This window comes from Lichenostomus cassidix, chromosome 18, assembly GCF_008360975.1.
Source record: "Lichenostomus cassidix isolate B80296 chromosome 18, HeHo_3.0, whole genome shotgun sequence".
NCBI lineage: Eukaryota > Metazoa > Chordata > Aves > Passeriformes > Meliphagidae > Lichenostomus > Lichenostomus cassidix.
The window spans coordinates 9,059,370-9,299,264 of record NC_139498.1 but is presented as its reverse complement, the minus strand read 5'-3'; the positions used below and the strand labels follow the sequence as shown (position 1 = coordinate 9,299,264).

The 239,895-nt window shown below is 44.7% G+C and overlaps 9 protein-coding genes and 2 long non-coding RNA genes across 17 annotated transcripts; 4 read left to right on the top strand and 7 right to left on the bottom strand.

Annotated features, from left to right (window-relative positions):
* Positions 1-15,315: 15,315 nt before the first annotated feature.
* On the top strand, positions 15,316-38,942 carry LOC146429671 (myosin-4-like). Its single transcript, XM_085077956.1, has 27 exons — positions 15,316-15,435; positions 15,515-15,685; positions 16,024-16,321; positions 16,880-16,962; positions 17,497-17,584; positions 19,627-19,744; positions 21,119-21,242; positions 22,086-22,222; positions 23,533-23,788; positions 25,133-25,375; positions 26,996-27,172; positions 27,785-27,930; positions 28,018-28,108; positions 28,873-29,262; positions 29,355-29,481; positions 29,900-30,018; positions 30,616-30,812; positions 31,292-31,475; positions 32,329-32,494; positions 33,094-33,218; positions 34,647-34,955; positions 35,055-35,258; positions 35,353-35,478; positions 36,595-36,765; positions 37,952-38,056; positions 38,140-38,235; positions 38,667-38,942. Exons 1-27 carry the CDS (start codon positions 15,331-15,333, stop codon positions 38,925-38,927), a joined length of 4,617 nt encoding a protein of 1,538 aa, XP_084934082.1. The 5' UTR covers positions 15,316-15,330; the 3' UTR covers positions 38,928-38,942.
* Positions 38,091-39,689, bottom strand: LOC146429670 (uncharacterized). Its single transcript, XR_014855647.1, has 3 exons — positions 39,197-39,689; positions 38,953-39,101; positions 38,091-38,190 (listed from the first exon to the last, which is right to left on the bottom strand). It is a non-coding gene; the product is annotated as an uncharacterized LOC146429670 (long non-coding RNA).
* A 12,506-nt stretch (positions 39,690-52,195) lies between these two features.
* Positions 52,196-138,526, top strand: GAS7 (growth arrest specific 7). Of its 4 annotated transcripts, none has more exons than XM_085077945.1 (14): positions 52,196-52,528; positions 89,061-89,181; positions 102,811-102,882; positions 104,425-104,510; positions 108,016-108,069; positions 116,960-117,049; positions 119,895-120,010; positions 125,313-125,387; positions 128,529-128,607; positions 131,682-131,810; positions 133,632-133,755; positions 134,218-134,297; positions 136,771-136,869; positions 137,590-138,526. In XM_085077945.1, the coding sequence occupies exons 1-14, from the start codon at positions 52,346-52,348 to the stop codon at positions 137,701-137,703; spliced, it is 1,422 nt and encodes a 473-aa protein (XP_084934071.1). In that variant the 5' UTR covers positions 52,196-52,345; the 3' UTR covers positions 137,704-138,526. The 4 variants fall into 4 exon arrangements, with proteins under 4 accessions (XP_084934071.1, XP_084934072.1, XP_084934070.1 ...); XM_085077944.1 differs by having other exon boundaries at positions 52,197-52,528; positions 89,058-89,181; XM_085077947.1 differs by lacking the exon at positions 52,196-52,528 and adding an exon at positions 83,383-83,542 and having other exon boundaries at positions 89,058-89,181.
* LOC146429669 (uncharacterized) lies at positions 130,131-133,635 on the bottom strand. The gene is made up of 4 exons (XR_014855628.1): positions 133,270-133,635; positions 132,697-132,823; positions 130,673-130,778; positions 130,131-130,538 (listed from the first exon to the last, which is right to left on the bottom strand). It is a non-coding gene; the product is annotated as an uncharacterized LOC146429669 (long non-coding RNA).
* An 11,608-nt stretch (positions 138,527-150,134) lies between the features above and the next one.
* Positions 150,135-179,043, bottom strand: GLP2R (glucagon like peptide 2 receptor). The gene is made up of 13 exons (XM_085077943.1): positions 178,726-179,043; positions 171,068-171,176; positions 169,198-169,302; positions 166,986-167,107; positions 164,458-164,564; positions 163,964-164,120; positions 163,071-163,230; positions 161,034-161,094; positions 159,863-159,932; positions 158,969-159,057; positions 156,896-157,034; positions 152,889-152,930; positions 150,135-151,293 (listed from the first exon to the last, which is right to left on the bottom strand). The coding sequence occupies exons 1-13, from the start codon at positions 178,819-178,821 to the stop codon at positions 150,958-150,960; spliced, it is 1,593 nt and encodes a 530-aa protein (XP_084934069.1). The 5' UTR covers positions 178,822-179,043; the 3' UTR covers positions 150,135-150,957.
* A 1,852-nt stretch (positions 179,044-180,895) lies between these two features.
* On the top strand, positions 180,896-188,575 carry GSG1L2 (GSG1 like 2). Its single transcript, XM_085077942.1, has 5 exons — positions 180,896-181,469; positions 183,045-183,092; positions 185,553-185,705; positions 187,069-187,180; positions 188,192-188,575. Exons 1-5 carry the CDS (start codon positions 181,163-181,165, stop codon positions 188,445-188,447), a joined length of 876 nt encoding a protein of 291 aa, XP_084934068.1. The 5' UTR covers positions 180,896-181,162; the 3' UTR covers positions 188,448-188,575.
* Positions 188,576-189,459: 884 nt separating this feature from the next.
* On the bottom strand, positions 189,460-200,259 carry DHRS7C (dehydrogenase/reductase 7C). Its single transcript, XM_085077941.1, has 7 exons — positions 200,102-200,259; positions 199,458-199,613; positions 194,644-194,756; positions 192,761-192,971; positions 192,393-192,485; positions 190,445-190,600; positions 189,460-189,782 (listed from the first exon to the last, which is right to left on the bottom strand). Exons 2-7 carry the CDS (start codon positions 199,609-199,611, stop codon positions 189,574-189,576), a joined length of 936 nt encoding a protein of 311 aa, XP_084934067.1. The 5' UTR covers positions 199,612-199,613; positions 200,102-200,259; the 3' UTR covers positions 189,460-189,573.
* Positions 200,260-204,527: 4,268 nt separating this feature from the next.
* Positions 204,528-206,073, top strand: BLOC1S3 (biogenesis of lysosomal organelles complex 1 subunit 3). 3 transcript variants are annotated; one of them, XM_085077937.1, is made up of 2 exons: positions 204,528-204,674; positions 205,105-206,073. In XM_085077937.1, the coding sequence occupies exon 2, from the start codon at positions 205,108-205,110 to the stop codon at positions 205,579-205,581; it is 474 nt and encodes a 157-aa protein (XP_084934063.1). In that variant the 5' UTR covers positions 204,528-204,674; positions 205,105-205,107; the 3' UTR covers positions 205,582-206,073. The 3 variants fall into 3 exon arrangements, with proteins under 3 accessions (XP_084934063.1, XP_084934064.1, XP_084934066.1); XM_085077938.1 differs by lacking the exon at positions 204,528-204,674 and adding an exon at positions 204,679-204,700; XM_085077940.1 differs by lacking the exon at positions 204,528-204,674 and adding an exon at positions 204,918-204,929.
* Positions 206,074-206,344: 271 nt separating this feature from the next.
* On the bottom strand, positions 206,345-209,263 carry CCDC61 (coiled-coil domain containing 61). Its single transcript, XM_085077934.1, has 13 exons — positions 208,613-209,263; positions 208,452-208,534; positions 208,198-208,355; positions 207,996-208,124; positions 207,825-207,900; positions 207,648-207,730; positions 207,453-207,565; positions 207,281-207,359; positions 207,108-207,172; positions 206,937-207,015; positions 206,802-206,865; positions 206,630-206,696; positions 206,345-206,541 (listed from the first exon to the last, which is right to left on the bottom strand). The coding sequence occupies exons 1-13, from the start codon at positions 209,064-209,066 to the stop codon at positions 206,444-206,446; spliced, it is 1,548 nt and encodes a 515-aa protein (XP_084934060.1). The 5' UTR covers positions 209,067-209,263; the 3' UTR covers positions 206,345-206,443.
* A 1,149-nt stretch (positions 209,264-210,412) lies between these two features.
* Positions 210,413-213,963, bottom strand: LOC146429662 (ADP-ribosylhydrolase ARH1-like). Of its 2 annotated transcripts, none has more exons than XM_085077935.1 (7): positions 213,824-213,963; positions 213,534-213,757; positions 212,696-212,794; positions 212,520-212,625; positions 211,815-211,894; positions 211,561-211,744; positions 210,413-211,053 (listed from the first exon to the last, which is right to left on the bottom strand). In XM_085077935.1, the coding sequence occupies exons 1-7, from the start codon at positions 213,832-213,834 to the stop codon at positions 210,681-210,683; spliced, it is 1,077 nt and encodes a 358-aa protein (XP_084934061.1). In that variant the 5' UTR covers positions 213,835-213,963; the 3' UTR covers positions 210,413-210,680. The 2 variants fall into 2 exon arrangements, with proteins under 2 accessions (XP_084934061.1, XP_084934062.1); XM_085077936.1 differs by having other exon boundaries at positions 211,561-211,759; positions 213,824-213,961.
* Positions 213,964-216,623: 2,660 nt separating this feature from the next.
* On the bottom strand, positions 216,624-221,947 carry LOC146429661 (ubiquitin carboxyl-terminal hydrolase 17-like protein 6). The gene is made up of 11 exons (XM_085077933.1): positions 221,765-221,947; positions 221,091-221,291; positions 220,524-220,634; positions 220,345-220,447; positions 220,134-220,201; positions 219,907-219,977; positions 219,275-219,357; positions 218,927-219,038; positions 218,515-218,655; positions 218,197-218,297; positions 216,624-217,493 (listed from the first exon to the last, which is right to left on the bottom strand). Exons 1-11 carry the CDS (start codon positions 221,928-221,930, stop codon positions 216,977-216,979), a joined length of 1,674 nt encoding a protein of 557 aa, XP_084934059.1. The 5' UTR covers positions 221,931-221,947; the 3' UTR covers positions 216,624-216,976.
* Positions 221,948-239,895: the final 17,948 nt, after the last annotated feature.

Here is a 239,895-nt window from a genome sequence, read left to right as displayed (position 1 = left end):
TTCATTAAGACAGTTACCAGCTGGTTCTCCCACCTATTCACATATTTTTGATTTTCCACTATGTGGAATACTACTTCCCTTTGCAAATGCTGTTTTTCTCAGTATGTTTATTTATCAGTGTGTCCTCAAATGCTAACCATTATTAGCTTCTACTTTTTTCCTAGTATTGGCACTAGGTTTACTGGGCCACCATTCACTGAAACACTTTTCAAAAATTAGCATTCTACTAGACAATTTCCAGATCTCCAAAAGCAAGGCAGCTTTAGTAAGAGCTCCCATACTACAGCCAGTAGTCCAGGTGTTACATCTCCATGCTTTTATAGAAACCTTGGGTAAATACCCTCTGGTCTTGGCCACTTGTAACTGACTATTTCTGTTGTCTATTTGCAACAGGCAGAATGTCTCATCATTTAATTAGCTGAAAGTTTCTGGCATGGAAGTCAAGCCATTTTTATCTCAACAGGTTTTTTTCTGCTGCTACTAGAGAACTTCCAAAATATGCAGTATAATTTGCTCTTGCACAAGGAGACAGTACAGGTATGAGATGAGCTGTAAGTGAGAGCAAACAATATGTATTATTTCAAATGCTTCTGCCTCTACTTCTGTTTTTGCTACCAGAATGGCTTGGTTAAAAAAAATAGTTTTGTTGCCTTCTCATGGCCAGGTATAAATAATGGCCTGGTGATTAATTGTTTTCAGTTTGGTTGCCTCCAAAAGGGCATAAGGAAGAAGAGGATCTGTCTTTTAAGGTGAAATAGCCCCACAGTCCACAGGGTAATTAATAGTTCTTGTCAGTAACTTGCACAGAACATGTATTGCTGCCAACTTGCAACTGCTAAAAAAACCTGATGATCATGTCACTGCTTTTTGTTGGGAAAAAAATAGAACAATAAATTTAGGATAGACATCCCCTTTCTCCTAAAATATACAGTACATATCATTGATTATTTTGCAGTGTTCAGTAGTTAACTGAAAGATATCTTCAGTGCCCATGTTCCAGTGTTATACCAGAAGCTTTTCAAGGCTGGGGTGACAGCTGTGCAAAAAAAAAAGGCTTGCAAATATATTTTTAGAAAGGAATCTCTCAAAGATTGTCATTAATTCTGTTTGGCCTTGGTGCAGTGTCAAACTCATGTTCAGTGACGCAGAAAATCAGCATGCAATATCATACACTTTTCACAAGTTTAGGCTATCTTTCTGTTCCCTTTACATAAATTATCTTTGTACTTTCATTAGAAAAGAGTATAATTTAAAGACAGGCTCAAAAGATCATAGTACATCTTTTCAAATCTCATTACATTTGTTTCTATTCAATGCATAAATTGGGGGATTACCATGGCAATAAAACTCAGTGAGTCCTGTGACAGTCATGCATCTTGGGAATGGTATATCTTTTCTCCTGAGAAAAATGCCTTGACACTGAAGATATCTTTCTCCTCCTTTTCTTCAAAACCAATGGCCTACAACTTTTAAAATACCTATTAAAATACCAAGGTAAAACCCTTTTATCCCTTTAACCATGTCTGCCTCATAATTCTAAGACCAGCTGAAAGGAAACAGTGTCAGCATTACCTGTGAAGAAAAGGGAAAGTATATTTGTCAAAACAACCACCAAGAAAAGACATTCTACTTAAAGAATCTTTGGATCTACTGGCAGCAAACATGAATCTGTGACTGCCATCACCTGTAAGAGTAATTCATAGATTACAGAATATTCTGAGTTGAAAGGGACCCTCAAGGACCTCCAAGTCCATCTTTTAAGTGAAAGGCCCATACAGGGATTGAATCCACAATCTTGTTGTTATCAGCACCCTGCTCTGACCAGCTGAGCTCATCTCAGGGTCTGGCTGGGGCAGATATGCACAGTCTGTAGGTGCTTTGCTGGTATCCCTGAAACTCATCATCTGCACCACCTCCAATCTCTTTTTTCTCATGAGCCCAGGTCTCTCCTAATAACTTGTGAATTCCCAGACATGATCAAAAATTATTCTTATTGCTTCTCCTTCATTCCGGGGGACCTCCTTTGGGGAAACCATTCTCACTCACCCTTGGAGTCAGATGCCCTGCACAGGTGACATCCATTATACCTTCTGGCAGTGAATTACTTCTTCTCCCACCTGCTTTGAACCATCATCCTGGTAATTGCATTTGCTGTTGCATGGTTCTTACATAAAAGAGAAATTGAATAAGTCTATGGCACTCAGTATTTTTCAGCTAATACAGTTATATTATTTTCTCCACTGAATCTTCTTCAAACTGGAGAATCAAAGTCTACTAAGTCATAACCTCAGGAGGAGGTTATTCCATACCAGTCATTTCCTTCTGCACGCCTTCTGTGAAGTAACTTATTCTGACAGTCAGACACTCTATTGCAAAAGCATCATTGATAATAATTTTCAAGAATTCTTGGAATATTGGGGAAGAGCCAGTGGGCAGCTAGTAATCTAAAATTCTATAAATAATATACATATTTGCGACACTTACAACAGTGTTGTAAATAATAGCCTTACCATATTGATATTGATTTGGCGCTTGAATACACTGGAATACTTGAGATGCCAAACTAAATCCAGTAATTTGCACTACCTTTAAGGTAGCTTAAACTGTGTTGAGGTTTATCAGTTTATATACTTTCTTACTAAATGCAGTAATACTAATAGCACACAGATCTGCTACTGATGTCTTTTGTATATATTTTGGTAAGCTAGAACACTACAAGACCAGAGCAGTATATGCTACAGATTAAAATTTTCTGAATTGACAGATGTCAAAATGATTCTGAATATGTAGGGTCACCAGTGGGTGGGTGTGCCGTTGTAAAGGATTAGTTCTTCACTACATACTGTTTTACTGTTTTTTTACCCAGGAGAAGATGTAAAATCACTTTAACTACAAAAGAATCAGATGAGCCAAATATAAAAAACCAGATAGTCTCTGACAAAGAGTAATCATGGTTCCAGTATACTTATGCTTGAGCTAAAGATGGACATAATTAAAATGCAAATATAAGTGCACATAGCAAATAATGAGCACAGCATGTAATACAGATGTGGGTGACCAAAACTAGGTCTTGAGACTGTTAAAATGTAAAAAGTGTCTGCAATTCTGCTGCTGCAACCAGCACAGCTAATTTAAATGTTTGATGCACAGCAATTGGCCCAAGAAAAATTTAATAAAAATATTATCTCCACATCTGAATGGTATCATTGTCATTTCAGAGAGTGTCTGTGCTCACACTTCAGGTCAGACTGGAGAAGACTGTCAATTACTCTGATATAAAAAAAAAGTAATAAAAGCATTAAAACATTCTAGAAAGTACTCAAAAAACAAGAGAAAAGGCCTAAACATTATGCATCGCAACACTGCCAGAATCCATTTTGTATAGCAGAATCCAATACAGATGCCTTTGCTTCCTCACATAACTAAATCGTAGGCACCCCGAATGAAATCCAAAACAAACAGCCAATGAGAATTGTGTAAATGTACCAAGGATGTTCCCCAGACTGAGCCAACGTGAAGCAATGACAACAATGCATCTGACAATCCATCTCTTTCCACAGAGGAAACTGGGTCGTTCTATAAAGAGGTGGTTAGATTTCAATGGCCCCTAAAGTTTAAATAAGTTTCTGACAAGTGTTTCTTCTACCTTAAAATAAAGAAAAATAAGGTAATGATGACAAATCTACTTTACCACCTCATCTGCTGTACAAAATTATCTTGTGGTGAGAGTATTTTACCAAGCTGTAAGAGACCTGAAATCAATTCTTACTGTTAGTTGAGGAATGCAGACCTCAGGGTCCCTTTCCCGTAGCTATATGGCTCTCAGCAAGCTCACAGCATAGGTCCACATGGGAACGGATGAACATTCTCAACATTCCTGCTGAAATTCTAATCTCTGAGAAAAAAAGGATATTAAAAAAGGTAGTCTCTGGGATGACTTTGCAACCTACTGTTCAGGAAATCTATCTGTTCAGGAAATCTATCTGTTCAGCTGTATATGTTAAACCTTATTCATCTAAAGGCCTCCCTGAATGTTTTATAGCAAGAAGCTACTGATTGAATAGCATAAATGGACATCTCTGTGGTGGTGATTCTACAGAGCTGTGGTTATCTCTGTCTTTCTCATATTTGTTCTAACTTAGAACATTTTGGTTTTTTTTCTTCATATCAGAACAGCTTCAAGAGAATGGAAGGAAAGAATAATTCATTGCTTTCCTCACTGTAACTGTCCTTTGGTTAAAGCTACAGACTAAATTAGCAATAATAAACATGAAATTATGCCCATGAGAAAAAATTAATCCCACACAGATTTTACACAAAGAAATTGTGTCTAAGTTGACCACCACCATTCAGAAGACATCATGCAGATAAAATAGCTATTCCTCTGAAAACACTAAGCCAAGCAGTGCTTGTCTGGGGAGATCCCTCCATTCCTGACAGTGAATTACCTCCTCTACACTCATGATTTGTCAGGGAACACGTCCTAACTCAAAAGCCATCACTGTGTCAAAAAGTGCCTTTTTGTGAATTTCTCCAGCTGCACACTCCTAACCCAGGGAGCTGGTATACAGCTGGGTTCCAGTAAATGCTTGTCAAAAACCTCAGCTTCCCACACCTGCTTCCAGAGCTAGTGCATCTCTGTGATGGGCCATGTGCCATTGGAACACACAGCCACTTCTTCCAGCCACTCCAGCCCAGTAAAGCTGCCTGGCCAATGGCCACTTGTTCCCAGGGACACAGTGACTCTGCCCAGAAGGGCACAGATGTCACTTTAGGGGGTTCAACCAGTATCAAAGTTGAGCACATGTCCCAGAGACACACAGGACACACAGGACACTGACACAAGCGAGCACAGAGATTGCTGTAGCAGCTATGCAGGGTTCCATCAAGAGGACCCACTTCACACATGCACAACACATCCCCTCCTCCTCGGGGACAGGCAGAGACAGGAGGCACCAGCACAGGCACACAGAGCTGCTCACCAGGCTCCCAAGCACATGCACATATGCAGCTCCCTGGGGCCCAGCACAGCTCCTCTGTCCCTGCTCAGACCGCAGCCCTCTGCCTCACCTCACAGTTTCCTCTTTGCCTGCTGGTCCAGCTTGATGCTCTCACGCTCACAGGTCCACCTGGGCACACCAGCACAGCCCACTTGCCTGCCCCAGGTTCCTCTACTGACCAGCTGATCCACATTAAGGTTTTCTGGTGAGTGCACACAAACACACCATGCACCCCAGGATTCAGAAGAACAGCTATTCGCCCCATCCTCAGCAGCCAGCGCCAGGCCCTTGGGCCCACTCCACACCTTGTGCCCACTCCAGGCCCTTGTGCCCACTCCAGGCCCTTGTGCCCACTCCACACCTTGGGCCCACTCCACAGCTTGGGCCCTTGCAGCCACCAGCACTGAAGCTCTCACTCACCTCATTATCTCCCAGTAAAGTGGCATTGGGGACACACACCCCATTGCCACCCAAGTGCCTGGAAGCTGAAGACCTTCACTCTCTCTGGTAGCTGATGCTGAGACCTCGCTGGCTCTAGCAGCTGACACCACATGCCAGGGAGGTCCCCAGCATGGCTCAGGCAGATAGCACTGATTTCTACTCACCTAGAAGCTTCACCAGTAGCTGGCACTTAGTCCACGCATGCACGAGCATACACAGGACAGAAGTGAGATCACATGAAGAGATAGTTAAAAAAGAATATATTTATATGTAAGAAGACAGAACAAACTGTGGTGATCAGGTGCAGTGCTCCACCAGGCAAGCACACTGTCTGGCCCCTGCTTACAACCCTTCTGTTTACTCCCCTCTTTGTTCTTTCTGGCTCCCCCTTGCCCAGCACATCCCCTCAAGGGTTTGTAGAGCTCTGGAAGTTCTTGTCCCACCTCTGCAACCCTGTCGAGGATCTCCTCTTGTTCACAGTTTTACTAGTTGTGAAGTCTAATTGATCTTTCTGGGACTGACACTTGTAATCTCTTGGTATCCCATTAGTTAGGGTCACCGGTGAGGTTCGTTTCTTCTTGTTACCTCTATATTTGTTTTGCCAGACCTGTCTCTCTGTATATATTGTTTAGTGTTTCCCCTTTTACCTTAGTTTCCCAACAGACAAGGTTCCTGATTTGATAAGCTTACTAGAATATATATTTTTACTCTTTCACGTGCGTTCACCGAGCAAGTGTGACTGACCAGGTTTGGTTCACACCACCTCCTCCCTTACCATTTGTCAGGCAGGTTTGTGTTCCAGTATGTTCTCAGAGAATACTTCCCCCCTTTCTTACTGTCCCTTGCCGTGTCAAAACCAGTCCTTAAATAGCAAATCTTAAAGGAGCAGACACTCTCTAGCCACATTTCTTTACAGAGCAATTTACAGTTATTCTGGTTTGACATCCAGCCTGCTCCATGACATCCTCTGCAGGACAGTGGAGTGGCACAAAAGTCAGGCACCCTTCTAAAGACTGAGACCTTGAGCATGCCTGCAGGCCTCAGATATTGCAAACCTACAGGTCAGGAATGCAAGTCTCTCTTGTGGTCCACAAGCTGGCAGTTGTCACTCTGTCCCAAGACTGAGGCACCCCACACAATGGGATAAAAATTTTTGCCTCAATAAATCTTTCTTCTTGTCTAGCAGCATGTGTGGATAAAAAGGAAGGATAAGATGGGATCCATTAATATTATATCCTTAAAGAAATAATTGTGCACAGTTAGAAAAACCCCATCCTGCTGATTAAGGCAGACCCTTGCAGTGCAGAGCCAAGTGTTTCCTTATTTGGCTTTATAAGAGCTGTCTTTGGGTTCCTCCATCCTCCATTCTGGCACAGATCAATGTGAAAAGGAGAGGTCAGCGCAGCTGACTCCATACAACCTTAAACCAATCCTATCTCTGATTAATTAGCAGAGAGATCAGAGCTACAACACGTTTACAACTAAAGAGTAAATTATTATTGACCAAAAATAGAGCACTCGAATGCTGTGTGGGCAGGAGGTAACATATAAAGAGGCGCAGCTGAAGGCAACTTTATTATTTGTTACCTCAGCATCTCAAGGTAAGTCCCATCCACTTGCTTCATACTCTGACCATGACATCTCCACAGCTCCCCAGAATGGAGCAATATGAAGGGGCGTTTTCTTCCCACTCCCCACTGCTAACATTCCAGGTCACGCTTCACATGCAAAGTCAAGGTTATACGACCCAAACCACTCCAGTGTGGTGCACAAGCAGAAGAGTCATAGAATGCCTGTCCTTGCTAGGCCTTCTACCAACTTTGCTACCTCCAAGTCCTATGAAAGGCACAGGAAGACTAACTCTGAAGACAGTTGAAATTGACTGGCATTATATTAGAAAAGTAGCTATTTTTTCCTGGACATTAGATTTGTTTTAAGCAGGTCACCATAATGTGGGAAGGAACACAAGATTCTCTGTGGAATTTTGCTCTAGGTCAGGAGTTGATAAGGCACTGTGTGCAGTTCAGCTATCTGGAGAGACTATGCAGGGTGTAGAAATGTTTGGTGTGGCATATGCTCAAGACAATGGATTGGTTTTGATGTAACTCTCTCTGTCTTTTCTTTAACCATTCCACACAGGTTCTGAAAACGGATTTCCTCGTGGGCTCTCTGCAGGTAGGGGTTTAACAAATAACACACACCTTTGCTAATTGATCCTGAGCAATAAGTAAAGCTCACTCAGACAATGGCAAGGGCAGGTGCAAAAGACAGTGATGTAGAACCAGGATCACTGGAAAGGATATATGGTATTTTAATCAACATGAGCAATAGACACAGTTCTTAGCAGGAATACTCCATGTATCGGGAAAGAAAAGTTACAGATGCTCAAACTTGGTCAAGAAGGCATGATAGATACAGTAATGTCTACTTGTGGTGTAGCCTTGAATTCTGGGATTTATAGATTATTAAAATTCATCCCCTGCCATCTGCACAACTGCTGGAAGTCTGAGGTTGTGTTCAGAGAGGAGGCTCAAAGTAATATTCAAGTGTTAGTTTCCTCTGCGGTAAAGTCTAGGACATTATTTACTGACTTTGGTTTATCACACAGGCACTGAAACCCAGACAAAGTTCAGAATGATCTTGTCTCCTGCCTAATAAGCAGATCTGTTTATGTCCAGCCTTTCCAGAGAACTTAGCGTGCATCACTCCCTTCTAAGTTTTCTGGGGAAGGTTAGTGACTTAGCAACTGGGAGCTTGCAGTAGAGTACAGAAGGAACCTTCCATACATGCAACTTCTATTCTAAAACCAAAACTTGCTCACTGAAATTGGAGCTGAAAGAGGTGCAAGTACAGGTTATTCTCCTAGAGAATGCCACCTTCTCTGTTCAGGAATGTGTAAAGAACTAAATTTTACACTATTTTCTATCAAAGACATTCAGTAGTTTAACAGACTGTGCCCCTTGAGGAATTTTCTAATAGCCTTTTCTGTTGGCATTTTCTGAAGTTCCGCTTCACTTTTTCATAGACACTGTGAAATAGCTTGTCTCTTTCTTTCCTATTGCTTCTCTTGAGCCCCTCAGACACAAAATCACATAGGCAAAAGCTCTGGGCTCTGGGTATGCAGAATAATACTTCAATACTTCAATAATACTTTCAGTGTAAGCTAAAGGTTCTGGATTTCATGCTTTCAAATTCCTGGGTGAATTTCAAGAAAAGCTATTGCATGAGGCAATCCCTCAAAGTCCTGCAGGGTGCAGATCCCATAGCAGATAGCTTTTGCTGAGAGAGATCAGTACTTCTACAACAACCAGAAGTAGCATTACAAATGCCTTCATACTCCTTTAATCATTCTCTTGCACATAAAACCATTCTATTTTGACTGTTTCAGTATCTTGATGCCTGGGATGTACGTATCTTAGTTTTTCAATTCTGGCCCTTTCTCTTCTTTACTCTTTGCAGTGCATCCGACAGCACATGAAATAGCAGGAATTTAGAAGGTGGTTTTGGGTTTTTTTTTTCCTAGCCTATATAAGCCTAGCCTGCCTGGGGAAGAACATTCTGTTTATTCTAGTTTCTGCATACTTTATTTCTACTTGTGTTGTTTCCAGATGTTCTTGAATTATCCATGACAGTTCTTTTGACAGTAGCAAGTGATGGCATTTATTTGTGTTACAGAATTTTTACCAGATATTTAAAAAATGGAAAATAAAACTGAGCATAAATCAGTTTTCTGAAATAGTTCTACTAGACAAATCCCTAATGATATCTGATACATAGGAATTGTCTTTTAATGATTCATAACTAATAATCTATATATGTTCAAGCTATAACTGAAATTCTTTGAAATGTTATATCACATACTTATTTACCTAGATACTATGTTATTTAGCTAATACTATTTTCTTAATCATTATCTGTAATACACATGATATTCCTTTATTGGCTAATTTTGCAACATAACTGAAAAGATGTTTTATATTTGGTTCATACAATAAACAGGTTTGGCTTTAGATAGGTGATGACTGACATTCACAATTTGTTTCAGTGCTTGGTATAGACAGAAACTAGTTGAACTTCCCCTGCTTGATATTAAAACATCAAAACCAGAGGGTGTTAAACATACCTCCACCTGAAAATCACATGTGAGAGCCAATCTACATGACTCACAGAACTTACTTTTGTCTAAATTTTTGGATGTCCAATGAAACGGTCTCAGTGGCTTTGTGTATGTGGCTTTGAGAAGGCTATGGCTGCGTAGCTCTGTGAAGATAGCAGGTGAAGATAGAGCAGGACCAGCTCTTGAAGACTTCTCGCTTGATATTCTCTCTGCTCTCACTTGGGCACATAGGCCTATTTAAGGTGAATGTCTTCAAAGACAATATATCTCTGTCCACAAAAGGAACTTTCTTTATTAGCACTTCTTCAGTGGATAATCAAAATTGAGGCAGAAGTTAAGTTCCTGATAAGTCCTCCTCTTCCTATTAGTCATTGATCATGACCACTGTCTGGATAAATGTAAATTACAAATGTACAGAGTTTCTGCAACTTTTCTGTATTCCTCCAGAAAAACTGCAGACATGAGCTCAGATGCAGAGATGGCAATCTTTGGAGAAGCTGCTCCCTATTTACGGAAGCCGGAGAAGGAGAGAATTGAAGCCCAGAATCGCCCATTTGATGCTAAGTCAGCCTGCTTTGTAGTGGATGATAAGCAAATGTATGTGAAAGGTACCATACAGAGCAAAGAAGGTGGCAAAGTCACAGTTAAAAAATTTGATGACACAGTAAGTGATACCAACTGTTACTCATTTGTGATCACCCAGTTCCAGCAGTTCCCTGTTTTAGATTTCTCCTGTTGCTCCCTTGTTTTTTTGCTAGACTGTGACAGTAAAGGATGATGAAGTCTTTCCCATGAACCCTCCCAAATTTGATAAAATCGAGGACATGGCCATGATGACCCACCTGCACGAACCCGCTGTGCTGTACAACCTCAAAGAGCGTTACGCAGCCTGGATGATCTACGTAAGTGGCAGCAGCAGCTTCCTTTGGGCAGCCGCAGGAGCTGCTGTGCCAGGCTCAGGGGAAGCCAACGTGCTGTCTCCCTTCCTCACAGACCTACTCGGGTCTCTTCTGCGTCACTGTCAACCCCTACAAGTGGCTGCCAGTGTACAACCCGGAGGTGGTGACTGGATACCGAGGCAAGAAGCGTCAGGAGGCTCCTCCACACATCTTCTCCATCTCTGACAATGCTTATCAGTTCATGCTGACTGGTGAGTCATTTGGCAAGAGTGGAAAACCCTGATTTGGTCAAGCAACACTTGATAGTTCAGACCTTTTAGGTTCTACTCAGTGGTCCCATAGTCCTACAGCACAATGGAAGATCAGACTGTGAAAATCTTAATGATCTCTGGGCTGAAAAGCAGTAGCTGGCTGTATAGCTTTGTGCCCCTTCTCCTTGTAAAAAATATAAAGAAATTACAAAGAAAAAACACAGCAAATAATCTGATTACAATGAAACAGTATTTAAGCCAAGACCTATACATAAAAGAAAACAAATAGTAAGTGGAAATCCTTGTAAAGAATCGCTGCTTGAAGTTAAATTTTGGGCTACTTCATCCCATCCTGTACCAAAAAAAAAAAAAAAAAAGTCCAGATGCTAATGTATATTAATGTGTTATTTATCTTATCTTGTAAGCAAGTGATAAAGACTGATATATTTCTTTGCCTTGAAGTCAGTTAGTTGTGTCTGTGAAACTGAAGCCCTCCACATCTCATTTGAACAGCTCTTTCTGTGATTTTGTTTTCAGATCGTCATAACCAGTCAATCCTTATCACGTGAGTATGTTTCGGTACGAGTGACAAAGCTGACTGACAAGTGATAATGTTTCCTGTTTCCTGTAATAATTAGTATTTTTATTTTGACAGCGGAGAATCCGGTGCTGGGAAGACTGTGAACACAAAGCGTGTCATCCAGTACTTTGCAACAATTGCAGTTACTGGTGAGAAGAAGAAAGATCCACAGCCTGGCAAAATGCAGGTATGACATCAGCTCCCCCTTCTAGTATTTGCCAACACTGTGCCCACTGAGGAAAAAGTACCAATGTATATTTAAGGGTTGCAGGATTATTTAAAGGCAGAAAGTGTTGTGCAACTGAGAAGATGGTCAGTATCCACAACCCAAGCACACCTATGCTCATTTATCCCTGCTGCCCAGCCTCCAATGTGCTAAACTCTTACTTATAAAATCATTTTGCCAATGTAGGAAAGGCCCAAGCCTCCATTTACACATGTAGTCTTTTTCAGGGAGAGAAGGATAATGTCAGGCAGTAGCTTTCTCTATGCTGACTGTCCATCTGTGCACCTATTCATCAGTGTCCTCTGAGGGTAGCCACATCCACAGCACCTGAGAGGCTGTGTGTGAAAAGAGAGCACTCAGTTGCCACTGGCATGTGGTTGTGCCATTCCTGGTCTTTGGCTCATTCCTATTGCCAGGGGAAGTGCAGGAACTCTGGACTCCAGAATAGTTGTGCTGAAGTTAAGAATCATTTCAATTGCATCAGGCAGTAGGTTCCACTGGCTGGTTTTTCTGTCTGTGGTCAACCGAACAGCCCTGAGGGACATGAGAAAAGGTATGGATTCAGAACAGCTGGTACCACTTGCCTGGCAGTCAGAAAGCAACCTCAGAAAGGAGCCTTGCAGAAAAGAAAGTGCATGCCTCGATGTGCCTTTGCTGAGCAGCACAGCTGTTGCAATCTGAGCCCACTGGTGCATTTGCAAGGCACAGGCTTCATTCCCCAGTACAGGGCAAGCAACAAACACACTTGTGGCACAAATGTGTGCCACCACAGCCTGTGAGATGTGTATCAAAGCGTGTGACATGTGTCAGCATGTTATTTGAGTACCCAAGGGCATAGCAGAGCTTAAGGAGATTCCAAGGCTGAATATTCTTTCACTCAGAGGCAGGTGTCTGTGATTGATGGGTTGTTATGGCCAAGGCAAGTTCATCACAAGCACTCTTTTCATCAGCACTATGTTAGAATCTCCCGGGCTCAGCTTTCATCAGCTGCTCACTATGCCAGGACTGAACTCAGAAAAGCTTCAAGACAGCTGAGATATGTACAGACCACGTGTGATATAAGGAAAATCACCTGGCTCTCAGACTGACAGTAATCTGTTCTGCCCTCTTCTGAGTTAATTCACAGAATACTCTATTTTTTTAGCATTCCAATCTCTGGGACAATCACATGTTCCTCTTCATAAGAACATTAAATAAAACACTCATATTATGGTTCTGTGTAGCCCAGCATTCAATGGCAGATATAAGCTGAAATCAGATGCCAGGCAAGGGTAAAGGAATAAGGGAAGCTTGTAACAGCATTTCACCAGAATGTGGTCTCAGCCTCCAGCACTTTGTCACCCAGCCTGTAGACAGGACTCCAGAATGAACTTGTATAAGGCCATGTCTTCTTCCACACTCTTATCCATGCACAATGCTCCTGTTTTAGTTCCCTGGTTACAGCTGTGCACTCAAATGAGGCTTGGTGCTGGTGTAGTCAGCTGCACTGACACACATCTCTCCTCTCCTCTCCTCTCCTCTCCTCTCCTCTCCTCTCCTCTCCTCTCCTCTCCTCTCCTCTCCTCTCCTCTCCTCTCCTCTCCTCTCCTCTCCTCTCTCCCTCTCCTCTCCTCTCCTCTCCTCTCCTCTCCTCCTCTCCTCTCCTCTCCTCTCCTCTCCTCTCTCTCCTCTCCTCTCCCTCTCCTCTCCTCTCCTCTCCTCTCCTCTCCTCTCCTCTCCTCTCCTCTCCCTTAGAAAGCTGAAAGATACATGTGAGAGGGCATTATTATAAGGATTTAGGATTTTTTATTTAAAAAGAAAGATACATAATTTCAGATGCTACTGTGTAGCCTTAATTTTAGAGGTCCATCTTCACGGTGGACTAACAAAAACTAATTTAAACCTGCTGTGCCATCTGCAGACAGTGCTGGGAATGGCAGTCCCTCTCCCCTGCAACGTGTTCAAGGCTGCACTGAGCACTACACAAGAAACAAGAAGCAAACAAAACACAGATCTGTCTTTCAGCACTCTTCCCTTTGAAACCAATGGCAATATCCATGAGTGTTGGCTGATGAATGCTTAAGAACTCTCTTAATTTTTAGGTTTAAATCATGTGATATGTAAAAATTATCTGTAATACCACTTTTGCAATATTTGTAATTTTCCAAGTAGTAAAGTTTGATAAGAAGCATTTTCTTCTGTAACTAGGGAACTCTGGAGGATCAAATCATCCAGGCCAACCCACTGCTGGAGGCTTTTGGCAATGCCAAGACTGTGAGGAACGACAACTCCTCACGCTTTGTGAGTTCATTTCAGATTTGTTGGAATGAAGACATTTAATGGAAGTTTCATTCAATGATTCTCATAACCAATCGTTTGATCTGCACTGCTTGATAGGGAAAATTCATCCGGATTCACTTTGGACCAACTGGCAAGCTGGCCTCTGCAGATATTGAAACATGTGAGTTGGAGCAAGTCAGTCCAAGCAGAATTTTTGCATTTACCACCCCAGATTTATCAGGAGACTAACAACACCTCTCTTTTGGTTAGATCTCCTGGAGAAATCCAGAGTCACTTTTCAGCTGTCTAGTGAGAGAAGCTATCATATTTTTTACCAGATAATGTCCAACAAGAAGCCGGAGCTCATTGGTGAGTGCCAGCAATGCCTTGGCTCAGTGAGTGCTTTCTCTTCCCACTGTGACCTATCCCAGTGCCACTAAAGGTGACCCACATACTTGCAGATCTCCTCCTTATCTCCACCAATCCCTATGACTTCCTCTATGTGAGCCAAGGAGAAGTCACAGTTGCCAGTATTGATGACAGTGAGGAGCTGCTGGCGACAGATGTGAGTAGAGCAGAGCAGCCCTGCAGCCAGGGAGGCTTGGCCAGCCAGGCCCAGCACTGGGCTCTGCTGTCCAGTGCCACGGGACTGGGATGGTGCTGGACACACTCAGCACAGGCAGGGACAGAAACCCACCGGCACCCTGTGCTTCAGCCTTTGTTGCCTGTTGCCTCTGCAGAGTGCTGTGGACATCCTGGGCTTCAGCCCAGAAGAGAAGGTGGGGATATACAAGCTGACAGGGGCTGTCATGCACTACGGGAACATGAAATTCAAGCAGAAGCAGCGGGAGGAGCAGGCAGAGCCTGATGGCACAGAAGGTAGTGATGATTGTAGAGTTTGCTTTGTACTGCACCAGGAGAGATCTAGCAGCCCCACACCATAAAGTGGCCAACAGTTTGAAAATCATTTTCCTTTCCAGAAACGAATTTTTTTTAAGATTGTGTCAAGTTTCACAAAGTCAATGACTTAATTTATGCTCTACAAGGAAACAGAAAGACTTAAAACTTAAGCATTGCTGCAGCCTGACAGACACAGACACAGGATTATGCTGTAGCTGACATAGTGCCTTTGGATCAGGGTGAATATTCTCCACGAGACTGGAGAGGAGCTTCTCTTGAAAACAGGTGCATTTGAGTTGCACCAAAAGTACACTCCTTGTAACAGAAACATCCCAGGTTACCAGGACACCTTTCTTTGTCTCTGTTGAACTCATTTGCTGTCTCCGATCCTAGTGGCTGACAAAGCTGGCTACCTGATGGGTCTGAATTCTGCTGATTTGCTCAAGGCTTTATGCTATCCCCGGGTGAAAGTTGGGAATGAATATGTAACTAAAGGACAAAATGTCCAACAGGTACATAAACAGCTCATCAGCTTTTCAATTTCTTCAGAGAGTTCTTTCAACTTTAAAGCTGATTCAACATTTTTTACTGCCCTGGCTGTGCTTCTTACAGGTGTACAATTCAGTGGGTGCATTGGCTAAATCAGTCTATGAGAAGATGTTCCTGTGGATGGTTGTTCGCATCAACCAACAGCTGGATACAAAGCAGCCCAGACAGCATTTCATTGGTGTCCTGGACATTGCTGGCTTTGAGATCTTTGATGTGAGTTACTGTAGGTATGCTTGCCCACCGAGTACTGCTTGAAACTAACTGGCATTTTTTTTGTATTTTGAATTTGTAGTTCAACAGCCTGGAGCAGCTGTGCATCAACTTCACCAATGAGAAACTGCAACAGTTCTTCAACCACCACATGTTCGTGCTGGAGCAGGAGGAGTACAAGAAGGAGGGAATTGAATGGGAGTTCATTGACTTTGGCATGGACCTGGCTGCCTGCATTGAGCTCATTGAGAAGGTAGAAGAAATCTTTTCATTTTAGGAGAGCACATTTCTTTTATGATCATTTATTTCAGTTCAGTCATTCTTGATAAATTGATGCATTACTGTTTAATTACCTTCTCACATCAAAATAGGCAGTTTATAAAACCAAAGCTTTTGGAAAAGGCTGTCTCAGCACAAACAATGGTTTCCTGAACAATATGGCTGGGGTGGAAGGGAGAAAGCCTACACAATGTTAAACTGATGACTTTAATGACTGCCTTTAACAGTAAGGTGAACTTCAAGTCTTATTCCTTGCAGTAATGGCTCCCCTCCCCATCACTTACTTTCTTTATGTATTCATATTTCTCCCAGCCCATGGGCATCTTCTCCATCCTGGAAGAGGAGTGCATGTTCCCCAAGGCAACTGACACCTCTTTCAAGAACAAGCTCTATGATCAGCACCTGGGAAAATCCAGCAGCTTCCAGAAGCCCAAACCTGGCAAAGGCAAGGCTGAAGCTCACTTCTCCCTGGTGCACTATGCTGGAACAGTGGACTACAACATCTCTGGCTGGCTTGACAAGAACAAGGACCCTCTGAATGAAACTGTTGTGGGGTTGTACCAGAAATCATCCTTGAAGTTGCTGTCCTTCCTTTTCTCTAACTACGCTGGTGCAGAAACAGGTAAGCACTTTTTCAATGATGACCAATAAGGCAAAAATCACTGAGTTGGTTGGACTTGTATTCCTGAGACTAAAATTTGCTTCCTGACATAACTCAGAATAGAACTGTATTCTTCACCTGAAACACTCGATTAGGAGATTTTTCTATAGAAGACTTCCCTACATTGATAAATGGATGCCCAGTGCTGAGTCACATTCTTGTGGTCTTTCATCTAATTAAATTTTTTTAAATGGGACTTTGTGCAATAGTGAAAGCAGTATGTGACTACAGCACAGAGTACACTGTTAGGAAACTTACGTCAGGCTACACTGTTCTATGCCAGCAAAGCCATGAACACTGTGATGCAACCTAAGTCTTGCATTTGAGACCAAATATACTCCACACTGATCAACAACTACCTAGCAGCAGTTCACTAAACTCTCATGGAGCAGTGTGTCAGTGTTTAAAATGAAGTATTTTATTGGCCCATGGCCAAACAAAGGAAGATGAGGCCTACAAAATGTACTGCTTATTCTAACTGTTCACCTCCCATCTACTTCTTCCAAGGTGATAGTGGTGGTGGTGGTGGAGGCAAGAAGGGTGCTAAGAAGAAGGGAGGCTCTTTCCAGACAGTGTCTGCTGTGTTCAGGGTATGTGAATATCTTTATATGTGAGCCATGCTTCCACAAAATGATCTGAGGGCTGGAACACTTATCCTATAAAAAAGCTGAGAGAGTTGGGGTTGCTCAGCCTGGGGAAGAGAAGATTCCAGGGACACCTTATTCTGTTTTTTCAATATATAAAAGGGGGCTTATCAGAAAAACAGGAAAAGACTTTTTACCAGGTCCTGTAGTGACAGGACAAAAGGCAATGATTTTAAGCTGGAAGAAAGTAAATTTAAATTGGATATAAGAAAAAAAATTTTTTACTCTGATGGTGGTGAGGCCCTGGTCCAGCTTGCCCAGAGGTGTGTTTGCCCCATCCCTGGAAGTGTCCAAGGTGAAGTTGGATGGGGCTTGGAGCAACCTGGTCTAGTGGAAGGTGTCCCTGCCTACGACAGGGGTGCTGGGATCAATGACCTTCAAAGGCCAAACCATTCTGTGATTCTATAAGTCCCCAAATTTAAATAAGAAAGCAAAAGCTTTGTAGCTTGAAGCTAAAACCCTTGTTTTGTCCTACCACAGGAAAACCTGAACAAGTTGATGACTAACCTGAGAAGCACCCATCCTCACTTTGTGCGTTGCCTGATTCCTAATGAGACCAAGACACCTGGTAAATCCACCATTATATTCTGAAGACATGGAACTGACAGGAATTGGCCTGTTTAGCTTCCACACCAACTTCCCAAATAGTTCCCCCTGCATGTGAAGCCCTTGTGAGGGTTGCCCTGCAAGAGAGTAACAAAGGGAACTTCTTTGTGCTGTCTACTGTGACCAAAAAATTGTGAGCATTTCATGGTCCACAACAGTTACCCATCTTTGCTTAATGTGTATACAGAACTGAAGGTGATAAAGATGGGTTTGATTACAGCTGATAAAATTGTCTGTTGTGGGTAATAGCATTAGAAAATCCCTAAAAAATGCCTAGTTTAAGGGACCATGGTATCATTCAGAGCTGTCGGGTTCAGCCCAAGAGCATTTACCAGTTTGTAATTATTCAGTGTTAGGATCTGATTCACTGAGCTGGAGAACTGTCAAAGAAATTATGCCATTTGTAGAATTTCCTGTACAAGCTGCTTTGTGCTGCTAGCACTTGGAAAGCATTTTGATATAAAGTTATTTTTATTTATTTTTTAACTCAATATTAAACTCCCACAGAGAGTTTAGTCTCTGAGAGATGTCAAATTTGGGAGTATTTTCATGTGGTCAATAAACTGAAGTACTTGGGAAGAGTTTGCAAGGCTGTGTTGCAGGAGTCTAACAAGTATGAGGCCTGATACTGATAGAATGATAAGGTAGATATTGATAGAATGTAGTGGATGCATCATGAGTACCAGGAAAGAGGAGCTTAGCATCTGCTCAGAAAACAGAAGACCAATTTCAGAATGTTTGCCTTTCTAGTTTATGTCTCTCTGTGTATTCCTGAAGACCACAAGCAGGGTTTAAGCAATGCACATATGTAACATTCTCATTTCAGCTATTTATATGAACTCCTTTCCTATTCAGTTGAGAGAAGTTGGCCTTATAAATTGGCATTTTAAGGTATGATTAATCTGGCCCCTTATCCAACTACCTTAGGATGAGATGAATCACATCCTAGAAGAAATTGTTTCAATCTACTGATTATAAATGAAGCCCAAATGGAAATGTCCACATTTCACATCCAAAAATGAAGAAAGATGAAACCTACTGGGGTCTTGACAGTCAAGAACGCACAAGGAAGCAGTTACAAAAACCAACTAAAATAGAAAAGCATGTTTGAATGGTTGATGTTACCAGATATGGCTGTCATTTTACTGTTGTGTTGGTTGTTTGACAAATGTGATTCAGAGGGAATCTTGACTTTTGCATTTTAAAAGAAAAGTAGTACTGTGCGATTCAAATTAGAGATGGTAAAGTGAGCAAAGGAAAATTGGACAGCTTCTGATGTTTACCTGGTTATAGGCTGCTTACAATTGACTTTTCTAACAATTTCTTTGGGTAAACCTTTATTGATTACACTGGAAAGATAAAGGTAAGGGCATGGGTCATTCTATGTTAATGAGTGTCTCTAGCCGCTGGTGGGAATTTCTCCATAACAAAGTGATTCCAAGGGTTTTATTCTGCCAATTGTGCTTTGTAGTATTCGGAAATAAGACTTTCAAATATTATTATAGCCAAAAGCCGTTTTAGGATGAGGAAATTAATTCTTCCATTTTTAATCAACAGTCCTCCACAGAAATACTAAAGCTTTATGTAACCTGCTTCTCCACTTCTGTGTGGGAATCTAGCTATAAAATCTGAGTATTGTCTGCATGGCACTACAGTACACTGTGCCACCTTTGCCTAAATCCAATAAGAAGGCTGATGCTGTTGAAGATTTTTCAGCTGGTCCCCTAAAGCACCATCCTGCCATTTTTTAAGAAATGTAGCCTGATGACTTTCCACCAGCACTAATAGCCCTTGCATTCTCACTGCAAACTCACTGATGCAACTCTCCACAACTTGTATGAATTGAAGGCGTGTTCTGTCTGCACTTCCTGCATCTTTAATCAAGAGCTGCTTGAATTTAAAAAAAAAAGAAAAAAGAAAAAAGAAAAGATAATTCTGGAATGCTAATACATATGAAACCCCTTGGAATAACAAGAGAATAATGATGTATATATTTTGTTTAAGGTGCAATGGACCATTACCTGGTGATGCATCAGCTGCGGTGCAATGGGGTTCTAGAAGGCATCCGAATTTGCAGGAAGGGATTTCCAAGCAGAATCCTTTATGCAGACTTTAAGCAACGGTAGGTCTCCAGTTATTACTGTCTGTTAAGAAAAGGCCTCAGTAAACACACAGCTCAGGTGACATGTCTGGTGACACCAAGGAGAGACATTTTCTCAGTCAGACAAGATTAGTAGCATTGGAGGGAAACAAGTCATTAATACTGTCTGAGGTCACTCCAGTGTTTCCCTCTGTGACCAGACCAGAGACTTCTCGATACATCAGAACCAGAATTTCTAAACTGAAGTTAATACCTGATGATTCAATGGGATGCAAAACATTTGCAGTATAATGAATAAGGTGCCATCATAGACTACTGTTTGACATCTTCCAGAGTACAGATACAAAATCATGAGTCTCCTCACAGTGCTTTGCCACTGCTCTGTCTCTGGCCTGCATCATGTGCCTTGTTTTCTTCATCTTTAAAATGGAGAAAACTAAACTGGTTCATGTGGGCTCAGTTGCTACAGAGTGCTCAGTTATAACTGTCTACTCTTATAGTTAAATGTAGCATCTTCCATGCTGCACTGGTGTGAAAAGATCCCTCTGAAAATGTCCTGCAACCAGATGTTCAGTAAGGGATTAGCCAGTCTCAATTGTCAAATTGTAATTTGAAGTGATACATGAAGGAATCCATCCATAATGGCCATGGTCCAGAGCCACGAAGTGCTTTAGGAATGATAATGGAAGCAAAAAATAGAGAATAAACTCACTGCACTATTATCACTGTGGCGATCTTATACAGTCTTTTTCAAGGTAGGCTTAAGGAGTGCTCCAGTGTACAGTCACACATCCATATTGATGTCTCTGAAGAAACCTCTTTGGAAGGTTTAGATGGTCCTGTCCATGACACAGGATTAACGTAATCATTTAGCTGCCTTGCAAAATGCTAAGACTGCTGTTAGCACTTAGCTATCAATGACATTGATAGCATGTCATTTTCAATCCACTCAAGGATTCAGTGGTACAACTTGTAGAGACTGAGCTGTGCAGGATCTGCATTCCCTTTGGAATATAGCTGGGTTTTGTCAGTAGTTTTAATTAATCTCCAACTCTAATTTGAGTGGCATCCCTCTGATCAATGAAACAAGTTGAGAAGAGGTTGACATGTTCTTTGTTCTTCCTAATTCCTGGACCTGCAGACACTCTTGAAGTGTGTGCCTCAGTTTTGTATGTAACAGCATACTGTGTTGTTACACAACCAACAGACTCCTCTAAAGAGTAGATGTGTCCCTTTTTGACCATGTTCTGTTCAACCAGACACCATTGCCTAGATTTCAGATGAGATATTCAGCTGCATTCAGATAGATCAGTTTTCATGTATTTCATGATATGCAATGAATCCTATTTTCCTCACCCTCTTTGTAACCAGTTCTTGCAATCTGTCTCACCACAGGTACAAGATCCTTAATGCCTCAGCCATTCCAGAAGGCCAATTCATTGACAGCAAAAAGGCTTCAGAGAAGCTTCTTTCCTCCATTGATGTTGACCACAACCAATATAAATTTGGCCACACCAAGGTAAAGTCCTTGTGAACAGCAGATATAATTATGCAAAATACTTTGTTTGTTGAAAGTATTTCTTGCTTACAAAATAAGCCTTCATGATGATTATAAACAAAGTACAACACTAGCAAGAAGGAGTACAGAGAATTTGTGGTTCTTGTGTGAGGGGCAGCACTGCCAGCCCTGAGAACACCACACTCCCAGAATGACCCAGTGCAGCTGCAACTAGATTTTCTGCTACTTCTTTCTCAAGCCAGTTGAACATATTTATATCAGTGCAGGCTAGACAAACTCAGACAAGTTTGGATAGTTGTACTATTCAGGGGGTTTAAGCACAGAAAGTCTATCTTCCACATCTAAAGCTGTGCTAGGTAAGACAATATTATTTGGTCAGCACAACCCGGTCAGTGCTATCTCTGGACACAAACCAACTGCCTACATTATTGAACAGACATAGAATCACAGAATCACAGAATGGTTTGGGTTGGAAGGGACCTTAAAGATAACCTGGTTCCAACCACTCTGCCATGGGCAGGGACACTTTCCATTAGACCAGGTTGCTCCAAGCCCTGTCCAATCTGCCTTGGACACTTCCAGGGATGAGCTAAATCTTCAATAAACTACACTGGAGCAGACATCAAATAACACTACAATAATATTATTAGCTCATACACTGAGTGACTTGTCATGAATCAGAGAAACACTGAGGATTTAAATACTGACAGAAAATTTCTCTAGCTTTTAAACCTTTCTTCTGCAGGCATTTTTCCTAAACTACCTTGTACTACACTGCACCAGCTGTCAACGGCTGTGTATCTGCCTAAGCCTCCAACTGTTTGACCCTCTTTTACGTTCTAGGTATTCTTCAAGGCAGGTCTCCTGGGACTCCTGGAAGAGATGAGAGATGAGAAGCTTGTGAGCCTCATCACTCATACACAAGCTATGTGCAGAGGGTACCTCATGAGAATTGAGTTTAAAAAGATGAATGCAAGAAGGTAATATAAGAAAATACCAGCAATTGTATTGGGACAGACCAAACATCCATCATAGTAGTGTATTGTCTCAGGTAAAAAGCTGTCCTTGGGAAAGAACCTTAGAAAGTCATTGGGGAACAGAGAAAGTACAAACAATCACCTTCCTCCTGACAGTCTCACAAATTCTGGCAGTGGCTGTTTAGCAGTGGGACCATGCAGCTGGACCATTATACTTAGTATTTAACAAGGAACCTTTTCTCCAGGAGTGCATTTACTGTTTTCAACCTTTAAAGAATCCTGTGACAGAGACAGCCAACTAACAAGGTCTAAGGTTTGTCTGTTTTGAACATGCTGTCTCATCATTTAATTGGATCACATTGATTTTGTAAGGAATGACATATAATCAGTCTCTGCTCTCCCCTTCTTTAATTTCCTTTCCTGGCTCCATCATCTAAGATGAACAATCCTAGCTTGTACAGAGAAGTATTCCATACTTTTAACTATTCCACATCCTCTTCAGCTTTTCATGCATCCCCTTTGAGATGGGATGAATCATGCAAAATTTAGAGTTCAGGAGTGACAGTACGGGACAAGTCCAGCAAACTTTTTTGAATGTTGTTGGCAAGTGAAAGTTTTAGGGCAAGCAAGGCTTGCATAAATGTACAGGACACTCTACCAAAAATTATTTTTATTTGTAATACTCTGCATATATTTAGCTCAGGTGTTTCCTGAGACAGGCATAGTTTCTAAGAATTAAATAACCCTTGCTGGATTTCTCTGCAAGAAATTGTCTAATCTCTCTTTGAACTATGGGCATTAACAATATCCTTTTCCATTCAATACCAAAAAAATGTTTCCATTTTTTTTCAGTTTCTGTCTTAATAATTTCTAATATAGTATTTGCTATTTTGAGTGACCCAAAATGCATCAAGCTGCTGTTTTCACAATTGACAGGAACTGCCAGGTTTGTAATCTCAGCAGCAGTACTTCAAGGATGTCAGTTTTCACTCTGGTATCTACCTGAGCATTTGCATTTTTCTTGAGACTGAGGAAAGTCTCAGAGATTCCCAGCCAGTATTCCAGAGATGTATGTCTGTTTTGTAGTATTTCTTCCTCATATATTCGGACAATAGATATTATCCAAGTTACTGAACCAGCCATTCTCCAGTAAGGGCCTCGAAATTACTCTTTAATAAAAGCAAGGGAGGTGAGGAAAAACAGTTCCATGCAAAAGTTATTGGGGTAAATGCTGACGCTGTGTGTCAAATAATCAGAGTATGTTTCCAGCTCAAGTCTCACCACCCTCATAAACCAGTTTCATGTGTTTTCAGAGAATCTATTTATATCATCCAGTACAACATTCGTGCATTCATGAATGTCAAACACTGGCCCTGGATGAAACTGTACTTCAAGATCAAACCCTTGTTGAAGAGTGCAGAGTCTGAGAAGGAAATGGCCAACATGAAGGAAGAATTTGAGAAAACCAAGGAAGAGCTTGCGAAGTCCGAGGCAAAGAGGAAGGAGCTGGAGGAGAAAATGGTGACCCTGTTGCAAGAGAAAAATGATCTGCAGCTTCAGGTTCAGTCTGTGAGTAACCTCATTTTTCAGATTCACCCCACTTCCTCTTACTCTGCTGCTCTTTTCCTCCTCTTTTCCACTGTCACCTACAAACAGGCATGTAATGGGGACAAAGCCTCCACTGCTTTGTATCTGGTTTTGTCACACCTAAAGTGAAAAGCTTATACCAAACATTAACACCAGAAGGAATACAGGAAGTTCCAATGGCAATCAGTCCTGGTGCTCCAGCCCCTCAATGTCTGTCTTGGAGTGAGGGGCCCAAACATGACCCCAGGATTTGAGGACACTCTGAAGTGCCAGCACAGGGAACAGGCATTGCCCTGGTCCTGTGGCCACAATATTTCTGACACAATCCAGGTGCCATTGGCCTCCCTGCTCACCTGGGTAAACTTTGGATCATGTCCAGCCTCTGTCACCAGCACCCCCAGGGACTTTTCCAGCTTTCAGCCACTCTGGCCCAGCCTGGAGCTACAGGAGATTGGTGTAACCCAAAGGCAGAACTGGGCACTTGGCCTTGCTGAACCTCACACCGTTGGCCTCAGCCCATGGATCCAGCCTTCCAGATCCTTCTGCAGAGCCTTCCTGCTCTCCAGCAGATCAACACTCCCATTCAACCTGGTGTCATCTGTGAACTTGCTGAGGATGCTCTTGATCACCTCTGTTGCTCTAGGAGACAGCGTATACGTCTGGGTTTCTGCCTAGAATACATCATAGTAGCAATAATTTGGACAAACTTTTATCTTTTAATCATGTGTCACAAAATGTTAGCTATAGTAAAAGCTGCAGGCACAATTTAGGTTGATCTTGACCCTGTCCCAGCTGCAAGAGAGATTAGAGAATGATGGGAACAAGGCTAGTCTCATGAATAAACTGGGCAAAGCAGTTTGGGGAGAGACAGTCTGACCTGCGTCATTAGAGCGGAAGGAGCTTATTAAAGACAGAATCACCCAATGTCCTATGAAAGATGATTTGAAATGCTGTATGCTTTACAAATCTACATCTAAGATCTTGCTTCCATGATGACAGCATTCCATTTTGCTGCCCACATATTTATCTCACTGATTCCTTCCAATCTCCTTCTTATGATTAAATCCTGTGAGTCTCTTGCATGGTATGGTATTCAAACCATCTGACCAGCTAAAAGGAAGTGTCTCTGCCACAGAATTATGGTCTGCTTTCCCAGCCATGGATGCAGGCCAATTTCTTAGTGATTGAATCACATGCATTATTGTGATTTGCATAGAAAATTCTGTAATTGTGCAATCAATTTTCTGGATGTGGTATTTGAACAACATACACTGTCTTTTGTCATTTTTATGATAAATATTATACCTCTTCAATGTGTTCTCACAGGAGAGTGAAAATCTAGCTGATGCTGAAGAGAGATGTGAAGGACTCATTAAAAGTAAAATCCAGCTAGAAGCTAAAATTAAAGAACTAAATGAAAGACTGGAGGATGAAGAAGAGACAAATGCTGAATTGACAGCAAAGAAGAGGAAACTTGAAGATGAATGCTCGGAGCTGAAGAAAGATATTGATGATCTTGAAATGACTCTGGCCAAAGTGGAAAAGGAGAAGCATGCAACAGAGAATAAGGTGACAGAGGAATCAGGGAATTATTCTTCCCCAGACAGTGGGGAAGACTGTGGAAGATTTTTTATGGAAAACTGTAGTCACTTATAAGTGCTCTTAATAGAAGTGAGAGGTATCCAATGCACAGGAGAGATGTATTTTCATGTAATCAATCAGCTGACAGAATTTTTTCTGTTAAAATTTTAACTTCCTTTTTGGAACAGTGTATTTTCATGACAGTTCAAAAAGAGTTAAGAGTTTGTTATGGTGCTTGATAGAGAATTTTCGTATTTGGCTATTTGTAGTCTTAAGTAATCAGCACATTTGTGTGTCCTGCAGATAACAGAGGACTAGGATGTTTGTGAGTAATTCGGCATGGAACAGCTATGCTGATCCTTTCTCACATGCATTGAGAACTGATTTTCAGATGTAAATATTTTCTTATGCTTCTTTTGTGTTTAAGAAGCCCAAGTCTCAGCTAGGGTGGATATTTTTTCCTTCCATTGACCTGATGTACAATGAGAGTTCTTCCTGACTTGTAAGGTTCAGACTGTCAGTGTAGCAAGGAGGGTCTATATCAGGTTATATCTAACTCATTTATCTCCCAGGAAATGCACAGGTCTCTTGGTATACATCTTAACTATCAATATGAAGAGACAGAATTGAGATACATATGTTAGAATTCAAAATTCCAAGTCTGTGGTGACAATGTTCAGTCCTGCAGTAGAAACAATGAGGGCAGAGCTGTAACTACAACCTTGAAGTTCCCTCCACTGCCAACACTCAGAGCAATACTAGATCCTGTTTGCAAATACAGACATGTTGGACATTTCTACAGTAATGCTTAGAGAAAATCTAGTTGGTGCTGGGTGTTAGGATTGGGGAGTGTCCTATCAGGGCCATATAGCTAAAGCACTTAGCAGTGTGGATTCTCCTTATAGGTTTTCACATTCAAATGCAACAAATGGGAAGCAAGGATCAAGAAGGGTAATGCACAGGCCTGATGCATTTGATAAGACTGCTGGTGTGCAATGCTCCACTGGAGTAAAAGGAATAAGTTTTTAAGATAAAACTAGCAGAGCCAGTATTTCTGGCAGCCCAGTCAAAAGCCCTTCCCCTAAACTTGTGATCATTTGTTCCATGGGCATAAGGTTGTTTGTCATGTTATCATGGTTTCTTTCACTTTTATGGAAAACTGAACATATTTTTGGCTGTGCATAGCACTTGATCATATGTTTTTAAAGAACCTGACTTGCTTACAATTTGTAGCTTTTTTCATGGCAAATATATCATATGCAGGAAAGAGTCCTTGAGCAAGAGCAACTCAGAGAGCTTTTGTAAATCCCAGTGGGAAAAACTTGCAGAGACAAGTGAAGATCTAGCACTTTTCACTACAAAATTTAGTAGGATAGGGCTGGAGATCAAAAACAACTAAAGCAAGAATTCCTAGCATTTCAGGACCAGAGACATGAGATTCTCAGGCATGATATATGCTGCTGCCCTCATTACAATCAAGATAAAAATGCTGAAGAGAGCATTTTGACTACATCCATGAAAGATTTTGCAAGGATGCACTCACTGTGCTCTCAGCCTGCCTCTTCTCAAGGCATCCCCTCATGAAATGGATGCTTGGCTGTCTGACAGGTAAAGAATCTTACCGAAGAGATGGCAGCTCTGGATGAAAATATCTCTAAACTCACTAAGGAGAAAAAGGCCCTCCAGGAAGCCCACCAGCAGACACTGGATGATTTGCAAGTTGAGGAAGACAAAGTCAGCACCCTCAACAAAGCCAAGAGCAAACTGGAACAGCAAGTAGATGATGTAAGTAAAAGTTTTTGGGTTGTGTATATACAAACTGTGACAGATTACAGTAGGCTAGAAATTTGTAGTTGGGACTATAAGCAACACCTAAAGCAGACAAGCCAGCTCTAATAATTTCAGCTAGTAAATCATTGCTAATTGACAGAGAATTGTGGAATCCAGCACATCTTTCATGTTCATCACTGGATATTTCAGCATAGTAGACTTTTGTGAGCTCATTTAATCCATTAGCTGAAGCAGGAGACCTGTGACAACTTGAAGGTTGCTGCAGAGTTATTTGTGTGTACATATAATCCAGGAAGTTATGAATACTGGGAATTTGTCCATATGTATATATGGCATATATAGCACTCTATATGCTAGAAACTGCAGCTACTGGAAAATTTTAATTTCTGTTTTTTCAAAAAGCTGTGGACAACTCAGTGTCTGAAACTAGTCTGAAACTAAATCACCATGGCAGCTCTGGTCTCACAGTGAGAGTACAGCACAAGTGGAGATGACCTGATTATTTTCTCTATTCACCAATTTCCAGCTCCGTTAGATTTTTAAATCAAGAATAGTTACTTTCAAAGTATAATTTATGTATTTCAAAGTATGTTTTATGTGCTTTAGCTTGAAGCATCTCTGGAACAAGAGAAGAAGCTGAGAATGGACCTTGAGAGAGCAAAGAGAAAACTGGAGGGTGATCTGAAGATGTCTCAGGATTCCATCATGGATCTGGAAAATGATAAGCAACAAATGGATGAAAGACTAAAAAAGTATTATACTGACTGAATTATGCTCTAAATTCTGAAATTCAAGTTTTATCTTGACCATATTGAATTTGCTTTCTTGTTCTTTAACAGAAAGGACTTTGAAATTAGCCAGTTGCAAAGCAAAATTGAAGATGAGCAGGCTCAAAGTTCTCAGCTGCAAAAGAAAATTAAGGAGATTCAGGTAAAGTCTAGGAGTTATTAATACCTTTAGTAGCAAGCACAAATTTCTTAGAATTAATTGATATTTATTCTTAGGCCATTCTACAAAAATATTTTCCCCCACCTGAATAAAACCATTATTATGAGACTCTGGGTGCTGTTCACATCTCGGTGCACTTTTACAGAAAATCTGGCCTCTAATCATACATGACTACGTAGGAAATTTCTTAGGTGAACATTGTGGCAGGCTTTGAAAATGCCACAGATGTGCAGCCACCAAGAATCGCTTCTAAGAAAACAACAGAACGTAACATAATGTGTCATGACCAAGACAAACATCACCTTTCAAATGCAGAACCAGGAAGACAGCTCTCTTCAGAGCTGTTATCCCATGATTGCTCACCTCAAAGTTCCTTCCATCCCGTTTCCTGATGGAGAAAGGACACTGGTTTGTTTTGGCCTGACTTTGGAGAAATTTCTAAGAAATTCACATTCCTTTACATATTCCTTTGACACTCCTTCTATTTCTTCAGAAAAGTGCAGTTCTAAAGCCTTCACAAAATTATAAATCCATTCTGAGCTATAATGTAAAGTATCAGATTTTATATTCACTTCTGCTCCAAAAATGAATACTACCTGTCCTAGGATACAATAGAGTGAAATTTCTAGTGGTACTTCTCTTTCTATGCTTATATTAATGGATGTGAATGTTTGTGCTTTATTCCTTAGTGATAACTTTAGATCTGTCCACTCAAAAGTCCTGTTTTAACCAAATAACTCTCATAGGCTCGGATAGAGGAACTGGAGGAAGAAATCGAGGCTGAACGTGCTATCCGTGCAAAGTCTGAAAAGCAGAGAGTTGACCTGACAAGGGAGCTGGAGGAGATCAGCGAGCGCCTGGAAGAAGCAGGAGGGGCGACAGCAGCTCAGATTGAGATGAACAAGAAGCGAGAGGCAGAATTCCAGAAGATGCGCCGTGACCTCGAAGAGGCCACGCTGCAGCATGAAGCCACGGCTGCCGCCCTGCGCAAGAAGCACGCGGACAGCACAGCTGAGCTGGGGGAGCAGATTGACAATCTGCAGCGTGTGAAGCAGAAGCTGGAGAAGGAGAAGAGTGAGCTGAAGATGGAGATTGATGACTTGGCCAGCAACATAGAGTCTGTCTCCAAAGCCAAGGTTGCTGCACAGGAAGAAGTATTTCTCATTGTTAACTTTGTTCTTGTGAACAACTGGATGAGCTGAGGGATATGCTTTCTATCTCTTCACAGAGCAATCTGGAAAAGATGTGCCGAGCTCTTGAAGACCAGTTCAGTGAAGTCAGAACCAAAGATGATGAACATGTGCGACTAATTAATGATCTGAACACACAGAAAACACGTCTACAGACAGAGAATGGTATGTCCCTTGATGAAATGTAATACTCCAGTGACAAGTACTTATATATGCTGCCTGAATGTCTGTGTATTTTGTAACATGTTCATTACTTGGTGATCCGAACAAAACTCAGAATGTATTATCTCCTCCTGGTGGCAGTCATAGAAAGTCTACCCAAGGAAACATAAAATCAAACCAGAAGGAGTAAGTACTGTCAGTCAAAATGAACATGGTGAGTTTGTGGTCAGTTCATTCTTTTCTTTCATGCCAGCACAGCATTTCTCTTCAACAGCTTTTCCTATTGGTGGGAATGCAATTATGACTCTGTCTTCAATTTACCACATTGTATCTTGTAATCACTTTCCACATGGCTAGCTGCTCTCATTCATTTGTTTTATGTCCATATCTCTGTCTGAAACAATCAACTTTTTCTCATTAGGTGAACTTACTCGGCAACTGGAGGAGAAGGAGGCCTTGATTTCTCAGTTAACTCGAGGCAAACATACTTTCACTCAGCAGACTGAAGAGCTGAAGAGACAACTAGAGGAAGAAAATAAGGTGATTTTCTTTCATTTGGAAAAACAAATTTTAAAATAAATCAATGCACTAAAAAAATAAGTTTGATTTCTCCTCAGAGAAGAGACATCAGAACATTGAAAATTTTGAACTTTGCCTTGGAATACAACACAGGTGACATTAAAAATTAAATAAGCAAGACAGTTAAAGCCTTTCTCATCATGCCTTCTGAAGTTCAAAAACATGAGAGAAGTGAATGAAAGCACTTCTGTGCCCATACCTAGTACTGCTACTGGAAATCCCTGAGGCAAAGCAAACAGCAGCAGCCAAAAAAAGGAAATAGAGCAGGACTGTTTGCACCTTGTCTGTCAGTGGATATATTTTGCCTTTGCCTGAAACGCTTGCTGCAGATGTGTTTGAGAGGTGGTATCTCAGATAAGATGGACAAGTACCTGACCTTGTTTAACAACACCAAGTCTGAAACACAGAGTTCCTAATGTTATTCATTTTGCTCCTTCTATTTTTCTAGCAACTGTAGCGCATGGACAGGGAGATAGGAATATTTTATCAAACTACAGGAAAAATATCCGGTCACAAATTGTTAGTGTTGTGACAATTTGTATAATTTTAACTACCAAGGCCAAGAACGCCCTGGCCCACGCCCTGCAGTCTGCTCGCCACGACTGTGACTTGCTCCGGGAACAATATGAGGAGGAGCAGGAGGCCAAGGGGGAGCTGCAGCGAGCTCTGTCCAAGGCCAACAGTGAAGTGGCCCAGTGGAGAACCAAATACGAGACGGACGCGATTCAGCGCACGGAGGAGCTCGAGGAGGCCAAGTACGTGCAGAGATGGCTTGGAGCAAGTAGAAAGATATTTAAGCATAATGAGTGAAGAACTAAAGGAAACCAGAATATGTTTGTAGGGGGAATATGCAGAGCAGTGTGCTTTGTAATGTATTAGAAGTGAAAAGGGGAGTGAGTAGATAGTTAAAGGAGGAGTAGGGGTAGAGGTGTCTAAATAAAGGAGAATTCCAGTGCATTCAGTTAATCATAGAAGTTGAAAAGCACATTCTTTACACTGTCAGTATTGAAAGTATGTTTCTGGGCCCTTTCCACGCAGGTACAGTACATACTTGGGCATGTATTCTCCCATTCTAGGCACCACTTTGGAGTGCTATGCCACCCCAGGCTCCTGGCACCACAGCATTATATATTGCTCTCTCTTCCCATCTTTCCCATTCCAAACTCCTTTCATGTCCATTTTCTGAGAAAGTCAGAATTTTCCTTTTCTCAGTGCTGAACATCTCATCCTGCAGGAAGAAGCTGGCCCAGCGTCTGCAGGAATCAGAGGAGCAGATTGAGGCTGTCAATGCAAAGTGTGCTTCACTGGAGAAGACAAAGCAGAAGCTGCAGGGGGAAGTGGATGACCTCATGATTGACCTGGAGAGGTCAAATGCAGTCTGTGCAGCATTTGATAAAAAGCAGAGGAATTTTGACAAGGTTTGTTCAAAAGACCATGCCAGATTTAAATATCATTATGTATTTGATAGGACACGACAAATCCTGAAATTATCAAAGTTCTGCACTCACAGTAAAATACATTGCCTCTTACCCAAAGCAAAGTTATGGTAAGGACCCCATAATGGGACATATGGTAAAGATAAAGCCACTCTGTAAGGAACCCCAGCAAATAATAAAGTAGCCTTCTGATAGTTTTAAAAAGCATCAAGTCTTCACCAGGGAGACTGGTCAAACAGACTGAGTGAGTACTCACATGCAAGCTAACAAGCCCTGGTGCTAGTCTGTTAGCCTAACCTTTGAGTTAGTCTGAGCCTCTGACTCATGTTCCAGCCTCCACTGCCCTTACTAACATTTAAAAGAATCTGAACGATTAGGCCAAGTGATGTCACACAGCCCTGTGTCTTGGCCCACCCTTGTGTGAGTGAAAAGACTGTGCTGAAAAAGGATGCCTTAAAGGTCTGTGGTTTCAACTCAGAAGAGAATTGGTAGAGTATGACCCTTCTTGTGGGTTTAGTCCAGGACCACTGCCTTCTGCAACACTATGAAGTCTCACACACCCTTATTCAGACCAACCCCATTATGTCTGGGCTGCTGACAAACCAAACTCCTGCCTGACAGCTTGGGGCATGCACTAGTGTTGGCGAAGAGGCAAATTTAAGTAGATTCCAGTAAAACAACCAGAGTATGCATCACATGGAGTTGATTGTCACAGGCAGAGAACAGTCCCAAGCAAAAGACTGTTAAGATAGACCAAGCCTCTTGGGTTCTTGTCACATAAAGGTGCAGAGACAGGAGTGTTTCAGAATGGGTCGTTCCTCTTCTGCCACCCCAGGTCATGGCTGAATGGAAGCAGAAGTACCAGGAGAGTCAGACTGAGCTGGAGGCTGCCCAGAAGGAGTCTCGTTCTCTCAGCACTGAGATCTTCCGGATGAAGAATGCTTATGAAGAAATCCTTGACCAGGCTGAGACTGTCAGACGGGAGAACAAGAACCTCCAGCGTAAGTTCATGTGTCTGCCAGCTTAGATTCACCATGAGCCCTTAGATGCTTCCACATTTCTGGGCTACCAGAGCTCTGGAATTCTGGTATCACAGAAATTATGATGATACTCAGTTTTTTCAGATTACTTCAGTCACTGCCACTAGAAAAAATCTGGAGGGCTGTTGTCTGTCTCCTGATTATTGGAGGATCATGCAGCTGTGGCACAATGGATTGGCATTTAATAAGCAAACTAATTATATAAAGGAAGTACAACTCAAATTCTTTTTGTGAACGAAATGATCATTGAGGTTTATCTACGGAAAAAGAGATCAATCAAACACTGTCTCTGGAGATGCAATTTCACTGCCCAGAGGAAGCTGACATTAATTTTGGAGCTCACTCCAGTTGGTCCCTCTCATTTTCAAATTGCACGCTCAACTGGCATGTGCAGATTATCAGAAATAATTAGCACACAAGACAAGACATATTATTTCTTCTCATGGTTACATCCCATTACATCAGACTCTCTTCTGTCACTTCCATTGCCAAAGAGCAATTGCAGGTGCCACTGATCACACTATCTATGAGGAGCTGAGTATTGTGTTTTCTGGTTGCAGAGGAAATTTCTGATCTGACTGAACAGATTGCTGAGTCTGGAAAAGCAAACCATGGGCTGGAGAAAGCAAAGAAGCAAATTGAGCAAGAAAAGTGTGACCTACAAGCAGCATTAGAAGAAGCAGAGGCAAGTGTCCTCAATAATGGGCTTGTTTTTAGAGAAATCAAGAACAGAGAAAATTTCTGTATATATTTTATATTCCTGCTTGTCCTAAACTGTTCCAGAGGTCAGTAAGACAGCACAGACACACCAAAAAGCACAGGGACTGCTCCTCTCCTATACCAATGGCATTCCTTGCTACGCTATCATGCATAATAAAACCTCAGTCCCAGTCTAAAATTGAGCTCGTTTTGCACCATCTGTTTGAATTTGCTCCCATGGAAGGCTGAAGAAAAGTCACAAATGTTTTAAAACTTTGACAGTTTTGTTTTCTAGTCAAATTATTCAAGGATGTTTCCAGAGGTCAAATCCATACTTAAAAGTTTTCTCAATGTCACCTCCTGTTCAAAGCAAGCTGAATGCTTCAGCATTAAGAATTATTCAGAATTAAGGCATTATTTCTTCAGTTCCACCACTTTGAATGAACAGGAGTCAGTAACATGTTCGAAGAGGAGGCACAGGACACAGGTCCTGATGAACATGAAGAGGTTGCTGGGGATCTGCTGAATCTCAGACTACACTGTTGCACTGTCATGTATTGCTGGCACAGGCTGCATACTGAGTCTCATAATTCCATTATTTCTGTCTTCCTTACTCTTTTTGGCTATCCCTCAGCTCTCCATTCTTTTAAATCTTACTTTTTTTTCCAATCCGTGCCAGATTGTAGCTCCCTCAGTTCCTTCTTGTCTGGGTTCTGCCTTCTGTTCCCTATCTTCCCTGACTCTCTCTTGAAAAAGATTTTATTACTTCTGTATAACTACATCTGGTTCTCCACAAAATGCCTTTGAGAGCACTTCATGAGCTGCCCATGATATACCTAGAGCATACCTCAAACACCATGTGCATGAGCATACATGTTTTATTCTCTGCATGTGCCTATTTCCATCCACTGGGTGTAAAGACCCAGCTTCAGGCTTTTAACTGCCACGACAACTGAAGCTGGGTGACACCAGAGAGAATGAGATGAGTACCAGAGGGAAAGGTTGTGTGAAAGGGCAACTTGCCCACACAGTCACTGGGGTGGGACAAAGCAGAATTCAGCAAGAAGATGCAAGAGAAGGCAAGCTGCTTCTGAGCAGGAGGCTTGGCTGTACCATTTTACATTTCTACATGATCTGTTATCTCTGCAGTGCCAACACAGCCTACAGTGCCCAAACCCTGTGGTATTTGAGGCATTTTCGTAAGGAATATTATTCCTAAATTACTATTTAATATCCAGCTGGGGTACACAGTGTATGGAATGGCAGTCAGCTTTTTCAGTGCTTGGTCTTCTCTAAAGGTCCACGGTGAAGCAAATACACCTGCCCTGCCAGCTGAAAAGGGGGACATTTCTGCATGGGCATTTCCCAGCAACGGACACTGCAGAGGCAAATTATAATATTTCAACCCTGACAGGGCTCTTTAGAGCATGAAGAGGGAAAAATCTTACGTGTTCAGCTGGAACTGAACCAGGTGAAGTCAGATGTTGACAGAAGGACTGCAGAGAAAGATGAGGAAATTCAACAGCTGAAGAGGAACCACCAGCGGGTATTAGAGTCTATGCAGACCATGCTGGATGCTGAGATCAGAAGCAGAAATGATGCTTTGAGGCTGAAAAAGAAGATGGAAGGAGATCTGAATGACATGGAAATACAGCTGAGCCATGCCAACTGTCAGGTAGCAGAGACACAGAAGCACCTTAAAGCTGTGCAAGGGCAACTCAAGGTAAGTTGGGTTACTTACTTAGGACAAGCCTACTGTCTCACAGGTCTTTGCCATTCTCTCTGCTTGCTTCTGGCTCTCATGGTGCTTTCACCTTTTAAGGATTCCCAGCTCCATTTAGATGATGCTTTGAGAGAGAATGATGACCTGAAAGAGCAGCTTGCTATAGTAGAGCGTAGGAACAGCCTGATGACAACGGAAATGGAGGAGATGCGAGCTGCCATGGAGCAGACCGAGAGAGCCCGGAAGGTTTCTGAGCAGGAGCTGACAGATGCCAGTGAGAGAGTGCAGCTGCTCCACTCACAGGTATTTGGCATCTCCTGGAAAAGGAGATTACTACAGGCATGTGGAAGTGGCACAAATGGGGTGGCAATGATCTGTCTTCTGACTGTCCCAACAGAACACAAGCCTGCTCAACACCAAGAAGAGACTGGAAGTGGACATTACTCATTTACAGACTGAAGTTGAAGACAGCATTCAGGAAGCCAGAAATGCAGAGGAGAAAGCGAAGAAAGCAATCACAGATGTGAGTCCTCTTGCTTGCCTCCCTTCCATTTTGTACTACCACAGTCACTTTTACACTCTAGAAGGGCAGCAATCAGATGGAGGAGAATCAATTCTTCAACAGAAAATGTCTGTAACACACAGTCCCTTCCACGTGGGCCTCATGCAGCCAATGCCCTACTGCTTGTCACAGAAGACCCCTTCAGAAAGGGTCCTCATGTCCTGCCAGCAGTCTGTACTGAAAAGGCATTCTCCTTCCCCTTCTCCATACCCATTCACTTTTGCTTCCAGAGTAATTGTAAAAGACAGGATAGAACAGATGGCAGAAAAATTGTAATAGAAAAAGAGTAGTTTGAAACAAAGGCCTGTCTAGACACAGCACAGAAAACCAGAAATTAAGACTAAAATCATGTACAATTCTATACAATGCTAGATATGTAAGAAATAAAAAGAGAGAATATAAATGTTTCATTTAAATAAGGCTACAGGTTCCACATTATCAGAAGTAACAATAGCTAGGACCATCTAGGAAAGGTACAGGAAAATTAAACAAAAAATGGTGTCACTATTGCATCAAGTCCTAGTGCACCAGTGTTTAGTCCTGATTGCCCACCAGCAGCAGTACTGCAGGCTCCCTGACCTCTCTGCTCCAGTACATTGCTGAAAGCTGTCTGTCCCAGGTTCTGAGGATCTCAGCAGGAATAAGCTTTTCAGTGCAGTTTGAGGTACTCAGGGTCACCTCATTGGCAAAAATGGCCAATGTCTGACTGTTTGGCAGATTTAGGCACCAAATAGCCAGATACTCAAAATCACTTGGGAAGCCCAGAGATGCAGAGTGCTAGTTAATTATATTTCAAGATGATACTTCAATTTTGACTGACTTAAAAAATAGGACTTTGGTAACAAGACATTTGCACATCTTAATTATTTTTTTCTTTATATTAACCCTGTCTGTTTTCTAAGGTGGAGCAGTTTTAGAAATACAGACTTTGAGAAAGAGTGATCCTCTTTGTATGACAGAGCCTTAGCACAGCCATGGGCACTGACACACCAATAGGAAGCTGGGCATTGCTCCCAGGCACACAGAACTGCTGGGATGGGGAGACATATTTGTAACATAAATGTGCACTACAACCAGGCAGCCATGATGGCAGAAGAGCTGAAGAAGGAGCAGGACACCAGTGCCCACCTGGAGAGGATGAAGAAGAACCTGGAACAAACAGTGAAGGACCTGCAGCTTCGTCTGGATGAGGCTGAGCAGCTGGCACTGAAGGGAGGGAAGAAACAACTGCAGAAGCTGGAGGCCAGGGTATGGTGAAGACTGGGTTAGACTGGGTAGACTAAGGTGAACTTTCTGACTGGGCCCTTGGTTGCTGAAACCTCTTGGGAGGGTGCAAACAGGGAGAGCCCCAGGTACTCCTCCCAGCACATTTGATGAGAGCTATGCTGAGTGGCCAAACATTGCACTGTGGGTGATGACCTTGAGAATGACCTCAAAAAAACTGAGTGGGAAAAAATGGGGGCAGATGGACATCAGGAAGACATAGATGGTAATCTTGTCTAGGGAAAAATAATTTGAAACTTATTTACTTGGGGATGAACTTGGAACTGGTAATGGACAGACTTCAGAAGCTGTTAAATGTGCAACATCAGCAAAAACCTGAAACAGAAAAAACATTGGCTTCATTAGGAAAGTCACTGAGAACAAGACAGAGTTGTATGGCAACATTCTTGCCACTATAATAAATAAACCACATGCAGTTCTGGTCTCTGCAGCTCAAGAAGGATCTGCGAGATGAAGCTTTATGAATATTGACAAACCAGACTAGGACTCTGCCATTTGGAGACACCAGCACATCTTCACGTTTAAAATAAATAGAAATAAATACTTTACAGAGTGGGCAGTGAAATTCTGAAATCTGCTGTTATGGAAGGCTGTAGAGGCAGCTGGTAAAAGGTTCAAAAAGGGAGGAGAAATCAGCGGGTTTAAAGATATACTTAAGGGCACAGGGATAGATAAGTCACCTTACACCTTTAATTTATTGCCTGTGGAAGTTGGACAGGTAGAAAGGGAATAGACAGCAGCCAGGTTTCCATGCTGTCCCTAAATAGTATATGCTGCTGCCACTCCCAAGGATAACAAATGAAAGATAAAAAGTGAACAGATTTTCCCCATTTGCCTGGTGAACATTCACAGAATCCTCCCTTCTCTGTTTCAATTTCCTGTTCTCTGACAGATTGAAGCCTAATTTTGACTATAAATGCTCTAGGTATGCACAGCTAAGTCCCTTTTCTAAACAACTATGGATTCACAAACCATGTCCCTACTAACATAACATGGTGAGTATATTTTATCTTGTCTAGACCCAAGAAGGAGCTGCAGGAAGCTACTCTGCTCTGCCACTATCTCTGCAGCCTGAGTCCACAGAACCCTGCAGCAGGATCAGCAGCAACTCTGGGCAGCTTGCCATCTTCACCACGATTCTGTGTTTCAGATTAATGAGCTAGAAAATGAGCTTCACTCTGAGCAGAAACGAGGAATAGAATCCCTGAAAGGAGCTCGCAAGTATGAACGAAGGCTGAAGGAGCTCACTTACCAGGTATTGCAAATCCTCTGCCCTCTTATGTGGATCACCTCAGTTCATCAAAATTCCAAGACTAATTTGATTTTCACTTCCTACAGTCTGAAGAAGATAAGAAAAATATTCTTCGGCTCCAGGACTTGGTGGACAAGCTGCAATTAAAAGTGAAAGCTTACAAGAAACAGGCTGAGGAAGCTGTGAGTGGAGGACTCTTTTCAATGGGGCCTGGGTAGACATTTCTGAAAGGTGGGCTCCCTAGAACATTAAAACAATTGAATACTGAGTTTGAGAAGGCAGCTGTGGCTGCTGCCTTTGATTATTCTTTACCTTAAAAAGACCTATGGCTCACAACAGAGCAGGCATAGCTGTATTTATTCTGTATTTATCCTGTTGCATTTTTGGAGCCACACAAGCCAATTTTCCCATCTGGAACTGAGTGAGCTAACTGTTCTGTCCCCTGAGTGGTCATGCTGTGGATAGTACTAGATATAAATGCAGAGTACTGACAATGCAGGGATGTACCTGTGAGACCAACATGTGACATTACTGTGGCACAGCCACAGGTGTCAGTGGTGACAGGGCAATTTCATTTGTGCCCATGTCAGTGACAATGCTGTCTGACTTTCAGGAGGAACAGGCAAACATGAATCTCTCGAGATGCCGCAAGGCCCAGCACGAGCTGGAAGAGGCAAAAGAACGAGCTGATATTGCTGAAGGTCAGGTTAACAAGCTGAGAGCCAAAAGTCGTGATATTGAAGGCCAGGTGAGTCAGAGGGCTGCAAAGAGGGACCATTCCTCTGCAGCCAGTGTCACAAAGATCACTTCCCAAACACCCAGAATATCACTACAGCTGCATTCCTCCCACTCCTTCACTGGAGTTGCCTCATAAAGGCAGGCTAGAAATGGTCACTTACTCAAAACCAGGGCCTTTTCAAAGTCTTCTTGGTGCCTCACACGAGTCAGACCAAATATGACCAACTGTAAGAATCCAGGTCTTTCAGCGCAATTGGGAGATAGTACTTACTCATTGTAAAATGGCAGAACATTTGCAATAGCCACAGACCTGAAACAAGACCACAAATAACTCAGTTGCTCCAATATCCTCTACATTATCTTCCTTTTTCTGTATTTAGAAATCAGAGAAATGAGGTTCCTGACCAGAGCTGCAGGAGGCTCCCTCCTGATAGAGACTTCTGTGTATCCAGCAGATATTCATCACTTTTTTGAAGTAACCCGGGGTGTGTGTGTGACTGATATATTTAGCCAACCTTGAGGTGAAGCTGTGATAAATTTTATTATATATATATATATCTATATATATAGACATATATATATAAAATAAACCTGGGTAATGCTTTAGTGACTATATGGATTCTTGATTCACTATGAAATTGACAAGTGTTTGTGTCTGTGTGTCTGTCCGTGTCTGTAGGTGTGTTTCTGCCTCCGTGTCTGTCCGTCCCTGTGTGTTCCTGTCTCTCTCAGTCTGTCCGTGTCTGTGTGTCCGTGTCTCTGTCTGTCCGTCTCCGTGCGTCCGTGCCATTCTCTCTGCCTGTCTGTCCGTGTCCGTCTGTCCGTGCCAGTCCCTCAGTCTGTCCGTGTCCATGTCCGTGAGTCCGTGCTGGTCTCTCGGTCCCTCAGTCTGTCCGTGTCCGTGTCCGTGTCCGTGTCTGTGTGTCCGTGCCATTCTCCCAGTCCCTCAGTCTGCCCGTGCCGCTCTCTCGGTCCCTCAGCCACTCACTCTCTCCCGCCTCCCCGCCGCCTCTCTGCGCGCGGCAGGCCGCAGTGCCTCACGGGACGCGGCGCGAGCGCTGCCAGCCGAGCTGCTCAGGTGCGGCGCTAGGGGGCGCTGTGGCACCGCCGGCCCGAGATGGCGGGGGCGGCGTGAGGGGGAATGCGGGGAGGAGAGTGCGGGGGTGCGGGAGCGGGGAATGCGGGAGGGGTGTGCGGGGTGCAGGGGGTGCGGGAGCAGTGTGTGGGGTGCAGGGGGTACAGGGTGTGCGGGATGCAGGGTGCGGGGTGTGGTGTGTGCGGGGGGCGCAGGGGGTACAGGGGGTACAGGGAGTGCGGGGTACAGGGTGTGCTGGATGCAGGGTGTGGGGGATGTGGTGTGCCCCACAGAGGCCTTTGCTGAGCTCTCCTTATTGTCGGGCGAGGACACAGTGTTCGGAGCACACTGTCAGCTCCGGGGGCTCAGTGTGGTGTCTCCGGAACACTCCTGCACTGAGACAGGCGATCCCACACCGGATCCTCCCTGCTGCTGGCCAGAGTGCCAAGGCACAGCTACTGCTGGCTCCTGGGCCGTGCCCGTGCTGGGCTGTGCTGGGTGGCTGTGCTCAACCAGGTGGCCCAAGTGACAGCCAGTGGCTCTGGCTGCTCTCCTCAGTCCCAGTTGTGTCTCCAGGCATCCGTGCCATCACCCCACAGCTGCTGGTCACCCCAGCCAAGGCTCCTGCCTCCTCTCATGCACATTCAACACTCAGTGGCCCTTCCACCCATGTCATTCCTTTCTCCTCTTCTGTGCATTCATCTGCTTAAATTGCTCCCATACGTTGTTTGCCATTTAGGTTTCTATCATCTTCATCCTGTGTTTTATACCCTGTCATCACTGCTGGCTGTTACTCATGCCTCCTGACTGGCCATTCAACCTCCTGTTCACATTTGTGTGAACATTCTTTGTGCCAGTCCAAACTCTCTGGCATGCTGTTTGCTGACGCCCCATTGGACAGTGGTCTGCCATCAAGCAAGGGTCTGTCTGTTGAGCTAACAAAAATAATCTCATTGTTTCATTTCCCAGCTCCATGGCTACCTGCCATCACTGGCTCTAGCTTGCCTGTTGTCCAGCATGGCACAGTCTGTTGTCAGAGATGGATGTGGACAGCCTGATCACAAACACAGCAGTCTGTGACTTGAACACTTGTTGTGCCCACCCCCCAAAGTGGCAAGTCCTGCCCACACTCTCACATGACATGATGCAGTTTTCATTGCACAGCTGTGCACATTAGGGCTGCGTCTGCCCCAGCCAACAAACAGTGCTGTGATAAGCACAGTGCTAGCTGACAAATCAGTAGATTAGCAGGGTTTATCCTTTTGTCAAATACAAACCTGCTCTCAATGATCTTATTTGTACATAAAAGAAGAAAAAATTGAAAGAATTAGAAACAGCTCTTGCATGGGAGGTTTGTTCTGCAGGAGTGTTCTTGGGGCTATTTTTTGCTCTGTTATGATGATGGCTGAAAACATATTTATAAAGCTGAAAGAAAAGCCTTTGTCTGAATATTTCTTTGCATTCCCAGAAGCTTCCTGATGTGCTTTGTAGTTGTCATGAGATCTATAGAGCCCTCCGAGTCCTTTGCTTGTCCCAGTATACCAGGAAGGGAGAGGCGGTGGAGTGACCAGATGCATGAGCATGGCCCAGCAGCCAGTGTTAGCTGGGCATTAGCCAGCAGCAGGGAGGATCAGTCTGTGGGATCCTCTGTCATGCTGCAGGAGTGTTTCAGTATAGAAACCTATTAGGTGTGAGGCCAAGCATTAGCTTCGCTGGCTTCCTTTTTTGACCACAGACCACACCACCTTAAAAATGACAGCAAACACTCCTGTCATCTGCTCTTCAGAAACTGCTCCCTGTTCAGCCATATATCTCCACAGAGAGAGACTGAGAGAGCAGGAGAGAGGCATGGAGGCTCCAGAGCCTGGCAAGAGCCTGAATGTAGGACTGTGCTCAACACTTCCAGTGGCAACTCTAAACCATTCCCAGCTCAGTGGTTTTTGTATTTCTGTGTCTCTCTGCTGAGTTCTAGAATATGCAGGTGCATTTTAGCATTCTGAAGAGAAGCAGGTGGTTTCTCGAAAATAGAAGAGGGACTGAGAGGACAAAAAAAAGGGCCTAAAAAAAAGTGTGGAAAGCTGGAAGGAAGTTGAAATGAGGTAACTGCTAGGTTTTCAAAATAAGTTTTATTTATTTCTTCAAGAACAAGAAATGTACTATTTTTCATTAAGTCAAACCAGAGGTAACATGAAATATAAATATCTCCTGTACTAGGAAATAAAAAAAGACTCTTTATTTTAGAACAGTAACAAATTAGGTGATTAAGAGAGGCGGAGCTGCATCCTACCTCAGTATATAGGAAGGATAATTCTTGCTAGTTTGCCTATCTGCAAAGTCAAAAGGAGGATTAAAATGCTGATTTAAAACCACACCATGTACACATAGAGCTCATCCCCTCTAGGCATGGTGCCTGCTCCTTCTTTGAGGTCCTGGGGGAATGGATAGAAGTGGGATTCATTCCAGGGCCCTACAAGATTCTCTTTCAAGCCTGTAGGAAAAGGGTAATTTGTGCTGAGAGTTAACAGCCCCTTTGCTTAAGTCTGTGACTGACATCAGAACTTTCTGCAGAAAACAATTTCTCCAGTTTGAAATGGTGCTCCCATGTGCCATGGTTGATCTCTATTTGTATTAACATCATGCTCAGCACAAGAAGACTTGGGGTTTGACCCTTTTTAATCACATGATAAATTTGGTCTAATTCACCTCACATATTTATCCTAATTCTGTGAAAAATACAAACTCTTTATTTTTTCAACCTGGGACAAAACAACATGTCTTAGTGCAGACTGGGAATTGACTGTAACAAGCAGCCTTGCAGTAAAGGCTTTGGGATTCTCGTGGAGAACAAGTTGGACCTCTGTCAGCAATGCTCCCCTGCAGCAAAAACACCCACCAGCCATGGGATTGCATCAGCAAGTGGTCAGCAAGTGGAGGGATGTGGTTATTCCCTTACTGCCTGGCACAGCAGTGAGGCTGCAACTGCAATACTCTGTGCAGTTTTTAAACACACACACCCCCCCACCATTGCATAGGAGATGCTGACATGCTGGAGAAGCTCCAACAGCAGCCCCAGTGTCAGTCAGCAGGAGCATATGCCATGTGAGGAGCTGCCATGGGCATTAGGTTTGCTTGGCCTGCAGAAGGGAAGGCTGGGGGATCTCATTGGAGAGACACTGCTGCAAAGAGAGGATAAGAATTCCAATGCATCCAAGCTTTTCCTGCAAGTGCACAGTAAAAGGACAAGAGGCAATGGTCTCATGTTGCCAACCAGCAAAATCCTTTTTCCACAAAGGGACAGCACTGCAGCCTTGAGACAGGCTGCCCCACGAGGTGTAGAATCTCTGATTTCCTGGGATTTCCTGGGATTTCCAGGATTCATGTGGACAAGGCCCTGAAGTGACTTTATCCAGCTTTGAAGTTAGCCCTGCTTGGAGTAGGAGATGCAATTTCAATGTACCTTTTTCACTGATTCAGCTGAACTCACTAATCTAGCAGGAAGCAAGTTGCATTCTGCAGTTTGAGGACTGATCAAGTCACTGGAAAGGTCGAGAAGCACAGAGCTGGTTCCAGGCACAGCAAGGTTAGGACCATGCAGGGAGCAGGGAGGGTGATGGTCAGGGAAGGACAGAATGGGAATCAGGCATCTGTCTCACACACTGTCCAAGTGACCAACCAAATCATCTCCTTCAGTTTGTGAGTCCTCAAAGTGAGGATTCCAGGGATAAAATGGCAACTTTTTTTTTTTATTATATTTTCACAGCATAGATTTGTAATCTCTGTCTGGACATGGCCCTGACTAACCTGATCTAGAAGGCCCTGCTTGTCCAGGGAATTTAAACCAAGTCACCTCCAGCATCACCTCCAGCATTCCCTTCCAACCTCAACCACTCTGTGATTATTTTATCTGTTAATTTTAGTATTCTGTCCACCTCCAGCCACCCAGCTTCATTCACATTCACAGGAGCATGCTTCCTTTCATGTATTGGCACTTCTGACCCTTGCTTAACCACCTAAAATCCTAGAGAAATATCAAAATCTAAGAACAAAGTTTCTAAGTAAATTCTAGTCCAACTGAAGAATTGTGTTTATTGTATTCTTTGTGTGTATGGTTTACATATCTGGAATTTTCTTATGATTACATTATAAGGATATATCACCATTTGTTTTAAACTTTCTTGATCATATTAATCTGCATTCCTCAGAAAGTTTCCTTTCTACATCACTGGAATATATGAACAATATTTTCTATCTACAGTGTTGGACAAGGTGCCACAAATTAGAACCTTCCCCACTAGTCAGAGAAGTTCACTTGATCAGAAACTCTTCTTTCTCCATTCATTCTGGCCACAGGAGACTGTCTGATAAAATCCTCTGGATATTTCCTTTCTTTCAGCTATTTCCTGAGTACTCAAACCTTGCCAGCTATTTGAAGTGAAGATTGTTGTGATTTTTTGATACCAATATAGATCCCTGCCCCAGGTAGTCCCTGCAGCCTTCACAGACTTTTGGGCAGCTCCAGGTCCAGGTAATGCTTGCAGGGTGTCAGGAATAGTGACCCTACTTTTTCCCACTGACCCACTGCTGTTGGCAGAGAAGTGGAGTAGCCTGGAAATATAAGAAAAGGGACTGGAGAGAGTGATCTGCGAGGGCTCAGAATACGGGAGATGGAAGAGTCACTAGTTGAATCCTCACTGGCAAATGGAACGAGGAAAAGCTGGTCACAGTGAGCAGAGCTGTGCTGTGTCTTTGTCAGAGGCAAATGGTGGATGTGTGATGCCCATGGACAGAGACAGTTTGCTGCCAACCTGCTGCTTGTAAATGTGTGTCAGCAACAGCAGATTTGAAAGATTAAAGCTGTCAAGGGACAACTAGTGATGAGTTTCCAAGAGTTTATGGGATAGGATCCTCATCTTCAATACTACTCAGGATGAACATAGTTCTTGCCTAATTCTTCGAGACTTTCCTGTGTGAGTCATTGTTCATGACAGAATAGCAGCTTTATACACAGATGGTTGTAGAACAGAGGCACCATTGAGAGGCAAACACTGAGACATCTGTGCCCTGCAGATACAGGCACACACACACAGATCAACAACTTCATCCACAGAAAGCAGTCAGTCCTGCTCAGTGTGTTCAGGCAGAATCTCTACTCTTTCATGACATAAGAAATCCCTGATGGAATTCAAGTAATGAGCAATTCATGCTGAAGAGGAAAGCTTAGTGTCAGGGAAACATCAACGTCCAAACTAGCACACCCGGAGGGAGTTTGGCCGGAGGGCTGCCTAGCTGGATTGTTCTTCTTAGCTGGCCAGAAGCCTAGCTCTCCATGAGCTCAGAAGAGAAGATCAGATGCTTTGGGACCCAGCAAGCTGTTGCAGATTATCTGGCAAGCCCAGATCATATCACTGAGATTGATATTAAGCCAGAGAGAAGGACATTTGAAGGAAAGTTTGGGTGCTTTCCTCAGAGTCCTCTCGGGATGTCTTCTGTTTTCCAGTGCCTCTCCACATAATCTTGGACAAGTCCCTTTTGACCTTTAAAGTAGGTTCATGCCCACATCTCAATATTCAGCTAAATTTCAGTTTAATGGTTCAGGTTTGGAGTCCAGTGCAACTCTTAGGGGATCAAGGTCACTGTGGGTGGGTTAAGCCTATGATTGTTGACTAGCACAATCCTCAGATGAAACAGGCAAGGAACAGGTTCCAAAATGTCATTCCTGCACTGGAAACCCTTGCTGCAGTATGTTATGCATGCCAAAAGTTTGCATGGGCTCAAAAAAATAGCTACTCTAAATAATGGAAATGAACATGGAATGATGTGATACCACCTCTAACTGGGGGAGACATGAGCTATCATTTGTTGGAAATGCAGAGGGTGTTTTAGAAATGTCTCTCTCTACCCGTCCTTTTCCCTAAACTTCTGCTGTAAGATATTGCTGCAGACAAGATAATAAGCCAGACGGTCAGATCCAGAACTATTTGTCTTATGTTGTATAACACTTAAAAGCTGAGATCCCAGTAGTCACAGCTTGCTTGTTATTAATACTGTAATTATATGATTTATAGACAATGCCTTTCTCCCTTTCAATGACTTTTCCATTTAGCATGAAATAGTTAAACATTCAAAAAACTCAAAACCATTAAACATTTAATGACCTAGTGTTTATAGAGCTGGAAGAAGAGAGGATAAGGCTAAAGTGTCTGCTTCAAGAAATATAAATGTTTAGGAATCATTGAGATGGTCTAAAATGAGGCCTATCCTAATTTTGCATTTCTGCAAAAATGTTTTGTTTGCAGAAAGAGAAATAGCAGCAAGACAGACAGAGGGAAACTCTCATTTGAAATTCTGCAGCCATCTAATAGGAGCACATGGCTGTGACTGAGGCTTTTCAGAGCCCCAAGAAGTGAGAGGTGAACACTGAATTGCTGGAAAGAAGGCTTAGCATCACTCTTTCAAACAAACAGGGGTTTGTGACAACTGGCTGCTGCTGACACCTAACTCTGGGGCAAAGTGTCAGAATTATGAGTCACATTTCTGTGACCAATTACATGTCTGTCATTGTAACAGGGTGGGGCCTGCCCTGCCTCTCAGTAGGAAATATGTTGACTGGAAGCAGGCTGATGTTATCGGAACAGTTTGTTATTCTCAGCCTGCTTCCAAGAAAGGAAGTGAATGGAAGCAGTCATCTCTCCAGGTGAATTATCCTGGCAGAAGAATCCAGTTTATTCTCATGTGAATCACCACAAGCTGGTTTTTTATGTAATATCACTGTCCATTTATAGACAAGAGAATACTTTTGTTTATGTCTGACTCTAAAATAATAGCTACAGCTCTGGGCACTGCTAAGACGAGGATGACTAAACCTGCCCTGGAACATCACAAAGTTTTACTTTGACCACAGCCAGGCAGGACACTGCACATCTGACTTCATTTTCATGTTGATCTTGTACAAGGGGAGTTCCAAGGTCAGCAGAGCCATCTGAAAAACTTCTAAAAGCAGAAATAAAAGGGAAAGCCATGCTGTAGCCTTTAGTGCTTTTTAAAATTCATATTTGAATCACATATTCGATCAGATGAACATGACTCATAAATTCGAGTCCTCTGCTTGGAACATTTGATGTCCTGGATACCTACATTTCCAAGTGTGCTGCTCAAGAATATGTGGTCTAGGAAACCCCTAATCTGCAATTTGTGCACAGTGGGAGAGTATTCACAGGAAGCACTTCTGTGTACTGTCTTGCCCATACATTCTCTGGGAGTCACTGAGCAAAAGGAGACTGAAGACCAGATGAAATTTTGTTCTGAGCTCCTGTATCTGTTCTGGTATTTTGGCTGTTTAAAGCACTGAGAATGGCCCCTTCCACCAGAAACTAGAGCTTTAAAGCATTTTAACAACTGAAAGCATCTTCTGTGATACTTGAAAGTATCTTCACGGTCAGAACATTTCCTCTCCAAAATTGGAACTCATTTCTGTTAGTCATTTAGATGTCAAAGGTCATTTAAAGATCCAGTGCTACATGTGGTTTCTTTTTAGTCCCTTTCTTTCCTGGTTCCTGGCTTCAGGTGACCTGATGGTGCTGTCTCTTGAAAACAGGTATGGCAAATCAATTATTCATGTGAATCCCCAACCCATCATGGTTATGAAGCTCTCCTGTGCACCTATGCTGACCCATTCTCATTGTGAACTCTGCAGCATCTGTTCATGAAGACAGCTGGAGTCATTTAGATCTTCTTCATGGGCTAGACAGATTGTCAAATACTGCTTTAAACAAACAAAAAAAAAAACCCAAACCAAAAAAAAACAACCAAAAAACCCCCAAACAAAAAAAAACGAACAAAAAACCCAAAACAAAACAAACAAACAAAAAAAGCCCAAACAAAACAACAACAACAACAACAGAAACCAAACAAAAAAAACCCCAAAACCCAAATAAAACAAAAATTGACCATACTGCTCCTACAGCTGTGAACCTTCTTCTAGTACTCCCAAGATGTTCTCAGATCCCTATTCAGGGAATCTGCCCATCTGTATAGGACTTGTTTTAGTGGTGTCATTTTAAGGCCCAAGTACAAGCTGTAAAACCATGGAATGAGCTCTGACTGGATGACCATAGTGGAGGCTTTCTGCAGCATTATATGGAGTTGGTTCTTTCTCATTCACAGATAGCATTTCTTGACACTAAGATTTGTTAAGAAGTTAGTTGGCCAGGACTTAGGTCTTCACCCTAGGCTCTTCAGTGGCAGAGAGAAGAAAAAGGTCCTTTAAAGATCTCACACTAGCACAGAATATGTGCATGTAATACTAGTTTAGAATTGATTTCTCATTGCTAAGTGGAATACCCAGCTAGAACAGATGGCAGAGTATGACAGTTGTGATGGTTCAGGAAGTAAATTCAGACAGATCTTACAGCCAGAGGGACAGTTTTGAACATTCAGTCAGACCTGCTGTGTACTGCCCAGGGAACACCTGCATACAGCTGAGATGCTTTAGTTGAGCTGGAACAGATGGTAGGAAAAAAGGCCAAGACTGAAAGCTGACCAGTTCATGCCAGTGCCTGGTACCCCTGAGTGGCAAATCTGCATATTTCTAGGATGGTTTCTGTATCTCATAATAACTCTGGCTCTGATATCTTATGCCAGGTAAAAAGGATGCCTATGCTCAGAAATCATTTTCCTCACACAGCAAGCTTGTCCTCCTTTAACATCCTTCACAACAGAGACATTACATGATGCAGAAGCAACACAGGTCCAACCAAGCCTTTGGCAAGAGCTGCTCCCTGTTCAGGAAGTAAAGGCATCCTGCAAGTAGAGGAGAAGGATTAGACATAGCTCAAAGAGACCAACCTTGTCATTAGCTGCACAATGAAATGAGGATTACTTACGGAACTGTTCAAGAGGTGTGACTCCAGTGACTAAAAGGCATCCTCTGACAGGAACAAAGCCTTTCTGCTTACAGATTGAACATTTTACACAAGCTGAAGTCAAGTCATAGTAACAGGTTTAGAAAGAAAATTTAAAATAAAAATTAGGCAAGTGTTTACAGTTGGGTTGACCTGCTAAAAAGCTGAAGTTTGCAATTGCTTCAGGAAAGAGACAAATCTAGGACTGAAACCCTGAAAGCTCTAGCCTGCTAGAGGCTTTCCCATCAAGAAAGTTCATGCAAAGAACAGGACCCTGAAAAAGTATCAGAAAGGGAGATAGTGAGAAAAAACAAGCTGAAAGTAGAGGAAAAAATACCAGAGAATAAACCAAAGAACATATTGAAGAATTCTGTCAATATCAAATATAAGAAAAGCAAAATTTAAAGCAAAAATAATTAGTTTACATGAAAGCTCTGAACTATTTGGATCCAAGTTGCAACATAGCAAAGCTCGGTTTTTATATGCTGAAGAAAAATATAGGATTTTTTTTTGTTTTGATTTCAGTTCTTGCCATCTATAAATGGCATTGCTGGAGAATACTACTGATAGATGTACCTGGATGTGTGCCACTATATCTTGCCAAGCAAGGCACAGCTGGTGTGATGATACTACACAATGGATCATAGATCAGTAGTTATCAGCTTAAATACTTATCAAAAGGGGGTGATTTTAAGCAATTTACCACAATTCAGAGAATCAAAAATAGAACTGTGAAAAGTAGGCTGAAAATTTTTGAAAGAATACTAAGAAAAAACCCCGAAGAGCTCAGTTCCGATTGGTGCTGTCTAAATAATGGACAGCTACACTGAAATTCACTTTCTGAAAGGTCTAGGAGAAAGGCTACACACAGGCTACCTGAGTGCTCACTTCAAAAAAACAGGTACTGTAAATTTCTAAAATTTCAGCTGGAGAGGGGGAGAGAAAAAAATACTTCATTAAAATGTCACATAAATAAAAAACCTGTACAGCCCCAACCAGGAAACACACACAGTAGTACATTATGGGCACAAAGGTGGTAGTTGGTCTGAACTTGCACCTCACTAGCGATTGCAAAGCAAGAACAAATCAAAAGGAAAAATGGGAGACTCTTTCTCTGTGGGGAAAAATAAAAGATGGAAGAGAAGGAAATCAGAATCTTAGGAACAGGACAGGCCATATAGCAGTTAACAGCCATACAGGGTCTGGGAAATAGACTGAGCTCCCAGCAAAACAGCACAAATAGTGCAGAACTTGTGGACTGGCTCTCAGAGGCACCTGTGACCTTTCCACTGGAACAGAAATGGATATGTGTGCCTTGAAATGCAGGATCTGCCCCAGCACCTGAAGGGAGTTGCACACACACAACCAGCCACAAGCAGGTGAATGCCTGTCACACACTGCAGTAGGTCCCAGCCACATGTCACAGGAACAGCTGCACGCCCAGATGTGCAGCATACAAACATGCACTCTCATATGGCAGAACAGGACACACAACCCAGTGGATTTAATGACTGGAATATGGAGACTGTATTGTAATGCTCGTGGGAATAATCACTGACACAGATCTCCTGTTCTCCAGTCCAGCATGCATGAATACACTGTGGCTTATACAGATGCACACTCTGTGTCACACCTCCCTGAGGGGAGGATCCCCTCAGCCCACAGAGAAGTGCCTGCTGCTGTTGGGACACACACACTCTGCACTGAGGCAAACTATGCAGCCCAAGTTTCATGAGCAGCACACATTGTGAGGGTTTGACACATTTACAATAGACTGGGTGACACACACATGGTGAAAGGTGTGCTCAGACTAGTGCAGTCCCACTGCAGCCCCACACACATGCATGTGTGTGTATCCTGGAGTCAGGTCACACAGCCCCTGTACTGCAGTCAGCCTCTCCTGTGGACCAAGAAGGCTCTCAAAGACATGCATAGAGTTCAGTGCTCACACACTTGCATGCTCTCAAGGCTCTCACAAATGCACTGGAAAGAGACTCGTGTTTTCCTGCTCCCCTGCAGACACAGACCATGCTGTCATGGTTTGACCCTGCTCAAATGCCAGGCACCTACAATATCTGTTCTCTCCACTCTCCCCTGGTTTCACAATGCTCTCACACACACATGCAAGTGGAGGGGGTCAGGCAGCTGACCCTGAAGAGAGTCACACATGTTGTACCTGGGTTTCATACTCACACAGCCATACCTGTGCTTGTACACATGCAGGCAGGTATATGTTACATACAGGCAGTCAGTCAGGTGTGCATACCTGGACAGAGACACACACACATGTTCATACACACTGAAATATGGGGCTGGCAAAGAGAAAAGTCAGGACCTGCATACACAGACAGAAGTGACTTACCCAGACAAACACACAACTCACACACTTGCTGCAGAGTGAGGCAGACAGGTACACCCAGAGCAGGCTGTGCATAAAGTGGGTACTCAAACAAAACACCCACAGGATGGTGGCTCACACACACATATGTACAAATGTCACTCAGATGAGAGTGTTGCACAGACAGTGCATCTCTCACATACACAAGTGATGTCATAGAGACTGGAGTGCCACACAAAAGTGCCTCACACATGTGCAACTCACACACTTGCTACACTCAGACACACACATGAAGCAAGCTGTGCCTGCTTGCCCAGCACTCAGACAAGTGCTGCAGAGATACACACACTCGAGAACGCATCACACATGCATACATGCTTAAGTGTGTCACAATGTCTTTCAGGCAAAATGGACTTCATACCCTTAGTTGTGTGTTACAAATGCACACCCAGTGTCCCAGACACACAGACATGTCTCACACTCACGCAGACATGAGTGTCTCCAAACGCAGGCACAGTGTCTCAGACACAGAGAGTCATACATGTACATGTTAGACATGCACGGTGCTTCTCACACCATCTCACACACACAGGTGACAAACACACAGTGTCTCACATGCTCCAGACATACTCAGTGTCTCACCTGGCACCTTTCACGGACACACCCGGGTGTCCCGTTGTCACAAATACGGTGACTCTCGTATACTCGGCTGCCTCTCCCAGACCTACACGTGGGCATCACTAGCGCACCCACGGGGTACACAGCGTCTGTTCCCCACACGCGGTGTCCTCACACACACATAGGCGTGGCGAGCACACAGGCGCCACACAGAGCGTCCCTCGGAACAGTGTCTGTCACACACAGACACACACGCGGCGTTTCTCGCGCACTCGCACACACCGTGTCCCCACGCCTCGCCTCTCGGTCACACCCGGTCCCTCTGGCTGTCCCGCCGACACGAGCGTCACACACACAGACCGCCCCGCGCACCCGCACGGCCTCTCCTCCCCCTGGTGCCTCCCTCTCTCCGCTTCTCCCCCTCCTCCCACCACTCCTCCTCCCTCTCCCCCTCCTCCTCTCCCTCCCCGTCCCGCCTCTCCCGCCGCACCCGAGCCGGCGGTGCCCGTGGGCGCCCGGCTCCGGGGCTGCTCCGCTCCCGCTGCCCGCGCTGCCTGCGCCCGCCGCGGCCCCGGGGCGGAGCGGAGCCCCCGGAGCGGAGCGGGGCGGGCCGGCCAGGAGGGATGTCGGGGACCCGCTGCCAGGCGCTGTACCCCTTCTCCGGGGAGCGGCACCGGCAGGGGCTGCGCTTCGCCGCGGGAGAGCTGATCACGGTGCTGCAGGTGCCAGACGGCGGCTGGTGGGAAGGGCAGAAGGAGGACGGGCTGCGCGGCTGGTTCCCGGCCAGCTACGTCCAGCTCCTGGAGGTACGAGCGGGGCCAGGGCCGCGCCGAGCGGGGGGCGGGGGCGGCTGGCCCGGGGATGTCCCGCGGGGTGCCGGTGATCCCGGGGATGTCCCGGTGCCGGTGATCCCGGGGATGTCCCGGTGCCGGTGATCCCGGGGATGTTCGGTGCCAGTGGTCCCGGGGATGTCCCGCGGGGTGCCGGTGGTACCGGCGATGTCCCGGTGCCGGTGATCCCTGGGATGTCCCGCGGGGCCCAGGCGGCTCTGCTGTCGGGCTCCCCCCTCGGCATCGCTGTGTCCCCTGCCCCGGGCAGGTGCCCCTTCCACCCCGGGCTGAGGCTGCCGGGTGCTGTAAGAATCCTCGGAGGAGGAGCTGCTCGCCCGGCCCCGCTCCAGCCCGAGCCCTTGGTAGTTGTACTTGTAGCCATGGAGCGGCAGAGCTCAGGTGTGTGACGAGCTGCGGGCTGCTCCGGACTTGGGTTTTCACAATCGCTGAACAGCAGCAGGAGTCAGTGGTTGCAGTGATGCAGCCCCTGTCAGTCATTCACGAGGGCCAGATGCTGGGCAAGTTCCGCTCCCTCCTCTCTCCCTCACCCTCTCCCAGTCCCTCTCGTTTCCTTTCACTGAATGTATCATGGCATTATGTTGTGGGAGAGGCAATTCAGATATAGAATCGTGGAATCAAAGAATGGTTTGGGTTGGAAGGAACCTTAAAGATCATCCATTACACCCACTCTGCCATGGGCAGGGACACCTTCCACTAACCCAGGTTGTTCCAAGTCCCATCCAGCCTGGCCTAGAACGCTTCCAGGGATGGAGAAGCCACAGGTGTTCTGGGCAACCTGTGCCAGGGCTTCACCATCCTTGCAGAGGAGAATTTCTTCCTAATATCTAATCTAAATCTGCCCTTCTTCAGCTTGAAGCCAATTCTCACTTGTTCTCCAAAGTCCCTCTCCAGTACCTGTAGGTTCTCCCTGGAGCCTTCTCCTTCTCTTCTCACCCTCTGTTGCAGCAGTTCCCCAGGTGGCTGCAGATACCTCACTGCCATACCTGTGGCATGGCTGAGGGAGACCCGGCAGGGTCTAGTTGTGCAGACCCAAAGGCAGTGGACTTTCTGTCAGCATACTGAGAAGTTCTGTCAGCTTCAGTCATTTTCAGGGCCCTGACAGCTGGGGTGACAGTTGGATTCCCACCTCGGGACTGCTTGTGCCTGAATGTGTTTGTTGCTTTCTGTCTACACAATCAAGACACAATGTGAGTGTAAAGGATATGTCCATGAAGAGTGCTTCACAATCTCTGCATGTGAATTCTGAACCACCTCGTGCACTAAAGCAAGAACTTGCCATGACCCCATCAGTGCTTTCCTCACTGGCCATGCCCTGTTGGCATTTGGGACTTAACCAAGGATGTGATAGCAATGGTCTCCAGGAGCATCTCCCTGGGCTGAAGCCATTAGGAGCACATTTCTCAGGTCAGCCTCTATTTGTCCTCCATGTTCCTAAGGGGAATCAGCCATCCTGCTTTGCTTATATGCAAGACAGGCAATGCCCATCCCAGGTTTTCCATGCACATCCTCTAGGGAATCCAGAGAAGCAGATAACAGAGTCCTGAGCAAAACCTGCCCACCAGCTGCATGTAGAGCGATGTTCTGTGAGCAAAAGATTCTGTGCAAAAGGACATTTTGCCCACAGATCTGGCACTGCCTTTTTGTTTCTCTTAATAAATTAAACTAATAAATAAAAAATTAATGAAAAATCTATAATGTTTCTACTGACTTCCTGTTTCTTGTTATTACCTGGAAAGACAGGAAAGTAGAAGCAAGAGTTGTCCACTCCAGCAAGAGTGAGGCCAGGGACTTTCCTGTGCTACTGACACATTTGGGATTTCTTTTGTTAGTTTTAGAATGTTGGAATCTCTTGTTTGTCAGTTTTGCCACCTACAAGATGATTTATTGAGGTATGTGAATGTAGTTTCACAAATCGCTAAATGTTTGCACATCTAGGAATTTAGGAATTGTTTGAGGAAAAATATATCATGAGATGTGAAAAATTCTGCTCAGCAAAGGCAGTGGGGAATTGCTTCAAAATACCGTAACTTTGCTTTCCTGTCATCTCCTTCTTGGAAACTTGTCTTTCCCCCCTTAAGTCTGAGTGAGTTCCACCATGCTCAGATCAGTGCCCTCAGCCCCACAGATGTGCCTTTCCTACCCTTGGCTCATGTACCACTGACAGTTTTGATGGAGACCAGTTGTCCACACAGCCTGCCACCCTTTCTCTTGGGTAAACCTTTACAAAGAAGGCAAGAAAAATGGCAAGGGCTGAGTGTGTTCACTCTGGCACGTTTTCCTCTTCTCCAGAGATGGTGCCTAATAAGGACTATGAGCCAGAGTTAAAAAAGATGTCAAATGAGAGCTAATTAACCAAATCCATGGGATCACAGGTATTTGGCACACATCACAGTGGATGTGTGAGACAGAAGGTCTGTGTGTGTCTCTCATGGCTCTGTTCAGGTAGCCTTTCCCTTCTCTAGGTAGCTTGTCTCTTGTGTGCAGATAAGCAGCTTGCTCAGGGACCTGATCTAACTGCAAGTCACCACAATAGAAATACTCTCTGTTCTCTGATCCAAGTCCCTGCCCAGCCACATCAACATCAGAGCTGACGTCAGGGAGGTCACAGTGCATGTCCAGATGGGGCAATGGACACAAGTCTCCTTTCTGTACCAACCTGCCCTTGCATAGGCTTTGGGTGGCCCTGGCCTGGCCCTGCAGCCCTTAGTAAGGTTCAGTGCTCTGTCCTCAGCTGAACTTAACCACACTCTGTTGTTTAAAGGGGAGGATGTTACTCTCTCCCTCTGTCCTGTTCTCATTTCCCTGTGCCCAGTTTACCCCAGCAAGTACTTGTGCACTCTCTGGAGCCTGAAGGAGAGCTGGCTGCATTTTCTGCCACAGCAGTGACTGAACGTGGCTCATGGCATTGCCTGAGCCATGCCAGGGCTGGCAGCATTTGTCCTCCACAGCACACACCCTTTCTTTCTGTCTGGTGGCTGGGAGCTACCAGAAGGATGTGGCCTTCTTCTTCAGCCTTTGTGACTTGAAGCCTGCACCATGTTTAGACAGGAAGGGTGGATTTTCTCATTCATAAGGCTTCACATTTACCAATGCTCAGATCTCCTCTGACAGCACTGGTTTGAAAGTCTGTGCTGAGTTTTGAAAGAGAGAAGTGAGAAAGGCGTGAAGAACAGCAGAGAGGGGAATCTCTCCCACCCCTGAGCAGTGGTTGAGCAGCCAGTCTGTGGCATGCTGGTTCCTGATGGATGAAGGAAGAGGAGAAGTGACTGTTCCTGATGCTGTAATTGACTTGGGAAGAATCTGATGCCCCAACAGCACCTGAGTCTCCTCACAGGAGACTCAAGGCAGGCTGTGGAGCTGCCAGCACAGATCATCTAGTCTCCATCGTGTGGCCCAGCTGGCTTCTCCAGGAGCTGAGGACAGGGCAGGCTCTCCTGCCTCACACTGTGTTGTAGCTCTTGCAGAGAAAACTGGGTATGCATGGCTGGTGGGTGACCTGAACAGGCTGTAATGGCAAAAGAGTTGGGCAGCTCTGAGAAAACCATGAAGGTGACTTGCTGGAAGCAAAGCCCAGTGCCAGAGATGGGAGTTCTGAGGGATTGTTGTCTTTGCTGCCTCCTGTGTTCTTTTGCTAGCAAAAATGTGTTGTCAATTCATTAATCACAGAAGATCAAGGAAAAGACCAAAAATGTGGTAAATGCGGGGCAAGAGAGACACAGAGAGGTAAAGAGATGAAGACATTTGGCCTCCTTTGTTTCCTGCTCCTGTGGCTGCTGCAAGCCCACAGTGAAGGGTTAGAGGAAAACAGTGAAGGCTGGAGGTTCCTGCTCAAGGCAGTGATGGAAGCAATGAGAGCTGCAGGAGAACTGAAGGAGCTCATGGTAGGGACAAGCCAGAAACAACGTGTCTCTGTTAGCTCTGGAGAGGATACCACTGTCCCCGAGCAAAACTGGTAGCATAAACCAAAAGACTATCAAAAGCAGAGAGCAGAGGGAGGGTATTGGCTTCATGGTGGGATTCCAGATGGATTCTCTGAAGCTGGGCTGGTTGGGAGCAGTTGAGGAGGTTGTTGTGGTCTTATTCACAGAATCAGTGGGTTGGAAGGGACCTTTGGAGATCAGCTAGTCTGGCTTGCCTGGCTGTTTCTTGTCAGGTTTGGAATGTGTGCAAGGGTGGACACCACAGCTGTTCTGACAATGTATTCTAGTGTTTAACTACCCTCACAGTTTTTTGTTGTGTCCTTTAAGGGGCTTTGTGTCCCTTTAAAAGGATTTTCCGTGTTTTAATTTTTAATTTAATTGCATCTCATCCTTTCACTGGATATCACTGACAACATCCTATCTATGCTTTTTTACTGTCCCCCCCACTGGTTTTTATTCACATTGATAACATCCTTCTCAAGCCTTCTTGTCTTGACGTTAAACAGTTCCAGTTCTTTCAGCCTTTCTTCATATGACAGATGCTCCAGTCCATTAATCATCCTTGTCACCATTGCTGGACTCTCTCCAGTATGTGCTTGTCTTCCTTGTGTTGGAAAACCAAGTACAGTTTCTTGCAGTATTGTAGATAGTAGGTTAATGAAGAAATGGTCCATAACCTGAGTATTACCTGAGTATTTCCTGAGTATTTCCTGAGCTTGGTCTATGAGCAAGCAGCAGCCTCCTGCAAGCTGAAGGGCTTAGGAAAGGAGGATGTTGTTGCTTGGTATCCATATCCTATTGCATAGATACCATCAGCTTCAACCCTCACCCTTCCTTTGGTGATTAATAGCTATGGCAGCCATGAGACCTGAAAGTCAGGGATTTTCTCACCCTTTCCTCCCTCCTGTGTGCTTTATATTTTTGCCTGACCTTTTGACCATTGAGCAGAGCCCTACAGGACCCCTTGGTACCAGACTGTTGCAGCCCCAGGTTAACCAACTGGCCTTCCCAGCCTGGAGCAAGAGGGAATCTGTGCAGATGCAGGTGAGGAGGTGTTGTACACAGGTGTAGAGCCAGTGGAGTGTGGTGTGTGATACACTGAGGGATTTCTCAACAGCTCATGTTTCTTGTCCCGAGGCTGGCTGTCTCCTCACCCCAGCTGAATCAGGGATGATGATGTGTGTGGAAAGATCTATACAGCTCCAGACATAAGAGCAACCTGGCACAAGGCTCAGGTGCTCCAGTTTGTGACAACCTTTATGGTGCAGAGCAGCATAGATGTTGAGAAAGTAGGGCTGTGTTAGACCTCAGGGAGGTGCTTTGCATGGGACCCTCTGGAGAAACCTCTGTTGCGTCTGCTTTTTCTAGACAAGTGATTTTGGGAGATTGGAGAGATGTGTCATTCAGTCACATTTGCAAGTGATTTCTTTTAAAATCTATTTTGGACCTTGATTTTTGTATTTGTAGTTAACTAGAAATCACTTATATAAGCAGCAGCAGCAGCAACATATGCAAATTTGCTGGAAATTGTCAGCACTTTTTATAGCTTCAGTCATCCCACAGATGTAAGTCTCTGTATAAAGCACAGCGTGTGCTTCCAGAATGGATGGAGGTGGCTTTGGAATCCGACTGAGCGGGCTGGACTGAGTAGGACTGCGAGCTGCCACTGATGTTATCTGCACTTTCCACAGCTTGATTTACCAGAACTGTGAGGCACTTAGGAAGGAAGGAATCCTGTGCTTCTCCCTGGTGCATGCTTCACCTGCAAGTGTCAGACAGATTGTTCATTGCTTCCATTGCTATGTAATATTCAGCGGATAACTCACCTCACCTAACACAACCTGGGGCAGCTGCCACATGGATGTGGAGATGTGCAAACAGCTGAGCCTGGAGATTGTTGCACATGCAGCTGTGGGAGGCATGGCACAGCATGGCATGGCATGGACTACTTCTTTTGTTGTGCCTGGGGAGTCATAGAGAAAAAGGATGAAAGCAATACACAGAAATTAAAATGCCTTTTATTTATTTCCTAATAACAGAGAATGTGTAGAGGATTTCTGTGCCAAACTGCTCTCTGCCATCGTGGGAGCTGTATAATGTGTATGATATATTTAAAAGGGAGGATGTGTTGGTACCTCTTGCAACAGAGCTTTTCCTGATGCACAAAGGAGAATAAGGTTGTGTATGCACCAGGTTTATGCATTGGGTACCTAAGCCCTGAGCTGTTTGTATCTGGTGTCCATATCTCCTGCACACAGCAGTGGTGCTTTGCTTTCTGAGGTTGTTCTACATCCTTGGAGTTTGTTATCTTACTCTCTCTCAGTCCTCCATTTCCCCACTCAAAAATCAGCTTAACATAAAATTCATGAGGAGCCACAAGAATCGAGGGGATGTGTGATGATCTTGGGTACAGATGTGACTGCTGCTACTGCTTTTTTCTAAGGATATTCTGTGGAGGAAGTAGTGCTCCAGTCTGTTGTCTTGGGTGATGGGGAAGGAATCTGGTGTAATAAGGCTGTGGGTGCTGAACCCTTCTGTGTTTTTGGGGAGCACACACAGCATTGTGCTCAGGGCACCTGTTCAGGGTTTGCCTTTTGATGCCACAGGCAGAGCAGCTCAGCTCACCTGTTCTGCTGTCAGACTGGAACTGGTGCTCCCTGCCCAGGGGTGCTTGTGGCACCATCCTAAACATCCTGACTGTTCTTCTGCCTCTGGGAGATGGTGCTGCAGAGGAGCAGCCACCATGGCTGAATGGTGGATAGCATCACTGCCAGCCTGGGACTAGTATTCCTATTTCCTGCCCAGGGGTGCTTGTGACACCATCCTGAGTGTTCTGGCCATACTGCTGCCCCTGGCAGGTGGCTCTGGGGCAGCAACCACAGCTGAAGTGGTGATGGCATTTCCCCAGATGTAGAAGGGACAGTGAAGGCAAAGGGGGAGAATTGCATGGCTGTAGATGGAACCTGCTGTAGGTGTTGTCTCACAGTAATGGTGAAGTTTCCAAAGTTCAGTGCTCACAGGTGCTGAGGCTGGTCTGCTCTGCATGATTCAACAGCAAACAGTTGTCCAAAGGGAGGTGTTCATGAGACAGGAGTGACAATGAGAATCCTATGGCATTGCCTTGCGGTTTAGTTTCACAGTGTCTTTTTTCTGTCTATGACTTTCTGTAGCTGTATTTTTTAGAGTTGAAAATTGCAATCATCTGACCACAGATATTTCTGGCAAATGTGAATGAAATCAAATATAAAAGGGTGAGGAAATTATGTTTTACTGCCAGAAAAATCACTGTTTAATCAAGGTTCTGAGGGAATTTAAAGCCCCAGGAGAATGTGAAAGCTGCAGTCCACAATCCCTCTCTTGTTAGAGTCTGTTATCCGTCTAGTGATAATTATCTCACACTGTTGGAGTTACAGATAAAATATAAAAACTGAATAGTACCATAGATAGCCAGAAGCTGTGAAGGGAAGGGTCTTACAGGTGGTTGTGGCATTTTTGTGAGCTTCTGTCCCCTGCAGAAGTTGGGGTGTTACAGAAACTGGGCTCGTAGGTGCTGCTTCTGTAGCAGGTGAGAACAGTCACACTGCTGGCCTTACAAAAATTGCATAGGACAGATTTTTTAAAGATGTTTTTCCTTTATTCTTATTTAAAAGATGAAAAAGCACCATGGAAGGCTTAAACTTAAACTCTTATGGCCTGTGGATTACAAAGAGAGTCTGGAAACAGTCTCCCTGCAGAGAAACAGTCTGCCTTCTAGATGTGAAAGATTAAATGAGTTGCTGTGCACCTGCACAGTAAGGGTGGATATAGAGCAACCACGAAAAATGTGGATCATTTAAAGACTCACTTGAAGATTGCTTAGTTCCCTAAAGAATTTCCGGCTCATTCTGTGCTCTGAATGGGGCATGTGTCCTGTAGGAAAAAACAGGAGTGATTTCTGCAGCAGTAAACATGGGGAACTCAAGTCTCACTTTCCAGCTTGGGTGCAAAATGCACCTTCAGTGCCTTCAGTGTTGTGCCACAAACACCAGTGCTGAATGTACTACACAGCACTTTATACTGAATGTAGCTTAAAAAGACAAAGTAAGAATAATGAGAAGATGTCAGATACTTATTTTCTGAAAACAAAGCTTTGCTTTAGTGTCCAAATTGTGAATTTGGCTCTGTGATCAAGACCAGAAAATTCTGACAGTTTTGATGGGATTTGTTTTTTTTTTCTACTTATTTCACTTTTACTTGTGGGATAATAAATGGCCAGGTAAAATTGACCAGTCATTTAACTAACCACATTAAAGCTGTGTTTCATGCTCCATGATTCTTTATCTTCCATGGTTGCTTATGAAGCACATTATTATCAGTAATGTGCCCATTACCAGAACCTGAAGTGTCTGAGTGTTCCCAGGACTCGGTGTTGTTATTTGGCTGACTGCTGACATCAAGTGCTACCCCAAAGATAGGACATCATCTGTTTTGGAGAAGCCCCACAATAACAGCAGCCAATAGTATCTCTCTTTGAAAATGTTTGGGACTGGGGCAGTTGTTTTCACTGTGACCAAGCTACAACTCAGGGCAGCAGGAGTTTCTCGTGTTCATCCTGTTCCCCCCAGGGACAGAGCAAAGGGAGCCACTACTGACTTGTGTCTTGGAGCATTTGACACAAGGCACTGATATTTCTGTCTTTGATTTCTGACAATCCCAGGCAGCACTCATTCTGGGCAGCTTTTTCAGCATCCAGCACTTCTGGGCTGTGCCTTGCTCCCTGTGCATTTGCAGACAGGGATAGAGGACTTGGGGAAACCTGAAAGCAGCACAATAGAACTGGTGGTCTCCACACTGTGCTTTGCACACTGCCGCCAGTTCACGTCACTTCAAAGTGCCATTTGCCGTATTTAATTACATGTCACACTCCCTTTTATTGGTATGAGCCCTTGAGTGGGCAGAACAGTGTGAAACCAGGGCCAACAGTTTGCTCAGCCACTATTTTCCGAGAATGGCGTGCTTCAACTAGTGTTTCTCTTGAAAAATAAAAGTGTGCTCTAGCGTATTTGGAATTTTTTATGTCACGCCACCATGTAAAACATTACCTGTGGAGAGGACCTGCTGTACAGAGTTGGTATGTGGCAGGGCTGTTGACAGGTTTGCAGTGTACCTGCAGAGCAGGTGAGCAGGCTGAGTCTGCAGCATGGGGTTAGGGATGGGAGAGCCCCTTTCCTACCTGCCATGCTGCAGGAGTGCACCTGTGATTGAGAGGGGAGCAGGCTGTACACCTGTGGGATACAGACTGCCCAGCAGCACTCTGCCTGCCCTGTGCCTTCTTTTTACCTGCTGTGGTGATGGCCCTGGGAAGCACTTGTTTTACAGGCATATGGAATAGCAGAGAAAGCTTTTTGCTTGTACTGGTAATCCAGTTTTCCACATCACGCTATCAAAATAGCTTTTGTACTCGCCTAGTACATTTGTGGTTTGCTTTTTTGCTGGCACATTCCAGAAAGGGGTGCCATGGGTTACTCAGGAGCTGCCACTCTGCATTTTGTAGAGGATATCTGGCAGCAGAACAGGCCAGCGTCTTTTAACATACACTTTTGTCAGCATTTGTGAGCAGTCCTCACAGCACTCAGTCATCAGCATGAGGCACTTTGGAGTTAATTTAGGCTGATTGACAGATGACTTTGGTCACTAATCTTTGAGCTCCTCCAACGGGAGCAGATGCAAAGGTTGAAAATCTTTCTTTGACATCGTTTGAGACCTGTCTGGCATTTTTCCTACATTCATGGTTGGTAAGGGTAGACTGTGCAGACTGTTCTTGAGCCACAGATATTCCCACTGTGATGCTGGCAGCAAAAGCATCGTGGTCTTCCAGTGTTTGTTTGAGCACTGGGTTTGTTTACTGCACAGATCTCTCAGGGCTTTCCCAGCTCTGTGGCACTTGGAATGGCCTCCTGTGCTTCCTCCAGGAGCAAAATCGTTCCAACTTTAACTCCTTTGCTGGCCAACACTTCATATGCCCATATTGATCAGTTCTGTGCCTCCCTTTGCACTGTGGAAAAAGCCCTCAATAACACCTAATTAGAAGTTGAAAGTCTTAGGAACACCTGGGGTTTTGTGTTGTAAAACGGATCAGACTAAGGTCCATAAGGAAGGTGTGTGATGTTCTACAGAGTGCTCTGATCAGATATTCCATGATTTTCAGCAAAGAAGGGACACAGCTGGCATGAAAGCTGCAGAGGATCTGCCCAGCCCAGCTGCCGGATCCAGAGCTGGGCAGCATTGCCAAAGCAGGGGCAAGCTGTAAGGCTCTAGCCCATCACAGAGAGAGAAAGCAGGAGCTCCTCTGGGCTGGAAATGAAGTCTGCAAAAAAACAGGCTGTCCCATAAGTATGGAATTTTCGTCTTTGAAATGCCTTCTGTTAGCTCAGGGTTAAATATAATTGCTTACTGCACCTGCAGTGTCCTTCCTGGCAGTTCAGCACTGCTTGTAGCTCCTGTTCACCTCCTCCCAGTCCTTCAGCCAGGGACAGGCCAAGCAGCTCTGAGATGGCTGGAGAAATATGCAGCAGTGGAATGGGGAGCATGCAAGGGGTTAACGTGAAGCAGCTCCCTGGGCTGCTAAAAGACCAGCTTTTGTGGAAGACTGGGGGAAGGAACAAGGATCTTTGATCTTGACATTGTTTGGGACACGGAAAGTGCAGTAAGATTCCAATTATTACCTCCATATGTAATATTTTGCATTTATTCCTAGTGTATTTTGTTTCCTGTGTTGTTGCCTGTTCTTTGAAAAGACTTACCAGAGCTCTTGTAAACAATAATGTATAACTTGAACATATTTACCACACATTTCTCAGTTTTCTTTTCCTGAATGGTCTGAGGAGTGACTGGCATCATCATTCCTCAGACACATAACCAGACCTTTGTGGCTGACCTTTGATTTGAGGAAGACTCACTATTTTTGCTTCTGCTCTTTGCCTTCTGGCTTATCTCTTATTTTGTATAGTAGTCTTCTCACTCCTTGACTGCTTCTTTTCTCCTGAAAGTCTTCACAGAAAGTAGTTTATGCTTTCACAAGCATACCTGTGATAGTTGGTCTAACAGCAGGTATCAGCACCCCCAGGAGTACCACACACAAATGCTTGTGGCACCATGGCTACAGCATTGCTATTGAGTTTATCCTGTCATTCTGCTTAGTTTTACTGTGGTCATCTATAAGCACTTTCAGAATGTTCTTTTAAATTGGCTGGCTGGATTTGCTTTGTCCTCCTGATCCTTTCTAATTCACTTATTTAGCCCTTTGTTCATGTTTCCAAAACAAAAGCCTGCAGTTGCCGTGTGCTGAAATGCTCCTCCTTGAACCACTGCTGCAAAACCACAAAGCCAGAGCTACAGTGACAAGCTAGTGCAGTACAGGAGCACTTCCAGTTGCTACAGAAGTGAAATTTGGTTGTACAAGAGGTAGAGCTGGCAAGCTTTTGGTAGTGGTGTAGAAGGAATAATTGGTACAGAGGAGTTTGGAGGAGAAAAATGGAGATGAGGAGTGACAGAGTTTGCAAGGGGTGACAGAGAATGAAGAATTAACAGAGTTTGGATTTGATACAGATATGGCAAAGTGCCATGTAGAAATTGCACAGAAGGGGAATTGTATTTCCAAGGGGTGAGCAAATGCTTAACTCAGAAAGGAACAGACAGAAACTGGTTTGATGGATGTAGTTTGTTTTGTAGTCCTGAAGAACTGTGTGCAGAATTCAGTTTAAAAATGCTGCTGAGGGCTGTGTGTGCAGCACACAGCTGAGCAGTTCCAGCCCTGCCCCTGTAATGAGCTGCCTGAGCAGCAGATTAGCTTCTACTGTGCCAGCTGCTGTATAATAGGACTAATTCATTACCCAAGGCCAAGTAATCACTCTCAATAGCAAGATTTAGAGGAGAGCCTGTGACTTGTCTCATTGCTCTGCAAACTCCTTATGATCGCAGTGATAACTGAGACCAAATGAAGACTGGAAATAATCTCAGTCTGCTACAGGATGAAAAATAGAACTTCAGGTATTTCCAAAAAGAAATCATCTTTAAATCATCTATGGACTCCTTTTGGAAAATAATTTTGCAATGAACCTGAGTCAGCAATCCCCTGTGCACAGTTCCTCTGAGCTGCATTGCCCCAGGGGTTGGGGACTCCCTCACTCCAGCTCCCTCCTCTCCTCTTGGCCAGCACCATTGACTAAGGCTGAATATTAATCTTTGGTGAGGAACAAAGCTTTCTCTCAGTGCTTGCCAGAAACATAATCATGTTCCAGAAACATAATTCATCTCTGGGATGGGACTGTGGCAAATTCTGCTGTGCAACTTGCTGGCAGTGCTTGAAGTGTTGGGGAAGTGATTTTGCTCGTGCAAATCCCTGTTCCCAGCATGTTGTGATCACTGTGGCCAGTGCTCTGTGCTGCCTGGTGTGCCCCAAGCAGGATGCTGCCTGCTCATCACTGCAGAAGGCAGGAGAGAACAGGGCATCTTCCAGCATGTCTCTGATACCTTGCTCTGAAATCCTGTGTGTTTGGAGGTGGGACCTGCCACATCTCAGAGGTGGGACTCTGCTGAAGTAGGACAGGAGGTGTTCTGGCCACACTGGAGCCCCACAGACAGGGAACCCACTGACAGAGACCACCAGCCACAAGTAGCACAGGAAAGGGGAAAGGAGCTGAGAGCTGCTGAATGCTACAACTCTGAGCATTTTTTACTCAGTTAGGTCAGAGAACTTGTTCACAGGGCTCCACCCAGTGATGCTGAGCAAGTTCTTTGTATCACAGTCTTACAAGCTTTTACTCATGCACTTCTTCAGTGTGTCACTCCAGTCTGACCTGGGGAGTGCAGGGACAGTCACCTCCCTCATCACTGTGACCCCAGGCATGGTGTTCCCTCAGCTCCCCTCCCCAGGCCAAGAGCTGCAGCACCTGTAATCTTCCAGGACAGGCTCCTAGTTTGCAACCAAGCACATGATTTCAGATGCACAGATCTCCTCACCATGTCGTTTGCATGGGATGTCAGAAGGGAAGCTGCCCACCTGGCAGCAGTCCTGCTGGTGTGTTTGCACATCCTGGGGCACACTGAGAACTGGGCTGGCCGAGGCAGCAGCCAGCAGCTGCCACACTGCAGTGGCACAGAGCTCTCCTTGGGAAGGACTCTTCTGTTTTTCTGTCAGTTTGCACTGGGCTCAGAGTCTCTGCAGGCAGTGAGTCTCATCCCTTCCTCTGAGCTGACTGTGGATAAGCTTTTCCTTAGGTGTGCCAGCATGGGGCAGGTCAGGGGAGGTGCTGTAGCAGTGCTGGTCAGAGGGGAGCACTGAATGCCAGACCTTGGCTCTAGTGCAGCATTGCAGCTCCTGGATTTACAGCTAAACCACAGTGATTTTGGTGACATGTGGGATGAAGCTGGCTGCACTGAACAAAGCAGCTTTTTGCTGGCCGAGATGTGAATCTCTGGAAATGTGTCTTTTGTGGCTCTAGAATCAGAAATAACCAAGCAGGGATGGCTGTGGTGCCTGTGTTAGCACTGATTAGTGCTTTCTGTATGTCCCTGAGGTGTGCAGTGGTGTTAGAGCCCCAGGGCTGAACCCCCTCCTCCCTTCTGCTCTCTCCTGCAGCAGGAGCTCCAGTGCTCTCCCTGGGGTCACAATGTGTGCCCCTCAGAACCTACAGCCTGTTTGTAGCCCAGAGTCAGGCCCTGGAACAAGCAAATCCCAACATTCAGTTCTGTGGTGGGGAATTTGCCTTTGCTTTCAGTGCTGGAGGATCTAATGTTTGCCTGTGGTTAGAGGAAAGAGAGCTTGAAAACCCTTTACTCCTTCCTCCCCTGGAAAGGAGGTGTTGTGGTGAGGTTAATGTGACTTGCTGTGCTCAGACCTTCCCCTCCCTGGGCTGAGATGGGTTGTTTCTTCCTCACCACCAAGAGAGCCTCATACAGTCTTCTGCTTTTATCTTAGCTCACAGGATTCACACTTTAACCACTGTACACCTTCATCCTCTCAGGCACACCTCACCTTTGAAGAGTCAAAATCAATCTGAGCCATTAGTCCTTTAGTTCAAAATAGCAGTGATTCTGGCTGCTCGTTTAGGCTCTCTGGGTTGTACCTGCTTGGAGTGCACACCTATATCCCCCAGAGAACTGCAGCATTAGCACCATCAGACAGCTGCCATGAGGGGCTCTGCCTGCCAGGGATGGCACTGGTCTGTTTTTAGGTCATGGTTTGTCATTGTCTCTCTGTTTGGGTGGCATGCAGCTCAAAGGGCAGACATCCACCAGCTTCTTATGGCTCGAAATGCGGCACAACTGAAATCCTTTAAAATACTTTTTCCTTGTTTTTACTAATTTTAACAATGTTGCAGCTTGGCTTTTGATAGCCTGTAGACCTAAGATGTCTCATTCTGCTCTGTGCAGAGTAACAATTGTCCCTCTCTATCACATAATGTGTAACTACCTCAGTTGCCTTATCAGAATATTTCCCAGGAGTACAGTTGAATTACTGTTCATCACAATATAGGACACAATTCTTTCCTCTCTTGCAAGCTTTTTCTTTTATTTATGATGTTGCCTTCCTTGACAACTTCCATGTTTTCTTCTCAGGGTGAGAAATGTATTTATAACTAAATAAAATATATGTATGTATAAATGTATAAGTTCTTCATTGTTGTTCATTTTCCCCTCTCTCTGCTAGGCTGCAGCTCCAGCAGTAGTAAGGCAATATCTTCAGCTGAAGGAGTTAAATATATCACCCCAGAAAATAGCCAGCCAGATCTGAAAGCTACTCCTGCAACACTGATTGTGATCTCAGCCCTGTTTCCTGTCTAGTGACTTTGCTCTTTCAGTGGAGATCATGAAATGTTACATTTACTGTTTTTGCTCAGATCCTGCTGTGAAAATACCTTTCAGCTCCAGAGGTTCCCTCTGTCAGGAGCACAGCCTGAGAAACAGCAACCACAAGTTACAGTGTAGTTGCAGTTCTCTATATTGTTTACCAATATTATTCTGAAGAAAATAATGCACTGAAGTGTTCTGCCATTGTGTAGCAGAGTGTGATTAATTAGGCACTAGATTTAATTCATTTAAGTATACAAGACACCTACTAGAATCAGGCCAAAACCAAGATAACCTCTCAGATTTCCCTCAAATAAAACAGGTTTTATTTTTCTTCACATGGTGAGATCCTGCAGCTGTACAAAATTCACCAAAAAAATTCCTTCTGTAATCCTACCAACTTTTTTCCTTTTATCCAGTCAATTACAGAAACTTGGAATAAACAACACAGAGCTCCTGTAGCAGGAGCAACACTGATCCCTCTGAAGTTCTAGTGATGCTGGGGAGACAGACACAGGTCTGTAGGGGCTGCACAGGAGGGCAGATGTGTACAGATGCAGCTGGCACAGTGATCCTGCAGATCCCAGGCTGTTGGGAAGCTTTGACTGTTCCAATTCAGCAACAGGCACAGAAGTATTTAGTCAAGTGAAGGATGTTTGAGCTGCAGCAGGGGAAAACTTACAGCAACAATGGAGACCTGAGCTACTCAAGCCTCCTCTTAAACCCTCTTGTGCCTCTTAACCCCATCTGCACTCAGCAGCAGCCCTGGGCTGGCCCTCTTGAGCCTCCCTCCATGCTCTGGTCCAGCTCTCAGCATTGATGTTTTCCTGGGGTGGCTTCTGTGTGGCATGAGCTCCCAAGGCCACAGAGCACCAGACCCTGCTCAGAGGGAATGGTGAGGGTGGGCAGAGGGGCCAGACCTGCTGTCAGCCACCTCAGTGCCTCCCCTGGGGTTTTCCCCTGTGGTTGCAGCAGCCTGGTCTCCAGGAATGCTGAGTACGTCCCTTGCTTGTCTCGATGGGGGCTGAAGCAGTGTGAGCACAGAAATGGAAAGGTGTTCCAGACGGCACCAAAGCCAGATCTCAGCCTGGTCACTAACATGCAGCTGTGCTACTCAACAGGTTATCTCCACCTCCTGAGAGAGGTGTGCAGTCCTTCTGTGCAGAAGATGCAAGAGATGCTGATTTCTCCAGAGGGGATAAGGGTTAGTTTATGGCTAGCAGGAGCTGCCCAGAGCTCACCAGTGGGAAAGGCCAACTCCTGGGATGGTGTGAGTGAGGGCTTCTGCTGGCAGCCTCCATGCCTCATGGTGGGTGTGTGTATTTGGTGTCCACTGGCTCATTTATAGTCTCCAGCAAAGGAGGATCAACCACCAACCTCCTGTGGCAGGTGAGCAGCTCAAGGGCAAATACTGATAGACAAGGCTTCAGTTTCTTCTTCTCTGCATGGAGTCAAACACCACATGCTTGCTCATGTGAACTGCTGTGCTGTGCTGTGACTGTCCTACTGCCCCAGGGAGCCAGCAGAAGTGCCAGCACAGGGTGTCCAGGGGGATGGCAGCTTTCTCATAAGCTTCAAGGATTGTTTTTGCTGTGATGTTCCAGTGTGGACAGGTGAGAAACCTTGGGGCAGGAACTTCTTAGTCCTGTAGACAGTGAAGAACAAGTTAATCCTTATTTCAAAAAGACAAAACATTCAGAATCCTTTTTAGCGAGCTGAGGAAGAGAAACTTCTGAGGTCAGACTCTCAGTGCTTTTTCAGATGTCCAGGCTGAAGGAGCTGGGTCGTCTTTTTCTCCCTGGTGATGAGACAGCACCAGCCTGCCTGACTTGGCTGTGAGCATCTGCTCAGCTGAGGTCTGCAGTCCTGAGTGGAAGGAAGAGCACTGAGCAGCTCTGCCTGTGGATACACTTGTGCTCAAACAGGCTGTCTGGCAATTCCCACAAGGAACTGCACTGAGATGTAGATTTCATGCCTTACCAAGGTATTCTTCTCATACTAAGTCAGAGAGCAGGAGCCTGAGGGTGTTGTTATCAATCTGTAGTTTGAATTCAGCATCTGTTCTGCATTGTCCTGCTTGCTCCCTAGGTGTGAGGCCAAGGTTTGCTGTCCAGGAGGTGGGACCTGCCTGAAATGCAGGGCTGTGCTCAGGCTCCCCATTCCTTCCTCCAGAAACAAGGTTGCTGCAGCAGAGCAGGAAGGTGCAAATATGATTTTTACAAGGCAGAAAGTGGCTCTTGGGTTTGAATTAAATTTTCCCAGAATTAAATACTTTTTTTCCCCCCATTTTGCATCTCTCTGAGCCTGGCACAAGTGTTCAGGCAGTTGGGTGCAGCACCACAGGTGTCACAGAGAGGTTGGCCTGGGACTTCACAGGAGGTCTCAGAAGGGAAGTAGTACAGAAGACAGTGAGGTGCCCTGAGCAGGACAAGCTCCTGACAGAGGGGACTGTGTAGGAGCTTTTTGCTTTGGATAATATCAAGAAAGTGTTTCCATGACTCCTGGATTAACTGTACCAAAAGCTGTGCAGCAATGCTTGTTCATTCCTGTTCTCCACAGCTTGTTATCTAGAAATTTATGACCATTTTTTTAATATTAAGTCTAGATTAAAATGGAATTCTACCTTTTTCACCAAAGCACATGACTTAAAAACCCCATGGCCTTAAAAATCCCATCTAAAGTAGTGGGATATAATCGGCAGACTCAACAGAACTTTCTGGTTTTGCCTAGATTTATTTTTTTTTCCCCAGTCCCAGGCTTCAAAATAACTCAGGTGCAAATACTACTGTGCTTCACAGGTAAAAGCTTGCAGAGGTTTGTGTAGAGACAGTTTATAGGCTAGGAATGATTTCTTTATACCTCTTTGAGGTGATGATGTCCAGGTGGTGCAGAGTGGCCAGACAGCACCTTTGCTGAGCTGCTGGGCTGGAGGGGACAGGGGACACAGACAGGTCCACATCAGCTTCTTCAGAAACCCTCAGCTGTGTGCTGCAGTGCCTGAGGGCTTTGGCACAGACCTCTCTGCCCAGCATCCTTAGCATGGATCCAAGGTCACTGATCTGCAGAATCCTTTGACTAATCCAGCACAGGATTGTATCTGTGACCCCATCAACCTGAGTTTGATCAGGTCTTTTCAAAAACAACAACCTCATGTCTGTGTCAGCCAAGTGCATCCATTTCTTACTGGCATTTCTAGAGGTCTGGTGGACCAGCCTAGAAAGTTGTCTGGCTCCATGACTCAGAGTGGGTTGGCAAAGTCCTCATGGCTCATGGATGGAGGTGTTGTGTGCATGCAAGGGGAGCATGACTGCTCTGAGAAGGGATTGATGAACAAAGCTGAACCCAGGCCTTCCACACGTCTTTGGAAATGGTCAGGTTTGGGTGCCTGCAGGGAGCTGCTACTGGTTTAGATGCTGGTAATTGAATCACTTGTATTTGTTCTTTAATACCAGGATCAAGAAGAAGTAAAACCCATGTCCCAGTGGTAACCACAGCCTTATTCCCAATCACTGTCAGGCTGTGTTGTTGCTCTTACATCTCAGCCCATTACCCTCATAATAAATTTCCCCCCAGAGAGCAGAAATGAGGAGAGTTAAGCAGTTTCTCAGTAATCATGTAAGTAAAGCATCAGAGGCCTGTGGAGGAAAATGGTCTGTGATAATATTAGTGAAGGTTTCATTGTGAATGCTACCAGAAAGATTGTATCATCCCCACCCCAATTCTTAACTTTCAGTTCCAAGTGTTGATCTTTGCTAAGTAGCATTTTCTTACTAGATTATTTCTATCAGATTTTATTTTCTTTCTAATACATGACATCATACTTCAAATAGTATTTCTATTTTCATATCAAATGCATCTATTCCAAGACATTTCACAGTGGAATGTCAGCATAGTGTAATCTTTGGAAACAGCTGCTGACAATACATATGTGAACCTCATACTCTAGTCACAGACTCACTCCTCTGCTCCAGAAAGGCTGAATAATATCTACATAAATTCTTATAAATAGTTATTTGGTATTTTCTTGAAGCAGTTCAACCTTTACTGTGGCTTCAATACCACCTTCATCCTGAACCTTCCCTTCTGCAAGTTAAATTAATTTTTCTCTCTCCTGTGAGGGATGGGAAAATAAACCACCCTTTTGCTTTTCAGCAGATTAATGACATATCTGAGACACTCTCCTTTCATCCATTCCTGCCCTGTATTAAAGTACTTTTCTTCTCTTTCCATTCAGGAAACACATATATCCTGGACAAAACAACACAGACTTTGAATTATATCCTTCTTACTTGCTCTGGGTCCTTTAAAAATTGTTAAATAATTTATTCAGTTATTTTTCTAGGAACTGGAGTTCGAGGAGCTGTTCCACACCTGTGTCCTTCTTTTCCCATTTCTCCAAGCTAGACAATATCTGCGTTGCCAGAATTCTCCCTTCCTGATTTTCCATGAATTCTCAGAGAAGATTAGCAAATTCTCTGAGATTTATGAGCCAGTTCTTCAAAAGGCTTTCAATCTCAGGGTTCTCCAGTTTATTCTTTCCCCATTGCAGGCTGAAATCCTTGCTGTTGGTATTAACTGTGACCCACTTGGTGATGGATGATTTTTTTATTAACAAATGACAATTTTTAAATATCCTGAACATGGGCATCCATTGGTAGCTCTCCTCTGCTGAGCTGAAACTGATTCTTTTACTTGGTCTTCCTCTTAATGTATATTTATAAAATATTTCCTGTTACTGTTACTGCTTTTCTGCTGATTTTATCTACTTTTGCACTTACACTTCTATACTTGTCACAGGAATAACTGGCAGCTTTTTTTTAATTTAAAAGCAGTCTAAAAGGTTCATTCTCTTACATGCCTAGTATGGAGCACAAAGGCTTCCCAATGACTTCTAATGTTTCCATATTACTATTATTCAAATTCACTGATGCAGTAACAGGTAATTATATGCTGTCATGGACATAAAAGTAAAACAGATATTGAAATGCCCAATTCCATAAACAAGATTAACTTGCTAGGGGTAGAGCAATCAAACCAATATATTTTATTTATCTGCTTTGAGAGTGTGGTTTGATGAATCTGGAAGATGCAGCAGGTTTGATGAATCTGGAAGATGCAGCAGGTCTCAGCGTCTGGACCATGCTGGAAATGCATCCTCAGGGCAGGATAGTCCCAGGGATTCAGGTGCCAACCTTCCTCCAAATGAGTGCATTCTGTGCTCTGTGATGAGCTTTATCTGCAATGGCAATGGCAGTCTTGGTGCCTCTGGAGCCCTTGGTATAGCTGCAGGAACTCACAGCCAAAATCACATTTCTACTTTGTTGTGGTAATAAGCAATTTCTCTACTTGCTCTTTCTGTAGGTAGCACACTCAGGCTGGAGGGCACTTCTCTTCAAACAGAAAAAGTTGTGATTACACAGAAATAATGGTATTTGGGGCTGAGTTCAGCACTGCATTATGTGCTTCTGTGTCTCATCCTGTGACAAAAACATGATGGTGTAGTCACATATTTCACAGTGGTGCACATCTCTGACTAGCTGGTCACAAGAGCTCAGCTTGAGAAAGAAAGGGAACCTCAAGTGATGTGTCCAGGCTGCAGTTCACAGCCTGGACTGCTGTTCCCAGGGCCCAGGGAAGTCCTGCCAGGAGCAGCCACCATCTCCTAGCAAAATCTCCATATTTCCTAGGCACACCACTGAAGTACTAACTGTTGGCATAACCATGCTTTAACACTGGACTTTTTAATAAAAACTTGCTCTATCCTTTTCTGCTGCATAAACATACTTGAGCTGATGCAAAAATACATGCTCAGAGACATGCAGTTGGCAGTTTGAAGTCTGCTAAAGTCCAGAAGAGAACAGAGGGTCTAGAAGGGAAACATGGCAGTTTTAAAATGGCCTGTTTATTCATCTTCTTTAAACCAGCATTTTTGGGATAGAGGACTGACTGGGAAAATAGAGGGGGTGGAGGAGACCCAGTGGCATTCATTGTGTTCTTCTGAGGATGCTCAGTTACTGCATGGGGCAAATTAAAATTCATCACTTAGTGTTTCCAGGGATTTCCCTCCTGCTGGCTTATTTTTGGGCTGTTTTCTCCTACTTGCATTTTTTCCAAGCTGAATATTGAATTGCTACTTCCTGTGTGTTTCTGCTCCATTTTTCTGCATGTGTCTACCAATCTGCAGTTGGTCATCTCCCACCAGCAGGTCTCCTGCTCAGCTGCCACTGCTGCCTCCCAGCATTTTCCTTGAGCTCTGTCTTTGCCATCCCTCATCTCTGCAGTCCTCCCCACCACTGGCAGTGTGCTGCCTTCAATGTTATTCTTGTCTATGGACCATCCAGGACTAAATTTCACTGAACAAATGCAGTGACCTGGATATTCTTCCTCTCAGATGAAACGTTTGTATGGTGGAGTTTCATTAAAAAGAGATAAACCAGGCAAATGAGAGATGAGCTCCCTTCACTGTGCAGAGGGCTAGGAGCAGTATCTACAAGGACAAGAAACAGGTTTTTTACCTCAGAGGCAGGCCACTAATTAGAAGGTAAACATGAACAAACCCTTTAATTTCAGCCAGAGATAAGAGGCATTCACTTCACCAAGGACTATCTGGTCTAGTGAAAGGACTGCTCACATTATAGTCCTGGGAAGGTTGCATGTGGGAGAAACACACAGGTGTCCTCTGCTTGTGTCCTCCTCCAAATCAGAAAGGCCAGAAGGGGCAGAGCCTCTGTGTAGGCATGCTGAAGAGGGGACAGTAGCTGCAGAGAGCTCCTGGTGCTGATGGATGGAGGAGAACCAGCTTGGTCCTTTCCAGGAGCACAGGGAAGAGGTTACCAGTTGGCTCTTGCAGAGCACTGAACCTCTGCTGCTCTGCCCACCAAGGGCTTTTCAGGCTGCTGCATTACCTGGATGTCATGCACTGCTTGGCCTTGATCTTAGGCATGCTTTGGTGCTTGCAAGCAGCTCTGATGTGGCTCTCCAGACCTTCCTGTGGGAGAGAATCGAGGCAGCCAGGCAGAGATACTTGTCATGCTCAGCATGCCCTGCCTGAGCAACCTCCAGAGTCACTGAGCCTGGTGGAGAAGGAGGGTTTTCCTGAGCAGCATCTCAGTCCTCTGTCAGGGTACAAAGGCAGCCCCACTCTTGGCATACTTAGAGAAGGAGCCCCTGGAGAAATGCTGCAGATGCAGTGAGCACTGGTGCCAGAGGGGCTCTCCCTGCAGGATGTGCCTGCTGAGCCTGGCAGGAGTCTGTCCCAGCTGCCAGGGGGACCAAGCACTCTGCACTGCACCTCAAGTCCCTGGTCCTGTCTGTGCCACTGTCCTGCCAGCAGGGATGGCACATGGCCTGAGCTCAGAGCAGCAGTGGCTGCTTGTCCATCTGCCTGTTGGTTTGCCTGGCTGCCTGTCTGTCTGTCTGTCTGGCCACAGACAGATGGGGGTCCAGGGGGAGCTACAGCTCTGTGCAGGAGCTCCTGCAGCCTCGTTCAGGCTGGTCAGGTTGTGAGGATGTCCTTCCTCCCATGCCTTATGTTGCTGTTTGTTTGTTGGCTCATTTATTAAGATTTGTAGCAGCAGCAAAAATAAAAAACAGAGGTGGTGTGTCTGTGTGAGTGTATTGTGCAGCAGAGTCAGAGGCACAACAGTCACATTCCCCACGCCTGAGAGAGATTACAAGGGAGGGAGCAGGAATGTGCATCTGGCAGCACTTTGTATCTTGGCCATTTCATTGCTTTCTCTGCTTCTGAGGTTCCCAAAGTTTTGGTCATGGAGGGCCATTTAATCCAGGGAACAGATTTCCTCTGCAGGGAAACACCATTCAAGAAAAATTGAGAGTGTTTGTAAATAAAAGTTTTCTATCCAAGTTGCTTGCAAAAAAGGCATGTTGTGTGGGGATCTGCCCAACCACAGCAACAGGTGGATGCAAATTTCATTTTAAAGTAGAGGAAAATGTAGCTTTAATATGCCAAAAGATTGCTTAAGGCCTGGGGCCAGGAACAGAATCTGAGCTAAATATTCCAATTTTATTTTAATTTAATGGGTTTTGAGATAGTACTGCTAATGAAATTATCATAAATGCATATCATTAAACAGAAAGTTCTCAAGCACCTTGTCCTAACATTCTTCCTATAGGAGAGAAGATTAGTTAAAGTATTTTTAAATGTAGTTAAAGATAAATTAATAAATGCCCCATCCCTGGAAGTGTCCAAGGCCAGGTTGGACAGGTCTTGGAGCAACCTGGTCTGGTGGACCATGTCCCTGCCCATGGCAATGAGCTGGAATGGGATGAGCTTTAATGTCCATTCCAACCCGAAGCATTCTGTGATTCTATGATAAATACAGACAACTAACTGAGATTATTCTTTGGACACTCTCAGAATGTCCTTTTATTAACTTCTCATGAAAAGGAGAATACACTACGTCTGGAGATCTGACCAGATCTCCAGAAACTTATCTACAATGCTTTTACATGCTTTTCTATCTTATAAATACATTAATAGCTACAAGATATTTCTGTAAATATATGTTTTTTGGCAGATGACTGCAGCAAGGTTTGAGGTTGCTGTGCCTTAGCCCTGCTATGCACGTTTGTGTGTGCATGTGGGAGAGAGTGTCTGTATTTTAAGGGAGAATCCCTTTCTCTCCTAAAAGAACACTAATTATTAGTTGTTATCGAGTGATGTTATTGTGTCTGTGAAACTGCAGAACACAGCAGTAGAATCAGGCTTGTTAAAACCCTAGTGATTTGTGAGAAATGAATCACAGGAAGGCTTGCCCTGGCACAGACAGGAGAGAGGGTGCTGGAATTGCATTGTTTGGAATTGCAGAGGATGCTGCAGGATGATAGGATGCTTTATTCCCTGGAGCTGTGGAGCACACTGGGGGCTGCTGTGCTGCTGGGGGTCAGCAAATGCTGGGGCAGCCTACAGGAGCCCACAGGAAGCCAAGGGCCCCCTGCCCACATGTCCAGGAGAGATTTTATTCAAGGGATCAGAAGAGTGATGCACGATGTGATGTGCATCAGAAGCCATCAGTGCTCCTTGGCCCTGGCCAGAGGGAGTGGACACTGTGCACAGGTGAGGGTTAGTGGGTTTGTGTCAGTGCAGGTGGAGAGAGTGCTTAGCCAGGCTGAGCTTCCTGCAGTGCACGAGCTGGAGGCCCCACATTAAAACATTTGGCATTATTCCCAGATGTTCCATTTCTCCAAACCCAGCTGCACTCACAGGCACAAGAATTCCAGAAGGCAGCCATGCTGCCCAGCTCTTCATTTGCCCTCAAGCCTGCTGTGGGTGACTTTTCTATGCCCCTTTTCAAGCCACAGCCAGGGAGAGGGGTCAGACAGCAGATTTAAATCTGCTGGAAGTTTCTTTAACTGCTTCCAGCCACCCTTCCAGGGCAGAGCACCTGGAGCAAGCAGTGTGCCCCCAGCTCCCTGGCTGCCTCTCGGGCCTCTGCCCATCTAGCTGGTGTGCCATGCTCTGCAGTCCCTTAGGGAGGGGTTTGTCCCCACAGCAGGTCATTTCAAACTGGAGACAAGCAGTAATGCTGCAGCTGGCTTGATCTGGACTTGTGACTCTCTGTGCATCTGGGGTGACTCTGACAGTACAAGGTTTGCTCAGCAATGGCCCTGTTGTCCCCAGATGCCCAGAACAACACAGCCCTTCAGAGTGCTTGACCCTGCTGCTGTGCCTCGTACCAGATGCTGGTGTCAGAAGCAGGGTGGCACATCCCTCCTGAGAAGGGTGGGGCTTGTAAAAAAACTTCTCTGCTTCAGTTTTTCCATGGCAGAGTCTCAGGCATCCAATTTTGGGAAGAAAGTAACTTAATATTTGAGTGGCACAGCAGCATAAACAGCCCTGGGTAGAGACCTCAAACAAAGGAATCCCTGGGCTTTTATTAGCCTTACAATCCACACACCCATGGCAATGGTTATTTTTGGGTCCAGCATTTCTGGCTGTTCTCTGGCTTCTGCAGAGTCCCAGGGTGACCAAACTCCCCTGCTCAGCCCTGCAGAGCCCCAAGCCCTTGGTCAGGCAGAGGGTCAGTGTCCATTGCTGGCCAGGGGCTCCAGCCATTCACTGTCTCCCAGCACAACCTGCAGCTCCCCTGGAGCACTGGGGGTTCCCCAGCAAAGGGAGGAGAGCTCCTGTCTGCTCCTGGGCTGCCCTGGCACAGGACACATCCAGCCCAGGGTTTGCATTTGCCTCATCCCCAGTCCTTCACCTTCTTCTATCCATTCCTACCCTACCAGCCATGGTGTGACAACTCCTGCTTGGGGAAGTAATCCTTAGTAATCCTTAGTATCCAGGATATCTGTGGCAGAGCTCTGGGTCTCCATTCCCATGGAGGGGATGGGGCTGTGACTAAAGTAGTTCATGTCACACTCTGTCATATCCGAGTGGACTGAGTATACACAGCAGCATGCAGAGCTTTGGCATAGAAACATGAAATTGTGCTCATGGCAGCTCTGGATCTCTTGAGAAATCAGCTTTGTCCCAGCTGGCCACATCCTGTTATTTTGAGGCATTGGGGTAGGGAGACAGCATGGCTTCATTTTCTGATGACAGAAAGGTAGCAGGGCAGGGCACTCAGTGTGCTGCTTGTTGGTAACCCAGGCTGGCTGTGTTCTGTAAGATGAACCATGCCTGGACCTCCAGAGCTAAACCCACTCTGCTACTTAGCAAATGAGATTCCAAATGTTAGCTCTTTGAACAGCAAGAAACCTTGGTGCTGAAAGGAAAACAAAGGAATGAGAGAGTGCTAACTTCTGTATTTCTTTTGGGGAAGAATGAAAAAGACTACAGCTAATTCAGAAAAACTCCTTGACTGCTACAGGAAACTGGCTGCTAGGGGGGTTTGCTCCATGTTTCAGGAGGCAGTTGGACACAGATGTGCTTGGGAACAGGCAGGAAGTACCAGCCATGTCCATCCTACCATTCTTTCACTGGACTTTTAACTTCTCTATAGTTCATACACTGACTGCCCACAGAGGTCTCCAAAGGCACATGTTGATGCCAAGATCTGCCTTATTTCTCTTCAGTGCCCTGTTTGACAGGACAGACTGCAGTCATCAGTCAGGGCATGGACAGACAAATGTGATCACCAGCTGCCTATTTGACTGGTTCTGGGAATCCTCTTACCCTTCACTGATTTCCTCCCTTTCCCTACCTTTGTTTCTTCCTCTAACCATCTACCTCGAATCATCCCTTGTCTTTAAAATACCTCTTTCCCTGCATCCCACTATCAGTCTGTTCCATGGTCTAGAGAACCTTTCCCATGACTCACAGTGATGGTTTTCACCCCAGACCATGGGCCTGATGGCTCTCACCACAGGGGTGACTCCACAAAGTGCTGTGTTTGTGGGATTAGGTTATCTCTGTTCCCATCACTGTCCCTCTGTGTCCTGTTCCCATTCCTCTGTGCTCTATGGTGTGTGGAGTTGGCCCTTCATAGAATCACAGAATCCCTAAGGATGGAAAAGTCCTCTAAGATCATCAAGTCCAGCTGTTAATGCAGAGCTGCCAAGTCCAGCACTGAGCACCACATCTACACATTTTCTGAGCGCTTCCAGGGACAGTGATTCTACAGCTTGCTTTGACAACCTCTTCTAATGCCTCACCACTCTTTTGGTGAAGAAATTTTTCTTAATATGACAGAGTTCTGTCTAGATGATCCCTCACTGACCTTGCAAGGCCATGCTATAGAAGCTCCACCCGGAGGTGCCATCTCCTTGCTGCTGCCCAATGTGTCCACTCACAGTTTTTTTCCTGCCCAGTGTCAGTCTGGCCATCACCTGTCCATGCATGGCTCAGCTGGATACAGGAGAGGGGCTGCTCAAAGGGAATTGCACAGATTTGTCCATTAAGTGACTTGTTGTCTATTAGCACAGAAATAAACAGCCATGTGTTGTTCCAGAGGTGATTCCTGAGCTCCCTGTGGGTGTGTTATCCTTACAGGGAGGATGTGCATGCAGCTGTGGTCCCTGTGTTCTAGATGGGCTTCTCAGAGCAGACACTGCTCCCATCTGGCTCTCCATGGTCCTTGGCACCTGGTGAGAGGGTGGTACCTCAATTCCCCTTTCTGGGTTGCTCTTTCACCACCACATCTCTGCACTGTTGTCAGAAAGTGCTGAATGCTGTCACCCTCTGAGAGCACGCAGAGAAAGGAGCCCAGGAAAGGGAGCAGAGCTCAGGCAGAGCAAGAGGCGAGAAGGCTGACAGCTGGGCTGTCCTTTACACACTGCTCTCACCCTCCTGCACACTTGCCACTCCCCAAATCCTTGCTGTCAAAGGCTTTTCATTGTCTTTCTCACTAACCCCCCTCCTCAAATCAGGGCCCCACTCCCATGCTCTTTCCCCACATTGAATTTCAACCTTGCCATCTTTCTTACCCTTCCTACTTTTTACACCTGCCTAGCTTCCCTCCTCAGCCAAACCCCACTTGATAGCTCTTGCCAAGCATTCCCTGAGCTGCTGCTTTGCCACGGAGTGAGCATTGTCTCTGGCAGGATCTGGACCAGACCTGATGCCAGGAGTCCCACATGCCCCTCCACAGGGCCAGGCTCAGCTGCAGCTCAGTGCTGTGACTTCTCCCAGTCTGGCACATGGCTCTGTGCACCAGGCACATGTTTGGAAGGAAGGGAGATGACTGAGCTGCTCTGGAGTTCCTCAGATTTTTCACTTCTGGCTTGACAGCCCCTATTTTGAAGGGGTCAAGATGGGATTCACAGGTCAGAGCATTTCTCTTCCCACACATTTTGGTTGGCAGAAAACATCACCCAGTCTGTCTCCCTGGATCATGTATCCTTCAGAAACAGCTTGTTTTTCCCTCATTTATGGTACTGACAGAGAAAAGTATACTCGTCCCAGAAGGCTCATTCTCTGCTAATGCAGTGCTTTTCATGTATATCACCTTAAAGCAAAGTCCTGGGCACATGTCTGCACCCCAGCCAGGGACCTGGGTGGGTGAGAAGGGAGGCTTTTGGCAGCTGTGGGTCTGGCTGGAGACCAGGCAGAGCTGGGTGGGAAGCACACACACTGTGTTCCAGAGCCAAATGAGAAAGAGAAGTGCAGAGATACAGGAGAGTTGGCCACCCATCCTCCTGGTCACAGCCACGACTGATGGGTAGGAAGGTGGCAGAGATGGCATCCAAGGAAACAGCAGCTGCATGGAGAGGCAGAAGTTATCTAGGAAGAAGGAGTGAAGCAAAGTGGCACAGCACAGAGGAAACTTGTTAGTACAAGGAGATTTTTAAGACAGAAACATGAGAGCTGCCCTGCTAAACTGGAATGTGGGGATGTGCTGGGCATAGCTCAGCCCACAGCCTCTACCTGCCAGCACTGAGATGTGCTAACTCTGGGCACAGGCAAGGGGTCTGTCCTCTGTGGGGACAAGGGCTGCTGTCACAGGAGGCTGGAACCAGGGCCATTGCCCAGAGGAATGGCACAGCAGGACTGCAGGGCTGCAGGGCAGTGTGGTCCCAGCAGGGTCACTCAGGGAGGGTGACTTGTCCCCAGCAGAATGTGCCATCCTGTTCAGCTGAAGGAGAGCTGTGCTGGTTGCTGTGACAACCAAGACCAATCATATGACCCGTTCCACTTTCTATATATAAATCTGTTTCACACAGTGTATGTGACTCCATGGAAACCAAATGTTGAGCAAGAAAGATTGCATAAAAATGAACAAAATGCAGAATGACTCAAAGTACGAGGGAGAGAGAGGCTGCGGGTGGTGTGAGGGGTTTTGGGTGCCCCAGGCCTTCTCCTGAGCCACAGCACAGGCTGGGACAGGCATCAGATGGAGTACAACACAGACTCCACTTTAACTACACCATACAGCACTTTCCTGTACCTAAAGGGGCTCAAGGACAGCTAGAGAGGGACTTTGCACAAGGGCCTGGAGTGACACAGCAGCTTTGGATTAGCTTTTAGGGAGAAATTCTTCCCTCTGAGGCTGGTCAGGCCCTGGCACAGGTTGCCCAGAGAAGCTGTGGCTGTCCCATGCCTGGAAGTGGTCAAGGCCAGGTTGGACAGGGCTTGGAGCAGCCTGGGACAGTGGAAGGTGTCCCTGCCATGGCAGGGGATGGAATGAGATGAGCTTTGAGGTCCTTTTCAATCCAAACCATTCTGACTCTGTGGTTCTGCCTCTTCTGCACCATACCCTAGAACTGACACATATTTTCTTAATTCAGGCATACAAACTGCAGTTAGACAGAAACATAAGCTCAGTATTGTCAGTGCAGAACAAGCCATTCCCCACAGGACAGAGGCTGTTCTGGGGCAGATTCATGTCATGTCCTTGTATTGCTCCTTGCAGAGAATTTCGCCACATAGTTTGCCCATCTTTCTGTCACCAGTGATCCTCCAGCACTGGGTAGGACACTGCAGGGCAGCTGCTTGTTTGGGCACTGTGGCTTTTCCTTGTGCTGCTGGGTCTGCAAGTGAGACTTGACAGGTGGCAGCAGCAGTGATTGTGCTGATGCTGCCCTCCAGCCCTTTCCCACAGCCAGAGGCTCCTCTTTATTTGCTCCAAGGCTGCATGCTCTGCTGAAATAGGATCATAAAATCCAGAATTTAAATTAAAAGGGTTTTTTGAAGGTCTCTGGTCCAACCCCTTGTTCAGAGTTAGATCAGGTTGGTCAAGGCCTGAATTTGTTTGGGATTGGTTTGCTTTCCTTTCCCTGGGGTTGTGTGTTGGGAATTGCTCCTGGTCTGAGTTCTGCTGGAGCACAGTGCAAGCCAACACATCTTCAGGGAGCTCAGGCTTGTAAATGCACAGATGTTTCCTCCCCAGGATCCCTCTTTGAAGGAGAATGGGGATTTCCTGCAGTTTGAAAATGGGAAGTCATTTTCCTCTATTGAGCAAGGCAGAACTTGCCTCAGGGTCAAGTCATCGTGGATTGAGCTGATGTGTGTTACTCCCTGATGCCTCACTTTGCTGTATAAAACCCTTTTTGGCTTTTTTTTCCACCACTGGGAGGGAATCACAATGCTGATTGCTCTTCCAAAGGAACAGAATGAGTTGGGCTGCTGATAACTTGATCAAGAAAACCAAAAAAATCAAGAAAGAAAAGGAAAAGAAAATAGTCAGAAAGTCAGAAGAGGTAGAGGGGGAGAGGTGCCCACCACCTCCCTCCTGGCCATGCTGCCCTGTTCTGAGCTGTCCCAGCAAGACAGAAAGTGTCAGGGCTCTGACAGGCAGACTCTGGCTGCTGCTCTTCCTCACATAAAGCATCCAGGATGCCTGACCTAGTTGTCCTTCTCTCCAGACATGCTTCTAGACCATCTGTTTCTCACAGCACACAGAAGAAACAGTATTTCCTGGTCAGGGTTGTGATGCTGTGGGGTAGCTCTCTGGCCCACACAGGTTGTCCTCTTCTTGGCATCCCTGGCCCAGTGCCCATGGATGCAGGGGAAGAAGCACAGATAATGGTCAGGTTTGTGTGCTCTGACCTAAACAGCAGATCCCTCTGCCTCTTGTCGGTGCTGCTGTCCTGGATTAGGTGAGTTAACCCCATGGATCTGTTCTTATTCCACATGCTTGACTTTGCCACCTCTCTATCATGTGGTTTGGTGCTGAAGAGCTCCAGTGCCCTTTCTGCTTTGAGACGTCTCATTTCTGTTTCCTCTGCTGTGCATTATCAGGAGAATTCCAGCCCTGTGTTTCTGCAGACAGCAAACAAAAACCATTGCTTGTCATGCAGAACAAGACCTGTTGGGTGGCTCTTGTATGTTCACCTGCTACATGGAATTCTAATCCTAGGAAATCTCGTGGGAGAGAAGTGCTTATGCTGTTGGATTTTAATATTTTGATAGACACTTTGATCCCTTTTCCAGGCATCCAATACAGATGGAGGAGGATTTCACTGGGGTCACACATTCTCTGCTCACATTGTTCAGGTTTCCTGTTTCCTCAACCATGTGTTGCAGACATCCTTTCTGGGTGCAGATTTGCCTGTCCACCACTATGGTAGCAGCTGGTGACACTTCCAGAAGTGACAGTGAGGGGAGTGGCCTGAACATTCTGAGCTCAGAGGCACTGTGGGAGTTGGAAGGTTTAGAAAGCAGAAGGGATTGCAAGCCCACCCAGCCTGAGCTGGGGCAGGGGTGTGTGTTGGTTTTCCAGGGTCCTGGCTTTTTCTGTTATTGGAATAGAGCAGAATTTCTAGAAAGAGGCACTTAATCTTGATGGAGGAACTACAAGAAGTGCACAGCTCCCTGGTAAGCTGTTCCACTTGATACTTATCCTCATGACTGGCAGATTGTTTTCAAGCCGAGCTTGTCTTCAACTTCCAGTCCCTGCCTGCTGCTCTCTCTTCACTGGTTTGCAATGCTCTCTGCTGATAGGGAACCTCCTTTCCATGCAGATGTCCTCTGTTGTGATTTACTGTTCTCAGAAATTATCCTGGCAATAATTCTCCTAAAATGGGAACAAGATATTAAACCAATAATCCGGTCTTAGTGATCAGTCTAAGGATGAGGTGCATCTACACATGGGTACCTCTAAGCACTTTCCTTGCTTCATGTGGCTGGGCAGAGTGTGTGCCCAGGTTGGAGCTGGGTTTGGGAGAGCCCTGGAGCCTGAATGTTGTTGCTGTGCCAAATGCAGAGCTGTGTGAGATGTGGAGCTGGTCTCTTGAAGCACTACCTGCCAGTTGCCTCTGCTCCCTGTGCAGTCTCCTGGCTCTGTCCTTGCTGTGTCCCAGCAGCAGAATTGCCTGTCATCACAGCCATGTTAGCCAAAACTTCTCCCACATGGGTGTGCAAACATGGTTCCAGTTTAACTGTGCTGGTGCAAGAAGAAGGGACTGCAGATGGCCTGGCTGGGACAGGGTTTTGTCTGCCAAGGAAAATAGAGCAAGAAAATCTCTTCTTTTCCTCAGGTGTACTGTTTTGGCAGAAAAGGGATGGTGTGCTACCCACTATGGGCTCTCTGGCACTCTCATTTCTGAAAGGATGGGTTGCTGAGTGTGCCAAAACTATAAGGCACTTACTCTGGGCACAGGTTGCCCAGAGAAGCTGTGGCTGCCCTATGCCTGAAAGTGCCCAAGGAGAGGTTGGACAGAACTTGAAGCAACCTGGTCTGGTGGAAGGTTCCCTGTCCACGGTGGGAGGATGAATGAGATGAGCTTCAATGTCCCTTCCAACCCAAACCTGTTGGGGATTCTATGATTCTGTGAGGGCAGGGTGGTGAGGAAACCTGTATGAAGTCAAGTTTTGTTTCTTCTTCAGTTCTTCCCCTATGCCGTTTTCAGTTCCTCTTTCCACCATAAAGCTTCTATAGGAGTTTGAGTCTAAGTGTTGTTGGGAGGGGATTGCACTGGGTCCAGTTAGGGGCTCTAACACAGGAGTGGTCCCAGCATTCAGTGCATCCTCATCTGCAGTCTCCGTGGGCAGATAAAACAGAGGGAAGAGATCCTCACATCCTCCATGCTGTCTTGGTTTTAGCTGAGATAGTTTCCTTTCTGGTAGCTGGGACAGTGCTGAGTTTGGGTTCAGTATGAGAATAATGCTGATAACACACTGATGTTTTAGTTGGTGCTCAGTAGTGCTCACTCTAAATGGAGGACTTTCCAGTGTCCTGTGCTGTGCTGTGCCAGCAAGGAGCTGCAGAAGGAGCCAGGAGGGAGCAAGGCCAGGACAGCTGACACAAACTGTCCAGAAGGATATTCCACACCACAGAACATCATGCCCAGTGTATAAACTGGGGGAATTGGCTAGAAGGGGCCAAATGCTCCTCAGGGAAGGGCTGGGCATACAGCAGCAAATGGTGTTCAATTGTACTGTGTATCACTTGTCTTTCTTGGGGTTTATTCCTCTCTCTTTTTGTTATCTCACGTTTCTTTGTTATTATCATCATTATCATTATTATTATCATTATCTTTTACTTTATTTCAATGATTAAACTGTTATTCTCTCAACCCATGAGTTCTACTGTTTTTTCCTGACTCTCCTCCCCATCCCAGGGGTGGGAGGCAGTGAGTGGGAGGGTGCATGGTGCTGAGTTGCTGGCTGGAGTTAAACCACAATACACGCACATAAAAGCAAACTGTTTCCCCATTGTTTAAAAGAACTTCAGCATTTGGCAGTGCTGAGATTTCCTCTCTACTGTTATTGATAGAGAACACTGTGCTCACAGCACTTCTTGATTGGCAAAATCCAAAGCAAAGGTAGAAGTATTAGTAACCAAAAAATTGAATTAGTAACTCCAAAACATAATGCTTATATGCTTTTTGAAGTGATATGCATTTTGGCAGTGGCTACAGCTAAAACACTGGGTTAACTTTGCTTTTCACACTGTTTCCATCCAACATTTGCTGGTGTTCACTGTATACCATCCATATCTGTCTCTTGGCATAGCCTTTTGTTTAAGAATGCAGCCACAGCACTCACCTGTGAAAGACCTCTGCTTTTCCTGCAGTCCATCAGGGAGGCATGAAGCAGCACTGAAAAGGTGTTGGGACAATTTAGAACTTCACTTGAGCAAACTGGTAATGTCAGTTTGCAGGGCACTTGCAGGGCACTGGTTCTGACTGTGCAAAATGGAGCAATACCATGGGCCCCTAAAGTGACCTGAGCTTAATTGTGACCTGCTTGGCACTGGAATCACTGCAGGATCTTATTAAGAACTAGGGGTAGTGGGAATGGAGGAACTTCAGTTCCAGAAGGGAAAGAATGTGTTTAGTACAGAAACGGTGAGCGTGCAGCAAAAATGTGTGAAATCTGGATCTTCTGAAACAGAACCCAGGGCTGGATTACCCCAAATTCCTCTTTAGGAGGTTTTCATGCACAGCAGAGATAGTCAGGTGTATCTTTGTTATTTTCAAGGCCAGATATCCATGAAGGGAATACAAGGGACCCAACCTGCTGCCATATTCTTCCAGAGCTGGTACAGTCCCACACTGCAGAGTTTGCTTTTCTTCAGTGTGCTTTTGCAAACAGTGACAGGGGACCATTAACCCTGTGGTGGAGGAGCTGTCCCAGGATCTGTTCCAGTACTCTGTGCTGTCCACTGGAGCATACTGGGAGAGAGTCTGGTTTTTTGGTTAAAAAAAAAGCTTGGGGCTATCCTGTGTTCCCTTCTGATCTGACTTTCTCTGCGTATGTTAGAAGCCTGGAGAAGAGACAGCTCTGGGGAGACCTAATTGCAGCCTTCCAGTACTTGAAGGGAGTGACAAGAACTTTCAACAACCTGGAGTGACAGGACAGTGTTGAAAGGCTTTGAACTGAAAGAACACAGGTTTAGATTAGGTATTAAGAAGAAATTCTTGCCTATGAGGATGGTGAGGTCCTGGCACAGGGTGCCCAGAGAAGCTGTGGCTGCCCCTGGATCCCTGGAAGTGTTTAAGGCCGGATTGGATGGGTCTTGGAGCAACCTGGGCTAGTGGAAGTTGTCCCCTCTAAGCCATAGCACATGGCTTTGGAGCCATTTTAGAAATGGCATTGCATAGCCAAACAAGCCATTTCTGTAAACACACATAACAAGGTGGAGTAGAACTTGGATAACCCAGAGGTAAAACTGGGATAGCTTGGTTTTTCTATCAGTTTAATATTTTCATTAGTAGGATGCAGAGCTTTAATGGGAAACAGCGAGGTGTTTCAGTGGTATGTGTAGAGGGGTCCTGCCCCTCAGAGTAAAATGGTTGCACTGGCTTCACTGAGTAAAGAATTTCATTTAGTGCATTTCTAGGCAATAGAAGAACACAATAATGAGAGCTGTGCTTTTGGACAGTCTGATGTTTCACTTGCATGATAAGCTGAGATAAGAGAAAACTCAATTAGTTACACAAAATGTGAATGCTACTGCTTTCTCACACATTCAGCAGGGTGAGTAGAACTGTAAATTGATTTAATTAAATCTTAGAGAGCAGAAACACAGGGGATAGGGACAGGTGGCAGAGATCCTACTGATTACTTGCCACCCTGCCATCAGCATGCAGGTCATGAGATTGGAGTCATACACCTGGGAGAGTCCCTTCAGATCTCCTGAGGCAGCTTGTTCAGTTGATGTTGGGCCAGCTGAGTTCCCCAGTATCACAGTGTATTTCTCCTCCAGGAGAGGAGCTAAAATCTGACCCAGCACAGGCTCCATCTGTGGTGCAGTGGTGAGAGAGATTCACCTCCCACTGGCCTTGTGTCCATCTGGCTGCCGTGCTCCTGTGACCTGTTTGTGCCAGGTACACTTGATGAGGCACAAATGCAAAATCATTCTCCAGCTCAGTGCCTCAAGAGCCACTGTAATAAGAATTTTCTGAAACTGAAAAGAAACATAAAGTAGACTGTTGGCTCCAAAATCATTAAATGTGCCTTTTATTCTGGGTTGGGACAGAGTTGGAATTTCACTCAGAGGCTGGGTGTGCAGAAGGACACATCACAAATTTCTGTCTAACCATGTTGTTCATGAGGCTGTCAGTGTTTGAACAGTATGGGCAGCAGATGCTAAACTGCTTTTCCCCTGGTTGTGGCTGCTTGTGGATCCAATGCAGTTTCTTCAGACCTGCTCCCCACCATGTCAGAAGGCATTTCCTGAAAAGAGATTAGCTTCCATGGGATAAATAATTCCATTTCATGTATTTTTCCTAGTTCTTTTCCATTTCTTCCTTTGAAGACAATTAAAACAAAGACAAAAGTGAGTGCTTCGAATGCCTGGTGTGCCTTAGGGAATGTGGAAAGGTGAACTGGAGCTCTCTGGGTGTGAGGCAGGAGGAGGGTGCAGTCCTGCTGAGTTGTGACTGGTGATCTTTGGCCATCCATCTTATCTCCCTACATTCCATATTCCTGGGTGAAGGGACTAGAGGGTGTTCATGCCTCCTTTGAGGTGAAGCCCTCTTTGCCAGTCTCACATCAAGCAACTGCTGTAAATCCCAAGCCACCAAGGAACCAGCAAAACTGTTTGTAAGAGGGAATAGTCTAGATGATGCAAGGTAGTGCAGACAATTACATGCACTTCAGTTTCCCCTCTTTCTTTTTCCATACCCTGAAGCTTCACTGAGGCTTGCAGCTGAGTTGGTGAAGTGATATGTAGCTGAGTGTGGTACCTGAACCCTGACAGCAGTTCTCTGTGTGTGCCTGGAAAACAGTGACAGCCTGGTGCTCATCTCCTGCCATTCCTAATTATCTGGATCACTCTCAGTAACCTGGATCCTAAAGATCTTGTATCTGGATGATATGGATCCAGATTTTGTGTAGATCAGTAATGTTTGCATTTCTAATTGCATGCATTATTAGTATAATCAGCATCCTAATAAATTTACTTCAGCACATGACTCCTGTAGGCAACATGGCTTTGCAGCCTTGGGACTGTCTGAAGGTGATGGTGCCCCTGTAAAATAAATTGTGACAGCACCTCCATGATCAGTGCTCTGACCCACTGGTGTATCCATGTGAAGGTAAATGAGGGCCAGATGCCTGCCTCTCTTTCTCAGATTAATGATCAATTTAGGCTTTGCATTTTACTGCTTAGTGAGAGTCATTTTCTTTGACAGGTCCAGGTGCTCTTGGGACATTAAATACAGAGGGGTTCATTTCTGTCCCAAAGTGTGATTACTTCAAGGGAATGTTGCTTCATGTTCTGGATGAAGCTAGGGCAGATGAAGGGAGAAATGGACTGAAAGTCTTTGGGTGTATTGGAATCTCTAGAATGACAAACCATATTATTTCTTTCCAGATGTGCATCTGGTTAGACTTTACGTTATCTAGATATTGACCTAATAGGTTGGTTTTTTTCTTTTCTCAGCAGAAACCCAGGAAAACAACTCCTCAGCCAGGAGAAGATACCTTGAACGGCCACCTTCCCCCTGGCTGGCAGAGCTACATGTCTCCCCAGGGTCGCAGGTACTACGTGAACACCTTCACAAATGGTAAGTGGGGCTATGGTTCCAGTAAATGTTTCACCATACCAGCACACATCTGTTTCAGGAAATCACCTTGCTAGCTGATTTTGATAACAAAGTAGCTGCAGGGCCAAAGTAATTAATATGACACTCACACCATATGAATGAAAGATTTAATCTTGTGATCCTCTGTCATCTTAATTCTGACCATCAGAAGACATCTGAAATGTTTACAAAAGACACAATGTAAAGTAGAAATGTCCCCATCATAAATGTTTTAGAATGTGAAACACTATTAAAGATATAATTTTTACCTCATTCCCTGTTTCCTTTACCTGGAGATATTTATGTCTACATATATACACACATGTAAAGTAGTTTGATAGAACATCATATATCACTAAAGCATCATTGAGGAAAACAGACATAGTGAGCTGGTGAGACTGAGCTTGCCCATGGAGGCAAGGAAAGAAAAGCACATGTAATGGGACAGCACAGACAAAACTTTCAGTCTATATTTGTGTGTTCTATTCACTGTCACGCTGGTAGAGGAGCAGCCTTAACTCACAATCTTATCACCTTCTCAAGACCTGTCAAACTTGTACCACCTCCAGTTTACCCAAGACTGTGTTTACCTGCTGTTCTCATCATGAGCTCACAGCAGCATTGCAAAACAGGGTCTTGTGACCAGAAAACCCACATTTCTTTAGCAAAAAGAATGCCAGAGTGACATGGAGAGGGCAGCAGGAGCTAACCTTGTTTGTCGCGAAGTTGCAGCCATCAGGAATGACCACTGGCATTCCTTTCTCTCACTCACAAGGAGAGCCATGGGCTGTCCCAGTGCACCTCACGGTCTGTTCAGAGACTGATACATTTTATTTCAGAAGCCTTTAGCCTAAAACTTTGCCAGGTTATTATTTACTGGAGTCTGATGCACACACATCTTATAGGACACCCCCTCCAGAAGGTATGTCTCCAGAAGGTACATTTCCATTTAACCCTGCCCCCATTTTCAAGCACAGTTTGCTCTGGCTGATGGGCAGCATCCCCTGCACAGCTGGGGATATCAGGAGAAGTTGGATACCCCATCCCCACTGCAAGTCAAACGTGGGTGAGGAGGTGATGGCACTCAGTTCTGAGCCATCTCTGTGATGGACCCATACCCACTGGGTTGAGGCCAGATAAAGCCAGTAAGAGGCAGAGCCTGTTTCTTTTGTGGTAAGAGCTCTTGTCACAGGGACCCTGCCTCAGAATGGTGGGTTTCTCCACAATGTCAGGCAGTTTTGTACTTCCCTCACAAAAGTTACGAGTAATAGAGCAAGGGCCAATAGCTATATCCTGCTTGTGAGCTCAGACCAGAAATCAGATTTCTGATCCCTCTAGGAGGGGAGGATAACTTTGACACAGGCTGATCCGGGAGGTGGAGGAATCTCCATCCATGGAAAATCTCAGAACCTGGCTAGACTGAATTGTGGCTGATCTGTTGCTAGCAGTGATCCTGCTCAGAACAGCTGGGCTGAAGACTTTCAGAGGTCGGTTCCAAACAGTCTTTCTCAGGAAAATGCCCAAACCACCTGTGGTTGTGCTCTCAGCTATTACAGAGGGATCCAGTCATGGCATGAGCAGCTGTCTGGACACTGTTTGGATTTAATCTGACTAATTGGCTTTGACCTTTGATCCTGCAAAACTTGTAGTTCAGGACTATCCATAGGCTCATGTTGGTTAAGTTTCATGTTGATACACCTTCTTGCTGGACTGTGCTGCAGAGTTGGACCTGCTGAGCCATGCAACCTTAAAGTCACATTTGGCATGTGAGACTTGCTCTCAACAGTGGGACTTCAGTTTGGCACTTATGATGTATTCTCTGGGTTTGAGCCATATGGTAAATCAAAGACAATATGCTATAAACCTTAAACCTGCAGTCCCCATCTTTCCTGTGGTAGAGCTGCAATGGCATGGGTATGTTTATTGTGTCTCAAAGACTTGACAGTTCACTGCTGGCTTGTCTGAGCTGCTTATTTGTCCTGTCACTGCTGCAGCTGCTGCTGGGAGTACCAAGATAAACACTGGCAGTGTTTGTCATGAGGACATGGTTCTGGCACACATCTCTGTCACAGGGCTTCATGGACCTCTCATTGCCTCCTTAGGACCACAGTTCCAGCAGCAGCAGGAGCTAGGTCTCTTCTCCATCAAGGTGCAGATGTATCTTTAGGCTGCTCTTGCTTTACCATAGCTATCACGAGATGATGAAAGTATGCTGAAGCATTTCAGAGAGGGGTAGCACTGTTTAGTGCACACACATGGGAGCTCAGAGGTCAGTGGAAGACAGTCAGCTGGCCTTCAGTGCCCTCTGTAGATCACTCCAGCCTTCAGTGAGACATGTAGTTAAAGTTCTTCTACTCACTGTTAGCCACCAACAGCAGTTAATGCAAAACTCTTGGTGTGTAATGTCACAACTGCTGCTCAGATCTCCCAGGGACCAGGAATGTCTTTACAGGGGGTAGGGAAGGGAAGGGAAGGGAAGGGAAGGGAAGGGAAGGGAAGGGAAGGGAAGGGGACTCACTCCTCTCCATGGCACAGAGCATCCAGCAGTATCCCCAGCTCTCCTCAGCGGGAGCCCTCCCAGCAGCAGGATGTCCAACTGCTGTGACCAGCTGTCCTGGATGTCCAACCAGTGGCCTTGCCAGTCAGTGGGAGACATCCCAGGGCAGAGAAAGGGGATTCACCCAGCTCAGGGCTGTGGCTGAGCCCTGGGTCAGGTGAAGAGCACCCACCCTGGGGCCTTGCTGGCACCCACTGCCTTTCTAAGGGGGAATGCCACAGGCCTTTCTTGGCACATCTTTGGCAGTTTTAGCACTTCCCTCATTGAAAAGCACGGGTGAGAGGAGGTCTGGGCCTCCTCATGGGGTAGGACTGTGGCTAAACATTTATCCAGCATCCAGGCAGGGTCTGTGATTAGGGGACCTGTGTGAAGGAAAGGCAATTCGTTGATGGGAAAACAGGTCTTAAAAGCAACAGAGCAGTTTGAAAGCTGACTAAAGGGAAGACAAAGAGGGGACCGTAATTAAATTACAATAAGCTGCTGCAAAACTGTTTGGCAGCTCATCCTCAGAGCATGGTCATCAATAGTCCCTTGTCAAAGGGGAGTTTGTATTGAAGGGAATCCTGCAGTGATCTGCCCGAGAATTCATTCTAGGCAGTATTTCCAGTGATGAATGGCATGTTGACATAGAGAACGCTTATTCAAATGATAACTTTTAACTGTAGCTGGGAGAGAACATGGTGTTCTCTCCTGCACAGAAAAGGCTCAGAATTCACAATCACCCTGGAATAGAAGGATGCTGTTCAGTAAAGATGCATTTAAGATCAGAGATTTCATCAGAAATAATTAAGTGGCAAAGACAGGCAATGGAACAGTTTATAGATGAAGACTTTGGGGCTCTGGAGGATCTAAAGCTCACTGTGAGCCAGCAGTATTGTGCTAGTACAAACCAGCCAGCATTTTCCATTGTATAAATAGGAGTGTTGTCTGTGAGGCATGAAGTAAGCCTCCAACTTTACAAGGAAATTATAAAGCCTCAGCTGGAATATTTTATCTTGTTTGGAATCTGCACTTCAGGAAAGATGTGAGTCAGTTGGATAAAGCCCAGAAGAGAAGAGAGTAGCAAAAATCACAGAAGACATGGAAAATTTAACCTCTGAGTTAATGCTGAGAGATTGGGGCTGTCTGCCCTTAGGAAGCAAAGACATGAACAGGGTCCTGAAAGTAGCTTAAAGTGCATAAAATGCCATTAGGGAGAAGACAGTTTGCAATGCATGTCATCACTAAAAGATACAGTAACATATTTCAATTGCAACCAGAACAACTAACCCTTCCAAGCTCTCTTGGAAGTGAAGTGTGGGAGTACAGAGTTGCCTGGGAGTCTGTATTCCTAGAGCAGGTTATGCAAAACCATGAAAATTCACATTGGCCTTGCTCTGGGGCAGAGCAGGGACTGTATGATTTCCTGGAATTCCTGTCAGGCCTGTTTTTTCAGTCTGTAAAGCCTAAATTACATGGGAAATATTTATCAATGTAGAAAATGACAAATGCCTGTGACTCGATGGAAGTTGTTCTTTATTTGGTGTCTAAGTATTTCACCAATTTTTACAGTCATCACATCTAACCAGGCTCTTGTCACTCATCTGCTGGTTTGCTTTTTCTGGTTGTCTAAGTCAAAGGATTCAAATATGAGTTCAGAGCAACATTCAGTGTGCTTTTCATTTGCAGCTGTGCTGAATATTCCCACAGTGTTTTAGGGCAGGTCCTGCTCCTCTGTGGACTGTCCTGCCCTTGAGCTCTCCAGGGCAAGGCAGGATCAGCCAGGAGTGCACCAGGCAGCAGCAGTGGGTTGGTTCCACACCACAGGCTCTGCTGGGAGCAGGGGAGACACAGCCTTTGGGAAAGGTCAGCAAGCAAAAGCTGTGCAAGGTTTGGTGTGGTGGAGCTCTGTGCTGCTCTCCAGATGAACCCTGTGTGTAGTTCTCCCTCGTCCTGAAGACAAGAAGTGTTGGTGACCTGTCTGTTCAACAGCTTGCCTTTCTGACCATGCCTGGTTGTGCATCTTCTCTGCCTCACCATATGCTTCCTTCCTCACACAGTGCAGAAGCCTTTTCTTGGATTAAATAGTTGTTTTGCTCTTAGTGATTGAGCTATTCAGCAATGGTAATGCAAGAATCCACTCCCATTCCTGGGGAGGGGAAATGGGATTTTAGGGGCAAGTAACATCTTGATTCTTCTGAGCCTTCAAAATACAACAGAAGCCTCCCTCCTTGTGAAGCATTGCTGTTACTGTCACCATTGTTTCCAGTGGCTAGTGTCCTTCCACACTGGGATTGCTATACATCTTGACGCTGAGAGGAGCTCAGTTTGTCTGAGCAGGGTGCTAATAATGCCAAGGTTGTGGGTTTGATCCCCATATGGGCTATTCACTTAAGAGTTTGACTCCATGATCCTTCTGGCTCCCTTCCAACTCAGACTATTTTGTGACTTTGTGATCTTACCTGACCATAACAGTATTTCCACCATGTGTTGTTATGTGGTATAATTTTCACTCTTTACAGGCAAAACACAAGAAATTGTTTTTGAACTAGAAATAAACAGAATATGTGGGACAGTGTTGATATGTGGAAGAAAGATGTTAGGAAAATCAGTAATGAAAGAATTGGGGTGACTCTGAAGCAAACAGATGTGCAGAGGTAGATAAGCCAGATGGCAAACAGCACATTCCTGTCCATCTCCACTTGGTGGAAACACTCCACATTTATCATCCCTTGAAACAGGTTCAATCCTGAAACCATTGCAAAGTCCTCTGAGCTGTATGCAATCTGCACAATGAAGCCCAAGACAATTTCAATATACCTAAGGTTTTTCTCAGCATGGCCTTGCTACAGGAAGGTTGACTCTGCACCAGTTACATTCCAGCTAGATGCCTGGCATTTGTCTTGTGCAACATCTAGAGACATCCCTGCTTGCTGTGTCAAAACACAAGAAAGAGTGCCTGGAATGCACAGCTACTATGTGGTTAACGAGTTGCTCAGTGTCTGTGGGAGGGGTTTGCAATTGTATGTGGGTGGTGGATTCAGCAGGAAAATATTTCATTATGCTGAAGAAATTCTCTGATGGGCTGCAGCTGCAATACCTCCTGCATTAGTCAAACAATAGCACTCCAGCTACCTTGTCCATCACATTAAAGATGACTTATGTACTTATGACATGAGTGTTTGTGTGGCTTACTGCCACCTTGCTTTCACAGCTGAGGTCAACCTTACATAGTGTGCTCTGATTTCCAGCCTTTTCTTGTCTTTCACATAAGGTCCTTCTCATTTACTAAACAGCATTTTGTCTCCTGGAAAGCAGGAAGTCTGCTTTCATGTTATCTTGATCCTAATTAACATCCATATATTCTTATAATCACAAAAATCATTAGTAGAATGCCACCTGCAACAGTAAGTTCTGGGGCAGTCCTGAACTGTGTGGCTGAAAATGGTCATTTCCTTGAAAGGAATCTTTAAGTCCAGCACTTCACAGGTTTAGAAAATTTCCCTGATCTGCCTGAAAACATATGTATTACTTAGTATCCTCCTGGTACCACCAGTCAGCTTTTCTGTTTCTGTCCTCCTGGGTGCCTTTTCCTGCTCATCTTGATTTACCCTTCACCTTTCTTCACTGAAGTTCCTAACATCCTGTGGCTGATGAGCAGCTGGGTTAAGCATCACCACAGAATCACAGAATGGTTTTGTGTTTCAAGGGAACATAAAGCTCATCTCTTTCCAACCCTCATGCCATGGTCAGGGCTGCTACTCACTACACCAGGTTGATCAGGTTGATCCAACCTGGCCTTAAACACTTCCAGGGAAGTTGTTTCCATGCAGCATGGTGCTGGTTTTGTCTTGCAAGTAAATTTCCCAGGGTATTAAACCAGTACCTGCTAAAACATCCCATTCTGCGTGGTTAAGCACTGACATGTCTAAGGCCCACTGGAATCCACAGCTGGAAGCTCCACCAATCTTCGTCCTCCTGCCTTGTCCATGGCTGCTGTTGTGGTCAGTTTGTATGTGACACTGTTGCCATTAGGACATTCCATGGGTCAGAGAATACCCATGGACACTCAAAGGGACTTCTGCATGTTTGGAGGTTCTCCATCCTAAAACACACCATTCATCACATTTTTGTCTCCCAGCTTCCATGCAGTGCCGAAGCTGAGAGCACAGGCACATGATGATGCAAGATCAGCATCTCTTTCCTAAGACACATCATCTTTCAGTACTGCAATCACATAAAAAAGGATTAAATTGAGGAGCACCAGGAACCTTCCTGTTGCACCATCGTAAGCTAGACCTCAATCAAGAACAGGGAAGCAATTTTCATAATGCTGCATTTCACTGGGCAATTGGAGGAAGACAGCAGACTAAGTAGGAGAATTTTCTGCCCTGTGATCACACAGTGATATTTGCATTTTTACTGGTGCTGCTGTGAGGGGGGAAAGCAACTGGGTGAATGCTGAGGGTGGTCAGTTCTCCAGGGAAAATGCATGCATTCTGGCAGCCCAAGCACAGTCTGGAATGGTTTTAGCTAAGGGTGGCACTAAGGCTGTTAATAACACTTGGTCATTTTGTAACTAATTCCAACCTTTACATGCCAAATCTTGAGCTTTTTGTTTTCAGAGTACAAACAAGAGTTATTTTATCTTTGCTTGGTTAGAAAGTAACCTCAAAGTGAGCTTAAAGCCATTTCTTTGAGAGAGATGACCCAGTAATTTGGCTGGACTGGCATGTTCCTGAAGCTCCTGCCCAGCACATCTTGCTGTGTCCCTGAAAGCCAGATGTCAGCCCAGGCAGATGAATTACAGAGCTCTCTCTGTGAAGAAAACTAGTGCTGCAGTGCTGAACAGCAGCAAGGATTTTCACCACCTGCAGACAATTCTTTGCATCTTTTGAAGTGCTTGCTAGGCCCAAGATGAGAGATCAGTGGATGAAAGAAATTTAATCACAATCTACTCTCTGCCTAATATTTTTCCATCTCTCTGAATCAGTAAAGGAGCTTGGAAGGACTTGGTCTCTGGGTTGAGGGGTTTTTCATTCCTCACCATCTACGATCAACTACTCCAACTAAACTTATGAACTGCAGCTCAAAGTCATCTGTGGGGACACCAAATATTTTTATTATATGTTTTTTTCTCCAACAGTTAAAATGCTTTAGTGACAATTTCCCTCTGATACAGAATGCCCTGTAAAGGGTGGTATAGGAACCTGCCTTGGTAAAGTGGCCTAAAACCTAGAAAAACAAAGCGTGTCTCAGAAAGTGCTGGAAATAGCATTATTATCACTGCTAAGCCTGCAGTGAAGGGCTTGCTTTTGTCATATGGTGTTTGCAAAAGGAGGGGCATGGTAGATATCCCAGTAATCATTTTGAAAGACCAAGTGAGAGCTCTTGTCAGCAGCTTTTCCCGTGCTGTGGAGGTGGTGACAAGCACTTCTACATTCAGCTCATGGACAGGACAATTCAGGAACTCTTGGATGGTGCCTTTCTCCATGGTGTGTCAAGATTGAGGTCAAAAGCTGTTTGGCAGCCTTTGTCTCTCTTTTGTTGAACTGCCTGTGGGATGGAAGTGGATTTAAGTTCTGACACCACAACTCCTGCTGAACAAGTTCATGTGCTTCCTGGTATTCTGCTTTCAGCACTTGTATGCTTGACTCTCATGTTTGATGCAGGTGCAGAGAGATTTCTCACTTCTGCCCACTTTTTTGTCTCATTTTATGAGGTATAAGGATAGTGTTAAAGGCCACAGTCCTGGGAGGCCCATGGAGGAGTTTGAGGTCACTGTGCACACAGCAGTGTTGCAATTCAGAGGTTCATGCATGGGCTGGTTGTTTGGGCCTTTTGAGCTGATACTGATACAGGTGACCCATACAGGATTCAGTACTGCAAGGCTCAATGGATCAAAATGTGGCAGCACAAAGATGAAGAAGATGCTGTGTTGAATCAGGAGGCTCCACAGCCTTTGGTCTGCAGGAGGTCAGGTCTGGTCTGAGTCAGTTTTGTGAACTGATGCAAAGGTGAGACCTCCTCATTCCAATGAAACAAAATCTCCTTGTGCTACACATTCTCTATGGAACAGGAGGAAAAATATTTTCATTGTACTCTCATTCACCCACTCCTACCTCAAAAGTTTTGAATGGCTCCCATGGGTCTCAGAGCACTGTGAGTGAGGCTCCCTCCTTACATGCCCAAACCCCCCACACTCCCTTGGCCATTCCTCTGGGCTTTTTTCTACCACACACAATATGAAGAAATGAAGTGTCATGAAACCTTTCCCAATTCATCACAAATGTGGGGAAGATTTTAGCCAGAAAAGGGATATGAGATGCAAGACCCCTGACAGTTCTCTGCTTCTGGCTGGTGAGGTGAGGCTCAGAGCATGGTGGCTCCAGGCAGATGGGAGGTTTAGGCTGGGAATGCAGTACTGTGATGTTAAAGAAAACTTGTTTCTGAAGCAAGGCTGTTTGCCCCACTCTGAGTCACAGGGCCAACCAATCTTTACCCTTTGGGGAGCCATGGACAGGCCACAAACCTTGCTGAGAGCCTATGGAGATGCAGTGGAGGAGCAGAGAAAGGTTATAGAGGGTTTGCAAACTGCACACACAGGTGCTTCCTGCCTGCCATTGGCAAGAGTAAAGTGAATCCAAAAGGGAGGAGTTAAGACTGTGTGGACCTGTTCTACCCTTCTGCAAATGTGACTTCTAGTTCTGCTTGTTTTCAGGACCAGTTTGGGAGAAGTTTGCAGGGTTTATTCTTGAGGCATTGAGGGGCTACATGCTCTGTTGCTGTTCCTCATCCGTATCTGTGCACCTTCATCCTTGGCCTGTGCAGCCTGCACAGCTTCAGGTTATTCAGGGGAGAAACTGGGTTTGGAGCTGCTGAGCATCACAGATTTATTGCTGTTAAAGCCCAAATAAACTCCAAACCTATTTATAAAGATGTGAGTTAGCACCAGTAGTTGAGTGCCACACGGCAGGTGCTGCAAATCTGTAAGACCAGGAAAGGTTGCTGCACAGTAAGCAGACCCCGAGGTCCACCGGCTTGACCTGCCCCATCCAGGTAGTTTAGACAATGAAACTATGGAGCATTTAGCTCCTAGAATAGAACTGCATGTGACACTGTGCCGAGGTAGTAAATCCATTCCTGAAAGGAATACAAGCACACTCATGAGGGATTGAGCTAGTACATAAAGCCCTGACGTTTGGCTGATGTTGTATGTTCAAACTGGAAAGCAGCTCCTTCGACCTTAGAGTACTACTGAATTCATGGAAGAGGGACCAAAAATTCATTCTTCAGCTGCTACAGTGTGATCACCAAAATCATCTGCTTCAGAAGGTCGTCAGAAGCTGTGTTTCTTGACTAACACAACATCCCAGAGTGTGTGGCTCTCTGAAGGCCTGACACATCATGTCATTTCTCATTCTGCCAAACAGAAGTGAACTTTCTTCCCCCAAACACCACAGGTTTCCACTTTTCTTTGGTAGGAAATGTTTCACCACTTCTATGAAAACCCTCTCCAGTTCCGTTGGCCACTATAGCTTGGATCTTGTACTTATTTTTCCTTTTACTACGTCATTTCAGTTTTAACAAGTGGTTTTCTCCTGCCTTGCTATTCAGTAACTAAATTCCACAGAACCACAGAATGGTTTGGATTGGAAGTGACCTTGTGCCAGCTCCCTGCAGGGGACACATTCCACTAGACCAGATGGCTCCTAGCCCTGGCCTTGGATATCTCCCAGGGCTGCAGTACTTCTTTTCGTTCACAATCCTCCTTCACAGTCAGGAATTGTCTGCAAGTGGTGAACTTCCTTGCTGCTGTTCAGCACTGCAGCACTGGTTTTCTTCACAGAGAGAGCTCTGTAATTCATCTGCCTTTGCTAAGCCCTGGGCTGACACCTGGCTTTCAGGGACACAGCAAGATGTGCTGGGCAGGAGCTTAAGGAACATGCCAGTCCAGCCAAATTACTGGGTCACCTCTTTCAAAGAAACTACTGGTTATTCCTTCCCGGCACTGGCTAAATGGTCTAATTAACAGGTGGCTGATAAGGCAGGACATAACTTTTTGGTGTTGTTCTGCCAGTGCTAAATTGCACTCAGAGTACAAGGCTTTAGCTTGACTGGAACATCCTCTTGGGAAAATTGGGTGGGATATAAAATCTAGGCCAGTATGGAATCTATTCCTAATAGCCATGATCAGTTTTACCACAGGGTTACAAGTAACCTTTGGATTTTCCAAGGACAGGATCAAAGGCTCCATGTGGTGTTCCCAGACAAGACTCTGCTGTATCAGACAGTGCATTATCTCTCAACAAGCCTCTTCTGTGTCTCTGTAAAAACAGTCATCCCCCCACTCACTTCTAATCCCTACTCTCACTTCTAATCATGACTAAGCTGCAGAGAAATTTGTAATGTTGGAGTTTTACCTTGGTAAAAGTAGTTGCTTCCAGTAGATGGCATTCCAGCAGTGCAGTCCTGATCCAGATTAGCTCCTATCCCTACTTGAGCTACCAGAATAATCCCTAGTGGACTTTTTTTTTCTCCTAGTGCTCAAAATAAATTGAGTTTAAAATCTCTTGTTGTTTTCATTTCCTACCCAATTAATGTTTTTTTTCTATTTCATGCACTTTATAGCATTGGGCTTTTTTTATTTTTCAATGTGCTTAACTCAAAAGTCATTTTATTTTGGAAAATTTGTCAAGACACTGAATGTTTTGGATTGGATTCACATATCTGCTAACCACTGGGCACTGCTCTTTCATGTGTGAATTTTCTGCCCTCAGGTTATGTGTCTGGGTCCTGTGTGTGGCAGAGGGGAAAAATGCTGCACAGCAGCTCCACAGCAGCCAGCAGGCAAACCAGAGACCAGTTACAAGAAGCAGCTGGTAATTTTCACAGAATCACAGAATATTCTGAGTTGGAAGAGGCCCACAAGGATCATTGAGTCCAACTCTTAAGTGAATGGCCCATATGGGGATCAAACCCACGACCTTCATGTCATTAGCATCGTGCTCTGACCAACTGAGCTATGCCTCTTTAAACAATTAGTTATGTTTCATACATATTTGGTAGGTTTTGAGGTACATTCCTCTGTATAGTATCAAAAATGCAAAAAATACTGGAGACAGGTATGCTTGTGTAAAATCCCCAAGCCAAATATGAAGGTAACTTGCTTTACTGTTAATGTCAAAGTCAGTGCTGACAAAAACCCATTACTTCACTGACTGCACTGGGGCATCAGTGGGCATCACATCTCCTCCTCACAGATCTCAACTCTCATTATTAATTAATCAATTAATTAATTATCAACCATTCACATTGGAAAAAAAAATCTACAAGACACGTGGGTACTGTGTTGTTTACCTCTGCCTTACAATAAATATAAATTAGAATTTGTCTTTATTTAACCATGCACTTGTGGATTGTAAGCCAAGACAAGCTGACTGATAAAAGACAACTCTTTGCATTTGATTTTGCTTCTGTTTAGTTAAAACACTTCTCAATGCTTATTTATTGACCTAGTGTTGAATTTATTTACTTACTCCCCAGTTCACAACACAGACTAAAATTTTAATATTCCCCCATGATTCAGCAAAGCTTTTAGTTTATCAGGTTTTGCACTTGTTAGGGAAGAAAAAGCTCAAAGTACTTCTCCTTGCAAGCAAAAGCATGCTGTGGCTTGGGGAGGGGGTGGGAGAGGAAGGATAGAGAGAGGCAGGGCATGTATCTCAGGGACATTGCAGGTGTGGGGGATGGCACCTACTTCCATTTGGGATCTGTAATCCTGAGTTCTTTCCTGAAATAAGGACACAACCTTTGAGGACATCTCTATGCATATATATACATATATACACACAGGCATATGCATATATGTATATACATACATGCATGACTGTATATATAAAGATAAGCCTTTTGTGGTTCTTGACTCATGTTACCATCCGGTTTGATGCCCAGATAAGCACTGACCCAGGATAGGAGGCCTTCTGTGCCCTGAGGGAGGTGCTCACTGCCAACCCTAAACTGTTCATCATCAAGGGCTCTCTCAGCCTTCCCTGCTCCATCACCACTTGCCCATGGTCATCTGGACTACTGACACAGATGCAGGATTGCAGGCTTTGGCAGAATTAGAAAGTTGTTGATTGGGATTTGGGAAACAACAGTTTCAAATGAAGCAGCCAAAGTAGTCCTTGGATTTAATTACAGTGACTTGCTTATTTTCTTATTTGATACCATCTGGCAATCAGTGTTGTTTAGTTGATTTGGAACTGATATGTTCATTCAAAAGGAATGGTGCCTTGGGCTTTTTAGCTGGACTTCTGTGGAGGTTGCTGCTCTCACTCCACTGTTTTCTGTTCACAACTTTTAAAAAAAATTTTGCACTGAAATCTTCTGTCTTCAGCATGTGGTCAAAAACAATTTCCCATTTACTGAGAAAATGAGCAGAATGGTTAAACTACAGAGGCAACTGAGGGTAGACAGCAGCAGTAGTCTTTGGAGTGTCACAACTGGCATGACAGACATTTGCATATTCCAGCTGCGAAATTACCTGGGTGGAAAAAAGGAAGTTTTCCAGGGAAATAGTTTTTTTGGGGAAAAAAGGTGCTACAGCTTGTGTATATGTCAATGAAACCACATTTGTGAGTCACTCACAGCTGCCTTTAATGGAGAGAGCAGGGACAGAGGCAGTGCCACTGCTTGGTGGCTGTCCCAGGCTGAGGACCACATCACAGTGCCTACAGTGGGCTGCAGGCAGTGCCCACTCTGGGCTGAACTTAACTCCACCTGGAAAGGCTGTCAGTGCAGGTCAGGTTAGTGTTCCCAGGCAGTGATCCGGAAAAACCAGTGATGCAGCTTCCAGTCTGCTCTGTCTCCACCCATCCCAGCTGGCAGCTCTATCAGGAAGAGATGAGGGGAGAGAGGAAGTGCAGGGAGGTTCAGGCATCTTCCTCACAGGGTAAGAACCTGGTTCAGAGGACAATGAAGGTCAGACCCATTGGTATATTTGTAATAGTCATAATTTTGGTATGTGTTTCAAAAGCCTCCATCATGCTTACACTGATGTTTCCCTTCAACAGAAACGACCTGGGAGCGGCCAAGTAGTGTGCCTGGAACTCCAAAGAGCCCTGTGTCACAGAAGAGTTCTGCAGGTACTGTTTGGTGCTGTGCCTAACTACTGCACTGGGTGAATCTGCTTCTCTACCATTCAGCAAAGCAGAAGAAAGTGCTCTGATATAGTGGGATATAGACTTGATGTATATATAGAATCAGAGAATGGCTCAGGTTGGAAGGGACCTTAAAGATCATCTCATTCCACCCTCCTTCCAAGGGCAGGGACACCTGCCACTGTCCCAGGCTTCTCCAAGCACCATGCAACCTGGCCTTGGACACTTCCAGGCATGGGGCAGCCACAGCTTCTCTGGGCAGCCTGTGCCAGGGCCTCACCAGCCTTACAGATTTTCTCTTAATCTCTGATCTAAATCTGCCCTTCTGCAGCTTAAAGCCATCACCCCTTGTCCTGTCATGCCAGACTCTTGCCTAATGTTCTTTCCATCTCTCCTGTAGCCCTGTTAGACAATGGAAGGGACTCTGAGGTCTCCCCAGACCCTTCTCCAGGCTGCATGGTCATGAGAGTGTAGCAGAGCAAACATGGGGGGCTTTTTCTTCTGCCACATCTTCTTGATTACTGTTTCCCTGCCAGTCCATCTTCTGTCTGAGTGCCTGAAGTGTCTACATAAGAACCAGGCTGGCTCCTTCTGGGAGCACAGAGGCAAAGAGTAGCTCAGCAAGCACTTTCTCAGTTCTGCTTTCTGACAGGGCAGGGAAATCAAAGAGCTGCAGATGCACATGGCTGGCTGATGCTCTTCCACACAGAGCATATGCACAGTGAAGCGTTTTAGCATGTGATGGCTACAGGGGTTAACCCATCATCTCTGTCTTGACTTGAGGTTGCAGAGAAGCAAGTAACAGACTCAGATGCATAACTGTACTGAAAAGCTCTGGGTACTGCAGAATGACAAAGCAAAGCAAAAATTACTCTAGAATGAAAAGTGTTAAATGTAAAGGCCATTGCTGCCAGCTGACTGTAAATAACGCAGGCTAGAGGATGTTTTCCACAGAAATTTTTGAACTGATGGCCCTCTTTATGCAGAGCTGAGTGGGCAGTCTGCATGAAGATTGTGCATTTCATTGTGACCAAAGGATTTATAATGTTGTTGGGTATCTTGTTTTAACACCACTTTGAGCATTATTCCTTGCTCAGTATATAAAAGAAAAACAACTTATAGTTCCATGCATGAAGCATAAATATCTTATAAGGAGTGCCTTCTTGACATGAAAACTCAACTCCCTTAGACCAGTAATTTTCATGGATGCCAGCTGCCCAGCAAGCCACTCTGTTACTCTCTTCCTCAGGTGAATGGGGGAGAAAAATACAACAAAAAGCTCATGGGTTGGGATAAGGGCAGGGAGAGATCACTCACTGATTACGGTCATGGACAAAATGGACTCCACTCAGGAAAATGTTTCATTTGTTACCAATCAAATCAGAGTCGAGTAATGAGAAATAAAACTAAGTCTTAAAATACTGTTATCTATATCTGCATATTCAGTTATGGGATTAGTTTTTAAAGTATGCAATTTTTCATTTGCTATCAGCAGCAAGCCTACTAACTCTCCATCTGTTCTTACAGTGAATGGCTACTACATCTCTGGGTCCCCAGTACACCAGCTCGACTCAGGTCAAATGAGCCTCCGAAAAGCCAGTGGGGCCCCCCAGGTAAGTTTTTGGGAAAAAAACAATCAGCAGTATCCAAGAATATAAATGGGTTTCTACTTAAGTAGTTTAGGAATCCACTCAGAGCAGGAAGTCAAGAAGTCACTCATTTTCTTTTAGAAATTCTCAGATCAGAAAGATTTGTTGCATGTAGAATAGTTAGTCTTTGTGTCCAGCTGGTAAATCAGTAAAAAAAAGCCAAGATCTTTGGATTTTTTTTGTCTTATCACTCCTTTCTGAAAAATTCACCAGGCCACTTCAGTCACTATTAAAAACCCTAGGAATTTTCCTGCCACTCCAGCCTTAAGCCTGGGCCTGTGTCCAGCACAGTCCTCTCTGTACACTTGCACATCCGCCCATGTCTGTATCTCATTGTATTTTCCTGCAGCTCCAGCTTTCCCTCCCAAAGACAGTATTCACAAAGAATTTGTCGAAAGCTTTTTTCTCAATGACTTCATCCCCTCCAGCCTGTCCTTTCACAGCCCCTCCTCAGTGCCTCACCCAGCACATCACCCCAAGTTAACCCTACAAGATGCTGAGCTGTGGACAGTTGGCCTCCCCTGCCTTTGTCCAAATTTCCAATGAATATCTCTGCCCTTTTTCTTGCAACACATTTTATCCCTGGGAAAGCCTTCCCGGCAGGTCTGCAGATGCAGCACAGGGCACTTTTCCAGCTCCTCCCACGAAACCCTTTGCTCCCTGCCAAAACATCACCATATGACCATGTGACTGCCACAGCTGGTGGATCACACTCCATTTGGGTTGTGCTTCCCCACCCACTGGCATTTTCCCCAGTGGTCCCAGACCTGAGTTTTCTGTTTCATTTCTGTATGGAGTTGGTAGATCCTTTTGCTATGCAACTCCTTAAATACCCCTGGGGAAATGCCTGTTTGATTGGTGTGTTGCTGCCATGTGGACCTGGCTTCTCTGGTGCACTCAGTGTCTCTCTGACATTCTCTGTTTCTTGGTCTAAATTTTGTGTTGTCTGACAACTGTTCTACTTTGCCTCAACCCTCTCTCTCACACGCTGCCTCCTAAGTAGTTGCCTTCAGCCTTTCCCTCAGGTGGTCTGTTTCACGTAGGTCAGTATTTCTGGTTTAGATTCATGGCATTTCTCATGATACAGCCCAGAACTTTGGACTCCCTGTTTCTTCCACATCAAACATCTTGTACTAACTGCCCGTACTGCTGCTTCTCTGAGCAATTTGCCTGGGCTGGAGACAGTGAGCACCTACACTAGGTCAAAAGCATTTTAGAATCTTATGTAGTGCATTACCAGACACCCCTGTCCACATATCTTCTGTGACTCCCTCAGGGAACCCAAATAAACGTGTAGGTTGTGACTTCCTTCAAAAAAACCCTTGTGAATCCTTGTGCCAAAAAAAATTAATTTCTCAAGATATCTGACTCCTTTTTTATTGTGTAGTTGGCTTGGAACATGGTCAGATGAACTAACTTCTGCAGAACTTCCTTTGTAGCAACATTTGCCTCCTTCTTTTTTTCTAGTGCTGAGTCTTACTCAAATTCATAGACACCTTTTTAGTCAAATACACAGCTGAGATACATAAGAAGTAAAAGGGTCACAGAATGGTTTCAGTTGGAAGAGACTCTAAAGACCATCCAATGCCACCCCTGCCATGGGCAGGGACACTTTCCACTGTCCCAGGTTGCTCCAAGTCCCAGTGTCCAGCCTGGCCTTGGACACTGCCAGGGACCCAGGGGCAGCCACAGCTTCTGTGGGCACCCTGTGCCAGGGCCTGCCCACCCTCACAGGGAACAATTTTTTCCTACTTTCTAATCTAACCCTGCCCTCTGGCAGTGCGAAGCCATTCCCCCTTTTTCTATCACTCCAGGCCCTTGTCCTTGTCTCTCCAGCTTTTTGTAGGCCAACTTCAGGCACTGAAAGTTTGCACTAAGGTCTTCCTGGAGTCTTCTCCAGGCTCTCTCAGCCTTTTGGTGCTATGCACTGCTTTGCTCAGTTGACTCAACCATGAGCCTGTCAAAAATCCCTTTAATGACTTTTCTCATTCCCTTCATCACCTCCATGATGCTTTCTTTCCGTTGCTCCTTTATTACAGGTTTTTCCAAACTGAAGTCCTGGCTTCATCCCTGCTTTGAACCTGCTTTGAGCTAGTTCTGAATCTCTAACTGGCTGCTGGTGCCATTAATTCTCACAACAGCTTGTGTCTTCCATGCCTGCTTGGGAAGCTGCTTTTCCTGGGAGCTGTGGCAGCTTTTGCAGAAGAGTCCTTAGTAAGGAAAGCATCTGACCATAAACTCATGGTTGCAAGAAGCTTTTCTACACACTTTCAAAGTCTTTTTGGCCTGTCTCTTTCCTCCTTGTGTGTCTCGGGCCATCCTAAGCTGCTTTGCTTTGACTGCCTCCTTGTATGTTCCTGGCACAGGCTGTCTCCCAATGTGGAGCAGCTCCTTGGCATTGGCCAGGATGCTTCCTTAGACCTGGGTAGCAGCCACCATGCAGACAAATGCTGGCAAGATCCCTCCAGCAAACTCAGCCACATTTCTTGGAAACAGGTCGGGGAGGGGGGGGGAAGCCACAACTGAGAACAACACGGAGCTATGCTGTGCTGGGCGCAGGGCCAGACCTTGTTTATGGCTTCCTAGAGAGCAGCTAAATGCTGCCCGTTCAGGTTGTCACAACTGCCACCAAGGGAGCAGCAGCACAGCCAGGGAGCTGCACGTGTGTGGCGCTTGGCATAGTGCTGCTGCTGGTGAAGAGTCCAGCATGAGCACTGGGTGCCTGGGCAGGGCGATATGGGGTGGGAGTCCCTGGGCAGAGGGATGTGGGGTGGGAGTCCCTGGGCAGGGGGATACGGGGTGGGAGTCACGCCACATGATGCCAGGCACCATTCACACGCTGCACATGAGCTGTCACTGCATCTGAGCCCCACCAGTGACCCCGCAACAGGGACAGGAGCACTGCCAGCCTGGGGGGCTGTGGGACGCATGTGTACCACCATTCCACAGACAGTTAGGGACTGTCTGATGGCAGGACACTGCTGCCATCCCTGTCCCCAGCAGTGGGTATCAGCGTCCCACAGCATGGCAGGACATGTCACCATCCCTGTCCCTGTTCTCGCACCCAGAGGGGCAAAGTGCCACCCCACGGGACACCAGGACTCCTGTCGCTGTCCTCAGGGGGGTGTGATGCCACCATCCCACGGCATGGCAGGACCCTCTTCCCAGCCCCGACGGCGGTGCCATCGCCTCACGGCCCCGCAGGCCCGGCCCGAGCTCCGAGCTCAGCCCGGCGCGGCGGAGGCGAGAGGCGAGAGGCGAGAGGCGAGAGGCGAGAGGCGAGAGGCGAGAGGCGAGAGGCGAGAGGCGGAGCACCGAGCCGGGGCCTCCCGCAGCTCCCCCTCCCGGGCCGAGCCGAGCCGAGCGAGCCGAGCCGAGCCGTGCCATGGGACCCGCCTCTCCCCCGCCCCGCGCAGCCATGCTGGGCTCCGAGAGCAGCCGCGATGATGCGCTCCGCTTCTCTCCGCAGAGCCCGGGCTCCCCGGCGGCACCGCGGCGACAGAGCAAGGAGAGCAGCCTGACGGTGAGTGCGGGAGCGGCGCGGGGTACAGCCGGGCCTGCCGCGCTGAGCACCCGGCACTGGGGCTGCGGGCGGCGGGCGGACTCAGCATCCTCCACACGGGCTTTTTGCTGTTTGAGCACTTGGAAACCCGGGGGAGCGTTGGGATCTCTGCCCTGGGCTGGAGTGCAGGCTGGATTTCCTTTGGATCGGGTGAATCTAGGATGAGCAGGAGGAGCGCGGTGCCAGAGCTGCCGGACTGTGAACCAGGTGTCCTGGAAACTTCCCTAGCTGGTCATCTCCCTCCCCACAGCAGCCACTGTGCTGCGAGAAGTGCTGAAGAGTTAGAGGAAGACAGCAGAGCTGGATCATTGCTCTGCAGGGCAGGATCTTTTTCTTTTTTTTTCTTCTCAATCTGTATTTTTTTTCTCAAAGAGGTGTCAATCAAGAAGGTTTCTTCTGCCTGAGTGTCCAAGTGAAGATTTCTGACAGAAAGTATAGGCAAAGGTTTTATATTTCAGTGTAAAGTTAATCTTACATTTACTTTTAGTCTTTATAATTAAGTGTAACTGACTCCATGGAGAGACTTTTTACAAGAACAGGTAGTGACAGGACAAGGGACAGTGGTTTTAAATTGAAAGAAAGGAGATTTCAGAGCAGGTATTAGGAAGAAGTTCTTGCCTGTGGTGGTGGTGAGCCCTGGCACAGGGTGCCCAGAGAAGCTGTGGCTGCCCCTGGATCCCTGGAAGTGTCCAAGGCCAGGTTGGACAGGGTTGGAACAACCTGGTATAGTGGAAAGTGTCCCTGCCCACGGCAAGGGGGGTGGAATGAGATGGGCTTTAAGTCCCTTCCAACCCCAACCATTCCAAGATTCTGTGTTACAAATCAAAATGTTCTCAGTTGTATGATGTATCTCAGTTGACAGACATTAATATCTTTTGTGTGCTTGGTGACCTCATCTGGAACACGATTAGCACTCATGGGCTCTTCAGTGCAGGACAGATGATTAAAAACAGAAGGGAAATCAAAATAGATGAATGAAAGTGGCTAGTAATAGAAAGTTTTATTTAAATGGAAATCAGAAGAAACGAGCAGATAAATTAATTTCAGCAATAAAGGACAGGCAATAACCATGCTTGCAGCTGCAAGTATTGGCAGGGTATCAAGTCCCTGACAACAAAAGGAATAATTTAATATTATACATCCTTGTTAATGTTACTATGAGGAGGAGATTGTTGTCTGCATTGCCACATGCAGCCTGCGGATTTATTCATTAGTGAGCTGGGTTGCTGGTGGCAGAGACCAGGGTTCAAAAGGAGCACATTCAGGTGTCTCTGACTGTGAAGTGGGTCAGTCATTGCCATGCAGGTACAGTGTTCTGGGTGGGAGGGGGAAATCGTCCAACGGTTTTTGAAAAAAACACTTCAATCAGTGATTTTATTACTTGGTTGTTAAAATCAGTTGTTACCAATGTTAGGAGTGTTAATTGGTATATTGAGCGTGCGGTATGCTTTGAAGTAAGTATAAATCTGTGTGTTTGGACATTTTTGTAGATGTCTACAAGAATCAGCTGTTCCAGAGTTGTGGTGGCTGGGGCAGGAGACATGTCCCAGCCCCTGAATGCAGCCCCTGCCTGCTCACATTGGGGGGCTGAAGTAAATCATGGGCTGAACGTCACACCCAGAGGGACTAGACATGGTCACAGGGTGGGTTGCACTGGGCTGCATTACACAGCACAAGAGCAGGAGTGCTTGTTTTTCTGCAATCCCTGCTGCTTATAGGGCTGAGAGCTCAGGCTGTTCTCTGAGGATGGTTTTCTGTATTTGCTGCCCCATGTGCCATCAGGTAACATCTGCAAAGCAAGAAAGTGTGTGTTATGTCAGGGTCACTGGGTGTGCGTTTCTCCAGCAGAAGCCCAAAGCTTTCAAGTAGGATGAATCAGATAGACAAAAATAAGCTAATTTTAACAGCTGTTTGCTCCAAGCCATTGCCTTCATCAAGGCAGCATTGTGAAAAATAAATCTCATTTGGAGTGTAAACTGTAAAACAGTATAATGTTTTCGCTGTCTCCTAGGAGGTTCTATTTGCTCAGTACCACTGAAGCTGACGTGGAGATGTTCTAGTTAGCAGAGCTGCAGGGCATGTCCTCAGCTTGCTGTCAGATGCTTTTCCTTGGTCTGTAGCTGTGCTCAGGCAGAATCTCTTCTTGTAGAGGGAAATTTTGTGATTTACTTTGAGGCTCTTGGTCTGGCAAACCTCCCTTCCGACTGCAGTCCTGTGGCACAGAAGCTGCAGACAGCGGGTGATGTCCAGCCTGAGCAGCGGCTGCACCAAGCTGTTGCTGCGTCATCGCCTTCAGCAGAGGAGTGGGAGCATCTTCCTCAGAAAGCATCTGCCTCCTCTACATCCAAGTAGCATTAAGTAGCACAGCTTTTAGAAACCCTGAAGGCAGGTGGAGCTGGAGTATTTCCCATCTGTGTGCATCCAACAAGAATAATCTGGTGTTTTCTCTCTGGTCGGTGGATGTTACTGACATGGTCTTCCACTTTCTTTGGAAGAGAAACTGCAGCTGGGTATGTCATAGGTTGTTTTGAAACTGCTGCTTGCACAAAATATGGACACTCACTTGGGAAGGTGCAGTGCAGAGTGCTGGTTTTACAATGAGTTGCAAGGTGCACTCACTGTTTCAAGGCTGGATGGTTTGCTGGCTGATTCCTGCAGTCTCTGGCCATGAGTTGACTGTGAAAGTTGAAGATCATTTACAACAGGTGAGGGAGAGTTAAATGGAGAATGGACAGGGGGATATCAACTGAGGAACAGAGCTATGTCTTACTTGGAAGAGCAAGACAACTGCCTAATTATAAGGTATTTCTGAGTGTGAGTTTCTTCCTTAAAAATTCTCTAGTGCCATGTCAGGATAGTGCAGGACTTGGAAAATGCTGGTGTTTGGATTTTGTGTGTTGGACACGTCAATGAACACATGCTGCAGATGGGAAGATGGGCAGCCTATGCACAGGAACTTGGGATTTCCTGCTGCTGTGCTCTGCGTCTGACACAATGTGACAAGCACAGGGTTGTGATGAGCACAGGATGAGGCTGCATGTTCAGCACAGCTCTCCCCTCTGCCCTGGGGCTGACTGCATGGTAGGTACTGTCAGAAAAGCCCTGGTTTGGCAGAGGCCTGAATAATCTCTGAACATTTCTACAGACAGACCAAGTAAAGAGGGCTTCTGAACACTTTTGGCAGAATCTGCCCTTTGAAATAGGAAGGAGTCAATGGATTTGTTAACAGTGAGGACTTGAGTTGTCTGGTTTTCCCTTCTGTTGTGCCATAGCTGCAGCATCACCCTACCAGAGCTAAAACTCCAGGCAAATTCATGGTGTTGAAACTACCCAGACATAGCCTAGGTATTTCTGTGTTCCCTGTCTGGGGAGAGTTCAAGCTGCCCGAGCCTGTGGCTGTGCCCAAGCTCTTCTGACATTTTCTCCAGCCTTTGCATTTGGCTGTTTTACCCAAATGGCTCCATTCACCACATGAACTCACTTAATGGAGTTGGATGTTGTACTTTTTGGGTCTCAGCTGAAACTGTAAAGAAGATACTGAAATGAGGCCATTTGGCTCATCTGTGCTATGTTTAAGGTGCTGTGAATGTAGAAATCAGAAGAATAATGTGCATTTTGAAATTGAAGAAATATGCAAAAATGTTGCCCTGTTTTAGTTGCATTAGCATGGCACAGTAAGTTTGCCTTCTTTCTGCTCATTTATTTATGTTGTGTCTGATGTAATAAACATGTAGTTGATTATCTAAGCTTTGATCAAATTATTCTTGTTTTATTCATGTTGCTTGGCAATGCCTCATTTACTGGTGAGTGGTGGCAGTGACTTCAAAGCCTCTAGAGACTCTGAAATCCAGGAGATTAATGTGCATGTCCAAGCCAACAAAGTTTGTTGCTCCTGTGCAAATCCTGTGCATTCACCTGGCTCCCTGGGTCTTTTACTCTTCTGTCACCCTTTGTGTGTCAGACATAATGAAGGGTCACCTGCAATGTAAACAGCTCATTTTGCCATGACTGCCAATGTACTCATGGGAAATAGGAACTGCAATATTTAGCTGTTAAGAGTATAATTGCATTTGCTTATGATCAGTACACAGGCAAAAGTGTTTTAATTCATTGAGTTTGGCACACAGCTTCTCAAGAGAAATACATCAATAGCTTCTCAAGAGAAATACATCAATTTGTGCTGCTTCTCTGATCCCCTGTGTGTGTCCTCCACCAAGCTTTGTTGTCACCGTGTTTTTTCCTTGTCTGTGTACCTTATTCAGTCCTCTGTGATCCAGTGGCTCTCAGATAGGTTTTCTGGCTGCCACTCGTGGCCAGTGTCAGCCAGAAAGACAAGCTGCTGTCCTCTGTCAGGTTTGCTCAGCTCTTATTTGGGATTTTGCCCTGCTAGTGTCTTGTTATTAATTTTGCTTAGTTGCAAGCTGACAACAGCCATTATTTTTATGAAAAGGCTGTATAAGAACTTAATATCATGGTGAGGCTGATTATCACCTCAGCTGTCCCAGTGGAGCTTGCAAGCTTGTAATGCAGGTCATGGCGCCTTGTTTTCTCATCATGTTCTGTGATTCCATTATTATCTGAGATATGTGTTGGTTTTGTTTCTTACTGCCAATTACAGCTGCAATAGTCAGCTTCTGCAAGCTTCTGTTAGGCCTTGCTGGGAAGTCATCATTGTTAAGATATTCACACTGCCACAGTTTTGAATTTGGACCTTGCATGGAACCTAGCTAGCTCTCAGGGATGTGAGCAAAGTGTGGTGTCTCAAAATTACCAAGGGCAGTGGTCCTTGGCATGCAGAGTGTGTCATTGTCCGTGGGACTGATCAAGCTGTTTAATGCTGTCAAACATCAGGACATCATCATGAGATGCTGCTTTGGCTGTCTTTAGGGTCAGTCAAACAGCTCATCAGTGGGACTAAGCTGGTGAAGCAGAGTGCTTTTTTTCAGCTGTCTTTGCTTTTAGAAGCAAGAAAAGGAGCATTTCAGGGGGAGGATTGGGAGGGGGAAATGCTGTGCCATCACGCCACTGCTGCTCAGTGCCAGCCTGGTGTTCCCCTCCTGCTGGGAAATCCTGAGAGGTTTTCAAAATGGTAGGAAATACAAATCCAAGAGCTCTTGTTTAAGTGTAAGAAATCTGTGGTAATGAAAGGAAAGAAAGATCACAGGATTACCTATGTAGTCATATATAATTTTTAGTAATATTTGTAGAGTTTTGAAATTTTTCATGCCCCCTGCTGGGACTTAGTGCTAAAAGCCATATGTGAAGTGAAGAATATTCAATTTATTCCTAAAATTTTGAGTCTGATGATACTCCTTGAGAAGCACATGAATTGACCCTACTCTCATTACCTGTTGATGTCCATCTGTTCCTCTTCCTGCTGCATTCCTGGAGTCCTGTATGTTGCAGTGGGACACTGTCACCATTCCCAGCCTAGGCATTTCCATTGACTCTGTGTGATTGCTTCAGGACATTGAGACTCACTGTCACATCTCTAATCAACAGCCTCCAACTGATACAGATTTCATTTTTGTGAAACAGGCACTGCCTTTAGCAGGGAATAGGAACTTCCCATGCTGTTTCTCTTTGCAGATTTTTAAGCTGCAGGGTACAACGCCTGTGTGACTGTATGTGTCCCGCACTGCAGATCACCTCCCTGCTCTGGTGCTCAGTGCCACAATGCAATGATCCAACTCAAGATATTCTATGTTTCTGTGATTCTGTGATGCCCAGTCTTCTGTTAAAGGCTGCAAAATAAACTTAGGAGGTGCATTTGGTTGGAGCATGGTGCTGATAACACCAAGATCGTGGGTTCCATTTTTTCATGGGCGATTCACTTAAGTGTTGGACTTGATCCTTCTGGGTCTCTCCCCACTCACATTGTTTTGTGATTCTGCTTGTTTTCTACCCTCTTATTATCTAGTGTGACAATGTTGGGCCCTAGAAATCTTCCCACTGCTGTCTTCGTGGGAAGCATTTACTTCTTTTTCCTGTTGAAATAATGTCATTTTGGACAACACAAAACTCCATTCAGCAGTGTGTTTCCACAGGGGAGATCCCAGCCATTTTCTGAAAGACCTCCAGTATGGGGTCAGGTGGAAGCCAGAATAGCTTCTCCTTTCATCAGTGCTCTATTGGTTCTCATGAGGAGGTGGGAATCATTTCCAACATCCTGAATCTTCTGTGCAGTCTCCTTAAATCTTTTGCCATGTGCTGTTTATTTTTTTTTTAACTTGAGCTAAACCCTGGGTTCGTGTAGCTTGGCCATCTGCACTGAGGAGCACCTTGTCCTGGGTGCTGTGAAGTGTATTATATAAGCACGCAGAGTAGCTGTGCTCAGGGCAGTGTTTCATGCAGACTGCTGTGCAGGAAGGGGTCTGGGGGACTGAAAGTGCCAGCATGCAAGTGCTGTCATCCAAATTTTTATTCAGTGAATGTGAAATACAACATCAAAGCCAGAAATGTCTTGACACCAAATACATTCAAGTGGTTCCCTATAACATTGTTATTTCTGGCAGTACTTTGTTTCCTGTATCTCTCCTGCTCCTGGAGGATGAGCTGCAGCATTGTTCACTCACACAAAGCAGTTGGTCTGCTGTGATATGTGACAGAGTGATTGTGCACAGGTTCTGGAGGCCACCTCTTTTTTTTAAGGCAAAACCACAATATATTGTGTTATTTGAGAACTGGTGTGTGGCTGTGACAGCACAGAGGCATTTCCAGGTACCAGCAAAGCCTGTGCTCAGCAGTGGCATGGGATTTCCTAGAAAGACTCACAGAAAGGTTTAAGTTGGAAGGGACCTTAAAGATTGTCTTGCTCCACCCCTCTGCCATGGGCAGGGACATCACCCACTAGACCAGTTTGCTGCAAGGTAACCCTACCTAACAAAAAAAGTCAGGGCAAGATAGACTTGCAGGTATCCTGAGATAACTCTCACTTATCCTGAGGTAAGTTTGCTGGCAGGGAAGGGACAGGAGAAGAAAGCTTCAGCAGAGATAGATGATGTGAAACGTCCCTCAGTGAAGCGTCTCTCCTGGAGGCTGTGGTGGTGACAGAAGTCAGCCTGGGATTGCACAGGGGCCATTGCAGCAGCACAGGCAAGGCCAGCTGGATGTGACTACACTGCTGTGCACCCCTGGCATGTGCCCTGACACTGCAGGGCTGCAAGGTGCCTGGGTGACAAGGAGCATGGCCATCCTGCTCTGAACTGAGCTGATGTTCTCTAACTCCTGGTGCATGACTCTTCTGATGGGGAACACAGGGGAACAGGGAACGTGTTTGCGCTGCTGTCTGTGGTTGGGATCCTGTGGCCAGTGGAGGCTGGCACTGTTTGGAGTGCTGTCTCTGGTTGGAGGTGCTGGCTCTGATGGGAAGTGATGCAGGCTCTGGTTGGAGGTGCTGGCTCCTGGTTGGAGGTGGAGGGTCAATGTACGGCCACTGCTTGCAAAGCCCAGATCTCTTGCCTGCAGATCAGCTTGAGGCCTTATGGGAGATGGAAAGCAAGACATGGTTTAGGATCTAGCTGAGGTGACAGCCAAACACACCACTGGTCCAGGGTCCTCAGCCTGCTTTGACATGGACTTGGCAAGCTCTGGGTGGAGTGATTTATGTGGAGGAAGCTCTTGCACTGCTTAGAGCACAGCTGCTGAACCTCCAGCCTGGGTAGATGGCAGCAGAACCAGCGTGGGTTTGTGGGAGCAGCCTTGTATTAGCTAAAGGTTTTGTCTGCTTTGCTCTGGCACGGTGGGTTTGCACTGTGTCAGCACCCTCATGCTCTCTGATCCTCTCTGAATAGCCCAAAGGCAGATTCATTGCGTGTAAGCACTGCCTTTGGGTCTGCCCATGCAGCTGTGCTAGCCCTACCCACAGGTTTGTGTATGGATTTCCTGTGAGCATTAACTGATCCAAAACAAACCCCCACCCCCATACAGTTAAATCTGTGAGTCTCCCGTCCTCAATATCTCTTGATCCTCTGATTAATACCCAAGTGCTCTTAGTGTTCCCATGACCCTTGTGGCTGCTTTAAGAGGGACTGATTTTAGGTGATTTGGGATTTGGGGTGAGCATTGCAAAATTGGCAGTGAGCTCTGACTCGTGCTGGTGCTTCCTCTGGGAGGCTTGGCTGTGTCCAGAGTTGTTCTGCAGCATGTTCTGCAGTAGCTATAGTGCTCGTTGCCTTCCCTCTGCTGTTACCAGGCTGTATGTTCCACTGAGATAACATAATGAGCTCTTGGACTTTTTTCTGCTGTTAATTAATGACCATGTGATGAGTCCTGTCTCACAGATCGCTGTGGTTTCTGCACACTGAGGGTTCACTGACTTCAGAGAGCCCTTGCTCTTTTTTACAGAGAGCATCACTTCCATCTGAAAAGATCTTTGAGATAGATTGAAGGGCTGTGCACTGAAAAAATAATTCCTTTTTTTGTAATCCTGTGGGAGACTGGCATAGCCAAGGGTGTTTTGCACTGATAGTGCCTGCAGTGCTCTCGGATGCTCACTGTGTTTCTGTGCTGAGGCCGTGCTCAGGGTGTTTCACATCAGTTTTTTTACCACAGTTTTTAGGGATCTGGGAGAACTCCCTGCATGGTGCTTTCCAAATCTGGTAGGTTTTCCTCCTGTGAAATGGGTAGTTTATTTCCCCCTGAGCTGACACTCCTGCTTGCATAGAGTAGCTTTCTGGGAATACTTAGCTGCCGTTTCCATGCAACAACCAATTTTTCTTCACTGGCATGCATTCACTGCTGATTTTCTGATGGGAAGCACATGGATATAACTTTTTATTTACATATTTCTCATAAACAGCTAAATTTCATTACTGTCTAACTCTCCTTTTTTTTGCTTTCATTTTAACAGATCAACTGTGTGACTTTCCCCCACCCTGACGTAATGCCAGAGCAGCAGTTGCTGAAACCTTCAGAGTGGAGCTACTGTGATTATTTCTGGGTAAGTAGGCAGCCAGCCACATGCCACATGCAGCTCCAGAGCTTCCAAGAAAGTGGAATAAACAGCTTGATTTGTGGTGCACGGTAAAGGAGAATTTGGGCTGAGATACAATGTGTTCAGGCAGCACCACAGAGTCTGGGGATGCCAGTGAAGATCTCACGGAAACATCTGACCAGCCTGAGATGTGGCTGATCGTCAGAGGAGTGTCCAGAAAGGCAAGGACAGTTCTCAGGAGATGGATTTGGTCAGGAAAGAGGGAGGATGTAGGACAAGCCACATATTTCAAAAGACCACAGGCAAAAGGGCAGTGCAGCAGGAGGGGGATAGAATCACAGAATCCTAGACTGGTTTGGGTTGGAAGGGACATTAAAGCCCACCCCATCCCACCCCCTGCCATGGGCAGGGACACCTTCCACTATCCCAGGTTGCTCCAAGCCCCATCCAACCTGGCCTTGGACACTTGCAGGGATGGGGCAGCCACAGCTTCTCTGGGCACCCTGTGCCAGGGCCTGACCTCCCTCACAGGGAAGAATTCCTTCCCAATGTCCCATCTAACCCTGCCCTCTGGTGGTGGGAAGCCACTGCCCTTGTCCTGTCCCTCCAGGCCCTTGTCCTATGTCCCTTTCTGGCTTTCTGGTGTCTCTTTAAGCACTGGCAGGAGCTCTAAGGTCTCCACAGAGCCTTCTCTTCTCAAGGCTGAACAGCACCAGCTTTCTCAGGCTGTCTCCATAGCAGATGTGTTCCTGCTTAGTGGCCTTCTCTGAACTCAGTCCAACAGATCCACAGGTCCATAGGATAGCAAAGTGGCTGATAGGGAATATTATTTTGCTTCTATAGAAAAGGGTAAAAAAAATCAAGTCTTTTAAAATATGAAAGTAAATGTATTGGGTTTCCCCCCAAAAGCAATTTTTTCTTGGTAATAAAATCTGATTCCACTTTGCTAGTTAATAATCAGACTGTTATTTGAACTTTGTAAAACTAGCAGGACCACATGGCTGTTAAATAAAGTTATATAACTTTATTTACCAGCTCTGTGCAACAATAAACAGGCATCAGCAGCTTTGAACTTCAGCTACATTAATTTGACATTTGCCAGCTTCTGGGATGTAAGTAGTATAAGTCTGTTTCCCAGAGCAGGAGAGTTAGGGATACACAAGGAAGCAGGCAGTGCCCTTTCTAAAACAAGCAGATAGATAAAAACTTTTTGTTAAATTATAAAACTCCCTCCACAGGATATTTCAGAGGTCAGATAATAAATGCATTTTTTGTAGGATGAGGTTTGTGAAGGACAGGCCTGCTTGTAAACCTGAGTAGTTTTAAGGCAGCCTGAAGCATGGGAAGTCTTCAGTGGCTGGTTCTCTGTGTGCTCTCTTGTGCCCAGGTCTGTTTTCAGGTTCCTAATTCACATAAACGTGATGCACTACTCCTTGGAGTGTGGAGCTGATAGAAAAAGATCTTCCAATAGAAAACTTTTCTTCTACTGGAAGATTTTTCTGGGCACTGAGAGGAATACTGCAATGGAATCAACAAATACTACAAAAGGAATCAACAACATTTTAGGAATCTCATGTGTGTTTTCAGTTACTAGTTACTGAAGCATTTCCATCTTAAAAAATGGTGTCAGTGTTGGAGGCCCAGCAGCATGTCCCCTTATGCTTGCTCAGTGCTGATGGCAGGGACTTGCTAAAATACACTGACATATTTTAAAATGGTCACGTTATCACAAAGTTTCTTCTGTTTCATCCAGTCTTCTGATTCTGCTGAGCCCTAAATCATTAATGATGTACAGATTGAATTTTTGCATGTCTTACAGAAGTTTCTGTCCTGTTTGGTTCTCCCTATTGGGGCTCAGTCACTGCTTGGTTCCATGGGCTGGTCACATCTTGCTTTCACTGAAACTCTACTTAAAGCTGACTATTCTTCTGCAGAATTTTATTCTCTCATAACTCTGCTTTCAGGAATTTCCTCTTTGGCCTTGTCATCCATGGTCTGCCCACAGCTCGCTCTCCTCCTTTCATCATCTCCACTTCTCCCACTATCTCAGCTGGCTGGTGCCTGGTAGGGCATCCTGCCAGTCTCCTGCTTTGATTGATCTGGCATTTTTCTCTGGCTAGTTTGCAGCACACAGGGGATCAGAGCAAAATCTGCAGTGCTTAGGGAAATGTTCTTTGTGAATTTGTTTGTTGGAAGAGGGTAGGAAATGAAATAGGGAAACAGAGAGAGGAGAGAAGAGAGGCTGCAGAGAGAAAAGAGGCTGCTGAGAGATAGTCAGTCCTTGTGGCAACACTGAAGTCAGTGGAGCAAAAGGCTGTGTAAGAAACAATGAGAATGGGGTGTTGTGGTAATCTGTGGGGAAAGTTGCTGGTTTACCTTGTTTTACAGCAGACCCATGCAAACTGGCTCTATTTTTCTTAGTACAAATCAGAGTTGTACTTGGAAGTCTATAAAAGGTCTTTTAGGGTTGTGTTGCCCCTGGAAGGAGCAGCACTGTCCTCCCCTCTGCCCCAGGAGTACCCTTGTGCTGGCTCCAGGATTCCTTCTTTTCAAGGCTGAGCCCTTGGGGCAGAAATGACAGCAGGGCTGCTGCTTAGACCCCCACATCATGATATGCTACCTAAAGATAATCGTAAAGCTTCCCTTTCTAAATTTAAAAATAAAAAGGGAAGTAAGAGTAGCAGGAGAGTGTTGGGCTACTCCTTTGAGAGGGACTGAGGTGCTGTAGCCATCAGCTGGTCTCAGAGGAGAGCTCCTCAGGTACCACTGCTGGGGAGCTGCTGCTGGGAACCACATCTCTGTGGGTTTGGCCTCTATAACTTTTTGTTGAACTTCCTTTTATTTCTTTCAGGCAGATAAGAAGGACTCACAAGGGAACAATACAGTGTCGGGATTTGAAATTCTTCTTCAAAAGCAACTTAAAGGGAAACAAATGCAGAAAGAAATGGCAGAGTTTGTTCGAGAAAGGTAACTAGCACTTTGTTATCAAATTAAATATTTATTGCAATTGTTTTTTCCCAGTTTAGACATTCCTTAAATACATGAATGCTTAATGCTTAAACTTCATAAAAGGTGTGCTACAAATTCTTAATGAACATTTAATATTTCTTTGATTTTCATCCACGCTCTCCCATCCCCTCCAGCTCTCACTTGTCTCGTGCTCTGAGTTGTATTGCACAAAGGCTGCCTGTGTCGAGGGAACCAAGAAGGTTTTAAGCTGCAGATTCAAGGAAAAAGCATAAACAGGAGAGAAGCAAAGTGGAGATGGTATTTAGAAGGGAAGTATTTTGTCTGAAAAATACAGAAGCAATTTGTTCACATGGAGCACAGACACAGTTTCCTAGAGGAAGATGTAAAAAGACATCACTTTGGACTTAAGCTCAGTTAGAGAATCACAGGATGGTTTGGGATGGAAGGAGCATGAAAGATCATCTCATTCCAGCCCCTTGCCATCTAGGTGTCTAGGGACACCTTCCACTAGACCAGGTTGTTCCAAACCCCATTCAGCCTGGCCTTCAACACTTCCAGGCATGGGGCAGGCACAGCTTCTCTGGGCAACCTGCACCAGTGCCTCAGCACCCTCACAGGGAACAGTTTCCACCAGTGCCTCAGCACCCTCACAGGGAACAGTTTCCACCAGTGCCTCAGCACCCTCACAGGGAACAGTTTCTTCCCAATATCCCATCTAATCTAATCTAATATAATTTTCATCCAATATCCCACCACTTCCCTCTGGTGGTGGGAAGCCATTCACCCTCATCCTGTCCCTCCATCCCTTGTCCCAAGTCCCTCTCCAGCTCTCCTGGAGCCCCTTTAGGCACTGGAAGGAGCTTTAAGGTCTCCCCGGAGCCTTTTCTTCTCCAGGCTGAACAACCCCAATTTTCTCAGCCTCTCTCCAGAGCAGAGGGCTCCAGCTCTGTGATCAACTTAGTGACATTCTCTGGACTCACTCCAGCAGATCCACACACAGATATTTAGAGTGACCCCACAGTCATAAAGAAGATGCCAGAGTGCTGTTAATGGGCTGTTGCTCTGCTGACATGGGAAGTGCACTGAGCACCAAACAAGCATTTGGTAGATGCTCAGTCCAAACATGTACAGCAGGTGATGTGACATCATTACTCACCAATGTAGTTACTGTCACTGGAAATGGTTTGTCATCTGTCCAAACCAGTGTAAGTCATCTTGAAGATGAGTCTCACAACCTGAGAACAGCCCATAGTGAGCAATGTTTGCAACCTGGAGGAAGGATGCTGATGGGTGTTCTCTCCTGGAGGCAGCTGCACCAGTGGAAGGAGCTGCTGTCCTCTGTTGTTGTCTCCCTGTTGATGCTTGGTGCTGAGTTGGTGTTGCCTTCTTGCTCTTCTGCTGCTGACTTGGTGTGACTGTGCTGATGAGAATCAATACTGGTGCTAGAGCAGAGCTGGGCCACAAGCAGGCCCCTGTGTTGGTGTTTGGGGGGCAGTTCAACTGGGCAGAGTTTGCATATAGTTGCTTTATTTGTAGTTTGTTTTCTTTTCCCCCTCATCTGTTTTTTCATGCTAGGGATATGGCAGCACTGGGAAAATGCAAAGTATCACAGGCAGTAATGGTGGTCAGATACAGGACCCAGCATTCACATGTGGTTTCTGTAGCCTTTGACATAACACAGTCCAAGAGATAGTAACAATGTGACCAGAGGGAGAAGAAAGGACCACCTGGTGCATTAAAAATCAAATTGAGAAATAGACTTGCTAAGGGAAAGGATGAGAAGGCAAGCAGAATTGTGATACCTGTGGCCAGGCAAAAGAGGGGGAAGCTGCTTCAAAGCAAGTAATACATAATGAAATTTGACAGAAATAAATGTAAGATGCATTCAAGAGGAAGGGAAAGTTGGTGAGAAATTAGAGAGGGCAAGGAAAGCAGCTCTGACACTGTGGGGAGGCATGTCTGTGTCCTCAGCAGAGGAAGAAGCAGGCATGTTAGAGAGGAAAGACAGAAAAGATTCACTGTGTGCTGGAAACAAAAAAGGTTGGGAATTGATTGTGGAGAGGGTCTAGATGGGAGTTATGGAAAGATTAATACGTTTTTCATCTGTTTGTAACAAAGGATCAGGATTGTTATGTGTGGAAAAGGAGGAGGACGGTGTTGAGCTGGAGAAGTTACTCATGGAAATGGAGCTCAGGCAATCAGGGGAACCTCTGCATTTCAGCTAAAAGGGTGGAAGTATTGATAAAGTTTTCATGATGACCATCAGGTGCCTTGGGGAGTACAAGACCACATTTAACTAGGAGTTCTCTTTGTTTGTACAGTCAGCCTGCTGGAGGTGAGATTCAGGCAGCTAATAAAAACAGCCCTTCAGTAGGAAGCTGCTATAAGACATGATAACCAGATTTCTGCATCAAATATCCAACAAGCTAACCTAAATTTAGTTTATCAAGTAGATGCTTTTCCAGGAGCTTCTTGTATATAGGAATCTCAGACTGAGCAATTGTATGTTCATTTAGTTCTTCGTGGTAGAGGTAGGGTTATAAAAGTCAAATAGTCACAGACGTTGACTTTTAGTAAGATAGACCTCAAGAAAGGGAGGAAAGTAATTAATAAATTAACTGAACTGCAAAATCAAAGGTGTTGGTATGAAAGAAGGAATTACTTTAAATCAAAAGTGAAAATAAGGTTCAGCATTTGCATTCATGGAAGGACTCCAAAACAGCCCAAAAAACCTGCAGACTGCCCTGAGAAGCACCAGGTATAAGAAGTGTTTTTTTCATTAGCAAAGGAACACTGTCTTACTCACTTTTTAATTAAGGTATGCTATGTTTAGAAAATGGAAGTTAAATAGCATGCGGTGTATCTGCCATGTCCAGCAGATACATGCTGAACTTTCACCTTTCACTGTTTTTTGGAACAATTTGTGGAAGACTTCTGCAGTTTCTGCACTACAGGCAAAGTAATTATGCTTTTGTTGTCTGATCATTTCATTGTTCCCTCCTAATCTGGAGAAACACTGTAAAAAGACTCATAATCACAGTCTTCCCACAGTGACAGTTGTGTAGGTCTCTGTCAGATATCCTCTACCATTTTTTTCTGCCTGTTCCCCCTGTTGTCTTAATCTATTTAGTTTCTTCTTGCATGGCAGTCACATCAGATCATCTTCACCTCCCTCTGTAGCTCTCTAGTTTTTCTTCATTCACTATAACATGTCATGACTGAAATTATTTGAGTGTGGGCACACCAAGTACTGTTTTACAAAAAAAAAAAAAAAACCAAAGTAAAAGGGAACAGGAAATAAACATCCAAAGATCAGCTAGAAATAATAAAGTCAGAACAGTATGGGTCAAAATACACTTATAATCTATAATGAGGCTTGCTTCAGTCTCACTTCATTCAATAATTCCCCAGCTTCAGCAATATTAAGGAAGAACCTGTCAGGGTTTTAAATTTGATGTTTTCATAGCAAACCTTTTTGATGGGAGGTGGTCAGTTATTCCTCTGTTCATGAGACAAAGGACTGAGACACAGGTTCTGTGAGGGTCTGTGTGGGCAGCTCAGAACAGTCAGCAGACTGTTTCACTTTTGAATATCCAGCATCCATGGAAAATTACTCAAAGTGATCCTTAAGCCAAAATTGAGCTGGAATGAAGTTCACAATGAAGGCTGTAGACTAGAGCTTTGTCTGGGAATTCCTGGTAAATGAAGCAAAGGCAATGAGCCTTGGCTCTGGGGAGACATTTGCACCTTTATTATTAGTGACCTTCTCTCTCTTTCCAGTCCACAGAAATTGTCACTTCTGAGACAAGATTAGTCACATCCTGAAGTAGGTCTTTAAAGTATATTAGGTGAAATGTGCCTGAATGAAGCCCTTTTCATAGTGAGGGCCTAACCCAGTGTGGCCTTTGATGCTGTATTTGTTGGTCTTTTTAGAGCAGGCATGGGGAGCTGGCTACTTTTGTCCTCATGGGAGGGGGAAGAAAAGTCATACAAAGCTGGCTATCATCTTGGACCTTAGCCAGCCACATCCCAATCAGTTGCTGAAGGTGACATCCCAGTGAATTGCTTTGCTGTGGGACACAGGTCTGCTCCCTTTCCTGAACTCTTTGAGCGTAACAGCAGAGTGGCACTTCCCCTCCCACACCCTCCACCAGGATATTTTCAGCAGCCCAGAGCATCAGTTCTCCCTTAGCTGTCTCAGGGGACCACTTTTAGCTCAAGTGTGCCCCTCAAGAGTGTGCTTGCTCATCTAGCTACTGCAATGGGCGTGCCAAAAATATCCCACCTTCTGACGTCTTTGTGGACAGGCGTTTCAAAGCAGTAGTACTGCCTCTGCTTGTACATAGCTGGCACAGAATCAGGAGTTGTTCTGCAGAAATGCTCTATCGAGCAAGCTGGGTTGAAAATCAGCAAACAGTCAACTGTTTGCTCTGCCTGGGAGCATGTGTACCTTGCAATTGTTTCCCTGGGAGAAGAGCTCAGGGAGGATGGAGATGGGTTTCACGCATGATGCCCGTCACCTCTGGACCAGCAGCTGCTCACTCCTCCCTGGTGGGCTCTCACCATGTACCCTTGTTCCCTCACCCCACAGCTGCACTCCTTCTTCTCCCTGCAGTCATTCCCATAGTAGTTTTTTGCCAACACCTTTCCTCTTCTGCACCCTTGCCACTGGCAAGCTCAGCTTATGTCCTCTGAGTGAGTAAAGAAAAGATCAGGGTAACGAGTGGGATGAATGAGGAAGGGGTTCCACCAGCCACATGCTGGTGACAGAAGCTCCTGCCACATCTTTGCCATGCCACCTTCACTTTGTCACCTGTAACAGAGAGTAGGAAACACTTGGTGTCCCTAAGAAAGGTGCAATTCAGCACCCCAAATCTCATTTGGATTTTTCCTGGATTGCTGCATTCCTTCATCTTTCCTTCAAGGATGTGCAGCCTCACATTTCACAGCAGACTGAACCATGTGCTTCTGGTTTTGCAGATAGTCCATGCTGCAGAGCAGAAACACTCTGTCCTTGTTATTTGCTCTCCAGTACTGTAGCTTCCTCATCTAATTTTGTTGCACATGCCGTCCTGCATATAGCCCTGCTCTTGCCTCTGCATTATTAGCATATGGGGGAGAGAAGACGTCTCATGAAGCTGGAGCTGCCAAGCCCTGGAGACTGAAAGGAAAATTCCTGTGGCAAAATCTGTTAAAATACAGAGAAATTCTTCAAATTATGTGTGTGGGTTTCTGCTTAAAGCTTAAAGCTTACTTACTGCTGTCTTTTTATTTTCTCTCTGTGTGTATGTGAGTGTAGGATAAAGATTGAGGAGGAATATGCTAAGAACCTGTCCAAACTGTCTCAGAATTCCTTGGCTGCTCAGGAAGAAGGGTAAGTGTATCTCTGTGACTTTCACAGAAGAGGAATTTTAATATAAAAGGCATTTCGCCCTTTCCCAGCTCTCCTTTTGAGCAGAGGTTTATTTAGATTAGCACCCTGGGTGTGTTGGGGAAGATGGAATTGCTTTGGAGTTGTTTGTGTGGGTTGTTAATGAGAAACTTTTTTGTATTATGTGTATAAAATATAGCCTGCCCAATGACATTTTTATGCTGTCCTTTTTGTAGCCAGTACTAGTTCCTTCCAGGATTAGCATATATGTGTACTAAACTACTTTGAAAATGGAAGAATATACAGAATATATATACTACTGAGAGTGGATGTGAAAGGTCAATTCAAGTACAATCAGAGCAGCACAGACAAGAGGGAGGATAAAGTCTCCTCTCATCAGGGTTCTAGCCCTTCAAGAAAAGCAGCAGATTGCCCATTATTTACAACATTTTCACACTTCAGAAGTTATTAAGAAAACATTAGGCGATGCAATTCAGACCAAATTACAGTTCTTCAGTAATAATGAAATGGCACAACTCCTGAAGCATCAGAACTTGGTAGCTCTGTCTGTTTCAACCCAAACCTGTTTCTAAGCACTGAAAGCCAAAGCTGGAAATGACTGTCCTCGCCCTAACTGTGACACCGTGTTTCTGCCAGCACTGAAGCTCCATAAGGTATTTTGCTCAGCTTCCAGGAGGCAAGGACAGAAATTGCAAGAGGCTAACTGGGCTTTTACTGCTCTAAGCACCTGCAATGACAGTGGTTTCTGTCCTCCTTTCTCATTAGGGGTGGATGCTCACCTGATCCTAGCAAGGCTAAAACCATTTCCTTCCACATCTTCCTTCCACTTTCTCCTACCCCCAATAGGAGAAGGAGGGGATGACTGAAAAAATGAAGGGGAAGGAAACTAGTGGGGAGTAGATGAAAAGGGAGGGAACAAGCAGTCAAGCATAAGAAACATTGAAGTAGGGAACTGGAAAGGACATGGTACAGAGTGCATGGAGCTGAAAGCACTGTCCTGTGGTGCTCTGCCTGGAGGGGTGGCAAGGTGAGAGAACAGAGGGAGGTCATTATGAAATTTCTCCTCTGGTTGCTGTGGTGGCCAAATTGGCTAGAACCAGGAAGAGGCTAGTGGAATTGGTGAGGCCCATGAAATTGAAAAGTTCCACTTATAAAACTGAGGGAGGAAGTACAGCCACCTGGATGATTTGAAGAAGCCAAAAGTGGGACTGCAGCCTAGCACCCTCAGTAAACATTCCACCAGGGCCTTTCCCTTATTCCTGAGAAGGTGTGAGTTGGAGGATCTCACTGCTCTCACTGCCCTGTGCACACTCCAGTTACCATTGCTAGTTTCACACTCCACTGAGCATTTTCCAGCTTTGCTGTCCAGCAGTCTGTGGAATTGACACAAAATATGGGGTGTCCCTCCACAGTCCTGTGCCCTCCTCTGGTGGTAAGCAGACCCACCATTGTGTATGTGAATGGGACATGGGGGGTGACAAGATGGAGCCCATGATGCTCCAAGATGCTCCAAGATCTTCTGTCTCCTGAGCAGAAGATGCTCAGGAGGCTAAAATGCCTTCTTTGCTTAAAAAGATCAGATAACACGGTTAGTGTCAGTGAGAACTGGGCAGTGGGAGAGGACCTCATGGTCTGGGGAAGGAGATTTGTTGGGAGCACTTCTGTAGGTGTATCTCAGTTGTTTAGCTGATGAACACCATATTTGAGGACTCAAGTGCTTGGAGCAGTGTCAAAGGTGACAGACCATTAGTTTGAAATTGCAGATGACAGGCAATTTTTCAGGCTGTCAGAGTCAAATCTCGTTATCGTTGAAAAGGGGATGGGGAAGAGATAAGAGTCAGGAACTGTAGATCACTCAGCTTTATTTAACCTTTGCAAAGTAGTAGAATAAACCATCAAACTTTCACTTAGTGGGAAACTAAGGTGATGAGCAAGGTTGTAGATGCATACAGAATAAAGCCAAGCCAACCTAAATTCCTTCAGTGATGGAGTAAGAGAGTAAGTCAAGCATCATAGCTCTTAATTTAGTATAGCTTTTTGCAGTGGGAAATTCTCGTAGGCAGACGGGAGAAACAGTGGCCTAAATAAAGCCTAATGTGCAAAAAACTAGGTAAGAAAAACCTACTACCTACAAAAACTAAAGTGCAGAAAGTAGCTTCGGAATGAGATCCCAAAGGATTTGTCCTTAGTCTAGGGAGTTTTATAATGTTTTTGTAATGAATGACCTATGATAGAAGAAATAATGGATTTACCATAATCAGAGATGTGGCAAAGCTAGGAGGGTTGGTATGTATAATTTGAAGAAAAGATTGCAATTCAGAATTCTTGTGTTAAAATGGAGAAATTAACTGGAAAAAAATAAGACGCATTTTAATGAGGACAAAGCACCAGGCTTTATACTTTCACAGGATGTGAAAGATACAGTTACATAACAGTTTGTGGGAGAAGGATCTGGCTGTAGTGAATCACAAGCTTATTCATCAACTCCATGCTGTTGTCTAAAAAAACAATTATATTGAAATATGTAGAATAAAGAGTGTCTGATACAAAATAATCTGTAACCAGTTTAGCATCTGGAAGACCTGTGCTGGAGACAGTATAGTTTTGGTTATGATGCTTTAAGAGGAGTGTAGGCTGTCATAGAGGGTCTGGAGGAGTGTGCCTCAGCTGCCGTTGTCTTGTTGGAAATAATCTGTCCAAAAGAAAAAGACAATGGAGAAATTTTCAAATACTGAAAAGCTTCTCTGAGACTTTTCACCTAAAGTGAAAATCTGTTCTCTAAAGTAGGGTGTAAAGTAGAAGAGGCAATGGAAAAACTGCATTGGTGGAAACACTGTTATGGTATGGATAAATTACTGAAGGATCTTGCTTATGGAGGCTCTGGCATCTCTGTAAGTGGAGATTGTCATGAACTTTGTTTTCGAAGATCTGCTACATACAATGCCAATGCAGTTCTGCCCTGGTCACAGAGACTGATTGTCTGCCCTGAGTTCTGTTACCCTTTTCCATGATTTTGCTCATCAAGATATGGTACGAAGTGTTGTGCCAGATTTGTCTGACAAGATCCCACAAGGGAGGATGGGCAAGAGATAGCAAACTGATCTTGTCCCTCTGTTCCTGCAGCACACTGGGAGAGGCTTGGGCTCAGCTCAAGAAGAGTCTAGCTGATGAAGCAGAGGTTCATCTCAAATTTTCTTCTAAGGTAAATACTTCTTCCTTTTCCAAAGATTTTTGCCCTGAATTGGTGGGGCTCTCCCTTCAGTGCATGTTAGTGGGGGAAATACACATGAATGTGGTATAAATTTAGAGGAATTAATAAGTTGGTGAACAAACTTACTGAAACTCCGTCCAATCTTCCTCCCAAATCAGTTTATTTAGTCTACCTTATGAATAAATTAAAACACATCTAACCTTAATTTTTCATAAAAAAGAAGTAAAACTGATTCTAGAAGTTGTTCACCTGGGCTCTACATTCCAGCCAGTAAATTTAACTAGAGCTTGTACACTTCACTTCTGCAAAGGAATAAATGAAAAGTAATATTTGGCTTCTCAACAAGAATCTACTCTACCTGTATGGAAGGAAGAGAACCAGGACTCTGGCTTTTTTGTATCATTAGCCTTTCTGAAAAGTGTGTTGGGAACATCGTGTTATTTTTGGATTTTTCTCTCAAGTGATGCCCAAGGAGATTTCTTTTACAAATTATTGTATTTATCTGGGTTTTTTCCACCACATGTGACATGCTCTTGAATCCTGTTACATTATGTTAACCTCTGTGGGTGTTCAAGTTCAATACAGTGGCAGATATCTCAGCACAACAGCCATGTTCTGGAGGAAAATTATAGCTCTGCACCATTTGTAAGTAATTCTGCAGAGGTTACTCAGGCAACCAGCTGCTGCCTTGGTAACCCACTGCTCTGCCTCAAACTTCGACATCAGGGCTGTAATTAGTGAAATACTTTTTGCTCCCCATTGTCCTCCTGTATTCTTTTCCAAGAGGAAGAAATGCACCCTGGAGTGATATGTGCATGTAGGCAGGCCAGGTAGAGGGGCTCTTCCATTATTTTACTTATTGTTAAACTCTGCAGAGAAACTCCTGTAGCATCCTCTAAATCCTTCCCACTGTTTGTGTGCAAAAAATCTGTGGATGTGGCACTTCAGGGGTATGGTTTAGTGGTGGACCTGGCAGTGCTGGGTTAACAATTGGACTTGATAGTCTTGGAGGTTTTTCCCAGCCATAATGATTTTATGATTCTGTGTTCTTATAGCTGCTTGGGAGTTTCTAGTTTTGTCTTCCTGGTATTAACGTACATATTGATGATTGGTATTACTTTCCGAGAAGTTACTCTTAGAAGTAGTAATTGTGTTTCTCACTGGTGATCAACCAAATGCTGTCAGTGCTGGCACCAGGAGGCTATAAAGTGCAGAGCACACCAAGAGTGTTCAGACATAAACACCAGCCTTGAAGCCACTGAACAGCCTCTGTGACAGTCCTTACAGCACTGCTGCATAGAGGGTTGGGGACAAAGCAGAGGAGGTGACAGCATTCTTGTGGCATCTGGAACATAAAATGCTATTACACTTCTGCCTGTACAGCCTGGCATGGCAGCTGTAAGTACAGGCACATGAGGAGTCCTTCAGGAAGGCTGTCATGGCACTGAGGTGCTTCAGGTCTTTATTAGCTTGCCTGGGGCCATCCTGGTCTGTCGTAAACACATTGTCCAGAATTTTCCAGTGCAGCACTCCCAGTTAGAGCAGGACGATCACCCACAGTGGATCAAGTCAGCTACACCTCTGCCTAGCTGAGTCTTGAGTATTTCTTAGGACAGAGATTTCACAATCTCTCTGGTCAACATTCTCAGAGCCCAGCCACCATTCTAGTGATTCCTTTTGGTTTTGGTTTTTTTCAATTATGTTAAACCTGAACCTCCCAGAACTCTGTTGTGTGCTGTGACTTTGCTTGTCCCCGCAGAGAAGAATTTGGTTCTGTAACCCTTAGATCTGACCTTCACATAGTTGTAGACTGTATTAGATCACCAAGGTGCCAGTCTGCACCTGCCTAAACACTCTGCTTTAGGCTTGTTTAACCTTTCTAGGATGTGTGCTGTAGAGTCTTGGCTCATTGCATAGCCTCCCTGCAATCAAAGACTGTACTGAGCTTCAGTAAAGCTTCCCTCTCCATTAAAATAATGCTGGGAAAAGGCTGCAAATACTTGTTTTCAGGGACTATTTTATACTGCTCCACTGTAGGCCATGTTAACCAACTCACCTGCATTAGTGGAGTCCAGTATCCTCACAGGAGTGACAATAGAGAACAGCTTCTGGGGAGGTGAAATATCTGTATCCCTCCAGAGCACATTTTCTAGATGTCAAAACTGTGTATCAGAAGGCCAAAGATCAATATGATGCAAGCTCTATCAGAGTCAAGTATTGGTGGCTGTCAAGATAAGTCAGGTGTCTGGTCTTGATGGATTTCTCCTTAGTTCATTCCAGAGGTTTCTTGCCACTTCTTAGAAGAGCTTCAACTAAATAATCAGGCTTCTCTTTAGGCTGCCTTATGCTTGACAGAAATAAATAAAATGTGGCCTTCTTGGATCTCACTTCACCCTACTAGAAATGCAGCCATGAAACCACAGCCCACAGAGTCACCTCACTGCAGTTCAGGTTAGTGGCTTTAGTTGGGTACTTCAGGGGGTTTTAAGCAAGTTACCATCAGTTAGGCCAGAATCAGAGCACTGATGGTACTCTGAATATTTCCTGTAGTTTGATCTTCTGTGTAAAAAGAGAGATGATCTGTCAGAGAGAGGGGAAGACTAGATTTCTGTCTTTTTGCTCCCTTCAATTAATATTCCCTAAAGAGAGCTCTCCTGTGAAGGGCTCAGTTTTGTAGTAGCTTAATTCAGTGCATTCTTGGGGAAGAGAAGTCTTGCTGTCTGGCATTGCCTTTGGCTGCAGTGTGTGAATTGCTTTGTCTTGAGCTCTTCTCAGAAGAACGAAATGGTCTCAAACTGCACCAGGGGAGGTTAAGATTAGATATTACGAAAAAAATTCACAGAAAGGTTTTAAAGCATTGCAACAGGCCTGCCCAGGGCAGTGGTGGAAGTGTTCCAAAAATGTGGATATGGCACTTGAGGACATGGTTTAGGGGTGAGTATGGTGGTGGGGCTGAGTTGGCAGCTGGACTTGATGATCTTGGAGGTCTTTTCCAGCTTAACAATTCTGTGGTTGTGTGAAGAGCCAGGAATTACTGCCAGTTGTTCCTTTGTTTTCATTACCAGCTCCAGAGCGAGGTAGAGAAACCCCTGCTCAACTTCCGAGAGAACTTCAAGAAGGACATGAAGAAGTGTGATCACCACATCGCAGACCTGCGGAAGCACCTGGCCAGCCGCTACACTGCAGTGGAAAAGGTGGGGAGCTGGGAACAAGCTGCATGGCTCCTGAGATACTGCTGGTTTGAGTAGAGGAGCAGCAGTTCACAAACAAACTGAAAAGTTTCTGTTCTGCCACAAAGGAGCACAGCTGTTCCTGCTGAGGGCTTTCTCTGTTAGCTGTGCTTTGCCAGGCCGCAGGCATAGTTTGCTGTTTATCTGAGATCTGGGAAGTGAGGGGGCTGCAGGCAGTGCAAACATCTGCTGAACTGGCTTTTGGTTTCATCCTCCCCTTCCCAATTCAGGGCAATGTATTTCTAATACTTTTGATGCAAATACTTCTTATTCATGTGCATCTGTTGTCCTCAAAATTTAAAACACCTTGCCTTAGGGTGGCAGCAGGGTCAGGTGAAAGACTCACCTGGCTCAGTGGCCAAAAGCAGATGGCCAAGGAGGGCAGCTTGACCCTGGTCTGGCAAATCACAAGGACTTCACAAGAAACATCCTCACTGAAAAAATCTAAATCCAAAGCACCACCACCCTGTAATGGGCTGATGTAACATGAACCAGCAGGTAGCTGAGGTTGTTATATAGGGAGTTAGACGTGCAAAGTATGATCTCCCAGCAGCAGCTGGCAGAAATTGGGATGCTTGTGCCTCAGCTGCCAAATTGTATCCTCATGAGGTTTGCTTTTTAGACGTAAATTAGAGAGGAAAATACCATTCTCAGTCATCCCCAAAGTTATTTGTGTTTTCACTAAAGATCAGCAGGAGTTTGCCCAGGGGCAGAATTGTTGCAGGATACACAAGGTCATTAGGCTGTGTGTATTCAGGGAAGGCATTTTTCTGCAAAACAGTGAGTTATTCACACTCATATCTGCAAAGAAACTCAGTAGCAATATTGGGAAGAATGAATGAGGAATAACCTTGAGAAGAAGGAATTACAGCAAGGCAGAGCCATGACTGCAGGGCCTGTGAAGCACTCAGCTCCTCACGGATTGCTCTCCTGCAGTTTCCTCTTGAGACCTGCTGGACCCAGCCAGGGCCTCGGAACTACAGATGGAAAATATTCCAGGAATGCTTCAAGAGTGTTGTAACATTTAGGCTGGTATGACTAAGGTGCTAAGAAAATATAATTATGCCAATTTAGTTTGAAACACTAGTACAGTATAAAGAACAAATGTGACATGTTTAATAACAAATCCACACAAAACAAGTAATTTTTATGTATCTATCAGCCTGCACATAGCAATGTTTATTTGTTAAGGTACTTTACTAATTTGCCTGTGTAATATGTTTGTACTGATAAATCAGGTTTTAACAGCTTGAAGAACTTTTGTGTGAAGTAATTCTAATAATCAATTTTAGTAGACCTCAGGTTCTTGATTTCTACAGCATGAACGGTTGACATGAACCTGAGTAAGCTTTTCTAAATAAGTTCCTATTGTTAGAGTTTCTGAGAGGTGTACATTGAGTCCAGAATGTACTTAGAGACATACTTTGTAAGATACTTGAAATCACTTCAACATTTCAGATCCTAAGAGAAGTGAGTGGAAGAGGTGTCTTGGCAGTGATGCTGTTTAAGACATTTGAAAGAGCTCTCCTTTCTTCCAGAAATAATGGGGAAGCTATTAAGAAACAGGAGAGGCTGATGGTGCCTTTAGTCCTTTGCCTTTCTAAGACTCTATGAAGAGTTCAGATGCATTTGTGATTTGTTGGTGGTGACTTCCCTGATGTCATAGGACATTTCTGTGAGAGACTTCTTACTGAGAAACACTTGTGTGAAGGAGTCCTAGATGGCTGAAAGCAGCTGGCAGTTCTTTTTCTCTGTAACAACTGACTCTTCTTTAATTACTCCAAGGCCCGGAAAGCTTTGACAGAGAGACAGAAGGATCTGGAAATGAAAACACAGCAGCTAGAGGTGAAACTCAGCAACAAGACAGAAGAGGAAATCAAGAAGGCGAGACGGAAGTCCACTCAGGCAGGTGAGTACCTGTGTCTGTCAGCACATGGCGAGAACAAGAGGGAATGCAGCTGCCCATCCGTGTGGTTCTTGTTTTTTAATACTGTAGCTACAAAGTCAAAGTGAGCCATGCTACAAATCTGTGTGGTGTTAAATCATCAGAAGAAACAAGCCTACTTTTTCCAACTCGGATGTCACAAATTATTGATAACTGAGGTGAGAACAACTAAAGTAGGGTGAGTTATCTTTCTGTTTCATGAAAGTGTCCTTACATTACTGAATGTTTGTGAAACTTCCAAATCAGATTCAAAGAAGCTTAGCTGAGGATGTTTCTTCCATAAATCATAGTTCCTTCCTTGATTCTTTCCTAAGTCACGGTCACCCACAACTTTGTGGGTGCCTATTGTCTTATTAGTCTTGATTTCCCATTTTAATGACTTTATTTTTCGAATATAACTTCCTGTTGCTATCTTGACTCTTTCAGGAGATGACCTGATGCGCTGTGTGGATCTTTACAATCAAGCCCAGTCCAAGTGGTTTGAGGAGATGGTGACCACCACTCTGGTACGTAGCTTCTAACATTATACCATTGCAAAATTGTAATAGCCTGCAGTGTTCTTCATTCACAGCTAGTGCAGTGCAAAGCAGCAGGGAAAATTGGGTGTTAAAACTCATATTGTATTTCCCATTCTCAATCCTAAGAAAAACTCATTATTAGGGGAAAGAAGAAGTAATTGTTTCTTTGCAGAAGGCATTAAACCAGTTCAGGGCTGCTTAGCGGCCAGAACACTTGAGTTGTCCTTAGAAATGATGAAGTAATGCAGAAGAAAAACACAGAAAAACACGCAATAAATCACCAAATCAATTTATACATTAATGAATTCTTCTATTCCACAATTTCACAATCTTTTTGGAGTCTCCCCAGAGCCATCTCTTCTGCAGGCTGAACTGTCCCAGTTGTGTCAGCCTGACTTGCTACAAGCTACCTTGGAGCATCTCCGTGGCTTCCTCTGGACTCAATCCAAAAGCTGCACATACTTCTTGTGCTGCCAACCCCAGACTGAGATGCAGTGCTGCAAGTGGGATCTCACCAGAGCAGAGGGGAGGATCACCTCCATCTTACTAAAAATGTGCTCTGCATATTTGCCCCTGGAGAAGCACAACTTGCAAGTGCACTAAGAGATGGCTCAAGGGGGCAGCCAGAGGCTGCAGCTGCACAGCAGGTTTGTCAGTTGTGTAACTCAGGCTGATTAACATTTGCAGGCAAGTCTTGGTACACATGAATATAAAATCAACACTGCAAACAGCCTGTGTCCAATCAGCTCAGACACAGATTAATTCATATGCAATACCACCAAGTTGAGAGGATCAAGCTCTGAAGATTTTTGCTTTCCTGTATACCTTCCTCCCTGATGTTTCTGGTGCAGATGCAGTGCCTGTTCTGCAAATGGCACACCGGGTTTGGCATTCTGGTCTTGCACATCTCTGCCCTAAGAAAGAGAGTCTGAGTGGGCCATTTTTTTCTCTGTGGGCAGTACCTCAGCTGGCAGCAGCAGTAGGAGTTCTGTCTACTTCAGCACTGTCCATTCCATAAGCTCCTTTGCTCATCTTCCTGCCCAGGCAAATAGTCTGCCACCTGAGATCCTTGTGCTGGAATGAAGAATGTTTCACAGGAGATGTGTAACACATTGGAGATAGCCTGCTTGTGTAAGCTTTGGTTGCATTCCACCATGCTGCTCAGTAAGTGGGCACCAGAAATGCCTTCTGAAGACAGGTTTCATAAGACTCAGCCCCACTGATGTGTGTGTGAATACCAAACTTTCTGTGATACAGCAAAGTCCATTACAGTATATGTCTTCAAAGGCAGACTTGCTTAGCATGCTGCTTCTGCTGCTGCTCAGGTCATGGAATCATAGAATATGCTGAGTTGGAAAAGACCCTTCAGGATCATTGAGTCCAGCTCCTGGCCCTGCACAGGACACCCCAGCAATCCCATCGTGGGCCTTAGAGTGTTATCCAAATGCTTCTTGAACTCACACAGGCTTGGAGCTGTGACCACTTCCAGGGGATCCTGTTCCGGTGCCTGACCACCCTCTGAGTGAAGAACCTTTTCCTAATATCCAACCTAAATCTCCCCCAACTCAGCTTCAGCCATTCCCTTGGGTTCTGACAGTGATCACAGGCATGAAGAAATCAGTGTTTCCTCTCTGCTGTCCCTCATGAGGATGTTGAAGACGACAATTAATCTCTCCTCAGTCTCCTCTTCTCCAGGCTGAACAAACCAAGTGACCTCAGCTGCCTCCCATAAGGCTTCCCCTCCAGACACTTTACTATCTCTGTGGCCCTGCTTTGGACACTCTTTAACAGCTTGATGTCTTTTTTATGTAGTGGTGCCCAAAATTGCACACAGGCCTCAAGGTGAGGCCATGCCAGAAGGACTAATTGCAGATTTTGGGGTATGATATCAGAATCCAGAAGACGGAGACAGAAAATATCAGAAGAAAAGGTAGAAATCACCTGCCTTTACAACTAAAGTGTTGCTGGGTTCTGCTCACTGCTAGCTGAGCAAGGTGGAAACTTGTCCTAGCTCATCATCTGGTGAACTGTATCTGGTTGGAATGAGGGTTGGTCTGAGCCATACACCCCAATGTGCTTTCTGCTGCCCCAGGGAATCACTGTAACTTCTGTAGCTAACAATAAAGCACACAAAACATCTTGCAGGAAACAGATTCCCTTTTGCCTGCAGCATCTCTGAAGGCAGTGGCTCTGCTCTCTGCCTTGCTTGTCTCAGTTTTGGAACCTCTTGGAAAGGTTAAACCTTCTTTTCTGTTGTTAGGTTCAGGCTGAGATGACTGCTGTTGCTTGCTGTTTCTTATTCTTTGCAGAGCAGAGGAATGTGCAACCGCAGAGTCCAGCTCCAAAGCATGACCCTGGGGCAGTATCGCACCTACTGGCAGCCTTTTGTGTATCATCCTTTCTCTGGGCCTCCAAGCTCAGGTTCCAGTAAAAATATGGACTTGTTTTTCTTCATGTCCAGGAGCTTGAGAGACTAGAAGTTGAAAGGGTGGAGATGATTCGGCAGCATCTGTGCCAGTACACACAGCTGCGGCATGAGACAGACATGTTCAACCAAAGTGTAAGTGTGCTGTTTGTTTGACCTCTGTGGCCTTCACTGCCCTTCAGCTGAGCAGAATGGACCCTCCTGACCTGATTTGACTGGCTTATGTCAAAGGACATGGGAGGAGTGTCTGCAGTCAGCTTGTTAGTGTACAGCAGTGCTGTGCTGCTTCCCTGCGGTCCTGCTCCTCCTGGACTCTCTGATCCTGGTCACATTTCCTACTGCTGGATCACAGCTCTTTGCTGGGGGAAACACAACCAACTGAAGTAGATTTGGCCAGCATGACCCATTATTAGCTCTCCCAGCTTGATGCACTACTCCCTGAGGTCTTCTGTTTGTGCAAGGAAGATGCTGAACTGTTTCACTATTGGCAAAGGGAGTATTTATATTTGCCTTATTAAAAATGGGCTATTTATCAAATATTAGAATATGGATGCATGGTGACTTCAGTATAGTTGTGTTTGGTGTAAGGTGAAGATTGCAGGACATGAGTCAGGCTTACAGCATGTTTAACTTAACTAGCACAGCATGTTTAACTTAACTCTGTGTTTAACTTAAGTCCATGTTAACTCAACTCCATGTTAAGTCCCCCTCTTCTGTGCTTAGCACTACAAGGCTGCCTGTTGTCCATCAAGTCTCGTGCAGTGTAGGCCTGCATAGGTGCTCTACATGTCAGAGCAATGACTCTCTGCTGCAAATGGGCCCTTGACATTTGGATTCTTGTTTTCTTCATTGCAGACAGTAGAACTTGTGGACCAGTTGCTTCGGAAAGTGGATCCTGCCAAAGACAGGGAACTGTGGGTAAAAGAACACAAAACTGGAGATATCCGACCTGTGGACATGGAAATATAGACTGCTCTCTAGTTGGATGTGATGAGTCCACTGAATTAAGCAGGCTAACGTTTGTTTGTAAGGGTCAAAAGAGCATAGGGAAAAGGTTATTTCACTACCAGACACCTTGTAATTTAAGCCTGTATGGGCTATCTCTGTTCCATTTAGTCATTACAATGGTCCTCGTTGTGCTAAGCCTTAAGCACCAGACATTCCAGGGTGAAAAAAACAGGTGTGTGCTTCCCACCAGAGGTTCCCAATTGCACGCAGCTTCCAGAAGAAATCTGCTTTCTGGTACAGAAAGTGCTCTGTTCTTCAGTGACTTTGTGCTCTACCCCTTGCATGACTATCTTTATACAGTATGTTAGAACAACCATGCAGTGAGCCTCTGCCCAGCAAGGAGATAACTGAATATGATGCAGGAGGCAAGGAAGTCCTGATCATGAATCCCAGGTCTATCACTGACTGCTTTGATGGCCATAGGCAAGTCAATTAACTTTCCTGGCTCCCCCATCTATAAAACATGCATATCTTGCAGCAATGTTGTGTGAATACATTGATTTCATATAACACTGTCTTTCACCGTGGCAGTGAAGTGATGGCCCTTCTCCCAAAATGTATGGAGCAGATTCCTGTTCTTCCTGTTTTATACTCCCTCTCAGGGATACATAAACCCATTTTCATGATCTCTGTTGTCGGCCAATCATAAAGTTTGAAAGTGTTGCCATCATAATTTTTTATCAGGAAAGACTTGGTTGTACAATACCTACCTCATTAGCTGTCAGAGTGCCCTCGATGACAGAAGGAGGTTATATACCAAGGAATAAATGAGATGTTAAAAATCTTCCCTGTTCATGCAAGGTGTTTTTTCACAGAATCTCCTTAAAGACAGTCCTCTAACAGTTTACTTGGGATTCAGGTTTAAATTTCTTTTGTTGGTTTCTTCAGGTGAATATCACAGACTTTAGGTATTTTTAATTACCAAGTTTGTCCAGCTAAATTTGGCTTTTATCTTTTTGGAGCCTGATTTTCAAAGATGCCATGAGTATGGGATGCTAGATTGCATTCAGTGTAGATGCAGGTGCCCAACACTTCTGTACCATCAGAGTCTTAACCTGAGTTATTTTCTGTGTTACCCTTACTGCAAACCACCAAATATTCAACACTGCTCGTAGCAAACAGTGTTATGGAATTTGGAGACTGGTTTTGAAAAAATATTTATTTTCTTCTGCGGTTATTTCTGGTTGATTATTCAGTGTTGCTGTTAGTATATTTTTTCAGCATTTCATACAATGCAATGATTCTTCAGATTCTTGCTTTAGATCTAGGAGAAACATTGATTATCACCACTGTGGCCTTTACTCAGTGTTTACTGTGGTCTTAGCTACAATTTTGCAAACCATACTATTTCATTTGATCCACAGTTATGCTCCATGTTATCTCACTGCTACTGCCTTTTTCTCCCCAGCCCCAGAACTGCACCCTTCTTTTGTTCTACTACTATTCCAGGTTTTTGTTCACCATCCTCAAAGTGCTGTGATTAGATCCTTGGGAATCAATATTCCTCTTTGCAAATACAAACAGAGACACAGAGAAGTCTTACCTGAAGCATTTTTATTACATTGCTGAAGTGGTTAGTTTTCTGGTTTATTATTTCAAACTGAATACTCTTGCATTTTTCAATTGCTCTTTTTCTTAACCATCTCTTTACCAGTACAGGCTCATTCCTGTCTTGCAAATGCCTTCACAACCCACTTCTCTGCTCTTCAATACCCTTTATAAACCTTTCCATCCTTTGCATGTTGGCAGTTGAAGTGCCATGACTACTGCATGCTCAGGATCACTGTTCCTGGTGTGACACTTCCTGTGCTGCACTTCCACTGCAGACTTTGGAATTCAGACTACTACTTTATTCTTGGTGTTGGAAGAGCACCCTGTGCTGTGAGCCTCACCTAAGTCCCTGCAGAGACCATTGCAACACCAGGTGAAGTGTTTGGTTTGCCTGAGTGTCACTTAGTCCTTGAGCTAAGTTGGAGTCCAAATGCCTCCCTGGAATCCTCTCCTTCCCTTCTTCCCTCAAGCAGGGCAGTTGATGATCTCTCCTTTTCAGTCTTTCTAGTGATTCACTTGTTGTCTTACTAATCTTTGGGCATACCAGTGCGCAGTTTTCCTAACTCTTACCTTGCACTTCAGAGGACAGGCACTTTTGTATTTTTTAAACCACAAGTGCAGGTTGAACATTCAAAATGTCAATGGCCAAAATAATGCAAATACCTGAAAGCTGCATTTCAGGTTGCCTCATGTTCTAGGCTGTATTGTAAATTGAAATGAGCAATCCTGACAATGCCTCAGCACATTCTTGTTTTGATTGCAAAACAAAGCTAGTTGTGCACTTTATACAGTATTCTCCTTAATAAATACCTGTAATAATCTGTTAGTAATTACACTTTATTTTTCCTCTTTCTTTAAAGATGTTATTTTATCTATTTTGGACTGGAAATACTGTCCATTAGCACAGGTTTCTCTGGGGACTGAAATGTGTTTTGGTTCCTCTACTAAGGTGTATTTGAGCTGCTCTAAATTCTCGGGTGGAAGGGGTATTCTATTTGTTTGGGGATTTTTGTTTGTTTTGGGGGGTTTGGGGTTTTTTTTACTTCTGATTTTATTTCCTGACATTTTTCCTGCTTCTAGTTCTTGGTTCATTTGAAATGTTTTAAGAATGTGAGTTGTTCAGAACAGTAATTCTCTTGATGGAGTCTGTATTTCTTCACTTCAATAACCAGAGGAGCACAGGCTGTTGATGTTTCCCAGCCCCAGGAGACTCACACACAGTTCTGCTCCATGACAGATGAGATGCTTTGTCTGCATGATCACTCCTATCTGTATTCGGTGTTAGAAAGTGTTAGGGAAGTTTTGCTGTTGCTTGTAAAGAGTTGCCAGCTTATTTCTTTCAAAAGATTATTTTCCTTCTTGATATGACACTGCAGACATGGCATCAGTGTTACCTGGCTCATGCCCTTCTCTGTCTGATGGATCCTGGATAGTGTGATGTCTCACAGCTCAGGGCATGCTGGAGTTCTGTGCTTCTAACAGGCAGCATCTTCAAAGAGTGGCATGTTTCAAGGAAAGCATGAGTTCCTGCTCTCATGTTCGTTCCTGAGAAGGTAACTTTGGGAGTCTCAGCATTGTACAATTTGTCTTCCACTGAGTTCCAAAATGCAGTGGAGCCCAGTCTGTCTTCATGCTCATCCTAAACAGCTGCTTCTCCAGAGCAAGATCAAGGTTGGTGTTATATTAAAATACTATGTGCTGCATGATGCTGCTGCAGTGTAACTGACCAGCAGAATACCAAAGTAAGTCTCTTACCTCCATACATACTGAGCTTAAGCATCATCTCCTTTCATCTAGCAGCTCACACATTTGGTGTGTGTTTTTGCTGGTTTAGTCACTATGGTTGTGACTATTAGATTGGCAGGGTTGTCTTACATCTTCATGTGCTCTGAGGTCACAGAGCAGGTGAGTTCTCAGTCAGTACTGTTTGCTTTCACTGGCAGAGGTAGAACAAGAAGGAATTTTCCTCTGGGCCTTAGCAGGTAGCTCTGCTTGCCCAGATCTGTTGAAGCCAGCTGTGTTTTGGGAGTCCTGCCACACTTGTGGAGCTCCCTCTTTGTCTGACAGATGCTGTCACACACTTGTCCTCTGCTGGATGGCTCTCTGGCAAACTCCATTTCAGCCAGAGCCTTTTGGCCCTTGTCTTAGCCAAAGGGCTTCCTGAATTCCTGTGGCTTCAGATGTGTTGGGTGTCCTGACAGCAGTGCCAGAGCTGGTGAGGTGCTTGCCAGCTGTACCCTCAGCTGCTATACAGAATGAGAGCTTTTTATTCATCATCCATACCTTCCTGCCTATGTCTTCAAGGCCATCTTCTGGAACAGTTGCAATTCTTTCCCTAAGGGATTCTTTCAGCCGATTTCCTACCAGAGCTCATTCTGGATCCAGTGCTGTTGTTGGCTGATTCCTGTTGGAGTTTATGAGCTGAAAGCAGTGAGTCCTTTACCACAAGGACAAAATGCACTTTTCTCCCATTAGCAGCAAGATTCCAGTTTCTTTCTTGGAGCAATATCCAAAAGGCACTAATTCTTAGATTTCCAACCTGCTCCAGATTCAGTCATCTCTGTAACACACCCTTGTTCATCACTTCTGTGGGTTGGACAAATTTTGAAAGACTTTGGTTGCTCCCTTATAGGGATGCTAGTTCATTATTGGACACTGGAATTTTAGAAGATAGCTTTAATTTTTTTAAATTGTAAAATACTGTAACCACAGCAAAAATCATGCAGAAATCCCTGTTATGTTTCTAGACTCCCTTTCCCCCTCTGCAACCCTTTCTGAGCTGCTGGGGTGCAGCTGTGCTCCCCTTTATGTTGCACAGGTACAGTAAACACTGAAATCACATTTCTTTGAGTGCCTAACAGGCAGCATGCAAACTTGTGCACTGCTTCTTTTTCCCTTCATGCAGCTTTTTTTTCCCTTACATTGGGTTTTTTTTTTCCTAAGAGGAATTTTCTGTGAGGCACTCACAGGAAACTTTTGTATGCTCATAGCAGTCGTAGTTTCTCAGGCTTTGTCAAAACCTCCTTAAAATTAACGCTGTTTTTAATGTCATTATTTAAATATTCACTGCAAGTTAGGCTTGTTATATACAAATGTGCATTCTTCACCTGTTCTTTGGAAGTGCTCAACACTGAGAGATTTCTTGGAACACAACAGGGAGCTAAGAGATAAGAGTCTTTGAAAATCAGGCTAACAAACAGAAATACACAAGCCTCTTTTTTCCTTACTTGTACTCAAGTAAATAGATAAAGTAAATATTAAGAAATGAGAAATACTTAATGTATAAGATGTAGTTGCTCTCTGTTCAGCTCCCAGCAGCTCCAGTAGTGTTCTGCAGTCAGAACACAGCTCTGGAGTGTGGACCTACTGATGCAGCTGTACAAACTCAAATCCATAATTCAGTGACAAAGTACTGCCCATCTATTTCTTCAGTCACACACAGGGAGAGAAAGGACACTGCTTACCCAGGTGGGTCCTTCACTACCAAGCACCTTAAGAAATCCAGACAAGCACCTTGAAGGTCCCCTTGGAATGAGTAGATGTTGCTTCTTGATGTGGTTATTTGATTGTTTCCTTTTGAACTGAAAACAGATTTACTATTTCATGGTGTCATGTGCTCTTGTCCACCAGTGCAGCCTGCTCTGTCTGTCCCCAGAGATGGCAGGCAGAGTCTGGTGCTCTGGTGTCCTGGGGACACTCCTGGTCACCATGAAAATTCTCTTATTTGGCAAGAACTACATCTTCAAAAGACAGTGTCAAAAAGGCAGTTTTCAAAATAATGACGTTTTCAGTTCACAGTCCTTTCTGGAAAGCCTGTAGGCTTTTTGCTACCCAGTGTGTGTTGAAGTAGGAGAGTGATGTTGCAGAAGTTGCTGAAGCTTTGGCTCTGAGGGGTTCTTGCTGTATGGACATTCCTCCCATCCTGGCACAGGGGTGGGGAATGGCTGATAGGCATCCTGTGTGCACCAGAAGTGTCTGACAAGGCACCTGAGGAGCCTGCTAGTCACATTTATCACATTAACCAGGTGGGCAAGAGTCACAGATAAATTCAGGTTAAAAGACACAGGAAGGAAGGAAGGGCAGGAAGGTACTTAGTCTCCTCAGTGGCATCTCTCTCAGACCCTGCTGGGTCTAGTAAGAGGCCCATCATTCTCCCATTTCTGCTCAGCCCTTGAAAATCAGTGATGAGCTGTTCCCTCACTGGATACAGAGCTCTCCATCTCCCACCTGGTTGCACCCACAGGAGGCCAGCAGGTGCCAGTGCTGCCCTGAGGGCTGCAGAGCAGTGTGTGGCACATGGCAGCACAGGGATGTCACACTGCACTGCCCAGACAGCAGGGCAGGGGTGCTGAGCCTGCTGGGCTTCAGGAGCTCAGAGCTCACAGCCTTGCTCTTGCACAATGGGAATGAAGTCTTTCCTGGCAGCAAATCCTTGTCTTTTCCTGAGCAGCATTGTTGTATAAATGATACCCATTACTTTGTCTTCAGTGGATTTTATTCATATGAATGGTGCATCTTCCAACTCTGATTTTTCCCTCTCCATTGTTACTATAGCCAGCCCTTCATCAGTGAAATACACCACTTTTCAGGACCTTTAATTTTGAAATTTCATAGAACATATCTGTTATTTCAACATGCTGACCAAACTTCATGCTTTGGGGTGTTTTTTGAGAGTTTTACGAGCTTTTTGGAGAGGTTATTTTGGTTTTTATTTTGGATTTTTCTTATCAGCCACCAGGTTTGGAAGTGTAATAACTTCTTTTTGTGCTAGCCACAGTTTCTTTTTTCTTCCTGGACATTTTTTTCTGAAGGGACCAACACATAGCACAATTCAACTCAAATTTCTAATCCCATGCATTCCTCAAGGCAGAAACCTTTTGTGCCTAATGATGCATCTGAGTCCAAGAACTGTAAGTGGATAAAATCTGTCATAGACCAGTAAAAAAATGTCTTAGATTAACCACATAATAATTACATAAAAAATATATATAGATTTGAAATATTCAGATTTATTTCCCTCAACTTACATTAAGTTGAACTATTTCAGGTGTATCATAAGAGACAGACTCAGTGGATATTCAGAACAAAAGCTTTCCAGCTGCTCTATCCAGGTTCAGTGAGTGGACAGGACTATAATTTTGAATATATACAGTCTTTTAGGGCTACTGATTTAACAAGTAACAGAATAATGGCTTGTATTGCAACCCTATTAAAACTCTGCTAGTAGATCTCCTCGAAGTGCCTCTTTAAATAGTATCTGCTACAAGCATGTAAAGTACACAGATTCACCCTACAAATTGCCAAATCTCAGGAGCAGCCATTGTGCACAGATCTGGGCAGGATTCTCAGCCCCCTTCCTTGCTCTGAACTGTGCACCCTTTTGGGACATCCACATCTCCAGGAGACCTGCCTTTGTCTCTGATAATTTACTGTCCAGCTCAAGCATCCTAAGTTCTCAATGGAAAAAAATTAAATTTAAAAGCAACTGCATTGAAGCTAATCTTTGGACCCATCCTTCAGTGTAGGGATCTCAATAGAATAAGCAGGGAATTCTGCATAAAAAATTGTATGCAGTGATAATTTTGCATAAAGGAATTGTTACACTTTATTGCATAAAATAAATGTAATAATAAAAACCCACAACTTTTTTTTTTTACAGCAGTTGCTGAGAAGAAATGTTCTGGTCCTTCAAAAGCTGAATGTGATTTCAGGGATCTCACATCTGCTAACATAACAATCTTAGTCATGTGAATCCCAGAATTTGGGAATGGTTGACCTGAAATCCCTTGTTCCTTTGGAGTTTTTTGATGACATGGCTGAGATTATCAGAATAGCCTAAGGAATTTGGATGTCCATATTCTTTTAAGTCAAAAACAATCTTTAGGGACAGCAGCTTCTGTCTATTACAAAACCAGCAGGTACTAGTGTTGGACAAAGAGTTCCTTCTCCTAAGGTGATTTCCTTGTTTTCTGCAATGCAAGACATTGTGAGAATTCCACTGGGCAGTTCTGCAGACACTGCAGCAGCAGGGATTCACAGGCAGGCCACATTACCAGTCATACACTAAACCAGAGTTTTCTACCAAAATAAAGTTGCTTATTTGGTCCTTTTTTTCATAAGTTTTCCTAAATACTTCTAAATTTCTAGGAAAGTTGTCTTTTGCCAGTACTAATGACTTGTTTTTAAAGATGCTTAACCAAAATTTTGTAACTTCTCATAAATTTTGCCTGACTAGACCCCTTAAATAGTTTATTTCTCACACAGCCTCTGTCTGGGTTACTAGTAAATCTTGGATCATTGTGGAAATTATAGGATGGCTTTTGTTCCCTAAGGATAGATGAAGGAATCACTTACTGAACTTAAGTCGCATGAAGAAAAGATTTCAGGGGCAGATCTTCAGCTCGGGTAAACTGGCAGGGTTCAGTGGAAGCTACTTGATGTCAGCTGTGGATCTTGTCCTTCAGTGTTGAAGGCAATTCCTATATGTAATTTTTCTGTCTTACTGTAAAACAATTTCATATGGTTAAACTGTATTTTCCTATATTGTTCTGCAAGTTTATATACACCATAGTGCTCATCTCATCTCCTGTAAAATAAACTGTACAGAGACACACTGAGCATGGAATTGTCTTTACCCAGTTGCTTTTTCTTCTCCCACACCCACACCTTGTGGCAGTTTGATCAAAGACCTGTGGAGTGCCACATGCACGTGGACTTTGTTGATATGAGCTTAGTGCAGCTTGAATTTGCAGTCACATCACTGGGGTGTAATCTACTTGTACTTAGCCTTTTCAGATCTTTGCATGATACTCAGACACATATGATTCCTACATTTTTTCCCCCAAAAAATCAAAGTGGCAGCCTGCAAAGATGTATTTAGATGCAAAGGTCACGAGGTTTAACACCATTCTGCACAGGAATATCTGTGCTGGACTTCTGCAGCCATAATAATAATTAATAAATCAGCTTAGATTCCACAGTGTGGTTTCAATGAATACAATGGCAGGCAAGAGCAACTAATGGTCAAGAGCAAATGGCACAGGGAATGCTGTTTGCACAGCTTACTTTGAGCTAACCTCACACACAAGGGAAGTTTCAGCAGTCATGATCTTCTAGCTTGACTCAAACTACAGAAATACTCATGTCATTTCTTACTTGGGGAAATTACTGTCCTGGTCCTTGTATGAATGAAAGAATACAAACATGCACTAGTGAAGTATTTGTTAGAGGGTCAAACAGTCCAACCTCAGTGGTCTGTCCTGCAGGCTGTTTGCACTGCTGTTTTCACAAGTCCCTGAAAGCAGAGGATGAAAAAAACCTCCAGCTCCGATTTGATTTTGACTTCCTGTTTTATAAAGCAGAAAACCAAACACTCAAGTCTCCCAGAGCTACAGCATAAGTTACAGTCTTTTTATTTACAGAGCTATATATGGGGTTTTTTTTTTGGTTTTTTTTTGTTTTGTTTTTGCAAATGTTCAGGGTGCACAATACGTGGAGTCAGCTCTTCCCATGGAAGCAGGCCATGCTCCCTCCAAATCAAATCATTTGCTGGAAACCATAAGGGCCTTCAGGCAGGGAAATTGTGACCCTGTGAGGAAAGGACATGTGGAACAGGGTAAAATCATCAGGATTTTGGCATCTGGGTGGACAGAGATGGCAGGCTGGGTGGACAGGAGTCTCAGTGAGGCAATCAGATATACCTTGGAAAGAGGTCAGGCTCTGGGAGTGGCAGATCAGCCAAGACTGCTCATCACTGTCTGCAGGAGTCATGTTGGGCTTGAAATCAGATTTGACTCCAGAGAAGGCAAGAAAACAAACTAAACTGGGAGAATATTTGGCTGTGATGGGAGAAAATGATTATTACAATGTGAGGGACATAATACACAACGAAACAGCCTTTGAGGGCTGTTTATGTGGCAGCTGAACTTTAATTACCTGGAGCTAATTGCAATGACAAAGTGCACTAGCAGCTGCTTCTCATTGTAGTTGTGTGTGGCTCCAGCAATGACTGCAGAGATATCTAAACACAAGATGACATTTTGCGCAGCAGAGAGTTTGTGAGATTTGAAATGGCAGGTTGAAAAAAATAGTTAAAAATCCTGAAGTGTGGTCGCAATGAAAGCTGGAAAAGATGTCAGTAAGATAACATAATGAAGAATTTTACAGATCACAGAATTTTCCTTAATGGGAGCTCAGACTGATGGGAAAAGGGAAGAAAATTCCAGAATCAAATGAAAACAAGAAGCTGTATCCTGAAAGGAAGGACCAGTATTATCAATTCCAAGGCATAACTGACAGCGATTTCCAGAATGGAATGTTTGTGCTTCACTATTTGAGCCTTTGAGGCACAGTCTCTGGCATGTAGAAGCACTATATTTAACAAAGAATGTAAGTACACATGAATAATTAGCATATAGTTGACATCTCTGGCAGTAGGAGGAGCCACTTGGTCTGGAAGGTTGTGTTCTAGGTGTAATAAAATATAAAAGATTTATTGCATGTCCCACAGCAGAATGCTGAGATGGAATAAACCTTATTTGTACATATCAGATCCGTTATCACTCCACATCTAATGGGAAAGCTCTTCTGAACCCCACAAGCTATTCTGGGCTTGGAAGGCAATTTTTTTTTGTCATGCAAGTTTTGATGGAAAACAAAATCCTTGGCAAAGACAACTCCAGAGCTGTGGGAGTCAGGTTTTGGCTTGGGTTGCCTCTGATGTCCTAAGCATTAACATGCCACCTTGTCTTACTTAATGGATTGACTCTGCAGAGTCCAAACTCCCAGCACTGTGGGAGGATAAGCTCTCTGACCAAGGGGAAAGAAGCCTTTATCTCATGCCAGGATTTCTCATAATGGTAGAGAGTTTCTTGGAGAGGTTTTGTTTTTCCCATCGTTTCAGTGACAATAAGGCAGTGGAAATCTGGGGAGCAAAAAATCAATTGATAAAGAGAAAAGATCTGTTACCAGGTCTGCACAAGCTTAAAACCCTGAGGAAGTGTTAAAGTTTCTGTTGTCTGATAATTAGACAATGTGCAAATTAGATACATAATTTACATAAAATACCACTTGTAAACAAACACCAGTTTAGGTCAGTCTGTCTCCTCCACTCTTGTTTCGTCAGAGCAACATTCTATTTCTTGTCTTTCTGTCTGTCCAGCCTGTGCACTTGTGGGATCCCTGGAAAGTCGTCTGGCTTTTCTCACTCCCAGGGCTTTGCTACAGCTGCTTTTATCAGCTCATCAGGCTGTAAAGTCTCTCTGGGGCTCCACAGAGGGTGGAAAGAAAATCCCAGGAGGATACCTGTCTGCAGACCTTCAAGGAGAGTCAATTATTCCTACTGACTCTGCAGCTCTTCCACTGACTCTGCTAATATATGTGAATTGTGAAGTTCACTGCTGTCTTCTAGAAATGGTTCATTACAAGGAGCTTGTAATAATTCTGTAAAATAAATAATGCAATATTCTTATGAAACTTGCTGTTATCTACTTAGAAACATGCTTTCTGAAGGAATCCATATGATGGTTGTTTTTATCAGACCTCAGGCCTGCAGAGCTGCTTATATAACAACAGTTGATTTTTATAAACTGAAAGCAGCAAAAAGCCCAAACCCATAATAGAGAGGAGAAAATGCAGCTAGAGGAACTGCTGTTAAGAGCACAAAAAACTGGTTTATTGACCATATGAAACTCTTTAAGATGCAATTTAAAAGTAAACTATTTCACTGAGAGACCATAAAATCTTACAGTTTTGACATTTTTAACACCTAAGTAAAACACATTCTAAATCACTTTAAGCTTTTTAATGTCTTTAACAACAGCTCTAAAAGAAATCAGTTTATTTTAAATTGGAGAAGAAACAATGTATGTATGTGTGGTGTCTGGTGTTTCCAGTGGCTGCTAAAATAATCCATTGCAATAAAATGCTATATAAGCAGAATGCACATTCTAGTAAAAAACCTTTAAAAACTGCAGATACATTATTTTTAAATGGATCAAACATTTACAGTTTATTAATATATTACAGAAATATACAGCTTTATATTGACTAAATAGGTTAACACAGATAGAACTGTAACAGAAATACTTTTTAAAGTGCCAGAAATACGTTCTTGAGCTAGTGCTAGTCAATGAATTGATCTGTTCTTTGCAACAGAAGAGTATATCATAACTGCCAAAGGTTATATGGCCAAACCTTTGTAGCCTGATAAATAATCGTAAAAGCACTGGTAAGTTACATAAGCTGCTCAAATGACACGTTGAAGCTACAGGCAGCCTGTCTCAGAGAAGTGCCTTTGTGGCTGCAAAGCTGGCAAAGCCACCCTTGGGGATAACAACCCATGCAGGAGCAGGGAGAGCCAGAGGGACAATGTGGTGTGTGGATAGAACCACCAGCAGCCCTGAAAATCAGTGACTTGTGGTGTTTTGACAGAAATACACACTGGCTGAGGTGGGAAGGACCCTCCAGAAGTGACCTGGTTGAAGCTGGAGCAAGTTGCCCAGGATATCTTCTCTTACTGCCTTTGCAGGCATCTTGCTTAAAAAGAGAATGTGTGCCAGTAAAGTACAGGGGAAATTAATAATTGGGCTATGTAACTAGAGAATTAGCATGTGTGACCTGGGGTAGGTGTTTATGTTGCAAAAAAATATTGCCTGTGAACCTTTCTGCTGCCTTTTTCTTTTTTTTTCCCTTTCAGTATGCAAATTGGCTCATGTTCACAAGTTTGGAAACTGGATCATAGAATATTAACAAATTGGATTGCATTTCAGAGGTCTCTGGATGAGTTTTTATGTGAGAAATAAAACTTCATCATGTTTTTTGTTTACTGGTGGAAGAATTCTTTTAGTGCTGTCACAATCCCATGTCTTTATCCATTTTGGATCCCCAGGGAGGAAGGTGGAAGCAGCACTTACCACTGAGCTGTTTTGTCCTTAAGGACACATGTAGGGCAAACAGGAAGTCACAGTGGCTTGTGTCAAAAAATAACAGAAAAAAAAGTAAGGTAACAAAAATTGTATCAGCGCATTTCATTTGGGCACATTCCATGGAAATATTTTGGGTTTTCGTCTCATGGTGACATTACCAGCACTAAATATTAAGTGAAGTTGTTCAAAAATGCAAGTAGAAGTTTGGTTCTTCCCAAGTCTGTTTTTGGGTATATATATATATATATATATATGTATATAAATTTTGCTGAAACAAAATATATCTGCTTTGGTCTAAAATTGGGGTGGTTTTCTTGAGATGGGGTATGATTTCAGTCTGTGAAGGAAGGAAGCTTCCACACACATATCTCTATTTATGAAACACTCCTATGATAAAGAAAAACTAACAACTTCTCATTATGTGACTCAAAGGGCAGTTAGATACGGATGAAGCTGCTGGGACACCATGTGTGTCCAGAACTCACTTATTTCCAGAGTACATCCCACTTCCTTGTGTAGATCACAAAAGCAAAAATGATCCAGAAGACCTCTTCTGTCCAGCCACACAGGTTAGCAACACCCAGATTAAGTTTTTCTCAGAGCAGGAAAATTGAAACATCTGGGATATAAACTGCTTCATCCTTGCACTGCATTTCCCAGCTCTCTGAACAGTCTGGAGGTGGGAGAAGATCTTTCCAAACGCTGGCTGTTGGCAGGTGCTGTCCCAGTGCATAGCTTTTTAAATCTCACTTTCCTCAAAGACCTCCTCAGTTGTCTCTCCAGTGGTGATTTCTCCCTCGCTGCTGTCAGACATGCTCATCTGGGGGCAGGAGGGGAGCACACAGCCAGCTCCTGCCTTCTCTGTCCTCTGCCTCCCCAGCACCTTCTGCAGCTGCATGTCCCAGGGCTTGCTCACCTCCAGGCAGAAGTGCTGTTTGCTGCTGTGGTGCTGCTTTTTTCGTTTCTGTGAACACTTCCTGAGGTATTTGATGTTTTCCCCAAGAAAGCAGAGTTTGCAGCCAAAGGGATCTGCCAGCAGAAAACGGGACCACTGCTTCTGGAGCTCTGCTTTCACCTGAGGGGAGGAGAAAAGAGCCTAGTAATGAGAATAGCAATAATGGCAATAACTACAGACCACCCTGTAGTTCACTAACACAAATACCAGGTGTAAAGTGAAAGGAACTGCAAAGTGCTGAGCTTCCTGCCCCTTTGGGGCTCACCTTGCACCTGGTGAGGTCCTTGTAGGATAGGAACAGATTTGTTTGCTAAATCAATGTGAAGAGTCCAACCTCTTCACTTGACTTAGGAAAGTTTTTCCTCTGCAAATGGGATGAGTGTGAGAGCTCAAGTGACTTCCCTGTTTACAGTCTGATGGAGTGAGGAGGAGGAAAGCCCAGGGGCTGTGAAAATGAGCACCATGCAGCTTTGCCCAAGTGCTGTGCTTGTATAGCTGGTTTGCTCTGTTAAAGCTTTTTGTCTGCAGCCTGACACAAATCCTCAGCACTGTCCCACTGCCTGCACCCCATCAGCAGCAGAGGGCAAGCTCTAGTCCCCATTGGAGGAGCAGAACTTCCCGTGGCTCTAACCAGCAGCACTTTGGCCTGAAAGTTCTGCTGGAACAGGTAGTAGAAAGCCAAAAGAGCAACTTTTAACTGCTGATGAGAGTAGCTAGTAATTCTGTTCCCTTTGCAAATGTCAGACAAGCACTTCTCTATTGCAGACAAGTGCCAGCTCTCTTTTTTATTTAAGCAGTTTTGGAATTACTGTGGGTTTCCTTGATAGATATTAGGAACATCTGGCCTACCCTCTCTATAAATCCCATCTGTTTCTTTCACTGGTGTCTTTAGGAAGTGTCCAAATCCCTATAGCTGTATCTTGTAGTGTATCCCATGCCAACTGTCTGTGCTGAACTTTTCAGTGTCCTGATGCTGGATATGTGTCTGTTTATTCCAAGTAGTGGCAGTCTGCACCTGGGCCAAATATACTGGAGAACAGCAAGATTCCACTTAGAAAACGTTTGAAATTAACTGAGATTAACTGCACAGCATCATTTTCCAAGGTAGCTTGTAGCAAGTCAGGCTGAGAGGGCTGGGGTGTTCAGCCTGGAGAAGAGAAGGCTCTGGAGAAACCTTGGAGCCTCTTCCAGTGCCTGAAGGGAACATACAACAGAGCTGAAGGGTGGGAGGGAGTTAGGGTGTTGGAATGTGATGATCTTTAAGGTGCCTCCCAACCCAAACCATTCTGTGATTCTGTGAAATTTTTTTTTTGTCATGTTGCTGTCTAAGACAGCAAAGAACTCCAAATGTGATCACTTCACATGGAGTTAAGGGATAAACTAAGAGAGGGTTCAGCCTGCCTGACCCCAAAGTCTGGGCTTTCAGCTGATTGAAGGAGTGGAGTTTAGCTGGGTGACCACCTAGTGGTATTTCAGTCACCCCAGGCTATCCCTACCTCAGTGTTATCACCCCTCAGGCTTCAATGGAAATACTTTGCTTTTGAGTCCAAACCTGTGATATTCTTGCTGTTCTCTTCCCACAAAACAGTTTTACCAGCTCAAAGGAATGCATACATGCTCTCATTAGCAGAGCTCATCAGTGTGTTCATCCTTCTTGGTGTCATTAATATACTTCACCAATGAACAAAACCTTTTCTCACAGCATTGTGTCTTACCTCTCCATTAGCAAAGCAATAGAGAACTGCTACCAAAAAGCCCTGTAAGAGAATGGGAGTGACAGAAAAAAGTCAGTGTGCAGGAAATACCTGAAGCTTTAAAGAAGACATTAATGTTAAAACCGTAAATATAAACAGTGCTCCTTAATTTTCAGTAAGGAAACTACTTGCCTGCATTTGCTTATTAATGAAATAGTCAGTCACTTGTTTTGTGCAGTTCCTTGGCAAGTGCAGGGCACATTTTGTGGGGATGCTGAACAACAGACTATACAGCCCAGCTTTATCTTCATTTTGCTACCACATAGTATTTTTTTCCAAACTATTGCTGCTATATTGTGACTGCTGCTATTTCCAAACATGGAAAAATAATAAATAAAAATGCAGCTTTGTTTCTCATATTATCCATATGCTTGTTTGGGTTTGTGATTGAGTCTACTGAGACAGATCTCATTTGAGTGCTTTTTACAAATTACTTCTATATTATGTGATTTATGCTAGTTCAAAGTTCAGCTACATTGAGTGTTATGACTATTTTGAATTCCTGTTTTTCCTTTGAAATTGATTTAGATAAACACCTTCAAAATCCTAGAGGTACAACTTGTTCTAAACCAGCCCCAAAATTATTCTTTCCATTTGCCTGTCTCTGCCCATGTTTGATCTCAGACTAAAGCAGCTTACAGGCTGCACTCAGCCAACACAGACATGCAGATTGATTCCCACTGCCTCAGGAAATGCTCTTTTGGTGTGTCTAAAGGCATCTGTGACACAAGTTCTGATTAAGAGAACAAATACTCTGAGTCCCAAGACAATGTTTGTATCAGAGCTACAAAGTGCTGTGACCATACACAGTGCAGGTGACAGAATTCAATTGTTTTCACACTCAGACTTTCCCAGAAATGTTTCTGCTTTTCTCAGACAAAAGTTTAAAACAAAATTCACGTACACAGAAGCTTCAATGTTTTTCATTATACCTAACACTAACCAATAGCATTCTGAACCTACTGTTAATTTTCTAGCAGTCCTGAAATATTTGGAGTCACTAATTCCTTAACAAAAACAAGCAGTTTATCTGCCACAGCAGTGGAAATGGGGATAGGAGAAATAGCAAACAGAATTGTTTTTCCATGTATTTTATTTCTATCATTTTTCATCCTTCATCTGGGTTATGGTAGTTATCTATGGGGTTATCTAATTAGCTCTATAGTTAATTAGAGTTCATTAGTTAGTAATCAATGATATTAAGAACAAATTGTAACATAATCATTATATCACATAAATATATAATGTATTATCATTTAAGATTTTAAATATTTAAATATATTACAATATATTAAATACAAATTTACTAGCCTAAAAAGCAACTTTTCATGCACAATTTCTCCTGCACCTGGAGGCAGTTCTCTTTTTTGGGGGGTAGAAAGTCCATGACTCTACTGGAGGGTTTTTTATGGGTATGAGCTCTAAATTTGGCCTCACAGGCACCACAAGCAGAAACAGGATTTAACCTACACAATAGAGTTGAGTCCTGTGCCTGCTAAGCCTGTCACAGCCTCTGTGAGAAATGCAGAGACTCACCAGATCAGGAGCTGCCTGTGTGAAAATCCCTGGGGTGATTTCAGTTTGTAAACACTTCTGTGAATCTAACTCACTGCTGCTGCTGCTGCAGGGACAGAGCATGCAGTGACTAGCAGAAGCACTGTAAAATCATACCAGAAGGTGGAAAATTTTGCTAATTATTTATATTTGATGTTTAGTTTATATCCTGGTTTCTTTAATGCTTGCTCATTTTCCCCCAGTAAATCGATTTTCACACTTAGCTTTCTGATATGTAGTGACTTCTCAAACAGAGAATTTTCAGAATTCTCCCAGTGTTAGTGAAAACAAAGAATCAGGAATTCAGAAGAAATGTTCATTAGCAGAAACACCAGTAGGAAAGGACAGATGCCCATGTAAGTCTCACAATTGTCCTTCAGTTCTATTGACAATAACATGATAAATTACTCATTAAACAACTGGGTTCTCTCCACCAGAAACCAGTGGTTTTTCCTGAGGGTAACAGTTTTCATGCACAAGGGAGCCAAGATGTTTAGATTGCTTCACTTTCAAAAGCAAAGCAGCATCAGAACCCACAGCAGAACTCCTGTCTAGAATTTCATTTTGTGCTCCTTGAAAATGTTTGAGTTAAACCTTCAGCTGAGATCCCAGGGATAATTGTTTTTCTTTAACAAAACAGTTTAACTGCCTTTTAAAACGACTGAGAAGATTTGCAGACTAAACAAATGTAATTGTGTACAGTTTATGTGCTTTTTGGCTAATCCCTTCATAAATAATGCTGTAGCTAAAAATGAGAATCTGCAATAAACATTGGCTAAGGTCTTTGGGTATTTTTTAATGAAGCTTTCCTTCCAAAGCATTACATGCTGCCAAGTGCATGCATGTTTCTCTAAAAGGAATGAAGTTTGTGTTCTTCAGCAAGGATGAGTAAGCTGGTTTATATATCAGATTTTTCTGTACAAGCCAGTAAATAAAATTTTCACTTTAAATGATTCTGTGCTTTTAAAATAGCATTTAGCTGCTGCATCCTCTCCAAGTAAGGATATGTCTAACCAAGGGACATATACTCCAACATTAAGGTCCCTCCCAACTCAAACAATTCCATGATCAATGATTCCATGATGAACACTGTTGTCAGCAGACTCCTTGGGGTTGTGGCTCTGCAGGAATTCTCTCCTGTCACTCATAACATTTTTCCCCTCAAGCTGGAGTGGAAAATTTAAGGTAAAACCTCACTAACAGTGTCCAAACACTGATGCACACATACACCAGAGCACAAGTGCATTAGTAAAGGTTAAAACCAAGGAGCATCATCAAGTGTGGGGAAAGTGCAGCAGTGCTCTGCTCACTGCATGCCTCAGGCTGCAGAAATGGGCAGCATCTGTCAGAGCAGTGAATTACTGAGCAGCAGTGACTTGGAGCCAGCAAGATTGCTGGGCTTTGCAGCAAATAAAGATCTGGAAATTGCTGTGCTGCTGCCCCAAGATCAAGGCAGGAAGATAAGGGCAACTTTGCTGAGCAAGTTCATTAGTACTATCTGAAAAATGCATTGCTTTGCAGGGCTGTAGAACTCAGACAGAGGCAGACAGCAATGCTTTGTGGCAGTGCCTAGCTCTTTGGCTTTGCAAACTGGAGAGCAAACAGTGACAGGGCAGCACACCCTGTGCCTGTGCATGAGTGACCATCTGAGAATCACCCCTGAGCTCCAGCAACAGCTCAGTCTGGAATTTGGACTACACAGAACTGCCTGTTCTACTGGAGTGTGGATCCTTTACCCCTCAGCCTGGCAGCTGAGATCTGAGAGCAAAGAGTTGCCCCAGACACATCCCTTCCTCCCCTCGGGTTTCTGCCTACTGACACTAAACAAGGCAGGGTGACTGAAGGGCAGCCAAGGGTGTGACCATCTGTAAAACACTCCTGGCTGCATGGCTGAGAAACTTCTTTTCCACCTGCAGATGTTGGTCCATTTGACTGTTCCATCCATGGGAGGGCTCTGACAAATTTTCTCTTAGCTCTAAAAATTCTTTAGTGCTGTTGTGAGTGTCCATCCAGGAGTTCATGGTGCCACTTTGCAGATAAGGTGAACAAACACATCCTCTAGGCAAATGGAGCCCAAACCTTGGATGAGGCTGATATTCTCATAGTTATGACTTTGGCTGGGAGTGTTTTAAATAGACAATTTTAATCCTGTTTTCAGGGGTCTGTGATGAACTGGTATGCATTACCAGAGAACAAAGGAAACCCTGTTTCTGAAAATGTCAGACTCCTTTTTGGGTGTTTGGGACTACTATATTTGAGTATGCAGTTTGTGAAAGTTTTGTCTTGTTACTGCAACAGTGTATTTAGAGACATTGTAGTTGGAACATAATATTAAATCAGAATTCACCATAACTGTGGTCAGCAGCACTTGGATCTATTACCCCTAAAAACAATACTTGCCAAACAGTACTTACATGAAATGAGCTCATTGTCAGCTGAATGAAAAGTCTTATATGTCTTGAAAGTCCTTCCACCTGTTCATCAGTGATGAAAGTAAATACAAATTCGTGGATCCCCAACAATGGAATCAGCACAAGTGTAGATCTTGCCAATCTTAAAAAGAAAATTTTTGATTATTCTAATTTTTAAAAATCCTTAGTGCCAAAATCAAAAACTTGGCGACAAAGAAATTATTCCATAAACATGCCCTCAATATTCTGACTTTGGAATGGTAGTAGCAGTTTTGTGGTTTTGAGAATAAATCCCCAGATATGAGTTTTGGAGCACATTATCAGAAAAGTCTGTGCAGGGAGGAATCTTAGCTTTGAGTTTTAGGTGAAAAGTTAGGGACAAGAACAGAAAGAGCACTATCATCAAACTCATGCTGTTTGTTATTACTTTCTCTGCACAACCTGGGCAATGTGTGGATGAAATTATTTCTATTGCACATCCTGGCCAGAATAAAGTAATGCCTTAATTCTCTAACACTAAAAATGTTGGAGAGTTATTGTTTTCCCTGCAGTTTTGGTGACATTTCTATGGATGAAAGAAGAGCTCTCAAAAGCAAGTGAGTTCTGAGGATAATTTGTATTGTGAACAATAGCTTGAATCTTTGAAAGTTTAGCAAAATTATAAGCAGTGGAAAGTAGAATACAATGCAAAACATTAGACATTGCTGTCTGTGGCTGTCATCACAACCATCTTCCTGTACTAGGAACATAGCTGAGATCTTTTGGACCTCGAATGTTAAAGGAAAATGGAAATGTTATTCTTGTTAAAGATGTAATACTGAATTTTAATAGGAAGTTAGTAGTAGAATTTCCATTTTCCCCTGCCCAGTCATTTTAGACAATAAAACAATTCATCTTAGTAAGGCAGGACAGTAGTAACAACCAGAAGTTCACAATGTTTGATTAAAGATACTCAGAACAGAAGAGGACTGGGATTTGGCAAGCAGTTAAATCCTCATGTTTCTATTGTTTGCAGGTTTTCACTGCAGCCTTAGCTCCTTGCAGAGCCCTTGCTGTTCTCACCAAGTGGGGAGATGTTTGTGAAAAGGTCAACTGCAGGCCTTACAGAAACATCATGTACCATTAACACACTCCTGAAAAGCCCACAGCAAGCCTGCAAGCTTGCAGGCTAACAGAAAATGCTGTTCAGAAATGCTGCTGCCTCCCCAGAGTATCTCACAAATCTACACACTCTTTTCAGGACCTCTGTCACGTTCAAGGTGTTGGAAATGATACAATACCTAAATTTTTTAAGCTTTAGTGAGGGATTTGCTTGCCTTTGCTCAGGGGGAAGGGAAATCAAGTTTCTCTTCAAAAAACTCTGTTCACCAGGCAAGCCTGATGAGCTTGAGATCTACAGCTTGGGAGGAACCAGCAGATACATGGGAGAACATTAATGAGCATCGTCCCCTGAACATCACCCCCGGGTGTGTTAGAGGCACCTGGTCTGGGAAAAGATCAGTAAGAGAACCAAAGAATGAGGACAAAATTAGCATCAGAGGTGAAGGGATCAGTAACCAATAGGAAATCAAATACTAAAATGTGTAATTTGGGACCATTGAATGACAATTGCTTGGGGGGTTTGTGTGTATAAATCTGTGGAAAGGCTGGTTAAAAGGCATGTGTAAATGGAATGTTTTCCATGGCACATCCTGGCCAGAATCAAGCAATGCCTGAACCTCTAGCACTGCATAGTGCTGGAGGGTTTTTAATTTTCTTCCTGAATTTTGGTAATGAAGGGAAAACTGTGTCAAAGCAGCAAGAGCCACAGGTGTGAGAGAAGATCCCTGAGAGCAGAGATGTCACTGCACTAAAAACCCTTTGTGAAAATGCCCAAAAAACTCAGCACACAGGTGACCTGCCTTTGCCTCTCAGATAAGGAAATGTCTGTTTTCCCAGGTGGCTTTCCTCTATCATATTCTGAGTATCTATTATACCTGGTGGTGGTAGCTAAACCTTTAAGGTAAAACTGGCAAGTTTTTGATGTGACAAAATTTTTAAAAAGGGGTTAGGAGTTCTGTGTTGTTTATTACCTACCTGTATTTGTAGTCATGAAAGCTCATTTGCTGAGCTCTTAGCTTGGAAATCAGCATTCTGAGAATCTTTAGGAAGATGCCAAAGTTCACCTTTGGAAGGAAAATACATATGGTTTATTTATAATAAATATTATTGCACTAATCAGATAACTACTAAATAAATGTATAATTGCTATTAAGCACTTGCAAAAGCTGCCACCAAATCTCTGGGATGCAATTGTGATGAGGTTGGAATACAAGCAGATTGTTGTCACAGCTGCAACAGAGAGCAGGGAGCAGCAGTGACAGCCTCTGCTGGCATCAACTCTCTCCAAACAACACAGTTAACAGTTTATTTACCTGCAGGTCATGTAACTCTTCACCCAACCAGGACAGGTAAGCAGGAGGTGCTAAAAATCTGCAGTGATTGCAGCTCTTCAGATAAAGAGGCTCTAGGCAGCCAAAAAAGCATTGGGCATTCTTTTACAGCGGATTCACTCCTTTTTAAATTAAATTGTGCTCACCTGACCAAGACCAATCTGCAAATATTTTTTTCCTAATGAGACCTTCAAATGGCTATGATGAGTCATTTACAATTTTTCTCCCACAAACCAAAAATCCTATGCAAAAAAGTTACTAAATGTTCCAAGTTAAGTAACTTATCATTGCCTTATTCAGCCTGACATATAATTTGATACATGATCTTCCAGTACAAAATTACATTTCAATTTTTTAATACAGAACCCTGCTTCCTCATTTTTTGAACAAAAATTTATTCATTCAGTCACTTTATGTCCCCCTTCATATTTCTGTAGTAGGAAACTCTATCTTATTTGCTCCAAAATTTTGAAGGACAAAATGGCACTAATTACAAAGACCAAGGAGGGAAAAAAAATACAGGTTATATAATTCTTACTGCAATGGAAAACAACATTGGTCCTCGGATGATCCACCAGATCCCCATGTGTTCATTTGTTCCCCAGCACCTGGAGAATAATTTAAATTATAATTACTTTCATAGGAAAAAAAAGTTAGAATGCTGACACAACTTGTATATATATTACAAAAGGAACTTGATGAAGCTCAACTTTTTCAGGTGACCCCCCAAAAGAAATGGAATAAAACTTGGAAGAGTTTCACCAACAACTCTAATTGCATTTATTCTGAAGATCTTTCCACATTAATTTTGTTAAAGGTTTTCCTCCACCATAAACTTCAGAACCATCTGGCAAACTCAGTGTTTGAATCCAAAAAACAACTGTACTTGACACCAAACCTTCATAATGGAATTCATCCTACTTAAATTATCTATCTGAAACTGGAGACTGGAAATGAGTAAACTAGGAATTGTGACCATGCTTCTTGATCTGCTAAAAAATATCCATACTGTCTCATTAAAGCTGTCTCTTTTTCTCCTGCTTTAGCCTTCTAATTTATCCTGTGCATATGTTTCCCCTTGCTAATTAGCCTGAGGTTCTGTAGGATCTTGGCTTGTCATTTACAATTTATAGGACATCTAACTCTATAAGGCTGCAATTATGATTTGGATGTTTCTCATTATCCATGCTGGCATTTCAAATAAAATTGTCTAGAAACCAGGAAAAATAAAAGGAGAACAGAAGATACCACACATAAACCACAAAGTTTATGTGATGTCAGCAACAGCATCACTGAGAACCAGAAACTGATGTGCACTAGTGCATGTTACTGTCACTGATGCTCTCACCAAAAACATTCATTAAGATCAGCTTTCAGTGACTATCATGTTTTGTCTTTAGCCTCCATTACAATTTTTTTGGTTTTGTTTTTGGGGTTTTTTTTACAAAATGGCTGTGAATACTAATTAAAACTCATTTCAGGAACAGTGCAAGTTGATTCTCCTTCTTGATTTATGCATAAGTAAATCTGAGAATTCCTAGAAGTAGTTTAATGTAAAAGTACTAAAGGGAAGCTTACAAATGTAACAAGTATGAATAGGTGCTCCATAATCTTATAATTTGCTAGTCAGCTTGTGTCAAGTACTGTCCAGGGCATTCAGCTGACAAACAAAGCCAATATTCCAAGGCAAATTTGATTTAGTAACCTACCCAGTGTTCTCCAGTTTGGATCTGCTTATTCCCCAGGGACCCACAAACAGGATTGGAACAACTGAGAAGAAAAGCAGAGTCAATTACAGCCAAGCCTGCAGAAGTGTGTGGCGCAAAGATAAGTGCTTTTCAGTCCTCTATTTAGAATTTTACAAAAACCAACTTCATCCTAGCTTTCCCCATTTGTAGTTCAAATACAAAATGACTTTCACTGTGTAGTTGAATCTTGCATATTCTGATGGATAAATACATTCACACATAAACACTCTGCTGATCTGCTGAAATCTGCCAAATTTCTGACCCTGAGAATTCAAAGTAATCAGCATACAAGACCTCACAGACTACCTTAGGCAACAGCTGTTGATCTTTAAAGGAGTTTTCAGTGAAGGCATGGAATGTTGCCTATTTAATTAAAACAGCTGACAAAGGATTGTTGTCCAAAACCCCTCCAAGAGAATCCCCATCCCTTTATTGTTGCCCCCACACCTTGCTGGAGATCACAGACTGAAAAAAAAACCCCTGAAATAAAGGATTACTGCACTCTTCCAATGGACTACAAGTGTGCAAGCACAAGTCTCAAATCACAAACACAAGGCATGTGAGCTACAACAAACAGGTGTTCATCTGGATTCTCAGCCCAATAACACACAGGAGATTTTCTGGTGGATGTGATGGAAATTAAAGAGGTGTTGCTTACTGGGACCAGAGCAGGGACTATTCAGGATTCTGAGATACTAGCTAAGGTCACGTAGAAAGCTGGAGTGTGGCAATACAGAGAAAGGGCCAGAAACAAAGTATTCTCCAAGAGAACAGATTTCTGAGGAGGTAAAAGGGGGAAGAAATCAAAGGGGTCTCACTTGTGTGGGAAATGGTATTGGTGCAACGAGAGGGTCTGCAAGGGCAATTGGGGCATGGGAACAGATCTATAGATTCTGGGGAATACCAGGTGGTCTCATGAGGAAAGGTGATATTGGGGATGATGATGTGATGATACCAAAGGCAGTTCTGTGCAGCAGCTGAGCAGTGTTGGTGTGAGCCCTGGCTCAGCCCTGCTGGCTCAGCAGCAGTGAAAATATAAATGTCTGTAAGAGAGGTGCCAGATGTCCCACCTTACTAGTGATTGTAATAAATACAAATTAAAAATTCATCTAATTAGTGGGGAAAGCCCTTAGAAAACTGGTGAATATGATGCAGGTATGTGATCAGCGGAAGAGGAGCAAGAGGAAAATGATCACTATTATTAATACTCTTATGGTAAGGAGCAAATTTTGTAGCAGATTTGTCTATTGCAGTTTGAACAAGGAATGAAATGATTAATCCCTATTCCAACAAGCTGGTGATCAGAGCGAGGAAGGGATTTAGAGAGGTAGGAAGGATGATGAGCAATGAAACAACACTAACCAGCATGAAAAACAGTGGTTTTGGTGCCTCAGCAGCCTGTGTGCTCATAGGGCCATACTGATATAGCAAAAGGGTCATTTAAAAAGGAATGTGAGAGGGAGCAGAGAAATCAAGGCATGGATGGTGAGAAAGACAGCCAAAAGTAACCACCTTTAAATTGTCTTTGTATCATGGATAATGCCTGAAATATAAGACTGACTCATGCAGTGTTTCTGATTGTCCTCTAACTTGAAGCACATTTTAGAACTTCCAGGTGAGCTGGGCATGGGAACATTGAAATGAAAATTGCTAATGTTTTGGTATTTTTGCTGTAGAGGTGCTCTATTACAAAGAAAGGAAATGAAGTTGCTAATGGTGCCATAATATTCAGTGATGACAAGATACAGTCAAATAAAAGGAAATTTCTTGTTCTGCCCACCAGGCATCTGTTTTCTTACAAAACAATTTCCTGAACCTGCAGGTCAAGCTGAACTGCAGTGAATGCACCACTGCTGACCTATCTGCATGTACAATATTTGGCTTCAAAACTAACAAATAAAACAGAATTCAGATTTTTTTCTTCTTCTTTACAAAATATCCTCCACTGACTCAGCAAAGCACCACATCATCAGTACTTGGAAACAGTTTCAGACTTACCCCATCCTATCACAATGTATGTCTGGAGCAGTCGTCGTTCAGAGAGTACCACAGTTATCAATAATGTGTGCAGATAAATTCCTTCCACTAACAGCCAAAAGTAATTTGCCCCAACAAAGTAATGCATGAAAAACTGGGCAGTCCTGCAAATGATTACAATCTGTAGGAATGAGAGACCAGGAATCATTGTAAATAGAGATATCATGATCTGTGTACCAGAGTTTTTACTGGTGAGCTGTTAAAATAATAGTCAGCATTAACATCTTGCAGATAATTTTCCTTGTTGATATGGGCAAGCTCTCTTCCTACAACATTATATAAGCATAATTTATTCACAGTGGTCACAAATGAGATGTTGTTATTCCATTTATAAACAAATGTAAGAAAATTAGTGCATTTTCCTAGTACAGAAAAGCCTTTGTACTATTTTTCTCTCTTAGTGCTCTCTTACAGAAAATCACAGAATCCCCAAATGGTTTTTGAGGAATGGTATTGAGGAGTACCAGTCCTAAAGCACAACAGGTATTATTTGTGTGCTTTGCTTTATGCTATGCATAACAAGAGTGAATAAATACAGTATTAAATAAGGGCCAAATAAATGCAGAGATTTCTTTCTAAAAGCAACGAGGTATGAGTTGTTTTGCTGAAGTGGCTGTTTCTAAATATTACAATCAAGTAATATATTCTTTCTATACAAATCTTCATATAAAATAGATCTATTAGAGTCAGGATTTTATCTTGAACACTTCAACCTTTATCAACAAAATTTCAGCATCCAAAACTCAACTAACAAACACCTCAAAACCTAATGCTGTAGGGCAAACTTTCAAAACTGTAACTGTAATGACTGCTAGAAAAACACATTTACTATTAGCTATGAACTAACACATTACCTCTGGACTGAGGTATAATATCCATCCAGTTTCATCATTTGGTCTTTTTGAGTAAATATTGTTGTATACAGTGTCTTTTATAAGAACTGCTGTGGCACGCAAGATAAAAGATGCAAATAAATTCATATGGATGTAGTTTCTTGTGCAGTGAAGTTTTCTGTGGGAGGAAAAAATAATATATGAATCCTCTGGAATAGATTTAATTTGCAGATTTTTTTCTATAGATGAGCTGTGCCAGCACATCACAGTAAAGAAATTCTACCTAATATGTAATCTAAATCTCCCATCTTCAGCTTAAATCCATTCCCCCTTGTTCCTGTCACTCCATGCCCTTGTCCAAAGCTCATCCTCAGTGTGTTTGTAGCCATTCAGGCACTGGAAGGCTGCAAGGTACTAGAACATTGGAACCTAAATAATAAATTCAATTTCATAAAAAAAGAAGATGATGAGTACAGGGCTCTGTACTTTTAAAATGCATGTAAATTTATACTAACCTGAGTAAAGAAAGTATAAGCAGGGCTAATACCAGTGAGATGAGAGAAAAGTAATATCCTATAGTATATAACAGCTGCAATGTGGTAAGTAGTTTATGTTCTTCTTCCTGGGAACAAAGAAGAAATATATGTTATGTAGGCAGGGGTACAGAGCACAAACACCATCCAGAAACTTCTGGGTTCACCTTTGAGTTGCAAGGAGCCAGGGGAGGATTCTGATGCCAGCTCTCTGTGCTGCCTTTTGAAATCAGTGCATGACAAAGATATTTGCACCCAGTGCAGTGGTTTGTAAGGGCAAACATGGACTCTGCGATGGTGTGGCGAAGACACTTTATTGCAGAAATTCAGGGTTCTTAAACTGTTAGTTTGTTATGAGTTTCCATCCTTGTGAGGCACAACAAATGTGCTTAACCAGCACCACAGACCAGATAGGAACATCAGGTGTGACCAACCACAGCCCCACGGTGTGAGCACTGATTGGTTCTGATAATTGTTTTACGATTATGGAACTTGTTTTTCACCTCTAGTTTAGCTGAGTCATTCCCAGAATGCTTTTCTAGTTAGCCAAAGTAACAGAAGTGAGCAAGGATTTTACAAGGGCAGCAAAGTCCTCACTTTGCAAGGCATTTCTGCTCTGCAACACCTAGTCTGAGTTTCTTTTCAAATACAAAGGCACTCACAGACTATTTCCAGGTTTCCTCTGTACAAACACCACTTGTAGTGCAAATCACAGCTAATCATTGCCATGATTCCATGCACCAAAAGGGTCCTGGTGGGTTAAGAGCTGCAGAGATAACTCACTGACTGAGGACACACAAGTGCACTGCTGAGTCTGTGGAGATGCACAATCAGCTGTGTCTGCAGAGTTTTGAGAGTCAGCTCTGTCTAGAGCTATTGGAATAGACTGACTTCCATCTTGAGCTCAAAGAAAAAGAAAACAGAGCTGTCTTGAATGTCTTTGAATGACAAGTAAGACCTCAGAAGAGGAAGGGAACCACTCACACTTTCATCGATTATCATAAAACACCCTGAGTTGAAAGGTCCCCACAAGGATCAGTAAAGTCCAACTCCTGGTCCTGCACAAATTTCCCTTCAATTTGTTTAATTTAAAATTCCTTTTCCCTAAGTTTTTTTCTATTTTAGCTGCTTATGTCTACCTCTCAACTATTCACACTTCTTTTGTAACCCAAGGAAAGCATCTCTGAAGAGGGAATGTGAGATACAGGAGATGTGACTTTCATAATTCATGTTTGGCCTACAGGGATTTTATTGAACCTGTGTCTTTCCCTCAGTGAGTTTGCTGTTTTTCTTGTTTTACTGCTCAGCACCAGGGACTTTAGCACTGTTTTCCTGCCAGTAGTTTTCTCTAATAATTTTATGTTAGTGAGCATAAAATCACCTCTCTTGAAGAGGGTGAAAGTGCCCAGGGAAAGCAGGAGATTCCATTAGTCATTCTGTTCCATGGGAACATTCCAGCAGGCAAGAACCCTGTGAAAAGCTCAAGTTATCATCTTGGCTATTTCCATTTTTGCAACACCAAAGCACATGAAACCAAGCTAATTCCTCTGGTGTGTGCAGATATGAGCTCTGGGTTGTTTCTACATCTTGAGGGTTTCCATTAAATACAACAAACAGGTACAAAACCATATTTAGTATTGGTAGGAAAACTAGTTAAAGCTTTCAAAGAATTTGTCTGCTGTCACCCAAGATGAAATAATATGTCTCACAGAAAAAATCTGCAATTCAGAACGGTCAACAAGCCTTGGAAAACACTCTGAACTTACGAATATTTATTACATTTGCATAAATAAACTGAAAGGTTGGAAATTCATATACTTACTATATAAAGAGCTTAGTAAAAATGTAGTAATAATAGAGATTCTGAACTAACAGTGTTTCATAACTAATCAGTAAAGCAACGTTACATGCTACAGTAAAAAACAGCACTCAGTCAGTATTAAAAAGTCAAAAATAGTGGTAATAATGCTTACCTAAGAGACCTAATTTTGACATCTGCTAAGCTGAACTCCATGGCAAAAGAAGTTTGGCTGACCAAGTCCAGCCCTGGGCTGATGCAATATGAGAAATACAGGAAGCATGGCATTAGATTTGGGTGAATCCTCCAGTCTCTGACCAGCTAAATTTGAAATGACCAATTAGCAGCTCGTTAAATGATGAAAGGCTCAGAGGGGAAGTTGTCTGACTTTGATAGACTAATGCAGTTTGGGGAAATGCTGGGATGCTGACATGTTTGGCAAGTTGCAGCCTTTTTCTATTTTATTGGGAAAAAATCAGTACATGTGAACACTGGGCTCTGAGCAGAAAATCACTTATGGCATCTAAAGCAGGAATCCCCTTCTTTAATATTTTCTCTTCTGCTTCTTATAAATAAAATAACAGCTTTCCATTTGGTAATTGAAATAAAATCTGAGGATCCTTTGGAGGTATTAAACAGAAATATTTTGTCAGTTAGTCAAGAAAAGATTAAGAAGATTAAAGTACTCAACCGTAATATAAAACATACTTACATTTTTTTGGAAATGATTTTTCTCAGAACATTCTGAACTATCCCGCCAAATGTCTGTGGAATTTTCCTTTGTTTGCCAAATCCCTTCTTCCAAGCAGACTCTGTATACATGTCCTACACTTCCTGAAAGTAAACAGAGTTCTAGTTTGAAAGGTCAAAATAAAGATTTCATTTTTCCTACATGTTTGAAAGATTTCCACCTTGTACCTCCCCAATAGACTCCACACCACCCATACTCAAAAAAACAGAATAAAATCCACTTTCATTTTGTCTTCGTCAATATATTTTTCATATTTACATAGGACAAAGTAGGAATGTAATCTAGCAGAAATAAATTCCCAGAATGCACCTGATATTTACAAGAAAACCCATAGTGCATCCAAAAGAAAAGCCTACATCTAAATTTATTCATTTTTCCTCATTAAGCTCCTAAGTCCAACAAAATATGAATCATTCATTGCCCAGGTTGTGCAGTCCAAACTGCACAAGGATTTGATGAGGGAATGCTCTGTCTCTGTAACACCTGATGTTGCAGGTGTTGTGCTGGAGTTTCCTTTCTGTGCTCTGAGGCTCTTCAGGGTGAACTGATGAACTTTTCTTGGTTTGCACTGCACTGTCCCAGTTTATACGAATTAGGAATTTGCCCACAGCCTCAGAGGAATGGTATGGGGACCCTGGGTGGTGTTTGTTTGATGTTGTCCTTAACAGCTGCTCTCCATTTATTTCTAATCAGACCTGAGCTTTTGCAATCATTTTTGAGTTGAAAAGTGTTGAAGAGTGGCAGCAACAACTGGAATATCCTGTTCTGCTCAGGGTAACTGGAGCTGAGGGAATTGCTTTGGGAGCACAGTGTGTTGTGATGGAGCCAGAGCTCTCTATGAACACTAGACACTGAAAAAAATCTTAAACCATCTATAAAACGTGATCAGAAATCTCATTTCTGGACCACCCAAGCTTTTCAGTGGTTCAGACTTGGCAATAATGATAAACCACAATAAATTTACCTCAAGCTGCCAAGCATTTCTGGTTCAAGCCTACCAGTGTCCCAGGACAGAGATAGAGCTGAGCCTTGAAAATGGGGCCAGCAATGGAAATTAGGACCACAAACAATCCTAACCCCAGTCCTGAAAAATCTGTAGGACAGACAGACAACTGGGCTGTCTGTAATGCTCTTCCCCAAAGGCATGGATGAGGCATGGATGAGGATTCCAGATGATCCTATCAGAGAGCAGCCCCACTGTGTTCCCCACTGTGAACATAATGAAAAGCTTCATAACCTGGTGCAATGTCTTGCATCTTGCTTTTGTGGAAATTCAGACAGAAGAGTCTCCATTCCACGGAGGCAAGATGCTTTTGTTTATTACAAACAGTTGGGTTTGCTCTAAATGGTTGGTAGAAGCAGTTTGGGAGACTAGATAGAAGCTTGGCCTCTTGCTGCTTATCAGCATAAAAATGGACAAATTACATTAAAGAACAAACCATGTATGATGTGGGCTGGAGAAAGCTGGGATAAGAAGCTGGTCATATTCTTCCATATATTAAAGGACTCAGGCAGAATTGGTCCCTCCAAGTGGTATTAGAAATGCAGCTAAGAGAGGCTGTTTAGCAGGATTCAGAAATGCTGCTCTGTGGTGATAGCAGTGCCCTTTCATTTCTTTAGGAGAAAGGGAATGTTGTTTCATCTTCAACAGCTTTGCTCCTGAAGATGGTTTTTTCCCCACCTTCCTGAGAGCCTCCCTGCTCCATTCCCTGCTGGAAAAGGCTGCTTGGAAGGCTTGTTTGCTCACCACTTGCTGGTGGTGTGCTGTGCCCTACTAGAGGGCTGACTTACCGGAATGCTGCTTAGTTTGGTCCTCCCAGCTTTCTGGGAGAGAGCTTTGTGTCTGGGACCAGTGGGGACTCCAGAAGTTGAAGCTCAGCAGCTGAACCCTGAGTCTATCACTGTGAATATTCTGATCTGGCAGTATGCTTACATGACCTTGCAAATGTTGCTTTACAGCAGAAAATATGGAGCTGTGATAAACACAGATGGAGGGAAAGGGCCAATAATCATCAAAAATTATTTTGTTCCTCAGTTCAGAAGCAGTAGAAAGAGGTGAGACTTTCTCCCTCATCCACTTCAGAGGATGCTGGGGTGAGATAGACAAGCACCATCTGTCCTTTAGCTGAATTCCTGGCACAAACTCCAAGACAAATTAGCACTTTCACATTACCATTTTCCAGCCATGGCAAATATGAAGGACAAGGAACAGAGACATTTCCTGGGGGTGAGTAAGGCCAGCAAACAAATTGATCAAACGTCCCATTGCAATGTACTCCTGGGGAGAGAAGCAAATAAAAGTTTTACAAAAAGTTATCCAGACAATGGTCAATCATGGAAACCATTTTGTACTGTTCCAAGTAAGCTGCAAGCTACTCCAGAATAACAAGATGTTGCACATAAATGTTGTTTATTCACTGTGCAATGCTCCCTGCACAATGCAGAAACAGGTGCTGCCCTTCTCTCCTGAGTCCATGCCTCAGCTGAAGCCTTTACACTCTTCACTATGAGATAAGTTTATTGCTTAAAATCATGAGGAAGCTCAGGTCAAACCTCACCAGGGTCTGCAGTTTCCTATTGAGGGATAGTGCAAGGGCAACTCTGATCTCTGCTCCCTGGGACAGGGACAGGACCAGGGAATGGCTGGAGCTGTGTCAGGAATGTTTAGGTTGGATATCAGGGAAAGGTTCTTCCCCCAGAGGGTGCTGGCACTGCTCAGGCTCCCCAGGCAATGGGCACAGCCTGAGGCTGCCAGAGCTCCAGGAGAGTTTGGACAGCAGTGCCAGGGATGCACAGGGTGGGATTTGGGGTGTCTGGGCAGGGCTGGGGTTGGACTAGATGATCCCTGTGGGTCCTTTCCAACCCAGGATGTTCTATGATTCTGTGATTTTATGACTGTGTGATCCTGAAGCCTCTGTGGTCTCAGTGTAGGGATTTTTGTCCCCTCTGCAGCCTCATCACTGTCTTCTTGACTCCTTGACTGTAGTCACAGAGTCACTAACTTATGGAAGTTTCTTTTCTCTGATTTTCTGTGTTTTCTCCTTCCTTATTTTCCACAAATGGCTCTGACTTCTGACACCTCCCAGTTTGGAGTCACCAACAAGTTTGGTGAGGGTGCTTTCAATACCTGCCTACAGCCAGTGAGCACAAAACACAGAGCACAGATTCACTTTTCATTTTTCCTTGGTGAACAGCAGTCATCTCCCTCCCAGCTAAAGCTTGGACTTCTCCAGCTACTCAAACCAAACCCATGCCTTCCTTTCCTGAAGACAGACAGCTAGCTGAGCAGGATTTATACATTTAAGAGTGAAATAATGACAGATTATTAAGTCCCCTTTTGCCAAACAGCATAAAACTTTGAGCACCCAATCCAAGGTGAGGCATGGGTTCAGCAGGAGACACTGTAGGTGTGCTGCTCTTCATCTCAGAATGCAAAAGCCACAGAGAAAGGAGAATAAATAAGGGACTTTAAGCTAATGTTTGTGTCAGATGAACGTGGGGAAACCTGGGTTTGTGTCTTAGCTTGTAATCCTACTGCCTGTGTGTCCCAAAATGCACAAGCAGCCCTGTGAGAAGGTTGCAGCTCCCCAGCTGCTTTGACCAGGCAGCAAACAGGCTCTGCCTTGCCTCACGTGGTTTGGGTCTCTCATGGCTCAGTTTTTAAGGTATGGAAATGGGAGACATCTTTTCCCTGGGTGGTCTGACTGCCTTCAGGCTGAAAAGCAAAGTGAAAAGTAGTCCAAGTAGGTTCTTACAGAAATGGCTAGCAGACACCTCTGGACTCAGTGCCACAGCACAGTGGTAGCAAAGCACCAACTGGTCATGGATTCCTTTCTTGATATCATCTGGTTTTACACATGGGAATCTAGTGTGTTTTGGGGTGAAGAGATCCTTTAATGACTGGATGTCTGCATGATTATTACAGCTGATTGTTCTGCATTTGGAACTTAGGAACAGACAGACACTGCTGCAAAGCAAGCAAGACAATGTTTGCATATTCATCAGAGTCACTCCATTCATTTCTTCATTGTTTAATTCCTTACCACTGTCTACAGGTGATTCCTGCAGCATTTTCAAGCATTCCTGTTTATATTTGTTCCACCCAGTAGTGGTTTTTTCCAGCAGAGAACCTTTGGCTTGGGAGTGAAAGTACTGTACACAGAAAAAAAAAAGAAAACAAGATAGAACCTTTTAGTCCTTAATGGCAATTTCCTTTCCATTATAACAAATTGGGAGGGGAAGAAGGGAGGGGAGCAATGGTAGGTAAAAAGGGTGCTAAAGACAGAACTCTTACTTCTCCAGGAATCACAGAATCACAGAAGCACAGAAAGCTTTGGCTGGAAGAAAGATGAAAGATCATCTCATTCCAACCCACCACTAAACCACATTGCTCCAAGCCCTGTCCAGCCTGGCCTTGAGCACTCCCAGGGTTTGGCAGCCACAGCTTCTCTGGGCAGCCTGTGCCAATAGTTCACCACCCTATTAATGAAATTTCTTCAGTTGCTGTCTTTGCAAACAAAAAAAGAAATGTATTGCTGTGATGCTATATTACCACAACAATATTTTCAACTTCTATGAAGTCCCTTTTAAAATTCCACACAGACATTTAATTGCCAGAACCTGTGAGATGCCACCAAAACCACTGGCATTTCATCCCTGTACTGTAGAAAATGTGATCTTTACAAAGTTTACAGTCTTTCCACAGTTTTACAGTCAATTTATGCCAAGATCAGCTAATACTTCTCATGGATTTATGTTTCTGCTATGCTAGGTTTATTTAGGGATCTGATTGGTAATAATTTTGAGGGATTTTTGGTTTTAGTATATTTTTCAAGATAATCAAGCCCACCTGGTTGATGCAGTATAGTAAAAAAGAAAATGGAATCAAACAGTAATGAATAAGCAATGCTGTTTAGCTACTAACACCTTTCCTCTGGTGCATTCTGTACTCCTGCCCAGCTGATTTTGCCATCAGCTGCAACTGTGCCATAGACATCCTTTTATTCTTCCTTTTTCTTCTCTTTTTTAAGAAACACTTTTTAAATTTTTAGTTGGACTTGCCCATCTACACTGTGTTGCCCTTTTTGCCTAGATAGGACACTGTTTTGCTTTCTTGTGAGAAAAGTCTTCACCCTCTTGATTTTCCACATGATACAATGAAGCATTATTTTTCCCACAGCCAAAATTTTCTCCACATAAAACACCTCACACAAATGGATTTTTCATGTCCTGGATTTTTATAAGTAAATTTATTTTTTTATTTGTTTGTTTGTTTTCCTTTGGAGGCAGGAGGTGTTTTTGCATGTTTTGGCAGGGAGTGGGATGTTCAGAGGAGTTGGGTTTTTGTTCTTGGTATTTTCAAAGCTGATCTTGTCTAGACCTTCTGGTTATGGTGATGATACTAGAGGACATGAAGAATTCCTTTAAATTATGAAAAACTAGATTTCTCTAGAGAGTATGATCTGGAATATGATCTTAATATCAAATCTATTCTGCTGTTTAAAAAAAAATACCAGCCCTAGGCAAATTTTAGTAATGATTTTGTATATAATGACTGAAGTGTTTAGGATCTGGTGAACATCTGTGGCAAACACCTTAGTGATGCAAGGGTTGCACTTGTCTCTAGGGGAATCTCATATTTTAACTTGGTCTCCCTGAATATCCATCTTTCACTCCCATCCTTCTCATGCAACACTGACTGCAGAGACCTTTCAGAGTGCCACAGCTGATAACTGCTGTTTGGAAAGCTAAAAGTAGGAGAATTAAATGCAAAACTGCTTTGTGATTTGGGCTGGTGAGGAAATGCCCTATTAGGAGCAAAGGAGTACAGAAAGGATAATGGGAGATGCTGCTTGCAGCTCAGGATTAGCTGAGTTGATCACTGATCAAGTTGACTTGATCATTATTTATCCTTAGATATCATCATACGGTGACTTGATCATTATTTATCCATAGAGAAGAACACCAACCTCAGCAGTCTCTGAGCAATAAGCTCCCTGGTCTCCCAAAACCAGGGCTTGGAGAGGCCAGAGGCAGGCCAGCAGGCAAAGATCATTGTTACCATAAATCACCAAAAGTGAAAAATTCATCACTGGTTGAAAATGTTACCAATTGTAATGAGCAAAGTTTGGAGAGCAAACAAAATACAAGTTTTCTAAAACAATCTTTCTACTCAAAGATGCCTTTCAGTTCTCCAGGAAAAGCCAATTTATTTTTGTTTGAACTACACCTTTTCTTTGGAACTGCCTTTCACACGTGTGGCTGTCCCGATGTTGTCTGAGCTTGGTGATGTGCCAAGGGCTGAGATATACAGCCAGAAGAAACATGGCTGTGAACTTCACCTTTGTTCCTTTAACCCAATGTTCCTTTAAACCTATTGGTTTGGGTTTGGGTTTTGAGGGTTTTTTGAGGGTTTTTTTGGGGTTTTTTGTTTGTTTGTGGGGTTTTGGTGGTGGTGGTGGTGGTTTTTTGGGGTTTTTTGTGGGTTTTTAATGGGTTTTTTGAGCAGTTTTTTTCATTTTGTTTTGGGGGTTTTTGTTGTTTTCTTTTAATAAAGAAAATAACATTTATTTACTTTCAAAAGAGCAGCGTTCTTGTAAGCTAGCCCTCACATAGGATCACTATTTCATGCATGTTTCTGCTGTGTAAAATGTTGCCTGCTCAATACTCTGCTTCTGGTCTCTCAGCTAATTTCCAGACACTCCACTTTAAATTCAAGGGAGTAAAATGACTATAATTCTTCTTCCTCGGATGGGCTTGCAAGATAAGGAGAGAATATTTACAGCAGCCATGAGAAAGGAATGCATGTTTCCAAAATAAAAAGCATCTTGACATTTCCCTCATGTAGGTCTCAAACTGCTGGGAGCCAGGGGAGATTCTTCAGCCCCTCATGGGTCAGTGAACTCCTTTGGAGAGGCAGAGACATGGAGATGACGCATTTGCAGCCAGGACTGCTTGGTTTGGGGAGGAACACTTCAGCTTCTGATAAACAAATGCCTTAAACAGCCAGGGAAATGCAAAGAAAACCTCTCAGTGGCTACCTGGCAGCTTGTTTGGCTCCATTCCTGGAGATGAGGTTGACAGACAGGCATGAAGGAGTTCACTCAACAGGAGTGAGGAGCAGTTTAGGCCTAAATGACATTAATTCACATCACTTCCTTCTGGAATTGTCCATTTCTTCAAACCTGCAGGCATGGTCAGATAGCCAATACCTGGTCACTAGTGATGTAAATACTTGTGAGTTAATTTGTTTTCTACCATAAAACTTACTGATTAAAAAAAATCAATTCTACATAAAATCAGAGCTGCAGCTGACAAAAAAAGTTAAGAGCTGCCAGCTGACCTGGAAAATTGATTTTAAGTATAGTTAGAAGGACATATTAAAAAAAAAATATATTACTACTCAAAATGAAACAGGTTTCACAGAGCAGCTGTGGCTGGAGGCATTCAAGGGCAGGTTGGATGGGTCTAGTGGGAGTTGTCCCTGCCCAAGGCAGGGGAATAAGGGCCATTTAGATGGCAGAGAAACATGATCCCCTTAGCAGAGCATGAACCATGAAAAACCAAATCAATGTTTTGCTCCTAGAGGCCACAGCTGGAGGATGTATGTCAAATTTTTGAAAATTTGGATTTAGCTGTAGAAATGAAGTGAAAGGAGCCACCTGTTGAAAATCACAGAACTACAGAATCAATTGGTCTGGAATAGATCTCTGAGGTCATTGAGTCCAACCTGTGACTGAACACCACCTTGTCAACCCAACCATGGCACTGAGTGCCACATCCAGTCTTTCCTTAAACACCTCCAGGGACAGTGACTCCACCACCTCCCCGGGCAGCCCATTCCAATATCCAATCATCCTTTCTGTGAGGAAATTCTTCCTGATGTCGTAAGCATTGCAGTACAGGAGACTATTGACATTGCTGGAGGTGTACATCCAAGGGAGGATTTTGAAAAGGAGTACAAGACAGAAAAAATGAGTAGTATTTGTCCCTAGTGCAACTCTGCTTGGATAATATAACTAACTCTGATGGTCATACCTCAAAAGACATGGCAATAAATGTGCAAGCTGAAAGGAAAGTGCTGAAGAAGAATAAAATAATAAACAGATATTCAACAAAGAAATAATAAACAGAAGAAATGGTTTAAATTCAAAGAAATAATAAACAGATATTCAACAGCAAACTATGATGGCTTGAATGGCAACAACTTCTGAATTGATCATCAGATAGTTACTCAAGGAATACCAATAATAATAGGGGGGAAAAAAAGAAACAAACAAAATAACAAAAAACAAAACACCAAAAAAACAAAACAAAATACCAAGCTTGCTGTTCATAGATGATTGATGATTATTCAGTGTGCAGGGGACTCCACTCTGGGGAAAGGACATAAATACAGAGAAAGGCTGAAGAATACTGCCAAGCCTGGGAATGAGGAAAATCAGCTTTTGTTCCCTTCTTGGTTTGAAAGGCTTAGATTCAGGTGCCCCAAGGAGAAGATTTCAGTCTTTTCTGCATGGGACATCCTGTTAAGCCTTTTCTGTATTGACTGCATTAGACAGTTGTTAACTGTCCTGTGAGAATCAGAGAATGTCCTGAGCTGGGATGATACCCAAGGAGCATTCAGCATTCCTGGCCCTGCACAGGACCATCCCAATCCAACAATCCCACCCTGTGCATCCCTGAGAGCACTGTCCAAACTCTCCTGGAGCTCTGGCAGCCTCAGGGCTCTGACCATTCCCTGAGCAGTCTGGGCAGTGCTCAAACACCCTCTGGGTGAAAAACATTTTCCTGATATCAAATCTAAATCTCCTCCAACTCAGCCTTCTGCTGTTCACCTTGAATTCTGTCTCTGGTCATGAGAGTGAAGAACCTTTCCTAATAGCAAACCTAAACCTCCCCTGACCCAGCTTCATGCCATTCCCCTTGGGACATGGGTCACAATAATAATGGGAATCTTGCAAGATACCTCTGCACTGCCCCTAGAAGGCAAACCAAGTAGTCTGGAATAAGGCTGCCCCTAGAAGGCAAACCAAGTAGTCTGGAATAAGGCATTAGCCTTCAGAGGGAAGGGAAAATGAAGGAAGAGAGACACCTTGATGTTCTGTGTCTGTTTAACTAAGTGAAAAGGAGTCAAAGCCAAAAAGTCACAGAGACAGGCTTGCCTCAGTGTCTTGACATCCATGGTTCTTCAGAGAGGAGCACAGGATCTCTGAGGATGGTCTGTACTCTAGGTCAATACGAGCAGCAGAGCAATCACTGCTGGGATTGGGGAGGCTTTTTCTGGTTTTGTCATGTGAGAGAAGCCAAGTTGTGGAACAACAGAGTTGCACAATGGTTTGGGTTGGAAGGGACCTGAAGACCATCTTGTTCCACCCACTCTGCATGGACAAGGACACTTTCCAGCAGAACATGTTGCTCCAAGCCCTGAACAAGGTGGCCTTGAAGACTTTCAGGGATGGGGTGTGGCTGTTCTGAGGAGACCCAACAAATACCTCTCTGCAGCTGGTACAGGTTGTGATTACAAATCCCAGGAAGGTTTTATTATGATCTAGGTTTTGGATTACTCAGTGCTATTAAAACTTAGATACAGTGCAAGTTCAGTGGAAGAAATCCAACCTTTCAGATAAATTTCCCACGAACTCAAGCAGGGGAAACATGCAGCTTTTGATCTGTTGTGTGTTTCAGTTGCTAACACTGTTTTTAAACAGGACTTCTGACTCAGGAAAATTAAACTGCAGTGTCCAAGACAGAAACTCAGAAAGTCCATGACCTTTTGCCCTACACTGGACATCATTTCAGGTTGTCTGAAGTTTGTTTGGTAGCAAAGGAACTGCCTCAGCCCTCAAGCCTGGCTCCACTTGTGTGGAAGTTCACCCATGAGGAAATTTAATCAAAATTCCCTGCAAGGGTCTGGCTATTTATTTCGATTGCTCAGCACCCACAAAGTGCACCAAGAAGACACCACTCTTTAGAAATATGTTGGATACAGAAGAAAATGCTGCCTGAAGTTTGCATTTAGGAAATGGATTATATATGGTTGCAGACTGGTTTAAATTTAAATTTTTCATACCTGACCACAGGTCAGGATTTCACCCTTTAAATTTTTTATAATAAGCCAGCAACGAAATGAAATGTCTCTGTTTGTTCAGACTATGCTCTTGTGGACAGAAAAAATCCTTTCCATTTAGGCATAAACTAGAAATAAAAGCTGAAGACTATTTACTCATTCTTTCAGCCATGATCAGGGTTCAGTCTGATGGATATTTTTCTATCTTTAGAGGTTTTTGCTAGAAAATGCAGATATGGTGATTTATGACTGTTATTCCTTTAAATGTTACTTTCTTATAAAATAAAATATGAAGAAATATTTCTTTAAACAAATCACAAGATCCACTATGACAAAGTAACTCACTGTGATTAGTCTAGCAAAGTTTTGATCTCACAGAAGTACTTGGGAGATTTTTGGTTAGCATTGATGGAATTAGTGCTTTGGCTGAGGAGTCTCAAATCTGAGAGCTGTTTGAGTTCTTTAAACAGCAGCTCTAAACAAAGAAGCTGCAGATTTCAATTATACAAAACTATTAGGAATATTGACAAAAATACTTATATATATATTTGTCTCCTGGTAATTTTTGCTTTTATAAAAATGCTAGGAACTCAGATATGGGCTCTGCAGCACTTACAGATGTAATCTCACTTTCTCAGAAACCCAAGAAAATGGAGAATAAGTGGACAGAAATACCTTATTACTTTCCGTAATAATTCATAATAACATATGTCAGTAATAACAATAAGCAGTAAGGCTGTTTATTGTCTTAATGCTTGTAACTTCATAGAAATGTACCCTAAATATATGTGTGAATTTTATTCAGTTAAATTAAAAAATACCAACTATCAGTAATTGTTTTTAAAATGTATTCAAATCAAGATTGATATTAATAAAGAAACAATAATTATTAAATGCCTGTGTGAAAATTTCCTTGAAGGGAATTACACTGAGATATTTTGTCATTACAATACCTAAAACACTTCCAGATTATAAGGCAATATAGAAAAAAGGAGTAAGCATTCAGAATTTTGTATAGATTTAGGGAAAAAAGCAAAATAATTCAGTGGATATCTACAAGAAATAAAGGTAGAAATTGCATAGGGGTTTTACTAGTTTTTTCTGTGAAGGTGAGATGCAGAATGAAGCCAGTAACATCAGATTTCACAAACTGGAGATTCAATGCTCACCCCTCATACCAGTCAAAGGTAGTGCCAGTAAAAAATCAAAGATGGGTTTAGAGTAGAGAAAAAAGAAGTGGATAATAAACACTATTCATAATAGTATTGTTATCTGGTGGGAAAACTGGTATATATAAATATATCAGTTTTTAAACTGAAAAACAAATACAATTCAATACTGATCAATACTGGTATGAAAGGTGATTGTGTAAATGGTTGTAAACACAATTTATTCACTGTATGAATGAGGATTAATATAAGAAAGTTCTAATAAGTGACCTAGTCAGAGAGAGTTCTAATATAAAACTCTACAGCTTTGCAGCCATTATTTCTCCACGACTAATTTGTAATAAAAATAAATTGTAATATCGGAAGGATTTTTGATACAAACATGCTGTTTGTGACTTTTAAAATGCTATGGGCTAGGAATTCACTTTTATACTGTCCATTATTAATTATTGAATTAGCTTACCTGTTTCACAAGAAACAAAATCATGATAGAGCTGGCAGATGTTGGAGGTATTCTGGACCAGAGTCCCATGCTGGAATAGAGAGCAGAGAGTGTCATGATTCGAATAAATTTATCCCCAATATGCTGCTTTTTCACTCCACTATAGATCAATTATATCATTCTGTCCTGTACGAGAAAAAGAAGTAAAAATGTCTTCTTTTATGAAGGCCACTGTTCCATGAATCTTCTTTACAAGTTAGTGAGGAAGTCTCCTGAAGTGTTTAGCCTTGCTAGACTCCAACTCCGTTTTGGTTTTTCTGATTAAAAGCAGAGAGAGCTTTAGTCTAAACTTCACAGCAACTCTGCTTACTGCAGCTTGTCCATTAGCCAATAAGAAGGCAGAAAACTATTAAAACATTAAAGGGCTGATTCTGTTCCTTGAAGCTCCACAGGAATTTTGCCAGTGGTTTTTCCAGAATGCAATCCAGCTCCATAAAAACACATATATGTTTATACACACCTCATGAAACCAATAAATGATGCCTTGGAACACTTTGTGTAGGAAGCTTGCTGACTAGTTGTCTGTCAGAAAGCAGCTCAGTGATAGTTGGTTTTATGCTTTTTGGTCATATTATATCAAATATGCATAGCCAGAGCAGGATCAGGGAGGATCTAAATGTGAAAAAAAAATTATGTTACCAGCAGTTAAAGTTTTACTAAAATTCTTGTGACATTCAGTGTTTTCTTCAAAGCTTCAGTTGCCAGGTTGGAGAAACTGACAATGAATTTCAGCTTTCACTTTCAAAGAATTGTTTTCAACTTTTCTGGTTGAAGAGAAAAGCGTGAAAATATTAATAAATCTATGTGTTATGCAGGTCCAGAGAAGAAAGCCATTTATAATACAATCATTTTAGGGTCTAGCTTACAATTGTCAGGCTTTGGGTTGGGAATATAGAGAGTCAAGAAAATGTTGTCTCATCCATTTCCAAGGGAAATTAAACCTGTGGCTATTTGTTATAAAGGACAGCTTGTGCCCTTCCCAGAACCCCAGAATCACAGCAGCATTGCCAGAATGTTTCCTGAACTCAGTTACCACTGCCCTGGGGAGTCTGTTCCAGTGCTTGACCACCCTCTGGGGGAAGACTCTTTCCTTAATATCCAACCTAAACCTCCCCTGACACAGCTCCAGCCATTCCTTGAGCCACACTGGGACTGTGGAGTCCAACAATACCCCCATTTTCAATAACAGACCTAAGCTAAACCCAAATGGGGTGGCAGATCCACCCTGCAGCAGCACCTCATCAGTGTGACCTGAATCCCTCTCTCTATATATATATATATGCCAAAACTTTCTTCTGCAGGAAACCAGGAGGTGGAAGGTCATGCTGGACATCCATGTCTCTGCTGTACATGAAGTCTGGATGTGGTAGAAAAATGAGCACCATGGGGTGTGGAAGTGTCCTTCAGAGTGGAAATACATCAGCCCACTCCAGCAGCCTGGCAGTTGGACCTTATGATCTTTATGGGTCACTTGATCTCAGGACATGCCATGGCTCTGTGATTCAGTGAGAGCACAGGCTGTGCTGCACCACAAGCAAATCCTCTTGTTTTCTCCACCAACAGCATTCAGCACCTGAAGCTGCTCTTTATTGATTGACATCTACAAGTTGTTAGTTTTTACCTCTCACTTCTAAGAATCGTCTGAATTAAACCTGGATGAGCTCTGCAGTCCCTGCCTTGAGTTAGTGCTCCTGGGGATCAGGTCACAGCAGAAGACCCACAGCGTGCTGCAATCACACTGACTCCATCAGGAGCCAAGTCTAGTAATTTGTGACTTTCATTTGTCACTGGTGGAACTTTGAACACATGCAGTCACCTTTCCAGTGGTTTTGGGCAGTGCTGCATGCTGTGAAACACCACAGCTTACCCACCAGTTTTAGCTCCTTACGAGTTTCTTTGTAGTAAGAGTCACAACTGAACTCAATTTAAACAGTGTTCAGTGTTACAGGAGCATTTGGAATTGGGAGATTTTATTTATTCCTTAGCTAAGAAACAGAGAGATTCCATCAGTGTGACTTCACCTCTGATCAAGGTAAATAGGCATATTTTGTTTGTATAAATCAAACTTCAGTGATTGCATACTGGGGCACTTCCAATGCATCTGTGCTCTGTGTATGATTCATGGGGAAAATTACAATTTGTTGTCCCACTTCCTCACATTTCTTTCACAATACATTGCTGCCAAGCAACACTGTCCTTTATTCTTAATCTCCCCTGCCACATGATTTCTGGTCATGCCCAGATCTATGCTCTCTGTCTTAAACTCCTAAGCCAGCACAATTCTCTGAGAGGAATGAAGCATGGGATGGGAAACGCAGGCAGGTGTTTCATCAGGCAGATAGATGCACAAATTTGTAAAAGGTTGTTTCTAGAATTATTTCTAGTGCTGTTCTAGAGGATGCCAGCCTCAGTCCCAGAAGACAGACGGCACAGAGCCTCAGCAGCATTTTCTCTCAGTTTTCTCTCCTTAGTCTTCTCTATCACAGCATTCAGCAGCAGCTACTGGTGTGAAGGGACGAGAAAAGTTGCCAAACCTTTCTGCAAAGGAGACAGCAAAGGGGATCTCTGCATTCGCTTCAACAGCCCTGATGGCAACAACAGCCAAGCTGTGCAGTACATCTGGGAGACTGGAGATGACAAGTATGTTGAGAAGAAGTTTCATGCTGGGATTTGGTATTCCTGTGAAGAAATGATAAATGAAGAAGGTGAGTAAACCCATGTGAATTTACTTGAGAAAGTAATCACAGTTCTTCCTACTTGTTTGGAAGTCATGTTTGTAGCCTTTAAAAGTTGCTCTTCTCTGGCAAAGGGGACCTTAGAGTCATTTAGAGACTCTAAATGAGACGTAGAGAAATCTAGTCATTTCCTAAAAAATTCCTAATAAATTCTGCAAATTATTGTGACAGGTTATGTTTTTGATTTAGGTGTCAGGTTTTGGTACAGACGAAAATTATTTGTTTTTTATTCTTCTAACCATACAGCAAGTTAAATTACTTTAACAGGAAAGTGTTTAAGTTTTCCAGTGTTTTCCAGTTAAATTTTCCAGTGTTTTTATTCTGTTAGTCAAAAATGAACATACTGGCTTTAAATGATTACTTCTGATCCCCTATGTCAACAGAAAGCTCAAAGTGACTTTAAAAAAAAAATCCTTTGCACTAATGAATCTGTGGGATCTAAACTTGTTCTTGGATTTCCTCTTGAGCTCAAGTATTTCCACTTTCCTACTGTGATCTCACCTTTCACAAATCAGAGCAGAAGAAGACTATTTTCACCCTGCTAAAACACGATATGGAGACTTAGTCATAAGTGGTGGCATTTAATTTGGACTCACTCTACATATGTAGATATTATTAGAATGGAATTAGCTTGCCATTGCAGAAACTTTCTAGTTAATTTTGGATTTTTGGTATAAGGGAATTGCTGGTTCAAGAATTCAGGCACTTATTATAAATCCAGATCAACACTAAGTTTTTCCCCATATTGTCCTGATCAGTTTACAAATACCAGCTAGAACAGAACTTCAGAGAAATCAAATCAGCTGTTACCTGCGCTTAAAAAATGCAAATATTTTTGCTGTCACCTGTCCTGAAGGTCCAGTTCTACCAGAAGGTGTTGTAAGTTATGCATTTTTAAGGGGTAAATGTCAAAGATCAGAGCAAACTCCACGTCCAGCAGATACCTTTTATCCATGCTGTGGATACCAGCGTTGTGTAATTTGAGCATCTGCTAGGGAAGCTCATGGTTTCCAACTTGTTGCAGGCAGGAGCTGGAAAAAAACACCCAGCATTTTCAGATCAGAGCAGAATTAATTCCAGGAGCTTTGTTCACAGCATCTGTGTGGGGGTCAGGAGGTCGTATGGGTTTGAGAATCAAAGCTTACAGAAAGAAATTGGAATGAAGCTTAGAGGGAATTTGTGTGAGCAGCAGACTTGTTGCTGTAAGGAGAGCAGCTCTGCCCTAACAGGGAGGATTGCTGCCAGTTTTGCAAAGGAATTTTCCTAGTCTGGCTTTCACAGCTACCACCTTTTGGAAATCAATTCATAGCCTTTCTCTAAGTCATCCAGGCTCTGATTCTGCATTGAAAAAGTCTGTAAGGATTCTCTAGCTAAGCTCCAGGAGAAGGTTGATGTATCAGGAACTCTGTGTGTATTAAAAATAGCTTCTCCTCTAGATCATCTCAATTTCTGCTTATATGGTGGAATTTGCATTTTCTTCTTTCTAAGAATCTATTTCTTTAGATCAGTACAGAATACAAAATAATCCAAATTTTTTTTTCTTAGGTGAGAAATGTAGAAGCTTTATCAGTCTGACTCCAACTTCTGATCGAGGTAGGTATGCATGATTTCTTTCTGTTGGCAAAACTTTCCTGATCACACTTACCAATATAAGTATTCTTCCTTAAATTAAATTAATTAATGTAAAAAATGCTTGCTTTAATCCCAGATAGTTTTTTGTCCTTTATTTAGTTTTCCAACTTCAAAATAAAGTTCATATGACTTATAACACCAATCTATGTCCTTCTGAAGACACACCACTTGAATATGAATTGAGTTTGAAATAACTTTGAATACGGGAACTGGAAGTCAAAATTCGTGTGTTTTTACCCTCTCTCTCTCCTCATCCCTCCACATTTGCAGACTGGAATTCTGCACCACACAGCTGAGAAGGCAGAGGGACAGACAGGGTGTGAACATTCACCCAGGAGGCTTGTAAGCTGAGGGGACCTGAGGGAGGTGTGCTGTGGACCAAACCAGCCTTGATTTGGTCTGAATCCCCTCCCTGTGCCTTTCACAGAGCTGTGAGGAGACATTTCCATTCTCTTCTTTCAAAGAAGGACTCATATTCCTACGAAGCATTCCTGCAGATGCTGCTAAGTGCCTTCCTCCTGTCTGATCCCCAGTAGAAAAACATCAGTCCATCACTGATCTGATTGGACCAATCACTTTACAAGTGGCTGATCCAGAAAAAAAAAAAAATCTTTTTTTCCAGCATACTGGGACTGGAATATTTTCCTGGATATGCAATTTCAGACCCTTGGAGAAGGAGAAATACTCAGTCTCTAAAGGCTCATCTTCCTTCTGCCTATTGCAGCTTGTCACAGTGCACTAATGGCATAACAGGGGTTTGTAGCAGGAGAACAAAATATAAATGAGATGTGGTGTAGTCACACAGACATGATCCTCAGAAGTGAGGGGTGTGTTCTGGGCCCTGCCTTGAGAGCTCCTCACCAGGAGAGCTACTGCAGGACAGAGTGCTGAAACTAACCCTGAACAGCATCAGCAAACACCACAGGCACTGGCAGGGCAGATAGGGAGAGCCAAGAAGCATCTAAGTACCTAAAACCCAAATTGAAAAGCTCTCCCTGGGTGGTGAAATCCTGTCTGGAAATAGGGTTCTGCCCTGTACAGAAGAACGAGTTTGTGTTCTGCACAGAAGAACGAGTTTGTGTTCTGCACATGCCTGTGGCTGCTCTGTGATCAAAACTCAGGATGCAACAGTTTGCTGTTGCAACTCAGGATCAGCAATTCTTGCTGGATTTATCACCCCTGGGTGTCACACACAGGGATGATCACCATTGTTCATTGCATATATTAAAATGGCTCACTGACCAAAAATGTTAAGAGGCAAACTCACAGCTGGAGCAGCCAAAGTTGTTGGGCAATGTCACATCTGGACTTCCTAATGAAAATCACTGTTTTTTACCGAGAGATTTCCGGAGAAACAAGCCATGTCCAAGAACACCCACACATAGCCTGGCCCAAGAACTGAATGTCTGAATGGGCCATGAATCAGAGAGGTCCCACAGACATTGGCAAAGCCAGCACTTGGGGTTACTCACCACATTAATGTTGCCTACTGCCCTAGGTGGTGTCCAGTAATCAAGGACATGTTTCAGCAATGTTTCAATTTTTAAGTTATGATTGTTTGCTATGCCTTCACATAAAATCAGTATTTGAGTCTAAAAGCAGGTGTCTCAGGACATAATTATTTTGTAAAAAGCTTGGGGAAGGTCATTTGCCAGACCTTGCTCCAGTGAATTTGGACACAAGAAGGCCTCCTGTTGCTGGCTGTGGGACATTAGCATGCTAAAGGTCAAACAGCAGGCTGAGAGACTTTAATGGGAGGATTAACTTCTTGCATAAGATGTAATTACCAGATATCCAAAAAGAGAGGAATTAGCAGATAACTAGAGAAACGAATCTCAGTGAAACCTGGAGACTGTCTGGGCTCATGAAGGCTTCTCTGTCCAAAAAAAAAAAAAAAAAAATCAAGATCCTGTTTGATTGAAAGTTAAGCCTATGGGGAAGATTTTATTTAATGAGGAGCCCCAGAGGCAGTGTAGCTGTGTGAATGGCCTGTTTGTCTGCTGTGTAGCACAGTCTGCTGCTCCAGTTTGCTCCTCTCTGCACTCAGAGCCATGACATCAACAGCTAGATAACTGCATAGTTCTTCTTTTTATATTAGATTCTTTATTTTTCTTTACATTAGCTTTGGTTCAGGGTGATTTTAGGGTAGCTACTGGCAATTAAACCACACTGCCCCACTTTGCACTGTTAGCTTCTAAGTGCATGGCAGGAACATGCAAGTGCTTTTCCAGTAACTGGCCAAGAGGAATAATAATTTTGGGTGTCCATTGACACTGAAGTCTTCCCCAGATGTTATCATTATCATCCTCACAGCCTTTGTGCTTCTGTTTAATGTTATATGAACAATATAAATGCAGAAGGAAATGGGTGAAAATACTAAATGATTGTTTATAAAATCAGTGCTGTTGGTTTGGTTTGCAGGGGTTTTGTGGCTGTCCATTGTAGCAGAGCTTCTCTACGTCATTTTGCTGCTGATTGGAAACATTCTTATGTCAGTGGAAATCTGCTACTACAGCTCTGTCATTGATGGGCTGAAGATCAATGCCTTCTCTGCAGTAGTCACTGTGTTAGCAGGTACAGTGAAGTATCTCCATTAATTACATCCAGAATAGTCTTCCATCTGAAAATGAATAACAGTGTCCAAGTTTCAACACTGTCTATGGTGACGCAAACAATACAAAATGAAGCAAAATTTTATGGGAAAATATTATTTTCAATTATTTATGTCTTAATATGATCTATTTTGAATGTTGTATTTATAGCTTTTGCTATTTTTAACTTAATTATTTTAATTTTATCATTTTTCATTTCATTGTGAGGTTAGTTGTCAAAGTTTAAAAGGTAACATACTCTTCCAAGTAACTTGATTTTTTATTTCCAACATGCTAAGTATAAAATTAGTGATAGCCAAGCTCAAATAGCACTTTTAAGAGGGAATACAATGTACTTGGACAATTGCTAGTAGAGAACTGTCATTAAAATTTTCTTTCATTTTCTGCACATTGCTTCATAATGCAGTGCTATTTAACCTTAGGATTTTAGGCGAATTCAGTTTGGGAGAAGTGTCTCTAGTCCAACCTGAAGAATCTGGTCTGAACTGTCTGTTTACAGTCTGTTGAAACACACAGTATTGATAACACTGTCCTGGTGCCCTCAGTGGCCTTCAGTGGAAATTAACCCTAATAGGCACCCATACAGGACTCTGCTTGCCTTTTATATCTGAATTAGTAACATTTTCACCATTTCTCAGGCACCAAACTGCCCTGAAGTCACAGCTGAGATGCTGAATTTAACTCAGGGTGTAATCCTTGTACCAGAGCTGAGCAGAGCCCCAGCAGAGCAGCTCATGTTCACACTCCAGTTATATGCATTTCCAGGCAGCCAGACTGGAGGAACCATGACAGAAATTGATGTCACTCAGCAAAGGATGTGACACATCACCACAACCTAGATTTTCAGTATTTTCCAGTGTTTGTCCACTTTTTCATTCACCTGCTGATAAATCTGCCTGCATTTCCAGCAGTGGGAAGGGCAAACACCTGCAGCTTTGAAAATCTTTCCACTCAATGGCAGGAAACTGGGAAATGTGTCCTGTGCAATGCAGCTGAGCAAAACTTTTCTGTAATAACTCAGGATTATACTACTAAGGAGTTTTCAGAGGACAAGAACCAACCAGCTTGTTGCCTTTTGAAATGAATGTCCCACTGCTCCCTCAGACTCCTCTGGCATACAGAGTGTGCATTAAAAGAATGTATGAGTGAGTGTATTGGCAAATACACAACAACTTAAATATACTTAAATGATAATGTACAATATTTTTGAGTGCCTTGTAGAATTCAGATACTTCATAAAATATTCTTCAGGAGTTCAAGGGACAACTACAAAGAAGAATGTGCTCAATTTCCATTTTCTAATGTTATTATAATATGTTTTTTAGGTCTTCTGGGCATGGTTGCTCACATGATGTACACAACTGTATTTCAAATGACTGTAAATCTTGGTCCTGAAGACTGGAGACCTCACACTTGGGATTATGGCTGGTCCTATTGGTATTAACTGGTCTATATTTACTTCTTCCATTACATTTCAGTCACTTCACCCTATATTCACAGAATGAATACCTAATTTATAAGCTATGGCTTTACCTTATTTCACTTCTGAGGAACAGTTCAGTAACCAGGTGCTGTTCTCGAAATTCAGTTGTCTCTAGATTATTCCCCAGAATGTATAAACTTGCAAGTTTTGTATTTGTCATCCCTCAGAGAGTACAGAGAGGTCCAACTGCCCTGCATGAAGCAGAGAGGTTTTTCTCCATAGACATCAGACCCAGGTTTAGTGTCCTCATCCCCCAGGACAATTGTCTTGCCTAAGTTGTTTAAAACTCTTCCAGCTTCAGTCACTTAGGTTGACATTTTCCTATCACATATATACTTCAGATTGTTGTATCTGGAACATTTCACAGAATCAGAGAGTAAACTAGGTTGGAAAAGACATTTGTACTACAATTTAATTTTTTTTACTTCTGTCTCCTCATGGGTTTACTTTTAACATTTCAGTCTTGATGTCCTTTTCTCTCTGTTACTCATGACATACATTTTCTCAGGAATGCATTTCAATGCTCTGAACCTGCTTTAGCCAGCTATTTAATAGTGCTTTCTCTGTTCTTTTTTACACTTTTGGGTAACTCACATTTTTCTCAGTGTCCCCTGTGAGATTTAGACACTTAATAACTGCACCTTTTAACTTTATAAAACCCCTTTCTGATTTTAAGCTCTAAACAGGGTAAATAGAGAAATTTGAGGTAGGGTTTCATTAAACAGATATGTTAAATGTAAATAGTACAACAGCTATGCAGAGGTCAACTCTGCAAGTCAGCTCTGTAAGTGGTCATTAATAAAGAGTATTTCTTCCTCACCCAGCCTGTCCATCTTTCTCTAATACACACCAATGCAATCACACACATGCAGTGTTTTCAAAGATAAAATTGAGGGAATAAAATTGATAAAATTGAATATGAAAATGTCCTGCTAATTTCTGAATTTTTTTTTTGTTGTTTATAGCCTTGCATGGACTTCCTTCGCTTGCTGTATGGCTGCAGCTGTCACCACTATTAACAAATACACGAAAACTATTTTGGAGTTCAAGCACAAAAGGAAAAAGCTGGAAAGGAGCTTAAAGATTCAGTACAAGTTTCCTGACTACTCAGCCCCAGAGAAAGTTTGCAATGTGTATGTGAACTCTTTCCAGAACACCACAGATGACCCCACACACCCCCTGAGAAGCTTGCGTCACCTGGCCACCATTACAGTCCTGTAAAGCTGAACCACATCTCAAGGCATCCTGTAAATTATAGTGCTAGATCCAGAGGAAACGATATTAATGAATAAAGTTTATCAATGTGTAATAATATTTGTTTTTCTTAATAAAGGAATTATATTTCCGTGGATGTTACAAGGAAGTCTTGGTATTGGAAAAGATTCAGGAGTCTCACTTCAGACTTGGTGCTTTTCATGAGACAGCGAAACAGAGATTAACAAATGAAATAGAAAACCTCAGATTAAATAGTAGATTTCCCCAGAGGGAAAAAAAAATTTTCTCCACTGAAATACCAGTGGAGAAACCTTGTCTTCAAGATGAGAAAAACCCACTGAATTAGAGAAAAGTGTGACCCATTTAAAAGGTCATTTAATCCTTCTTTTCTTCTAGGCAGGATAAACTAAAGCCACATTGCTTTTTTACAGATGTTTCATTAATCTCTTTTTTAAAGCTTCTGAAGACAGGCATTTGAAAATTTCTGTGGCAATTCATCCTTTGTGCTTAACTATTCTTAGCAGGAAATGCTGTCCCTGTAAATCTCCTTTGCAGTAATTTTAGCACATTTCCCATTCTAATAGTCCCTCTTTTAAGCATGAACTTCAGGGTCCTGTTGTGGAGGGAATATTGAACTAGATGAACTCTTATTGGGCTTGCCTTTTGCATATCCTGCAAGAACTTCCAAAAATCACACCTGAGGAACACTCTGATGGACTCTGATGTACTCTGAGGCTCTAACTCAGTTTTTCACTGATTTTTACTCCTCTGTCTCCCACATATCCCTGTTTCCCCATCCCTTTGTTCCTGCAGGTTCCCAGCAGTTCTGACACTGACAGGCTATTCCAGGAAGTTCCTGTATGTCCCCAGACTTTGATTTATCTATTTAGATTGGGAATCACTGTCTTGTACACTGACAGAGTTCCTAGGAGAGCTTTTCCCATACCATTGTAATGCAAACAATGGCATATTGCCATATTCCCTAAAACTGAAAGAGTAGAAGCTTCAGAGATGAGTGTGTGTGTCAATGATAGTAGCTTTATTATTTCCAAAGCAAGCGGCAGAAATCACTGACATTTAGAACAGAAAACATTTTTTTCAGGTCAAAAGCAAGGAAAATCACTGAACAAAATCAATTTTCCTCTTCTGTCTTCAGCTTTTCCCTAATCCCTGAGGCAACAATGGCAAAAAACAGCTCAGGGAAGAAGGTTCGAATGTAAACTGCAGCCCTGGGGATCGGATTTGCCATCAGCACCTCCTGCTTCCTCCTGCTGACTGTGCGCAGAACCTCCTCTGCCACCTCCACGGGGTGAACCCCGTAGGACACCTTCCTGAAAAAGACTGCAAACACAGGAGTGAGAGCTGCAGACAGACAGACAGACAGGCAGGCAGACACGCTGAGGGAATGGTGTTTAAAGATACCCAGCTAGTGCATCAGTCTGTTTAATTCCTGCACACTCTCAATCCCTTCCCCATCCCTTTCACATTATCAGTATGTCACCAAGGGCTTTTGGGGTTTTGAAGGTAAAAAAGTCCCCAAGAGAAGGAGCAACCTGAGTGCAGTGGAATGTTCCCTTTGGACCTTTCGTGCTCTCCTCCACCTCCATTCCTGATGCTCTGGTGTATTTATTTTCTCCTAATGTCTCACTCCATGTTCCTTCTCTTTTCAGCAGGCTCACATTACCTCTCCAATATCTCTTTTCTTTTGCTCCTCATGCCTGTTCAGCCTTTCTGTCATTTCCATTATAATTATAGGCTAATTATTTATTATAATTATAATAATAATTTATTATATTTATTATTTAATATATATTATATAGTTATTATATATTATTTTTGTACATTTATTGCATTTATTATTTATTCTACTTATCATTATATTTAAAAATTAATATAAAATTGATATTTTATATTAATTAATATAATTTAATTATAAATAATGTTAATTTTTTTAAAGTCTGCATCCTGCTATTTGTGCCTCATCTTCATCCACCTAGACTTACATTTCCAAATCGATGCCTCCCAGTTGCCTGGTGCTGGCTGGCGATGGTAAGAACAGATGAAGGTTGGATTCACAGTGCTGACAGAAATATCAAATTCTTCCATTTCAGCTCTAAGACAATCAAAAAAGCCTACAGCAGCATGCTTGGAAGCAGCATCTAAAAGAAAAAACACATGTATGCATGTTTAGATACATGATTGCATGGAGGCAGATGTATAATAAAGCATCAGTGTTTGGGAAAATGAGCATGGACTGATTAGCCAAAAGGCAAAAGAACAGCAAATTATTTCACCCAATGAAATTATCCTATGACAAATTTAAAACAAGCAGTGACATTATTTCTACAGGACAACTGTGCATGCAGTCTCTTGGACTTGTCAAACAGCATGTGTCTGCATTTCCCAGTCAGAAATAGTACATCCTGGGTTAGGGAATAAAAATTCTATTATCTCTACAGTTCAATAATGTCTTTGGGGGATGGAATTGTCCCTGAGATGAGTCCTCACACCTTCTGTTTCTGCAGTTCGTAACACATCCAGAAAATGCACTGAAATACAGTTCCACTGCTGGAGTGCAGTACTCCTCATGCTTTGTAAACTAATTGGGACTTTGCCCTGCAGAAGCAATCAGAGATACTTTTAATGTTAAAGTAAATTTTAAAGTAACTGAATGTCAAGACTTTTTAATCTGCTTTTTCTGCCTTTTTATTGAGAACACTATGAAAGCAAGATGATGGTATGTGAAACTTGACCAACAAACAGAACTGTGTGCTCAGTGCAGCAGAGCTGCAAAGCACTCAGTCACCTTTTATTTGACTCAGTGTACAGAGAAAATCAACCTGTGCAGATTTAGACAATGGCAGGTGCTCTCTGGGAATGGAGAGATGCTTCTCCATGTGTTCATTTTGACATTCCTTCCTCTGGCGGCTTCATTTCATGGAACATAAATATTGGTAGGGGCATTGTGAGAACTCTCCCTGATGGCTTTTCTGCTTCTTATGGCTTTATACACATCAAATGTATCTTGACACAATTGTCTGTATCCTAGATGGAAAGTATTCCAGATGTCACTTCAATGTGTTGTTTCCTTTTTGAGCCTTTTTTGTAGTTGTTAATTTTCTTTTGAGCTGGGAGACCAGAATAGCACACAATGTACAAGATGAGGGCACTGCACAGATTTATCCATAAATTTACAAAACCATAAAGACATTTTAATTTATTTTCTCTTCTGCTTTCCTTACAGCTTCTGTCACTGTAATTTGTTTTCATAAGTCACAATTCTGAGGTCTTGCAGACTTTTTAATTCAGAGTCCATCATTCACTTTGACTTTCAGTCAAGTTAAAAATGTCTCTTTACATCTGTCCCAAGTTTAAAATGTCTATTTACATCTCTCCTATATTTTCTGTCCACTAATTACTATTTTATTAATGCAAAGACCTTCCACCATCACTCAGAACAGCCTTGTTTCCTTAGGAGCTTTGAGTGAAAGACCTTCTTGAAAATTTTCTGGAAAGCCAAGCAGAAAGCAATTACTACATCTCCTTCTAAACTGCCACACCTATGTACATTAAGGGCTTCCTTGGCAAAGCAATAGCTCTTATCAACTCATATTTTATATTTACACACTATTCTTCATGATGGTTTCTACCAATATGCACAAGTATAGATTAGATACAAATTTTACCTATACAATCTATATTTATATACATATAAAATTTGCTGTCACATTTTATATCATCTTATTCTCAAGTATCCTAGGCAGCAGTTACATTTCAAAGGCAGCATTTTAACTATTTCTAATTGAGTTCCACTTTGAAAAAATTTCAGCCAAATACTGTCATAATACTGAATTTGGATGCAAATTAGCACTTTTAATAACCTATTAGGAGTGTCATGGACTACTCACAAGTTATGCATTAGAATGTGTGTTTTTGCTAAGTATAACTTACAAGCTGCACGAAATGGGATTCCTATTTTGCCTTGGATGCTATTAATGAGAACAATTTGGCCAGTTCTTCTTGAGATCATGTTAGGAAGGATGGCTGCAAAAAGAGAAATACAAGAGAGAGCCACATAAGTAAAAGAGCTGAGTGTATTCAGTGAAAAGGAGTGACAGATGAAGTGTAAATAGCACAACTTCAATGCAGGGTGTCTCAATACTGCAAGCAAGAGTATCATAAAATCCAATAGCTGGAAATACAGTGTCTTCCAGACTTCACCTGAATTCTACATGCAGAGCTGGTTGCAGTATTAACCCATTTAATTGTCAATATGCTTCAAGTGGAAACAGCAAAAGAGGGAAAAAAAATTAAAATACCTTTGGTTAATGTTATAGGTCCAAAATAGTTGGCGTCCATTATCTTTTTGTCAAGTTCCAATGAAATGCTCTGCACTGCTCCTTTCACCTTCATACTTGCATTGTTGATCAGTATATCCACACAGCCATAGCAATTCAGGATTTCCTTAGCTACATCTCGAATGCAGCTTATGTCTGAGATATCCAGAAGGATGAGCTTTGGGGCATATGTCTAATAAACAAAAGACTCATTTCAATGGTACTTGTCATATACAAACTGCATTTCTATTTACTTGTCTTGTAAATGAATTCGCCTTGACACTTGAAGTGTTTGCATCATTCTCACATAAACTTAAGATTTTTATATTAACTCACCCTAGAAAGAAGACAGTTCAGCAATGAGAGCTGGGGCTGTTCAGGGGGCTCTGGGGGACCTTAGTGCTCCTTCCAGTGCCTAAAGGGCTCCAAGAAATCTGGAGAGGGGCTTTGGACAAGGGATGGAGTGAGAGGACACAGGGAATGGCTTCAGTGCCAGATGGCAGAGATGGATGGGATAATGGGAAAAATCCTTCCCTGTGAGGGTGGTGAAGCCCTGGCACAGGGTGCCCAGAGAAGCTGTGGCTGCCCCTGGATCCCTGGCAGTGTCCAAGACCAGGCTGGATGGGGCTTGGAGCAACCTGGGATAGTGGAAGGTGTTCCTTCCCCTGGCAGGGGGTGGCACTGGGTGGTGTTTAACATCCCTCCCAGTCCAATCCATTCTGTGATTCTGTGCTAATGGGTATTCACAGACTCTGAACTTCAGATGAAGCAGAACACCATGGGGAGGGTAAGCTGGATTAGCCTCTAGTGAGTTTAGTCTCTCTTGTAATCAGTGGAGACAGAAAATAGCCACAAGGGTGACTCTTACCAGTTCAGGTCATGATCTTTCTGGGAACAACCCTTTGCTGACAACAGAAACTAGTGTACAGTGCTTTGATAGATAAACTACATATACATGGGGCCAGATGGAAGGTAGGATTGGCTTGTTTTGCTATAAGTTATCCAAATGGAGCTTACATTTGTATGATTTCTGCAAAAAGATTTTATCAGCTATGGGACAGAGGAACGAACTTGAAAGTTTTTCTCTTACTGTATTACTTGGAAGTTTTTCTCTTACTGTACTAGTTAATGTAATGCAGAACCTTTAGTCATACTTAATAATTTTGCAAAGTTGAATCTGTGCAGGCTAACATGAACACACTACTTTTGTGGTTATTTATGCAGATGAATGAAGCTCACTGCAAAAAAAACCACAAATATTTGTTGGTCTGATGAGCAATGGCTGTAAAATTGATCTGATGCCTTCAGGAACACCCTGGAATTAGCCAACTGTATGTTGGTCACAGAAGGATAGCTTTCCCACCAGCCTCAAGAAACACCTGACAGTGGCCAGGAGAAAAAGACTGTTATTTTTTTACTCCCAATCCCTTCTACCTGGGACTTTACCCAAAATAGTGGAGAAATTCAAAATTAGTTTGATCTTTAGACCCATCTCCCACTCCTTGAGTGCACTAATTATACAAAAGACTGATGGCATTTCCTGTTGTTAAACGAAGCATTTGGATCCCTTTCATTCAAATTATCAGGCAAATTCCTCTGCTGAGGATTTCTAGCTGGGTGGTTTGTTCAGAATGCAGGAGCACTCAGATGCTTTACAGGAATTGCCTTGCATTAGCTCAAGAGAGCAGCATTTTGGCATCACAGAGGGGTTTTTTCTCTGTTTCTCTGGACTGTGTTTGGTGTATTACCTGATGCACCACTGACAGTGAGTCATGGTTTTGTACATTGTTTTACTGGATCTAAAATACATTGTTTTTAAACAATTTCAACCTGAACACGGTTTATCTCAGGCTGTGAATACATACCGTACTGGGGTCTGTCACACTGATTAAGGCATCATACAAGGCTTCTAACTTTTCCCATGTCCTGCCACACAACACAAGCCTTGCTCCTCCTGTGTGAAACACACGAGAACATTCTAGAAGAGAAATACATTCGAAAGAAATTATTACAATAATGACAAACTGGGTTTGTTTATTTTGCTTGAAATGGGATGATGGTTTTGCTAATGATGTTGAATCCATGCTTTAAAATTCCTTAATTTTCAAATAATATACATGTATGAGGAAAAAAAGGAAGTATTGAATTATGATAGTACATAGGTGAGAAATAAATTTAATGTGATGGTATAATGCATACATGGTACAGCACAATGCCACTGTTTAGTAATGGGATTTATTAAAAATTAAATAAGAAAATAACACTATGTCAGTTAATGGATGATGAGATTGAGTTAGAAAATTTTTCTGTATATCCTTCAGACACACTTGCTACAAATAAAACATATAAAAATATTTTAAAAAATACACGCCTGAGGTGGCTACATACAAACTGCATCTTTTGCAAACCTTCTTGTCTGCAGCACTATAAAAAACTAGCCAACCCCAGTAAACAGTAACACTAGCTAGCTCTGTGTGCTACCCTCATGAAACTCCTGGCAACACAGAACTCACGTGCAACTTTGAAAAAATAAATACAGCAAACTCACTTAAACCAGCCCACTGGTGAGGCACCCATGAGAGAATCACCCTTTCTGCTACAGACCCTTCCCTCCAGAGGTAATCCATCCCAAGACATTTATCTACTGAGTACTAAACCTTCCCAATAGTCAGCAAAGGCATCAGGGACCAGCTTGTTCAGCTCCATTCGCTGAAGCCTTCCTGATAAAAACACAAAAAGTTTCTGGGAAAAAACTTTTTGCTGGGCTGGCACTGCACTTTATTCATTCAGACATATTCTAAGGTAGGGGTTTACCCCAATTTAAGATAGTTCTCAGAGGAGATTTCTTCTCCTTTTTTACACAAGTGAACTATGATTGTCCTTTTCTGAAAGTAAGGACTCAAATAGCAGTAGAAACTGGCAATCAGCGTTAGCCATCCTCCCATCATCCCACTTATCCATCACTGTTAGCCATCCTCCCCTCTCAGCACTGGACACAGGACTGTAACCAACTCATTAGTGCAGGGGCTGTGTGACCAACTCAAGCCAAATTATGAAACACAAGGCTGCAGCACCTTGACAACTTGTGTCTGCTCTATTTTCTTCTCTAGGTGGTGTTGACAGAGAATATGTTCCTCACCATCCTGCCTGTTTGGCCACAGAAATATATTTAAAAACACGAAGTGTAGATACCTCCTGGGCATCCTTGAGGAATTCATTGTTAGTTTTATCCCTCTGGCAGTTTTAGGCTGCTACAGATGCATATTCTAGCTCAGCTGGACTGAAACAGTGATGCTCAGTCAGGAATCTGCCAAGGCTGTCCTCCTGCCCAGGAAAAGCTCACAATTGCCTGTTGTTTTATTCTCAGAATAGATCACTTCTTGCAGACAGGTCTGAGGATGCAGCTGGTGATGTGCTCATTGTGTCCCAAACCAGAGGTCTGTTTAGGTGCAGCCAGAGAATTAATTGACAGTGGGTTGGTTTTGTGTGCTCTTTCTTCAAAAAGCTCTCAGCCTTGGAGCTCTCATGTTTGGACCCTAATCAAATCTATATGACAACTATAGTCAGCATGGGAAGAAAAGGAATATGGTCTTACAATGCCTTGCCAGCCTGTTGTCTTTGCTCCATGGCCTTTGTTGAATGGGCAACAGTGCTATGACTTGCTGTCCTTCAAGAAACATTTTCCTCAGATTTCAACATCCACAGGAAATCCAGTTATCCAGTTATCTACCCATTTTAGATTTCTTAAATGATCATGTTAGACTCTTAATATCTGTATGGAAGTATTTATGGATCCACTCTTGTAGCTTTGCAAACCTGTGCAGCTGGAAGCTTTTATTTAAGCAATCTTTTTTCATTATTTACAACAGTAATTTTATTAATGTCTTTCATTTTCTTTTTTCCATTTTTTGTATCATAGAAGGATTTTTAATTCAATGTCCAAAAGATTATTTGCCAGAACAATTATAGCAGTATTTTGCCTATAAACAACAGTTGAGGCAATCTTGTGAAAAAAAACCAAAAAAGACTACTATGTGAACTGCAATAAAGGTGAAAAAGGGAAACCAATGATGTTCCCATCTATAATTTCCCTGTACTTTTCTGAGTTATAGCACTCAGAAGAAACAGGAACTAGGTTTCAATAACAATCATAAACCATTGAAAACATCTTCAATCATCATAGATTTGTTTCTCTTTTTTAACTTCAATGAATGTTGTCTTTAGTCCAGAAATTCTGGCATGTAGGAAGAGAATTTGGCTGTTTCCTTAGAGCCCACATAGACAGCAGCTGGCCACACAGCTGGTATTTTAAAGCTTTGAATGAAGAGCCATCCCATATTCACGAGTGGACTGCACAGTTAATTCTGCATTATTTGGCATCATTCAAACCTGCAAATAACATGCTGGTGTTAACCTATGGGATACTGGTCATAGATATATTTAGGATAATAAAATGCTTTGAGTTACCTCATGTTTCATCTATATGAAAAGGTGTGTGGGGGCACCACACACACAAAATTGCCTTTCTAGCCTCAAGAGACAGGGAACAGCTAGTCACAGAGGGAAAAGGGAAAAAAAATGAAGAAAGCTTAATAAGGAAAGTGAAGATAGGAAAATATTCCCCAGGAGTCATGCAGTGCTGGAGAAAAACAGCTGGAGAAATGTTCAATAAATTTATTTTATTCTTGGAGGATTCCAAAATTTGGCTTGAAGCCACAGCCAAACAAACCTAGCACTGGTGATATTTCTGTTCCAAGTGAGATTTTTGTCTAGAAACTCAGACATCATATAATTCTACAATACACCCAATCTCCATGGAAGACTGAAATTGTTGAAATTCACATGGTAGGTGATTGCCCAGTGCTCTAATCTGTCCAGGGCTACCTGCAGGGCCTCCCTGCCATTGAGGGAATCAACAGCTCTTCTCAGTTTTGTACCATCTGCATCTTTCCAGTTTGCCAGGCTGAGAGGTTGGGTACCACCAGTTCCACGTGGTGAGAATTCACCTGCCTTGCACATGATGTTATTAGTATTGCTGTGGTTATTGTTCATTTTCCTGTCTCACTGTTTCTAGTAAAATGTTCATAAATCAGCCTGTCTTCTTTACCTTTTGTGCCTCCAATTCTCCTGTGCAGCATGGAGGAAGTAAGCAAACAGCACATGGTGTTTCAGTGAACACCAAACTGGGGAATACCAATTCCAAGCCACAACAATAATCCCAGAAAATACATTATTATCTTCAAGTGAAACTGAACTGTGTCAGGTAGTGGGAAAGACCAGGTGGGATGTGGAGGCCAGGATGTTTCATACCTTGTCCTAACAGTTTCTGATGAAGAGCACTCCTTGCTAACATAGTTTGCATTTCTGTTTCATGCCTGTGCTCTGTTCTGCTAAGGAATAATTCTGCAGGAGCATTCCCTTTCCCTGTCTGTTGTCTGCTTGGGAGTGCAAAGTTTTTAACAGACAGCAAGTCTTCAGTAAAAATGCCAAAATACAACCTTGAGCTATGTTTGCCTCAGCAAGCACTTGAATCTACTGCCTCTCAAGACATTCCTGGAGCAGGACTACACATAAGCAATATATGACTCAGGACCTTTAATCAACAGCACCATGTAGGCAGGAAATAGGACCCAAGAGTATATCACAGACTCATAAAGTCACAGATTGGTTTGGGTTGAAAGGGACCTTACAGACTAGCCAGTTACATCCCCCTGCCATGGGCAGTGACACCTTCCACTAGACCAGATTGCTCCAAGCACCATCCAACCTACCCTTGGACACTTCCAGGGATCCAGGGGCAGCCACATCTTCTCTGGGCATCTTGTGCCAGGGCCTCAAACCCTCACAGGGAAGAATGTCTTCTCAACATCCCATCTATCCCTGCCCTCTGGCAGTTTGAAGCCATTCCCCGTGTCCTCTCACTCCACCCCTTGTCCCAAGTCCCTCTCCAGCTCTCCTGCAGCCCCTTTAGGCACTGCAAGTGGCTCTAGGGTCTTGCCAGAGCCTTCACTTCCCTGAGATGAACAGCCCCACTCTGTCAGCCTGTGTCCATAGCAGAGCCCTCTGGTCATCCTTGTGATCCCCTCTGGACTATAGATTGCCACCCAGGCAATCAGCTATTGAAACAGATAAATTACTGCACACCCTTTCCTTGTCCTCTGAAGTCACCATTGCACACAACTAGGCAGCCCAGTTGGAAATACTGGAGGATGTCAAGGGAAGAGGAGTAATAGGGGTGATAGAGGGGAAAGAGACACAAACACAGACAGAGGGGAAGCAGGAACTGTTGAAGTCTCTAAGGGCTGCAAATGAACATGCAAAGAGTAAGATGACACTGTTTATATGCAACTACCCTGCACTGACAGCCTGGGTGATAGGATCTCATAGTAGCAACATGCTAAAAATAGCACTCAGTGTTCTCATAAAACCTCTCATTCTATTGAATTAAATAAATACAAAGCTCTGCAGTTTCTACAAGTTTAGCTGCAGTTCCTGTAGCTGAGCTTAAAGATACAAATTTAAAAATGATAAGATTTGTTTATGAATATATTTATTAACTTCTGCTTCATCCAGCCCTTTATGAATACATACAAGGCAAAGTGTGCAGGTTCTGTCACACAAAGGGTCACTCTCAGGCTGTTTCTGTTCTCTGACACTTAGAAGAAATGAGACAACTCACCCTTGCCTAGTCCAGAGATGGCATCCGTGATCACCACTACCTTGTTCTGCACCGCTGACTTGGACAATAGCCATCTGACTGACTGGTAAATATAAATAATTCCACTGATCCCTAAAAGAAGCAATGGTAGAGCAAGTACAGCAAAAAAACCCATGTCTGTGGGGAACAAAGGACCACATGAGAGTACAGTAATCATAAAACACATCCATTATTTTTCAACTATTCTTATATATAAAAAAAAAAGCATTCATATATAGAAAATCCAGTGATCAGCATGCCAAAGCAGCAACTGGAAGTAGTAGGAAGGTTTGTTTTCCTATCAATGCTATAATATTGTTTTTTAATAAACAGAGTAGTATTGTTTCTTTGTTTTCCTCATCTTTGTATGGTCTAGGCAAATCTGGATTCCTTTTATGCAAAATTACTATATGTTGGCAAGACCATTATAGAATATACATGTATATATGTATATATTTATGTATGTAAATTCTATTATGCCATGAGGCAAAACATAGGCTTAAACAAACATTGAACTTTTAATTACATAGCTATTATTAAGAAAAAGCTTTTAATCCAAAGTTCAGCTAAAACTCACAATAGAAGTCTTTTCTGTTCTAAAAGATAAAGAAAATACAATCACTTACTATGGCTATGAAGACTCCAGACACAGATAGATCATTCTATTGTATTTTAGTAAATCTTTGCATTACAGGTTTAATTAGGATCCATTAGCAATTTCATAGAGCACTGATTGTTGAAGCTGCTTGCCCTGAATGAGAATGGCTATGTATGGCCTTGTGACAGAGGTACTGCCAGAGTAAATATAGCATGCACAGTGTGATCCACATGCCTGACCTATCTAGCCCAACAGCCTGGGCAGCCACAGAAAAGCTCTGAGTACAGTATCAATCCAACTGCACAAAAAACCAACACTACTTTTGCCTTGCAGTTGTTCATCATGTCTCTATTTCTTGTGATTTGCCTTCAAGTAACTTTACATATCAAAACATTTGTGTAAATTCCATAACAATAGGTCTCCAAAACCAAGCAAAAGGTATCATAAAGAAACTGCCACTGGAAATAATCACAGTAATCCCAGTTCAGCAATATGAATGATGTATGAATGTGTCAGGAAAAGGTCTCTGAGCAAGCTGGCTGGGGAGTCAGTTCATCACCCAGATCTGCTGCAGGCAGCTGAGTGCTGGAAAACAGACCAGGCTGGCATCCTGTGCTGCCAGGGGCTGCAGGCTGCTTTCCACCCTTGGTGTCTGCAAGACAGATCTGCCTCTTTCCTAGCCATTTCAGGATCATTCCAACTTAAGACAGGTGATCTTCATCTTTTTCCATTTACATCTATTTTACATTTCCTGCAGAGACATTATGTGTTCATAGAATCACAGAACCACTGAGTGGTTTGGGTTGGAAGGAGCCTTAAGCCTCACCTTGTTCCACTCCTGTGCACCTTCCACTTGACCAGGCTGGTCCAAGCCCCATCCAATCCCCACCCAAGTTCAAGGCTCCAAGACTTGAACCCTGAGGGATGGAGCAGCCAAAACCTCTCTGGCAACCTGTGACAGTGCCTCACCAACCTCTGAGGAAAGGATGTGTTCCTAACATCTAATCTAAATCTATTCTCTTAGTTTATCACTGTACCTCTTTGTCCTGTCACTATTTGCCAATATAAAAAGCTTCTCTCTGTGTTTTTTTATAACCCCCCCTTCAAGTACCAGAAGGTCACCATGAGGTCTCCCCAGAGCCTTCTCTTCTCCAGACTGAACACCCCCAGCTGCCCCAGCCTGTCTCCAAAGCAGAGGAGCTCCAGCCCTCAGAACATCTTCATGGCCTCTTCTGGACTCACTCCAACAGGGCCACATCCTTTGTGTGCTGAGAGTCTCAGATCTGGATGCAGTATTCCAGGGGAGATCTCACAAGGACAGAGAATCTGTGGTTGTTAACCTGACAATCACATTTATTGATTGACCTCTGGAGTTCTAGGGAGAAGAATGGTTTATCACAAATCATCCCTCTTTTGCTTTCTAAAAAAAATAAAGAAGTATTGCTTTCTTTAAACTGCAAGTTCTGACAAGCAACTTGTTCAGTCAGAACTGTTTGTTCTGTGTAACTGGTTGTGTAAACTCTATTTTTCATCTTCAAAATGAGGATCCAATTCTACAAATGGTAGAGTCATTGATGTTGGAGATTTCTATCAAAGAACAAGGACTTCATGGTTAGTACTGCAGGTACCTGGACAGTGGTCACCTTCAATGACTGGGAATGGATAGATTATTTCAGTGGGTGTAGGAGGGGACTTTTAGACATAGTTTGCAAACCCAACTTGCTCTAGAAACTAGTGACTGCAAGAATCAAGATGCATACTCTTACCTCTGAAAGTTGAAGTTGCCAAAGAACCCATAGTTTAAGATTTCCAAATTACAGAATTCTATAATGTGTCAATGTTTGAAACACTGCGTGCATTTCTAGCTTAAAAAATGACATGAATAACAGGTAGGAATAAATACCTGTTTTTCAATGAAAAGTGGTCATGGTGTTCTGTAACGTACATCAGTTTCTGCAAGCAAATTTCTGTAAAAACGTGAACTCATGACAAGCCATCTGCAGCAACAGAGAGGAAATCCAATTTTCCATCATTCTTACAGCCCCAGCTATCTTCTCATACTTTTAATGCATCAGCTTTTAATAAACAAATGTGCAGTTCCCTATCAGCAACTGAGCTGGCTTGTTCTTTTTATGGAACATGATGTGTTGCTTGTTTTATTCATTCAGGAGCCTGGAAACATTTTTCCTGGAAAGCTGAAACACAAAAAAAGCACACACTAGAGAGAAAGGACTTATATATATGAGTTCCAAGTGATTTGTTTCCAAATGAAACAGAATAAAGGTACAAGTAATGTCAAAAAGCAAGACTAGGAAAAAGTCAATTGAAATAACTAGACAGCCCACAATCTGTAAGACTGTAAGGATAAAATGCTATCATGTTTATTAATATAATGAAAAACTGTAAAGGAAAACTGCCAGAGTCACCTGGGAAAATATTGATATACAGTGACTGCAATAACCAAAATACCCAAATCTTGCAAAGCACAGAGATCAGCCCGGTGAGGTACCAGAGAAGTGTATTCTGCACTGCCACCTTCAGAGACCATTGGGAACACCAGGGGAACAGAGATATTTAAAAACTGTTCTAGAGGGCAGTTCCCATAGAAAGGGTAACTACCTACAGAGAAACAAACAAAAGTAAGACTTTCTCCCTCCCTCAGCTGGCTCTGAAAGTCTCTATATCCTGAGCTCCAGGAACTGTCCCAGATGATGCCAGAGCTGAACAGTCTGTGTCCAAATCTGAAACGTGATGGAGATCTTGGGCTTATTTCCTTGTTGGCCAGCTATAAGGTAAGGCAGACAAGAAAATCTTACAGAATAAGTAAAGGGCCTTTTGCCCACCTTTGCTCACCTTTGCTCACAGAAAAGCATTTTGGGAAAAGTATAGCTGACATGCAGGAAAAACCAAGTTATGTAAGCTTCATATATCAGCATGATCAATGCCTGGCTGGAATTCTAATTGTTCAGAACAGTGTGTGGACAGCCCCACGAGAGGTGACAGGGGAAGTGGCAGGCAGTGCATGTGTGTTTGTTTAGCTAACAAGAATAATTTTAGCTGGAATATTTTTAGCACAGTATGAAAGTTTACCTAGCTGTATAGTATAAAACAGTGTCTGTAGCTGCACTAAATGATTCTTTTCCAAGCAAGCAAGAGTGTCCTGCCCTCGTTTGCTACAATAAGGTCCAGTGCTCCTGAAGGGTTTTATGCTCACAGACTCCATTTTATGGATTTAAAGAAAGAAGTGAGTTGTCACTGTGCACAATTTGTCATAGCCAGTCAGGTAATACTTTTGATCTACTATGATCAAGCACTGCAGGCTCCTGAGTCTCTTGGCTACATCCATCCCATTCCAGAGTTGATTTTTTCTCCCCTTCCTGCAGCTGGACAAGCTGAGGGGGATGGTGGGGAGCACAGGGCAGAAGCAGACAGCAATGCAGGCAGCATGCCCTGTCTGCAGCTCAGACACTGAGGTGCAGGTAGGGAAACTCCTCTGGCCTTAACTCCATTCTGGCCTTTGAAAAGCTCCAGGAGGAGATGGACTGCCTGGAGTGATGGCAGGTGGTGGGCAAGGAGCAGAGGCTGCTGCTGCAGCACACCCAGGTAGGCAGATGCTTTCTCTGTTAGAAGGCTGCTCTGGTTCCTGGAGACACTGGGGGAGACCACAGCCAAGGAGGACCTGCTGCTGCTGGTAGTCTCAAGGGGCATGGGCATCCCTGGCAGGGCGACAAATCCCCCTTGGGGTCTCGGTGGCAGAACTGGTCTCAGTGGGGGAATGTGAGTATTTCCAGACCAGCTGCAGGTCCCTCACCAGGTCCCACTGTGTCCCAATGGGTCCCTTTGGCTGGTGGGACCAGGGACACCCATGGCTGACAGGGGTGATGCAGAGAGCCTCACACACAGCTCCATGTGCCCGTGACCACCCAGCCCAGGAAGCATGGAGTGATGGTGGATGGGGGGTCCCTCAGAACATCTGGGGGGATAATAACCACATCTGGGACTCTGGCCACCAGCTGCCACCCATCACTGTGGGGCAGCTGGAGGTAGCCAGGGATGGTGCCCTGGACAATGCCCGGGGCTGAGCCACCCCAGGGACATCCCTCATCCCCTTCAGGCACCAGGCAGAGGGATGAGGGTGGGGATGGTGACAAGGACATGGTGGCTTTGAGCACAGGGATGGGGACAGGGTCAGGGATGTCTCTATGCAATGGCCACCAGATCGGTCACACAGCACCTGCCCTCAGTGCAGCCATGCTGGCTGGCTCGGGTCACCTCCTCACTGCCGTGAGTCCCGTTCCATCTGCACCTTGGTTCTCCTGACCCTAGCCCTGTGCTCTTCGCAGGCTGCAAGTCCCTGCTGCCCTGCTTGATTCCTTACACGGGGGGATGGAGAGCTTCTGCACTGAAGTGGCTCAAACAGCTGTCAGCCCCGGTCAGCTCCGGGCTCTTCACAGACAGTTTCCGGGGGATCTCAGCCACTCGCTCTTCACTCAACCCCAAACTCGCAGCAGCGCCCAGCCCGCCATGCTGAGCGCCGCCACTTCCGGGGGCTGCTCACGTGGGCAGCCCGTCATGTGACCTGCGGCGGCAGCGGGCCGGAGGTGGGAGATGGGCTGAGGGAGCCTGGGTGTGCGGGGAGCCGGGCTGTGCGGGTGTGAGAGCGCTGCGGGGAGCCGGGCTGTGCGGGTGTGAGAGCGCTGCGGGGAGCCGGGCTGTGCGGGTGTGAGAGTGCTGCGGGGAGCCTGGGTGTGCGGGGAGCCGGGCTGTGCGGGTGTGAGAGTGCTGCGGGGAGCCTGGGTGTGCGGGGAGCCGGGCTGTGCGGGTGTGAGAGTGCTGCGGGGAGCCGGGGTGTGCGGGTCTGAGAGCGCTGCGGGGAGCCGGGCTGTGCGGGTGTGAGAGCGCTGCAGGGGCTGAGGGGAGTCCCTGGGGTCACGGGGGAGGGGGACGCGGGTCTAGAGGGGTCTGAGTTCGGGGGGAGTGCTCCCCGCCCTTGGTGCTGCCCTGCTGACCCCACCCGGTGTCCCCATCCAGGTCATGGCCGATCCCCGCCACCCCCGCGTGGTGCCGGGCGAAGCCTCCGAGAGCGACTCGGAGCCAGAGCTGCTCGTGGGCACCGCAGGAGAGCCCCCCGGAGCCGGGCTGAAGGTGCCGGGCGAAGCCTCCGAGACCGAGGAGGAGGAGGAGGAGGAGCCGAGGCCGAAGACGCCCCCGGTGCTAGCGGAGGAACCGGCGGTGGTTTGGGGCGGCGGCCCCTCGCTGCTGCAGCAGCGGCTGCGGGAGGGGACAGGGCGGCTGCGAGGGGCGGTGGGCAGCGCCCTTCGGCAGAGCTACGGCAGCGCCGCCCGCAGCCTGGGGGGTCTCGGAGGGGCCCTGAGCCGGGCGCAGGTGACAGCAGCTGCAGCCGCGCACTGCCTGCGCCTGGCCCGCCGTGATCTGCGCGCCGTGGCGGACACCATCGACATCGTCACAGCCTGTCACCTCCTGCCCGACATTCGCGGGCAGCTCTGAGTGGCACCAGGATGTGGCACCGTGCTCGCCATCCCTGCTGTGGCTGTCACCAGCGGCAGCACCAACATCTGCCAGACACCTGCAGGCAGCTGACAGCATCTCTACTGTCCTCTCAGCATCAGCAGTACTGCATCTGCCATGGCAGGGTCTTCACTGTCAGGATCATCACCACAGCGACCTGCCGAGGGTGGAATTGTGGTGGCATCAAGTCATGTTTGCAGCGCCCCACAATGACGCTGAGGACTTCCTCACCACAGTGGCATCATCACCCGTGTAGCCACAGTGACACCAAACAGTGGCTTTGATACAGAGACTGCCGGCCTGGCACCAAGAACCTCCATGCTCTGTTGACACCATCACTGCTGGTCCCCTGGCCAGCTGCCACCATCCCTGAACTACAGCCTGGCGCTGGCTCCAGTCACCATTGTCCCTGAATGCCACTGTTTCATGTGACATGGAACTGAATAAAGCCGTGGTGGTGTCAGAGCCATAGTGGGGAGCGTGGCCAGCACTGTGAGGACACTAGTGTTGCAGGGGGGACACGACACCTTAGGGTGCAGGAACAGGGTAGGGTGACATGGGTGTTGGTGTCACATTGCAGTGGCCTTTACTGGTAGCCCAGGGGACAAGATTGGTGGCTGTATCCTGCATGTCCCCAAGCACTGGCACTGTTACCCTCTTGTGATGTCCATGGTGCCTCCAGCCCTAACACTGTGTCCCTCCTGGGGAATGCCCCCCCACCCCATCCAAGAATGACACACACTGGGGCCATACAAGGGTTTATTTGGGTGGGACACTTTCCCCACACCACCACTGTCACACCCTGAGGACACAGGGAGAGGGTGTGTGTCCCTGGAGGGGGTCACATGTGGGTGTTCAGGCTGTCCATGTACGCCTGCAGAGCCTGCAGCCGGGCATCGATCTCAGCCAGTTCAGCTGAGGGCTCCTTGGAGTGGTTCTCTGGGGAGGCCAGAGCAGGAAATAAGGGTTAACAAAGGCCTGAATTGGGGTGTCCCTCAAATATCTAGGGGTTCGGATGGGGCCTCACCTTTACCAGGGCGTTTGCCAGCAGTGCTGCATGCTGGCACCTTGCGGCTGGCAGCTGGGCGAGGCACCTGGGGGAAGGTTTGGGGTCACCAGGGACCTCCTGGTCACCCTGCTTTGGGATGCAGGGGGAGACCCCAAAGCAGTGGGGGAACCCCAAAGGGGCAGCCACTCACCACAGAGGGGCCATTGCAGGATGAGGTGCTCAGGGGTCTCCGTGTATGGGTCACTCTCCTGTCCCTGCCCAAGGCGGAGGGTTTAAAGAGTGCTAGAAGGGATGCCCAAGCATGCTACCCTCACCCCAGCATTACCTGCAGGGCATGGGCTCGGGGTGCTCACTGGCTTTGCTTCCAGGGCTCACTGCCACTCGCCAGCTCCGGAAGCTTTCGGCTGCACAGAGAAATGGAGATGGGGGGAAGTTAAGGAAGGAGTCCCAGCACCCAGTGGGTGTGACCCCAGCTCTCTTCATGCTCCCCACTCACCCGATGAGCTGCGCCTGTGGCTCCTTGCCGGGCTGGTGCTGCCAGAAGCCACCCCACGCCGCTGGCTGCACCTAAGGGAGATGGTGGTAAGGGGGGACAAGAGGGTGAGAGGGGGAGGAGACCCCCCCAAGTGCCAGGGAGGGATGGTGACAAGCTCAGTCACCACTGCTTACTTTCTGAGCTCAGCTTCCTTCTGCCGGCGCTGCCGATTCCTGACAAAAGCCGTGGGGTCAAAGCGTGGTGGGCGGGAGCCTGGCAGGGGGGTAGAGGACGGGGTCAGGGTGAGGAGGGGGTGACCCGTGTCCTGCCTCCACTCCTGGGCGTGTGTCCCCAAGTGTCCCACACCTGTAGGCGAGGGGGACTGTGACGAGGGGTGGCCCCGGCTGCTCCTGCGGCTCTCCAGGGATGCTGAGCGTTTCTCCTGGGGGCGGGGGGCCGTGCTGGCAGATTTCTGGCGGCTGCCAAGAGGATGAGTCCCATAAGGGGGGATAGAGGGACACCATGGTCATGAGGGTCCTGCAGGGTTCACCCCGGCCTCACCCCCTCCTACAGGAGGCGAGTTCAGCTGTCAGATTCTTCACCCGCAGCTGCAGCTTCTGCTCCGATGCCTTTGCCTGAGCCAGCTGCGTGGGGGGAAAAGAAGGTTCACTGTGCATCCGGCAATCCCTGTCCCTACCAACAGCAGCCCCTACCCCTCCTGCCCCCCTCCCAGCCCACCTCTGCAGCCAGCTGTTGGTGCTTGCGCTGGTGCCGGGCCTCTGCCACCCGCTTGTCCTCCAGTGCCTGCCACAGCCTGGGGGGGATGGCAGGGGGTCGTCTCAGGGGTCCTGCCTCACCCTGTGAGTCAGGAACCCCCAAACCCTTCTGGATGTCACCAGCCCCACTCACGCGTCCTGCAAGTGCTGGGTCTCCTCCAGGTGCCGGGCCTGGAGCTGTGCCAGCTGCTCCTGCAGCTCCCGCACCAGCGCCGCAAGGTCTGGCCGCCCCACGTAGGGCAGTGGCAGTGGGTAATGGATCCTGGAGGAGAGCACGTGGAGGGGGTGAGGCTGGAGTCACTCCCTTGTGACCCCTGCCTGGTGTCCCCTGTCACCTGTCGAACTCCACAGAGTAGACCAGGATGAGGTAGCGGTTGGTGTTGAGGGGGGAAGAGGTGGCAGGGGATGGCCGGATGATTGCCCCCACTTTCCGGCTGTGCAGGGTCTCCAAGTCACTGTAGGTGAGGAGCTCCAGGCTGACGGACTCACTACTCTGCAAAAAGTTCGAAAAGCAGGAGAGGTTCGGTGGGACACACTCCCCACCCCGTGTACCCCCAAACTGCTGTGTGGGGAAGCAGCATGACCACACCTGCGTCAGTGCCGACTCCAGCATGCTGCAGAAAATGCCAAACTGCTTGAAATTCCCTGTTTTGCGGGTCAGGTCCTCGATGACTACAAGAAGTGGGGTATTTCGGTCAGTGGCAGTCGTGGGAGTTCCCCTCAGCCCCCTGAGGTCCCTCCGGCACTCACAGGCGGCATCGAACTCGCCCCTCCACAGGTCGGCGGTGCCGTGAGCCTCCACTTCCACCCGGAACGCCGTGCGGGTCAGAGCCACCCGCACCGTGTGCGGCCCGGGCCCGAAAGCGCAGTCGGCCTGCAGGTACCGCGGCTCACCCATGGCGCCTGTGGGGAGAGGGCAGCCTTGGGAGACAGGGGCACCCGGGACAATATAGGGCACCCCAGAAAATGGAGAGGGGACCCGGGTGGCAGGGCTTGGGACAGGTGAGCTGGGGTGGATCCTGGGGTGGTGAGTGCAGAGCGAGAGCACAGTTGATGGGGGAGCACTGAAGGGGTAAGAGGAAGGAGAGCCCACAACACCACGGCAAGTGACCAGAGCGGACCTCAGAGCTTTTGGTGATTTGGGCTCTGCTGGGGCGGGGCGCAGTTTGAAGGAGTGAAGACAGAGGAACACGGGGAGAGCCATGGGCGTGGGCCTGCTGCCTGGGGAGCAGTGGGGAGCCCAGAGCTTCGGGGGCCTGTTCTGGGGGTACCAACGGAAAGGAACTGGGGGTTTGTTTTGGGAGCAGCGGGACGGGGGGTGAACCGGCCCCGCAGTTACGCTGAAGCACAAATACCGGGAGAGGAAGCTCACCGCCCGCCGCGATGCTCCGCGCCTCAGCCGCAGCCCCGCCCCGCCGCATTCCGCCGCACCGCATTGGCTGACTGCACGCCGCTCCGCCGCTCATTGGCTGCCAGCGCCGCCCGTCATCGCCATGCCGTTGGCCGCTCTGCGCCCCGCCTGCTGCCCGCTGCCATTGGCTGCCAGGCCGAGCCTCCCTCCCACCTCCGCGGCGCCGTTGGTCACTGCCGCTGTCACTCATCCTGAGGAGGAGCTACCCTGCCCGTGGCGCCCCCTTGCGGCCCGGCAGTTCTCTTGCTCGCCGAGCCGCCCGGCTGGCTGTGGATGATCGCCGCGTCCTGCTCCATTCCTGGAATGGGGGATGCGGAACAGGGCGGGTTTCTGGGCCTGGGGGAGAAAGTCTGGGGTGGATATGCGGGGAGGCGGTGGAGGGGGGCACGGACAATTGCGGAGCAACTGAACCTCGAACCAGTTTTTATTCATGTTCGGGAAGGCGGGCGGCAGCCCCTGGAGGCCCCAGGACGCCACTCGAGCACCCCGGTATTTGGGAGGATCCACCCCAAATTACAACATTTCCCCCTGAAACGGTTGGAAGGGGGAAGGCTCCAGATCCCCCAGAAGGTTGCAGGAGGTTGGCCCCCATAAACCATGCGGGAGGAGAGCAAATACACTCCTCAGGACACCCCAAAGCTGTCCTTGGGACTGCCAGCAGCCCTTCTCAGGCGGGACTGTGTCCATGGGTCACCCATGCAGTGTGTGACACTGATGGCATTATGAATACTCAGGACAGCACTCTGGGAGCCCTTGGTGGCCCTGTGAGCTCTGGCAGAGGAGATGCCAAGTCCTCTCCCTTTTCCCCTGCCACGAAAGCCATGCTGGAGTCAGAGCAGAAGCAGTTTGGAAGTATCCAGGGCTTTCCAGCAACTGGGATCAACCCAATGGTACAATACCTGATACCAAAGGTGACACCACACCTGCATGAGTCCTGTTTGTCCCCCAGTGGGGCCTTTCTGGCATGGGTTCTTGCTGGAGGCCTGGAGACACCCCATGGCCAGGAGCCTATTGGAGGGGCTGTGGAAGCCAGAGCTGCTCAGCCTGGAGCAGGTTTGGCTGCAGTGTCCCACTCAGGTGTGATTTCAACACTGGCAGAGGCAGGACAAGAGGCGCAGGGCACAAATCCAGACCCAGCGTGACTTGGGAGGATAAGTTTTTTACTGTGGGGGTGACTGATGCTCCTTGGACAGGTTCTGGGGTCTCTAACTGGGGAGGACTAAAGGGCCAACTGGACACAACTGTGGTTGTCTCCCTGGTGTTTGTCTTGGACCCCAGCACACCTTGAAAGGCCCTGCTTCACCCAAGCGTCTCCCAGGGCCACCCTCAGGCCTGTTGGCTCCCAAGCCCCTCTGTGCCCCCATGCTGGTCCCAGCTGTGCCCAGGTGGTATCAGGGACAGAGGGTATCATCGTTGCCCCCAGGCCAGCGCGTGGAGCTGGTGGGCAGCATCGCTCAGCCTCCTGCGGTACTCAAGGCGGCAGTGCAGCCCTGGGGGGATGGACTTCAGCCCCCCCCGCAGCCCCCAGCACCCAGCTGCAATGGTCCCTGTGGAGTCATTGTCCCCACCGTGCAGCACTGCCCTGGCACACAGGTCTTCCCAGGACCCACCAGCTGCCAGCAGGGCCTCCAAGGCCACCATGGGTGCGTCATGGCCACTGCGCCCTGCCCACCCGTCCAATGCCCAGCCGAGGTACTCCGTGTCCCGCTCAGCTGGGGATGGCAGGGATGGCACCTGCGGCGGGCCACGACCCTCCAGAAGCCCACGGGAGTCCAGATACCTGCAGAGACATGGGGACACTGAGGTCACTGGGGACATTGGTGTCACCAGACAATGGGATAACCAGCGACACTTGGAGTCACTGGGCTGTGGCTCTCCAACAGCACCTGTGATCTCAGACACCTGTGGGGACACTGGGGACAATCAGGAAACCTGGGGGCAGCATAGCACTGAATGCAGTGGGGACACCAATAACACCAAGAAAACCCAGTGCCCCAGGAACCCCAGGGATACAGCGCTCACTGTCCCCTAGGATGGCACCTCTGGCAGGGACACGAGGGACACTGAGTGCAGCAGAGACAGGGTGGGCACTGCCAGCCCTGTGGACAGACTGGGCATCAGGGTCAGCAGTGACACCAGTGACACCACTGTGATGCGCTGCCAGGACTGGCAGGAAGCCTGGCTGACACCAGTGACACTAATGGACCCCTGAGCCCTTCTCAGTGTCCTTCCCAGCCCCTCTTTGTTCTCCCAGTGTCTCCCCAGAACCCTCACAGTGCCCCCTCACCGGTGCCACGCCTCCCCAAAGAATGGCCAGGCAGCAGCATTGTCCTCCACGGCCACCCCGGTGCCCTTCACGTAGTCCCATGCCAGGGGCAGGACCCGCAGCAGCTCAGCCCCCCAGCACTCCGGGGGCACCCCTCGAGCCCCCAGTGCCCCAAAGAGGGCTACCGCCAGTGCTCCAAGATACCCTGTGGGGACAGGGGCTTCAGGGGGGGTTCTGGTATCCCTTCTGCCCTCCCTTGCCAGTCTGGCACTCACCAGTGGGGTGGTGGTGGGTCATGCGCCCGCTCTCGATGCTCACCCGGATCAGAGTCGGCAGCTCACTGGCATGTGGGTACCTGCACTGGCATCAGACCAGTCCCCACTCCCCTGGTCCTGTATTTCCAACCTCGTCCCCATTCCCATACCACCACCCTTGTCCCTGCTGCCCTTGTCCCTGCTGTGCCCATTCTCTTAGCTCCATCACTTCCGTGCCCTACTCTCAGCTGCTCTGTGACCTATGTCCCTCTTCCTTACTGCTGTCCCCATATTCTCTGTCCCTGTCCTCCCAGCTCCAGCACCACCTGTCCCCAAGCCCTGGACGTTGTCCTCTCCAGCTCCACCAACCCCATGTCCCCACCCCACTCTGTGTCCCCACTCCCTTCCCTATGACATCCTCATGTCCCTCTTACCCTACTCCCATGCCTTCAAGTCCCCGTTCCTCCAGCTCTGACACCCCACTTCCCCAGCCCAAACATCCTCATGTCCCCATTCCCCCAGCTCCAACACCCCCTTATCCCCATCGCGTGTCCCCCATGTTCCTGTCCCTCCCTGTGTCCCCGTGTGGCATCCCCATGTCCCCTGTTCCACCCATTCTGACACGCCCACATCCCTTTCCCCACCCTGTCCCCATTGCCCCAGCTCTGACACCTACATCCCTGTCCCCATGTGTCCCCCAGTGTCCCCCAGTGTCCCCGTGCCCACCTGAGGCCGATGGCCAGGCTGCGCATGGCAGCCCCACAGCCAGTGCCGCGGGGGTTGAAGGGGATGCGATAGCCCTCGGGCTCCCCTGGCCGCAGCTGGGAGGTGCCTGGGAGGACATGGGGGTGTGAGGCTCCCTGAGCCCCCTGCCTCTCCCCAGCTCCTCGGGCCCTGCTCACCTAGGATGCTGCTGGGTCCAGGCTTGCGTCCCTCCATGTCCCCCATGGCAGCCACATAGCGGCGGGCCAGCTCCTGCAGGAGGGGCTCTCCCTCCAGGCCTGTGCAGGGGTGTGAACCCACCTGGGTTACCCAGGGGGCAGGGAGTGGAGAGAGAGGCCCCATGCACCCCCCCAAAACTGAAGGGGAGAAAGAAGACCCCCATTGCACCACCCCCAAAAATGTAGGGAAAGGGAGCCCTGTGCCACAGACCTCCCAAAACTGGAGGGAAAGCAGGACAAGTTGTGTGGAGAAAGGGGGAATCCTCCTGAGCACTCCAGACTGAATGAGAAAAGGGTACCCTCTCCCAAAGTGAGAGGGGTTAATGTCCCTATCTCCAGCACCCAAAATGGGAGGGAAGTGCACATAAATGAGGAAAAACCCATAGACACAGACAGACAGACACACACACTCCCCACCCCACCCCTGCCCAGAGGAAACAAGGATACACATCCCCCAAGCCTCACTGGAAACCCCTAAAAGGGCAGGGGTGGGGGGAGTGGAATTAGGATGCCCCAAAGCCCCCTCCAGAGCTGGACAAGGCCCCCCAAAGCCTCTCCCAGCAACCTTCCAGTTTGAGTCAGGGATATAATGGAGACCTCCCCACCATAGCCCAGGGCTGTGAGGGGATACCAAACCACACTCCAGACAGCCACCATGCAGCCCAAGGAATAGAAAAGGAACCTCCCACCCCTAGGGGATATAATGAGGACACCCCCTCCATTGCCAGCCCGGGGTACAATGGGCACCTCAACCCCACAGACCCTCCCTTCTGTCACTGGGGTCTCACGCAGTCCCCACCTGTGGCCAGGCCCTCGGCGGTGGCGAGGTGCAGCACGGTGTCATCGCTGACGGGCCACTCGGGGGGCTCGAGGCTGATGGCTGCCAGCCCTCCCAGCTCAGCCAGCTCGGCGTGGATCTGGGGCCCTGAGGTGCAGTACTCCCAGCGGGCTCCCCGGTAGCCCAGCGCATCGCCCACCCCGCTCAGCACCATGGCTGCCTCGTAGGCTTCCACCGAGGGCACCCTGAGGGGACAGAGCGTTCAGGGGGTGCCGGCAACAGGGAGGCCCCAGGGACCCCAGTGCACTCACGTCTCCTCCATGCTGGAGCAGCTGGGGATGCCTGTCAGGCTCAGGGCATGGGGCCAGTGCTGGCCAGGGGCCCTTAAGGGGACCGAACTGCCCGGGGATGTGAGGTACAGGGCTGCTGCCCCCCCAGCCAGGGGGAGAAGCAGGGAGGGACTTCAGGATCATCCTTGGTGGGGGAGGCACAGGGCAAGAGAGGCTCCAGGGGGCCCCAAAGGACATCAGGAGTTGCTGGGGGCTCTCAGGAGCAGCCAGAGAGGCATGCAGGGAGGTGGAGGTGGTTTGTACCCAAAGGGGGTTTGAGGTACCCAAGTGGGCATGGAGGAACCTGGGGGACACCCCTAAGGGCCTGAGAAACATTTAAAGGGAAATGAGGAATACCCCAAAGGGGCTGGGAGGCACCAAAAGGGGCACCCAGGCACATGAGGGTCACCCAGAAGGGACTGATGGAAACCCAAAAGGGACCCCCAGAGGGACCAGAGGCCTCTGAAGGATTTGGGGCACAGAAACCTGGGGTTCAGCAGCCCCAGAGGGCAGAAAGAGCATGGCCAAGGAAGAATGGTTCAGCCAAATACTTCCTCATATTTATTTTGTTATGATGGGGCAAAAACATGGTCCTGAGCCTCTCCCAAAACTTGCAGCCTGGGTCTTGAGCAAGCAGTTCAAAGTTCCACCTTTCTGAGTGGCGCAATACATCTCAGGCCAGGTTGATGTCATGGCAACTCCTGTGCTCCAGCACCAAGGTGTCATCTGCATTTTGGGCCCAAATGATGCCAAATGAGTCACAAATCTTTGATCTGTTGGTAAAAATCTGGAAGGGGGGTGGTTAGTAATAAAAAAGTGAATAATGTCATGCTGGAAAAATTTTTAAAAGCCAACACTTGGGGGACAAAAAGTGATGTTTCGGAGGCTTTTTTGTCTGGACACACAGAAATAGAGGTGTTGTCCTGCCACACTGAGAAGAGGGGGTTCAGGACCCAACAGAGGAAGCTCTGTGGGTCAGAGCAGGGCAACCCCAAGCTCTGCAGGCCAGGGCCAAGCCAGGGGGACAGGACCCCAAATGCCATGGGATGGGGCCAGGGCACCCCCAAACTGCACAGGCTGGGGACTAAAGCCTTCTCTTTAGGATTCTGTCTGAAACTTGGTGGGCTCAAAGCTTATTTTAAGCCCCCAAATGCCATGGGTTGGGGCCAGGGCACCCCCAAACTGCACAGGCTGGGGACTAAAGCCTTCTCTTTAGGATTCTGTCTGAAACTTGGTGGGCTCAAAGCTTATTTTAAGCCCCCAAATATCTCTTTCTAGGGGCAAAGCCTTAATTTGTGGCCACAAAGTATCCTTTGGGGGTACAACACCTAACTTCAGGGTTCAAACCCTCCTTACCATTTTCAGAGCTCAATTTTTAGGGCCCCAAACCCTCTTTTTAAGACCCAAACCTTCTTTTGGAGGATCCAAAGTCCTCTTTTACCATTCAAAGCTTCCACTGGAGTGGCTGAAGCCCTCTAGTCAGCACCAAAGCTTCACTTCTTGAGGCCAGAGAGGTTCAACTCTGTTGCAGGGTCCACAAGGTCATTTATAGCATCTCACTAATTAATTTTTTTCATGCCATTCCATTTTCGGGCCAAAATCCTAATTTTTGGGCTCCCAACCTCTCTTTTATTACCTGTTGCTTTTTTTTCATGTACAGAGTTTCATCTGTTGGGTCCAAACACTCGTGTGTTGGACAGAAATCCTATTTAGGCTACAAATCTACATTGAGATGATCCTAAACCTCATGTTTCCTTCCCAGGTCTTAGTTTTGGCTTCCTAATCAGCTCTTTTTAGGCTATGAAGCCTCATTTTTAGTGTCCAAAGAATCTGTTTCAGTTCACAAATGTTCTTTTTGTGCGTTCCAAGCAGGGTTTTTCCTCTCTAAAGTCTTCTTTTCTGGCAAGTTGGCTCTTGTCCCAGTTAAAAAAAAACAAACAACCAAACCCCTGTTCTTTTTTGCTTGGTCACACTCTACAGAAATTAAAGTGCCACCTCAGACAGGTTCTGAAGGCAAGTTTACTGTTTGAATCATAACCTCCAGGCTGATGATCATGAAATAATAGAATTCTCAATAATTGGTGAAACAAGGAAGGAGACCAACATTTGCCATTATTGTATTTATAAAAATGTTTTTTTATTATTCTTCACAGAAGCGGCCAGATTAAGTTCTAATTGGGCATTTGCCTCCCTAATTTTTTTCCTGCATGACATAGCCCATCCTTAAACATTTCTTGAGTTGCCTGCCCCTCTATCCAAAGGTGATATATCCTCTTTTTCTCCCTTAGTTCCTTCTGAAGTTCCTTGCTCATCCAGGCCAGTCATCTTCCCTGACAGCTTGCCTTTCAGCACATAAGTTCAGCCTGTTCCTGCACCCTCAAGATTACTTTCTTGAAATATGTCCATCCTTCCTGGACCCCTTTGTTTTTAAGGGTTGTTTCCCAAGGAACTTTCCAAATCAGCTTCTTGAAAAAGCTGAAGTCTGCCCTCTGGAAGTGCAGTGTGCAAGTTTTGTTGGTGCCCCTTCCCCCTGTCCCAAATCTTGTGGTATGTCTGCACCTCCAAGAGAAACCCTTCAGATAAGAGAGGTACAGCCAGGTGTACTTCTCCCCCTTCTCCATGGGTACCTCTTTTGTCTCTCTCAAGTACCAGTGGTTATTGTCTTGTAGCAACAAATGGGACAAAATGCCCCAAGAAAAGAAAGCAAAAGGAAAAATCCTGACCTCCAACAAAGAGGTTAAAAAGAAAGAGAGAGAAAAAAGAGCCAATTGGCTTTTTTTTATAGTTAACTTGGTGCATACCTCCTATGTAGAATAATTTTTTTGAGCTGTTTTGTTCATGCATGCACAGCCAGCTCTTTTGGCCCTTGTATGGGAAGTGAACATGAGTGTCAAAGCAGAGCAGGAGTTTGGCTCAGAACAGTGCAGAACCTCTACAGGACTGTCTCCTCCAATGACCTTTGCTATTGCAACAGTCAGAATATTTGAGGCAAAACATACTTAGGTCTGGTTCTCCACAGGCCAACAAGGGGTTTTAATTCTGGCTTTGGCTTTTCTGCCTGTTGATTCCAAACAAGTGGGTTTTTGTTCATTTCAGATGCTGCACTGCTGCCTCATCCAGGCTGAAAGTCTGCTCTCACCATGCTGTGTTTGTCTGACGTGTATCTCTGGGATGCTCTGACCTCCTCACTGACAGGTGAGAGTTGGTGATCTCCATGAACTGGCTCCAGAAATCACAGTCCTGCCATGAGGATCTTCCCAGCTCTCTCTGTGTGGGCAAGGTTTGCACCCAAGCAAGACTTGGTACAGATGCCTGCTGGCAGATCCTGTTGGAGGGCCCTGGGGCTGTGTCATCCCTGGGAGCAGGGTCATGGCCTAAAGGAGTGGTTCTCTTCCTCCTCTTTGCTGTTAAATTGCTGTAGTTGGTGCTGTTGACGATCCAGCTGCAGAGATCACTGCCCCACTGTGGGGATCTGCTCCGGGCCCTCTCCCTGGCACTGTTCCTCTGACTGTGCATCACCTCAATCCTACCAGGCAGACCCTGTGGTGCTGAAGAAGCTGCCTGCTCACTGCTGGTCCCTCCCTGACTGACGATGGAATGGGCATGTGATGGTGAGGAAGCTGCCATTTCTCTCATTTTCAAATCCGAGCACCTGGAGAAAAAAGAGTTATCTCTCCTTCAGGCATTCCTTGTAGATTCCTCTGGGATTCAGTCATTTTCTTGGAGCAAAAGAGAGAAAACTTCACCAAGTAAACTTAACTAGGGTCTTCCCACCACTATCTGAGCAAGTCCTTGTCTTTTTACCCTCTGTGGCCTCCATTTCACAGAATTCCAGAAACCTAGAGTTTGGTCAAAAGAAATCTCATTCCAACCCCGCTGCCATGGGCAGGGACACCTTCCTCTATCCCAGGTTACTCCAAGCCTCATCCAACCTGGCCTTTAACACTTCCAGGGCTTCTACACTCAACCTGTGCCAGGGCCTCCCCACCCTCACAGAGAACAATTTCTGCCTAATATCTAATCTAAATCTTCCCTCTTTCACTTTAAAATCATTACCCCTTGCCCCATCACTACAACCCCTGATAAGTAGTCCCTCCCCATCTCTCCTAGAGGCCTTCTTTAAGTCCTCTTCTCTACACGAACCAGATTTAGAGAGAGATAAGTGGCAGTTTACACAGGGCAGTACTCTGAAGACCTGCAGGGAAAGGTCTGGAGTGGGGTAGTTCAGAATTGACAGCCCTGAAGAATGCAGGAAGGAATTGTCTTTTATGGCAGAAACACTCAGGAGGATGAGAAGACCAACAGCTAAGATAGGAAAAGGAAATGTGTGCTGAACACATGATCATGGTTATTACCTGGTATAAAACAGCAAGTAGGCTTGCTGCCCTAGAACAGTGTGGATGTCACATCTGTCCACAGACTCATCATCCATCTTGTACCACAGCCCATTGCTGGCCTGCAAAGAAAGGCATCCAGTTCAGGAGAAGAACTGCAGGGTTTCTCCACACCACCATAGACAGAAAACTGCCAAACCAGGAGTACACAAAAACAAATCCAGTTGAGCCCTGAAGGAGACGTTCTCCCCCAAAACCTTGGCTGCCAGTAACACTGCTGGGAAAGTTTGCATTTCCCAACAGATATTTCTCCCTGTCAGGAGGGAAGTTGCTCTTTACCTTTGTGTAGCAGAGAAAGTGTCCTTCGAGACAGGTGTCACCACTGTGAACCACGATGGCGTATAAGGAGCAGAGGAGAGGTTCTCCAGCTGTGTCAGACATGTATGGCCGAAGATCCAGGTACTCTGGGTACTCCACAAACTGCAGAGAGACCAAGAGAGCTCAGAAATAATCCTTAGCTATGGACATTAAGCAGCCTGAAGGATGCTGATACGTGTAATGGCTTGGGTGGCAAGAAAACTGTTCTCATCCAAAGTGTCTCTGTCAGACCTGAGTCCAGGCTCATCTTTTCATGGGAATTCTCCTCTCCCCAGAAGGAAACACAACAATCCTAACATGAGCATCTTGTGGCAGAGCTTTGAGGAATCTTCTGCTTCAGAAAGAGAAAGTTGCACTCCACTTGCTTGCCCACCTTGCTGATCTTGGTGCCAGTCCATTGGTCAGCTCTTTCCAGACACAGTGTGAGGACTCTGGGTGCACAATGAACTGTAACCCTCTTGGAGGCAGCAACCTTCTTCTTACACCTTGAAACCAAGCACAAATCCAAGTGCAGAAATGCACTGATCTTCCCCCAAGAAGGCCAGGCAACCTTTCCCATCTCACACATCCTTATGCTATTTTAAGGTTATCCAGAAGCATATTAAAAAGGTTGTGTCTCATTATGGTGCATTAAACCTCCTTGAGAAGATGACTTCTGTTCAACAACATGCAACCCCTCACTCAGGATCTGGTGGTATGATGTCGTTTGGAATCATCTTACTTGCTACATTTGAAGCACTCTTTCTGATCCAGCTGCTTGGGTGTCACACAGTCCCCCAGAACTGTGGTGAGGGATGAGGCTGCCTGGGGGAGTGAGAAAGGAGCTCACTGCACTGCAGGAAATCCCTTTATCCAAACACTTCCCAGAGCTAAGAAGACCCAGACAGCTGATGCTGAGGAGACCCACCAATACCGGATGGGCAGTGTGTGGAAGGAGACAGAAAGAGGGTGTTTTGCTGAACATTTCCCTCATGTCCCAGGGGCTCCTGGAGTCATCAAGAGCTCCCTCTGTGTGCCATCGCTCAGTTCAGCTACCAGGGGCATCAGCAGTGAAAACTGATCCTTCCCATCAGCCTGGGAGCCAGACGGGTATTGAGGGTAAAGGGAAGGTGTAGGAGAGTATGCCAGGGGTGCAGAGTGGGTAATGCTTGCTAGTTCAGCCTAAAGCTGGCACCATGGGGAGCCCAATTCCATGGCTTCTGCAGCAGTACACTGAGGACACTGTGCTTGCCCCTTCCCACTCACCACCAAGCTCCCTTGTGCTCGTAGTATGGGTTTTTAAGACAAGTGCTTTGGTTCTGGAAAGCTACAGGGGCCTTGGGATATCTTGAAGCTCAGTTGCAAACCTCTTACTCTGATATCCAAAGAGACATCCAGGAAGGCCTTGTAGGAATCAACAACTGTTTGGCAGCTCAAGCACGTGACTGGAAGGAAAATCAAAATGCTGAGTGAAGTTAATTGACTGTGCTGGTTTATACTTATGGGTTCTCCTGCACCAGTCATCACAGGACCAGCTGCTTGTCACAGGCAGACAGAAGGGCACAGGCAAGCCAAGTAAAGGAGCAGTTGTGGAAACATACCTCTGAATTTCATAAAGCCCCCAAATATTTGATGGATGATGGTAGTTTCTTGTGAAGAGATGTCCAAGCTGGAAAACATTGGCAAGGCACAGGGTTACCTCCTTCAAGAGTTTAGCACTGAAAGCCCTGGACATCAGTTTTCCTTGATGGGAGCACATCAAGGACTCCAGTGGGTTTAGGAGCATTGAAACTGTCATTTGCTTGTGCTTACTCACTGCATCCACTGAGACAAGCTCTCTGCATGGCTTTGAGAGTACAGCGTAAGAACTCGTAGGCATTCTCCTGCCTGCCATATTCAAATTCTTCTCCTATGACTAAAAAAGAATTTAGTAGTTCTCCCCTAAGAGAAGAAAAAAAAGAAAACCTGTCGAAGCACCTGAAACAACTTACATTTGAGGTCTCTGAGGACAGGTCCAGGCAGGATGGCACTGGCTGAGGAGCACAGGACCCTCCTGACATGTGCTTCCATGACACACATCATGCAGAAGCCTTGCTGTTGACCTGAAGAGGGAAGGAGGGAGGGAACAACAAGGGAGGGACGGAAGCTTCTCAAGTTAGCAAAACATCTCAGTTTCTTGAGAAACCTAATGGAGATCTTGAAGTTCTAAGAACAGTCTCCACTTCTTTACTCCCAAATTGCCAGTGTCCCAACAAGCCTAGGACATTTTAGTGCATAGAAAAAATACTTCAGAGGGAGGCTAAACTGGCAGAACTTTTCTATGCAATAAGTCAAGAGAGTTCAATTTGCAGTGATAGAAACTCGGAGCTAGAAAGAGGTGCTCCTTGAAGATGAGTGCACCTTGATAGGACAAGCATCTTTTAGCTGATGTTCAAAGAACATAAGGTAATGGGACCGAAAAAGAAGGGCTGCTGTTCTCCTACACCTGATTCCAGGTTCTGGGAATCCTTGGGATGTGCCCAAGAGGTTTACAAGGAGATGTTCCTAAAAGTACTCACATGACTGGCTGTGCTCATAAGAGAGTAGGTAGTTGGCCAGAGGGGGTGTGTATGTCAAGCACTGCAGGATGACATTGATGTAGCAAGTATTGCCCAGGTTGAAGAGTCCTGCTCCAGGTCTCTGTCTTTGCTGCCAGTCCATGCAAATATTCTCTGGGGGAAAGATGATCTTTTGGGGCAGAGCCATTCCCTCAGTAGTGTCTGCAGGGAAACAACATTTGAAAAGAGATGAGACAATATCATTACTCAAAAGCATATTTAAATGTTGAGTTCTCTGCAGGAGCACCAAGGACAACAGCTCTAGTCACCAATTCAAAAACATAGGGGAAAGCCTAAACACCCTGCTGACATCTACTGGTAGGGAAGCAGTTTCAGAAAACTGTCTGCTCCCGTGTGTACTCTGCCAAAAGTCCAACAAACCCACTCTGATTTCTGGGCCTTAGGCCACCTTCCTTTCCCTGTAGAGTCTTATATTTCCAGGACTCACAGGAGTTGTTCCCCGTTGCAGCCATGGCTCCTCCCAGGAACAGAGGGGAAATCTTTGGATGACAAAGCTCCAGAAAGATCTCCTCCAAAAAGTTCAGGTCAGCACCAATCCCATCACCAGAGGAGAAAGGAAACAATTGTAGCCCAACACTATTATTTAGAAACCCCAAACATGACTCACAAAGCACCTTCAGCTATCAAAAGAGTTTTGGTGGTGCTTGTAGCTGCTGTCAAGGATGAAGAATGCTTGGAAAAAGTCAGGCACACAAGCAGCAATGGAAGGAGCCTAGATATCCTGAAGGCCAGCTCAGCCCAACTAGCTTTCAGTGGCTCACTCCTCAGCATGCCAAGCATTGGGCAGGTGAGGTCACAGTTGCTGGACCAGTGCCATATCTCTGCCTCTTTGTGACATGAGGCCACATGGGGCTGTGTCCCTTTGAGGCCACAGAACCCCATGGCTTGTCACAGCTCAGGCAGCTCTTGCAGAAGAAAGTCACTGGAGCAGCTTCTGTGGACACAGGGCTGTTCATCTGCCAGCAGAGCTCCTGCCTCTTCCCAGGAGCTCCAGCATCCAGAGGAGTCAAAAGCTGCTGAGGGCTATAAATGAGCCTGGTCACAGCTTTGGCTGGCACATTTGGAGTGTTGGAGGTTACTGTTCCACTCTTCCCAACTTCTTCCAGGCTTTAAAGCTCATAAAGATCCCATTTTAGGGGGAAAAGTCTTAGCTGTGGCAGTGAAGCATCCTTTGAGGGCACAAAACCTAACTTCAAGGCCCTAATTTTCATTTCCAAAAGCCCTTTGTTAGTTCTCACAGACCCAGTTTGAAGACCCAAAGCCCCTTTTAGAGGCTCCAAAGCTCTCTTTTATACCTCAAAGCTTCCACTAGAATGCCTAAAGCCCTCTAAAGCCCTCTTTGATGCCCTCAGCATCAAAGCTTTGTTTCTTGAGGCCAGAGAGGAACCAGTAGGTTCCCCTCATTTGCAGGGTCCACAAGATCATTTTTAGTATTTCCCTTATTAACTATTTGCATGCCTACATGGGAAGAAAGGCATGTAGCCCAAATATTTCTAGTACAGATAATCAGCTGCCCAGTGGAGATACAGGCCAGCAGCAGCTGACACATTTTGGGTGGGAGCATATTCTCGACGTTTATGCAATCAATCCACTGATATTTTCTATTTTGGAGGGGGAGATCACTTGTTTTTTGAGATAGAGTCATAGTTTCTTTCTTTGCCAAGGAAATGAATTTTAGATCCACATATTAGGTGGTTTAGAGGGTGTCTTGGTGAATTTAATTGCTTTTCCTGGTATAAAGCTCTACTGGTTAGGGCTGTTGTACTGATACAGTGGGAATGCAAAAGCCAAGCTGTTGAGCTTTTTGTCTTGGTACCTTTAGTGTCTGAGCAGTTTGTGGAGATGTTCAGTTTTGTATCCTGATGAGAGAAAGAGGCATTATGATGGTACATACTGCTGAGAAGGAGAGTGCAGATACCAAGGCATGTGGTGCAGTTCTATGGGTGCTGTTGAAGGTGCAGCCAGCAAGAGCTTTCTCAGCTGGCACTTTTCTAAGCTGGATGCTTTAATTTTTGTGGATGGATTCTGGGAGAGCAAAAAAATTTAATAGTACTTATAACTGGGAAGGAGTGTTGTCGCTTGAGTGTGGTGCCAGTGGAAGGGGAAGGTCAGCAAACCTGGCTTGTTTGGTGTGAGAAACTTCACGGGTCTGTTCAGCCCTGGAGCTGCCCTGGGGTTGTTCTGTGTGCACACAGTGCTCTGGTGGAGCTGCTCAGTGGCTACTGGACAGCGCTGTGTGCTTGGCAGAACGGGCAGCACTCCATGGGGGATCGAGTGGGAAATGTCCTGTTGGTGCTCTCAGACAAAGTGCTCCAGGACACAGAGATTTCACTGACCTTCCCTGCCGTTTACAGACTTTTATTTGCACCACAATCAAGCAGCAGTCGCTTTTCCTTGCAGCCTGTAAGCTGCACAAATAATTATGGTGCACCTTCAAATGCTTTCAGTCTCAGAGAGTCCAAAATATTCACCTACTTCTCACATATAAAAATGTGGCAGGACAGAAGCAGTCCAGCAAACGGCTTCTGTCTGGTTCCATGCACCTTCCTTCTCAGCTATCTGTACCATCACATTCTATTCATTTTGTCAGTGGAATGAAAACAGAAAAGTTTGCAGCTACAGCTTGCACAGAAAAATGTGCCAGGACAAAAAGCTTTCTTGGACCTTGCCACTTACATTTGGAAAATTGTATTTGCTCCACAAGTGACAGTCATCTTTCATACCATCGTGCACTTTCAATCTTACAGAGTCCAAAGTGTCAATATACTTCTTGAACAGAAAAATGATCCAGGCCAGTAGCAGTTGTTAATTTAGCCTTTTTCCTCGAAGTCTTTCAACTACACACAACACACTGGGGCTATGCATCTTCCTTCTCAACTGTGTGTACCATCACATTTTTTTGTTCTCATAGTTCTCTGTTTCATATCATCCAGTAGCTGGTCACCCATGAAAATTAACAAAAATCAGTGCTGGCAGTCACCTTCCTCTATCAGTACATGCCCAGTGTACTCTGCATGTTCTTTTTCAATTGCATGTACCATCATGCACTTTCTGTCTCACACAGTGTCCAATGTGCCCAGGCACTCTTGCACACAAAAATGTGTCACGACAGAGGTGTTTGCTAGGTTAGCCCTTCTCCTCGATGCCTTTCAACTACACACCACACTCTGGGTGGACATTCTTATGCAAGGATGCACACATTCTTATTCTGCTCTGTCTTACAGAGAAGTGTCAGGACAGAGGCAGTGCTGGAATTCACTGTTCTTTTGCAGCCTATAAACTGCCCAGCCAACAATGAGATGATTCGTCTTCCTTTCCAGCTCTATTCAGGATCACATTCATTCAGTCTCGAAGAGCCAGGATCCACAGCGGAGATCTTACACGAACTGCTGCTTGCACACAAATGGACCTGGGCCAGAAAAGCACTTGGCTTTTTCCTGGGCACTGGCAGCACTCACCAAAACGACACACGATGGTGCTGTCGACTTGCAAAAGGACGAAATGCACTGAGAGCAGCTTGAAACCGCGCCAAGGGCAGAGTCAAGTTGGAAACGTCGCTGCTCTCAAATCAGCTGTGTCGGGACAGAAAGTTTTCACTGACCTTCCTCTTCTAAGTACTAGCTCTTATTTACACCACACCCAAAGGGCAACGTGAATTCCTCTGCTCTAAGAAATTTTTTCAGTCTCGCAGAATCCGGCTACAAACTTGAAAACATCCGGCAAAACCAGAGCTCACGAAAGCCAACTGATGAATTTGTTGCTGACTACAGCTTCAACTGCACCCATCAAACTACCAGCACACACCCTGGTGTCTGCACTTTCCTTCTCAGGGCTATGTCCCATCATAATCCTTCAGTCTCACAGTCAGGATTAAAGCTGAACGGCACCAGGGACAACTCAGACACTAAACATATTAGGACTGAAAGCTCAACTGCTTGACTTTGGCATTCCCACCGTACCAGTTCAACAAGTCTAGCCAATAGAGCTGCCTATTAGGAAAAGCAATTAAATTCACCAGGGACTACCCAATCAGTGGAATCAAAATTGGTTTCTTTGCCAAAGAGAGGAGCTATAAGCCCCTCCCAAAAGAAGTGGGATTCCTTCCTCCAAAAGAGAAAACATCTGGGGATTGATCCCATAGAAAGGTGCCAGAAAGGTTACTGGGCATTACCTCCCTTGGTAGGCCAGGGAGGAACAGGAGGGGGTGGGCAAGTAAAGGCCAGGGAAGAAAGGCCATGCAAGCCAAGGCAGAGAATGGATATACAAAGCCATGCAAGGCAAGGGACAGGCAGTCAAGGCAAGACAAGAACACAGAGGGGTCAGAAAGGCAAGGCAAGTCAAAGCAGAGGAAGGCAAAGCATCACAAGGCAAGAGAAGGAAGGAGCAGGCAAGTCAAGGCACAGGATGTGTTTGAAAGGCATGTGCAAGGGAAGGGAATGTGTAGGCAGGGCAAGGAGGACAAGGGGTGGGTTTGCAGAGATACTCAAGGCAGTGAGAGTCGTAGGAGAAGCAGGCAGGGCAAGGCAAGATGAGGAGAGAAAAACTAGGCAGATAAAGGTGGGAGATGGGTGTAAAAGGCAATGCAAGGTAAGGGAGTGTTAGGCAAGAGAAGGCTAACAAACTCTAAGCAAGGGAAGGCAGAACAGAAGTCCAGTGATGTGTAGACAAGGCACAGATAGGGAGGGGCTGGCACTGCAGGCAAGGCAGATATATAGAGGGGTAGGTGATGCATGGCAAAGACAGGCAGTTCTTTGCCATAGGAAAGAAATCACACAGCCCCAGTGTTTCAGGTGTAGATGAGAGACATCTCAAGGGAGGTCAAGGCCAGCTAAACCCATTTGTCCTGGTTGCTTTTGTCTGGGAACTATCCTTGGTTGTACTGAATTTTGGAGGTGCAACCCAAATTCTGGCCATGGGCTCCTGGATGAGAATGAGAGTTCCTCACCACAGGAAGGAAAGAACATAGCCCCAGAGTTTCATGTGCAGAGGAAAGGCAGCCCATGGGAGGTTAGGTTTAGGGTTCAGTTTGTGCAAGGATTAGGGTTATGGTCAGTGTTAAATGAGGTTTATCTAAAGGTTGGTGTTGTGGTTGGGGATAGGGTTGGGTTTGGGGTTCAGATTTTGATTATGTAATGGTTAGGTTTAGGTTTACATAAGGTTTAATTTTGGGATTATGTAAAACTTGGGCATTATGGTTAGTGCTGGGATTAGTGGTTTTTTTCCATTGTGAGTTAGGATTTGGGTTAGTTTTAGAATTTGGGATGGGTTTAGGTCTCAGTTTTTACATTAGGTTTCTGTAATTAATCAGAATAGGATTAGGATTAGTGTAAATGTTAGATTTTGGGTGATTTTTTTGTTAAGTAAAGCCTGAATTTATGCAAGGTTTAAGGTTGCATTTATGCATTTGTGCAAGGAGTCAATTTCTGGTTTAGGTTATAGGTTACAGTTAGGTTTTGGATTAGGGTTTGTTTTGGGGTTATGGAAGGTTTTGGGCTAGGATTATGTGAGGTTTATGGTTATGGTTTTGTTTAGGGTAACTTTAGGCTTAGGCCTAGGGTTAAAATGAGTGTTATGATTATGGCTAGAGTTAGATTAATGTTTAGGGCAACGTTTAGTGTTAGGGTTAGGATTAATGTCAGTGTTAATTGGTTCGTTTCCTCTCTGTCCTTGTAGCTCTCTTTTGAGAGCAATCATTCAACATTTTGAAGGTTGGTTGTGTAGTTTGGTTTTAAGTATTGGACTTCTTATCAAAGGACATTCTTATCAGTGTGCCAATTTATGAATTCCTGTTTCTGCCTCCAAGGATAGCTCTATGAAAGCTTCTGTTTCCTCAAGGAACAGCCTTTGCCTCCCAAATTCCGCCTCTCAGCTGCTCTTCAGTTACTGGGATTCCAGCCTTTTCTTCCTGTTGAAAAGGACCATCCTTTGCCTTCTCCATGGTCCAAAGTGGGATTCCCCATCCTAAAACTGTGAACATCCAAGGAATGCTCTCAGATGAAAGCTGGCCAGACCAATGGACATGCCTTGCCTTGGCCTCCTGTTGGCCACTTCTGAGCTTCCCCCAGGACACTGTGGTGCCAGGTTTGCTTCCTGTGGGGAAGGGCTTCTCTCCTGCTCAGGTGAAGCTCTCACCTCCAGAGCTGACTCCAGCTCTTGGACCCAACGTGAGATGGACGTGGAGCTGCTGAGTGAGTCCTGAGGTGGCCATGGAGATGCTGTAAGGTCTGGAGCCCCTCTGCTCTGCAGTTAGGCTGTGAGACCTAAGGCTGTTCAGTGTGGAAAGAGCTCCAGGGAGACCTAAGAGCTCCTTCTAGTGCTGAGAGGAGAGGAGAGGAGAGGAGAGGAGAGGAGAGGAGAGGAGAGGAGAGGAGAGGAGAGGAGAGGAGAGGCTCACACTGTGTTTTTGCTCCAGCTGAGCCCCTTGGAGCTGCCTGTGCTTCCGAGGAGAGGAAGAGGCTGGGGTTTGAACCATGGAGTAGTGGCACATCTCTGGCCAGAGCAGGCATGATGATGAGGCACAGTCGAGTCCCATCCCTGCTGACTCCATGTGCAATGGATTAATCAGAGGAACAGTCAAAAAAACCCCATGCTTTTCTGGTGCTGGGTGCTCTGCTTTTCAGGGCTTTTCAGGGATGCTGTGCAGAGATGGGGTTGAGCTCCCAAAGCTGCCTCCACCTGGGAACTTCAAATTGCACGTGTTGAGGATTTAGCCTAGAAAAGACACACTTGGGTATTGGGGGTTTTTGCAGTATATTCCTCATGAGGTAAGGCATTACAAGATTTGATTATTAAAAAAACCACCCTATTTTTTGGCTGTAAATCTTGCAAACTTGCCATTTTCAAAATATTTCCAAATTAGTGCAAGTGCCTTCAATGGCTTTGCAGCTCCAGCATATGGACAACTACAGACACACACAGCCCCAGCCCCTGGTATTTAGGCTGCTTTCTCTCACAGGATATCCTTGCTTATTTTCACTTTGTTGCTGTACTTTTCCAATTAGATATTGGCTTGTTTCGGGATTGGGAGCTGCAGCTGCATCCTGCAGGTAGCCCAGCACACATAGATAAATCATCACCATCACTCCTGCTCCTTAAGCCTAAATATTTTCCTTTTTTTTTAAGAAACTTTCAAAACTCCCATGAACTATTTAACTGATTTACACCAGCTGCACAGGGCTGTTCCATTATTTGGCCTTTTTTTAGTTACAGGATGACATTGTTAATTAATATTCTTGTAGTTAATGATCTGGATCAATAATAGAAAAAAAGAAGGGGCCAAAAAAATAAATCATGTATCGCTAATACTGCCAGGTCAGGAGGCTCTGTAGTTTGTTTTAGCTTAAGCAGAATCAGTCTGTAATTGACACTGTAGATAACAGGCACTGTGTTTTGTAAATTTTTTTTTTATGTTAAAAGTATGTCATGGAAGTTTCCCTCCTTTTAAGTTGAGCCTCTAATAGGTTTTATTTTCAAAAATAGATTTTATTTTCAAAGGCAAAATAGAAAATTTTTGCTTAGCTATTTGCAAAAAAAGGAAAAAAGGTAAATAGAAATAGGAGAACTGTGGATGTGACAGTGGAGGGTGAGGTTTTCTTTCAGGATAAAATCTCTATGGCTTAAGTGGGCACACAGACAAGTCATACTGAACCTCTTGGTCTCCATAGGATGGAATATGCCTCAATATTGTTGTACCACACTTGGTACCATTGGATGGCAGAGTTAAGGTGGTCTGGAGATTTTAGACATTTTTACTTCTTATTCTCTTTGGACTCTCAAAGTGCTGTTTTCTGTCTGAAGTTTTGGCTTTATTTAGTACCTGGGTTTGGAACAATTACAGGATTCCTGTTATGTTTGATCTGTGAACTTCTGGCCCACAGTTATGTGATGAAAACAGGTGAAGCGTCCACATGGTTTGGTTTATTTGGGTTTAAACTAAGCATTTCAAAGCTTTGAGGTTCATTTCCTTTTTTCCCTGTCCCTTAAAACACTGCAGGGCTGTGTGTGTCCAGAGGAGCAGCTTAATGCCTGTCTTGCACCACCAGCACCCTGCGCTGGATGGAGCAGAGGTGGGAAGTGGTTTTCCATCAAAATGGGAGGATTTTCCCTCAAAACAACGTAAGGATCATCATAATGGCCTGGATCACCTAAACTCTGCAAGCAGCTATGGAGAGGCCCCTGAATTGTGTTAGGGTTGGGTGTCAGGGACTGTGTTCTGCAGCAGAAGGGTTGATGTTGGTTGGAAGTAGCTGCACCAGCACAGCCACAGGGGAGGCTCTCTGTGGGGACACTGCAGGACTGAGACTGAGCTCCTAATTCTGCTTCCTGAGCCTGTGCTGGGACACAGAGCAGTGTGGGGTGTCATCCAGTGCCATGCTGGAACACAGGCCTGGAGCTTGATTCTTGGTCAGGATGTAGAAAAGTCCTTGCAGCACTGAATCCTACCAAGGTACAAATTTGGGATTGCTGCAGAAGTGGCTGCTCCTTCACTCTCCATGGCTAGTTTCTGTTGGTCCTGTTGAAAGCACCTTCACAGTGCCTGCAGCAGTAGCCCAGCTTTAGGTTGGCTACAGGTGTTATTACATCCATGGATGTAATACATCCAGCACTTCCTGCCCAGTCCTTTCTCCTGCCCAGTCCTTTCCTGTGCTCTCACTTCAATGAATGTTCTGGAGAATTGAGGTGTTATGGCTAGAAAACAAAAAGTAAACTCTAAATTGTAGAAATCACCTTGGATAGGAAGAACAGGAAGAACTGGGTAGGTAAACTGGCTTATTAATTAACTGGTTCCCTAATTAGCTTCAGGGGGGTCTGGAACTGCTATCTGAAATGTGTATACAAAAATAAATGGCCACTTGCAAGTAGGGGACAACCTTTGCAGGGTGACCTCCCACACAGTCCCTCCCCCTGGCTTTCAACAGCCTCTTCCACCCTTGGGCATGGCACTCGAGTCAGAGCTCCCAAATTTGGGTGAAAATAAGGGGCAGACATGCACCCATGCTGGCCAGGGCTTCCTCCTCATTGCAGAACTGATTTTCAACCAGCCTCTGCAGATCTTCTGGATTTTGTCACATGTTATTTTTGGATAACATGAGGCTGGGGCTGATGGAGTTCAGCATCTCATCAGCAAGTGCTGAACAGCAGCAGAACATCCTGGGCCAGGGGCTGAGGAGGGCTCAGGCCCCAGCAGGGAAAGCAGGAGCTGTGCAGCCTCTTGCTGGGCCACCCCTTCCCCTCAGCAAATATTTATGCTTTCAGATTTCTCACTTAAAGGCCTAATTGGAGTCTAGGTGAGCTGGCACACTAGAGGAGAGCCTAATAGAGACGTTGCAGCGCTATTAGCACAGATGGTTGTCATATGTATGTAAATGAGGAGCAAATTGAATTTGGTGTCCCCTCTCACCAGCTGTCCTATCAGCACTGGCTGCTGCAGCAGCAAAAGGCACTGCCACTGCTCTGCTAATCTGTCATCGCAGATTAATTACAGCCAGCGCATTAATCTTCATTTGTTTCCCCATACAAAGGAAGTATCTTGTGCTTTCAAGTAGACTCTGGTGGGATGGGGTGCTCCAACCTGGGAAAAGGGAAGAGAAAGGGAAGGAGGGCCAGCCAGCTTCATTAGTGCCAGCCCTGGGGGCTGGGGCTGCTGGAGCCTTAGTGGGGCTTTCGTGCTCCTTCTGGCAAGCCAGACCCCACTGGGGGCACTGGGAGCCTCAGCCACCTGCTGGGAGCTCCTGGGACATCCACTTTGCTCTGTGAGCCTTCCTGGGACACGTTTCTCTGCTTGGCTTTGTCCTGAAGCCACAGTGTCTCTCCTTTCCCAGGCTGGCAGCTTCCAAGGGAGTGGTTTGTGTTAGCACAGACCTTTGCTGCTGCCCAGTAAAGCAGCTTTAGTGGGTGTGCTTGGCCAAGGAGGCCTTTCAGGATGCTGCCACCCTTCAGGCAGTGGAACTTTTACTGCTGCCCTGGGTGGAAAGAGAACTAGTTGCTTCAGTCTCACCACTAATTTTGACATCATGAAAAGCAAAATTATTATTTCTGCTTTTTTTTTTTGTTTCCCCCCCTGTGAAAATATTGCAGCTGAAACATTTTACAGACTTCTGGAGTTAGCACCCACTATGTTTTTGGATAGAAGTCTAGTCTATAATGTTTTTTTCCCCCAATTTTCTGCTATTTATTGGAGCAATCCATAGTTCTCCTCAGTTCTCCATTAGCTTAGTGTTTGGACTGCTGTGTCTGCTCCACATGTGGTCTCTAGTACTGTAATCTGAAGTGTACTGATGACAAATGTTAATAATGTCTATTTAATCAGTCTGTAGAAGCTCAGATCCCATGTATCCCATGGGCTGCAGAGATGCTAAAGGAGCCAAGGTGAACAACTTCCAGCCAGTTTGAGACAGCAGGAGCTCTGTTACAGGCAGCAGCAACAGACAAAAAAGCACTTTCAGCCATCCTGGAGGTGTTTTCACATGTCCTTTTGATTCTAAAACTTGTTCCCCTTGCTGGGCTGCTCTACCACACCATTGTCCAGGATTCACCATCCTGTCTCAGTGCATCTGCCAATAACCCACGCTGGGTGGATTACTGAAATGAAATTAAATGAAATGAAAGCCTTGTGATGGCATCACCTCATTTCCTAACCAGGTCCTGTATTAGCAGAGAGACCTGGTAATTATTCTGCCCCAGCTCTGCATGTGCTCTGCTCTGAGAGCCACCCAAGAGCCCTCATTCCCTTCTTTTTGGCCATGAAGCTGCTGCTGTTCAGGAAGGAGGAAAGACTTGGCACCTTCCCACTTCACAGCAACACTCACTCCATTCTCTGCCTTCCTGATGGCATTTTTGTGAAATTTGGCAGAAGTAACACCAACACTGGGATGATTCTGCAGCGGAGATTTGCTGTCAAGGTGTTAAACCCAACTGCAAAGCAACTCCCAGACAAGAAAACTCAAGGAAGGTGGAGTTGCATTTGTGGGAGTGGGTCAGGAACTTGTGAGTGATAATCATGGCTGAAGTGTAATCATTCCTACCCAGGCAAAACCAGCAGGAATTCAAAGACACAGCACAGTCATCCTTTCTGTGCTGTGTGAGCCATTTAACCTTCAGAAGTGCAAACCCATTTCTGTGAGAAGGGTTAGCAAAGGCAGCAATAGCTGCAGGATTTGGCAACAATGTAAAATGTTTTGCCGAAATAAACGGAACATATGCTTTTATTGTTCTAAAATTTAATGTTTTATACTGTTTCAGTGATTCTTAAGTCATCAGAAATTGCATTTCCTACTGCTGTGATTGGCATGCCTTGCTCCCAGAGTGCTGGAGCTGGTCAAGATGGCAATGGAAGGGAGAAGAGGCTTTGTTGGATTCACTACTGGAGAGAGATGGAGAGAGCAAAGCCAGTCACTCAGTGCTTTAATAACTCTTCAGGGAAAAGCTGAAGAAAAATGTTGATTACCAAGAAATAGAAATTCTAATATCTAAACATCCTTTTGCTGGAAATTTTCCATCATACCTAAAATACAAAGTTGGTTCTGAACACTGAAAATATATTTGTTTGGCCAAAGCACAGCAATGTCTCCTGACAGGCTGATTTCTTACCACCTGGGATAACCAGCTTCATGTCCCAGTGCTGAGGTGACCTGAGGCCACCCTGTCCTGGTGGTGAACCCCGAGAGCCCTGTGCCACACTGCTGGGTTGGCAAGAGCAAAGGGGCCCATGGCAGGGAGAGTCTGGCCAGCTGTGGGGTTTGGGGACAGGGACATTCCCAGTCCTTATCAAGCAATGCAGATTAAAGCATTTCTGAATGCTTCTAGAGTAGGTTAGTGATGTGTTTAGTGTTGAATTGGGCAGGAGTGCTGGATTTGGGGTTCATTTCCAGTCAGGGTACAGAAGATCCTTTTTTAACCTTTTAAAGCTAATATAAAGTGCTTATATCAATACTGGCATGACCAGGGCAGCCCAGTCCTGTCCCAGTCTCCTGCTGCAGGTGAGTGGTGCTGTGCTGTGAAGGAACTGCTCAATGTGGGCTCTGTGCAGTGAGAATCTGACCCACATCATTTTGGGGTGACCAAGAGTAGCCTGTGGGGTGATGTGGCCCTGCATGTAATGGAAAAAGATCAGGAAAGGCACAGCAGAGCTCAGCAGAGCACACTTTAGTGTCTGCAGGGACACCCTGTCCACACAGTTGCAGCGGTTTTTTGGAGCTGAAGTTTGTGGTGCTCTGCTATTAAACTCTACTGACATTTGCATTTCTTGAGAGATGAGGTTTAACTCCAAATTTCTACTACTTTTCATCCCTTGTTCATAGAGGGATGGCTTCTGTTGTTGAAACCTGGGGTCAGTGCAAAGACAACTGGACAGCTGTGCTTCAGGACCTCTGCAGCAACACCTCTGTGTCTTAGATCAGGTTAGATCAGTGAGACAAGAAACCTCACAGCTCTCTGGCAGCTTTAAACCTCTGCTCCTGATGTGCCTGTCAGCTCCAGTGCTGCCTGTGCCCTTGGTCAGACTGGGGATTCAGTTTGTCAGATCACTGATAATGGGATTATCCTCCTGCACCCACAGTAGGACAACTGAAACCATGTTAGCACTTCATCTGTGATGAAAGAAATGTTTGTCACTGGTTGGTGTGTTTGCTCCTGTCAGGTTGAGCTCTTTATCAGTGCAGAGTCCTCCAGCTGACAGTGCTGCTATGTCCTGTGAACCTCCTGCAATCAGAAATCAAAGGGACAGCAGAGATACCCTTGAACAGCCAAAATGGATGTTTCCAGTAAATTCCTTGCACAATAGCTTGCACTTCAGGCTGATGTGGTTGCTGCAAGTAGTCACATTTTGCCTGCTCCCTGAGAAGTGCTTCCCTCCAGCACACAGAGTGTTTGCTCTGGTTACAGTGTGGAAACTCAGATATTCCTTCTCTCTAATAGGGTTCGAATCTGTCTGAAGTTGTGAGTGTTTCTGTTAACTGCAGTCTTCACATCCAGCCCTTAATTCATGCTGGGCTGGCAGGATGTGTGGGGGGAGAGCCTGGGATGAGGGCAGGATTTGGGGTGTCCCTGGAGTTTGTGTACTTTGGCTGAAGCTTGCTTGTGGGCAGAAAGTCTTCTGGGGCATGAGGCTTAAAAGGGTCTTTGAGAAGTTGTGTTCAGTACTCTGTGAGCTATGTAAGGGTTATGTTAAAGTGTCCCTTTTCTGTCACATATGTGTCTAGACAGCAAACTCTTAGTCGTGGCCAAAATGTTTCCCTGCTGGCCTCATAAAAACATACCATCACCTTCTAAACATCATGCTCCTGTAGAAAAAAATTCTGCTCTGGAGTTATAAGAAGCACTTGAGCATCCCTGCAAGTGGAAAAACAGAGGAAAAAAATATTGTCTGCTTTTCCAGGGAGGTTTTGGGGAGCACATGGGACATCATCAGATTTACCAGAGACACATCCTGGTTGTTCTTTACAATTGTTCATATTTTATGTGAGTGTATTCCTCCCTTTCCAAAGAAGAGGGCAGGTTCCCAAGTAGTGTCTGCCAATCCAGAGCTCCAGCAAAACCTTCCCTTCTCCCCTTTGCCCTGCTCCCTGCTGCAGAGCCATCACCATAGCAGGGAGAGCTGGTTCACTCTCTTCACTTTCTCCCCTGGTTTGCATAGGCAAAGAAATGTAAAGCATACTCCAGGAAGGCAATAATGCATTGGTGACACCCGTGGCACAGGCTTTCCAGGTGACAAGCTTATTGCAGCATCAGGAGCTCCCTGATTTTGTCCCCAAGGATCTGCATCCCTTTCTTTGCATCCCAGCCACAGTCCTGGGGCCATTTGTAGTACTTGGAATATATTTGGATGCAAACACACCATGCAGGTTGCCATGACTGGTGCCCAAGCACTCCTGTCTGGATAAATAACTCTATTTTGGACCCAACTCCACCTGTGCCCTCTGTGTGTGTTGGTAAATGAATGGTGCAGTGAGGGGAGGCAGCTGGAAATTCGAGGCTTTTCAGTGATCCCCAGCAGTGTCTGGATGCTGCCCAAATCTCTGCTAATTGGCCCCAGGAGATCCCAATTCGCTGCACCCTCATCAGTTTTCTGAGCCTGAGGGGGGGAAATCCCTGGGTGGTGTGCATGGGGGTAGCAGTTTGTATTCACATACAAACAGCACAGGTTTGTGCATCAGCAAGCACTTCCTGCACCTCCAGAGCCCACCTGATGCTGACACCTCCCAGCTTGCTCCAGCACACACAAAGGATGGGATTTGGACCCAGGGCTGAGTCTTGCCCAGTGTTTTCCAGGCAGAACTGGAAATGGGGAGCAGGTGGCAGAAATTGTAGCTTGTTCAGTGTATTTTTGACAGTGAGTAATAAAGAATTACAGTTTGAAAGAGTGAGATCTGGGGCTTCCATGCTGTTGTGTAACAATGGACTGCCAGCCCTGAGGTGGGCAAGATGGCCTGGAAGTCTGGTGTTCCAGGAGGAGATGACAATCACTCCTGAGAAACTCAACCTCATCCCTGATTTGCCACACAGGCTCTGCATGGAAAGGTTTTCCCCTGGATTTAGCTCCTACTCCAGGCTCTGGAACCACAGTCAGCCAAAACTGCAGTTTTGAGCAGATGAATTTGGCATTGAAGCTCTTCTCTCCCTCCTGTGAACGATTTGGTTTGAGCCCCTGTGTCACTGCCCTGACACCATCTCTCCTTCCTCTCTCTGGTGCCTGATGGGGTTTTAGTTAACTTCTCCTATGGGGTTTGTGTCAGCTGGGTCCATCTCTGCCTTGGTTATTTGCTTTCTAGCAATTTGTAACTTAGCAAAACTTCACCAGCAGTTTTTTTCACCAACTCCCCTTATAGCAACTGTTGGAGACAGAGTCTGTGCAAACTGCTGACTTCTTATTTCATGGGAACACCCTCTTCCCGAGATAAGATTCATTCTGAGTTTATCATAAATGAATTGGTTTCCCACAAGAAAATTTAAATATATATATTTTAAGGGAATTTTTTTGTTCGTTTGTTTGGGGGAGGGGCTTAAGGAAAACATTTTGTTTGTCTCAGCATGCTGTCTTTGATTGTTTCTGTTTCCTCCTTTTTAATTATTAAACATGAGTATTTTTTCAAACAGAGCGTGGTTTCCACATGAAATGTCAGAAAGTTTTTCCTTGAAAATACCAAGGAATATGTGTTTTGATGTTCCATTTTTCTTTCTCATTTTGTTGCCAAATAACCCAATTCATTTACTGTGAGTTTGCCATTTGTTTCAGTAAATTGTAATATGATTTTTAAAAAAAAATAAATGCTTTGAAAACAGAGGAGGGGCGGGGGGGCAATTTTCCTTGTAGCAGAGCAGGATTTTGAGTGTTGTCTTCTGACAGCATGGAACAGTTTATGGAAGGTGGAAACTAGAGCTGTAAATATAAAAAACCCTCTCATCTCTAATCAGGCAACAGTTTCTCTCAGGCAAATCATAGAGATCTTACCAAGACCCCAGGAAGTAGCTGGAAATGTTCCCACACCATAAATACACTTGACATCTGCCATTGAACAGTCTGTTGTGTGAAATGGAGCCAAATTCCATGAATTTTGTATCTGCTTTCTACTGTGTAATGCTCTGTGTCCACTTGCTATGTTCTTCCAATTTTTTAATATTTTTTTTTCTATCTTTGCTCCAACTGGTGCTCCAGTGACCTTGTATCCAAGGGAAGGTGCTGCTGCCACCAAGGCTGTGAAGGGCAGTTTTGTCAAGGAATTTTGTCAAGGCTTCTGGATGCTGCCAAACTTTGGAGGAGTTGTTTGTCATTCTGGGAGGCAGCAGAAACCACAAAGTCTTGTGGCACCTTGTGTGCTCTGGATGGGCAGTTGGGGGTGTGGCTCCTTCCTCCTGCATGCAGATGTGAAAGGATGTCACAGAACCTCCTCTCAAATTGCAGACTTGAGGTTTAATGGCTTTGCAAGTATCTATTGTTTTCGGGTTTGTTCTCTTCGTGCTCAGCACCTGGCATGCTGAAAATGTGTTTCAAAGGACAAATACATCATTCTGATTGTCATGATAGTCCTAATAAATCACACAGGCCGTGGGGGACAAGGGTCCCAAAGACCCTGTGGCAGCTGGCTGTTTTGGGCAGACCTCAGTTCATGGCAGATCCCCTCCAGGTTTTGGTGCTTTACTCCAAGAGGTGATCCCTCTTTCTTCTGTGGGTCAGGCTGGGGTGGAGGCAGAAGCTCAGTGTGGAGCCTCCAGCTTTGGCCTTGCTGCCCCAGCAGCTCCCAGAGACCATCAGGTCCCCAGCAGGTGTGGTGTAGGTGGTGGAGACATGACATATAAAACCAGACAGCTTGGGTTTTACTACTTCTAGTGAGGGCAGAAAGTAAACAAATGGACTCAATAACAGAGCAGAGTTGCCTATCCAACTGGCTGAGAACTGTGAACCAGAGAGGAAAAAAAAATTAAAACTCATGCTATTTTTGGGAAACTGATAACACAAGATTTCCATTTGGCTCTTGTCTTTTGAGCCTGTTCTGCTCGGGATTTTTGTTCAACCTGACTAGAAACCTATTATTTTGTTTAAATGAAAGATGATCCTAATACCTGGCTGAGGAAGCCATTGCAAAACAAACCTGCCAGCTTGCACAAGAGAATTGCAGCACTGGCAAAAGAAGCTAAAGTTTAAAAATCTTTCTCATCTAATAACCCAAAGCTGTTATTAAAGCATCCACAGGTAAGAGGGAAAGCAGTCCTCAGCTCTTACTTCTGAAGTGACTCATGAATAGGAATGCTTTTACCTTTAAAGTTTTCATGTCAGTAATTCCTTCTTTGTGCACAGAAGCCTCATTAAACGATGGTCAGCTGCCTGTCCTGTGGGACTTGTTTGCTATAGGTCTCTGCCTTGCTGGGACAGTTTTGGGAAGCATTTGCCAGGCAATTGGTTTACTGCATCAAGGTGTTTGCTCTGGGCAAGGTTTGATCTCTGGGTGGACGTGAGAAAGAGGAGTGACAGAGAGGTGACTTTTCTTGTGGCAGCAGAATCAAGTCTGGATAAAAGGCAGCAGAGGATAAATGGAAACACTTGACTCCTCTGCTCCATGTTTTCTAGGAGCATTTTCTTTTAATTGAGAGCTCCATTGTTTGCTGAGCATAACCTCTTGCTTCCCGTTGTAAGTGTGCTACCCACTTTAATTAAGAGGGATGAAAATGGGATGTTCCATCCTGCAGAGGGGCAGGAAGAGGTGCAGCTGAGACTGCTTTCTGCCATACAGCTCTGCACAGCTTGACACAATCAACTGCATCATTCATACTCACTGTGCAGCATAATATGGGATGGGCAGCAGTTGCACTGGTTTAAAATGGCCCAAAGATGACCATTCGAGAATCATAGAGTGGATGGGCTGGAAAGGTCCTTAAAGATCATATTATTCCAGCCTCCTTCCATGGGCAGGGACATCTTCAACTAGACCAGGTTCTACAAGGCAGATTTCTCTGGGCTGCACGAGCTCAGATCAGGTCAAAGCCTGGCCCTGGGATGCACAATGAGCCAACACCCTTTGGCTGCACTGTCTGGGCTGCAGGCTCACTGGGAAAGCCAGCACAGGGCTGAGCACCAGCCTGGGGCTGTGGGACTGCAAGGGTGACGTTCAGAACCTGCCTGGTTGAGATGATTGACTGATAAGCTGAAAAGCAAAAGCACAAGGCAAGAGAAGCTCTAATTCCTTACTGAGGAGGACATGCCCATGGTGTGCTAGGATGAAGCCCTGAGCAGAGCACCTGCACCAAGGGGAGCCACAGGGATGTGGAACAGCACACACTGTGAGCCCTTCAGCCCTGTGGCCATTTGCAGGGCTGTGCACTAAACAGTTAACTGCCTGTGTCACTGAGTTCTCTGCTCACATTGGCTTCGTGGAGGATTGATGTGTTTGGCACATGCACACCTCCCTCAGATAGTGCACAAACACAGTGAGCTGCTTTGTGTGCCTCTGGGTGTGCACTGTGCATTAAAGTCACCTTTGTGCTGAGGGGGAACATATGGTTTATGTATTTCAGAGAAGGGAAGAGGAGATTGAAGCTTGATGTGTGCTGCACAGGGGTGAAACCATTCTAGAGCTCAGTGTCTGGGTTACTGGTTCTCCAGAGCTTGAAAGAAAGGGGGAGATGCATTAAGCTGGGTATTATCACATGTAATCTGTGCTGTTCATCTTCCATTTTTTTCTTCATGGCAATGTCAGAATCTGGCAGAATGGCAGGCAGAATCTGGCAGGGAAAGGATCAAACCCCTTGTTCGGGGTCTCCTTTGAGTCATGCTCATGCTAAACCCTAAAAACTCAAATACATGCACAGTGATGAATGCAGAGCAAGTGGCTTCCCATCCTTTCCAGTGGGATCCCCTTCCCTTCCACAGAAGTTGAGGCGAGTCAACTTCGAGTCCCATTTCTTGCAGGGAAAGGCATGGCATGAGAAGATAGTTGGGATTTGGGTTTTAGCTCAGTTCCCACTGTTCTAAGGACCAGGTCCAGAAACTAGAGTTAAGATTCCTATTGTGCTGGATGGACTTTACACCTGACTTTGATTTAACTTCAAACCAATTCACAGGACAGAAGCTAATATGGACTTCAGATAACATGCAGAATATTTGCATTACTATTGATAGGTAGCAGCATGCCCAATTCACTGATTTGGGTCTTTGGAAATCACATCTAGATATTTAAGAATAGCCAGACCTGGAAAGGAGCTTTTTTCCTTCCTGTTGGCCCATTCTTCCTATATTACAGAAATCATGGAAGAG

Bases quoted from the DNA above. Each gene is read 5' to 3' on its own strand.
- BLOC1S3 (XM_085077937.1), top strand. From the start codon at position 205,108: ATGGCCGATCCCCGCCACCCCCGCGTGGTGCCGGGCGAAGCCTCCGAG.
- GSG1L2 (XM_085077942.1), top strand. From the start codon at position 181,163: ATGCCAGCCTCAGTCCCAGAAGACAGACGGCACAGAGCCTCAGCAGCA. The intron at 183,093-185,552 runs GTAGGTATGCAT...TTTGGTTTGCAG, and splicing joins GACTCCAACTTCTGATCGAG to GGGTTTTGTGGCTGTCCATT. The intron at 187,181-188,191 runs GTATTAACTGGT...TGTTGTTTATAG, and splicing joins GATTATGGCTGGTCCTATTG to CCTTGCATGGACTTCCTTCG.
- DHRS7C (XM_085077941.1), bottom strand. From the start codon at position 199,611: ATGGGTTTTTTTGCTGTACTTGCTCTACCATTGCTTCTTTTAGGGATC. The intron at 194,757-199,457 runs GTGAGTTGTCTC...TTTCTCTTCTAG, and splicing joins CATCTCTGGACTAGGCAAGG to AATGTTCTCGTGTGTTTCAC. The intron at 192,972-194,643 runs GTATGTATTCAC...TTTGTTTATTAG, and splicing joins GTGTGACAGACCCCAGTACG to ACATATGCCCCAAAGCTCAT.
- GAS7 (XM_085077944.1), top strand. From the start codon at position 52,346: ATGTCGGGGACCCGCTGCCAGGCGCTGTACCCCTTCTCCGGGGAGCGG. The intron at 128,608-131,681 runs GTAAATACTTCT...TTTCATTACCAG, and splicing joins ATCTCAAATTTTCTTCTAAG to CTCCAGAGCGAGGTAGAGAA. The intron at 136,870-137,589 runs GTAAGTGTGCTG...TCTTCATTGCAG, and splicing joins CAGACATGTTCAACCAAAGT to ACAGTAGAACTTGTGGACCA.
- GLP2R (XM_085077943.1), bottom strand. From the start codon at position 178,821: ATGACACTCTCTGCTCTCTATTCCAGCATGGGACTCTGGTCCAGAATA. The intron at 159,933-161,033 runs GTAGGTTACTAA...ATTATTCTCCAG, and splicing joins TCCAAACTGGAGAACACTGG to GTGCTGGGGAACAAATGAAC. The intron at 152,931-156,895 runs GTAAGTACTGTT...ATTCTCTTACAG, and splicing joins TGACAATGAGCTCATTTCAT to GGCTTTTTGGTAGCAGTTCT.
- CCDC61 (XM_085077934.1), bottom strand. From the start codon at position 209,066: ATGGCTCTCCCCGTGTTCCTCTGTCTTCACTCCTTCAAACTGCGCCCC. The intron at 208,356-208,451 runs GTGTGGTCATGC...AACTTTTTGCAG, and splicing joins TGGAGTCGGCACTGACGCAG to AGTAGTGAGTCCGTCAGCCT. The intron at 206,866-206,936 runs GTAATGCTGGGG...CGCCTTGGGCAG, and splicing joins CCCGAGCCCATGCCCTGCAG to GGACAGGAGAGTGACCCATA.
- LOC146429671 (XM_085077956.1), top strand. From the start codon at position 15,331: ATGTTCCTGTGGATGGTTGTTCGCATCAACCAACAGCTGGATACAAAG. The intron at 16,322-16,879 runs GTGCAGAAACAG...ACTTCTTCCAAG, and splicing joins CCTTTTCTCTAACTACGCTG to GTGATAGTGGTGGTGGTGGT. The intron at 27,173-27,784 runs GTAAGTAAAAGT...TATGTGCTTTAG, and splicing joins TGGAACAGCAAGTAGATGAT to CTTGAAGCATCTCTGGAACA.
- LOC146429661 (XM_085077933.1), bottom strand. From the start codon at position 221,930: ATGCTTGGCATGCTGAGGAGTGAGCCACTGAAAGCTAGTTGGGCTGAG. The intron at 220,448-220,523 runs GTAAGTTGTTTC...ATTCTTTTTTAG, and splicing joins TGTCCTCAGAGACCTCAAAT to TCATAGGAGAAGAATTTGAA. The intron at 218,298-218,514 runs GTAAAGAGCAAC...CTTTCTTTGCAG, and splicing joins ACTTTCTCTGCTACACAAAG to GCCAGCAATGGGCTGTGGTA.
- LOC146429662 (XM_085077936.1), bottom strand. The intron at 212,626-212,695 runs GTGAGCAGGGCC...ATGTCCTCCCAG, and splicing joins TGGACCCAGCAGCATCCTAG to GCACCTCCCAGCTGCGGCCA. The intron at 211,895-212,519 runs GTGGGCACGGGG...ATGCCAGTGCAG, and splicing joins AGCCTGGCCATCGGCCTCAG to GTACCCACATGCCAGTGAGC.